Source organism: Callionymus lyra, chromosome 6 (genome assembly GCF_982586985.1).
Source record: "Callionymus lyra chromosome 6, fCalLyr1.hap1.1, whole genome shotgun sequence".
Taxonomy (NCBI): domain Eukaryota; kingdom Metazoa; phylum Chordata; class Actinopteri; order Syngnathiformes; family Callionymidae; genus Callionymus; species Callionymus lyra.
In genome coordinates, this window is record NC_141823.1 from 32,695,352 (window position 1) to 32,980,816 (window position 285,465).

Below are 285,465 nucleotides of genomic sequence, written 5' to 3' on the forward strand. Positions count from 1 at the left end.
GTAAGTTCACTTCTGGCTCTGCAGCTCTCAGTTTGGCTAAATGAGTGTGAGTGATGTTAAAAGTTAGCATCTGGCTGTGCAGCTCTACTAAACCCCTCTTCTTTCAATGCAGTTAACTTAATCCAGTCCTAAATCCAGCTGCAACAATTGAGCTGCGTAGAGGCAGACAGAAAGCATTTGTCATCCCTCTGTGGCTTGAAGTATTCATGTGGAAAAGACGTTCAAGCAAACATGCTGCTGGAGCAACTGTGGCCTTCTTTCTTCTGAAATGACTCCCAGATCTGGTGGTGACTGTGACAGACCTGCTCTCCTGGTGAGCAAGCCTACATGATGAATGACCACCTCTCCTCTCTCCATCGCACCACTAAATCATGCACTTACTCTGCTATTTATGGACAATTCTCTTGCTTTGTTCCACTGAACGACTGTTGTCTTTAGACACCACAAAAGACAATTATTTCATCTTCATATGTCACATTAATCAGTGTTCAGCGGACTTTAAAGCGTTGATACAAACTTCATTCAATTTCTGAGCTGACTTTCATCACACATTCTTAGTCTAAATGTTTTTCAAGGACAGTCAGTGACAGGAGCGTTTGTATTATCGTGCAGAATAAAAGAAATAAATAATTTATGTGAGCGAGGGTCACACTTGGATTTGGTGAGCCCAAGGTCAGTGAGACTGGCAGGTACACAATGTGCCGAGGAAGGCCAGACTGCGAAATCAGACAAAAGAAAGAAAGAAAACCCGGCAGATGTTATGAATTACCGAAATGTCTTGTTTTCTTGAACAATGAAAATTGGATCAACTCTTATTCAAAGAACAATAGAACAGAAACAATAAACAGTCTCCATTTTGTTAAATGTAAGTATGTTCTGGTCATTCCAGAGCTTTTATAACATGTCTGCAAATGATCAGAACAAACTCATTACCAAGGAACCAGTGTAGATTGCCTTGACTCTGTCTCACCCTAGTGGGGATAGATGGTACTGCAGCTACAATTCCTCGAAGAATCTGTCGTATATGTTCCCACCTATAGTTTTTTCTTGACCCATCAATCACTGAAACAAAGCTGGTGTCAGCGACGAGGTGGCGGGGAGGTCTGACCTGCGGCCCTGCGTGACATTCAAGACTGGGTGCGACTCACCCAGGAAATCCCATTACAGCAAAGCATGATGGATCTCACTCCTGGTAAACTCATGTGCGGTCTGACATATAATTTGTTATAATTTGGGGAGCGGTGATTGGTCACCTTTATACTTTTTCTTTCACTTTACGAAACTTGGAGTGTACTCTGTCTCATGGTACACCTTTTAAATCATGTGTTGTTCAGGCATTTGCATCCAGTCCAGATGTTCATTTAAAGTGAGGACACGTTTCACACGCTCACACTTGTGTATGTGTTTTGTAGTCAAGCTGTACAGCGAGAGGATGGGGGGATCTGCAACTTACTGAAATGTGGAGGAGCCGATTCAACAAAAAAAGTTTTAAAAAAAGGCCTTTTTTTCTGAAATCTTTCATCCAATAGTTTTGTGGATTTTTGATTCTGCTTTGTGTGTTTTTATAAATCTGTTGCATCTTAATAAATGTATCTTTCCTGATCCACCATAAACGGACCTTATGCTTTGGTATCTCCTCTTGACAAACCATGTGACTATCTTTCTAAAACACATTTTTTAATGGCATTTATTGAGTCACGCTGACCGATACGTTTCCACTCTGCCCACATCTCTGATTTAATTTCCTCACTAATTTCCTTCTGTCATCATTATAATTAGTGCTCGCAGTTGAATTCACTCGCCAGTTCATTGCAAATGAAGAAGTTTCCCCAACAGGCTGATAACTGCGAGGCAAAAGTATTTCAATCTCTTAATTCAATCTCACTGATCTTTGACCGCAGAAAGCAGTTTCCTTGTTAAAGTCTAATCCCTAGCTGGCCCATCTTCCTAAACTAAGTGTGTAATTTACATAAATTAGAGCCCGGGGGTGCAGACGATGAGCGTCGGTGCTGCTCACCCACCAAGCACCAGCTCTGAAGGTAGAGAAGCAGCAATAATCCATCCTGGCTAGATTCAATCACTGAAGGCCTTCTCAAGAGTTACAGGTCTGCTCACCTGGAGGAGTGATTTCAGCTGACCAATGACAATCAAGTGAGTTTTCACTGTGTCATGATCATTGACAGACCTCCTCCAAGCAGCTCACCGACACTTTCATGCATAATTTCATAGATCTATATATATTATATGGTAGTTTACCATTACCTGAAATGCTTATATTAGCATTTGAAGACAATAGCAATAGGCTCAACTGATATGCAGGAGATAGTAGCATTCCAGAAGTCACTTGAACAGCATGTTAATAAAGCTTTTTCTTTGTTCTTTTTATATTTTCATTTATCCATTTAGGAAGCATTTCTTGTGTGTGTGTGTATATGTATATTCTACATTAAATCTCTTTTCCGTATTGAGCTCTATGATCTATCCATCCCTTTATTCTTTTGTGTCCCCCAACGAAACGTAATTTCCCACCCCTGAGCTAGCGATAATGTCAAGCATTCATAAAAATTACATATTTTTTCAGTGTGCATTGAGAAGTCTGTTTTTATTCAGCCCCAATACTTGCTGAGCAGACATTGTGATGTTACTCACGATGAAAATTAAAAATTGTTGCTTGATTGAATTATTGAAGAATTTTTTATTACAGAAAATGTAAATAATACTCAAATGTTTTACAATCCATACTGATAGAGAGTGTAGTAAATCAATAACAGTGTGATGGAGGCCAACATTCTTGTTGCAAAAGCTGTGATGCAGTTTGGAAATAGAGGAGGAGGAATGTTGGAGGGAAGGAAAGGCCGTCTTACATCTCTTGAACTTGTGGCTGTTCCGAATAAGTGAAGCCGCATCAGGGGCCACAGAGCAAAGGGACCCTAAGTGGGATTCCTGTCCATCACTGCGTAGCTGCAGGCAGACGTACCAGGACCGACACAAACAGAAGAGTGGGGATGTCCCTGCTGTATGTTATTAGAATCACACAGATGAGGACCAGGGATGTGGGGGGGGGGGACTCGTTTATATTTAGCCTTCAAATTGAGGTTCTAGCTGTAGGCTGGATTCAGTTACTCTTCAGAAATGACTAAAGTGCCCAGGGACCCCACTTAATAATAGCCTGTTTAATTGCACTGTTAGGTCTGGAATGGCGCGCCTGTGATGGTGTGCATAATAAGAACCTGATGTCATGATCATAATGCTGCAGTACTTTCTGTTTGTGTAACATTTAAGTATAATATTTCCATGGACATTATCACACTCTTAGACTGTGACGTGACCGTAGGTTCTTTACACAATTGTTAGGTTAGGTTAGGTTAGGTAGGACTTTATTGATCCCTCAGCAGGTCTTTTCTTTCGGGAAATTGTTTTTACAATTAGACACAGCAATACAGACGATTATTCATAAAAATAAGAACAAGAACAAAGAGAAATAAAAAGAAAGAACAAGATGAAACAATCTTAGTCTAAAGATAAAAGACAAATAACAATGACAAAGGATACAAAGATTAACATAGAATAGATGTCAAGATACTTTCACTCCACTACTCCCTTCAAACTCATGTAATAGCACGAGGAATGAATGAGTACCTAAGTCTATTAGTTTTGCATCTGGGGAGGAGCATTCGTGCTCCATCTGATTCTCTGCTCACTGATGACAGTGTTGAGAGGATGACTGTCATCATCCATGATGGACGGTAGTTTGTCCAGTGATCTCCTCTCAGCAACTGTCACCAGTGAGTCCAGCTTCATGCCAACCACAAAGCCAGCCCTCCTGATCAACCTGTCCAACCTGTTGACACTCCTCTTGGACACATTCCCACCCCAACACATCCACAGCATAGAACAGGACACTGGCCACCACAAACTGGTAGAACATGCAAAGGAGTTTCCTGCAGATGTTAAATGATCGGAGCCTCCTCAGAAAGTACAGTCTACTCTGAACTTTGTTATATACATGGTCTGTGTTACAGGACCAGTCCAGTTTACTGTCCAGCCACACACCGAGGTACCGAGGTATGGTTGTAAACTGTCTCCACCTCGTCGCCTCTAATGGACACTGGACGTGGCTTGTCCTGGACCCCAAGTCCAAGACCAGCTCCTTGGTCTTTGAGGTGTTCAGCTGCAAGTGGTTCCTCTCACTCCAGTCCACAAAGTCACGTATGCTATACTCGTCCTTGCTGTTGTCCCTGATGTATCCAACAATGGCAGTGTCGTCAGCATACTTCTGGACGAGACTCAGCTCTGAGTTGTAGCAGAAGTCTGAAGAGTAGATGATGAAGAGGAGAGGGGCCAGTACTGTCCCCTGAGGTGTTCCTGTAATGCACACCACAGTGTATTTATTTACACTTTCAAATGTTATGTCGTGCCTAATTTCTACTCTGCTCATGGTTGCTGACATAGTTTTCTATCGCACATAGACTTCCTGATTCCATCTTTCTTTTTGTCACATACACTCGGTGTGTGAGACACCAACTCCTCCTGCTGGTCAACTGTGATAACACATTCTCATGTTTTGAACAGTGAACAAAATATCCAATCATGATTTCCTTCCTTCATTCAGTGACATGTTGAGAGTCCATCAAAGCTCACACAGATACCTGAGTCTTGAATAAACTTCATTAACACCTGGATGGAAGAACTGAGCTCGGCCAGGCAGGAGGTCATGAACCTCATAACCATGTGAAATAACGTCCACAGATGGACGCTTTTATTCATCCATTATTTATGGAATATGCTGTAGGAAATCGAAGTGAGAAGAGCATCAAAGTGCACTGATGTCAGGGTGCAGGAATTCAGAGGTTGCATTTCACACCAGGAATCCACTTGAGAACTTATTCATGGGGCGATGATTTGATTTATGACTGCAGTCACTCTTTAAACGCTATTGGTGACCTAACTATTGTGTCTTAGATTATGAAAATAAATAAAAGATGATTGTTTGATAGACCTATTCTTTCACTTTATTTACAATTTTTGTTTATGTTACCGGATGGTTATTTTTGGTTTGTTATTGAAATGATTGTTTACATTCTCTTGGTCTCCACTCCATATGCAGGTGAGGCCAATTAGTTAATGAGGGCGGGCTCTAACTATAAAGGGATGAGTCACTCAGTCTTCCCCTCTCCTGTGTCGTGACGGTCAGCGTTCTGGGACGTGCGTGGTCCTGTTCTCCGCTATTGGGTATGGTATTCCATTGACTCATAGTCCAGCACAGCGATCTAAATTAGTTATTGTTTTCTCTTCACAATTTGGTTCTTTCTTTTGTTTTAGGGATGTGCAGATACTATGCCCTGCCTTGCCTCTTTGTGTTTGGATTAGTTATTCTGTTCGCTATACAGTTATTTAGGTTTGGTTTGGTTCAACTTTGAGACTTGTATATTGTGTTTATTTCCTGTGGTTCTTTTGTTTGGGGTTAACACTTTGTTTCAGTTTTTCAGAGTAGCGATGTGTTCAACTGAAGTAGTGTTCATAATTGTCATTTCTGTCCAGTCAATGTGTGGTTTTTGTTGAATACTAATGTGTTTTTGGTTTTCCCTCTATTTCTGTTATAATTACTAACTGTGTTTTGTTGATTGCAAATATGATTATTTGGGGACTACGTCAGTTGTAAGGCATTCGCTGCCCTATCTGGCTAAACAATAAATTATATTTTCTGGTACTTGTGTTTGTGCCTGTATTCATTTGTCGGAGGTTTCTACACGTAGGGTCGTGGGTCTATATCTTTAGGTGCAAGGCCTAAAGTGGCGTTGTTGGGTACTGATTAACACCAGTCCACCGTTACTCCCCGGGCTAGTGTAAAGAATCGGTTACATACTTTCTGGCGTTGTTGGCAGGATCTGGCAATCAGGCAAATGTACCTTTTATAGTTTCATTAAGTATCTGTTGTGTGTCAGAACCACAGGAATAGTTGGTTGTGTTGTTTACAAGTCAGCTTGGTTTCTGTGTTGGCTTATGGTGAATAGAGTTTTTATTTTGAGGCAAGGCAGGGTCCGGTAGCCGACAGCCCCTTCTGGCTGCCCTTGGTAACCACGTTGGCAATACTCCAATGGCGGAAGAGCTCCAGGATCTGCGGGAGCAGGTGGAGAACCTGCAAGCTGAGAACAATCAGTTCCGTCGAGCGTGATGCCAGCGAGGCGGGCCCAAGTTTCCGAGGACGTACGAGAGCGCTGCTGTTTTGGAGAGAGTGGTGTACCTCCCACGAGAGCGACGATGCCCTGTTTTCAGGGGCAGTCATGGCATCGGGATTGAGGAAGTGGAACTCAGTATGAAGACCAGACACTTGGGACCAAGTGATCAGATTTGGTTTATTTATGGCCATTTGGAGGGCGAGGCTCGGGACGAGATCAAGTACAGACCACGTGCTGAAGGGGAGAATCCGGAACGGGTCTTTGAGATCCTGAAAGACTTGTATGGTTGTGCAAAGTCCTATATTGTGCTACAGCAGGAATTTTTCAATAGGACACAGCTGGAGGGTGAGTCTCTTCTAGAGTTTTCCCATTCATTGAACTGCCTAATGAAAAAGATAGTTGCCTGCTCTCCAATGAGTGTCCCTAATGCTGCACTCTTACTTCGTGATCATTTTGTAGAGCATGTAACCAGTTCTGATTTGTGCAGAGAATTGAAGGGACTTGTTCGTAACCACCCTGAACTGACTCTGCTGGACATCAGAGCTGAGGCTATACGATGGGAAAGCGAGGGAGGAACAGAGGGTAGTCAGCCCACCATGTCTGCTTTTTGTGCCCCTCAAACTGTGACTAGACATACTGATGTTAACCCTGTAATCGTGGACTCTACTTCTGAACAGCTTTCAGCCCTTACTGCTTTGGTTAAAAAGCAACAGGAACAGCTTGACCAGATTACCCAGACATTGGCTGAGATGAAAAGGCCTCCTGTCCCTCATTCTAGGCACACTCGTGTGATTTGTAGACGGTGTCAACGGCCTGGTCACTATGCTAGCCACTGTGAAAATGAGCGTGTCCTTCCCAATACTGTCTCTACGTTTACTGCCTCCAGGGTACGCTATCGGCCAGGGCGCACCAACACGAATGCAGACGCCTTATCTAGGAAGCCCTCCGGTATGGTCCAGAACCTAGGGAAGATGATGCCAGGAATCAAAGTACACACCGTTGTCCATGGGGCGGCTAGAGAACATCTCTATGTGGGGTTGCAAGCAGCTGTGGCAGCCCTTCCGTCCTGGTCGCCGAACGACATCCAGTCACTTCAGGCAGCCGATTCAATAATTGGAGCCTTCCGCCACTTCTGGCTGGATAGAAGGTTGCCCAGCCAAGCAGAAAAGGAACAACTGAGCCCCCAGGTACGTGGGCTGTTACAGCAGTGGGACTGTATAGTGATGAAAGATGACCTGCTGTATCGCCAACTTAAGCGTCCAGATGGTGAGGAAAATATTCTCCAGCTCCTTCTGCCAGAGTGTCTTAAAGAAGAGGTTCTCCAGCAGCTACACCAAAATCATGGACATCAGGGTATTGAGCGGACATCAGAGCTGGTGAGGCAGCGTTGCTACTGGCCCCGTATGGGCAAAGAAATCCGAGATTGGTGCCAACAGTGTGAGTGTTGTTCTTTAGCCAAGTCTACCCAGCCCAGGATCCAAGCCCCCATGGGTCACCTCTTAGCGGATCGGCCAAATCAGATTCTTGCCATTGACTTCACTCTTTTAGAGCGCGCAGAGGATGGTAGAGAGCTGGTGATGGTAATGACTGATGTGTTTTCAAAGTTCACCCAGGCTATACCCACCCGGGACCAGAAGGCCTCCACAGTAGCCGAAGTGCTTGTTAAGGAATGTTTTTTCCGCTATGGTGTTCCTGCCCGTATCCATTCAGACCAGGGGAGGAACTTTGAAAGTACCCTGGTAAGGCAGCTGTGCGACTTGTATGGTGTACAGAAGACCCGCACCGCCCCTTACCATCCTCAGGGAAATGGACAATGTGAGAGGTTCAATAGAACAATGCACAACCTGCTGCGCACTTTTCCCCCTGACCAGAAGTGGTCTTGGCCCAGCCACCTTCCCCAGTTGACTTTCAGCTACAATACAACCCCACACCAGTCGACGGGTGAATCGCCACACCTGCTCATGTTTGGACAAGAACCCCATTTGCCTGTAGATTCGCTCCTTGGTCATCTCCCGACACCAACGGCAGGCCGTGTGGATGAATGGGTAGCAGAGCACCGACGTCGCCTTGGTGTAGCCCATGAATCTGCCAGGGAATGGCAGGAAAGGTCAACAAAGAGGAGGACGATGACGATGACGATGATGAGGAGTCTGAAGAAGAGGCACCCCCTCCAAAAAAGACACCTGTGAAAGCAACACCCGCCAAAAAAAACACCCAAAAAAGCTGCGAAGGCTGACGATGATGAGGAAGAAGCCCCAACCCCAAAGAAGGCAGCCAAGTCCACACCCAAGCCTGCAGCAAAGAAAGTGGAATCTGAAGAGGAGGACGATGATGAGGAAGACGATGACGAAGATGATGATGATGAAGAGGAAATGGACACAGCTCCGGCTCCTGCCAAGGCCAAGAAGGCTGGCATGGTGAAAGCTAAGGAAGAGTCTGAGGAGGAAGATGATGACGATGAGTCACCCACTCCTGCAAAGAGGAAGGCAGAGAAGCAGAAGGACACACCGCCTTCCAAGAAGTCAAAGGGTGAATTTGGAGAGTATTGCTTGTTTGCCGGAAACCTCAACTTCAACAAGGACTTTGACGAACTCAAAGCCGGCATGAAGAATTTCTTCTCAAAGAACGAGCTGGAGGTCGCCGACATCAGACTGGGAGGATCCAAGCGTTTTGGTTACGTGGAGTTTTCCACAGAGGAGGACATGCTGAAGGCAGTTGAGCTCAGTGGCAAGAAGATCCTTGGAATGGAAGTGAAGTTGGAGAGGGCCAAGAGCAAGGACAACACAGACACTGACAAGAAAGAGAGGGACGCAAGGACACTTTTTGTCAAGAACCTCCCCTTTTCTGTTACCGCCGAAGACCTGAAGGAGCTGTTTGAAAATGCCATTGATGTGCGTCTCCTACAAGGACAAAATGGATCCCGAGGAATTGCCTACATTGAGTTAAAAAGTGAGGCTGAAGCTGTCAGAGGATGATGAAGGTCCATGGGTGGTTGTAAGTGGGCCTGATCAAGGTCCCTCCAATTCTTTGAGGTTTCGTTCCATGCCCAGAAGACAATCCATGACATCCCCCAGGGAAAGGGTTCCTCCTTGCCTTCCTCCCAGGCTAGAAAACCAACCTGCCAGCAGGAGTCCAGCCCCTCTCAGGAAGTCTTCACGGGTCCATGCAGGGCAGCACTCTAACATCCATCACCTCCCAAGGACCATCAGGGTAGAGGCATCAGGGACGACTACTCCTCAGGTGTTGGGTTCAAGTAGTATTGCTGCAGCCAATTTTTAGACCCTGGTCATAGTTGCATAGCTCATCGGTGCCCCACCGATGAAACGAGGGGGGGAGGATTGTAACCGGATGGTTATTTTTGGTTTGTTATTGAAATGATTGTTTACATTCTCTTGGTCTCCACTCCATATGCAGGTGAGGCCAATTAGTTAATGAGGGCGGGCTCTAACTATAAAGGGATGAGTCACTCAGTCTTCCCCTCTCCTGTGTCGTGACGGTCAGCGTTCTGGGACGTGCGTGGTCCTGTTCTCCGCTATTGGGTATGGTATTCCATTGACTCATAGTCCAGCACAGCGATCTAAATTAGTTATTGTTTTCTCTTCACAATTTGGTTCTTTCTTTTGTTTTAGGGATGTGCAGATACTATGCCCTGCCTTGCCTCTTTGTGTTTGGATTAGTTATTCTGTTTGCTATACAGTTATTTAGGTTTGGTTCAACTTTGAGATGTGTATATTGTGTTGTGTTTATTTCCTGTGGTTCTTTTGTTTGGGTTTAACACTTTGTTTCAGTTTTTCAGAGTAGCGATGTGTTCAACTGAAGTAGTGTTCATAATTGTCATTTCTGTCCAGTCAATGTGTGGTTTTTGTTGAATACTAATGTGTTTTTGGTTTTCCCTCTATTTCTGTTATAATTACTAACTGTGTTTTATTGATTGCAATTATGATTATTTGGGGACTACGTCAGTTGTAAGGCATTCGCTGCCCTATCTGGCTAAACAATAAATTATATTTTCTGGTACTTGTGTTTGTGCCTGTATTCATTTGTCGGAGGTACGCGTAGGGTCGTGGGTCTATCTTTAGGTGCAAGGCCTAAAGTGGCGTTGTTGGGTACTGATTAACACCAGTCCACCGTTACTCCCCGGGCTAGTGTAAAGAATCGGTTGCATGTATGTCGGTTTGTTTGCGCAACATCTGTTAAGTGTGGAAAGATTTCACAAAGACGCACATGATTTTAGAATCATGTGCGTCATTTGATATTGTCTTGAAAACTCGACTTCGATTAATTTATTTTGCTTAAACTAAATTCATTTGTAAACTCAATAGTTGGATGTTATGTGTTTATACTTTGTTTTAGAGCTGGGGCATTTAATTTGTAGTTACAAGAATGGCCAGCAGAGGGCAGAAAAATGCAAGTTTTCGGAGGGTCTCAGTGAAACGCTCTAAGCTTTGCCTGTATCAGGATACGGATTTTCGGCACTGTGACTGCATGTTTCCCGTGTGTACTCTAGAGTGATATTCCCTTCTTATCTAATCTTGCCTTCCAGTGTTTATACTCAAATACTCCCTATATACGCCTCAAACAAACAACACCTTTTAGTCTTGTTCGCATCTTAAAAAAACAAAACAAATAAAAACATGCTTTGAATAAGAATGGGCGATAATGTTTCCAAAGAACCATATACAGTTTTTACATTTATTTATCAATATGTTGCTCACTGTGATAAATCTAGAACGATTTTGTTTTATTATTATTTGAAGACATTTCATTGCTTCAATTTATTCCGGTCCTGCTCTTTATAATAATACAACTCTTTTAAACTCACACAAAAAGTTTCTTTACATTAATTCAAACTCCTTTTGACCCAATAATTTGTGGAAAACTTATTTAGATTTTTTCCTTTGTTCTGGCATTTTAATTAAGTTTTAGTAGGTTATATTTTATATTCGTTTTCTCGTTGTCTGTGAAAGTACAGAAATATATTTATGTGAGAAAACAAATATGAACAAGACACTTTTGTGATAAATAATGAAAAAAAACCTGTATTGAGCCTAAAATGTCAACAATGAAGGAATAAAATAATTTCAGATAATCAATTTTGATTGTTTATTTTTTGCTTTATTTCTTGTTCAATTTAAACCCAAAGGCTAAGAAAGAAAAACGGGTCTTCTTCTTCACCATCTGCTCGCAATCAAGTTATCAGACCACCAGAATTAAATCCAATTACGAAGGAGAGATTTGGAAGAAGAATATGGAATTGAAGATCATTTATGTCTACATTCACGAAGATTGGAAGATAATTTAAACAACATGCTAAAACGTTTGCACAGAAGACGCATATTGTCTTAACAAACATTACAGTAATCAGGTTGTGTAAATAATGACGTCTTTTCTTCCAGTTTGAGCCCAATATCAGATCTGCCCCACAGGCAGAGAAACACAAGCCATTTGTTTCTATAACATTATATAACGCTGTCAAGGTTTGCTGCCGCAGATGTTTAAAATCTCAATGTTTACATTTCAGAGTCAGTATATTCTTGACTAGAGAGAGCTCAGGCTGAGTCCACTGGAGCAGAGAAATGTACTTTTGGCAGCTTATTGGATTTGTTAGTCTGATATATGTTATAGTTTGTCTTTTATTGACATTTGACAAATCAAAATTCAAATATTTTAAAGAATTAGAAAGAGCAGAGAGAAGAGAATGTATTGTCATTTCTGATTCTTTTTTTTATTCTATTTCACTGGAGAGAATATCTACTTCATATGCTACTGAATGCTGCCTTTATCCGTGATGTGTGATCATTGTGTGGCATGTGTTCATACAGTTTTGTGTGTTTTGTACAATCATTTTGCTCCTGTCATATCATGTGATTTATAATGGTGTTATACTTAATGTTTCATTTTAGTTTCATTCAAGACCGACCGTGTTTAACTTGTTGTTATGATGTTATTCTGTTGTGTATTATACTTTTCACTTTATGTAAGGTCTATGTTATGAATATGTTGATGCGTCACTTTTATTATGAGGTGTCTTTAAATGTAATTTATCACTAAAGTGCATTTCTAATCTCTTTCATGGTCTATATATTTATGAGTATTATTCTATTTTTCAAGTCCCATCTATGCCTCTAAGAGTTATTGCTGGTTATGTTTTTAATTTCAATAGGTTGTTTTCCACATTCATTAGAGTAGTTTGAACATGTGACCTCACAGGAGAACTCGGTTGCAGCAACACGGCAATTCTCGTCTGACAGAAACAGTTTTGTCCAGGGTGAGATGCAGGTTTCGACAGCCTGCGTGGTCTTAAAGTTGTGGCAGTGGAAGGCAAGCAGGAGATCCTGAGATGAAGAAAGGCAGGTCAGGCTAAGACTGGTGAACTGAGCCACTGCTTGTACCCTCAGGTGAGTGCCGGCAGGTGGCGACGACGAAGAGGGCGGGACTCTCAGATAATCCAAAAATGGATTCAATCTACCAGTGTTGGATCTGCACCAGGTTATAGACGTGGCACAAGTCAGACACGAAAGCCTTCTGAATATGCTTAAATATAATATAAATAAATCGTATATAATATTCCACATAGTTTGACTAAGTCGACCAGCACACAAGCACATCAAGCTACAGACAGGCCTCTGAGTTCTCAGCAGCTTTAGAAGTGTGACCTGGAACGCTGCGCCCCTAGATTGGAAGTGAAAAGTCATTATTGTAATGATAACCAGCTGTATGTATGCGTGTGTGTGCTTGCGTGCGTGTGTGTGAGTTGGTGTAGGTGTGTGTGTATGTGTGGGTCAACATCTCCCAAGCCTGTTGCATCATTTCTTGACTGCTCGTGATGACTTTACATCCATCTTCAAACCAGTATCATGGGACCTTTGATGAAATCCTTTCTGTACCTTGAACTTCCCTCATCCTCTCCCTACAAGGCTCAAGCAGTAGCAATTGCATAGTTCACCCAGATGCTGGAAATAAACTTGTATCAAAACATCTGACAACTTCAAACGTCCCAACAGGTTCATCTTGACACGACTCAATTATGAAGCTAAATAAATACGTTGTATTTACAAACAACCATCTGGCTGATGAAGAAGTTTACATTTTCACTGTGGAAGTACAAACATCCTACAAAAACTGATTCTCCTCTAAATTTGATGAAAACAGAGAGTCTTGTCAGCTGAGCTCGATCACACAGAACTTTCTAACAGCTGAGGTAGAGGAAGAGGAACAAGTCTCCTTTGTGCTGTTTTTCTGCAGCAAATCACAGCGCTGCACTAGAAACCTGACGGACCTCACTTGAACTGTATTGAAGAAAAATAACTTTTAAAAAAAAAAAGACTGATTATTGCTCAAGTTGGGACTGGTTAAGGCTCCTCATGTAGGTTGCTCATTCTTCCACCCTTCACTGAAAAAGCGCGTCTTTCGTCTTCAGTGTATCTAATAAATGACATTCCACACTTGGCAGAGAGAGCTGCTGAAGTGCACAAGCTTTGAGGTATTTTATAAACCACTTTCAAACAAACTTTTAAGTTCATTTTTATGAGCAATTGAAGTCGGAGTTTACAGTTTCTTAACAGGCCTATTTTACGATGTTTCAGTCAGTTAGATTCTTCTCACGCCAAAAAGCATTTCGGACAGTTTGGGAAAACTGTTGTTTTTGTCCTGTGGCACAACTAGAGGAAGCGTGAATCAGTTCAGTTGTTAATGACAGGAAACTGACGATGTTTCTCAGAAGTCAACCACAAGTCATGTCTTACAAGTGATGGAGCCAGTGGTTAGTTGGAAAAGTACCAAAGCAAACTACAGCTGTTATTAATAATATTAATAATAATAATGAATCATATATATTCACTTGTTCGTGATAATATATCTTCTGATGGACACAGGTATGAGCAGACACATTTGACTTGAATGTTCTTCATTCGTAATTCTAACATCCCATTTGAACACGTTACACATTTCCTACTAAACTTCATTAATTTAAGTGAAAACAAGATGTCAAGAACATCAGCAGAAGACTTTTATAGCAGCTCACACTAGAAAAAAAGAATCAACAAGGACAATAGTAAGTAATTCGACTTCTCAACTCAGGCGAGACCAAGATGCTACCAGGACCAGAAAGTTTCCACACTGAGTCACGGAAAAATATAAAACAGAACACATAACACACGTGTCTGGATTTGAAGAGCATTAGCATCATGGTAGAGTTGATGTTGACGACATCCTTTCAGTTGATCTGTGTGTGTGGCTATGAGGAAGCCTGTCAAGTTCTCTGTCATTGAAGTAAAAATATTCATGTCCATATTTTTTTTTTCCAGGTCACTATTACAGCCTGTGACCAGGCGAGACAGAGAGAACCCAAGACCAAGACTATGAGTAGGTGATGTGGAAAACACTAGTTCTAATAGCAACAATACTTCTCATGATGTTATTATATCAGCCATTCGTCCAGACTGAGTAAATAACATTCCTTAAAATGATTCTACTTTGCTTTTTCTTAAGAAGCTAAAAGAAAGCTGTGTTTGTCGAATGGACTTTGGCGTAGAAGGAGTTCAGAGGGAGGTGGTTTGGGGACAAGTCAGGCGCTGGCGGAGAAATGTCAGAAAACATACGAGCATCAAGGCTCAATTTACTCCTCTAGCAGTCAACAGAGCCAAACGTGTTGTCAAGTTGTGAAGATGTAAAATAAATAATAACACAAACACATTTCTGAGAGGCTCAAACCCTCCGTCTAACCCTCCGACTATAAACATATGACCAAATCAAAACATTATTCTGAGAATATGGATGACACAGGCTCAGTCCATGAGGACTTGGATCAGGAGCGAGACAACACAAGTAGAGGCCAAAATGCCCTTGAGCAAGTCAAAGACAAGAGCTTGTTTTACCCACTGGATGATGATTTAGTCCAGTATTTGAAGCATATAAAACTAAATAAACTTATTTATTTGCAAATTCAGATTATTTAGGCATTAACTGAATATGTATGATTGTGAAACAAATAGTCACAAACCATAATACAGTAAATAAATCTTGCTTTTTACAACACTGTACTTTTGTTTTCTCGTTGTGATTACAAGATATTTTGGTAAGCATTAGTTTCACTATGGGATGTTACAGATTATATTACATACAGCAGCATTATCGGCAGAAGTTAGTTTTGACATTCAAACTGTTCCCAAAGCACATGTCAGGTTTTCAAGAAAGTAGGTATTGAAAGTAAAGAGGAGCAGTTGCGTGTTGGAGCTGGTGATGGCGTAGGATGTGAGTTGAAAGCCTCTGTATCGTTCGATGAAATGTGTCAGTAAAGTGAGTAATCACGCCGAGAGCTTGAATCGTTATCCTGCTGCAACATACTGGCTGGTTAAAGTTAAAAAATAAAAACATGTCTCATCAACAGACGCGGCACGACCTGTCAACACCGCGACCCTACGTGAATCATCTGAGGGCAGGGAGCCATCTTTCAGAATGGACCCCTCCATTGACGTTGAGACGCTAAAACTTCAGTTACACAATTTCTGACGTTGGGCAAAAGAGCTAAAAGCTGCAGTCATGGTTGTCCAGGCTGTCATCAAGTTCCAGCAGCAACTCTGGAAGCCTTCAATACAGACTTACGTATCCAGCCCGTGTGCACATGACACACAAGGCGTCGACAGTTGATGAAGCCACACATTAAGTAAAAATGTTTTCCACAACAACCAGTATTTTCTTTTGTAGCACATCGACTATCTGACTTAATTTATTAGTTTCCTACCTCCGAGACCACCGTTATACGTGAGGTAGCCAACTTATGTGCACTTTATTTATCTGCACTTTGTTCAGGAAAATAGTGAATTTTCTCAGTTTTTCCTCCAAAGGATGGAAAGAACCTGTGGTGTGTGAGACTTCCTGGTTTGATGTTGTTTAATATGAACAACTTTTGTTGATTAAAATCTCAGCCTTTGACATTGGGTGTGGTTTTCTTGGGGAAAGAAAGGGCCTCTTAAGATATCGAAGGTTTTTACTTGTTTAAAGGACCACCAGTGAAGGGAAACTGATGTGGATCATACAGACAACAATCCGATGTCGAGGTGTTGGCAGAAATGATTGCAGTTACCTGACAGGAAGGAAGAGCAAAATGGTTCAACTGAATACTTGTGCTCTTTTTAACACAACCAAAATAGCTTTAGGTGCATTCCACTGTACTGCACAAGATAGCTCAAAACGACAAAGATCTCATCAACTACAGCAGAGAAAACATTAAGCGAGAGAATGACAGCAGCGTTGGAGCATTAGTGATATTTATGCTCCACTTTAACATCCCAGTGGTATGCAGGAGAGGAACCCAGAACCTAAAAAAGAGCACTTAAAACTTTAAGTAGCATTATCATGCGTAAAAATGCACATAAAAAGGCAACAAAACATGTCATCATCTCAATGTGGAAATCATTACCATCACATATCTTTCCGACGATATTCCATTTGTTTTCCGCACGCCATCGTCAAGTATTATGTAACGCATTCTTTAATTGGAGGTCACTTGCGGTCTTTTGAGCATCCTTGACAGCACCTGGAAGCAACATATCTTCACAATCCTCCGTTTGCACTGCATGACCAGAGGAATAACACAGTTAATAGTCAGGTCGTGATATCGACTGGCAGCCTGGCCTCCTTGTATGTGCACATTAGTCTTCCTTAACCTACGTGTCATGTAAATTTATATCGCGGTTTGGGAGTCCTTCCAGTGTGGTGGCTGGCACTGGAGGTATTGCATGTCAGATATAAGCGTATTGAAATGTGGTCTGGGCTCATCAGGAATACAGATGGAGAGCAGGCACTCCGCTGATGGTTCTTTGAGTCAAATTTCTGTGTAAGAAACTAAACGGGGAAATAAACTAAGAGCTTCTGTGAGTCACATTCTTGGCCACTCTCGTCAGAAGTTCTGCTGAGTCATTGGAATCATGACTTAATGAAGCGGGTCAGTTTTGGAATCTAATTCTAGCAATTTCACACTTCAGCATCGGTCGCATGTGTTCTTCCTCAACAATAACTGGATGATTGAAAACCACCATTTACGCACAATCCAATAATATGTCAATTAAAGAATCATGTCATTAAAACTTCTGGACCATATTCTCAATCCAATGAAGTTACAATCTCATTCTTGAACTCCAAGACCATGGTACCGGTTGGTGCGATGGTGGAATGTCCTACCCAATTTAACAGAGATGGTGTTGTGAAGAACGAGCAAAGACAAAAGATCTGAAGCTACCACTTAAATTAATTTTACCAAATATTTTAACACATAAATTATTCCTGAGAAATCATGGGAAAAAGCTCAGTGAGTAGTGAGAGCGTCAGAGTTAACCAAGGCTCCTCAGTATCTAGAGAAGGCCGGTTCTAGAGAAGTATCTCGAGAAGCAATTCACGGCTGACCAGATCATTAGAGCAAAATAATTTAAGGTTACTAAACCAAAGATAACATGAAGGAGTCCTCCTCCACACAGAATTTAAAAAAAGATAGATTCTTTTGAACTGATTTTTAACATATTAAAGCAACATCTCTGCAGGAACTGTACGTCACCAGGACATCATGGCGTGCAGGCAGGATCGTACCTGACCCCTCTAAACAAAGACACCCCTACTGCTCCCGTCCAGCAGGAAACTGAGATCGATACGGACCAGAACATCACGGTTTATTAACTAATATTGAATATTGTTTTATTAAATGAATATGGTTTAATTAAATTGAATGTTTTTTTGTTTATATTCATGTCATTTTATGTTTCCACTACAAAAATGTCAGTCTTGAGGTTGTATAAAAGTTTTCAGATTGTCTGAGCTTTATTTATAGTGAAATATTAAACATTCACTGAAAAAAGTGCAAACTATAATAAATGAGTGAAACACAAACTTTATAGAGACTAGCCCAGATTCAATAAAAAAAATAACTACTAGAGTTTCTGGACCATTCATTTTCTTCGACTCAACCGACTCTAAAGTCGGACCAGACCCTCCACCTGCTATGGTAGGTGGGAGAGTCATGTGAGGCAAGAAGCTGATGTTGGACAGGAACGACAAACATGGCTCTCATTTCTACACCTGCTTTCTATATTCTCCTCCTGGAGGCTAATCCTACGACAGGATGTTAGGATGGGACATCTTTCTTCCAGGTATTAAATCTACTAGAATAAAACAGATAATGTTGATGGTGTTTTCAGCTAATTTTACTTGATTTATTTTAGAGGGATGAGAAAGAGAGAAGCCTTGCTCAAGTTGAACGGAACGACAGACAGATAGTCATCTAACTTTAGGACACAGTAGTCGACATAAGTACGTTCTGCTCATGAAGAGATCTTACATTTTGGCACATCTGCTTCTGATAATGTGGCGACACACCAGAGATTTTGGTGTAGATTGCTGTGCAGATGAGATGGAAAGTATTTTCTGTCTCTTGTGTCTCTCTCCAATTGCCCTCACAGAGACCTTCGCTTGACATCCAGTCCTCAGTTTGGGAGAAAACTTTCCATGTGGCCAAACCGTAATTGTCAATCAGATGTTTTTCCATGTGGGCCTCAGCGCTGAACCCAGTCTAGAGTGAGTCATTCTCTCTGTCTCATCTTCAACAATCATGTTTTACAAGTTCCATATTTAGAAACTCACAAATGAAATAATACACGTTTTTTGTGTACAAACCGCTATAACCATGTTTAGCACCTCCCTGGTCACACACAAAGCATGTAATTATAGAAGCGAGTCAATAAACGCAACATAAAGGACTTTTTTGACAACAATGTATTTTATAGACTTTCATCACATGAGGAAGCACCACCATATCTTCTCATCAGAGAGCATGAGAACTGTGAGGATACAGTTGAAGAAATGAGTGCAATACTGGAACAATAAGTTGCTCAACTGATTTCAATTTGAATTTAAACTTAGTTTTTTATGATCTTCCACTTATGCAGTTGTAGCAGTGTTAAAAACCCATAACTCTTCAAGTAGCGCTGGAGTGCCAGTCAAATCTAGGTAAAATACACCTGGTTAAGATATCCAGAGCCAAACGTGGCGCTTTTACAATGAGCTTAATAGTCTCGCAGTAGAAGTGTTTATGTCCTCGAGTTCCATCTTACATAATCACTTCAGAGAATATCGAGAGGAGGACGCTGATTAATGGCAGCGTGACAGAACTCTTTCACAACAAAAGAATCCTCTGGAGCACATGATACTCCAAAGATAAATTAAGGTACTTGGATCTCACGGGAATTTTCTACTCACATCTGTGCAGCAACTGGAAAACAAAAGTGAAGGACAATGTTTTCAGGAGCACTCAGACTAGTGAGGCTGGAGCTTGTTATTAAGCATACGTTAATGAGATTCTTAAATATGTGGTCACGCTGTACATGAAGTCTGTAGATATGTGGCTGAAAATGTATAGACAGAAAACTGACTCTAATGGGGGTGTCAACACACTGGAACATTTGATAAATACTTTTAGAAGAGAAAATGGAATTTATTCTCTCAGAAGTTTCGACATAATTGAATCTCCTCACAGCAGTTAGCAGTACAAAGTCAAAGTATAGGACAAATGCAGACATTCATTCAAACATAAATTACTTAACAGGCAGCAACAGAGTTGATCTATGGTGATAAGAAATATGGATCTGGTGTCAAACAGGATCAAACATTCCTTCATGTAGTAGGAATGATTTCTTCATGTGATAAAAGGAGTGATTTAAGAAAGCAGATGTGACATCAAGAAGATGTCCGAAACAAACAGTATCAAATGTGATCAATGATGTGATTGATGACAGACTATCAAACATTACAATAAAAACATTCATCTCTGGAGACGCTTGGCTCCATTTCCAAGGCTCCACATCCACCAGTGTCTTGGCCAGAGAAGCCTCCATCTGTCGTCTTGAGGCGAGCGTGCGTCAGCGGGCCCGTCAGGATCGACACACACGTCCACAGGCCGATCTTCTGCAACTACACACTACGAAGACACTCCGCCACAATGAGTGACTGAGTGCGTAAAGACAAACGTCAAAGTCAACCACCGTTCCTAAAACATCATTTATGGTTCCTGGATAGACACGAGCAACAATGTTTTTCTGTCGTCTCACCCTCAGACGCCTTGTTTGAAAGTTGTTTTAAATAGAACTGCACTTGTAAATACAGACGTCCAGCCACAGTGATAATGAGTGACTATAACTTGCACAAGGTTTATAAAAAGAGACCCACATGGATTGTGTCTTACACCATGATAACAGTGTCTGTCTTGCGTCATCAAGTTGACATAGACTACAGCAGCCTGACACACAAAGTTGACACTTGTTACTGTGATATGAAGCGAAGGATGATGCCGTTAAGATATTTGTAAATGTGCCACACGTCTGAGAGCAATTTCTGGGACTGAATGTTTCTTGTAAGGATTCAAGAAGATATAAAAGAAGAATCCTGGAAGAACTTTTCTGTCTGGGAACTGAACGTTTTCCCAGAGCCCCGCGGTACCACTGCGCGGAAGGCAAGGGATTTCTAAAAGAATAATAAATGCCACAGCCTGGGACTCAGACGAGGAGTCCCAGGCTGTGGCATTTATCTTGGCAAGAGCCTGCCAATGCAAAAGTTGATCTCTCACTGACATCAGAAACATGTCAACTGTGACCTTAAAGTTGTATCAGAGTTATCTGGATTTTATTTGTTGCACTTATCAAAAGTGTTATTAATATTAAACTGGCAGATATTGAAATTACATCACTAAATATTCCACATCTCTCTGCCATGTTTTCTCTGGGTTTTCGGGCCTTTGGGTCACCTTGCTTGACCCATAGATAACTGGGAGATAATTGTTACACAAAAAATCTGAATCAAAATATTGAAAAAGTTGTTAAAACCGTATCATCATCAAAATGTTTAATTTTGATGTTTTAAAATAGTAAAAGACTTTTCTGGTGTAATGTTCGAGTCATTCAGCCAAATAACCACTATGTGCCCTGCAATGTTGTGTAACTAGAAATATTCCAAGCAACCCCTGCGTGGATGGATCAATGATAGAAAACTAAAACACCTGAGATAAGTTGAGGTTTTGAAGAGTTTAAAATCTGGACATGGATGTCCTCATCAAGAATAAAAACAATACTCTTCGTCCAAAGACCTTTTCATAAGCAAGACGTATTTGAAATACAGTTTGAACATGAGCTACGTTAATAATAAATAATGGATAATAATAATACATCGTTATTTAGAGCGCTTTTTGGACATGCAAATACGCTTTACAAAATAAAGTAAACGTACAAGTATAGAGAACAAAAGGTAAAATTAACATTTATTTTAAACTAGTGGCTGGAGAGATTAAGAAGTGAGTTTGAGTTGAGTGAGTGAGTTCCAGAGAGTTGGGGCGGCAGCTGAGAAGGCACAAGGGTTCGGTGCTTTGTCCTGAGGGCCTTGAGGAGGTTGGAGTCAACAGATGTGAAGCAGTGGTTGGGACAATGTAGGTGGAGAAGGTTAGTGAGATATGAGGGGCAGGTTATTGAGGGGCTTGTAAGTGTTAAATTGTGTTATATGCCGTACAGGACAGTGGTGTTCTTTTAGGATGGGGGTGATCTGGTTTGTAGGATGGGTGTGGATGAGCAGACGGGGAGCAGACTTCAGAATATATTTTAGTTTATGCGGGGGTGCTATGTTGTTCTGTCAGTTGGTGGCTACATTCAAGGATTGTGTTCAGCAGGGTGGGCGTGCTAGCATTTCCTTTTAAACTGCTGCGACTGTGACTTCTACCAAGTGAATGTTTTGACCTACTTTCTTCTGTTTCTAAACCACATCAAGGCTGCCCACAAAACCTGAAATGAACATCTGTCTGTTTTCTTTTGGTTTTGGTTATTATGTCAGTACCTATCCCAAATAACTCCTGAAAAAGTCAGCATTACAGTGATGAGTGGGCTACACAACTCTATTATATCATGATCTGGAGACATCATGTCCAATTGATGTTCCTACACCAACACTTTAGTATCAAACATCACCACAGACCCATGATGCCACCAAGATGTTGATCATTTTTCACCTGCCCAGTGATCTCCCTGCCAACCCCAGCCATACACATCATGTGGTCCTTCCCAACCTCCTCATGTGTTATTTTGTCCTCCTCAGACTGAGATTATACACAACCATTGCCACAACAGATTAGTGCCAAACATGTCCCTGGTCATGTCCCAACCACCATAATCAAAGATTTAATAGATATCACCTTCTTCTATTTGTCTACCTTTTCGCTTATGACCTCAACATTTTTTTTTTTCATTTTTCAAACAGATATATGATCCAAACCTTTTTCTTGCCTCTTCTTTTTCCTGACAAGGTCAACGCCAAGACCACTTACACACATGCTCAGTTTTCATCTGGCTTCTGCCTTAAATATTAAAAAAAAAATTTGGGAGATACGTAACTCATCTTCATCTTCAAGTATAAAATTCTGGCAACATTTTTCTTCCATTACTTTTTCCAAAGTTATCATAGAAAGTGAGGATCAAACTTTGCTTAGGATGGTGTCCATATCAGGTGGAAACACCACGACTGCAGCCACTTTTTGCTTCAAGTTCTTGCGAAGATCTTGTTGGAGGCAGTAGTAGTTGCCGGGAAGATTTATGTCCAGCTTCTGGATCTAACACATTTTGTACTCGGCAGAAAAAGAATCGCCGGCTGTGAGGCTGCGGAGGTTACGTAATATTAGAGCAAATGAAGGGAAACTAACTGGCATCTCCACAGAACTTGATTGATCGAGGAATGTTATTGTAAAACAGTAGAATATTGACACTGTGTTTAAATCATGTTTTTAATCTGATTCTTCTTATAAGAATAATATTAGGTGATTTGAAAATAATATATGTTAAAATGAATCTGATGAAATGATCCGGTGGGAAGGCTTCACTGTGTCGTAACTAGCGGGTAGTTGTGGAAGTTTGGGATCAGTTCAGAGTAACAAAGACAGGAATGTGAGTACTATGTGCATTCTGTGATGGTCTACTGGTCAATGCATTTGCCTAATGGCTGTTTGGCAGCTGTGATACCACACGGTGCCTTTTTACATTCATTTATAGAAATTGAATTTGAAACTGTTTGCTGATCAAATTAAAGAGATGTGTCGGAGCAGGAAAGAAAATAATCATATACTGACAGATCTAAGGTGACATATGTAAAGAAAAAAGAGTAATCCGACTAAATACAGTTTTGGACTAGTCTCTGCTTACTCTTTGAAGGCTATCGCTGAAGTATGGTGAAAAATGTGTTTTCTCTCATGTCCTGCTATGGTGTTTGATCAAACTCAACTGGTCCAGCTAAGTGGTGATAAACCCACAGAGTAGTTGGATCCATGTTGCTCAACTAAGCAAAGCAATTAGTAAAAGAGCTTCAAAAGAAGCCATCAGCCATTGTTTGTCTGCTTCAGCTTTTCTGTCTGAAGTTGGACAACCAAATAGGGTTGTGAGTGTGTCCTTTGTGAGCGTTCCTGTAACAAGGGTGACTATATTTAGACAACGTCAATTAAAGATTTATATAACAAGGACATCGGAGAGAAACAGCTGAACTATTGTATTGCTGGCCGAGTACAGTCGTCTGCAGCAGGATACAGTTGAGAGTTGATCAAAGGGCTGTGACACTTGTGTTTACAGGAACCTCGTTTTCATCTTTTAGTTGGCAGACTCGAACACAGAGCCTATAGATGTTCATCAAAGCTTTGTTGAGCCGCTCCAGTGAGTACCGCTTGACTGAACACCATCAGCACCAACTCTGAATTATCATTGCTTTGACAAACAGCCTTTGTTTCCTCTGGTGAGGGATCCCCACAGAGTCCAGAGGGACTGGAGCCAGGTATTCACTTTGGTGGTTCATGCCAAGACACCAAGAAGGCTGAATAAACGAATTACCCGAGAGGGTCCATCATCACAGAAAGCATCGCAGCATGAATCGTTTTTGAGATTCCAGTGGGGCATCAAAATAAACCAGTTTTACTTGTGTAACTCTGCTTGAAAAATGCTTCAATCAAAGTGTTTATTGTAGATCACAGTTAGATGACCCCAAGAGTTTTAATATCATCTAGAACAACATGAAATCCACAAATCATATTGTAGCAACAATATAAACCAACATCCAAACCTCCTAGTATCCCATACCAGAATTGTTGCATCTTCACTGGATATAGACGCTTAGCCTGATTTATACTTTGACAATTTTTTAACAGCAAGTGCTCAACAGTCTTCTATTATTTACTTCTCTTAATCCACAACAATCCAACAACACTTAATACCGCAGCAAAGAGACCGCTCTGGTAAAAGTTAGCAATGACCTGCTGATGGCCTCTGATCAGGGCCGTATTTCAATACTCAGTGCTGCATTGGACACTGTTGACCACCACATTCTTCTACAAAGACTAGAACACCAAATAGAAACTGCTTTAAAATGGTTAAAATTTTATCTTTCAGAGGGAAAGCATTATGTACATGTCAATCCTCTCTCACTAACACACACTATGGTTAGCAATGTGTGTCCAAAAACTCTCTTTTCTTGATCCTCTTCTCGAATTACTAAGCTTTACATGGTCCAGCACCAACATACATCACAGATCTAATCCAAACGTATCAGCCTTCTAGGATGTTACAATCCTTAAACTCATACAGATCTATGTAGTTATGGAGCCCTGGGAATTCAGTTTTCAAGATCCTCGGCTGTGGGACCAAAGACCGGCCTCTGTCCGGGTGCCTATAGGTTATAAATAGGATTACCCTAACCCTAACTCTAACCCTAACCCTTCTATCCCGCATTATGTTCCATTACCCTCGTGGTTCTGGTTCCACTTGAGGTTTCTGACAAATAAAGGTACGTTTTTCCTGAAATGTACTGGTTCCTAACATTAAAAGTATGATACACTTACTAAACCTGAATCTCACCAGGTTGGTAAGTTTGACGACCCCGCCCTGAAGAAGCGTTGAAATGTTCAAGAACCCACTTGTTATGAGAACACTGATGCAGGTTCTAGAAGGACCACATGTTTGTTTTGTGAGTTATTTAGAGGAAGTGTCTTTCTTGATGACGTGGTCGTTATTGCATTACATTTCTGTTCCACAAGCAATGAATCAGCCCGATGAGGAAAAATCCTCATCTAAATAAGTTTCTGTAAGTTTCAACTGCCAAGGAGTCAGTAGCAAGAGTGAAGAAATGCTATGTCTGGTTGAATTCTGCTCACAAGGCACCATTGAGCACCACTGAAGTACAATCTCTGTGTCTCGCAAATTAACTGAAAATTTCTTGTTGATATCATAAGGAAGTTATGTGTACAAACTAATTCAGAAGAACAACAGTTTATTCGTCGCTTTAGGCCACTGTAAGTTTAAAGAGTGCATTCCATTAACCTCCTAAAGGTTGATTGTTTTTAAACCATATTTCTTCTATTCTTCAAATTTTTTTCAGGTCATTTTAAAAACTGAGAATAAAGATACCACAGAGTGATCTGAAGTTCTTCATAAAAGATCATCCTCTTTCTGATTTGATATGGTGCTCAAAAGAAATTCTCCTTTCCTGCCTTTAAGTCTTTTCTGGTATTTCCATTGTGTAAGTAAATGTTAGCACATACACTCAAGAATAACTGACCTGAGAGATGATTCCAAAACTTAATTTCCACCAGAAAGGAGGTGAAACATCAGAGCATCGGCTGTATATCAGCGAGATGAGCTGATCAGGGATTAACTGTAACTGAACGTCTGCCTAAACTAAACATGTGTTTCATCTTTGATTGCCTTCTAAAACTCCATGAACCTATCTGGACCAGTGTAGCAAACAGATGTTTATAATCGAGCAAGAACGTCCACTTGAGAGAGAAATGAGATTAAAGGTCATGATCCTTGGAGTCGATTTGCCAAGTTGATTCTTTTTCTTTTAACCATTCGTTGTATTTGGCAGTTCTGGTTTGGATAAGGAATTGGATTACCTCAGTATATTGTACAATTAGATTTAGAATACAAGCGTGCACGAGGGAGCAGCGTGGTCAGATAGTCTTCCAAGGACGGCGGTCAAAGTCTGGGTGGCCTCTATTTAAATTTTATTCATGGTTCTGCAAATGTTTTCTTAAGGTCAAGGACCCAGAGTGAACTTGCCTCTTTTTTATTTGGAAAAATGACGTGTGGAAAATGTTTAATTAATTTGTGCTGCAGGATATCAGCGATGGCGTCTTCTACTTCTCACTGTCACTTCTTAACCACATTGTGAACTTTACTCTCATCTTTTAACTCTTCATCTTCTGTCTATGTCTGAAACAAAATGGTCTTTCCAGTGAAGACCTTCTGGGATCCTTTTGTACTTTATGGAAACTTGTTTTGTGAACTTCATTTTATAATCAAACTTCACTCGCTTCTCTTGATTTATTTGTCTTTGACGTTCTGATCAGAAGTTCCATCATTGAACGAAGTGTTCATGACAATAAAAGGACAACGAACATTCTGGTTGACCTCAAGCTAAATCCTGTACACAACTGTCCTGTGCAGGGTGAACGACTCATGTCAAACAGTAGATTCTGTCTAAAGCCTCCTCCTTCGCTGGTGTTTCAATGAACACCTCCAGACAACTCATCAGAAACAGGTGTGCACCCCTCTGCTTTTAACCATCACTCTCGCAGGTGTTTGTAGAAGTCCAGTGCTGTGTCTCAAATCGCATACTAGCGTACTAAAAGTTAGTATTTTTAGTACGTTAGTGCGTCTCAATTCTTAGTATGCGAAATTTAGTGCGCCATGCATACTAAATTGGCATACTAACACGCCCACAAAACTAGCATGGTTCGATGGATACTAACCATACTAAACAGCCGCCATTTTAGTGACGTTTTAAATGGAAGTTACGTCATATATAAATGCATATATATGCATATACTTAAATGTGTATTTTCAGCAGCAGTAGGAGGATAAACACGTCTTCGCTGCTGATACCAGCTTAAATATCTCGCGATTATTTAGATTCTCATATTTTTTCTTTATTTCTTTTTCCAAAGTTGCAATACGTGCTGCCAGCAGGTGTCGGCGATAGCGTTCAAACAGCTGCTTGAAACATCGTTAAATAGAAGTAGAAGAAGAAGCTGTCATGTGATTTCCGGTTAGTGTGTAGCTTCAGGGTTTGATTTGAGACATACTATCTGCGGAGAATTTGCGTACTAGTTAGTATGCATACTAAACTGATGCATACTAACTTCTAGCATACTAAGATTAGTATGCGATTTGAGACACAGCTCAGGTGCTATCTTGCCTCTTCACCCGAAAACCACCTTTTGCTGCCCGAGACTTTGATCGTTTGATGCAGGGTTTGGCCTCGAATTCCCAAGTCCTTCGGTAGCCTGACAGTTAACTTGCCCACGTAGTCTCTGCAGCAGACTTCCAATTGGCATATCTTGGCTTTCCTTCCACATGGCTCAGCGACAGCTTGAGTAGTTTAGCTTCTTGCGTTTAAATGCCTTCAGCACTCGATACTCAAAGGGAACTGTGTGATCAATGATGTATACAGCGCGTGTGGAGGACCAGAGAACTAGGTCTGGTGTGAAGGTTTGTTGTGTTGATCTCGGATGGAAAGCAGAGCCTTTGTTTGAGATCTGCTGCCAACTTCCAGTCACAAGCCAGCTCGACCTGGCTGATGTTCCACGGAACTTGACTGTCTCTGCACCTTCTCAGATAAACTCTCATGAGCCTGTATGAGTAGCTCCACCATTTTTTACCAGTCACTAAGGTAGAAGCTGTTTATTTCATGTCACTGAATGGCACTTTTTATCGACTGTTAATAAATAAAGTTGAGTTGAGTTGACTTGAGCTGTTCTGTAAACATACCGAGCTCAAGGATGTCCGACCGTGCAGCCCACTAAGCATCTTGCGAGTGTTCAAGAAAGCTTTAAGATGTTTTGTGTGATAAGGCATTTTTGACAACTTGAAAGGGTCTTTAAATTGTTTTTGTTGTCACTTGCTACCTCACTTGCAAAAGCCTTTGAAATTGTTGATCAGGTCTGTAGATGACCTCCCACTTCTTTTTATCACACATTTTTGGCTCCCTGATTTGTGTTTTTCACCATAGATCTTCTTAGTTTTAGGCTGTAGCTGGTTGGGCCTGTGGGACCTCTATGCTTGTTTCCTCCTCTTCATTTGGTACAGGGTTATTGAGTCCTGCAGACTTTCAGTCCTGTTGCTGAACTTCACTTGATGTACCTTAAACGTCTGTATTCCGTTCACAAGTGACAGTTACTGTAAGTTCTCTGTTGCTCTGACATCAAATACTAGTTCAAGCCTTGATGTTACTTTGGTCCAGCCACAACTCTTGTAGCTAGTATTGCTAATAAATTGATCAAACTGGCTTTTATCTCTTATTTCCGAGACAGCACAAATCTCTGCCATGGAGCTAATTTCACATGAAATTATACATTTTAAAAATAACAATAAACAGAATCAATAAAATAACTTTTCTCTCAATGTTGCCTGAGCAAGAGTCAAACTTACACCCTGTGTGTGAAGGCCTGTAGGCCCCAGAGCAGGAGTGGGCCACATAATATGCTGGGAGCTTTATATATGTCCAACTGCTTTCTTGAACACATGCAAATGATCAACTACTACGACTACGCTACTAGTCCTTAACTTACAAATGAATTTTTGACTTTAATGATCTAAAACGAAAGTGCTTAACAACACTGTATCATAGCCCGTGATATCAACAAGTATTTAGAATATGTAGTTTCTGGTGAATGTTAAACATTGAACATCAGGCCTCATTTTGACAAATATGTTTTCATATTTTATTTGTGCAAAAACAATAACATAAATACAAACATATGATACAAACGCTATTTAAAAAAATCTAATGTTAAAATCATAATATATTTAAGCTCAAACATGTATCTACAGTTTGTTTACAAAACGACTTCCCATTTGTGAGTCAGGACCATGAAGAGCAGAATGAGGTAGAGCAAGAAGAGACTCTAGGGGTCTCTTTTGTTCTTATCGTTGTGATTTTTCTCTCTGTGTGGTGTATTTAAAGATGTTTGTTTCATTTGTGTCGTGATGTCGAGAAAGTGCATTTCATTGAACCGAAGGTGAAAGGAAAGCTTCTTGAATCAGATGTAATTTCCATTGTAGAGTGGGACACATTCAGTTGTCTTGGGTGGCAAAGGAAGAAGACATATGAAATAAATATAAATACAAATACAAATATAAACATATATGGAGTGTTGGAAACTCTTATAACCCAACCTGCTGCTATTAAACCCCTGTATTTATACTTGTAAAATCATATTTGACACTTAAAAGCTGCATGAAGGAACAGAGACATAATAAAATGAAATTTTCTTCACAAATATAATTCTATGTACAAATGGATTAAATACAGTGTGAACATTTCAGTGAACTTATTTAGGGAACATCATAAAAATCAAAGCCAATTTTGAGATCCAGCCTCAGCAGTTCACTGAACAAGAGTATAAAAATAGTGTATCTTCACATATTAAGCACTTTTTTGAAACATTTGGTGAAGGACCTACTGAATAGTTGCTAAATTAAATAAACAAAAGAAAGTCAGTGAGTCTTGATCAGCTCCTCCAGTAAAGATTTGATTCATCCTCTTGCGGCGAAGACACGGAAGGATCCTCCGTCTGCGTTGCTCTTGCTGCAAGTGTGTCAGAAAGATAATGGTTAATGTCTAAAGCCTTATTGGCTAGAAATGTTTTAGTTATGGAATGCAAAATAAAGCAAACATCCATCAAAGGAGTTATGACTCTCTGTTGCTGTTTTACTGGCTATGACGTTCATGTTCTCCGAGTTGATGACTTTATAATTAGTTCATAGCGCGAGAGGCCAGGCTGGAACTCTGCCATGATCAATACTCCTGATTGTCTCGGTGAGTGGGATCAAACCACGCTTCATTATGGCAACAGGAAAGGCCAACTCAGAGAGTTTCCACCGTCAGTTATGGGATAGCGTGAGATCGCCTCCTCAGCCGCCGACCAACTCTGGACTGTGTTCTCTGAAGTGTTACGACTTTATTGACCTTCTCGCAGAACTCCCTTCATGGGCCTTTTGCTGCGTTAGAGATTCTTTTATTTTTTTCAACCATCCAGCGCACTGACTGGAGAAGCCTTGGTAGGGAAAGCATAGACCCCAGGTGTGGGCAACCTAACGTCAAACCACACCATTACTCTAACAAGCCTACATGCCAGCAGAAACACCGCAGGACCTCTTCAGCTTCAGATAGAACCACAGACGTGTTAGTTATATTATAAAACATGATGATGTGAGCAGCCTGCTGCACAGGATGTTCCTGGAGGACGTGTTCCATCACAGATTCAAGTGAGTATCTATGACTTATCTTAAGTACAGAATGTAAACAACTGAATTAAATCAGAGGGTCTACTTGAAAATGTAATGTCAATGTATCTATGATGTGTTTATAGCTTTTTATGTGCAGATGCTTAAAATATTTTTGTATGTGTTGATTGTCCTGACCAGGGATTATGTTAGCTCATAGCTCTGACACAAATGAACACTGCCTCTGTTTAAATAAATGTAATAATAAATAAAAAAATTAAATCATTCTTCGCTTTAAACCGAGGTGAGGTGGATCAAGAAGTGTTTGGGGATAATGGTGTTTTCTACTGCTAATGTTGACTGAATGTATTCATTTTATACCCAATTTCCTGAAGGAGATCTCCAAAGGGATTAATAAAGTTTATCTATCTTTACAACTTCTTTTATTCTGTGGTTTTATGTCCTGTTTAAGGATTAATGTTTTTTTCCTTTAATTTTCTTTCAAATTTGACCCTCTATTTTCTCCATAACTATCCATAGTCCTTTGTATTAAAAAGTTAAACAAATAAATAATTAATTTAGATAATGAACACATTTTACATATATATACTTCCTTTTCAATGTATTACCCAGAATTAAATTACAGTATTGTTAAAGAATGAATAATGCATTTATAGTCTTATCAAAATAAACATATAATCATGCTTACTGCAGCTCACAATAAGCTTAAAGGAAAGTTACCCAGTTAGAGTTTCGTTTATCAAGAAATGACAGTTTGTGCTTAAGATATAGTGACCGCACCAGGATATATGAGCTTATCTTTCGATGCAAGCTGTTATACTGCGCTCACTGACTCATACAAAAAAAAACGGTTCTAGCTGGCTGCGTCCAGCAACAAGAGAACCAAATGTTTGTATCTGAGTTTGTAATGATCTGAGCTATCGAATAAAAAGGCAGCAAGAAGTGGAGAACAACTGTGGTTTGGGACGAGCCATAAGAAGCGCCTCCACTCTTCGCTGGTAGTAAATCTAGATTCTAACTTTGTCGTTATTCTAACACTTGTCTCTGTTCCTATTCCGATTGTCCGGGAGAAAATCCCTGACAGGTATATAAAGTTAAATAGTTAACAATCAATCAAGCATTTTAATAATGTCAATTACATGATATTTAGTATCGTCATACACATCATTTGATATCTACGTAGTATATATTGTGTCCTGTTGACTCATTTTTTTTATCAAGACTTCTTTTATAAGTCTTTTGTATTACAGGTCAAAACACGATGTAGATCTACAACTAGTGTTGTGTAAGTGCAAAATATTACCTTTCAGACTGGATACCATTTTTCAAGACGCCGACGTAACTCTTTCTCTTGTCCAGCGGAAGAACGTCCAACAGGCCGCCGTCGGCCTTGATCACGCCAGCGTGGATGGCAGATTTACAGATACTGGAGTTCTGTCATAGTCAGAAGAAAAAACAAGTCAAGTGACATGTATGTGGCGAAGAACAAGTTTGTTCCACTGTCTCAGGCAAAAAATCTTCCTTCGGTCACCTAAACAAACGTTGTACTGGTCAAAGTGTTAACATCTCTTATTAGACTCTTCTGGACTGTAGCTAAATGCTGTTGAAGGAGTGCTGGAAACCTGAGGCTCATGTCCGACTTGGTCAAACCTCAGAATGTGACTAACTGGAAACTCCAACGGAGAGACTTAGTCAAGGTGCGCACAAGGTTTAGTCTGGAGTCGGTCCATGTCAACGAGATTGAGCAGCACACAGACACAAAGAGCTTTAACGGCAGCGAGCAGCTCCGGCTGAGCTGGCCAGCATGTGTGTTTGGTATAAACACTTAACTCACTGTGGGCTTGGATTCAGTGAACATATCTGTGATGTATATTTAATAAAGGTTTGATTTTATCAAGTCGGTTAAACATGTGTGTCCATGTCTCACGTCCAGTTTCAACATTCATTTCTCAGCTTCATCTGGTGTTTCCATCATCGAGCCAGTTGGTACAATTTCACAACAGGACGGAGTGATTCAAGGCTCCCCGGTGGAACATTATCACAGACTCATGATGGGAGGACAAGCAGATGGATGGGGAGAAGTGAAAGGAGGAAGGTTTGACACTCGTCATCCAGGGGAACACAAATTCATCTCCACGACTCATCACAACAGTGCTGTCGACTCCCTTTTTCCTACCAGGAGATTGTTGCCAAACAGCTTTGAGTCAGGAATAGGAATCAGATGCTGCACTTACGTCTGTGTAGATGCTGTTCCCGATCACAGGCGACCAGTAAGATGGCTGCTGTTTGCAGTCTGCTGGACAGAAGACCCTGAGGAAGTAAGTTGCATTATTGTCTGTTTAATTAGTGAGAGACGCGTATCACAAACTCAAAGCTCCGCTTTATATGACAGCTTCATTACATCTATAATAAATCCTATGATGCACTACAACTACAGTGCAAGATCCCTTGACCTGTGACCTGGGGTTTATTGTTTGGTGTGAGTTTCACACTTTTCATTCCTTTTTGTTGGATCAGATCAAATGGAATTCCACCTGTTACGAGTAATTACAGTTCCTCAAAATAGCATGGAATAACTTAAATCAAAAAAGGAAAAGGCTCTACGTTAAATAAATCTGAATATGGCAAACAAATATTTGTTAACCTTTTATTAAAAGCATGGATCTGAATCCTTATATTCAATGAAATAAAATAGGTAAAAAGAGGAGAAAATCCTAAATAAAACAAGTAAGCCAGTAATATTTAGAGTTTGCAAAAACAAAGCTGAAAACAGCGACCAAAGGCAAGAGCATTAGACCTCATTAGAGAAAAAGACGTAGTTATCTGCTTCAGCTAAGTTTCCAGGCACTATTTGAACCTTTTTCCATAGCAACTGTTTCCTCCAGTACAAACAGAAGCATCTGGCAACACGTACCTGGGACAGTGAGAGAAGGGCTTCTTGAAGGGGCATATTTCGGCAACTGTGGTGTAGCAGTCAGCAGATATTTCTGATGAAGGAAGCAAGGAACGTTTATAAAGGCATGTTGGTGAGAAGAAACTCATCATGACTCACCTTCTACCTTAGCCATGACAAAGGCGTTGCCAGGTTTGTATTTGCTGTGAAATAAACTCTAATTTAAAAGCTGAGACTTGAGAAGTTGAAAGAGTAAAAACAGACCTTAAAGACTCGACACCGTTTTTGCTTGCTTTGACGAAGAACGGAAACTTCTCCATCCTTGTGACGTCCACAAGTCCTCCTCTGTTGTCCAGCACACCGAAGTGAATCGCAGCTCTGCAGATGCTGGATTGCTGACAATGAAAAAGAAGTCGTCATCAGAGAGTTTCAAAGGTGGATTGTTTAAGTCACTTACCACATCGTAAAAGAGATTTCCCCAAACTTTGCCTTTTTTGTTGGCGCAGTCGGCCGGACATTTGAATCTGTACAGACGACGCAGAATACCATAAATGAAACACCTTCTATTTGTTTCCAGTGGCTGATCTTTAGACCTAAACTGACCGGTTACAGGTGGATCCTCGACACTTGTCTCGGAGTCTCGTCTCACACTTGATATTTTGAGCTGTGAGGTCACAGATAGCATTACTTAGACTGAGCAAAATAAGAAACAAGGACAGAACTCACCAAGGAAGGTGCTGGGGGACTTGGAGCTGGTGACTTTAGGAGTGCTGGGCTTGGAGGCCGGCTTCTTGGGCGGAGAAGGTTTAGGTTTGGGAGCAGGTTTGGCAGTGGTGCGGGGGACGATGGGAGCCTGGGGCTTCTCCACCTCGTTCATGTCTTCTGTCTCCGAGCGCTGAGAATCCACTGAGCGGAGAGACAGGGGGTTAGAAGAGTGGATGAGGTGCACAGCGGCGTTGCTCACCTTTGAAGCAAAGATTATTTCGGCAACCTCCTCCGAAACTGGGAGGACATTGAGAACATGGTCGGCCATGTTGGTAAGGGGCCTCACCGATCCAGTTCCCTCTGCGAAAGGGAAGCAAGGGTTAATCAAAGACGACCACCACAGACAGTACCATAGTGCACTGCATCAAGTGACGCACATATCTGTTAAGAATAACATTTATCGAACATTATTGGACGAGGGAAACAGATGTAGACGAGGGAGAGAGAGAGAGAGAGAGAGCACGGAAAAGGAGAGATAGGAGGAGATCAATAAAGAAAGGGGGAAGATAGAATACAGTCAGGGAGAGATAGAAGAAGAGAGAGGGTGGTAGAAAGAAAGAAACTTCAGAGAATGTGAGGATCCAGAAAGACATTCAGAACACCAAGAAAATGTAATCACCTGTCTGGAGATCAGACAAACACAAATAAAACAAGACCTAATTGGCAGCAAAAAGCTAATCTCTTCTTCTCTCTTGGTTAAAAACTCTATTTTCCTCTCGGTCTGATTTTATATTACGGCTGAGTGTGTTTGGACAGGAGGAATTTGAACAGCTCCTAAAATGTCAGGAAGCGTCTCTGACAACTGAAGCTCAATAGCTTCCACATTTCTCTGCAGCTCTGTGAGCAACACACTGAAGCATCTGTCTTACTTCTAGAATGTAAACAAGAAGTCGGGGAGCCAAGGTGTTGAAGTAAAATGGGATATTTGTCTTACTTTGGGGAATAGTTGCACACAAGGTAGACGGCGTTCTCCCATATTTCCCCCCACACGTTCATCCGTGGACACACATGCACGGCACAGCCGACTCTGCTCGTGGTTGCCCAGACCAGCTGTGAAAAGACAAAGTTTGCAGAGAGTTTTAATAAAGAATTCGGCAGAACTTGAAGCACAGCAGTTCAGCCCTAATAAAACAGACTTCTCTCAGGGTCAATAAGTCACTTCCTTACGGGCAGGCAGAGCTAATGGCACCTCAGGGACGCTCAGTTTCGGTAACTCGGAATCTTATAATCACTTATGAAGTTCTCACTGAGAACTGCAGCGAAGCCTCATTACAAGTGTCTGCGGTGCTTCTGGTGAATTATGTGCCATCTGATGGCAAATACCTGTGTGTTCCCAAAACTCCGGCTGCCTCTGCCTCCTCAGGAATGTTCTTTTTTTCCCCTGCTGCTGTTGAAAGTCAGCACTCACAGGTCTGAAATGCTTAGTGCTCCGTGTCACTGCAAACCACCGACAGCTCTGACTGACATTACAGTAGACAGACAAGACCATGATGCTCGAAAGAATCCAGGTCAGTCAGTCAGGGATGTCTGAAAATGACTTCCAGTTGCCACGATTTGCTTTCAGGCTGAGGACGGAGTCATCTATGGGAACCCTGTGTGATCTCACTCTGAACTTGTATGACTGACACTTTTCAGAAAACACATCATTACAGAATATGAAGAAAAGTTATGTTGTGCCGCTTTAAAATAAGAATTTCAGATATTTCATTGCTGCAGAAACTTAAGTATCTGTAATGCGACAAATGTAAACACTGGTTTCCTGACATGTATGCTATACATGCTTAAACAAGATGTATGTTTCCTTTTTAGTTCACACAATATTTGTTCAGGGTTTTTTAATGGAATAATCATTTTGTCTTACATGCATGGCCTGATGAAATCACAAACTTTCCAAATGAGTTTCATCACAGTCTTTAAGTGTGTTTTCTTGAGCCCCTCATGTCTTACCTGTGTGTAGTGAGTGCACATGGGTCCAGAGCAGCGTTCAGGGCACCAGGGGTTACACTCTTGGGGGTACGGGTATGTGTAGTCCTTCACCTCATCGTACCACGCCTGGATGTGGAAGGCAGGGGAGCGGTATCTGTACACACACACACACACACACATACACACACACAGACACACACACAGACACACAGACATACACAAAGTTTCAGTATGCAGCCAGGTGCTTCTCTGGCTCTCAATATATTTTTTCATGGCACAAAAAGGGAGTAAAGATGAAAAGAAGTCAAAACCAGGGAGAGGAGAAAGATTCCTGGAATTGCACCTAATGTGACTCCACACACACACAAACACACACACACTGCATATGAAAATGTTGGTCCTGTCTTTTGTTTTCTTTTGTATCGCGTAGTGTCTTCTCAGAGTACATTTAAAGCTGGTAAAATTGTTGTACCTGAAAAAACTGTATGTTAAGTGAATCTAAGGAAGTAGGTCAATCTGCTGAAGTTATTTGAATGTCAAAATATTGTCTACTAAGGTTCAATTGTAGCCTGTAATGTATGTAAGTTTGAAGAAAATGTTGATGCTGCCTGTCGCTCCATTCAAATCTCTTCTTCACATTAGGCCTCTTGAATTCTTGATGAATTCTGCATCCCTTGACAAGTCAATCTCAAGTCCTTTGATCTGCCTCACCTTCCCCAGTGAACAGCCAGGTTCTGTCCAATAGACATGAGCAGGTCCTGCGGTCCGTGGTCCCACTGGCACTGCTCCGACCAGTAGGTGGCGGACTTCTCCAGTTCGTCATCCCAAACCTGCACACATGACAGAGGTCGGCAGTCAGAAGAATCCACCTGCTTCACTGATGCGTCCGTGACTTTGACTCCGCCACACATGTTCACACCTGACTCACACCTGACTCACACCAAAGCTCTCCATGTCCTTCTGCTCAGTAAATTTCCAGCCTTTTGGTGCACACAGCCACCACTGTGCACCAGGACACCCGTGCATTGACAACAACACACACCGCGCTGTTCCCTGGAATCTGAGAGAGTCAATCTTCACACACTTTCCTACCACACTGAACTCCGGAGAACCTGCTCCACACCAGTCTTGCCACGTCTCTAAACAACCCACTGGACTCGTTCTTGCTGTCCTTTATGCCTGATGGCACGCTGGTCTTGACTAGTCGGGAAGTGTTGGACAGAGTCAGCATTATGGTGCTGCTTGTTAAAGAGCGGCACAGCAGGCTGGTCGTCATGACTGCATGTTTCCAGCGAAGAGAAAAGGATTTATTGGAGCAACAAGGCTGTTAAACGCCCTAATCAGCCTTGAGTTTAGTGCTGACACTAGAAAACCACTTTGTGTTTGAGCTCTCAGCCAAGACTGGTGCTAATGATGTGGAACCATTGAAGGTTCCAGCACGCCGCTCACCATGTGTTCCATGTTGGAAGCCGTTGGGTAGACGTTGCCTCGCAACTTGTTGTGCAGCTGGAGGATTTCCTCGCGGTCCGACCAGCGGATGGCCCGTCTGGTTCTGTTACTGCCGGTTCCTTGAGCCCCCTCGTAGCGACTGAGCAGCTGCCTGAGCTCTGTGGAGTCCGGCAGGAAAAGGGAAGATGCGTCCTTGAAGCACAGGAGGAGCGAGATCCAAACTATGACTGCTGAGAACATCCTGACCCGGAGTTGTGGTGTTCCTGTTATCCAGACAGAACCTGAGGAGAGGACAGAACACTGTCATCTACAAGAATGTTTTTTCAAGATCCAAAGAATTCCTGGATATAAGTTTATACGACAAAAACGAAGAAATGACAGATGTGTTATCTTGTTAGTGTTTACATCAGGCTGCCGCCACACTACTACTGCATTTGTTCATCTTCACCGCACTTCTGTGGCCTCCTGAGACTCACCTGATCAGATCTATCTGGCCCTTCCCCATTTGTTCAGTTTAAATCAATCACCTCCCAGCCATCCCCCATCTCAGCTAGTCCCACAAGGTCCCATTCCCTTCATCATTTACCTCCTCCCCCTTGTCCCATTATTTACAGATGTAATGTAACATTTAATGTGCCATTGGTATACAGATGGCACCCAGTTGTACCTCTCAGCCAAAACCACCCTCACACCCAGCTCCCTCTGTGTCTGCCTTCATCTTGGTTTGTCATTGGTTCTAAATTCATCCTTGCATCAGCTGACTAACAGTCGCACCTTCACCATCAATAACTCCTTCCACCTCCACTCAGGTAAAAACTGTGGGTGTGATCCTTGAGAGGATCTTCTCCTTCCATCCTTGCACATCAATACGGTCACCTGTCATCATGGTTCTTGGGTCCTGGCCCTGGACCAGCTAGACCAGTGGTCAGCTGTTGCGGTCTGGTTCATATGAAAACAGAGCTTGTGTGCAGCAGCTCCTCAGACACCACCATCACAGAGCCATTATTTTCTCACCAAACTAAAAAGGTGGATCTGGCTTCTCTGAACATTCCTGACCCGTCCAAGGACAATAATCTGTCTGTGACCCGGCATGAACTCAGAACAGAACCATTCCAGCACGAGGGAAGACTCAGAGAGGAGCTGTGACTGGACAGTGTCAGACCCGCACCCTGCTCACCTCCACACCGAGCCCTAGACCAGTTTCTCGAGCACAACTTTCTTTCAACTGGACTTTTTTTTAATACCTGAGTGACATTGATCCACGTGCCGGACTTTACTGCACACACCTGACCCGGAAAATCACCTCAGATGCACGTGAACACAACAGTTCACGTGCATCTGAATATATAGAAGCAGCAGAAGAGTCGTACATCAGTAAAAAACATGGTTTCAACAGTTATAGAGAATAAAACATAAGGTATTCCTGACTGACCAGGGAACATCCTTAATAGACCTTTGATTTAGATCAGGGTTTTTATCGTCCCAGCTTTTTTTCTTAAACACACCACTACTATTCTGGAGATAATGTGTTTGTTTGATTTAATAATAAAAATGCAGAATTTCGAAATATTGAAAAAAATAAAACTCACCTTTTCTTTAATCTGGAAAATGTGTGTGCTTAATCAATAAATGTGTTTTATTCCAGTCTCGCTCTGTCTCTCCTTCTCTCTGACTCTCTATCTTTCTCTCGCTTTCCCTCTCCTTCTGTCGCTGGTCCGTGGAGCTCAGAGGAACTGTGGCCCAGGCTGCTCTCACTGCCTTATATAGAGAAGGGAACCCTCGGGAGAAGAGGAAAAAATGACTCGCCAACCTCCCACGGCAGACTGAGTTCTTGGCACTCGCTGCACCGAGTGCGCACTGTCCACGTCATGAGAGTGACAGCAGAAGGTGAATCACTGGCTCTGGTCGCTCGAACCCACTTTGTTTTGGTCACTCCTGTTGATCCAGATGTTCTCTACAGGTAAACCAAGACATGAACATACATCTTTATAAGATTCTTTTTTGACTTGAACTCACCAGGGAAATGTATTTAAATCTTCACAATGATAACTTTATGTCGTTTGTGAGGAAAAATATATATATAATATACTTGTTTTCCCAAACTCGCTCTGAAAAAATCATCATCCTCAAGCAATTGAGTCAAACTTATGGGATTCAGATCAATATAAACAAACATTCATTTTCAGCCCCCTGATGGTATGATGGCTTGTTATTTCAGCAGGGTATCTGACCAATGGTAGGGCATAGATGTTAATTGCCAGTAGTACAGTTTCAGACATCCCAGGGTTCAGGTTCTCCATCACATTGCTCATCAGGTGTTAAGGCATCGCAAGGATCACTGTACTGTACATCAGCTTATTGGTCTGAGATGTTTGAAGTTTCTGTCACGGCATTTACATTGGCTAGGATCACATCACTTACCTCACTAATCTTTGTCGGAGTTGACCGACGGTCATCTAAGCGATGATCTTATCTCACAGGTCAGTTAGTTCTTCCCTCTGTTCTTCTCCATAATGGGGCTTAGTAGACGATCTCTGAGGGAGTCACTGTCAACTCTCCCAACTGTTGTCCTGGCTTCCGCTTTCTGCAGCATTCACATGTTGAAGCTCCTGCATCTTCAGTTGTGAAAGCAATGATGGGACTAGTTGACTCGGGTAAGAAACTTTGACTTGGGTTTTAAAGTACCCATGTATCCCAGCATTCTAACAAGACCTTGTCATCTTGTGTTAATTTCCAGCTTTGTATTGTTCCAGTAGTCCATTCATCGTCATGATGTCTGATTCTGCGTCTCTCATGTTGTGATGAGGTAGGCGGTAGCGCTAAGGGTCTTGCCCAAGGACCTGCACTGGAACATATAATTTATGTTACTGTATGCCCATATTGAATGTGGGATTGTCCAGGATGGAGAAAACATGATAGAGCAGGTACTTCTCTGGCACCAATGTATAACATGAAGTGATTTCAACCTAATTTCGAAACAAATGAAGAGAAAAGATACGAAAACAAGTTTTATTTTATTCTTGTAGTTCCCTTTTTTTCAAATGCTGTTAAGTGTTTTGCTCGAGTGTTTTTCCTCGCCAATGTCACTCACTATAATGCACTGGGACCTGTTTTTTTGGGAGGTTATTTAAGTGTAAAGCTATGATTTGACACCTCAGATCACATAAAAATGAATAGAATTAGATCAAATGGACATCACATTACTCTTCTAGATTATAACTATGAACTGATAAATGATTGTATCTCTAATAGTTGCCCAACATGTTTGTTTTGTTTCCCATATAGTTCAATGAGATAAGCTATTAAATTAACTATATTTATCTTAGTAAAGGACTTTTTTGACAGTCCCTCTTGAACAGCCTGTTTACTGTCCACCTCAGAGGTAAGTGTGCACTCTGGTTCAAGCACATTTATCAGGATTAGCGGCAGGAAACTACAGCAGAGGCATCACTGGTGACTGTTCACATGGTTAACATCAGGGAGACTGACTGAGTGACGACCTTGACCTTTATTTTGAAGGACACATGCCGGTGAAGGACTGAATCTTAATAAGGTCTATAAAACATTGATCAGAGACATGAAAGTATTTATTCTTGTCTTAGTGACGTGTCTCCTCTGTGACTCTAGAGGGCGATACGATGTGTCGTGACCCAAATAGTTCACATTTTATCCTAGGTTGTGCTTGATTAGTCTGTAAAACATGTCAGAGACTCGAGAGGAGGAATGTCATCAGAGGGACTCGTGTCTGACAGGAAGTCTGGACCGTCAGGCGTCACTGCTGTCAAAGCATCACCACATTGGAAACTATTTTCCACCATTTATTCCATTTGATAGATCGAGGTTCAACATTCACATCTTAATCTATATCAGGTTTAGTTTTTCATTAGTTCACACGATTTATTTATTTTTAGCATCACCTCTCAATGCTCACAGCACCTGAAGAAGAGCCACTTTAACCTTTAACCCTGTGATTATATAAAAAAAGATCCCTATTTACACTTGTGACCATATAAATTATTTTTTCTGTTCTGTTAAAAAACTTTAACTTCAGCTTCAGTAAAAGACCAACACATTTGAAAGAACTACAGTCATTTTACTCGTTTCTCACCTGGCATTGGTGGAACCTGACACGTATTGAACTATTTTCTAAGCACGTTTAAGATGTTTTTATCTGCCACATGTGTAAAAGCAGCAGTGAGTGGCACAGTCATGCTAAAAATGGCCTCTAATGGCTTTAATTCTGACTGAAAACAAATGTAGTTCAGGCCGGTTTGACTTAAGTCTTTTCGAAGAATCCCAACAAAAAGAGGATTTTAAGAACCACACTGCCTGGCAGACAAGAGTCTAACACACCAACACTTGCCTGGGCCTCATTACCATCGAATGGCTCAAATGATAGGAGAAAAAAAAATTACTTGTTACGACCACAATTATATGAAATTATTATACATGGAAATCTAAAAGAACGTTTATATATTTGAATACTTTAAAATATATATATTTTATATACTGTACATTTCTTAATTTACAATTACAATTTGTATTCTATTTATCATATAACTAATATCATTGACAAGAAATGATGAAAAGATCAAAAGTTAAATGTTTACTATTTCAATGGATAAACAAAACATAATACAATGTCAGAAGTGAAATTGATAATTTCTATACATTGAGAATTAGTGTGTAGTTGGGTGATGTAAAAGAAAGAAAATCATAAACTGATGTCTAGTGTGTGGCAGCTTAGCAACTATCTCAGCCTCATCTTTGACTGAGTAGTGACAGAACATTCAGCTTTCAATTTTACATCCAGAAAGTTTATTCATTTGGTCCATCGCCAGAGGACAGTCCGACCTTCATCTGCTTGTCGCTGTAGGAACTTAACTGCTTCCCTCCAACAACTTCTTTGACATGAAGCAGCTAAACCGGACGATTTATGAGCAGATAGGTTGTGTTGTCGTAACAAGAGATATAGATGTTCAAACTCTGCCAGAGTGAGTCCTTCTAAGCATTTTTGAACAGGCTAAGAAAAATGCAGACTAGGCAGATTTCTTAAACGAAGGCAGCCTCCGTTTTAATCGAGAGCACAAGCAGCCTCACCACGAAGACGCTGGCCAAGACCACAGCACCACAGATACAAAACATGGCATGTGTCGACACTGAAAATCAGCCAATTAGTGTGGTGTGTAAACCAACATTGGCTTCTCGCTCTCTTCTGCTTCATTGTCTACATGGCTTTGAAGGCCAGACGGACATGCCGAGTCAGCGGATGTTAAAATAAGACCCACACAGTCGCGTCAGACCTCGGTTCATTAACAAACACATTTTGCACAAGTCTTTATTTCAACAATAAACAAAAGTAGAACTCTGGCAGCTTCAAATTAAAAGACAGGATTTCATTGGGTCAACATCCCTACAATCCCCAGCCGACAGTTTCAGTGCGTGAAGGATTCTGGAGCGTCCAGCAGTCACGAGAAACGGTCAACAGAAAGGTCACGTCGTGAAGCGAACATTCCGACAATTGAACCTTCTACAGAGGTGCAGGAAACTTGTGCAGATTACAAAGCCAGCAGCACAATTCAGGTGTGTGACGAGCATTTGGAAACTTCCCGTGTGGAGCAAGTCGTTTTATCTGGGAAACCAATACCATAGTTTAAACAAAAATAATCATGTAACAAATTACAGATTTTAAATAAATCTTTGCAAAGGCATTAACCACATTTACGACTCAGCTGGATATTAAATTTGAAAGAAAACTAGGTCAGTAACTAAACTGTGTGGGAATGTCGAGGGCAGAAATAATGACAAAATAAATATCAAAGAAAAGGACGAGATCATTTTTATTTAGCGCTGTGCTTCAGCCTCTGATATCTTTTCTTAACACCAACTCAAATGCAAGCATACTTCAGGGGGAGCATGAGGGCGTCAAATCAATGATCGGATGACAAAAGAGAAAACAAATTAAATCTAACAAATAAAAATAAAAAAAAAATCAACACAATCAGTGAAGGATCCAAAATTATCTTCAACAAAAGCAAACTACTTCCTCTTGCTCACATGTCCGGAGCCTTCTTCTTCTTGAGAAACTAAGGCAGCCCCGTCTTTTGGCTCAGCTGTTGTGGGGTTACATGGACGTCACCGTTGAGCCACCTTAACAAGGGGGACCTTGGACACGTGGACAAGAACCAGGATGGAAAGTAAACGGATTTGCAGTGGAATCGCTTTGATTGGTTATTATCTCTCCAGTGCAAAAACTGAGTCTAAAAACTAGTGCAGTCCTCCAGGACTCAAACAGGTTTTCAGTCAGCTAAATTAAATTGTTATCTTTTTTTTTTTTTTACATTTTACTCTAAACATTAGCGAATATGCATCTGCCTGTCGCATCACTTTCAGCTTTGTGCACAAAAGCTTACATTTTTAATTCTAAAGCGCATAAAAGATTTTATTCTGTACGTCTGACTCAGGAGTCACTGTACCACCAAAATATTCCCCGTCTGATTGCCCTGGTTGTACCTCAGTTTAAAAGCATCATAAAAGAAGCAAATGGTGACAGAGACTCGTGATAATGCTGGTGCTGGACCTCTGAGATGCACTGGTGGAAATTTGGGAGGCCGACAGTTCTCCTTGCTCAAAGGCAAACGCTGATGTTTCCATGAAAAGTCCACTTGTCTGTAGTGGGAAGTTCTTGCTGCACAGCTGGAGGTCAAAGTGGAGCCAGCAGCCGTTCCAGTCCGACTGTCGTTCGGCCACTAAAAGAAAATAAAACAGCAGTGGTGGGCAGAGCAGAGAGATCTTGACTTCTCTCTGGATGAGACGAGGACAAGGATGCTGAAAAGGCTAGTTCTCAAAGAAGCAGGAGGGAGGAGGATCTTGCAAGAAAAGTTGGGCTGTGTTCCTGTCCTTATGTTTGATGCGTGTGTGTGTGTGTGTGAGTGTGAGTGTGTGTGTGTTGCGTGCAATCTGGACATGTATGTGGGCGGTGAGTAGATGGGGGGGCCTCTTGCTCGTCTACAGCAGATCCATACGGCGGTAGTAGAGCAGGTAGGCGGTGCGCTCTGCAGTCTGCTTCACCACGTTGAACTGGCTGATGATCTTCACCGCCTGGTCATCGATGCGCAGCCAGCCGTTCAGACCGATGTGGAAGACGTCAGTGGTGTAGTGGCCGCCAGTAGCACTGTTTCCATGGTGGTAGACGACTTTCAAGAGGAGAAAAAATGCATTAGCCTAATTATGTAGCAATTTCAATCATTTTGTTATGACACTAAACTACCAACAGAGGGCGTCAAAGTTGACTAGAAAGCAGGAGGCCAGTGAATCTATACATTTTGAAACAGTCGTTTCTGAATTATTCAAAATGCAGATTATAAATACATAATAAAAACTTAAATTTACCCAGTTCCAAGTTTTCTGGTTCACATACAAGTTAATTAATGTTTAGTGTAATAAAGGGCCATTTAAAGAAACTCGACTGCAGTTTATAAAAAATGATCAGGGCTTCCTGCTGCTTAACAGCAGCAGCTGCTTTCTCTAGTTCCAATAAACAAGAAGCATGATCAAGTGTTAACATTCATCTCACATTGCAGGTGGTTGGTTTAGAATTCAAAATGAATACATATGATTGATATGAAGTTTATAGGACTTAAGACTTTTTAAAAATTCTGTCTAACATCCATCATAGTTTTAAATAAATGTCATCAAGCCAAATAGTTTTTCTTGTTCCTTCTTCTAACCCAGCAGCTCTATGGACAGTTGCACAAGAGACTTTATGAATTAGAACAAGAGTATGATATACCACGCCTAGGAAGGGAAGCTGCTACTCAAACAAACAGTTCCCATGGTAACGTGGAAATACAGGAGGCATTTATGAAAAGTAAAAATAAACAGAGCTCTCTGTTAAAGAATACTTGTTAACCTAATAAATAGGACTGCAAGGAAAACAACTTTTGGAGGTCTAAACCACAACATGTCCCATACGTACCAACAATGTGTACAAAAATCAAGCGCGTCGTAACCTTGCTGCCTCACAGATTTTTGATGGACAAGATTAGTTAAAGTTTACCTGATGTGGCCTCCAAATATGTCTGTGATTGGTGTTCGGACGAGCTCCGATATACACGTGACTGAATTCATTTTGTAAACTAGCCACTGACAAATGGAAAACGTGCATGTCTGAAGTTCCGAATATTCTAAAACTTTTTTTTTTCAACACACTTTGTTCACTTTTGTCCCTCCCATATTTCTCTTCCTGGTCCTTGTTGATTCATAAAAAGAAAATCAGTCTGTAGAACAGCATGGGATCCCAAGTCATGTCATCATAATAAATCTAGATTTTGTTAAACCAGTAATGAATTAGTGTCAAATGTTATCAGGACACATACAATAATCGGACTGGGCTTGTATGAGGTGTTATATAAGCTGCACACAAAAGTATCGATGACTAGCAATCTCACATGTGACAACACAGTGAAACGTTCAAACACACCTGCAAACAGCCGGTAAGTTCTTTGGCCTTTCACGACTTTGCTCCGCACTCCGGCCGACAGAAGATCTACAAGAGAAAAAGAGGAAATAAGAACAAGATGCAATGAGCACTTCAATAAAAATACAACGTGTTGCTTCACTGCACGTTTTGTTTTTGGTCAACACGTTCAACAATTCTCTGAGAGGACCTTTGGATGAAAACATTCTTGATAAACTATTCTATGATTGGTTGCTATAAAAAGAAAAAGAAAATGTTTTCCCCTGGCTGAAAGCAAAACCTCATTCTGATTCCATCAAGATGAATCACAACCATCATGTGTCACCATCATGTGCACGTTTAATATCCACAATTCCCGTCTTCACCGTCCAGATGACTGACCACAGGACAGTGAACTCATTTGTACCTTTGCTTATCTCCAGGTCGACTGGGTACTCGACGTTCTTGGTCAGTTTCTGGCAGCCGCCCGTCTTTTCAAACACGAACCTCTTGAGATGGAGCACCAGCACCGGAGGCAGCTCCTCCAGAGTCACTCTCCGACTGATCTCAATCTGAATCATAAATTACATTGTCAGATAGTAAGTAGGTTAGCAATTAATTATTATTTAAAAAGCGCCTTTCTCAGACCAAGGTAACAAGGTGCTCAAACAACAAAATAATACACAATTAAAATACATGCCTTAAAGGCCAAGACACGTGGAGACAAACACAGCAGTCCCAGGATAACTAACTACAACACTTGTACAAATAAAATGGGTGTTGAGATGCTTCTTGAAGGAGTCAGTAGACTCAATCTATCAAGTTTATGTTGTGAGGAAAGGAATACATGGGTGAAGTTTTAAAAAGTAAAGATCATAGAGATTCACATGTCATTTTAGTATAGCTATTATATTATATTATAAGGAAGACTGACAGTCATGTTGCTCATCATACAAAGGAGACATTTTGAGTTTCACCTCCTGCTTGGTTTTTGTGGTGTAACCCTGGACAGACTCTCGTGCCACCAGGGTCTCCAGTGCCTCCTGGACTGTGCGGATCTTCTCTGACTGGATGTCCAACTGCAGGGTGAAGAATGGCTGAAGTGTGGCCGACTCCTTCGAGTGCTGTTGGTACACCACAGATCTAGACGGCAGGTGAGACATGTTTACTCTCACTGGATAAATTACTCTAGTTCCAATAAACAAGAAGCATGATCAAGTGTTAACATTCATCTCACATTGCAGGTGGTTGGTTTAGAATTCAAAATGAATACATATGATTGATATGAAGTTTAAATTCTGTAACATCCATCATAGTTTCAAATAAATGTCATCAAGCCAAATATAGTTTTTCTTGTTCCTTATTCTAACCCAGCAGCTCTATGGACAGTTGCACAAGATACTATGAATTAGAACAAGAGTATGATATACCACGCCTAGGAAGGGAAGCTGCTACTCAAACAAACAGTTCCCATGGTAACGTGGAAATACAGGAGGCATTTATGAAAAGTAAAAATAAACAGAGCTCTGTGTTAAGAATACTTGTTAACCTAATAAATAGGACTGGAAGGAGAACAACTTATCCCATACGTACCAACAATGTGTACAAAAATCAAGCGGGTCGTAACCTTGCTGCCTCACAGATTTTTGATGGACAAGATTAGTTATAGTTTACCTGATGTGGCCTCCAAATATGTCTGTGATTGGTGTTCGGACGAAGTCAGCTTGGCGAGTGATGGAAGTCTTGTTTCTGGGACCGACTTGTTCCCACTCATCCTCACTTCCCTCTTCCTCATCAGCAGCATTTTCTTCTAAGCAAGGTTGAGACTTTGGTCCGTTCATTGTAGCAGGCTCTGATAAAAGGACAAAGAAGTACATTCAAATTGCTTCAAATGTAACAAGATATTGACTCAATCTGAAACACTAACAAGAACACCCTTCCAAAGAGTGACTGCACTCTTGACAATGTACACGCAAACAGTTTGCGTGTACATTGTCAAGACTTTACGCCCTCAAGACCTTCAACTTAGTTACATTATGCAATTTTAATATTTGATGGATACCTTATTGGTTATGATGGCAATTGTTGTGCTTTCATACATTCATGATTGGTTAAATGTTGAACAGTCATGACTCAAGCAGGAGAACTCTCCGGCTAATATTTGTAACGGTGTTCTTCACCATGCAACTTTGTCTAGACAACCCTCCTTGAGAGCCTCGAGTGTCACAATACCACCAAACTGCTTTACAACAGTTTTTTAATACGAGGAAACGAAAACGTAGTATAAGACGAAGATATAGGAGAAACTGAAATTCCAAGGGTCTTAATCTTGTATATTAAACAATGTACATGTTTCATGTTCCACTGTTCTGAAACTGGGTAAGCAACAAAAAATGTGCTTACTCTCTTCCTGAGGGGAGATCAGCCTTTTTAATGCCAGCATTTCCTCGTGCAGTCCGTTCAGAGTGAAGCCGAGATACTCCTCCGCATCTTCTTGTCGACCCTGTCAGCACAGAAGCTCCAATTAAACGCCAAGAATGCTAGTCATGTACATACTAGCAGATAACAGCCTGAGGAATCTTTGATTCTCATTCATCATTAAAAAAATATTAATCAGCTGGTTTGATGCCCTAGATTAGGCAAAGTTGCTTGATTATTGGCGTATATTTGAAAGAAGGGCATTGGTCGCACAGACAGTTTGTTCCAGAGCAGAGACTCATCAGAACAAGAGAAAACTTGATGACTTGACAAACATGGCGACTCACCTTCTCAGAGAGACTTGATTTGATGAGAGTGAGAAGTCTATAAATGTATGTTGGTTCGAATGGCACACCAGTGCGAATATCTTTAATGACTTTGTCTCCGGCAGCTGTGGGCAAATTCACAGTCCCAAAGTCAGTCAGTCATGATGGTGAGTTTGAAGGTGTTTTGCTGCAGCAACTTACCTTGCTGTTTGGGTTTCACTGGCCCCGGCATACCGTTGAACTCATTGACAAGCCGAACACTGCCACAAAACACAAAAATCACCTGTTAACCAACGGATCTACAGCACACATGGTTGTCTATTTTAAACAGCTACTCACAAGTTGTCTATCATGGGTGTGGAAGTGCATGGTCTCTGGGTTTCACTGTGCACGGGAATGGACTTCATTAGGTGGTACATGGGGGGACATGCGATCAGGGCCTGTAAGGTCTGTGTGCTTATGAGTCAGGGAGGACACATTCAATTCTTGCACTCTTTCACGCCTTCACATTTAACTGAAATGTATCCAGTATTTCACTAATGTTTTTATAACTACACCTTACTTGTGATCATTCTTTTGACTCGGGACAGCAAATCCCTGTCAACTAAACTTCTTAACTAAAGATTTTGGCCAAGATACGTCTCCAGATTTGATAGTCTGCTCCACAATGTCACAAACATTTTTGCCTTGAAAAACATGAATCACATTTTATAAACTGTGGCAACCTGTGAAACGTGATTGCCTTTTTTCTAGTATTCATTGAGAGCTGTGAACCTGTTAATATATCCTTCAAAAATACCGCAACCTTTCTTTTACCATTTTAGATCGTTAGTTAAACTTTAAATGATAGCAGACCACTCTTGATCTAGAAGTACCAAGAAGTAATCATATCATTTATTGGATTGTATTTTGTGTCGTGTCTGCAATTCTATTTTTTTTCTTTTTTTGTTCAGGCTTTAATTGTATTTTTTGCATTTGTATTACGGAAAGGACAAGAACACCGAGTTCTCTAACTTTTAAAATCTGAGCCAGCATCATTTGATAAGTGTGATCGCCAGCAAGCTGTTCTAGCTTCACATGTAAAAAGGATACAGCGTTGATGTAGCACCAGTTTCCCTTGTTGATAAGTCCTCTTGGCTGCAAAGACACTGGTTTATGTATCAACTTCACATTCTCAATTAGTTCTGGGGATTCAAAAAAGAAACACTATTGAAAACATGCACAAACAGAACATTCAAAGCAGCAACAAAAACAGAGGAATACATATTTGAAGAGGCAAAGAAAGAGTCCCCGTTTTCAAACCAACAGCTCATGATAACTCAAGAGACCAGGGTCATCGGAACAAGGATTTTGTGTACCATGCCTAGGAGAACGAATGCCAGATAGAGAGCTTCAATGGTAACGTGGACAAAATTTTTAAACAGAGAATACTCATCAAGTGTGTGAAAAAGGCAAGTCTATAAGTCCCTCTTTTGAAAATTTCTTAATCATGTATTAGGAAAACTTGTAAACCAAAATGCTCTGATAGAGGAAAAAACCAACCCAATTTGGGAAGACAACTAAACATTCAATTCCGTCCACACAGTAGTTACAGAAGGGACCGAACGTTTGTGTTTGAAGGCATCTTATATTCGCTCTATACAGTAAATAGAGAGTCGAGCAAAGTCTCAGGTTACATTAATAGGTGTATCGTCAGAAATAAGAGCCCCGCTTCCATCCTTTATGATGATGAATAGCAAAAGCAACTGCTCTAAATTGGGATCAGAACTTCTCAAAAGGTTTTGGAACAAACATAAAATCTTTACAATTCCTCACGTTCACTCAACAATTATCAAACAAAACATTTCAGTTCAGAGTCAGCTAAATCGAAAACATTAACTAAACCCTTTAATACAATTATATCACACACTTAAACATTCATCGAGGTCTATTCTCTGTTCAATCAATCTGACTGTCCAAAATAACGACAGCAATAAAATAACGATCTTCTATACAACAGCACCACCTTGTGTTTAACTTTTTAAACAACGCAGATTGAACATCTCAACTTCTTCATTGTTTTACCGATTGGCTTGTATTCAAACTGAAGAAACAGATCAATCATTTCAAAGCTTCTTGATACCTGCAAGTTTTGGGGCCATGGGGTCTTCAGATACATGGACAGGGTTGTCTTTGACCTCCACAACCTTCTCAGGCTGGTCTGGCTGTGTAACAGTGGGAGTCACCACCTCCACTACATTCTTTACCTCCACAATGGCCTGAGGGCCTCCAGGCAAAGGTTTTGAGTTGTGGAACAGGCTAGCCCAAGATTTCTGGGGGTTGGCAGTAGCAGCGGCTGGAATCATGGGTAAAGGGGCAGCAGAGTCTGGGGAGACCTGCTTTATCTGCACCACATTCTCACAGTCTTCTTTTTGTCCATCTGGTCCATCAGCAGTGCTGGATTCTGCAAGCTCGCTTTCCAACCCAGCATCTGCCACCTCAGGTTCAACAGCCGTGACAGATGAGGTGGAACAAGGAGTGGTCATAGCAGCTGAAGGAGGAAGGGGCGAACTGGAACAGAGACTATGTGATGCATCTAAAAGTTCAAAATTCTGTGGAGCCAAATTGTCTGGCTGCTTTTCTGCAGTCCTAGGTTCCTCAGCCAACCCTCTGCTTTGAGAAGAAGATGAGGATGAGGAAGATACGTTATTGCCGTCTGACGAAGATGCAGCTCCACTCGTAAAGCACAACGAAGATGAATCATCAGGGCTGTCACAAGTCCTCTGATTGGCAGTGGGTGTGGGGACAAATGGTGCTTCTGTGGCTGCAGCTGTGGCAGGGGAGGCAAAACTAGATGCAGAAAGTTCAGCTGATAGCATTTTAATGTCCACGTCATCAGCATTGTGATGTGCAGAACCAAGTGCATGTCCATTGACTAGAGGGGTCATCTGCACCACATCTGCTACAACAGTACTGTTGGTGCCGGTGGAAGGGTCCAAGTAATTGTAATATCCAGGCGGTCGTTTTTTCTTTTTCTTTTTTTCACGTTGTCCCAAACTGCCCGGACCGTCCATGTCCAGGCAGGCCTGATGATTACCCAGGTCCCCAGAGTCGGGTACGTCCAAGGAGTTAAATAGAGTTCCGTCCGACACGTCAGAACGTGGATTAGTAGTTTGCTGCGTTTTCTGTCCCGGCTGACAGCCTAAGATGAACTCTGGAGCCTGGGGGTTGAGGGTGCTGGACACCTTGAAGAAGGGATCGTTCATAACCCCAGTTTTGGAATCAATAACCTCATCAACGCCAAACTCGATGTGTTGGTAGTCCTCTGCTGTGGACAAAAAAAGGATACAAGATTAGAAAAGTTGGAAAAAGGATATCCTTCAGACTTCAGTGTCCTGCTTACTTAACAATTAATGCAGGTGAAAATAAACAGATCATTAAGAGAAAAGATAAAGACTGTCTGAGAAAAGGTAAATTTGTTACAATTTAATTATAATTTAGTGTTTGATTGAGATAGATTCACAGCAGTGAAACAACTGTGTGTTGTGTATGTACCAATGCAGTTTCTGACAAAAAGTGCAATCTTTCTGCATACAAGATTGACCTTTTTATTGCCATTACCATCCGTCTTTAAAGAGTGGTATGCCAATTGTGTTGTGTAGTGTCACAAGGTTTACTTATTTTTAATGTTTACTTATCCATCACAAAAACTTTTATTAACAAAAGGTATTGTCATTTCTCTGGAAGATACGGATTGTATTTTGATTAAATTAAATAGGTATAATAAGGTAAAATGAATGACAATACAAAACTCAAGTGTTAAATTAAACAAAGTAACTTGTTGACACCAGTAAACTAAATATACCTACAATGTAAACTTCACTTACCACTGAAATAAAGGCATGTTTTCTTCAAAAATGTGGCAAATTTCAGTTGTAAGAAAGCCCATGTGTTTTCTGAATGTTATCTGCTAATTGAAGCAATTCTGTGCAATAAAATTGTTTTGCATTTAGTTTTAAAATGTTCCTATACTCTTGAATGCACCATAGTAATCACGCCAACATTGAATGCATCATTTGCCTGTGAGAAGTGAGATCTAATGTGAAAACCCAACTCTCCTGACTCGCACGTTTCAAATATTGAACTCTTCCTTTCCAAGATGCAGTAAGTCCATTATCATGAAAACAAATGTAAATTTCTTAGAAAGGGCGAGGGCTTAAACATTTTCTAATGTAAAAATCTCATTCAAGAGTTTTGTTCAAACAGACATAAACTGATGAATACAATAGAGGCCCAAATTAAACTTAAGACGCTCAATTCAACATATTAGATGAAGTATTTTTCATTCTTTAAGGAATGTGCGGGACAAAACTAGACAACTAGACCATTGACACTATAAAAAGTAAGGACTTTTTCTTCCTTTTATTTAAAAATATAAATAAAAATATAATTCACCATCCATGATTCTTGAATCAGCACTTTTTTCAATTAAAAAATGTAAACAATACATTGTAGTATCCACACAATGATCAAAGACGAAAAAGAGTATGAACACCAGGTAGATCAGTGTAAGTGTGTCGCAGCACATTAATGCAGGCATTAGATAAAAAGGGGAAACAGGACACATTAGTCAGTGGAAAATAGTAGAAAAAAAGCATCGTTTAAAGACGTATTAGAACATGAACCCTTCTATTTTTTGTTTGACAAGATTAAAAAACAACAGTTGCTTCCTCTTCTGGTATGAGATCACCATCCAAGAGTTAAAATGAAAACAGCATAAATAAAAGCCCACTATGCCCTTTGTTAAACTTTCTTTGATTGTTAGATCCCATTTGAAGTGGTTTATTTTTTAAATCAGCATTTTCCTTTGCAGTGGTGAAAATGTGTGATATGCAAGAGTAGGACATTAATTGTCAGTACTTTGAGCATGCAGAGCTCCGAGAGATTTTACAGGCAAGAAAAAGAATTCAGGCACAGGAATTAGAAAGCCACCAGTTCTGAAACCTGGATTTTGAGTTTGAGAGCAAACGTACAATAGTGAGTCATGACACAAGGTGTCAGACTCATCCACTCACCGCAAACCTGCAGTCCATTTGACTCCATAATATAAGGCACAGCAGGAATGCGGTAACATCCTAAATAATCAATACAAATCAAGGTAAGGCAAAAGTTAGATGCATAAATGGTGGCTGTACATTCTTCTACTGCTGGGTGCCTTAAAAATAGTTCAAACAGACCAATTAAAGCAGACAATCTTTAGAGTTACACATATTTGTCTACATTTGCTGATTTTAACAAACTCAACCTTATGTGAAACTGTTAAAGAGAATATCAAGACTAAAGGGGAGTAGAATTTGACTGTTTATTGTACTTACCAGAGGATTGACTGACACGTGAGACTTTGTCATTGAAGGGAGGAAGCTGTAAAGAGAAAAAAGAACTTATAAAATGAATAGTTTAAGGAAAATAGGTGGTCATTAGGAGCAGAATACTTACCTCAACATAACATCGTGGAGAAACAAAGAACTGATTTATTTCATCAGCGCTGAATTCTCCAAAGATGTACTATGAAAAAAAAAAACAAATTAAAAATTTCTGTAACATCATTATCAAAGTTCATCAACAAGGGAATTCAGAGGATTGATAGCACAACAGACACTATGAACAAGTCAATCAACAACTAAAAATGATGTGTCATGCTGGATTATGAGTAAACCAAGTAAACTTGAAGTTCAGATTAATTTCCATGCAATGACTAACAGAGCAGCATACTAAGAGGGATCAAACTCGGAGGGAAATTAATAAAAGACTATTTTACTTTTTAAATGGTGCGGCTTCTTGGCTTTTAAATCAACATTCAATATAGGAGTGAGCTCTGGGACATGTGCCACATGCTAAAAGCTACAGGTGAGCCAACACTCTGTAGACTAAATGGAATGAACCCAGTGGCCACAGTGAGATAAACACTGGGAAAAGAAAGGGAAGCGAGAGAAAAAGGAAAGTGCACCTCAAGCATATGCAACTCGTCACAAATAACCCCCATACGAGGGCCCACATTGTTGAAATTGCGCTACAAGCGACTGACAGCCAGTCGTAATCCAGCAGCCTGAGGACAGCTAATACAATCACAACAGAATGAATGTGCCCTTCTTACTGCCAGCTTCTGCAGCGTACCTCAGTAAGCTTTCTCTGTGGTTAGTTTGTGATCAGGATTATAACAAATTAGCCATCTGTATGATTTAACACAGCTCAGAGCTCTCACAACAAATTTATCACAAAAATTAATTTTGAATTCACAAATCTGACGGTGCGATCTGGTAAAACTTTTATCATCATTGCTCACCAGTGAGTCCAATGTCACATGTTCACAACCACCAAGGGAACACAACACACACTTGACTTTGTGCATGACTATATAAGGGTTGTTGATGGTGGTTTATGGAACGAAAAGATCACACAAGTACATTTTAAGTATTTGATATTTTTTTTAAAAAGAAAAGATGAAAAATATGTTGTTGTTAAGGCTGAAATATGTTGTTATGAAGGAAAGATTTGCCCCTCACTCAAGGAAGACACAGCTCAACGCTAGAGGCAAGATTAGTTTAAACCAAATATAGTATTATAAATATTTAATTCTAACATGGTATCTAATGTTTAGTCTTCTTACCATAATGTTTTCAGTATTTTTATTTCACTCCAGTTATTGGTGTGTGTGTGTATATATATATATATATATATACACACACACACCAATAACAGGAGTGAAATGAATATATATATATATATATATATATATATATATATATACACACACATACATACACACACACACACCAATAACAGGAGTGAAATGAAAATACTGAAAACATTATGGTAAGAAGACTAAACATTAGATACCCATGTTAGAATTAAATATTTATTAACGTCCAGATTATTATCTTGTAACATGATTTTAACTATGACATCCATTATTCTGCCTGTTAAAATAAGTGTGCTTAATTAAACTGTAAATATTAGGCTAATGTTTTATTCCCCACTTGGTCTTGTTTGCCATGCCTGGAGCAAAGTTTCTAACTTGTTGCGGCTAAAACCTGGATATAAGGACATTTTAGCAAATATTACTTAATTACATTCGTCATGCTTCCCATGCCTCTTGAGCAAATATTACGATATTTCATTGGGTTCAAAAGGCCTTCACCGTGTTTGAGAATTTAATGTATGGATTTTCTGACAGGAAAAACTGATAAAGTTGCTGGGATCCAAGACATGAATTGTACCCAATACAATGAAAAAAATAAGAAATGACAAGATAGACAGGTAAACCATGAGGATTATTTAACTCTTTTTATAAATAATATGCAACATTATGAACCACTTACCAGATAAATCAATCTTTAACCTTCTTGTTCAAAGATTGAAATCAAAACGCAACAAACCACAACAAGTGGACAGAACATTTTCACTAAGTGTTTATTAGCCTTTTTCAAATTTAGTTTCTCACGATCATTTATTTAAAATAATCATCATTCCTGTAGCAGTGGTAGCTTCAATGAAACTAGTTATGCATTTCTACTGTTAACACATTCACACGCTGCATCTTTTCAAGAGTGACATATAATTTAAGATGATCTTAAAACATCTGGCGATTGAAAGATTGTAATTTCAATAGTGACAGGTACATGAATCCACAGGTACCCTTCTTATTTAAAACATGCTAACCAAAGTAACAAACTGTTACTCCAAGTTTATTATCGTGCTGGTTTCACTAACCTAGTTATTCTTTTACATCCGTCACTTGCGGAAACTTTGGATCTTCACTCAACACCTCGAGTGTTCAGTGCTATCAAATAAAACAATTCTTATTTTAAATGAAAAAACTCAAATTAACCTTTTTTTGAGCCGAGGCCCACCGAACCAGCTACAAGCTGGACGTGACTAACATGCCGGCGAGGGTTCGATTCAAAATACCAACAACCGGATTGACATAACATGTCTAATATTCGTGAATCCTCCATATAAACGTTCCTACAGATGGAGAAGAACATAAGTTCAGGTCCAGAATGGGGCCTGAGCATGTGGGCCATGCACACACACGCAGCACTTTTCAACGGCTGCAGACTTTTACCATTAATCCCAGACACTCGTGAGGTTCAACTTCAGTAACGCCGAGTCTAGATCCACGTTTCGATCGTATATTGTCTCCACAAATGTAGTTGTCATTGGAGTTGAAAGTACAGCGACACGCGTGACATGCTCCTATGAATGAAGAGGGCCTGTTAGCTGCCATGCTACTGGTCATTCAATGAGGCTTAGTGAGGCATTATCAAGCACTTTTCCCACACTTGGTCACCCAGGAGGCCAAAGAACTGTTATGACAACAACCGCACAGAGAAAGTAGACGTGCAGTGAGGGACTATTCGATGTCATTGTCAGTGAGAGTAAGTCGGCGTGCAGAATGAAGCACCATGATATGTTTGTCAGGCTAACATTAGCCACTTAGCTACCTGGTTGCAGGATGAAGCCATGCTCCCGGTGAGATTCGCTCTCTTTCGCTTTCAGGATGAAAACTCTCCCAGAGGGAACGTGGTGCAGCTCTGAATGGGCACTCAGAACCGATATCTTACTTGGGCGCCATTGTCGTGTAACTACGGTTGTCCTTGTAGTCGCAAATGTGGCTCCATGTAAAGCATCAGCTCTTCACGCCGTCAGCGCCATTTCTATCGAGCATCTTCCTCGCTGGCAGGGGCAGCGCGACGGCGACACTGTGGCGGCAGTCGCTTCCGGTTAGGTGCAAATATAAGACTTCAAAACAAAAGTCTGTTTGCGCTACAAAATCATATCGTCTTCAACGTGATCGTCACAACTTCATCCTTTAATATTAGAAACTATAACCTCAGTCAAAAATGAGAACTCAGATTTATGATCCCCTGTAGTTTGTGTGACACTTACAATTGGGCTTCAACTATGACCCTGGTCTGGAAAAGCGCTCTACAAATAAAAATGACTTACTTACTTCCAGTGCAACAAATAACAAGGTCAGGCTGGAAGAAATTACATGTAACTAGTACACTAAAGATTCTAAACAGAGTTCCCTTTTGGATGATAGAACATCCTTTTCAACTAAATAGGGATTGATTATTGATGTGACTTAAAAGAAGGTTCTTAATCCAATATTCAGGCACAGGATTACAAACTCACATTCTTGAGGAAGAACTGTTGAGTGTGACCTGCATTGTTCTAAGAGTGGTGTACATAATAAACAACTGTTGTCACGGCGTCTATATATTCAAGAAAGGAGGGCCGTGACGAACACTGTTGTCAGATATGTCGGGTGGTTTGACAGTTGTTGACACAGATCCTGTGGAGTCTGCAGTAGTTCCATACGATAAAGTGTCTCAAGGAAAAAATGGGGTTGGTGGAATAACCAACTCTCCTTGATTCTGTTAGCTGGGTGAATCTGGAGATACAGCACAAGAATGTCAAACTAACAAAGGCCGACAAAGGCCTTTGTATTCAAACAGGAAGTAGGTTATTAGCCATACAAATGAAGTATTTCATACATTTATTTTCCATATGAAGACAGATCATGGACTAGTGGCTAAACCATACAACAAATAATGATCAATGTATAAATTATAAATTATTGTGTAAGTGTTAAAAACCGTGTTAATGCTTGGCCCACTGAACATCCTCACGGAATAAATGTGAAGGAATTAATGATATTTAGCCAACACTTAAACTGTCAGGGGATAAACGCCTCACGCTATACAATATTTTATTTTGAAATATATTCTCACTATGGCGGAAGTACCCACCGTGCTCTAGTCACCGAGGACGTGGGCTTGACGGAAGCGTGACCATGTGTTATATCCGGGTTGAGGCATGAGTCGCTAAAATTTCAGTTGACAACATGAAAATCACGATGAATCAAATGAAGGCCAATAAACGCAACTATGCAAACAAGTATGAATCAATTCTTCAAAAACAAGAAATAATACGTAATTCCTTCAAACATGTATTTAAACGACACAAATGTTAAACTGAGGTATGCACGTTATAATAAATAAATAGACGAACAATGCGTCTCTTTTAGCGGTTTTATTTTCTGTTTTATTATTCTATTCCGACTGTAAGAACCATTCCTGCAGCTCGTGGGTGTGGCCTGAAACAGGTGAGCAGTTTAAGCAGGAAGTAAACAAGAAGTACAAGGTGGGTCGCGCGCTCAGATTTTAACAAACTGCAGTCAGATTGAAAACTTTGTCGAACAGATTTTTATTTACCGAAAAAAGCTGTAGGAAATCCTTATTCAACAACGTTGTTAAACAGGTAGAGATTGTCCGTAAAGTACACAGCAGATCAACTAGAATCTTGTTTGTAAATCTGTTGGAATTGAGTCAAACGACTCCAACTGAACTTGTGTTCCAATGTAATAGAAATCTGCGTTTGATCTTTGGATCTGTGGTTTGAAGCTTCATTTCCACCCACTGCTAGATCTGAAGAGGATGGTAAATGAAGGAAGACACCATGGGAGGAGCGACGCGTATGATGCCTACAGAAGCAGAGACCACACTGACCGAACCCACAAGCCCAGAGATCCTGCTGGACAAGGTTCTGCTGATGACAGAAGACCCAAACAAAGAGAACATAGGGAGATGACACAGGCCTCTCACAGAGAGACACCTGCTTACAGAGACCAGGACCGTCGAGAACCCTCAAGACTGTAAGAGCTTTTACTGTTTACACACACTCCGTATGTGTCAGCCAGTGTGACCTGAACACTCAAGCAGAGAAGTAGGATTGTCTCCCCACAAGGGCCCGATTTGAATGTTGAACTGTGGCTGCAGCAAAAGTTGGCAAAAAAAGTGTGACGGTTAAATGTTCCAAAAAGTTCAAATACTGTGCAATGTCCAATTTCTAGAAACATTTACCTGCAGAAAACTTAAAACTGCAGTTACTCTACTCTGACACAAGGGGGAGGCAGAAATACATTTTTCTAAAACATGTATAGGCCCTTTAATAAACAGTAAATTGATTTAAATGTTGGATAGAACTTTTATTGATACCTCAGGAGGTCTCCTTCGTGAAATTGAAATTTTTATTTGTTGATAACACATACAGTAACTAATTCCCTATTTAGTATAATTAACTATATATTTGGCAAACATCATGTGCTTAAAGACCCAATATTACTTGCTGATTAAAACTATGTATTGACCTTTCCTCCTCAGGTCAAGAGAAACAGCTCCCTATGAACCCCAATATTATGAACCAGAACGGAGACGGGCTCTTTACAACTTGAAATACATCCTGACCACTAGAGGTAACCCATGTTTTTTACTGACTTTAAATGTAGTTTCCATATATGTTGAAGACAACAGTGACACTTTGAACGCTCTGAGAAGATACATTAAGGTTTTTCTTTCCGTCACGCAGGTCTTTGCCAGGCCATGGAAGTCTTTGTCAACCTGCTCATCGTCATCTGTGCCGGCGTGCCCTACAGCAACAATGGTGGTTACCGGGACCTGGCAAGTCTGGGTGGACTCTACCATTACTACTACGGTGGTGCCCAGTCCTTCTCTGGAGCTGACGCAGACCGGGTGAAGGAACTGGACCAACTATTCCACCAGATCAAACGTCCTCCGTACATATTCGCCATGGTGTGTGGTGGACTGCTGATGATATACGCCCTGGCCATGCTGGCGCTGGGCGTCTTCAGGGTACCGTACCGGTTCCCTCCGGTGCTGCTGGGAGAGGCACTGGTTAACTTCCTGATCGGCCTGGGCTACATCCCGGCGCTGGCGTTTTACTTTATCAAACTGCAGGAGACCTACAATAACCCCATCTGCCAGGAGAGGGAGCAGATGTACAAGAGCAAAGGTCACAAGGGCTTCGAGTGTAAAGTTCACGGTGCTGACATAGCAGGAGGTCTTTTCGGCGCGCTCGGCGTCTTGGTGTTCATCTTTGGTGGCGTGTTGGCCATCAAAGCTTTCCGGCTAGTTCGGGAGATGAAGCGTCAGAGAAACGATGAAGCCGATCAGCTCTGAGAGGCAGATTAGAACAAATCTTTATAAAGTTTACTGTGTCACAAAGTTTACCAGGATTTTATATTTTTTACCCTTTTGAAAATAAACTACTTTCTATTTCTATTCGTTTTTGTCATTGTGTCATCTAAAAGTATAATCTTTATTAGTCTATAAAAAAAACTATATAAAGATTAAACGCATTAATGCAATTTTAGCAGTCACGACTCACATGTGTTATGTAAATTGGTCGTTTGAATTCAAAAAATAAAGTGTATTAAAAAAACATCATCACAAAAATCATCTCGCAGCTTGTGACCCACAAAGATTATTGTGTGCTTTTTGGTTCAGCACGCGGTTTCCCATCAAGCTCAGTTCAAAAGGGCCAAAAAACCAGCGGGAATGTTAAAAAAAAAGAAAAATTATGCTAAAATTAGGCTCCGATAGCTGGAAGGGAGACTGAGATGTCAGTGATGTTTTATATATCTCATGTGTGGCCTCTTCTGTGAAAAAAATGATGATTGTTGACACATGTTATGTCGTCTAAAAATGTTGTTCTCTTCTATTTTATTATTCTGCATTTTTATCTTTAAACGCTGAGTCAGAAACAGCGTCATCTAGTGACAGTAAGATATCACTTCACTGAGGTTTTTGATTTGAAAATTCGTATTCTATCTGATTACATCTTAAGAACTCAGGGTCACGTAGATTAATGTGAAAGACGACTGACCCCGGGTCAGAATGTGTCGGGTGCAGATCGGTCTAAGACGTCACATCTTCTACTAATAAAAATAAATAAATTGATTAGCGTGTTTGGACGCAAAACTAAAATGTACTGATGAAAATTAATGTTTAGAAATATGATGGGGAATTAATAAAACATGTGAGATATTTGAGTACTAAACACAAACATACAGCACAACGCATCTCTTAATAAAACAATTTATTGCTACTTGGCAGAAGTAAATAAACAAAATACCTTTTCAAACTAATCATAGCAGCATTTGAAGTCATCAACCTTCCCTTGTACAAGTTCACGTGACAAATCATCATCAATACATTTCAATGGAACATTTAACGTAGCACAGCCATGCTAAACAACATTTGAATGTAAAGAAAACACTTCTGACAGCAAACCGAACAGGCGTGTTTCATCAGTTTTGCCAGGTTTTGTCCTGGACATGCATCACATTTACAATAAATGCATCATGAATGGAAATGCTGTAAAAATGACACCATTACAAAAATAAATATTTGTTGTCGTCTCTGAGAGAAAAACAGGAGCGTGATGTGTAATCGATGGCAACTTTGTTCCAGGACAAACGAGTGGATCGTCTGATCGGTGTCTGTACAATGTTCACGCAGAGTAACAGTCAGTTGACACGGAGAGGCATGCATACACTTACTGGACATTTACACCTTCACAGACAGTCGGAGACACACACGGCTGTGCAGAAGGGAGACGATCCCGTTATAAGAATTCATCTGAAGTACAAAAAGCTTTCGGTATTAAAGGGAATATTTAAGGAAAGCAGCTCACATCCCCGCGCATGGTCACACAAGTTCACTGACATCTATCGTGTTGTGAAGAGACAACATGTGTTCTTGCTACCTGACTAAGGTTTAAATTCACCTTCTACTCACCGTCTCTGGATATTTCATGGCTGTTCTAAATGCTATTGTGCAGCAACACAATAAAACAGTCACGTTTACTAGTCAGTACATGACACAGGAGCAGTCGAGGAGGAGGTGGGTTGTTAAATGCTTCAATTAATTCAAACCTATTTTTAATTCAAACTGATTTTTAATTCAAACGGATTTTTAAAGAGCAGTTCTGAGAACAAGAGTCTGACATGAAGGTCATTAACAGCAGCTATTCATCCTGTTCTGTTCACAAAATCTCCTTTACAGAGTGTTTATGTTGAAACAAGAACAAGAACCTTTTGTCAACGATCAACGTGATGATAGTTTAAGTTGCAGTTTGTCCTTAATAAGGCTGACAACTCAAACATTAACTCTCCATCATCAGATGCAGAAAGTTCTTGAACAGTAGGATGAGAGACACGAAATAAGGCATAATCACCATCTGGTCAGCCGCTGTACCAGGACGAACTACGGACGGGCGAAGAACAAACATATAGAGAGTCAAATGACTTTCTATTGATACTGATGGTGATTGTTTAAGGCTTAAATGGGAACGCTGAATAAAACATGATGCTACACCACAACATAGGGTATTTGAAATAGCAAATTAAATATGCTTCTATATCGGCACAAGGACTGAAGGCTGTGGGGCTGCATAATAGGTATCTTGTGTTCTCAAAATATATATGCACTTTAACTTTGTCTGTGATCCAACACAGACGAAGGAAGGTGAGGAAATGGTTTATCGATTTATACATGTATAATTACAGGGATTTAATGATGTACCTTTTAATCATCCTCCTGAAAGTTTTTGAGTTTTCACTTTCACATAAGATTCTCAAAATCAAATGTGTTTTTAATGTTGATTTAAACTCTGAGTATAAAGGTATTTTTATTACATTTTCAAGAGCAGCTCTAATATATATAAAAAAAAAAATTCAGGATGAGTTCAAAGAGAACCAGGGAGACATCTGAACTGTACAGCAACCAAATGGATTCTATATATATTTCTCACTGAAACATGTTGCACAGTTATTTATTACACAGAGAATTTCTTCTGATGAGTTTGTTTGCTCGACCAATCTTGAGCCTGCGATCTGTCCATACGTCACAGTCCACTGGTTTAGTAGCCAGTTCTGTCCTTAAAGAACTGAAAGAAGTGAAAATTATTTTCTCTTGTCAGTAACGATCATCATCTCTGTATCATTCTTTAACCTGCAGCACTGTGTTCTCTCGAAGCAAATACAAGTTTTCTTTTATTTGAAACTCTTTAAATTGTAGAATTTATACCTTCCTGGATAAACAAGTGCTACAAGAATGCAAATTTGACTGTTATACTAATTTAAAGCCCTAAAGAGAAAATTGCAATAAATAATTACAACATAGGTTAAACATTTAATATACAACACTAGTTCCATTATTATGCTATTAAAAAAAATACTATTTTAAGGTGGTGTGAGACAATTCTTTAGCATTTTGAACTTAATTTGCTTCCAATAACTTTCACAAATAATTAAATGTTCTAACACATACATCTTTAAAATGTGGTCATGTTTGAGTGTTGTGAAAACTACTGTCAAATTACATCAATCAGCTGTTCTCACAACTTTTTACATGTAGATAAAGATGCCAAAACAGAGAAGGTAAAAACAATAATTACAATTTTATTGAAATTGATTGACTGGTGTTCGGTCGGATTGTGCTGCACACAGACGTTACATTAGAATAGGGATGATCATTTCTGTATCCATTTTTATGTATAATTCAAGGATTTTCTATCGTCGCCACTCCTCAATATCCTGAGGAAGAATAGCTTTTTTTCATAGACCGATCGTCAGCCATCATACCGTACGTTGTCAATAACCAGCATGTTGGTAGATCGTAAGACAGAAACTACATATCAGGTGTCAAGTTTGACATAAACTGGTTATAAAAGAAACTGATTATTTTTTTTGTGGCACATGTGCAGGACCACAAAGAAACAATTTCTGATGGAATAAACGACAGCAGTTTTAAAAAATATTAGCAGAAATTCTATGCTAACTTTTTCTGATAGTGGAAAATCTTTTAACACAAATAGACCAACTTAACGTTCCAAGAATTTTGAATTGCATCGCTGGGCACATTCTTTCCATTATAAATCTCTATTAAAGGATTTAATGTTGTCAAATGATCTTGACTTAGGAACTGAAAGTATAATTCATTCCTGTTAAGTTAGCTTCTCTCCAAACTTACATGACTGTGTACAGTCATCTTAGTCCTTTACCTTTTTATAACTGGCAAATGTTCTACTGTTATGAGCCACAAGTTGCATGTTTGTCATGAAAATATCCTTTTGTAATATTCTAGCACATCAAAGCAAGTGTTACTTTTTCTTGGGATTTCTTACTAGCCGGGCGTGGAGGAGGTCCAGGCAGAGTGGTCTGCAGTAGGCACTTTTCTGAAACGTCAGTAGAGGGCGCTGAAGAGAACACAGCACAGAGTGGTTGAGTTTTTTCTGGTAAAGGGAAATGTTGCTGACATGCTTCTACACGTGAGGTATTATTCCCAGTCAGGCCCGTTCGATGATCACCGGTCAGAAACATGGTCTCTATGTTTTGTTGTTTCGTCGGCTAAACTGCAGTGACCGGTGCGAGAGGAGCTGCAGTTTTAAAGCAAAGAGGAGAGCGACAATATTTGGCACGTGGTCATGCTGCTATGGCTTATCAAGTGTGCTTCGTTACCTTGTTCTTGTGGACGACCGTCTTCATCTCAATGACATCTGGAGCTACAGAGCTACATTTCTTACAGAGCAGTGTCAAAAACCTCCTGCTGTAAGGTGGGAGTCTGCCCTGGACCTGGCACAAGGTTTGGGGAGAAAGAAAGGGGGTGATCCCACACAGGGTCTTTTATAAAAGAGTGTGTTGATGGGGCAGAGGTGACTGGTAATGAAGGGTTCTGGCCTTTGAGTTGTTCACGGACTTCCTGCTCCAGACCCGGAGGAACAACCAGCTGGTCCTCGGGGTCCTGCTGAGTCGAAGCAGTAAAGTATCCAGACTTCTTCTTGGGAGCCTCCAGGGCCACCTCGATGAGGTTATGACTGTCCTCTGGTGCCACCACAGAGCCGTTAGACAACTTCTTTCCGAACAAACACGACGTGGAGGGCGACTTCTGAAGGGCAGAGATTTCTCGGCTGCAAACCGCCAACAGGCAGCCGTTAGTGGCGGACACAACGACGCTGCTTTTCTTATGCACTCCCCCGTTTGAGTAGTCGGAGCGCTCACTGGAGTCTGGAGGGCTGTCGGGGACCACAGGGCGCAGCTGGAAAGCACAGCAGTGAATGTCAACCTCCACCTCCAACTTGCTGCCATTGGAGATGACGCCCTCTAGCGGCGTTTCATCATCACTGTCCAGACCGTTGTCGGACTTGTTGCAGGAGAAAGCTGCAGGACTGGGTTGTCTCGGCAACAGAACGGGGTGAGGCGCTGGTGCAGTTGACCCGACAGCCATGGTTCCGTTGGGAGCAGAGTGCAGGCTGCATCTTCTCTCCAGACGCGAGGCTCCTCCTGACGACGGAATCTCATCCGAGGCGGTGGATCCGACCTCGCTGCCCACCTCCGACGCCTCGCCGTTGACCTCAGACACGACCACGACACTGGACAGACCGTTTGCAGCCGGCGACACGGCGACTGGAGGAAGACCCTTGGGTTCCCTGGTGCAGACGGCGGGCTCACAGGTGCAGCCGTCCCCGCTGATGTTCAAAGTCAGAACCACAGCCCCGATGTTGTCCTTGCAGCCGTAACTCTGGGCCAGAGAGCACAGCTTCTTGGCAGCAGCGTGAGGATCCCGCACGGCCTGAACCGTGCTCACCGCCTCCTGGTAGGAGACCTGTTCAAACAACGCTCGGTTCCCCAGGATCAAGAAGTCATCCTGGGAACACAGCGCCTCAGTGTGCACCCAGGGCTTCGGAAGCACCCACGGGGAGAGATAAGAGCAGCCCAGCAGGCGCGAGCAGCATGTGACTCCGCTGACTTTGTTGTCCTGCACACAGAAACCATCACAGCATGAAGCAAGTGTGTGTGAAGAGAACTAGAAGAACAAGATAAAAAACAAGTTATTCTCATCTGTAGTTATTATCAGTGGGTTACATCAGTGGTTCCCAAAGTGGTCCGTGAGCCCGCTGGTGCCATGACAGATGGGCCAAGAGAAGTTTTGTAGGAACATTAGAAACATACACAGAAGAGCAAAGAGGTAGTCCCACAAAACACCAGCTGTATTTAGAGTGCAATGGAAGACATGATGAAGGAATTTTACTGGTCCACTGTATACCTGTGATACACATTATATATAGTACTAGTTGGAATACCTGGCTTTATCCAAGTACTTTAGTTTGCTTTAGTAAGGGTCTGATGAAAAAAAAGGATTCATTATAGACAACAATGAATGTACAAGGAATACATTTGAAAATAAAATAAAATAAACAGCTCTGAAGACGATGGAGGGAGATTAAGTTCAGGTGGATTGTGGGTCTAACAATTGCTGAAAGGATCTTAAATCGTCTTTATTCAATAGGTTATGTACATGGTCTGAATTTCATTGAAATCTAAATAATCTATATATACTTCTACTACTCTCTATAATATTCATTGTGGCCCCTTTCTCTTGACCTGGTGGGGATGACCTAATCCCTAAAACTTTCACAGACTTTCCAGACATTTTGTTGAGTGTATTGAGCTTTTTTTGAACACCAATAAAAATGATATGTTAATATTATCTATGGTCACTATTCTATATAATGTTGGTTTATTTCAGAAAATGTTTTTATGTTTTCTTGTGTGTATTTCAGTAAACAAGCAGCTAGATCTGTCAACCATTGAGCAATGCTTGGTCACACTCTTTTCAAGACATAAATAGCATAACTGAGATTAAACTGTGCAAATTATTATAATTATCTCACAGTTTCTAAACCTGTGTCTTGCCACCCACACAGAGCTTATTGAGGTTTTGAATATGAAAAAATGAGTCCAAAGCCAAGTGAATATAATTCAAAGTTCAAGAGCAAAACTTATTTTTGTCATATTTATAATCATACATTTTGACTCTAATTCATCTTAACATTCTGTGAGGTTTGGAAAACTCCAGCATCGCTCCTACCAGTCAATACTCTGATATTAATTTGGTAGTCAGACAGTGGAGAATTATTTCATCCCAACTAAATTGAATATTATTAATTATAATATTATTATATTAAAACACAAAAGAAATGTTATTCTCCCTCAAACGTTTCAAAACTAACCCCGAGTTCTGACATTTGAATTAAAAATATGTGACGTATCTTATGGTTTGGTCGTTTCTCTCAGTCTTTTTTTTTTTTTTTAAGTACTAGGATCATTTTCAATCAGATCAAAGAAAAGAATCCCACTTCAGATTGATGTTTGAAATGATACATCTACTAACTATACCTCGGTAATGATGGCTTTTCCACGTTTAACTCTCTCCATCTCCTCCATGCAGCTCTCCAGGCTGTAGACTCTTGAGAGAGGGACAGGCTGGCCGCGGCGACACAACACTGCCTGGCAGGTTCCAACATTTGCCACAGTGATGCTGAGGTTTCCTCCTGGATCCGGCATCGTGTGATGAATGTAACACAGCAGTGCAGAAGCTCCCAGTTTCTGCCCGGCCATTCCAAGTTTCCTGTTTTATCAACAACCTCACAGATGTGTCTTTCCTCATCTACAACCCTACAGGATCAGTGGACCATACCTGTGTGAAGCCAGAAAGGTGTTTGTCATGTACACGACGTCATTACTCGAGTGCTGGACCTCTTCACTCAGCACGTCTCCCATGGTGCACTGCAGCAGCCGAGGCACTTCCTCGTTGCGGTCGCCGTCAAAGATACCATAACATGCTTCCGTACCGTCTCCAAAAGAGTCCATGGCGAGCACCGACACACACAACCTGCTCACAAAAACATTCTTATTCTCAGATGTTCACACACGTCCTGCCGTCAGACGCACTCCAGAGAAATCTCTCACTTGTTTCTTTGGCCACTCATTTCAGAGAAGCCGTGGGTCCATGACGGCGGGGCGCTCAGTGGATCTCCGCCTGTTGTTGAGGACTTCTGATCGAGCTTGAGTGTTGTGATGTGGCTGGAAAGAATTGAGAACGGTTGAAGTTATGTCCCTTCATCAGCGACGTCATCTGGATTTAACAGCAGCAGCTTGAAGACAGAGGATTTACTGATTCACCTGAACAGATTGAGAGTTTTGTGCTCCAACATCAGGCTGCTGTTTCCTGTCAAATCCAGCTCCTGCAGAGAAGGAGGCAGCGACTCGGGCAGCTGGATCTCCGTCAGCTGGTTACAGCTCAGATCGACCAGCTGCAGGCACAAACATGTGTAAGTGTGAACATAAATCGTTTCACCACTTGTCGGCAACAACGATCCCGACCTTGATCTCCGGAAGGTTGAGGATCTCTGGGAAGACGTTGATGTGATTGGAGTGTGCGACGAGGGTGTGCAGCCTCTTACAGCTGGACACGGTGGAGGGGATGGTCTTCAGCTTGTTCCCGCTAAGATTCAGCTCCTCCAGCATTTCCAGTTTGCTCAGCTTACTGGAGACACATCAATGAGCTTCTGAGCTGAAGTAAGACAGGATCAATAATCATGCTGATCCCTCTTAAGTACAAACAGGCGACATCCTCTTTGAACATTTGGAAAATGTATCCCTGGTTCCCGACATCTGGAGCTCAAACGTGAGTCCAGCGTCTTCTAGAGATTAGTTTTAGACAGTAAGACTAAAAACCAAAAGGGGAAACAGAAGGAGGCGTGATGAAAAAATAAAACATCCTTTTTTTTAATCTAGAAGTTACAAATAATGATATATCAAGTGCAACCAGGCAAATAAAAACCATTAATTGGGTGTTTAATTTGATATTAGTTGAAATACATTTTCTTAACAAGCATTTTTATTCAAGTTATCAAAATATAGTGTGTAGGAGTTATGGTCAGCAAATGTAAATTTGATTTATTAGTTATTGTAGACAACGAAAATGGTGAAAAGCTGCAGATGTCTAGAATTCCACATTATTGACTGGGTTTTTTTCTTGCATCCTACATAATGACATTTATACTTTTCGCAGCAGAGGAGGATCACCAAAACTCACTTTGTTATTTCCGAGAAGTTTCCCTCACCTTGCAGGAAAGGAAGTCAGCTGGTTGAAGGCGATGTGCAGGACCCGCAGGTTCTGGTGTGACGCCAACAAAGCACCGCAAGTCTCATTCAGGTTGTTCTTGGTCAGATAGAGTTCCTGCAGCGTGCTGAGACTCTCGTCTGATTGGCTGCTGGATGGAATACAGTCCAGGACGTTGGCTGACACATTTAAATATTTCAGACTAGATGGAGAAGAGGAGAGAAGAAGAGAATACATCCATGTATCAAACAATGAAGAAAAGTGTATCAATTAAGAATTGAACACAAATTCATGAATCCATGAAACCCTGGTTTGGAGGGTTTGCGGCAAACTGACCCTTAAAGGTTTTGTTTAACATGAGAAGACCTTTGGCCTTCATGAGGTCTGACCAACGCCATCTTAGCAGAGTGGTTAGAGCGGGCAATTTAAATGGCAGTGGATGACGAAAAACCAAATTGATTGAAGGAGAAAAAGTTATTCTAATGCAGAAAGTTTTTATTGAATGAAAATGAAATATTTTTCGGTTTAAGTTTCCAATTCCGATAATTTCGAAATTCTGAATTTCTTTTAAAACATTAAAATGATGGTATAACAGTGCCATCATACAATCGCTTAGAATGTACCATGATGAATTGACGTGCTTCTAAGTGCTGAAAATTCGATCAAGCTCGATACTCTTATTGCATTGTCCGGTGGCACTTTTTTATTTAATATAGAATGCTACTAATTAATTTGAAAAAAAAAAATTTTTTAGGAAATATTAGCATTTGCTTATTCTATTATTTAAATATATAATATAAATATTCTGCCCTTCCATAGTTTTTTATTTTACATTTATGTTTATTCCCCTAAACTTAATGTGGAGTATGTTTGGTGTGTTTTATTTTTGTGGGGATGGCTGAGGTGAAGGCTCAACTGTGGAGCTCACATTTCTCCAATGATTTCTGAACCGTTTCTTCTCACTCTCACTGACCACAGGAGATGTTTCAGCGCTCTCTTGTTCTCACTGAATAATGCATTCATTCTGTTGCTAAATCAATACTGCTAGCATTGCTACTCACATCTCTCTGTAGGGGGCAGACTCATGATAAAGATGAAGTCGCTCACATTTGATTACCAGCATAAACTGGGACTGACCAGGAAACTGCTGGAGTGTCAGTACAGTGCTGCGAGGTTGTGTACTTTAGAGCACTTGAATTGCTAATGTATGCTAAGTGGACCTTCTAACAGTCCTGGTCTTCACCACCAATTCTCCACACACACCTCCTTAACAAATCAACTCCTTAACAAATCAAACCGCACATACTGTAACTCAGACATGACCCAGAGAAACACTGCAGGCACTCACTTTAAGGCTTTATGGAACAAACTCTCGGGTAGTGCAGAGAGTCTGTTGTGCTGAAGGTCCAAAGCTTCTAGAGGGATGTGGTCCAGAAGGTCAGGCACTCGCTGCAAATGGTTGTTTCCAGCTAGAAGCTTTCTGAGACTTAAACTACTGAGAAGTCTGTTGAGGATGAGAAGAGAAGCCAGACTCTAAATAGATTTTCAAAACCTGAAAATAAACAAATTACAGTAAACATTTCCCCTTCGTTTAGGTTACTGTGTCGAGTAGAGCCTCCCTGACTTGTCTTTACTTTTCCCGACATGAGTCGTCTCTGATATAATAGTTACTGATGACCTGAGCATCTCTACACCAACTCTTCCAGCTCTGCATCCCGTCTCTAATTTGAACATCATAGCAGGAATCACAACCTTCCCGAAAAAGATTCTGGTTCTCACAGTTGGTAACATCATCTCCGCTCAATCCATCCTGCCTGCACTCTCTCCTTCGCCCATGTTTTCGAGGCCAGTCGTTTTATCAGATCAAACACCAACCTGGATGGCAGCTCTGTGAGGAGGTTGTGTGTGACATCAAGAACTTCAGTTTTCCTGCAGTCACAGACCCAGTCAGGCAGGTACTCCAAAAGGTTCCTGTCTCAAAACACACGTGCACACGGACAGCAGACACATCTTGATTAGTAGACTCTGAACATTGTGCATAAAATCGCCAACTTTTATTTTAAAATGTAAAATTGTAACAGTGGCCTGCATTTTCTAATATTACATTAACAAGCTGCAAACAGGAACATTAAAGTTGATCGTGGTTCAAAAGTATACAACAGAAAACTTCAGCAGAATCACTAATTACCGCACTAGCTAACTTATGGTGCCAACAAAACAATGAACTACCATGATGCCTTTTTAAACACGGCTCCATTTAGTGGCAGCTGATTGGTCAGCACAATACTGTTTTTAAATCATGCTTCCGTCTATGTTGTAATGTCAAGTGGTTGTCATCTGTAAATAGTTAGCTGGGCGGCCAAGCATAAGGGGAGGTGTATAGCATTACCAATACATTACAGAGAGGGTAGTCGAGATCAGTAAAATACCAACATGTGTTGTGATGGATTATTTTCAGTACTGGTAATAATGGTTGTTTCATATTTGACTCACTGTGATAGGTCCATGTGAGTCAACTGGTGGGGAACCGGGTATATGTTGACTGTATTAAGGCCTGCAAACACACAGAGACTTCCGCTGGAACATCTGGATCGATGACATGTGTGGGTTAATCAAATCTGGGCTCATGGACTCACGGTTGCTGCCGGCGTGAAGCATGCGCAGAGTGAACCCACTGAGGGTGAGGGAGCTCAGGTGGTTGCGTTGACAGTGAAGAGTCTCCAGGCTGCACAAGGCACTCAAGTCTAGAGAGTCCAAGCAGTTGTCCCTCAAGTCCAGATGGGTCACCTGAGTCACAGACTCCAGATGCCCATTCGTGAAACAGCTGAGACCGTTGAGTCTGGAAGTGATAAAACGTGTCACTGACCAAACTAGTTATTGCGATCCAGTGAACCGAGAGTCTTGCTAGCTTACCGCAGGTCAATGTTTTTCAGGTGGCTCATGTTGGCCAGCTCACTCAACTCCAGAGTGTCCACTCTGTTTCCAGCCATGGCCAGTTTGTCCACAGCACTCAGTCTCTCCAGCACAGCAGGGATGTGATGGAAGATGTTGAAGGACAGGCCGAGGCTGTTGAGCTGGGAGAGGTTACCCAGCTCCTCAGGCAGGCAGCTGAGGTGGTTCCCGTCCAGAGAAAGAGTCTGCAGACTAGGATGAGGACAACGCTTCTGATTGATCTGTTTTGATTAATCAACATATGCAAAATTCTTATATGAGCCTCGAAAAATGTGTTTGCCATGAGAAGCTATTTCAGGGAAAAGTCTCAATATAAGGTCGGTTTTGTTCAAATTCAATTTTTTCTTTTTAGCTCTTGATTAGCACTGAGAGGTTCATCACCACCAGAACCTACTGAGACTGAGAGTTTGGGAGTTCATGTTGATATAAGGAGATCTTGAAATTTTTAATTTGAACTTTAATTTGGACAGAAGTTTGATTAAGTTACTGAGTTCCATAGAGCAGCAAAATATTTTATAACAGCTTTTGTCATTTGAATGAAACATAAAACATGTAAATATTATGTAAAAGCAATTAATCTAAAATGAATTTCAAATCATTTATTAGGTCTTATTTCACTTCAATATAAAGCTTCACTGCAGACACTAACTTTTACGCATTGGTTTAATGATCTTATCAAACATCTCCACACAAGAAGAAACACAATCAGATTTTACAAGATATGGTAGCCAAGCCTATAATAATAATAATAATAATAATAATAGTCATAACCATTATCTTAATAATACCACCATGAATATTGTTATTTAATGCTTATATCATTGCACATTGATATTTTGTAGTTGTATTATGGTTACTTATTGTCTTTTTAATTGAGCTGTGTTTCTACTTCACTTTAATTAATTTAATTAATTTGTATTTGTTTAAAAAAAAAGGTTTTTAATGTATATTCAACAATAAAAATCAACAACATTTTCTTTGAATTTGAAAGACAAAAAATACTCACAAGGAGAAGATGTGAAATAAAAAGTTAGAAATAAAACTTAATGAGGACTAGAACTATTCATGAGTATTACAATTTACAACAACTACCAGAAACATTTCTTCATGATCAGTTTCATCGTTCACTCTCATGATGGCCATAAAAATACATTTTTTATTCAATAAATAAACATAAATCACAGGATAGAAAATGAAGCAAAATGAAAGCCCTAAAATGGATAATTTCCACAAGTTTTATTATAAATATAATAACTTTCACTATTAGAAAAGCGCTCTACGAATATTATTTACTTACTATTAATTCATGAGGTCCAGAAAAGTACAGGCGAAGTTCTGCTTTAGAGTAATACATATAAATACATGTCATTTATAAAATAAGAATAAATAAAAACATTACGAAAGCGAAAAGAGATTAAAATGTAAATGAAATAATTTGAATGAAGTAGTGACAGTAACTACATTACTGATCATGTTGATATTAATACCAGATGAAATGAGTTTTGTTGCGTTTCTCTGCCGCACCTTGTGAGGTTTCTGATCTGCGCCGGGATTGTATGAAGATTGTTGCAGGAGAGGTTCAGCTCCGTCAGCGTCACGATCTCACACACACATTCAGGAAAGACTCCCAGACGGTTGTGAGACAGATTCAGACTCTTCAGTTGAGAAAACCTGGAGGTGAGAGACATAAATCTTACATTTGTGACACCGAGGACAAATCAGACATGACAGGATTACGAGAACTTTCTAAATGCTTCATGTTTTTCCTGAATCAAACCTCAGATTTGACTGTCACGCTGTTGTTACGACTCCTTCACTCACCAGCAGCTCCCGAATGTATGCATTAAAAGACTTCTTGAAAATTCAGGCAGTGAGAGTGATTTTCCACTGCTGGTAGAGGACGAGGGATGAGCACACATTTCCTGTGTAGTCTCTGCTGAATACACTCGGTGGACTGTTAGAATTGTAATTACCTCGGCAGGTTGAGCAGACCTCCGGACCCCTGCAGGGTCATGAAGTTGTGCCGCAGGTTGAGGTGTGTGACGTCCTGACTGTAGAAGAGATACTCCGACACCTCCTCCAGACTGTAGCAGGACAAGTCAACCAAGCTGATGGTCTGAGCCACCACCTGGTACACACAACAGATGTAGCTGTCCCGTTACGTCATCAGTTCTGTCGCCACTTCAGTTTGTCTTTGTCTCTTTCTTCTTGCAGCCATTCACAATTTTTTATGTAACAAACTCTCATCTTCAACTACAAGAGTCTATTACCCAAGAAAAATGAACACAGCAGCAGCTTAAAGAAAGACAAGGTTAAAATAAAACCTGCCTGAGGATTTACCTATAAAGTAACACAAAAATGACAACAATATTCCATGTATCTAATGTTCCTTATTTTCAGCCACTTTCTTATCACACTGTGCAGTGATCCATGCATTCCAGCAGAAACACTTCAATGGTAGGACAATAGTCTGGTTTCTAGGGCGATTGTGGAAGATCACAGTCACCTAAGAAAGTGTTTCTAAATAACTCCAGGACCAGCACGTCTTCAACGATCTCAGTCAACTTTCTGAACACAAATATCAGGAGAGAGTTTCTTTCCTCGAGTGTTCTGGACGCATTTCAAGTTTGTTGCATCTGTTCATGATTATTAGACCGAAACTAAAAAGGTTGTTTCGAGACGAGTGCTTATCTTAATACTAGTACAAATGTTTGAATTTTTAAGAAAAGACCAGAAAGGTGTCTTCAAAAAATGTCTTTATATAAAGTTAGGTCCATGAATATAATATAAAAAAAAACCGCTAACTCAAGGCCCGGGGCCAAATCCAGATGCCATTATCTAAGAGATGTTACAGTCAATAGATTTTCCAGGTCAAAAATTATACAGAACTTGCTTGGTGAGTGTTGGTGAAGGACAAAAACAAACACATTTAAGATTGTCTCCAAAAGACAATATTGCATTAGACTTGTACATTTGTTGTACATGTTACAGAAACTCTTGTGTGATTGAGTTTGACACAGTGTTGCGGAGGAACTCAACACAATCTGAATCAACCTTTGCAGTGACACACGTGTGGAAAATCCACCTACTTTTGATGCCTGGCGATGCCACCGCTGGTAATCCACCAGCGTGTCGAAATTGACGAAATACGTCTGAGCCTGTGATCCGGCTGAGCTCAGCATCAGACAGTGTTGACGCCGCTTTACTTCCTCCACCTGACAAACATTAAGCAAAGAGGACGAAGAAAACGTTCAATTCATCTTTCTGGGCGTTTCTCTCACATCTGTAAATGAACGCTTCACTCAAGTCAAACATAAATAACATCAACAGTGACTCGTGTTTTTATTCGTGGAAGGTTTATAAATGGTGCCTGACACGCCCAGAAATATGAACCGAAACACACAGATTCAGATCATGCATTCTGATGACCAAGGTTTGGGTCATATCAGGCGACCACAGATGCTTTTAGTTTTGCTTACACACACAATTCCAAACAGAGTCTGCACGTCTGTGTGTTTTTGTTTGGGTTGTCATGACGGTGTCCAGCAACATCGAAAATTGCCAATGACATCAGACTCCATGATAAAACCTCACGGACACCAGACTGGTCAGAGAGCAGGAGATTTTCAACAGTTTCAGCACAAGTTCTCCATCAGTGGTTTTCTCTGGTGTGTTACGGTGAAACTAAATCACCGTTGGAAGGAAATCCAAGAATGTGATGGCCTGCTATGAAACAAAATCTTGTCCACTTGGATGCGAGGCATGGCCAGCAGCCCTCGCTGACCCTTGGACAAAGTGCTCTCAGACCCACCTTGCCTCCTACCAGGGGCAGAATGTGCATTTTCCCTGTCAGGCTGTCTTTGACGGAGGCCACGATGAGGCAGGTGCCGCAGAGGATGACCTGCCGCTCCGCCCACTTGTGCAGCTGTGTCTTGCCCTTCCTCACGCTGAACACGCCTTTCAACAGCATCCGCTCCTGCTGGTCCGCATTGACCGGCCGCTCTGGAGGAAGACCACACATTACTGGACGAAGGCTGATGAATAGCAAATGTTGGCGATAATACTGTTGATACTGAGACGGAGGTCTAAAAGCAGGTCAGCATGACGTCATGTAAAGATCAGCCAACTTCACCGAGGGATTCCAGGAATCGTCTTGCATCAGCTCTAAAGATGGACACTCCCGTATTGTCTCACAGAATGTGGATCATCTAGATGAGTGGCAAGTTCTTCTGTCATCATCATCATTAAATAACTGAATATTTAGTGAGACCGACTAAAATATTTGGTTATCACCGAACCATTCATTCACCCATTCATATCATGAATGTTTTTTTTATAAAAATTGAAGGTGTTGTTAACATGCTAATGTCTACCAAGTGAGATTTTTAAGTTACGAGGGCCTTGTAAGGTGTTGGAAGTATAATCCTTCATCTCTGCTTCTGCTCTGTGCTCTGCAGGTTTCGTAAAGTAAACTCCAGTCAAGCATAATTGCACATCCGATGACCAGCCATGTTTTCTCACTGTAATTAAATGATGCCATTACATTCTGAAGGACACATCAGAGCCCGGCTCTGCTGCCAACTTTCAAGAACATTCAGGTCATCAGATCACATAAGCTGATTTAACCTGCAGAGTTTTGAGCAAACTTCTTCAGCGCACTTCCTTCTCGTCTCATTTACACACATGCATCGATCGATCACACACCACAGCAGGAAGTTGAACTGCCACAATTAAACAAGTGGATCTATTGAGAACTGCTGGTTGCCGGTCGAAAGCTGCAGCATTTAGGAATGGTGCCGTTTAGATTTGAAAAGCAACGAGCCACTGAAGTATAATATGGTGGAAAATGCTTCTGCTGTTGAGGCCACCCACTCACACACCATGCTGCTTCGTAAACTGGAAAACTAAGCAGTTACATTTTGCTCCCACTGGAAACATTCAATTATTTGAGTCTGGGTAGAAACCTTCAACAATCCCTCACTCTGTTCCATGTTGTTCCTCTTAAACATTGAATCAATGTGATATAGAACTTTTTTTTTTATTCATCCGAAAAAAAATAGTTCCCTTCTTCTCTAAAACATGAACAGATCAATGTAAAAAGGAAATTATAGAGTCTTTTTTTATATAATTTAAAAATACTTTTAAAACCAGCCATCTTATTTTCATCAGAGCCACTTTAACACTGAACATCTCTTGACGGGTATTTTTTTTTCATCTTTAAGTTCGGATAATAAATATCAAATTCTACATCATATGTGTCACATGTGTGTTTAATCCAAAACCAGACCAATCATCAAGCCACCTGACCGGAAATGTACACCTTATGTTGTGGGTCCATCGAATGGAAATCTGTTAATAATAATGAAAACATAATAATAATCATAAAGTTACTGTCCTTGAAGATGAGATAAAAGACAGACTCGTAAATATTTTACGTATAACTTATTAATTAAAGATCTCTGTACGCTAAGACTGTGTGATCGATATCAGTGAACAATCAATACGTGGAAAAACCGATATTTGTCATAAAAAAAGTAATTATTTAACTTCTATAACTAGGAAAATTAACTATTAACTATAACTACAAGGCATTGATGTAGTGCATACCTCCACATCAAGGGACCTCATTTCACAATGAAATAAAATCGCTTGCATTACATTGGCTTGCAGCAAAAAAAATACAAAAAAAATAAAGAAAAAACACAACAGACTTCCACAGCGATTGTATAACCTGACCAAACACCTTGGATTGAAATATATTAGTCCATTTACATAGTGACCAATTATATAGACTCGCTACCAATGGTTGAAAGTAGAATAACTGTTCTGCATCAGATAAAATAATAAACAAATGCCTGGAATAAAAAAAGAATCACTTTGCCACGAGACAAATGGTTATTTTGTCCAAATCAAAGTCCATCATAAGACACAGCAACTGATTCAGTCAAACTGTCACATTTAGAGCCATGAATAATTTTGAGTCAACAATTCTCGAAGGCATGCTTCAGAAATCTGTTTCACAAATGAGTTTAGGTTTGAGAAATGACTGGATGTGCACGGCAAGACACATCAGTACAAGATGATTTCCTGCGACACATTGACACAGACAAAATCAATATCCTATTTGATGTCTTCAATCTGGTGAGAGATCACTTGTTTCCTCCTGCTCTGTCACTGACATCTGCGCTGATCACAAATGAGCTTCAGGGCTCAGACCCACTGCCAGGATCCATCAAAAAATAAATGGTAACAAATCAAAAAGAAAGAAAACCCAACCCTTGAGTCCCTAAAGATGTTTGCACTGGAAGTTTTCATTAAACGAGCAGAAATGTTTGTTTGGATCTCATGTGTGAGCCGCTGCGGGAGAGGCGGTGTGGGAGGTAGTGGGTGAGGGAAGGTTCAGGAAGAGTTTCCAGAGAAGTTTAATAAATAACCAGCTGCTCTGGCTTACTTAGGTGATACTGGGGACAGGTGAGGACATGGTTCAGTGGACATAAGTTCAACTTCCATTCAAAGATTTTTTTTTCTACCATTTTGCTGAAAATCGCCTGCAGACAATAATTTAAACTTAAATATTCGAGTCTGCGAAACGGCAAGTACCGTAAAAACACTGTCAACTCAATTTAGTGGCCCATTCAGATTGATTGGATAGTTATAAGTCAATAAAACTTTAGTTTCAAGGACAGAACAGAGGGGATTTAACTTTTAATTGAAAATGTTTCTAGCTCAGAACATTTTGAAGATCTACCCAACCTTTAAACGTCCCGTTCATCTTTTCAATAAACTATGCCAAAAATGATAATAAAAGGTGTTTTTACACTGTAATATAACAAAGGTAAATAGACAGGACCGTGCAGTGAACTGATAAATAAATTAAAAATCCCTCAGTGAGTGCAGACCTCTACCAAGTAGCAATCATCCCTTTTAGCCAACATTATTTTACATTTAACGCTTGTTCTCAATGTCCTTGATCTCCAATGAGATTTTTTTTCTCAAAATTCTGATCAACATTTGTGTCAAAATTTTATCTAGCAACCCTAAAACAATGCCTGTACCAAATAAAAAATTGATGAACTTGTTTGTTGTGTTTATTCTAATTTTACTTTTGTTTGATTTTCTCTTTGAACATTGTCCTGAAGATTCCCATCTCATCCTCATCAGATCCAGAATTAAATGAAATCTTTGAGTCACTTTTCACCTTGTAGGTAAATATATATCTAAAACCATCGCTCACGTAAGCCTTACACAGCCCAATAAAGTCATTACACTGAGCGTGTGTGGTGGCAGTTTGATCAGGATGGTTTTAGCGCTGCTTGCTTCCCTGACTTGACAAAAAGAAACGTTGACATGTACTTTGACTCTTGATGTCTTGCAAACACTATGAATCAAACTTTGGAACGGTTGGTAAATATCAGTTGATGATTGCCAGGAAAGAAACTATAAAGACACAATTTAGTTAAAAAAGGTGTGTTTATGGCATATATGCCATAACAATCTCCAAGTTTTTGTACTTGGAAAGGGACACTTTCTGCTGAAATTATTAAGAAATTTTGATTGTTAATGTATCTAATCTAATAAAAAAAAAGTCTGCCACACATTTGTATTCAGGATGTTGCAATCTTTCAGCACATCAATGTGTCTTACCGCTGTAGAAGCGGATCAAGCAGCTCAGGTCAGAGTTCGCCGCCTCTTGCTGGACTCGAACAGCATCGGAATAACCCATCGTGGTCAGATAATCGTAAACCATCTGAAGAGGACGTTCCGTTGGATCCAGTCTCCTGCGGAAGTGATGAAAATAGATGTAAATATGTTCTTCTTAATGACACCCCACAGTTGTACTGAGACAAGTTTTTAATATGACGTAGATTTGCTCAAATAAAGCAAGATAGCAACATAGACTTTGATGATTCTTCTACAGTCTAAACCTTTTAACCTTTATTATCCCATATACTTTCCCACAACTTCCTGAGCTCGTGCATGGAAAGAGCAGGCCGACTAACACTGCACATGTCATTTAGTTCATAAATCCACTAACAGAGGGCATGATGGTGTCAAATGGCACGTGCTGCGTCTCACAGTGTCTCGGCAGGGAAGCTAATTTATTGTAAAGAAGTCGACTCGAGGAAACACGGCTGTTTATGACAACAGGCTTTTGTAACAGAGCTGCATGTTTTCAGCAGGATCTTGTTCAAGGCGCAAACGTTATTAGTTAGAAAGTACACAGGAAACCCAGAGTTACTCTGAGCTGGAATCGAACCCGCAATCCTAATGGTGCAATATAAATATTATTTTGTTAGATTAGAGAAGGAGAAAACAACCTTTTATACCATGTAAAACAATAAAACACACAGAGACGTACCCTAAAATACAATAAGATAACAAAGAACATGAGATAAGACTCTAACATGAATGATATAAAATTAACAAAGAGAAATGAAGAGGATCCCAGCCAAGATGTCAGTTGGTTAACGTGATGGTGACATAAAATGATGGAAGACTCAGCTTATATTTCGCTATAACAACATCAATTAAACACATTATGGCTGCAGCTGGTGGGCATGATCATAATCTAGGTCTTTGAAAATTGCCACAACACTCATTACTATGACAACCAGGACGGCCTTCACGACAGCTAATAAAAACATGATGACTGCCAGGCTCACGCTTCAATTCTCCCGACAAAACCATCTTGCATCTCACAAGATCTATTTTTTAAGCCCACACCCCTCCAAGAAAAGTATACACACCACAAATGTCAAATCGGAGTTGTAAATGTTTTGATCTTTCAGGAGAAGTCACATGGGCCACATTAAGAAAGAATGTTTCAACTGGGAACTAATCCGAAGTCCGACCCAACCGACAGTGCATGTCTCATCTGTCACTTAGTGATCCCGAGAGTATGAAGAAATGACCGAGATGTTCACTCACGGTGATTGAGTCGAGCATGGAATTCGCAACCATCTTTAGGCTGTGGTAGATTTCTATGAGTTACCGTCAGAAGCATGAATCCATCTAGAGGCAGTAACCAGACCTCTCCAAGTATCAGCCAGGATCAAACCTTTCTCCTCCATCACCCCACTGAAACCATCAGATCTCTGGTTTGGAGCTAGTGTCGGTGTGTAAGTATATGTTTAGGTGTGAACAAATGTGTATATAGAATTGTATACTTGTGTATATGTGTGCATTCATGTTCATGTGTGCTTGTACAGTATATTCAAGTAAGTAAGTAAGCTGTGCGTTTGGGTGTATATGTTTAGTTGTGTACATGTGCGTTTATAAGTGTGCTTGCTCAGTATATTGAAATAATACAGTAAATTTACAAGTAAGCTGTGTGTGTGTTTATATGCATATGCATGTGTGTGTGTTATCCGTGTGTAGATAAAAGAAAATGAACCTGAACATGGAAGGTAGACACTCATAAATACTGCATAATAGTAAATAAAGTGAATCAAATAGTGAGCTTATGCGTTCAATATTCCCCTTGGTTGAGTGTTGTGTGAGTGTATTGCCGTGTTCCCTACACCTCTGTCTAGACCAGCTGCAGGAGCTTCTGCTTCAGTGGCTCAGCACAGACTCTCTGGATGCCTCTTTTTGTTTCTTTGACTATCGTTTCCGCTTCCATGTAATTTCCCGATTGTGCAGTGGACTGTGGGCCGTCAGATGCTTCTGAGCGCACAACAACAGGGTCAGATCCAGACAGCTGCTCGGGTTTGTCTTGCACTGATGAGTGTGTCACCTCAGCGGCAGACCCATGAACCATTGATGAATCGTGTTTACCTGACTAGATCTCCGTGGAGCTGAACGTAAATCCCTCGTCCTTCCTTCTGTGCACACAGCTCTTCCACTGATGTAGTGGTGGAGCAGAGAACGAGCTGCAGGTCCTGCTGAGGGTTGGAGGAAGTCTGGGGTCCAGAGGTAGGTAGCTGGGGGTCAACGGATCCACCATAAAGACACACACACCCCCGCTGGGTGTCTCCTTTTAGCCAGTCTCGTTCCCGAGATCCGTATCTGGTCTTTCTTGTCATGCAGCTGCGACTTCCATTTCTCTTCATGTTGCGCTAGAGAGAGAGAAGAAGCCACGAGTTCAATCATTTCATCATCACGACTCAAGAGAAGGTGGTGGAGGTGTGGAGAATCAGCTCGTCCTCCAACAATACTCTTCACCAAGTACCTTTCTTAACCTTGTGACCTGCTCATGAAGCAACATTCCATTATATATTAACTCTTCTAACACACTCCACAAAACTAACATAGATGCACTTAGATCAAACACATGCAGCTCATGACCTTCATTTGAAGAAGTCAGCTCAAGTCTTTGCAAACCAAAAAAGGTTTCAACCACAGAAGTGAAAACGCTTGGGAAAATAAGTGTCATATCAAGATGAAAGCACTGAATATACTCACTGAAGAAGAAAAGCCATGTTGCTATTTATATTTCCTGGACTTTGTGGTTATTTTTAAACACGAGAATGAAGAACTTTTATGAAGAAGTGATGCTTAATAATCCCTTCATATCTATTGCTTCTCTGTGGTCGGGTCATGGTGGAAGCAGTTCAGGCAAAGAGACCAGACTTCCTTGTACAGGTCAACAGAGAGACCATCTCTCCAGCATGTCCTGGATCTATAAAAGGTCTGCGGCTTTTTTGTTGAGACTGCCAACTCCAGACTTGACCTTAGATAACACTTGTTATATCATACATGTATATTTTTATTTAACCATACAATCTCAACATATTATGGATTTTAATTCCTGTTGTCAAAGGTTCTCATCAAACAGATGATGGAAAATATGATGAAGATTAAATACATCTTTATTATATTAAGGCTGTTTCTAATTTATATTATTCACTGCGGTCAACATGATGGCTGTTTACATGCAGGCAGGACAGGCTTGGAGCAGTTCTCTGGTCCAACACAGTCAAATAGCTGTGCAACATTCATGGAGGTGGAATCACTCTGACTATTGCTCACCTGTCAGTCTCTCTGACTGTCAATCATCTGAGAATGAAATACTTAATGGAATGACGTTTGAATGGCATGTTGTTAATGTGTGGTCAGAGAGAGATGAGCAGTAGAAGGGGCCAGGTGTGGACGTTTGCAGCAGAAGTCAAAACATGTTCATTCCTGACTGTGATGGATTGATGCTCCTCACTATAGATCACATCTCTGGCACTGATACCTTCAATGCAACTTCAGGTGCGTGTGTTTCCGAGAGGTTTACCTTCAGGACTCGTATCCCGGTGCTAGCGGGAGCTCCTGGACCGATGCGGTTGCCGCGTCCTCCAGGCTGACTCAGGTCCGCCCGCTGGACCACCGTGTCCGGCTGCGTGTCGATGCAAGCCCCGGCATCTCCTTTCTTGACACAAGGGGGACTGAGGGTGCCCGGGACGACCATGTTGTTGTCCTGCATCGCCAAATAATGCGGCGACTAGCAATGTTTCAGTCCGAGAAACAACGTCCTGCTGGAAGCCTGGCGGGTTCCTCCGGAGAGAGGATTCATGGTGAGCGGGAGCAGCGACGCCATGTCCGGACTGACGGTGCTGTCAGCGGGGCCTGCTGGACCGTCAATGACCATCAACTGGGAGGAACCGGAGCGTTCGAGCAGCCGCCGCCCCTTTTCTGGAGAGACGTGTGCGATCTGGGCTGAAAGTTGTTGAAAATGTTGTGATGGAAGGATGTTACATAAGCTAGTGGAGATATGCTAACATTCACCATTTTAGATCTTATAGTTTTTATATTTAAATACAACTACTGACATAGCTATGTTGAAATTGATTATCTTATATATATATATATATATATATATATATATATACACATTTATACATCTTGTGTTATTACGTAAGGAATGTAAACGATGACATCATTCCTATCACTTTTTTCTAAAATGAAATAAGATACAATGAGTCTGCTTAAATGTGATGATCTGGCCCAAGATTAATAAAAACATATACCAATATAAAAGAGACACGATACAAAGAACTTATAGATATAAATAAATATATGTTCACTTAATTCCACACTCTCTTCGTGTGCTCTCAACCGTATTGATCCATTAAGAACTAGATAGAACAGTATCATGTGTTTTTGTTGAATAAGAATTTGAGTGTTTTGCTGCAAGTAAGTGTTGAATTACACTATAAACAAAGAGTATTTCATGACAGGTGTATCCTTTACACAATAAATACAACATGTTTTTATATTTCATTTTTATTGGATTTTTCATTTTCTCCAACCCAAAGACAAGAATACACAGCATCAATTGAAAATATCCCATTTAATAGTTTACAACTTCTTCTCTTGAGTCACTTCATGTGTTCATTCTGACATTCACACTCAAGACGGGACCAGGTCCAGACATCATGGTGCTAAAAAGAGCCTCATGCTTCCATCGCGCCTGATCACGCTTTTCCAGAGTCACTTCACAAAGAAGATTGTTCAAAGCCCTTCACACCGAATCCATCTTTAAATAAAAAGGGAACCTCATACAGACGCATGATAGTGTAGTAGCTGATTCTTGGAAGAAAAAAAAATGTCATGGGAAGCTGTGAAACTGTTAAAAATAGTTTATTAATAAAAATCTTTCAGTGAAAGGCATCATTTTAATTTTGTATTAATGTGACACTTTAGATAGGTTTTAGTTTAAGTAGGATCAGTCTCACTTTTAAATGTAAATCAAAACATCAGCAGGTGTATAGAAACACGCTGCATTCTAAACACCGCCCCCTGTTGGTCACTTAACGATACCTCAGCTCGTGAATGGCCTCATTTGTCATGTAATGTCATGTGTAAATAAATCAGAGATGAAAAGAAAGTGAAGGCTTTTAAACAACAGGGTCAGGAAAGGGTGCCAGATCAGATTTGGGACGGCGAAGCAGATGAAACTAGAGGCTCTTTCCTTCCGATTGTACCGTAGGAACAACATTCTGGAAACATCTGCTCAGACAGACTTGACTTTTATTTCAACATCCAGAGAAACCAAACATCAACTGACTCACTGAGCATCTTTGTAAAATAAGCAAAGATGACACATCCAGTCATGAAGTATGAACAATAGTAAATTAAATGCAGATCAATTGCATCCTTTTACGATTTTCATTTGTACATATATGCATACAATTATAGTTCCTATCTTATCTTTGAAGTCTTCATGTGGGTTTAATTTGACAAACCTTTGTTTAGTTTTACAACTATGTACAATATACAGGCAGCAGATTATATATCTTTGACATGAAATGAAAGGTATTACAGACCCATGATGCTGACTAGTTCTATGTGGACAATATACACGGTGAAGAGTCGGAATTTGTAGAAAATGGTTTCTAAAAAAGGATGAGAGACGATACAAGAGACCAAATAGTAAAAGCCCTCAATATGTACAGAAAACAAGCCAAAGAAAAAAGTGAAATCATTCCTCCATATACACATCACAAAATATTTCCAAAGCTATTATTCTCTCTGATTTGGTCACAGAAGTGAGTGAGGCCTACAGAAGGCTTTTATCATCATCATCATCATGACCATGTTGATGTTCTAATTAGGTTGGCTAAACTGGTTTGTGGACGCTTCCCTTGATTGTGGGTTTATTAATGTACAGACCAGCTCCAGGAAGGGTTAAAGAGAACCATTTGATGCAATGCACACAGCAAGTTACTGAAACTTATTATTCTAGCCATTAGCTGCTGTACATTTATTACATGAGAGTGATCTCAATATCAATGAGTTTGACGAAGACATGGTTTAATGAAACGTTGTCGTGAGTGCACAGTTGATCAAATCCTTCAATTAGGAGGGGTAATTGGAATCCATTTTTGCTGAGATTTCAAACACTCACAGACTTGCAAACGAAGCTCAAACAGAACTCAGTCAAGCTCAGGGCGCTCTTCATCTAGCTGAGTCAGAAAGGCACATCACTTTGATATCAGGCATAAATAATCAAGTCATTTTACTGCAGAAATAAAACACACTTCCACAAAAAAAAATAAAAAAAAATAGTGCCAATATGACAGTGTCATCAAAGCGGATAGAGAAAAGAAAAAAAGTCAAAGGGGCGAGGTGAAAAAAAAGAAGAAATCATTCAGTGCATGTAACTACATTCATAACAAGCTTATTTTACATGTATGTGCAATGTGACCAATTGAAACCAGGTTCAACTAATCTGAAGTTACAAGCTGGACTGTGAGGTAACAAACATTTAAGACAATTCAAAAATGATATTTCGACATTCAGACTAGATGAAACTGATGGTCCTACAGTGAAGGGAAGTAACTGATTTAGGAGGAAATTTAATTTCGTCACTTGCATTAGAAACACGTGTCACTCTACCAGAGACCCATTGATTAGTTGAAATTAACCAAAGAAGGAAATACTCAGACACGTTCTTGTGAAAACAAAGATTGTAATTTCCTTTTCGAGCTGGACTCATTAACCTAATCCTTCTTCATTTACTGCCACCATGGTGTATTTGAAAACCCATCAGGACATCAAAACTCGATTTATTGACTTTCATTTAAAAACAGCCATGTTACTTGGAACTGCAGTATCTCCCAGAGAGATCGGGAGGAGAACGACTATCCTTGCGACAGTGAAGGGAAAACATTGTTGGAGGAAAAAAATCAAAAAGCTAGAACTAGTCATTAAGGGAGAAAAGAAGATAATCATTGATTGATAGGTCATTCTAGCAATGTCAAGTGTCTCAGAAACATCTGTATCTCTCTACATCATTAGATTCTCGGCTGCCTCTCATGCAACTTTGAGGGCAGCTGTAGTGACGTCACAGGGATGTCCGTTGGAAGAAAGAAGGGAGGCCAAAGAAAAAAATCATTTTCAGAGTTCCCTTGAAGGGTTTTGAAGACCAACCAGACCTGTGCACTACTGCCAAGACTGTGGGGGGAAGTTATTGACCTCTGCCAGGTCTTGCACAGGTGAGCCTTTGTGGGTGTACGTTAGCTTGATCCTCATTCGTAGCTGTTGCTGAGAATATTTGGATAAGAACATGTTAAAACAAATGAGACATATGAGAGAAGTGACTATTGTGCACACACCTTTTGTGGGTTGAGGACTCTGATGACTTGCGTGACCGTTCCCTGGTTAAGTGCTGGGACAACATTGCTGCTCGGTGAGAGAAGCTGCAGCTGGAATGTCTTAAAGACAAAAGAATGGACATAAATAATTATATGAACAAAGGTTGAACTTAATAAACGGCAAAAATCAGACTTTTACACATTTTTTAATAAACTTCAGAAAAATGCATGACTAAGTGATAAAACTCCAATTTAAAAACTGGTTTAGATATAATTGACTGAGATTATTTCATTTAAGATTTTCATTCCGAAGAGTTAGTAAGGATATTATTAATTTTTAAATTCTTAAATACATGTTGATGAAATAAAATGTTATATTTGAATAGGTTTGTGCAAAAATGTTACATTTTCATCCATATTCATAGAATATTTGACTTGTTAAGTCCAAACCAAAGTCGAAGAACATCCAATTCTACAAGCCAATACGAGATGCATCATCAACACCATCATAATGATAATTGTTGTTGTTACTCAACAGACTCATAAAGCAGCCAAATTAAAATGAAACTTGCACAGAAAGTTTGCTCTGTGCATCGTGAGGACGTGCATCATCCTTCTATTGAATGTCATATTAATATAACTCTTCACTTCCTTGATGATCACTTTCAACTGCAGTGGAAAACATTAACGTAACCTTTTTAACCAGAGCCAAGCAGAGACCAGGGATATTAATTTATGTACCATAGGAGATGAAGACACAAACAAAGACTGTAGCATTAGATAAATAAAATAAATTAAAATTGATAAATAAATCAGATTTACAAACACAACTCACCTTTGGTACTGCAGCCTGAAATACAAATTCCGTCATATCCACTTCCGTCGAGTTGGAAGCATGGATGGTGATGACTGCAATGTTTGGATTGGGATTTGCCCTCTCAAATGTAAAGTCTATTTTGAGACCATTCTTGTTATAGGCCGTCATTGTGGGGATACCTGGGGAGACAAAAACATGTTTCAGAGAGAGACATTTAGTGGAAGCCTTCCTCCGGTGCTTCAACAATATAACCTCACCTGCAGATGCAACATCATTAAAGAGGGGCGGTGATGTGAGGCCATCAAGGAGAAAAGAGGGTTGGGAAGCGGGCACAGAGGGAGCAGGAGCAGGGGCTGGACCACCTTGGAAATTAAGTTTAAGACACTTAGAATGGAACCAGATCTAAACTGCAAGACTGCAAATATCCTCATGAAGTTCTGTAACTGATAAACGCAACAAGAATGTTGCAAGATGCTGAAAAACAATAACTATTGATTCTCTTGGTGAATATTATTGAGTTAGACGTGTACATGAATGTCACCAAGAAGCAAAAACAAAAAAGGTACAAAATTGGAGTGACGATCATAAAATAAATGTACTTAATCTCTCACCTTGGGAACTGACAATGTGAAGAGGAGTGAAAGATCCGGTGTTTGTACAAAAAATAGGGGATGTTATGGATACATGATAATGTTTTTAGTGAATTTTGTCTATATACAGTACATGCGTGTATTTCATAGGATTATTTTTTTAAAAGCTAATAACTATAATATTAAATAATGCTTATTTAAAAAATAAGAAATAGTGAAGGATACAAAAGGTCTGAGCACTTTTCACATACACTATTCAAGAACCAGGACTACATTCCAAATAAGAGAAAAGAAACAGTCTTACTGCTTAGCGACAGGTCACCCAGTAGGTCTAGCAGCTCTCCTCCCGCCGATGCAGGCTTGGACGGCACAGTGGTCTGGATTACTGGTACAACATCATTACCTCCCAGAAGATCTAATAAATCATTAGCCTGAGAAATAAAGGAGTTCTGAATGATTACTACAAATACATGGTTAAAGGAATATTATGATATTTCAGGTTAGAATGATGAGCGGCATCCTTACGATACGATAGAAGGAAAGATTGATTAGTAGTAATTCTGTGGCACATGTCATGAAATGATGTTCACCTGGTTTGTTGGTTGGCTAACAGGGGGCAAATGTTTTGAATCTCCAACAGTGGGCTCTGTCTCTCCATTGGTCTGCACAATCTCTGTAGGACCGTTAGTGGCTGATTTTTCCATGATTGGCATTCTTTCGAGAAGAGCTGGCCTGTGACGGAGGAAGAGAACATCATTAAAAGAAGAAGTAACATTCACACGTTTGCCTGCATTGCTACATGTTTAGTGCTTTACCTCATGTGGTCATATTTCTTGAACAGAGCATTGTACTCGACCGCTCTTTGTTGCAACTCCACATCGATGCTACTGCCATATATGGAAACCACCTTCTTAATCCGGCTGAAATAACAATTTAAAATGTGGCTTGTTATCACTGGCAGTTGTAAAGTCTACGAGGACTGTGTAACTCACTTTACACCGCTGAAGCGAGTAGACAATTTCATGATGGCTGTAAGTGAATAACCCCGAGTTACTGGAGTGGACAGATTTGACACCAGCAGACCTTCCAACACATCCAGAACTTCATCCTCAGACACCTATAAGGATTCAAAATACCAATTATTCACTCTGTCCCTCATACATGTGTTGTTAAAAAGTTAGACCACTCATAAATGCACCTGAATAGGCTCCTCCTCCTCACACTGACCAGACACCAGCAGGTCCCCGTACTCTCCTATGCACCAGGAAGCCACCTGGACCAACGGTTGCTAAAAAGACAACATTGCAAATATACTGTTTAATTAAAATTGCAACATTTAAAAATTAAAGAGATGATAAACCGGCTTTCACAAAACGAACCTGAGAAATGTCCTCCAGTAAGGCTTTATAAAGTCTCTGGACTGTGTAGGCATGCATCTCCACACTGTTGGTGATGAGCTGGATGAGATTGGGAACAGAATCATCTCGCACATAGCTCCCTGCCTGTGAAAGAGAGGAGTAAAAAGTTGGTTATTAAATCAAGCTGACAATTAAGTATGTCGCAGGCTCATGATTTCAAAGTTAAACTGATGATGATTGTTGTACATACTGTTGTCAGGACCCTCATAATGGTGTCGATGTGCCATCTTTTTGAAGGGGCATACCTAGAAGAAAGACAATTTCTTAATGTGTTGTAAAAGAAAAAGGCATTAGAAAAACAAATAAGTAGAAAAATACTGTAGATTATTAAATGACACCATTTAAAGAGACTGTACACCTTGAAAATGACTAATCATGAAACAAAAGTAAAGAAAATTAATATGGGAGTCCAATTGAGTCAAGAACCACAGTTGCCTTCCTGCCACTTGAGTTTACAAAGAGAAATGTTGCCATCATATCACAGTAATTCTGAATAAAAGCTGTCAGATATTTAAGCGTATCATCAGAGTCTTACAGACGATGGATCACTCATTGCATCATCACACAGCATAATTATTTCATCAAGCAAGTCCAAGTCTTAATTTCTTTTTTTTTTAAAGCAAATATTTTCTAAACAGCAGGTAACAGCTGTTCAAGGATAGGGTAAAAATCGTACTTTTCTGCAGCAAGAAATACTCCAGAAGCACAATCTGCTTTGAACTCTGGATCACACGAGTCAAGGAAGTAGAGAAGCTCCTTCATCATGCCTCTGATGTTGTTGCCGTTGACCAAAGCAAAGCTCAATTCCATCGCACGTCTGCAGTAAAAGAAAAGAAAGTTTGTAAGTCTCACACATCATGTAGAGCAAACTTTTTTTTTGTCCCACCTCTTAATAGACACATCCAGGTCTTTTAAACAGTCCACAATAGTGCTGCGATGCCTCTGGACAGCATTGTGATCGGTCTGTACCGTCTTTAGTAGAGATGTCAATGCCACATATCTTGAAGTGTAAAATAAAATATTTGTTTGATTTGATTTTTTTTTTAATCATGTTGCTCAAGTGTGGAGAGGAAAGTACCTTATATTTTTGTCATTGTTGAGAAGGAAGCGCCCCAAAATGTTGATGGCCAGTACCTAAAAAAAGAAAAAGTCCCAGAAAACATTTAGACAACAATAACCCAGCTTTCATGAATGCAAGAATTATTTTTGCTCACTCTCAGTCCACTTTCTGACTTGATGTCCATTATTGTCAAAACGGTCTCGTACAGGATGGCATTGCCTACATTTTTACTAGTTTCTGTGTTTGTTGCAACCTGGAAGTGAAAATAAAAATATTTAAGGGCAACTTTCTCAGTGTTTTACTCATCGACATGTTTTATTTTACCAACCTGTGCAAGAATATCATTCATTGCTTCACTGGAGTCGTCATCGCTCTTGCCCAAAATTCGCAGTAGTCTCAAAATGCGCACCTTGGCAGAACAACAGTAATTCCAAAATAAGTTTGCCCCCTTATTGGTCGTACATGTTAAGCTCATTAGAACTGACGTAAATTGAAATACTTCATACAAGAACTCCGAATTTACCTGCAGAAAAGGATCACTTATGCCTGATACATCATGCTCAGGAGAGTATCCAGACATGATTAGATTCTTCAGGATTCTCACCAACTGTGGGACTAACTAGAAAAACACCAAGAGCAAAAACAGAGCCATAAAATGTTAAAATTATTTGTTTTGTCCGATATATACAAATTTTATTAAGGACTATGTAATGACTAAATATGATGTATCAAAAGTTAGCAAATATAACAGCTTAATATTGTACAATTCCTTATTTATTTATTTAAATGATTTAATTTTCTGTAGCACTACAAATTATACAAACCCAGGAAATAAACACCCTGGTGTGTAATAATACTTGACTAATTTATATTAAACACACATGTATACATTGCATGAAAAGGTGAAAGGTTTGTGTTTTTGTGGTTGAAAACAAAACCAAAAGAAATGCAATGTTGCACGTGACTTTTTGACATTCGTGACATCACAGGGAAAAAGCCCAGAGAAGAGCGGTGCTTGATATTTGCCTTAAGTTGCGTTTTGATTAAAGTCTGGTGCATTATTCATCACTGTTAATATAATGACATTTTTCTGGTTGTGTGTTTCGATAACTTTATTTAAATTAAAATTGATTAATCTACAACACAGTGTGTAAATCTCATTTGCTTACATTACTTCACAAAGGCAAGATGGTTACTGGTTCTCCAGATCTCCGATTATGTATAAAGCGAATATTAAGTAGAAGTTGAGTTAATTTGGCAGACAGAACAGTGGAAGCATAGGTTATATAATATCATACAGTATTACTGTTAATGCATTGTCCATGATAGGAGCTACATTACATTAGAATTAGGACAATGTTTAATAAACTTTAAGGTGCAGGTTAAATAAATACTCAATTGGTAGTCATGATGTATGTGCTCAAAATGTTATACCATTCTAAATTTCAAGACTAGTATGTTAACACACAGCATAAAAATAAGCCTACCTTAGTGACAAAACAGTGAAATGTGTAGATTCATTGTGGAAGAATATTTCACCCAATTGCATTTTGACAGTGATCAAATGAACTCAAGTGATAACTGAACGATTGTGAAAAATGTATTTTACAAATGAACCAGATGAATAATTATAATCTCAAACACACTGACATCATAATGACCACCATACAAGAAAATTAAGGTTTAAACGGGACAATGAAATTACAAGACAGAGTATTTTGATTACATTTGTGGTGACTGTGAGGGGTGATTACTATTAAAGCATGCACCAGCTATGAGATCAGAATGTACTCTTACCTTCTCATTCTAACACAATGCAGGAATTGTAACAAAGACAAATGACAGAAAAAATATGAGGTAGATGTTAGGGAGGGGAAATTGGAAATCATTCACTTTCAAATAGATCAAAAATAATGTTCAGATCATAGAATGGCAGCCTCTTGTTGTCAAGATCTATATATAACATCTAAGAAAGCAGAGGTACAGAGGCAGTTGAAATACAGTAGAATCAGAAATGTAGTCATTTGTTGCAGTAAAACCTTCAGTGAAATCATGGTCTCAGTAAAAACAACTAAGCTGCTATTAAGAAAGAAAATACGTATGCAACAGGAGAATGAAATGTGATGTATACTTAAGACGAAAGGGTCAGAACATTGAGGAGTAATTTCTACCTTTCTGAAGTGAGACAGCATATCTGGGCTCCTTTCACACATTTCGGTGAGAAGGACAACAGAAGTGTGGAGGACACCTGATGAGAAAGACAAGGTGGCAAATAAGGGTTAAATTATCCAGTAATATATGATAAATAGTATATTAATAATTGATTTACAGCAAAAACATATTGAAATCAGGTGTGTGTAGGCTTTGCTTTTAAAACAAATATCTTCTAGCTCCGTCTTAACATAAAGATAGAAGGACCACGGTTTGTTCTTTGTGTTTATGTGTAACTGCAAACTATCTATATTATTTAGAATAGCAGGAAAAACCTGGTTCTATGTTGCTTGACAACTTTTTCAGGGTCATTATTTGTGTGTGTTCAGCAAATAAATTCTTCCACAGAAATACCACACAGCTAATGAGCAGGGTGAAACTTGCAGCCGTAGAAGGTTATCGATTCAATTTTTCCAGATAACAAAAAAATGTTCATATGCAAGTAATTGGATGATTTACCAGATACACACAAGTAGTTAAGACTGGTCCTTAGACTTAAATGTTTTGGTGAATAGCAGTAAGAGCCATTGAGCAATGTTGAAGCACAATAACTGCCTTCTTCTCAATGGTCAGTGCAATAAAATTACCTAAATTAAATGTAATTTTATATATACATACCTCCCCCTTTCACATGAGAAACAGTTCTACACCTTGAACTTATATTCTCAGGCATATTCTAATGTTGTTAATAATAGATGATCATATTTTCCAAAAAGTTCAGGTAAAGGTTGCTGGAAAGCTTTTGAGAGAATCATTTGTTCTCATTATGCCTGCATAAGATACATCAGTAAGGATATTGGCTGTTTAGTGCTAAGTACAAGGTGATGTCAAGAAATCATAAAGAGATGGCAAGTGCACACTTACTGAACAGTTGCGACTCACCATGGTTCTTCTCGCTCAGCAGGTTTTTTGTGGCTGGAAGGAACATTTCCATAAGTTCTGGAACTTTCCTGATGACGTGCACTGCACACAATGCCGCCTATCAACAAACATTGAGACAGTTAAATGAAAATTTAGAAAAGAAAGTCAAGCCTTTGGGGTTCTGTTTAAATAGATAAGCCTTTGTGTCAGTATTTCCATTCATGAATAAAATAAAATAACAAATACAAGGCATTTCCACAAGTCACTTGAATAAATCTGACCTTTTTCCTCAAATAAGAGTTGGACGTTTTAAGCAACTTCTCTACTTCCCCTGCCAGGTCACGACACATCTCTGAAGAACCCATACACCCAAGAGTGCATAAGGCCAGACCCTGGACATACTGCGTGCTGTGATTCAAGTCACTGTAGAGGAAACAATGAAGGAAATAAACATTAATATAAACATCCTAACTAAGGAGAAATTATAAGCATATTTAGGCTTATTGATAGACAGGTTCATCCAAGACTAGAAGTGTAAAATGTTTTTCCTTAAAATTGAAAAATTGCATTTTACTTATGAAAAATGACCTTTGACTCACTTTTTAATGCAATTTGTCATCAGTAGGTGGACATCCTGTCTTTCATCCAACAGCAGCATAGCACCCAGATAACCTATTCGTTTGTCAGTGAATTTCTGTGATGCAATCAACTTTAGGCACTCCAACTAGAGAGAAAAGGGTTTTGTAAAAATGTGTGCCTTTTAAAAATGTTATTTAACGTCATTTTTTCTCCACTTACCTGCCCAAAGTGTGCAGGGTAGCCCAGCATGTGCATATAAAGAAGCTTTGCCACATTTCTGCAACGGTACGTATTGTCTTCCTCTCTGAAGGATGAGCGGATAGCAGCGCACTCTTTCTGAATCATCTCACGCTCCTCTGCCTGGGTCCTCGCTGTCCGGATAGTCCGGATAAGCTCCCGCAGTCTAATCGGAACTGGCATTCTCTGCAGAAAAAAAAAAAAGTTTGATTGAGAATACAGGTGAAGAGAAAAAGCACATCATAAATTCAATTCAATTTTTTACGTGTCTTGTCATAACAAAGTTATCTCAAGACACTACAGTTTAAGTAAGAGTATATTAAGATTTTCCAAAGTATCTTCTCAGGGAATAAAAGGGGAAATTACTTATTTCTTTCTTCAGTTAGTTTAACTTTTGACCCATGTTTAGTTTGAATTAAATACTCCGGACAAGATAATTCTCTGCATTATTTTTAATGTATGCCTGACCAAACAAAGTAACCTAAAATAAAATATGATTGCACAGCACTCTATTTTAGACACCTAGTATGGAAGGCCTAGATGCTAATGAGAAGGGCAGGTGAAATTCCATTCCCTTTAACACTAGCTTCTGAACGCATCTTACGAGGCAAGTACCAGGTTAAAATATTCATTAGGTGACTTGTTATAAAAAAAAAGAGCAATTTAAAAAATGTACTGTAACAGATATTCAAGCATTTTGACAGCAAAATATTGCTATTCTTAAAAGTAAATCCATTTAAAAAGGTTCCTGGAAAAAAATACTGAATTAATTTCATGGTTTTCTGCATTTCAGGCATTCGAACTGTGATGCATAATAAATACATAGAATATCGTTTGATTTCTGTTCAAAATATAAATCACATTTATTTTCATAGTACCTAATTGGAGAAATAAGTGAACAATCACAACTACTATAACTATGAATAGTTTATTTATATTAAGGAATATCTAAACTTGAAACTAGAAAAACCTCTGCCATTTATGCAATGACCCTCCCTAACACATCCCAACCCAACCATCATTTAGAACAGGAAATAAGGGATCTTGCCATTATTCCTAATTTAAGCAGACTAAAAATTCCTTCTACCAGCCCAAAAACAAAACATAACCTTCAAGTAAGACCAAGTAAAACTCGGGTAAAACCAATTTCGGAGACGTCCACAACTAAGGAAAATTCCATGCATGTATACCAATATGTACTGGCACATAAAGCTGCTCTTTAATCATTAAAAGGTAGAAAAATCTTTCAATGTCACTGCAAAACTGAAAATCAATAAAGCCATAAGTTTACTACAATTTTAAACAAACATAATAACAATGGAATTTAGACCCTTGGATACACTTTACAAGAATAAATCATATAACTTGCATTATTTAGTTGTGCTGAAGACAATGAAATTGCATAACTACTTTGATCTACCTAGTGACGATGTAGGTGTACAGCAGCTGAAAACACACTTAACATATGCTTAAATACAAGGTGATGAAACAAAATGGAAATTAGATCTGATGGATGCATGTTTAAAATATGTAAAATGTCATAACCTGGCTTGATTCCAAAATGTGTCACTTTGAATGCTTTGGCACCTATAGTGTTCTATCATCCATCAATGTTAAAAGAAAATAGGTAACAATTTACCCTTGCACCAGAAAGGAGAGAACTAGATTTGTGTCACTTTATAGTGTCCTTGATATGCCATGTGGTCTCCTCCCAGCTGCCAACCTCTACCTACATAAAAAGACTCACACCCTCTTTGGTGACACACCACTTGCACTATACCTGCTTTCTTCCCTCTGGTCATTAGTAGGGGTAGTGGCTGTGATTTTTAGTATAAAAGTACTAATGTATTAAAGAATTTAGGCTTGTTATTTTTATTTTAAGCTAGGCAATAACAACCACTTAACTATGCCGTAATTCCAACCAGAGGCGACGGGACATTGACTTATTTTCTTGAGATGAGAGCAGGTCGACAAAAAACAAGGCCGGCTCTTCTTCAATGCAAGTGAGAACCTAAGCCGCAAGACATTGCTTAGTTAGCAACTACATCATAGTTGTTGTTTAAGCCACAGCGGCGAACAAAAGTATTGAACAGCACGGAAATCATTATGTTATTTAAAGTGATTGTTCAGTGACAAGGAATACATATGGGTTCAGGTAAAGAAGGATCAACTTGAATGAAGAGTTACATCTGTAGTTCCAGCAGCACTTGAATAGACACTGTTAATCTCTTGAAGTTCATTGTGTGCTAGTAATCAAATGTGTACACATTAGACAAGGTAAATCCATACCCTGCTGGGAGTTGCTTTCATGAACATTCCTTTCAGCCACTAAGCAAGATCCTCATCTAGTTCTAGTTCAATTTTGTTATTTTCCAAGTAGTGAATAGTTCTGTTGTTCTCTTGTTTCATAAACTATTTAGACAGCAAAAATAACAATTTATTTTGAATATGTGTGCACACCATTTTTTATCTTCTGCATGCCTTACAATACTGAAGGTCATCCATAAAAAGAAGTGTAATGTAAGAGTAGGATGTAAATGTTCAAATCATCATCAAAAATTACAAAACTCTGTGAAGCAGGGAGTATATATCAGTGTGTCCTTGTTAAAAGTATACAGGCACAAAAATAGATTTTAAAAGGTAACAAAATTGTTGATGGACTTGCAAAAGCAAGTTATAAGCTTTTAAAGTAAAGAGAAAAAGAGAAAACAGAGAATTGATACAAAAAAGGGATTGCAAAGAAATAGTGGAGAGCAGAGGGAAACGCTCACAACAGGTTTTCCTCAGGAGATTTTGAGAGCATATCTAGATCAACTTTCAGGGCCTAACTACCGGCTCGAGGCACAGGCAAAGCTGCCACACCTCCGCTTTACCACTGGGAGACATTTGTCGAGGTTAATCATCATCCTGGGAGCATCAAGGCCAAGCCACTGTTGTATCACTTCGTAATTCACATCAGACATACATTATAAACAGATTGTGTGATTCAATTCTTATTAACAAAACAGAAGAAATCGTATTATTATATTTACTCTGAAGTTGGAGCTTGTCTTTAGGAATGTCTAGAAATAAGGGATTTTGTAGTAACTCATTGATAATATTAACGGGGTGTGGTCATTTCTTTGATACAACAGTTTTACATTCACCATCCCTTTGATATTCTAAATAACTGATTTATCCCATCTAGCTATCCATTATACTCTCAAATTATCAGAAGACAGTAAAGCACAAAACAAGAAAAATAGAGAAGTTGGTTTAGACAAATAATTTTAAAGCAGACTAAAATACAGTGCCTTTTCAAACACAAATAATACAAGCATAGTTTAGGAAAAGAGACATCAATTCCAATTTGAAAGACACTTGCTGGGCAAGTATGATGGATATTGACTTATTCATTTGGTTATCATTTGCAACTTTTGCCTGTGAGAGATCTATAAAAAAATAAAAAGTTTAAATTAAGACAAACTAGACCGTTGACTACTCTTTCTTGCCTTATTCAAGCTGTTGAAAGTGATTACGTGTTCTAAAAGGTTGTAAAGTGAAAGAGAAGAGAAAAGAAAAGTCACCGTAGCTCACTTCCTACTTCCTATTTTTTATTCTATACTGGCCAATAGAACCAGGCCTTAAACAGGTCATGCACTGATGTTAAGATATATTGTACACTATATCAAAAGAATATAACAAACAAAGTTTACACAAGAGATGAAGCAACAATTTGCACCTTGTAAACAAACTATGTTAACAGTTCTAAATGCGATAGGGGTTTAGGAAGTACGACTGGTTAATCGAGGTCTGCTGGTATTAAACAAGTAGAAATTAAACTAGAAAGAATGACAAGCACAAATATATTCCTATTAATTCCAATAACAAGTGTAACCTGTGCCTTACAATTGAGGGGTACATGAACTTGCGACTGTTTCAATTGCTTCACCTTTGACTGAATGACATTTTCCCTAAAACTCAGTTGAACGACACGACAGATTCTAGCTATTGCAATAGAAAGTTAAAATAGAAGGACAGTAACAGAATCGAGTATGATCGCCGATTGATCCAGACATAATGCAGTTTGGGCCTTGGATTATCAAGCTAGCTACCTGCTCCGACAATTGTTTCTCTCTAAACGACAAGGTAACACTAGAAAAACTCAAGTCAAATTGTAAATTCGCTAGCGAGGTGAGACCAAATTTTATATTTTACAGTTGTCATTAAAATGGATAGGCAAATGTCAGTTAAGCTTCGTCCCTGTAACAGCAGGTAGCTAAGTTAGCTGCTGACAGGCACAGCCCCGGTACACTGAGCTGCCACTTCCTATGCAGCGCCATACTGAGAGTTGTCAACCTAGATACAAATACAACACGAACATGTATGCAAGTACAACAACGTCCCATTATATAAAGGATAATTTGTTAGAGATACTCACACGGCGCACTGATGCCAAATAGTAGCAGAAAACGTCTCTATTAGCAATAGAGGGAGGAACACACTAGACATGCAAAATGGTGGCTACTCCAGCCTCAGCACATCTACCGCAGGCGGAGGGTTACACTGTCATGTCCCAGCGCGGACTGGATCTGGACGCGGCTGAGCTTTATCATCACTAGCATCACCAGAGCTCCTCTTCAGTGTCCGCCTCCAGACCACATCCCTACTTGATATGACCGTGTCCAGTGGACAACATGGGTAATAAACTACAAATATTTTACTGCGTTTGCTAGAGATGTTGTCTACATTTCCTATGTTGCTATTTTGCGTGCCGACACTGGGAGCTAACGGTGCGCGTCCTAGCCAGCTAGCAAATGTATCGCTCTACGTTTCCGATCTATAGGTAATAACATGACAAGCTGGTTGATTTTTAATGTGTATAAGTCACACGTGGTGTCATATGGTACTGTTGACGTTTAACCTCGTGAAGGTAAAAATATGTTTGTCAAAGAGTATAGTTCTCGTAGCTTCGCGGAAGAACACATTTTACCTGGAAAGTGTTTGCACTGCAGTCCGTTTACTCGTGGCAGTCTGTGATGACGTCAGCATGTAGCACTAGCCGCTAGTGCGTGCGAGCGCCATCCACCGGGGAGGCCAGGAAATGCAGCAAAGAACTGAATTAGGGTTTCCTACAGTCATTTTAAATAAAGGATGCGGTGAAATGAATAAAAAATGCGGGTATAGAACCGAGAACAAGTAGAGCTATTGATTGTTTTCAGTAGTGTCATGTTTATATTCGCATACGAAAAACCTGCAGTGTTTTCATTTATTGTCATGGCAATGTATGAGGTGTGGGGGTGGATCAGGTATCAGATGGATTTTGCCTGATGGTCGCTAGTGTTTTGTGTTTAAAAGTGGGGCCTGTAAACCTCTTAAAAACCACAACCATTATTTCAAAGTGATGAAAATACACATAGAAACTACCATACGATGCATTTGTAGACCTCTCTGCGGAAAGTTAATATCTAGCTCTATCCATATGATGGAAGTTTGTCTACAGGTATATTAAAACTAAAATGATATGCTTCCTCTTCCGTTCTCTTGAGGGAATAAAAGGCAAGTTGGTAAACAGAAGATTCAATATTTCTTTATTGTCACTATTGTAACCTAACTATTATTGTAACTCTCAAACAAACGCAATACCTAAATAAATAATACAGAAAACTATTGAATCAAAAATAAAAGGCTAAATAAATGATATACTTGTTTTATCCCCAATTTAATTTCAATGATAACCTTAAGTATAAAGTTTACCAATGTCTTCGTTGCTCACAAGAGGTAAATGCGTGTGATAATGTGCATTATATAATGTTTGATTGTTTCTCAGTCAAACACATACGTTCTAGTTTGTTGCAGATCCAGACGATTTTACTGCAGAGGCCAAGGTGGGGCTGCACTTCAATAACAGGCACATTAACATAATTATATTTAAACGTTACAATTATTATTTTACAAAAACTATTGTGAATCGCGTAAAAATGTCTCCATATATTATTTGGAACGTTTATTTACATGGAGTAAGACCTGTGTTGCTCTGACAGAAAAAATGTATGTCATACTCATTGCTTGTTTCTCTGGATCCTCCTCTCGGGGTTCCCACAATGCCGTGCGGCTCTCCTCCACATCTACTGCAGTCAGTGGTCGCTAACAGCGCCGGGGGTCGCTGCATCTCCGAGTCTTCTCGGGAAGACCCCCCGACCGAGGGCTGTTATTGCACAACCCCAAGATGTGAAACTTTACCACTGGTGTTCGTTTTATTTTGTTTTCGTTTTAACTTGTTTTCGTCCCACCGTGCAAATGTTTTTGCCGTTTTCCTTTTCTGCTCATCGCTGCCTGCTCTTACCTGGACTGCTTTTTGAGACCGAGAGAAGATCCGGGTGTGTTGTTTGTCCGAGGCTTGGACAATAATATGTCCAGACGAAAACAGAACAACCCGTTAAAAGTTGACTGTAGGTATTTAACTTGTTTTCACTGCGCTGTGTTCGAATGATGGTGTTTGTGTGTGCATTTCGTTCAGTGTCGCAAAATAACTTGTGTTCATGTAAAATCTGGTTTTAAAAAATCTGCATTATTAAGTATTATGTTAAAGCTCATTTCATTCTAATGACGTAGATTCCAGAAATTAAACCTTACTGAGATTTCATCATTTGGTTTTGTTGCTGTTTTAGTTTTATTCTGATTTAAATGTAATCTATTATTTTAGCAGCTTTAAAGTTATGTTGATTTGATCGTTTAGATACTTTGAAGCCAGCTAAAGAGAGAACAACTCTAAACTCCTAAAATCCACCAAGACCTATCATGTACATCCTTTCTAGTCACTTGTTTTGCTCACACTCATCTTCCAAACGTCTCTCCTCAACACGTGTCCACATAAAGACAGAATTTGATACAATATTTTCTCTAGTTCTTATATTTTCCTCTCGTATCACTTCAGAAAAAATGTTTAAATGTTAAACCCTTTTACTAATGAATATATTGAGGAATAAACATGTAACATATTTATGTAAACATTTTTTAACAGCTTGCAGTGTGTACACAGTGTTACTGCAACGATGTGATGTTATTGCATTTTTGTAACACTTTTTGAAGTCATGGAGAGATTCTTTTCTAAGACATTTTCTCTTACAGTTTATGCAGAGGGTTGAAGACTTGCTTTGAAAGATATGCACTGGTTTTGGTGAAATTAATCTTTATTTTGTGTTGGAGGTTTTTATACTAATATTGAATATTACAATGTCTTTGCCAGCTTGTTTAGTTAGTGTAACCAACAAACCTTCAGAGCGAGGATTTCATGAGGTTGTTGTGTGGTCTTCACCTTGTGCAGTTGACCCAATCTGCTCTGTAGATGTGTGCTGGACCACTGGTGATCTCAGGAGGAGCTTTTCTCTAAACATAGGTGGTGTAAACTGGGGTAGATGAATCTCTCCCTAATCCTGGCAAGCTAATAAGATGATGGTTGGCTCTAAAGCCAACACACATCATATTTCAAACACTGTTGTTCCTGACTTTCTCTTCAGAGCTGTAATTGTTGTACCTGTCTTTTCTTGTGTGGTATGAACTGCATGTGCGGGTCTGTCTACCGTCAGACAGCAGAGCGACAGCCAGACAGAATTCTAGACAATAATCCAATTGTCTTCTGTGACTTGCTATTTTTGTGTTCACCTAAGGAGACTTCTTTTAAGACACTTCTTTTTCTATCTGCACCTTTTGAAGTAAAATAAGTTAACCTTGTCACCGACCTGGCATCCAGCTTTGGAAGTGTTGAGCATTTTAATGGATGTTTTCATGTTTCGCTGATGTTTTGTGAGAAAGTTATTGTAATTTGTGTTTAATCCAGGCATGTCCACATCTATTTAATGTGTTGTTGTGAGCAGTGTTTCCTAAAAACATAGTCCCATTTCTGGTCCATAACTTCCTTATGGTTAGCATTTTGCTACAGATTAGTGCGGATTTGGACATTTGTCTTAGCGGCAATTAAAATGTACGAACCTTCAAAGAGCAATCCTTTAATTTATGATTCAGAATTCATCTTGCAACCACAAAGTAACACCTGATAAAATTGAGTCGAATATCCATCTGTGAGCTTTGGACGAACTTTTGACCTTTTACTCATTTACTGAGAATGTCTGGAGTTTGTTGCCTGTATTAGCGATGTATTGTTAATAATTGATGACTTGACCAAAGTAGACTTTAAGAGTTTGTCCTTCAACAGAAATAAAAACATGTGCTAATGACAGCTAAAAATATATAATTTAAACGAAAAAAATGTGATCATTGTTTCTTAAGGTGCTGTATTAGTGGTGACACCAGTTCAATAGCAGCCGTTCGGTACCAGTATTGTGTAAAACCTAAATGACACCCATGTCTGCCCTTCACCTGTCTTCTCTATCCAGATCTCAACTTTTTGATCCAGGCTCATGCTGCAGCAGGTCAACATGATCAAAGTTTCCAACTTGTTGAGACCATTATGAAGCGTCTGTGAAGTGGGTGGAACAGTATCGGTCGGAAAAATTGATCAGGTGTCTGGGCCGTAGATTCATGTGTCTGGATGGAAGACGAGGCCCTCAGCATTTCCTGTAGAAGCAGACAGTTTAGAAGAGCGGTTGGCTTGGGAAATAGACAAGAGGGGGTCAGATAATAGATGGTGTTGGAGAAGAGTTGGAGCTTTCTTTCTTTTGTTCGAGTTTCTGTGTGTGATACCCCTCGACCCTGTTGCCCCCTCACCCTTCACCCTTGTCTGTGTCTGTTGGCTGATGAGTTTGTCTCTTTGTCTGAATTCAGTCAGACACTGCGTCACCTCCTGCCCACAGACACACACACATCAGAGTTAACATCAGTGCGAGGAGGAGGAGGAGGAGAAGAGACAGATGCACAGACACAGACTGGCGGTGGGGGGAGGGGCATTGCTCACCCATCAATCATCAGCCAGATACCGGGAGGCCAGTTTGTCATCCCCGTTCATGGTTAACACCCGTCCACGCTCTGCATTTGCTAATGAGTGTGTGTACTGGGAAAAGTGTTGAAATTGTGTTCACATGACTCGACTGTAAACACAGTGACACGTTCAAATTTCAACACCTCTAATTGGTTCAGCTTTGTCACATGACATCCTTAAATCAAACAAGATATCAAATATAGATGGATAGATAAACTTTATTGATCCCTCTTTCCAAGAATGATTTCTCATATATATATATATATATATATATATATATATATATTTGTTTATAAAGGACATGTATATTATTGTGACAATGCCATTCGGCTAACTTGTTGGAGATTTTTCTCTGAAGCGCTTATCTTTGTTTAAAACTTCTGTAAGGTCGGATCTTAGTAGGGCTGCACAATTAAGTCATAATGCCAATAGTTTGGAGTAATATAACTGTCGATTTTTCTGAGATTGTCGTTCTTCATATAGCTGTGTGTATACCAGCTTTTCTTCAGTGCATGAGACTGCGACCCCTGTGCTAGGGCTGGGTCAATCCAAAATGTGCACCTCTGCACAGCCAATCACAGGAGGCTTTATCAGATCACTGCTGCATGATTGACACCTGGTTACTGGAACTTGGTGCCTGTCAGTAGCAAAGCACTTTGTTCGGTGGCATTAAAGAACGGAAGTATTACCTGACATGATGTGTCATCTTCATTCCACTCCAGCAGTGGAACATGGATAACTCCATCTGGAGGAGCTCGATGAGTCCCATATGGGATGTCTCGCTGCTTCTCTCACTTCGTGATGGTGCTGTAGATGTGAATGTTGTGGAGGACGAGCCAGCCTGTTCCCTGTGTGGGTGGTGGAGAGAGAGACGTAAAGCAGGAAGGCAATCTGCGTCTCATGGGACTGCAGCATGGCTGAACACCAGAGCTAGAGCATGATCACGAGTGTGTATGAAGACGTGGGGGTTGGGATGCAAATGAAGTGTGTACATACAGTAAATGTCAGTGAGCTTTTGTAGCCTGTTGTGTTCTGTCGCTCTCATGAAGTCCTACTTCTGTATTCTAAACATTTTATTGTCATCTCTGCCAACGTGTCAACATGACCTGTCAGCTTTATGTCGTTTATTATAATGAAGGATTTGTTCATTGCATTAGCACTATAAAGGTCTTGTTAGCTTTCACATTCGTTTGTTTTTTTTATCTTAATTTCTGTTATACACATGATGATTATAGTTAAAAATCAAAGTCAGGTTATCAAAAAGAGTAATTAGCCTTATTCAATTAAAAAAGACCTGCTTAAGACCTTGGCTTCCACAATAGTTTGGTCAACAAGTAACCTTTTTTGTGTAAAATTACAGGACAGCTGATTTGTTTATAATAAATGAATAGTTTGTAAGTAAGTAAAGGTTATTGTAAAGCGCCTTTCTAGACCAGGGTTACAAAGTACTTTAACAATCACAAACGATACACAGTTAAAGTATATACTTTAAAAGGTCAAGACACATACGACAAACACAGGAGTCCCAGCAAATCAGGGAAAAGCCTCCACAAATACAAAGGTCTTAAGATGTTTCTTGAAGGAGTCGGTAGATCCATCAAGCGCAGAGACCATATTTATTTCATGTATGAGAATGTGTTGCTTTCATAATAATGTGGAACTTTCTGGACATTGAAAAACTGTTGTTTCAAATAAATACAAGTGTAGATTCATATTTACAATGATTGAGAAATTCTATGTTTAGTTCACAACACTTCATCAGTCGGGATCTTTTTATAATGTTTTCAAAGAAATATGCAGACGAGACAACCTCTGTTGTTTCTTTCTGCAGGGCCATTCCACACTTCAGGTATTCCAGGACTTCAGCACACCATTAACATGGACGGCAGGGACGAGTTCACCGAAGACAGCGAATGCTGCAGCAACAACTCGCAGGAGGTCCTGGGACAAGACAGTATCACAGGTGGATGAAGGAGCAGGGCATGATGGGAGCAGGGGTTGGAGTGTTGGACCCACTTAGACTGAGGGGTTTCCTGCTCTGTGTTCTGTTGTCTGTCTGTATTGACAGGGCTGTGTTTGCCTCCGTAGAAGACAGTGATAGTGACCCTGACAACCACGGAGAAGACTCGTCTTCCAACACCTCCACAGACGACCACATGACCACCAAGAGAGAGCAGTTCTGTCTCCAAGTGTCTGGGGTCAAAGAGGTACGCTGGCTGTGAGCTGAAAGTGACATAAGATGTTGCAGGTGAGGTGGGCGGTTGACTCGGAAGACGACATGACGACATGACCACAGATCTGCTGCCTCAGATAAGCAACACCAGTCCCTCATAGAACTCATCTTTGGGGCCTTGAAATCAGAGTCCAGTTGCTCTGATGACCCTCAGTGTCTGCAGCGAGCCTGTGTTCGCCTTCATTTCAGCAAAAACGTTGATCATATCAGATGTATTGACACAAATGTTTAACTTCTCAGGAGAGTGAAGAATGGTCAGACAACAGCAACAACTTTGTGTGTCCGCTCTGCACTCTGGACTTCAGCAGCCCAGAGAAGCTCATCTCTCACGTCTACCAGGTGACTATAGACTCAACACGAAGGTCTCACACCGGCCTCCCTCTCTGAGCCATGTCTCTTCTGTCTGCCAGCACACGAGCATGATGAGCAACAGTAAGAGCTATGTGTGCCCAGTGTGCGGGCGAGCCCTGAGTTCTCCCGGCTCTCTGGGCCGCCATCTTCTCATCCATTCTGAAGACCGACTGTCCAACTGTGCCGTGTGTGGCACTCGCTTCACTGACACCAACAACTTTGACAGGTTGGTACCGTCTCCATGTCCTCTGACTTGTCTCCTGGCTTTGTTTGTGGCATTGGCAGCCAGACGGTAGAAATTGAGCAAGAGAGGAAAACTGTTCTGGTTCTGTCGTTTCTTCATTTGAAGGAGAATATTTACGATTTGTGTTTTACCTTTTTAGGGAGAAGCTCAAAGATGTACTGGACACGTCCAGGCTGGACATGGGCAGCAGTAGGGACTCGTGCTCCCTGTCTCGGTCTCTTTCCAGCAGCCCCATGGGGAGTCCCAGTCCGTGTCAGGGCCCCCGCCCGTGCCAGGCAGCCGATCTCAACACACACTTGTGTCAAAGCGACAGAGCTTGCCAGGGCCCGAGTCCCATCCCCAGTCAGTGTCATGGCAGTAGATCCTGCTCTGGTTCTGACCAAGGACCTTCTTTTCCCTCACTGTCCGACTCTCTCCTTTCTGAGGGGCCGTCGCTTGCGTCCATCCCGGACACTCTCAACTCCTCCTCTTCCGGTCTTCCCCCAATCCCGGACATCCTCAGCTCCATGCCCGTTTACCCGGCCGGCGTGCTGCTGGTGTGCAACAGCTGCATGGCCTATCAGCAGCTGGTGGACTCTCAGTCCCCCATGAGGAAATGGGCTCTTAGGAGGAAGAACGAACCTGTGGAGGCTCGTTTACAGCGTCTGGAGCGCGAGCGCACAGCCAAGAAGAATAAACGGGCATGTGAGACCGACGAGGAGAAGGAAATAAGGAGGTTGAGGGACCGTGAAGCCAAGCGCATGCAAAGGATGCAGGAGAGCGAAGACCAGCGGGCGCGGCGGCTCCAGAGGGACCGAGAGGCCATGAGGAACAAGAGAGCCAACGAGACGCCGGAGAAGAGACAGGCTAGGCTGATCCGGGAGAGGGAGGCAAAGAGGATCAAGAGACGCCTGGAGAAGATCGACCCCGCTCTGAGGACACAGATCGAGCATGACCCCACCGCCATGGCGGCAATCTCCGCAGACATGAGTCTCTTCCAGTTCCCCTGCCCCATGCCGGTGCCCTCCATGGACAACGGTCTGTTCATGAAGCTGCCCTGAACAGACCAAGATGTAAATCTGACAGCATCTTTGGCGTCTGCATTCCCCACTGGTGATCCATTGATGTCGTCACCATTGTTGAAAGAAGTTTATTTATCAAGAAAACCTCATCAGGATTCAGAATGTCGTGTCAATAATCCCTAAACGCATGTTTCTTAAGAGATTTTTAAGAACTGATCCAACACAAGAGCAGTTTTATTTCCTTTACGGAGAAAATCTTTTTGCACACGGACTGTAAGAGGTGTGAGCGAGGACTTTGTAGCCACTGCCTCATGTCGGGTCCACCCGCCAACCTCCAGACTCATGGTGGCACCACCTTCTCAGCTGCCACCAGCGGTCTCTGGAAATCCAGTCTTCTACCTCAGCGTGGGTCCAGCTCTCGCCCCGAAACATTCAAGCTTCCAAAGCTCAACATGCAACTACCAGAGGATGCAAGTTTTTATTGTTGTTTTCACTCAGGCAATTATGTCATTAGCCAGAACAGATCCAGCCTTCATCTGCTCTCTGCCAACGTTCTGACTTGTTATGTTACAGAGCTTTTTTAGCTCCGATCTCCGTCTGCTGCTGTCATTGTACTGTACAACACATTCGTTACCTCTTGATATACAGTAGAGAGCTCTTTTCCAGACCCATTGAAATGTTGAGCTATTTATTTAGTTACTTCAAGAACACGCATACATTCCTCTATTCTGTGCGTCTTTAAAACAAACTGGCATAGTGTATTCAAATGTGAGTAACACAAACTCAAAGTCTACAACAACATTAACATATAACATTTACTTTCCTCGTAATCTTTGTCAATGTTTGGGTAAAATCTGCATTAGTCGGGTTTTCCAGTCAGTAACGCTTGTGCTAATTGTTGATCGTGACTTTGTTTTGCCTGGAAATAGTTTGAAGAATAAAAATGTTCAGCAGCTTTGGAAAAGAGCTCTTCATATGTTAAGTACATGGAAACTTGTATATTTATTTACTCAAAGACTTAGGGTTTATTAAATGTTTTGGTTCTAACCAAGCCGTTAGCTACTGGAATACAGCGGCGGTAAAGTCTCTAGTCAAGCCTGCATCGTCAGATGAGTTAAGATCACCAGTTTCATGCACTGTGTATAGTTTGACCCTCTCTCCTCGTGTTTATGCAATCTGTGAATATCTTTGTTCCTTTCTCTCAATACAAGTACAATTGTTTACGTCTGTGACTACTGACCATTATTTCCATGTCTTCAGACTAAACCTTGCTCCATCAGCATCTCGCCATATTCCCATAACAAGTTAACGGAGTGAGAAGCTCGGTCATCTAGAAGAGACTCGTGTAGAAGGTGCAGAGCGTTTAGATTATGTACTTGAATTTTTCTCTGGTGAAGTTACAAATCCAACGCCTGGATATGTTTCTTTGGTCTGGGAATGTTGGAGTATTCTGTTGCCCGACAACAAATGAGTTGTTATCCTCTTTACCAAAAACTGTTTCATATCTGTTTAGAATTATTTCAAGGATATTACCAAAAAACACATTTAGGAGAGCATCATTTTTAAATCTGTGTCAACAATCGTCTAAAAGTCTTGCTGTCAAAAATGTTGAGGGAACATGACCAACGGGAAGCGGTGAGGATAAAAGGGTACAAAACTCTCCATCGACCTATTTTTTTTTTTTTCAGCTTTGAGTAAAAGTCCCAGGCGACCCACACACCCGGTCACAGCAGAATAGACGACGGATGATTCGAAATCTCCGTAAATGAACACGAATGAGAAGTTATGTCACTTTCTTTCTGCTGATCTGTCGTTGAATCAACGGTTTCATTCACTTTCCTGAGCTGAGCAGCGTTTGAATCGCTCCTAGATGGTCACTGAGAGAAACTTCTGGGTGGGATTCAAACTTCTATGCAATAGTTTAAGGTTCTTTTTCACAGGAACTATGCAGACATAAAAGGATCTCAGGCCAACTTACTCAGTGACAGAACTCTGAGCCTGAACCGGTTCATAATGGCATCCCGGATGGATTTGTTGACTTTATTCCAACACGCATCAAGGCAACAGGGTCGCACTGCCATGTAATAAAACGCATATTTTTTTGTGTCTCATTCTGTGAATACTGGGTATTCATCTCATTTCTGTTGATCCATAACTCCTGCTTCAACAGACACGAGTCACTCGTATTAAGGGAAGAAGAGTGAGCATCAGTTTGGATCAATTCATCTCTGCATGCTGTGAAAGCGCACGTGTGCTGAAATGTTGAATAAGCTTGTGTTGTTAATGCCTGCCTGTTTTATGCACATTACATTTAATAAAAAAAGCCTTTTATAATGATCGCTATCAGGAGATCCTCTCGACGTCTATGTTTACAGAAAATCAGGTGTTAAAAGAACAAACTGCTGACCAGGACAGTTGAGCTGGTTGCCGCATTAATGGCCGTCCTGTTCCTAGATTAACACATGTACAGATTATGTTGAAACCTGGTGATGAATGTGGAAATAAACATTACTTCTAATAATTGACTTCTCTATCATTTTTAGATCGAAAAGTGAAGCAAATCAAATAAAGCAGGTGATCACAGGTTGAGGATGCTCTCTTTGGTATCATGATCTTCTACATTACGAAGACTGGACATTTGGAGTTAAAGTGGGATGGCTGGCACCTTCAAAATCGTTTTCTTAGTATTAATAAGATGTGATGCAGAGGTTATGGACCTCCGATAAATCAGTATTTTAAATCATGTGACTTGTATCTTCAAAAACTAGAGAATAAAAGAAATGGTTACCGGTAAATATAACCACTAGATGGAGCCAGACACCATAATAATGTCATACATCATTGTGCCACTAGATAGAGCCAGACACCATAACAACATCGTACACCATTGTGCCACTAGATGGAGCCAGACACCATAATAATGTTATACATCATTGTGCCACTAGATGAAGCCAGACACCATAACAATGTCATACATCATTGTGCCACTAGATGGAGCCAAACACCATAACAATGTCGTACATCATTGTGCCACTAGATGGAGCCAGACACCATAATGATGTCGTACATCATTGTGCCACTAGATGAAGCCAGACACCATAATAATGACCTGGGCGAGTCCACCACACACAAAAACATGAATAGAAGAAAAAAAACACAAGATAAAAAGGGATACGTCTGCAGATAAACTAACATTATAAGCAGAACCCCAATCGCTACCTCCCATGAAAAAGGATTAAACCACCCCCTAACCATGGCCGTTCTTACCCAGTGGTTCAGTCCGGCTGCTTCGCCCCGTGAACCAGGAAGTCCGTGGGTGAGTAACTAATCGCGGCGCCTGTGACGACATTAACCATACGATGAGAACCACGCATCCCCTGCTACCCGCATAATTAGAATGCATACATACGAAATGAAAACAATATATATTATGCATTAAACGTGTTATGATCAGAGCGTAGGCAGGTGGCTATGAGAGCGCCACCCCGCGGTCACTGCTGCTTGACAGTCATCTGTCAAGGAGTTGCTCCGTAACAAGTCCGCATCTAAAGACATCCAAAGATGCTCACGTGGGAGCATGGGCTCAACAGCTGAGGACATGAAGAACATGCTTTCATAAACAGAATTGTTGTGATTCAAACGTTTTAGAAGGTCGTATGTTCTCATCTATATTCGCACGTATTGACCTTTCGATCAATTCAAATGTTTTTCTTTTCTTGGCTTTTAGATTAAGGGGATGGTTTAAATAAAATGTTTTTTTTCCTTTCCAAGAGTGAAAAAAATGGTCAAACATCTTCATGTACAATCTTCGCATGAAAACTGAGAAGACAAGCAGCTTATCTCAAATGTCTATCACGGGGTGAGTAGAATTAGAGTCCTACATATATGTGTACTTCTTATATATGTTAGCTTGTTCTTTATTTTGACACAAATCAGTCATTTGGCTCAGCACTTTTGGTTTAACTGCAAATGTCTATTTCAGGATATCAGATTTAGCGCTTCAAACTTTCGACAGGGAGAAGCTCAAAGACGTTCTCGACACATCCAGACTAGATGACGGGAGTGGCAGTGACTCATGCACTGCGCCTCGGTCCTCTTCCAGGAGCCCAATTGCAAGTCCAGGCCCTGGTCCTAGTTCCAGTGTCCCTGACTCGACATCAGTCTACCCGGGCAGATTGTTGTGCAACAGCTGCAGGGCTCATCGGGAGGTGAACAACTCAGAGTCCCTGCTGCAAAAATGGACAGTGAGGAGGAAGAACGAACCTGTGGAGGCCCGTTCACAGCGTCTGGAGCGCGAGCGCACAGCTAAGAAGAATAAACGGGCGTGTGAGACCGATGAGGAGAAGCAAATGAGGAGGCTGAGGGACCGTGAGGCCAAATGCATGCAGAGGATTCAGGAGTTGGACGATCAGCGAGAACGGCGGCTCCAAAGGGAACGAGAGGCCGTAAGGTTGAAGAGAGCCAACGAAACGCCGGAGAAGAGACAGGCCAGGCTGATCCGGGAGAGGGAGGCAAAGAGGATCAAGAGGTGCCTGGAGAAGATCGACTTGATCTGACGACAGAGCATGATACTCTAGGCAGAGATGACTCTTCCAGTTCCACTGCTGGTCACCGGTTAAAACACAGAAACTGAAGTTGAAAAGCAACTAAGTTAACTCAACATTTCTTGTCAGGGGACAAACTGATCTAAATAGATACACATAACTGGTGTCGCTGTGCTGTCCATCACATGATCAGTGTGTTTATGCAAACTTGTGTCTTGTGTCTTTCCCATGACAAAAGTCAGTCAGTTTTAGCTTGATGAAAACTGAAAGCATCAGAAAACACAGGAAACAATCACAAGTTGAATAATAGTTTATATTTATATTGGTTTACATATATATATTATATTGTGTTTACTTAAACATGATAAATGCAATGTCTCCAAGTTAGCTGTAACAATAAAAATACAATATCTTTGTGTCCTTAAGTACATAGAATTAAAACAGCAAAAAAAGTAGTTCACAGAAAGGTACAAATATACAGTACAAATCTATCATATTCAAAAAGGGTACAAATAAAATGGCAACGAAATAGAAATATTAATGCTTTGTTAAGTTCAGGTAGGGTAATCTAAGGGAGCACTTTGGGTCGACAACGCTAAGGCTTCTGATAAGATCAATACATGTTGGTACGACCGTACAGTATTAAAACTCACTATACAAAGTTCATACGACCTGGATTATACTTGAGGATTGAATGGTACATTAAATCATTGCATATATTTTGCAGATTTAGGCAAGTATTTTAGTTACACATCACATTAAAAAAAAAGCAGTGTCACCGTGTGCCAAAAAAGTACAAATCTGAAAATACACAAACACCGTTAAAACGGGTTCTTCTTATATCATAGGACATTAGCAACACTCAAAAGTCCATTGCTGTAGTTTCAAAACACCACCAGGAGAAAGCTATCAAACACACACACAGCCCGTCTCTCTGCTCTCATCTACTTCCTGCCGTTACCAAACACCACTCAATTATTTTGTGCAACTATATAAATAAGACGCATGTGTGGCTCCTGGTTACTTTTGGCTTCGTCTTGTAGGAAAGTAAACTAGTTTGAGGGTGGGGAACTGAAAACAAAATCAAAAGTTGCAGGGATTTCTAAAAGAACGGCCAAAAGCATGACTCCATCTCAACATTAGCCGAGTTTAAGGCATTACAGACGACACATCTGTACAAAGAAAAGTATCTACAGAAACACTGTGTGTGCTTCACGGTGTCTTCAGTTTATTTTGATAAGAAGAACCATTAGTGCAATTACTTACAGCAGGGAGGGAAAGTCAAACCCTCCTGGACCTCTCAGGTCAATTGGAATTTGACAGCAAAGCATTTGGAGATTACAGAGAGAAAAAGTGTAGCACAAACAAGTTTTAAAACAGACTGTAGCCAGGACTTTGTCAGGGATGAGCAGTATGAACTGTAGAAAACAAGATGGATTTGGATCTTGATCTGGATGCGTTTAGTTATCCCAGCAAATGGTGCCATGTAGAAGAAGACTTTGGCACGGTTACACCATAGGAACAAAACAATGTTGCGTGTACCCACAGGTCTTACCAGGCAGTAGTAGTAACTAATAGTTAACTAACCTTGTACTGGGCATAATACTGAACTGAGGAACTATCTGTTTGAAATATGCCCTTTAGACCAAAAATACAGCTAATTTCATGATTTTCTACATACCTTAAAATGCACAAGCCAAATAAAGCCTAAACTTGTGTTTATCAGTCCAGATTTCACAAAGGAGACAGAATAAACTTTGTATGTATAACTGGGTGAATGTTTTTACTATTTGGATTTGAGAAACTCTATTGCATATTCATTCAAGACAAACCTTTCAAATGAACGTTCACAGAAAGAAAGAAAACAAGTTCATACTGCTCAGCCAATGCAGAGAAAATACTTTTTGCACTGCAGTTTAACTGTTAAGACAGAAAGGGACAACACTGAGTTTACTGCATAGACCCATGGAAATGTGTTTAAACGATGTATATTGCTTTTCAGCGAGATGAAATGATGATGGTGAAGGAGCACCATCAAACGAGGTTATAAAGATCTTTAAAACGTGAGGTCCAAAAGTGAAAGGCTCTATTCCAACTCCTCAGTCACGATACATCTGCCATTTCTAACTTGAAAACCCAGTTGACGCAACATCACAATCCAGATGATTCACACACTACGACATCAAACCATTTACACTGTCAGACTGGTGACTTCATCATTTTAGAGGCGTGTATGTGTCGCACAAAGCTCAGTGTATTTATGGGATGATGAACGTGAAGGTTAGCAATCTAGGCACAAGTTGGATGCCGAACATACCCGGCAGGATAGTTGGACACCATTTGTCTGATTGTCTCCAGAGCAGCCAAACCTAAGATGTGAAGTCATCTTGGAGGCTTGTTTTTTTTTTTTGGTGCCAGCCGTTTAAAAAAAATAAACAAGCAGCTCAAACACCTGGGTTAATTCAGTTGGACTGAAACATCCAACAAGATGACAATGTTGTCTTTTATATAGCATAGCGAGGAGACCACCAGAAATATTCCAGCTCCTACAGTCAATCATGAACGACAAGCACAAAACTCAGTAAGGACAAAAGCACCAGAAGCACAAAGATCAGCACAAATATATAAAAAGAAACCTTCCAATGACAACTGCATGATTAACACTGCTAGTGGGAATGTCTGTGTGGTGCCGCCTGCATGACCTAATTGCACTTAAGATTTGCTTCACCGTTATTGAGTGACCGTCACACCGAACAAACTGCAGCATTTAGAAGTTGTAAACACAGATAAAAATGCATGTCAGCTTTCCCACTAAAACAACATCTAACATTTCCCTTCATTTGCAAAAACGACACCTCTTTATTTCCTAAAAGTAAAGTTAATGTGCAACAATCACGCTGTGTAAGATGTTGAAGTGAAGAAGGAAAAGCTTAATATCCACACCATTTGAGAAACAACATAGAAATCAGGAACCAAACTCCATTCATCTATCAGGGTTTGGCCCCACTGTAAGCCTGATCAAAGAAGCTCTCTAGCTCTCAAACTACATTTATGGTCTCTCCTGCGTGTGAATATGGACTACAACTGGAACATCATACTGTGAGCTACAGTACACTTTCCTCACACCATAACCAGACATCGACAGTTGAGCGCAAGGAACATGCAAGGAGCAGAAACTTATAATCTGATTAAGGTGGGAAAAAAAAAACAAGATTCAAAGAATTTTTTCAAATACACACACAGCTTTGCTCAAGATCAACCAGCCCTCTGAAGGGTCGTGTTATGTTTAGAAGGGGAAAGCAATGGGTTTTCTTTCTGATGATAGATGCTTGTCAATGGACTAATCAATTTGTTATTAAATCTTAGTTTTATACAAAAACATTCTCATGTTTAACTATGGGAAATGGAGTAAAGAAGTTCAATCGAAGAGTAAGGTGACGTTTCTAATAGGACAAGTGCACATCCCAACCACTGGGAGGTGCTGCAGCATTAAATCCAACAACTGCATCATCCTTGTAATTTGGGTTTATCTGATGTCCTGGAGGCAACAAACATTCAATGCTACCAACTACCATACTGGTGATTATTTGCACCATGTGAAATAAAGCGAGGTGAGTAAACATGGTTCTGAGTGCTTATGGCTTAAATACCACCACACTGACTTGTGACAAGCTGGACATGATGATTGTGAACAGAATCTACTTTATACACCTCATATACAGTGGGGCCAAATAAATGTAACACATCACTAGGTTGTATCAACAGTCGAGCTCCAGATCAGACAATGCCTTCCTAGTTTTTGGATAAAAGCTGTTTGAGGGTACAGGAATGTAAGGAGGCAAATCATTGTGGATCTTTTCGACACAGAGTGCATCAGCACTGCTGAGGGCTTTAGTAGCACCGACACCATGTCTGGAGCAAGCAGAGGTGAAAGTTTGGCTATAGAGATGAATGAGATGATCAACTCCGGGAAGAAGAGAGAGGTGTAGTGAGTACAAACTATGGTTGGCCTTTTTACTCTATCAGCTACATACTTTGTACACCGCCTTGTGTCGCCTGTGGTGAAACCAGAGGCCCTTTTGGCTGAGTGAAAGCAAATAAGCGCTCCAACAAGTAGACATAGATTTTGTATGTTTTTCGTTGATTGTGCAAAATCTCAAACATTCTGAGGCTACATTCACACTCTTTTTCTTCTCTTTCTCTCCTTGTCAGATGACTAACTCAAGAGAGTTTCTTCCAGAGTTGCTACCAAACATGATGCTACTTCCCTGCATTAGAGCGCCCCTCAATGGAGAGTTTGACCTCCTGGGGGATGAATGACGGTCTTGAGTGGGTCGAAGTGTTCAACTGAGGTCTTGAACCTTCAACACCCTTCATGTTGAATCGTTGGAGTCCTGGTGAAGACCAACGCCTCTGAGATGAACCGAGCGCTGCCTGCATGGCGCTCAGTCCACCTGTGGTAAAAGCAGAACCTTCTGTGTGCAAATGGTAACTGCTGTGGCTCCTCAGATGCTCTGCCGAGTTCCTACTTGGTCTAAAAGTCTGTTCAGAGTGTTCAGCAAAGCCCAACATCGCGGCCTCCTCTTTGTCTGCGACTTCGACGTCTCTGTGTCTTTCTCTCTGAATACGTTCTACTCGAGACTGGGACAGCGAGCGAGAATGTTGCGGAGCTGGTGGTCCCATGAGTTGATGACTAGATTCTGATGAAATTGCAATGGTTTTGTTTGGAGTCCTGGTCAAACTCTGCTGTTGCGACTGATGATGTTGCGGTGGCTTTTGTTGTTGTGACTGGAGCTGTTGCTGCAGGGTAATGGACACGCACACGTCTCCTACTTGCAGATGATGACAGGTCAAACCGTAAAGCTGTGCAGTGCGCTCTGGACTGTAAGAGGACCAACCTTGTCCAAAGACAAAAAACGGATGCTCTGGCGGAACATCGATCGTCACTCGGCTCTGCTGTTCTCCCACGGTGAAGTGAAGCGAGACCAGGCCAGGTCTTTGCTGGCTGGGACGAATGTCCATCACCATGCTAGAGTCGATTTTGAGCCCTCCACTCACCTCTGCGCTGCGGACAAAGTCCTGTGTCTGCAGGTCCTCCACACGCTTGAGTTCACCCGTAGCCAGCTGAATGATGGCGCCTTTCATGAAGTGTGAAGGATTGCATGCAGCTGGAGCAGGCATGACACTTGATGCTAAGGCCTGAGTCACATCTGCAGGAGGCTGGTTAGCTGTTATGTCAGTCCCTTCTCCATCCAAGAGGCACACTTTTGATTTAAAGCCAGTGTTAGAGGGACCATCATTGGTGTGCATTTGTTGCTGATGCTGTGAAGTTAGTTGATGCGGATGGTATTCCAGGGGAACCAGAACTGGCTGGTTGTTGGCCAGCATGACGGTGTGGCTGGACTGAGCCACATGCTGCTGAAGACCAGGGAGTCTGGGGTCATTGATACTCACAGGTTGAACCATGTATGCTGTGCGGTCTGAAATTGTTCCAGTGTTCTCCAAGTGCAGCTCCTTGGTTCTCTGGACACCCTGAGAGAGATTCAGCGGAGCGAAGGAGACTTCTTTTCTTCCCACCGTTACTCCCTGACGGCTGACAACCTGCTGCACCTAAGAGGAATCAAAGAAATGGAGAAAAGAAATTATCTCTTGAGGCTTTTAGATTATATGCGATATAATTGTCAATATATTGTAAACCAAGTGTAGTTATGAATAAAATATATAATGTAATGTATAAATTAATAAAACAACAATTTGCAAAGGCCGCTGCTCTATGTGTAAATAATAAACCAACATCACCTGCTTATATTCAATCCATGTCGTGTATGACTCCATTTTAACGACAAGCTGCAAATATTGGAAACGTCTCCCTGGTCTGCAGTGCTCAATACATATTGACACTGTAAGTTGATACAATAAGACCCAGCGCCAGTGGGTCTAAGTGTTATCCAAGATGGCTTAAACCTCTGAACTTGGAATGGGGTCCAAGCACCTATGGTTTTAACTGCCACAGACAAATTATCGTACCCATTCTGACCTCCATGTTATGATCGATAATATCCGTTTAACAGAGAAAAGGACTGTTAATGAAAAAGGATAAAGGCCAATTTTTTTTTATTATTCAACACAGATGTGTACAAAGACAAGAGGCTGTGCATACTATAGTTACACATTAACATAATTGACTATATTGACCATCTTTGGTTTTCACAGAGAAGTTGACACTTTACTTCAAAGGTGCCAGAGAAGCTAAGGTGCGCTCAGGTCTGATCTTAATGGAGTTGCATGCATACTGAAATGTTCTTAATCATAAATAGAAGCAAATACAGTAATTTTGGCCGGACTCATAACTGAATTAGGCTCTAGTTGTAGACCAGTGATAAGTATGGCCTGTATCTTAACTTAAGACACATTCATGTCAGAAAAGAGCTCAGACTCACCTCTAGGTCACTGTCTGAAGTGCTCCGTTGGCATGGAGAGCCTAGTCTCCGGTTGTGTGGCCCCCTGTCTTGCTTTTGCTCCTCCTGCGCTTCAGAGTTGATTACTAACTGATGCAGACGAGCGTTTCGGATGTTGTGATCTTGGATAAAGTCCCGGACTCCTGGCTCTTTTTCTCTTCCATTCATCTCTGCTTCATTCTCCTGCTGATTACTGGGTACTTCTCTGGTAGCGGAAGTAGCTCTGGTGGCTTGAGGGTGGTAGTAGACCGACAGCCCTCGAGAGCCGAGATCTGCTGCAGGAAAGATTCCAACAGATCCAATGTGCTGCTGGCCAGCCTGTTCTGAAGGCAAACCCAGAGGTACACCACTGGATGATGTAACTTTGGCAAAGGTGTGTGCAGATACCTGGCCTTGGTGAGGAGGGGAAACAACTCCTTCTTGTATGACAGATGGGTATGGAACAAGGTGGGAGACTGCATGGGCCTGAGGAATGGTGCCTGAGGGAGAGATTAAGGAGCCCGGAACAATGCCAGAGGGTAGAGCATAGGGTAATGAGGCGTATGGGGAACTGACAAACTGGAGGGAAGAATGAGGAATTTGGGTGTAACCAAGAGGAGGATAAGAGAGTCCAGGGTGCTGGATGAGAGGGGAGTGAACAGTGTAGGCTGGAGAAATGTGGCTTAAAACTGGGTGAAGACTGGTGGATGATGGAAGAGCCACCTTGTAAAGCATGCTATACTGGTCTAGTGGAACTGCCGATATGCCATCTGAGCCTTCTAGTCCATACGGAATACCTGGCTGATGTCGAACCCATTCTCCAGATGTTGTGTCATTGCTGGCCTTATTGATCTGCATACAAGTCACATTCTCCTCCCTTGCAGTACTTCCAACAACATTGCCGACTCCTCTTGTTCCACCTCCACTGGCTCCACCTGCCCCTCCACTGGCTCCACCGCTGTTACTGACAATGTGGTCCCTCTTCTTTGGAGGTAGGCACTCCTGGTTGCGCTCCTGAGCAGGTTTCATGGCAACCTCAGTAAAGGCGGCTTACCTAACTAGAATGTGCAGGAACTGAAACTTTGAGACAAATTAGCCAACACAGGATGTAGTTCCAAAATCACCTGGCTGGCTTCCGCTTTCAAATCACCTGAAAGACAACCAAAACCAGAGTTTTTGAGAACAAGTGCAATCCATATTGGGCGTTTTCTGAATGCAAAGGATGATGCGTAATGTAGCTCTTGACTACTGAGACAACGTTTTAAGAAAGTCCTGCATCTGACAAGACATACTCCAGGTTGGACATCCCGACAAGAACCTAGCTTCTCCAAGTTGAAATTAACTGTGGCTCCCCCTATGCAAATCAAATATTCAGATAAATCCAACACAGCAACTTAAATTAGCAGCACTAAGTTGTGTTGTGAGTACACAATTGCAAAAAGCAACCTATCCCCAACCCTAGGATCCATTTAAAACTTGTAAACTGACGTGTATAGGCCAATGCTAGGGGGTTACTTCTTTGAGCAATTAAGTGAGCCTTATATGGCTTTGTCGTTTTTCCACAGACTAAAACAGAGATTTTTTGGGACAATTTAAACAGCACACTATGACCACTTTAGAAGCACTTGAGTATATGTCTGCACTTTGATATAAAAATGTTGAATATTGAGGCATTTCTTTATTAGTGCACTCACCTACAACCAGAAAATGGGCTGCTCCAAACAAAGCTGACAAAACAGTTGTATAATTACTTGTACATTTGGCCCCATGTCTTTGCTTGGCTTTTAGAGAACACTAACATTGACTGCTTTCTTGTCTTGTTCCACGTGTGGTCATAGACTGTCAATTAAGTAAAGAAAGTTACAATTCATTGTAACATTGTAAATGATGTGGTTGGAAAACAACTCAAAAGATATTCATAAGGGTATTTCAATTACTTTAATTTTTAATTAGTACAATAACTGTTACTTATCTTAAACATGGTTATTGGGTATTTGCATGTATACACATGCCATTACTTTCATTCGGAAAACATGATTTTTCTTCATGAAGGACATTTGTTAAAAATCGGATACAATTTAGCCTGCATCTGGGGCAGACATGGGGATGAAAGAGTTCCAATTTGTATCAAACTAATCATGGCGGTTTAAAAGTAATATAAGACATTACTACCATTTTCACACAAGAGAAACATACTAACTAGGCACATATTTTGATGTCGAAAGGCTTCCGATAGCAAATGTTAGATTTAGCACAATATATGACGCTCCATCGGTATTTTTTTTTAAAGATACGCACTATTATAAGATGTAGAAATGGTTAAACCTAGATTTGTACCACCAAACTTGATGAAATGTGCGCAGTTACGACTATAACTCGTAACAGTGCGTCAATTAAGATGTTCAGGCTAGTTAGCCACTTGCTAACATTGCTAGCTCTGCAGCGCGCGGCTCGTTACGGCCAACAAGTTCCATGGCAAATGTAAATACGTCAATATTAAATGTTTTTAACGAACCTCCAAATGACATCTCGAATGGACTATGTTGTATAAAAAGTTGACATCCTGAGGAAAAATTAAAGAAATCAAGGCTCTGCAGCCGAGCCCATTTCGCAGGCCAGCGGAGGCGCTTACGGATGACGTCAGTTGTCGAGTCAATTTCCTGTTTTTCTAAAAAAAAAAAAAAAAAAGGGTGGACGTTTTCTTACTCAAATACAATTTCTTATGTTATGTAATCATGGGTCAGCTACTATCTTTTAATATTGTTAAACTTCTGTTAAATAATAAACTGCAACTATTCAGACATTATAGTCACGATTATACGCATTTTGCAATAATAGCATACATAAACGTTCACTTATTCGCTTACAAAGATGTTTTGTCTTATTATAATCTGTTAACCTGACTACAAACTAACAAACTGATTAGTTCTCCTGGCTACTCTGATGGCCATGTGCATATTCTCCCTCATTGTGTCCTGGATCAGTCCTACTGTAGGGTCCCAGTTAAAAGCTGGCTTGACAGCGTTGGACAGAAAGGTCACATGTTGGTACTTTACACCAAAGAAAGAGGTGGGCTATTATCATAATTGTGAACTTGTTATATGCTTCTACATATACTTTGTAAAGAACTACAAAAGTGTAAAGCAGATTCACAATTTCCAATAAATGATGAGAGACAAAACTTTAATTCAAAGCCATGTAATGATCATTAATAGTCCACATTTAAGCATCAGTCTCCATCAGGAACAAAGAAACCAGTGCAGTACCTCTGCAAAGAAGCATTGACAAATACACACAGAACCAAAAATGGAAAAATACAATTAAAAATAAATGGTAAGATTTTCAAAAAAAAAAAAAAAAAAAATACATCCACTTTTTTGCATATAGAAATATAAACCTCTGTTGCAGATTCAATCCAACTGCGTTACCATTGCAACACCATCATCATACAACCACAACAGAGTGCAACTTTTAGTGGGTCAAAACAACATAAATACCTCTGCATAAAACACTTAATTTCTTAGGTTATCTTGTACCATTATTTTTTTAAATATACATTTTTCAAGCATATACAGTATTAAAATATTTCCAAAAGTATATTTTTCCCACCACCTTGAATTTATCTCAACATTTATATACAATAAAATGTGCAATTAATAGCATTTGTGAAAGCAGGCTCTGTTCTCACATCATACTGTACACACAAACCCTAAAACCACCTCAACTAGTTATTGCCAAAGAAATCTTTGAAAAGCTCAAGTGGGACAGGCCAGCACTGTCCAGTGGTTTTACCTCATTGAGGACTTTTTTACTTTACTTTTTAATTTTCTTAAAATTAATCACGATTCCCTTATTTCTCCAAAGATTTCTTACGAAACTTGATGACTTAAAATAGCAAGATGTTGGGAGCGTGACGGCCAAATTTAAGAAGTCAGTAGAAAAGAACAATATAAATATTTGTGACTTTCCCCAAGAGCAAAGGTGCTTAAAAGAGCAAAGTGAAATTCCATTAACATCGACTAATGCTAATTGACTCACTAGCAGCATTTTCATTGACATGGAAAAGATTGGTTTGATTAGCCATTGTGATTGGTTGCATCTTCTCTTCTGTCTCAGAAGCCTTTTTGTGATATATTGGAAGCATAAAAGCACCACTAAAGAGTATCACTACAAGTATATTTGTACAAAAAGCCCCCCCCCTTTCTTTCAAATAAAAAAGGTACAAACCTAGAATTCACAGTTGGTAACCTCAAATGAAAGCAGTTTGAGCAAGTTCAGTTGAAGCAAAAATATTACCCAACCAAATTACATCAAAGCAATTCTGTTTGTTTTCCCCAGGCATGGCAAAGCTTTACCAGTGTTATTTTCAGGCCCCCTTTCTAAAAATACAAGTAAAATAATATATTATTTTTGATACTCCAGCGCTGTAATATTTGATTTGGCCTTAATGAGTTTTAATTAAAAGTCTATTATTCCATGACAATTTCATTGTGAATTACAATGCATTTAGTTCAATGTTTCCAATCACAGTCAGGAAAAATAGTCCATTGTTTTATATGACTCGAAATCTTGGACATTTTGAGCTATTAAAAGGTAAGGTTTTCACAGTAGGAGTGTGTCACAGTAAAGTCATTGTGGGAACAACAGAAATGAGTAACTGGGAACCCCTGGTCTGTGCCGGAAACTCTTTGTTAAATGATTAATTAAATAATAGCTTATCAAATTCAGGAGTACAAAATACTTTTAGTTACTCTACATTTAAGACAGAGGGTAAAGCATTCGTCATCAAGGCAGACTTCTTCTACATATTGTCATTAGCAAGAGTCTCAGTTGAGAGCCAGAACTTGGCCCCACTCAGGAATTTACTTATGGGGGTTCCGGGCAGATTTCGACGGCACAGGTTTCCAATTGGAGTAAAAGGAAAAGAGGACGTAAGAAAATCAGGTGGGTTGGGAGGGTTGTTTGGTGGAATTGACTTAAAATACATCCTCCTTTGGCTGGGTGTGGATTCACATGGGCTAGGAACTGGTGTGCTAACTTGACTTGGACCTTTATACTGTCTGAGCTGATTCTGCAAAATCTCAATTTCATCAACCAGCTGGGAGAGTTTGTGGTAGGCGGTGATGGATCCTCCTTTGGATATGCAGGCCTCTGGAACCCAGCGCAAGAAGAAGAGCCTCCAGAGGGACACGTGTGAAGGCAAGAACAGAGGGATCAGGAGACCTTTTTGATCGACAGGTTGAGAGAACCATTCTCGAAAGTAGCGCTCTGACGGGCTTTCAACCACATCTTTCATCTGTGACAAATCTGACCTAAACTCTGACATGAAAGAGCCTCTTCGTTTCAGCGTGTCTTCTCCAACTCTCAGTCCATTATGAAAGGATGCAGAGGACCCTCGCAACGCGGGATTGTATTTCTGTGACAAGGCGAGATATTTCAAGATGACATTCCAATAACTCAAATTTACAAAGATTGCACACACGTACCTTGGTGCGTCTGAAGGATTTCACTTCTCCGTTCTTCACATAAGCTGCTCCCTTGCCCACATACATGGGGTTGTTGAAGAGAGTCTGGTCTTTAATGGAGAACTGTTGAGACCAATCCCACACTGGAGGAAAACACACTGTCTGGTCTTCTCCCTGGGGGATGCCTTTCAGTTTGGCGAAATCCTGAGTAGGAAAAAGTAGGGTTATTCCACATTTTCTAGTTTGGCAAAGCACTTCTCTCACCATTAAGTGCTGTGCTCTTTGTTTGGAGGAGTTGAAGATGAAAGTGCTGAAGAGTGGAATCCACATGCTGTCACTCAAGACAGTCAAGTAGGTCTCGGAGAACTCAAAGGCAGCTGGATACTGGTTCATCATTTGCCACACGCAGTCCAGAAACAGCATGAACAACGGAGACTGTAAGAATGTAATACAAGAGTTTTACATGCCTTCACAAAGCTGCTGATTGATGATCTTGTTGGTCTGTTCCAATCCAATACCTCTTCTCTGTCGTTCTTCTTGAGGTGACTGCATCGGTCTAAGAAGCGATGCCCAGCCATCACCCATTCCTTTTGCACCAAGCTTTGAAATCCAGTTCTGCTTCGGTAATGTGGGTCCAGCATGAGCTGCACCAAGGAGGACACCACGCAGTTCAGGTCTCTGTCTTCTTCCTCTGCTCACACAAAAACATTAAGTAACTAGTCATGTCAGGTCAACTCCTCCCGCTACAGTTCTCTCCTCCCTTCAATTACAAAAACAAAATGTTAGGAGGGATACGTGTGAACGCTCATGATATCCTGGTGAAAAGACTGAACCCTGCGGGGGCAGACGCCAGCACCAAGCAGCATCAGAAAGCGTCTGGATTATCCATTAGACACTTTGTCTGCATGTGTCCGTACTGGGGAGCAACAACGTCAATGGTGAGGATTTCTCTTCCAAAGTCCTTCCATACATCATGGGATTAAAGCCCAAAATAAAGTTTAAAAAGGAGTTTAATAATAACAAATGAGAAAACATGTAAGGAAAATTTCCTGAAATCTTAATATTTTTTATTCACATTTTAACTTAAACAACAGGAAAGCATTTCATGGAAATTACCTTGAAGAACAACAGAAACATTCTTTCCATCCAGCTGGTAGACCATCTCTGCTGAATGCTTCAAGAAGGCACTGTAAGAAAAAAAAAAGGAATTAGCCAATTAAAGAATATGTTCTTTTACACCTAAAAACACGATAATCGTAATAACAAGGCTACCATTAGCAAGTTATTTACATACCGAACATACTCCAACCATCTTGAATTCTCAATGGAAGACAACCACCTTTCTTCGGACTCCTCAAAAGGATCTGAAATTCGACAGATCAGCTGAATAACAGATATCCTCTCTAAGTGACTTTGGGTTTCATCAAAAGTAATGATTCAGTGTAAATGATTACATGACAGAGTTGTTACAAGACAATAGGTCTCACCAATGACACACATCTGTCGGATCTTTGAAAAGGAATTCTGAATGTCATGGATGTTGGGCAGACATTTATCCACTTCTGATCGAAACACTTCATTTTTGAGTGGATGGCTTTTCTCGATGGCACTGAACACTCTAGAAAGGAAACATAAAGTAAATATTACACATTAACTTCTCCTGCATCTTGTATTTATTTTGTATCCATTTTGTTAACGACTAAATTATTTACTCCTTTTAAGTTTTTAACACATTCGCCTCAATGAAGTAATAAGAACCACTTTATTACTTTTCTTTCCTGAGACGTACTTTCTGTGTTACCTTCCTAATCTTTGAAGTCAAATGCAGATGCAAGTAAAAAAAACATAATAAATCAAATCTGGTTCAGGTACCTCTTAGGGGGGCCTCTGTGATGTTTAAATGATAAAAGAGACATTACTGACAATCTCTGCCTCTATTTATTGCTCAAATAAAGAAACATAAAAAATAATTAAAATACCTAAAATCAGTCTTCCGTTGATTCACTGGATCACACATATTGGCCATGCGGACAAGTGCGCTTCCATTTGGGTGACTCCAGCACCAGAGCTACATGAAAGAGGAATGTTAGTTTTGAACAGCTGTTATGCAAATGAAAAAAATAAATGATACCAGAGTGAAAGCATGTACTTATTAATATTGCATTTGAAATACTTACTGGGATGCGGTTATCATTGAAGAAGACGGATAATTGCTTCAAATCCTGATCGGCAAGTGAAACTGGAACGACTATATACTCCGGGAGACTAGAAAAGAGAGGAAGACAATCTGTTTGAAAAACTTTTGTTTTCAATACGTATGTATTGCTGCTATTTTTCAGCACAAAATCTTGCTTGCAACACTGAGACCGAGACAACACTGTCAAATTTGGTTTAGATTACAGACGTGTTGTCATGTACTAAACAAGAAGAGTGATTACAGACCTCGGGCAAATAGCATAAATCTCGTTGATGGAACAAACTCTCCATTCAGAGGCACCGGTCCTCTTGATCTCCCTGTCCAAATCTGATGGACGGTCGAACATGGGGGCCTGAAATCGTTTTTGTGAACCAGCGCCATTGACTTGTGCTGCAAAAAAAGAACCCAAAAATAATTTTAATGTAATTCCTGAATAGGCCTCTTCTTGTAAAGTGTTTGATGTTCTTTGATGCTCTTTTAACACATTTTAAAGCCATAAAGATTTTAACAACATTTTTGTCAACAAAGATGCGCCCAATTTAGTTATCTTAATGATCAGAACTGGGATAAATTCTACACTATTTAGCTCAGTACAAGATGCTAAAGGCGCACCGTCATTCCTCTTTTAGAATCACACAACTGAAACCTATTAAATATATTAAAATATATGTCCCTGCAAAATGTCTCATTTGGAGTTCAATTAACTTCCCAACTCACAAAATAAAGCCCATCAGGGTTTTTAAATATACAATTTTACAGTATATTTTTGTTTTTTTGCATGACGTGCAGGTGACCAAAATGATGACAGAAAAGTGAAAGAAAAAATAGAGGCAAAATTAAAAACTCAAAATCAAATATAATGTATTCAACGGTAAATATAAATAAGAATACTTCACATTTGTAAAAGTGCATACTTTGTTAATTTAATCACAAGAGTCTGTTGATCATAGATTGATACATTCATTAATACACAATATATTTGTTATACCTTTAGCTTCATGGTACCGCCTTGCTTGATACTCAAAACCAAACAGTAACTGAAGATCTGCTGGGTGGGAGTAGTGAGCTATAGCAAGGCAAACCTTTAAAAACAAAAAAGGGGAGGGAGTGAACAAAACCATTCTTAAGACTAGGCTTCATTCACTTTCAAACACTCAAGCCATGTTTAAACAGAGCACATATCCTCAGGCCATACCATCATTAAATCAAGGAAAAACCAGAAGAGAAAATGTGCAACAGACAGAGCTCAGATTGGCACAAGCGGCCCATTCTACAGAGAAGCTGTGAAAAACACAAGAACATCCCAAAAAACTACACATAGAGTGTGGAAAAGACAGCATCTAACTCTGTAATTTACCGTGGCAAAATAAGCTATTACAGGCTGGCCTAATTCTATATGTCACCAAGTTAAAAGGAAGCCATTCCCCGTTTTAGATTTCCACTGTAATTACAACATTGTGTCTATAAATAGGTTCAACCCAAGTCGCAGAGGGCAGACATGTCTCTTTCAAAAAGACCATGTTCTGTTTCTGCACTAGTCTTTCTCACTTTATAGCACACATTTACAAACACCAGGAACACCACCAAGTTCATTCCTTATCTCCAGTTCAGTATGTGCAGAGGTTATAAACCTACAGAAAAATTGGTACCAGATGACACGTGTGGAGATCGGAAAATGTCAGCATTTGAACAAACATCAAAGGTGAAATGAAGATTAACAGCTACACTGCCTTACATCTGAAGCAAGACCACCTATCAAGAGTTTGCAAGTGGAAATGAGTTTCAGATACTTGTGTACTTTCAAATGTTGGCAAAACCTGTTGAATTTGGCATATCCACAAATGAGAAAATATGAATATAAATTAGATGACAATATTAAACCTTTCAAGCTAAGCACACAAACCCATATATTCAATTTACATTCTTACAAAACTCAGTTAGAGAGTGTGCGATAAATATTATTGTCCCGTGTTATTTTATCGGCCAGAAGAATAATTTTAATGTTTTCTTTTCTTACTTTCATTTATTAGAGTCAGACATACCAGCACACTCACTCGTTTTCCTTCCTCTTTTTTCACTTTCAGTCAGCATGTTGTCTGAGTCACATATTTTGTCAGTTTGCATGACTACAAAGGATGTGACGAGACAGACCTTCCATTTGATACAAATTCAGAAAATAAAAAAGAAAATTGTAATACACTTTTAGAACTTGCATTACATTGTAAAAGAAAAACAATAGTCAGGAAAAAATGTTTAAAAAAAATGAATGAATGAGCAACACAACGATATCGTAAGGACAATATTAATGTCTTTAAAAATACCCATTTCATCAACTTTAAAACCAATAATTTAAATAAAAGTGGACATAAAAACAGTTATGAATTTAAAATTGTTAATATATCTATATATCTAATTACATGTTATTTATTGCCATAGATTTCAGACAATTCTGACTGAGATTAGATCATGAAGATGGGCGTTAATCCAAGCCTGTTACAATTGTATCCATCACAAGGAAATGACTGTTCCCTTTTCTGACTCACAGGGTAACAACCGTATCAGTTCCAGAACAATGTGACCAAGCTCCATTTCTCTATGCTTCCACAAAAGAAGCGTTTAGTGATGAGGACAAAAAATAAACTATTTACAAGCATCAATTCCTTAAAAGACTTGTCACTGACCTTTTTTGCACTCTCAGGCCCAGCCTCATCAAAGCAGAACCTGATGATTCTCAAGTCTTTGCAGTACAGGAGAAGCTCAGTGGGGTTGAACTTGAGCTTCTGGTTGGAGCCCAATGCTTTCTTTTTTCCTTTAGTATCATTCACTACAAAAAAAGAAAACATTTTTCAAGCAAGAAACATACTTCTCATAAAGGTGTAAGACAGAAACTTAAAAAAAACACTTAGAGAGCATAGACTTGTGTAAAGTATCTAGGGTAGGTTAGGTAGAACTTTATTGATCCCTCAGGAGGTCTCCTTCGGGAAATTGTTTTATTACAATTAGACACAGAAATATGATTATTCATAAAAACAAAAATAAGAACAAGGTAATCTAATTAACAAAACAATTGTGATATTAATTTTATCTCATTAAAAAGATAGACATCAAAGTATTAACCGGTAAAAGGTGAAGAGTGTGAGTAAAACATCACTGGCTTTAAATGGTAGTCTGGAGCACCAATATAAGTTATGATGTGTCCCATTATTCATTATCCATTATTCACAAAAAATACATTTCAAACCATTTATCTGCACAAATGGACAGAAGAATAGACAGACAAAATAGACAGACTGGCAGGGAGAAACTAACGGACAAACGGAGAGGAGGACAGACAGAGGGAGGGGCGAACAGATCGAAAGAAAGACAGCTGAACAAACAGGAAGGTTGATACACACACAAACAACATGCAGTATTTTGGCATAAAGCATGGTTATTTACCTGTGACCACATGATCTAAACATGTCAGAGGGATATCATGCTCTCCAAGAAGAAAGTGAGACAACTGGTTCTTCTGTGGAAAAAACAAACAACAAACATGAGTGTATGTGACACACAAACATGAAAAACCAGCAGTAAACGGAATATTTAGCCGAGGAGTCATTCTTAACACTCATTTTGATACTGCAAGTTAATATCAGTTCTGCAATCTGCAGCTGGAAATGACGTCTGTCCTCTCACTTCTCGTTGATTTTAGTGACAATGCCGAGCAGGAAGGCACGCAACTTTTCCTTCCTTGTTGCCAAATTCTCTACAAGCACGTGCATGTCTATATAATATAGTTGTACCTAATCTACAGTGTTTGCTGATATCACGGTCATACCCCCCTAAATTCTACGCATGATTATGTTTTTGTTTTGAATAAAACTTCAGATAATTTTATACATTATTAAAAAGTATTTTATTAACCTTGTTCTGCACACATACCTGCTTATTTGGTGGATCTTGTGGGAGGAATGAAACCTTGAAGTTGGTGCATATCAACTTCCCCCAGAGGTCATCTTTACTACCGTCAGTGCTGATGCATTTCCTCACAAAGTTCACCTCATTAACAACTATCTCACCTGGGAACAAAGTCATGTTAAAGGGAAAACAAATTCAAAATGTACATTTTCAATTGACACATGGATTTATTGTTGTCTAATATTTAATAGAAATTGAAACATTTTAATAATAATGGCCAAGTAGATGAATGAGAATGAAAATCTAAATAAGTCAAGTACACAAAACAATGAAAATCTAAATAAGTCAGGTAATCAAAAAAAACAAAAAACACCCATGTCTTGAATAAATATAATTTCATGTCAAAACTGGTCAACATCTACACAAGCTACTTCTGATCCTCCCTGTACATGTAAATGGCCAGACAGGAACACTTCATTTAGATAGTTTTACATTGACGAACATGTACCACCTATACTGGCTGTTGATTGGCTTTATTTCAGGATGTACCTTGCACTTTCTATAAACGACAGTTTTAATGCTATAGTTCATTGCACTGAACTTCCATTAATGCTATAGTTCATTGCACTGAACTTCCATTGGTCAGTATTCTAAAACAAGCCAGACAAATCTACCACAGCAGCAACTTGTCAAGCAGGATGTTCTGTGGTTTCCTTTGTTATGTCCCCATTCCCTTTAAAGGGTAAAGTCAACAGGAAATATCATCTGCATTAAAAATGAAAGTATTACAACAGAACTATTCACAAATATACTTTCAACTATAACAGATTTGTACTGAGTAGCTGTGACACTCGATAGTCCCATTGTCAGGAGATACTTTTTAACGTCCTGCTTACAACTTTGTTTATGAGTAACACAACCTTTGACCTGTAACAGGATCACAAAATGATTAATGGAAAGACAAGAATGTGGTTGTAAAAAATGTTGTTCCAGAGATATTCTAATTGAGGCGTTTACTGGGAGGAGTCACTTCAAAGCTTTTTTTTCTCAGAGCGTGACAGCAAGGAAGCAGCAGTTTTCGACTCTCAACCCTCACTAAGCCTGTGCAGACATTGAGATAAAATTTTACAGCTAATAAATTCATTAAAATATATACTATGGTAAGATACTTTTCCAGAAATATTTGAAACTACTTTTTTTTTTTAAATAACAATGAACAAATCAAATCAACTTAATTTAAGATTGACTAGTCACTTCAGGGTTTGGGTAGTCAAAGCCTAATAACACAAGGAGTGGCTCTGCATATTCACACAACAAAATAATATGACAGTCCCATCACAAGTGCCGTCCTAAATGCCTTTATCTAATGTTGTCCAACTCAACTGATTCAACACAAAATAATTCTGTTGTACAGAAAACCTCAACTGAAGTGTCCTTATCTGTAACAAAATGTTAAGGCACCTGACTGATGTTTTAAAATGCTTTCTGTGGCTGAATAACCGGTGAGACCAGTCAGATAAAAACAAGCTTGTAAAAAAAAAAGGATTATTTGAGTTGAGGAAACACTTCCCTTAGAAACAAACTAAACAAATGAGACCTACCTGGAAGTAAACGAGGTTCCAACTTTTTAATAGGGGGCTCAATGGTTTTCACATCATTCTGTTGGAGGAGAAATAAGTGGTTAATGAACACTGGCAATAATGTTTTAAAGGCAGGTTGCACATGATACTAGTGAGCTACTTATAACTTATATAGTTTTCACACTGGAACAACAAAATGATAGCTACTGTGATTCATCGTGCACTAACTAGTTTTAAAATGATTACAACACAGGCAGAGTGGTGTAAGGCCTGTTGTGGTCATTGTGGAAAGACACAGAATACCACAGTAGCCAACTACTTGCACTTAATGTTTCCCGCCTCAAACTTCCAACTAAGCAGAAGGTACTTCAGTAAGTGATTTTAACACTGCACACACTCGACACAGCTTGTGTTGATCAAGTACCTCTATAGTGTCATAAACATTACAGTCCTCGCAGTGCACTGCAAACTAGTGTCACAAGTTCATTTTCCAAACCATGACGTGAAGACAACGTTTGGTCTTTTTTTATGGGTGTACAGCTAAGTTAAATGAGAATTTGGCATGAAGAAATGCAACAATTGCAGCCAATCAAACAACATTGTACACGTAGCCGTCTTACAATTTTTAACCCAAGATGTGAGTGAAAAGAAGTAGATAACAGGAATTATCATACTTTTCTATTTTACACTCATAGAAGAGAATATTTCTATTTTATTGATATGACATTACTTTCATTTTAAATGATGTGGCTGGATAGTAACTTCTTTAAGTGACCATTGTGTGTCTGTCATGTTAGTGTCGAGATCGCTTTCTTAATGGTTTAATCCAAGAAGATACATTTTGTGGATTTTGTTTTGGACAATCATTATTTAATTAAATTACATCAAGACCCCAAGTCATTTCATGTGGAAGTAGCAATTAGCAGAAGAAACCCTTTGTTAAAAAAAAGGTCTCACACTAGTATTATGTCCAACAGGCCTTTGCAAAATATATCCATTATTAAAATCCCAAAGCAATCTATAGAACGTATTCCCATTAATATGCCTGTATAGAGTCCTAAAAGATTTTTTTTGTTTTTTACTTTGAAATGCATTCCCATTTTATAGTGTCTTATTCTCATTCCATTATCTTAGCTGATTTAGGAATGAGGACACATTGTGAATCTAAAAAAGGCTGGACCTCAATTGTTACACACACCTTTTCCAGGTCTCCTTGCACATTGTAAGGCATCCCCAGGTCAGACAAGACGATCTCGATCAGACATGTTCTGGGCGTACCCCGAGACCTCTTCCCAGTTGGACATCTCTCTGACATAACCAGGCTTTCTGACAAAATACCCAACCCACCTGAATGCTGAGGAGCAACTATCCATTTCTATCACTTGTAAACAAAAGTGATCGAGTAAAATGGGACTTTGCATTTTATTATAAACAATCAAACATGATTTACTCAAATCAAAGAATTAAGCCCCTTGTGTAACTTAGGAAATGGAAGTAATTGAACTAGTTGAACTAGTTTAAGCTGCACTGGTGTGCTCTGCTGACACAATATCCACACGTCAAGTCAGATTCCCTTCCGCGTATTTCAACAGTCGGATAAAAGGATTTATAAATAGAATCCGACACCGATTGACGCACAATTCGTCGATATCAATAACGGAGTGTGGAGGTACCTGCACTGGCGGGAGGTAGCTCTTGAAGGTCGGCTTCATGGGTTTGACAGAGAACATTGTTTATGTCCGCCCTCTCCGTGATACTCCTAAATGGTTTCCTCCAAAAAGGGCTTGTTTGCAGCCGTATGAAAAAAAAAACAGCCAGGAAGTTGTAGAGACTCCGCACGCTTGTTTTTAAAACATTACCACCGTCCTCGGAGGAACTTCTCCATGTCTGTGATCCGCAGCTTCTACTACGCTGGTCGAAAAGTTGACAGAAGTTCACGACGTTAGCTCGGGAGCGCTAGTTAGCATCAAGTCCCTCCAAAAGTTAGTTAGAAGCGTTGTCGGAAGATGTAAATCTACATACACGTTGACGGTGTGCGTCTACATTTTCTTCTCACGCTCTGCGAGAAAACTGTCCACTGGAGACTTCCTTAAAGTATGAAGTAATTCAACTAAACGCAGTCACTGACACAGTTGAAGGCTTAGCGGCCATGTTTATAGAGCTGCGAGGTCCCGCCCTACTTCCTGCCGTCACGGCTCAGCCTTTACTGTCGCTCTTCAAACTTGACTTTGTTTTACCACTTTAAATAGTGTTGTCAGCAGCCATTGCGTGCCTTTAAAAAGTCCTGTTTTTCATCATATGTTTTCAATAACCTTTGATCACTGTTTATATGCAGTATCCCTGTGGCCTCTTAGCGTTCCTTAAAAGTATGACCGCCAATAAAATAAAGTGAATGAGAAAGATCGCCTGAAACAAAATAAAATAACCTATATCATTTCAAAAGTCAGAGATTGTTATCATCAATCAAGTAATATTATTTCATAACGTTTAAAATTTAATTTTACATTCAGGTTCCCTTAAATATTTTACTGAGACAATGTTGTTTTTGGACTAGTTAAGGCAGGAGGATTTTTTTTTTTCCATCCATGTAAAGACATTTCACAGCTTTTACGTATTTATTTCACCAGATTGAGCTGTCCTTGGCATGGCCTCCTTGGTCTGAATGCCAGTTAAAACTCATTTCTAGTTGACACCAGCCAATGAACATAAAACATATACAACAAAGTGTGCAATAAGTACAATAACTTTCTCTTATTCCCAAACGATTGAGGGTTGTGAAGGGAGATGGGATTGGGCCTTAGTGTGTCATTCTTGTAAAGTTGACATATTTAGTTAGGAAAAACCCTTTATTTGTTACATAGGTGACATGAAAATTTTTTCCGAACACATAGAGTGGATTAATCTACTCAAAGGAAAAAAAAACACCTCTAGAAATGTAAACTGTCTGCATCTTTGTTGAGGACTACAAATCTTTTTAATGTAACTGCACATTGTCCTTTTAAATAAACTGACATTAGTAAAACAAGTATAATGATGAGAGAAAACTGAGTACGTACAGTATAAAGGTATAAAGATGTTCTAAATGGTAAGACATCAGAGACATCAAAGACAAGAGTTAGGAAACATGGAGCAATATCAAAGACATAAAAGAACATAAAGAAATAGATGGAAGTATGGAGTGATATATAGGTTAGGTTAGGTCAGGTTAGGTAGAACTTTATTGAAATTGAAATGGTTTTTTTCAATTAGAACACAGCAATACAGCAATTATTCATAAAAATAAAATAAGAACAAGAACAAAGAGAAATAAAGAGAAAGAACAAGATGATACAATCTAAGTCTAAAGATAAAGAACATAGATCAAAGAAAAATAACAAAGACAAAGGATATAAAGATTAACATAGAATAGAACATCATGATACTTTCACTCCACTCCTGCCCCCAAACTTAGAATTGTACAATCCAATAGCACGAGGAATATATATATATATTTACAATAATATATATATTTACAATAATATATATATTATTGTAATAATATTTGCAATAATGACCAAATATACTGTATATATACATTTAAAAAAAAAAAAAAAATCTATCTCAAAGTGACTGATGTGTATGCGTGTGCGTTAGGGTTCAGAAAAAAAGAGAGCATGTTTCCAAGCGTTATTTGGCCCATGAAAACAAACATAAAATCCGATTGGTTAGATAACGAGTTGTTGACCCATTTTTAAATAGATAAGAATAATTGTGGACGCAATGACTACTATGTTATGACACTAGAGAGCGCTAAAGTACTGCAACATAAGTACACGACGGGTCAACGTCGTATCGGACAAAAAACTACATTAAGGTACTATATATTTTCACGTCATTTAGAACCTTTATACGTTTTTACAGCTTTCGTAATGATTGTAATTGCCCCAAAAAAATCCAACCAACACATTTTAAACTCACACAAACGCACATTGAATAATTGTTTTCCCGTCATCATTTCCCCTAATAACACACCGAACTGTCATTTAATTTCTGTGTAAAAGCATTCAGATTTGAATTTACTTTCCAACTTGTTGTACATGGTGTGTTTACAACGTCAGTCGGCCGCGCATGCTCAGTCCGAGCTCATGAATAATTGAGCGTGTTCTCGTCCTCCTCCAACATTTGGACCTCTGATACGGTTTCCTGTGTTTTGTTTGAGTCTGTGGGGGCTGAGCACTGGTCGCAGTCTGGACGTGCTGTCAGTTGGACTGTAGACAGGATGGACTGATGACACCGCTGAGCAAACTATTGGGATTCGTTCTACTTCGAAACGCGGAGTTTCTCCAATTTTAGGGAACATTTCGACCTGTTTTTCTCGGAGATCTCAGAACTAAAATTGGATCCCGGGAAGGGATACGACTACAACTACTGAAGGATGGTGAGTGTTTAACTTTACTCCAGAGTTCATGATAATATTCAATACATTTTAATTCCAAAAAGTTTTAATAACCTTCTAGAACTCTGATAAATTGCCTATATTAATCATTTACATTTTATTTGCATTATTCACTTAAAGTTTACTCATCTGTCAACACAACAATTTAGATCCGACGTATACATTTAGAGCTGAAGAAAGCTCTCTAAAAGATGGAATGTCACTCCAACAAGTGAAGCATCTCTTTAAGAACCGGTTTTTCTTGCCGCCATGTGTCAGGTGTATTTTGTGTGCGCTTGCCTTACCTGAGCTTCATGTCAGGAGTGTTTGAACATGACACGGAGACAGGTTTTTCCTGGTTACTAGGTGCCAGCCATACAGCTGACCCACCTGGGTCAAAAAGTCTCCTTCACTCAGTTGTTTTGGCCACTTCTTCAACCACAGGGACTCATCCAAAGTGGATGTAAATTCAATGTTTGATTAGACAAGTCTTGCATTCTATACAATACCTAATTATGACTTGAGGTTTATACAATCCCCTTTCTAACAGTTTGTCATATCATGTAATTCTTTTATAAAGCCGTTTTTGATCTATCATGATTGTACATTTACAACTTCTTTTGGTGTTTTAGAGATGTACTTGCTCTCTGTGAAGATGGACCTGAGACTGCATTGAACCTAATTTTCTTCATGTTGTTATTGCTCATTCTGTGGTTACATGGAGAAATAAAAGAGCGAAAAGCTTGTAACTCCACAAAGGCATATAATCCCTACATTTCTACTGTTGCTGCACAAACACAGTATAGCTATACCTTGTTGTTTATTCTTTAGGAACTTCATAACTGTGACCATAATTGGACAGCATTGTTATTCTTATACCCATTACTTACTTACCTAATACGAGCGCTCAACATCGTGCAGTGTCATTGATGAGGAATTTGTAATGTGTCCAGCCGGGAAGTCCAGTTGTCCCCCGATGAACCACAGTAGCTAAGTGACATTACCAGCATTGTTTATGAAAACAAAAATTCCTTTTATGAGGAAACATTTTTACAAATTTAGAAAATAATATAACATGGCAGCAAAAAGAAAAAAAAATCAACTGTAAAGAAGTTATAATCGTGATGCAGACATTGACACCAAAGTAGATGTATTGCAATACACACTTTGGTCCACACACGTCTCTTCACTTGGGTTACCTTTGGTTACCTATCCATGCCTGGATACAGCTTCAAATAGGTTAGTATTACCAGTGGTATAAATGTATATATAAGTGAACTACGCTTAAGCCATAACTAGTCTTTGAAATACACAAATTGTCAGCTCGAGTTTGCTACACTGAGGTCTATGCTAGCATCAACAGTCTACTCAAGTTATTCTACTTCCAGGGATCATCTTAAATCATATAAGATGCTCTTTTAATCCATGCCTCAATCTTAGGTGGGAAAAAAATCCCCAGAGTATCATTCCAGAAAACAGGTTATACTCATTTCGAGTGTCTGGGTTAGCAGACAGCAGCCTTGCTCACTGGCTCTGTGCGAGATGCTGAGTGGAACACAGCTTCGCCAGCAGCTGGTTTGCATTAGTTTCTGCTACAGGGAGGTGTGTTCTGACTAACCCCCTCTCCATTCATTTCCAAGCTCCTGCTCCATTTTCAGACCCATCACTGCTGCTGAGATTTTCTCAGGAATTCAAGTCGTTCTCTCTGAAAACAGGACGGACAGTCATTCTGTGGACCTGGAGAACTCGTTAGGCTTGTTGCCGCTGCTTGATGGCTTCCATACGTCTGAAGTTATGGAGCCACAGCCATGTTTTGACTGTTCAGAATGAAACATGTTGATTTGGACTTTTGCAGAATGAGACGATTTAACCTCCACACAGTTTTACGTTTTATTGCTCCTGCTGTGTCAGAATCATGATTTCAAAATCTCAGACAATACCTGTCCCCCTTTCTAGATGCCTTTAGTACATCCTGAACAGGAAAACCTGACATGATAATTTCTGCATTGAGGTTTTACCATCACCTCGTGTTTTTACTGTGACGTAACTAATGGCTGTGCAAGCGGTGAGGACCTCTCAGCTGTTTTCTTTTCAATGACTCAGTGTGTTTACTGCATCCTACCACACAAACGCCTCCATATGACGACCAGCCAGACCTGTTGGTGCCAAGGCTGTGTGTCCACGGCCAGTGTGAATAAAAGGAGGAGCATTTTTGACTGTAGTTCAATAGAGAATTATCCAGAAGCTCACAGGCCAGAGTGTCATGTCATCCATTGGGCCTCTCGTTGTGTGAGCATCAACTACACTGCTGCATATGTCGATGATTAAATAAAAGCTACCATTTGTGCTTTCGCAACGTAAGCCGGTCTTATAACTGTAAGTTAGCAGTTCATTTAAAAGACTTGAATCCTCAAAAACAAAAGAGTGTTCTATTATTTTTAAATATAAAATGAGGAGTTTTTGGGCAGGTTTAACTGGGCTCAGAAAATACTGTGGTGGTTACGTCTCCAAATAAAAAACCTCAAAGGGCATTTGTTCTTTAAATTGAACAGGCGTATTTTCATAAGGAACATGTACATCATGCTTTTTCCATCAGGCCAAGGATGACTTGTGAACAAGATGTTGCCGGTGTTTCCCCCACATGGGCTTTACATAAATATAACAATACAATGTCATGGACATATCATTTGATTGTTATTGTCTTTCATTGGTGATTGAACTGTCTTCAATATTAATGTTTAAGACCATCTGCTACTGGTCTGCTATTATATAATTGATTATGTATGCATTTAGTCGGCATGATTGATTGATTGTTTCGAGGTCTTTGACAACCAATGACTAGACCACCGGTGATGTTCGCATAACTGCGTAACAGAGTTCTCAAGGTTTTAATACTCTTGATAACAACAATTTGTCCTCACAGTCAGCTGGGAGTTGATTTATTTTAGTGATATTAAAAGTGTTTCCTTGAAATATGTTAAAACATTTTCAAGTCATTATCAAACTTTGACATCTTGCCTGGTTTTCTCCCACAGTCGGAAAACACAGTATTGATAATTTAAAATTGTTAATTGTTGACTGACTACAGTCTATATTGCATCATTTCATTATCATTTGAACCCAAAAACTTGAAATGATGCAGGCTTTTGTGGCACATCGCTCCCAATTACTTTCTATTCAAATGATTCATTAACTCTCCCCACAACTGAGGCGACAATGAAACGAGGATTTTCTTGCACTTTCCATTTTAGGATTAAGATGCTAACCAAACCACATCATCTTTGATTTGAGAATTTATTTGCACTTTTTCACAAGTTGGTTGTGAGAGTTCAAGTCATTATTAAATGTAATCCACAAACTCTAAAGACTTTTCAAAACATCTTGGATCAGTTTACTTGATTACTTATTTGATGTTTCATCCTACTCACAGTGTTGAGTCTTCCCTGGGAAAGTGCTGGTATTGTTAAACCCTCACGGCTCATATGTCCAAATCTTGATCCATCACTTTTACTTTAAATCTTTGAAGTCAAAATGAGGATTGAAGCAGAGACAAAATCAGATCAAATAGCTTTAACTGCTGCAGATAATATGCCTGTCACTGTCTCACAATTCCAGTGACAGGCATATTAAATATAATAAAGTATAGTTATGTAAATGTCAAGAAACAATCCAAGTAAAATGGTGTGTAGAAAGTGTGAACATGTGAAATGTGAACATAAAAAACATCAAATGTATACATAAGAGTAAGAATAAACCATAAAAATACTTTAATGAATTGTAAGTAAGGCATAAAATAAACACATTGTTATAGTAGGAGAAACATTTGACTTAAAAGAGAAATTAATTAAACAATTTTAACCGTTTATTTATAATTGGGGTAAGATGTGATTAGCGAATGAATAAATTTTAAAGTAACTTAAGATCTGACTCATGGGCTAAATATGACACTTTAGGGAACATTTGAATTAGCCTTGCTTTAACAGAAGCCCTAATTATAAGCTTTGGAAGTAGCCCAATGAACCATTACTAACTGTCACCATTATCTCTTCAAAAAGTCTTCTAGTTTAATGCCTTCATCCCAACAGTGGGAGTTGCTAGTCTTAATCAAACTTGTTTCTACTTCGATTAGGCCTGGACTTGCCTCACATCGTCTCTGAAGGGCCCAGGAAATCTGCTGAAAACGTCTTTCAAAGTAGTTACTTGTTTTGTCAGGTTTCATAAGGTGCAGCCAAGTGTGTCTTTTAAGAGATCACAACTTTGTTATGTTGACGCCTTCAAACAAGACTCTGCTGAATCGTATGAAGACTGTAATGGAAGATTCAATGAATAGACATGGAGCCATGATGTGTAGAGAAAGTATCTAGTTTTCAGATAAGAATTAGCTGAATTATTATACCTGCTCCTCAACATGACACCAACACTATACTTTCCTCTCAAGAGCATCACCTCAGCTCACTTAGGTCAACATCACAGTTTCTGCGGTTGTTCATTAGCCTGCAGCCAGGTTATATCTAACTAGTGGTCGCTCATTAACCTGACCTACAAGAGGGAATGTGGATTTCGGTTCGATTCTTACACGATACTGAAGTAAAGAATGTAAATGAGTCATCAACGTGCTTCTGTAGAGATGGCAGAGTAGAAGCAAGGAACAATCCGAGTGCTAAATATTGAGTAGATATCTTCCTTCTGATCTTTTCAAAGATTTGTGGTGAATCATCTCTATTCCTTGATCTTTATGTCTCAACATTAATTCATGTCATGCTTGAACGGATGGTTTTCAGTTCATGAAATCTCAGCAAATCCAGAGTTTCAGAACTTACAGTGTGAGGGAAAAAAGAGAAATGGAAGGAAAGCTCCGCTCATGATACTGAATAGAACCCAGCCATTTCCTGAACCCAGAGCCAGCCCTGCTCAGCATTCTCCATATATGGTCATGGTATTTGCATGAAGGGAAATCCTGAGCTTATGGATTGGGGTTGGTGTTGAAAATTCCTTAAACTTCTGGGAAAACATCTGGTAGCACAGTTTCACTTCGAGTAGACAGATGAAATGGATTTTGTTCTGTAAAAGTATTCAAGTGACATTTCTGGAGCAGACATCTGTTGAGGAGCTGCTCAGAAGTCAGCGAGCGCTTCCATGGTGATTGTGTTGTCATCACACACTCTACTCCCCTGAGCTAGTGTGCTTATGTGAGCTGATGGTCTCATCCTAATCTTATTATCCAAATATTGAGCACCAGCATCTTGTATTTTACAAAGCTTTCTTTACATAGATGCAACAAGAACAACTGTCATTATCATTGGTATTTGTATTAATATTAGTATTTTCAATAGCGTAAATATTAGTATAAGTATTAGTTTTCCTAGTTTTACTATAACACCCCCTAGGGCCAAGACAGTTATGTGGTGATTACTGTAAATTGTTTTTTTTAGAAAAATAAATAAAAGAAAATGGATAAACTGATTTAAATTCATTATTTCAGGGAATCGTAATAACATAATAAGGAACAAATGATTCAATGTTGGTTGTTGTTGTGCATCCAGATTACCATCTGGATCCACTAAAAATTTGGCCATTGCTAGCCACCTGCTGACCAATTGAGTTCATTTGTATCAACTAAGATTCAATTTATATTAATAAAATGAACAGAAAATAGAAAATATTAAAAAAAATCACATTGTTTGTATAAATCAGTCCTCTAAGTTCTTCACAAATTGAATAAACACAACAAATGGAACAAAGAGGAAACCACAAAAAATGGATGTAGAAAACAAAATCATTGCAGATATTTTCCAGCCTGATGAATAAGGGGGAGTTCCAGAGCCCCAGGCTGCAACTGAGAACTCCTGAACCTCTCTAGAATCTCCAATAAGAAAACTCTACCATAAACATAAAGATGTCCACAAGATACACATTCACACACCAACACACATGCGTGCTGACCGTAGTGGATATGCAGCCACTTTCCAGAGCCTCAACCAGGAGCTCTGAGCTAGACACTAGAGATACCAGAACAACTAGACACATTTTAAAATGGATCTTCTATGAAACAATTCCTATTCAAGTTTTCTCTGAAGTCGTTTTACTCGGTGCTGCTTTTTCATCATTTCAGTTGATGATAGATAATCATCTGGAACATCTTTATTGCGTCGAGATGAAAGCTGAAACAGTAGAACAGTTGTTTTGTTTTGTACCTTTGATCTGCTTTCGCCCTGAATTACAAAGCGCATATATATTGTTTATTATTGACTTTAATGCTCATTTACAACTTTGTGTGGGAAGCATGCTCAATGTCTGGGCGAGCAAAGCGTCAAGTCCGACCTGTCCCAGCAAAACAGTTGGCATCAAAAACCAAGGTACTAAGATATGTTTAATTTTCATCTGTCCTTGACTTTTTTTCTCCTCTCGAACCCTTGTAATATCTGAATTTATTGTGTAATTGTATTTAACTGTAAAAGTTTTTCAGTATGAGGAGGCCACAAGTTTAAAGCAGCAATATGTAAGATTGAACAGATGTTTCTACCTCCACTGCAATGTTACCTCATACCGCATGTACCACATTTACTAAGAGATGGTTCAAAAAGTCTCTCAGTACTTCATTAAGTTACGTAGTTAAGGTTATTGTTAAAATGGTAGACGGCTAGTTAACTTTTGGTTCAACCTTTAACTATAATGACAGAAAATCAAAAACATAAATTAACAATATTGTTATGAAGTGCTGCATAGGATTAGTTATGTTATTTTATTTTGTTTCCTGTTTCTTTCAACAAAACACTGAGACATTATTTGATGACTACAGAGTAGTCCAGATACCTGTCTAGGGTGTCTCCACCCTGTTGCCCTGAGCAACTGGGATCGGCCCTCACACACCTTTACTTTTAGAAATTAACATGAGATGCCATTTTGTTTTTTAACTTCAGTTGGAAAAAGAGGTATTTTATGAAAGGTTAGTTGAAATTCCTGTGAACTGTCAGCTGTAAAGAAACACTCCTTATCCCTTCATTACGTGCCTTCTCTCCATGACCTGCCCAGCAGCTTTCACTAGTGTGGTTGATTTAGGAACCTCCCAGCTACATCGCCCAGTGAGCGACTCCCTTTTTCTGTTGTTTTAAGAAATATTTTCTCAGAACATTTACCTCATTTAACAAGGCTACAATCAAAGCACGTGGAAAACCCCTAATATAATGAGTACCTTCTACCTTCAACGCTTGGTCCCTCTCCTTTCAAATGTTATAATATTTTCATTCCAGACATAGCAGAGAGATGTTAAATATAGAACATTTGGTAGTTTTCACTGAGTGGTTGGGCCGGCCATCTTTCCTCTGATTGAAGGATTCAAAGGCTGTTGAAGCGTCAAGGTTTTTCTAGAAAAACTAGCCTTTCAATGACACAATTGAGTTCACCTGTCCGTCTTTGAGTTGTGGAGATGGAGGATCCAAAAAGACACAAACAAAAGTTTTATCTAATGCATTTACCTTGGTTTACTTTTGTGATAGATGTGCAGCCAGAGCATAATTGAACTCTTTTTTTAGGCGACCAGTTATGTAAAAGTCTTTCAAACCTTCAGCTTCAATTTTAACAGTCCTGTGGTGTTGGTTCTACCTCCAGACTTCACAGTCACCATCCACTTGTTGCACTACAGTAAGAGTTTCGTCCATCTTTGTTGCTAAGTTATAACTCTACGTGTCCCGGCGCCACACCTAGAAGCAGTTAAACATCTAAATGGGTGTGATCTGGAGAATTAATCAAGCTATAATTAGCTGCTTTCCTCCTGAGGAAAAATAGCTACAAGATATTGCTGAAAAAAGCTCTTAATGTTCCTCCATGAGCAAGCCTGTAAAGTGCTTTAATTTCACTCTTGTAAAGTGTAAAATCACCCTGGTGGATATTAAAGGCTCCCTGGTCCGACTTTACGTAGAAGAGTTCATTACTAAACGCTCAATAACTTTCCAGCAGTATATTCAGGTCTGTGGAGTCTCTTAACGTACCAGTGTGGATATTTAGTGCTTTTCTTTACAAACAATACTTGTTGTGTCCTTAGAACACATTCTCAAATCGTTCCTTTAACTTTCATGTCACCTTATTTTAACAAAAAAATGTCACTTGAAAATAAGGAAATATAATTCATATTTTGTTTTAATTGTCTTGATTCTTCTGTTTTACTTAAAAACAGCTGAGATATGAAATAAAATAAATTATATCGTGTTTAAGGCAGGCAGGGGACCTTTGCATTTCATTTGGCACACATCCAGTCATGGCTTATAGGCAATTTTAGTTTGGTTGTGAATAAAAACGTCACATCAGCTCTTTACAACAAGAACCCGCAGGTCACATAAAAACACCACTGAGCTGCCAGGTCGTGCCGCTTGATGCTGAAAACTATTTTGGACCTCTTTGTATAATGTTTCCAAAACTACACCACACTTCCACCTCCATTTTATCCTTTTGGAAAAAGTCTCGCCGCGCACCCACTAAGATTTCTACATGAGAAGCTATGACCCCAATGAAGACATTAGTGGATCTTTAATTAAATGTATGTTATAGAAAATGTAGTTGGACATTATATATCTATAAAGTGTATATCTATAAAGGGCACTTAAGTCAGCTTGGTTACACTCTCATTCATGCTACTAGGGTCCTATAGAGCTCTCTGTGGCGTCAAAATCACCACCATAACTCATGAGTTTGCTCTGAGCCTGGACTGAGCCTGATTTTTTGTTAGGTTTTTGGTCTTATGGCCAAAAAAAATCACAAAACCACTCCATTATTATTAGTGCTATTTTCTTCCTTTCATACCAAGTAAGGCTTTAAACTGAAAAAACAAAAACAAAACAGATAATGAGCAATTTGCAGCCTTTTAAAAGTCCTCCAACTTTCTTGGCTCTCTTTTAGCAGCTTCTGCATCATTTTGTATTTTTCACGGTTTTGTATCTTTTGGGGATCCTTTGGCAATTACGGGTAGTTAAGCTAGTCACGTATAAAACTTATTTTGCTCAGGAAAGGTCACTGCAAGCAGCTTCACGTTGAGTTCACTGACTTCAGGAACATCAGTTACGACTGACCGCTGTACAAAGTCACTGTATATAATCAGAAATGTACCATATATACAAAAATTAAAAAAAATACATTGACAAACCCTCACAAAAGAATATGCTTGAATACCCAAGCTCTAAATTCATAAAAGGTTGTAGTACAACAAAAGAAAAAAACGAATGAATTACTGGACTTAGAGCGATAGATACAAGATGAATGCCTCTGTTATTTTGCACATGAATTATTACTGGTATTTTTGATCAACAGATTTATATAGCTTTCTTGTCCTGACTTAATTTATATTTGCTGAATAGAGGAACTTATTATTCCTTGTTTTGCTTACTAATTATTTTTTATGTTGCCTTTCATTCTGTCGACTGTTGCTTTCTTTCTCTCTCTCGTCCTGTCTTGTCTTGGCGTGTTCAAGTTTGAGCAGTAATACTTTGATCAGACTTGGTGCTTCCATCCTGCACACTCCTGTGTGACCTTATTCTCTGTGGTTCAGACTGGATCCCCTTCCAGGAGAAACAGACTCACTCCTCACAGCACATTGTGACCCTCGTCCACAGTAGCCAGACAGCTGTGACTCATAGCATATGATGAATGAGAGTCACTCGGCTCAAACAAAACAAGAACATCTGCAGAAGCCAATTTTTTCAGAGCTGAGTCGAAGCATCTTAGACAAACAGAAATCACTTCTGGGAATCTGACTTTGCACTATTTTTAAAGCAAACCTGGCTCATCACTCTGCAGACCACACAATGTGCACTCTTCTAGCTTTTGTTGGAGCGATAATGAGCACTTTCCATTCAGCATTTATTATACGATTACCTAAACTGTATGACACAAGCGCTTCTCTTCTCTGGATCTCATGCTCACATCCTACTGTTGTGTTTCAGGGGAGTCGGGGGCACTACCGCTACCACTGGCAGAGCCACAATGTCAGGCACAGCGGAGTGGACGACATGGTGCTGCTCACCAAGATCAACGAGGACGCCATCGTTGACAACCTCAAGAAGAGATACATGGATGACTACATCTTTGTATCCTTGCTATTCAGTTGCACCTCCATGAGGAATTGCAGGGTGACTGCTTTCCCAGAACAGCGGAAAAGTCATTCATTAAACTACAATACCTTGGCTCGTACTCACCTGGGTGCAAGTTTACAGCTAGAGTTGGACGTCTTTAACCTTCAGCTGCTCACACAAGCCTGTCGTGTACCAAGTTGAGCTCATGAATGAAAGCTTTGGTTAAGTCCGTGAACTCTCAAAAGAGCAGTCAGGCAGAGCTGAGCCTCAGTAAATTGCACTTTTGGATTCAACAACTCTGAAACAAGACTTTGAATTTGGCCAGTAAATAGCACCAACTGTGCTGCCAGCCAGCGCTGTGGGTCAGTGTTGGCCACCCACAATAGCAGCTTTATTTTCCTTAAGCAGCGATTTGGCTTTCACAGCATAAAACCTCACAGTGTTACATGGTCGGTCTATTTTCTGTCATTTGAAACAACCGATAGTAAATTATTCTCTTGACCGTCCATGACTTACTGACATCAAACTTTTTCAATGTGGTCTCAAGAAAACCAGCAAAGTCAACGCATTTTCTTTCCTGCTAACTTATCTGCTTAACTCCTGAAATCACAAGACATACATCGGCCCTGTGCTTATCTCCGTCAACCCTTTCAAACAGATGCCGTACTTTGGTGAAAAAGAAATTGAGATGTACCAGGGCGCGGTAAGAAAACACTTTCATATTCCTACCTTTTGTTTTTATTTGTAAATGTCAAATTGTTCAGAAACATGTGCTGAGTATATCCCTGACATTATACATTATTGAACAAAACTTGATATAACTGTGTAAATATTGGCAATATATCAGTTACTTTTTAAAATAAAAATGTTTTAATACATTTGTCTGAACATTTTTTGATGCTATGATCATCAATAATTTGTAATATTTTCAATACATTAAGACCTCACATTGGATAAAATATGAATAATTACATTCTGTATAAAATAAATAAATCTAAAAAATTAAAAAAATATTTTTTACCAAAGAAATTAGAACTTAGCCTAGCATAGTATTTAATAAATGAATAAATACAGATAGTTCAACTAAAATGAACAAAGTTAAAGTAAAGGAACAAAATGGTAAAATTTGATATATATAAAATATATATAGATTGTATAATTTGTTAAACAAAATAACAGTATTGAGGTAATTATTTTGTATATTTGTGTGTTGTTCCTTTAAAACACATGCTTAATGTAATTGACGTCCACAAAATCATTATAGTTTAATTTACATTAACATTCTCGAAGTCAGTCTCGAAGTCATTATCTATGACCTGACAAATATTTAACCAAAGAAATCTATTTAAGAATATTATGTCAGTAAAAAGAGCACAAATGTATGCAAACAAGTGACAATTATGTGCCAGTTTTTGACCACCACTCAACTCCCCCATTATGCACTGCAACAGTCCAGGTCCTACTTCACATAATAATGAATGGTATAAATCAAATGTTTATTTTTTGATTTGATTGAGTCAATTGTTTTGTTTGCCATCACAACTTGAACCGTTTAGTTTCAAGTTAGTTTGGATCCTAACTGTCTCACATTTTTGAAACCCCCAGGCGCAGTATGAAAACCCTCCTCACATCTACGCCCTGGCAGATAACATGTACAGGAACATGATGATCGACAGTGAGAACCAGTGCGTCATCATCAGGTAGGATCTGGTTCTTTATAATGGTTTCAAGGTTGGTTTAGTGGCATGTGATTCCGTCACTCTCGGTGTTCGTGAGTCACGAGAGAGAGGTAGAGAGACGAAGGCAGCAGATAATATTCTCTGCAACATGATCTATGAGGAGATATGACAAAGGTGACTCTGCCGTTCATAACAATAGAGGAACCAGAGAAGTAACCAAACGGGTTCGACTGCATCGCTTTCCTCAGCTGATTGAACGTGTTACCGTCTGTGATTGCTTTCCAACATTTGCTTTCTCCTTCAGTGGAGGATGAACTCCGGTAATTCTATCTATGTGAAAACATTGATCTAGTGATACTTTTGAACAAAATGACTAAACTCTTTAAGCTCTTCTGGCAAGTTCGTTCTCGGTGCTCACAGAACTTAGAACATACAACGTTGATGTTTTGAGGATGGTTGTAAACAAGAGTGGGGAGTTGTTTTTGTTTTTTTTTAATTGTTTTTTGTTGATTAAAATGAAATGAAAAAATGAATCCTTTAGATTACCCAGATGGTTTGAATGTTGCTGATCAGTGTGACTCCAGTGTTGTTTCTGCAATATCTACACCCACAAAAGTTGTGTGTCATGATCCAGCAGCTCCAAAAGTGCATGCTTTATGGTGAATGAGTCTTACTTAGCACTTTATCCTGCTGTTGCTCGCCCACTTTCTTTCTCCTACGATGGAGTCATTGAACAAACAACAGTGGAAGTGGTTTTGGGATGAACACGGTCTCAGAGAAGCTCTGAACTGCTGGACGTGCAATGTGGTCGCTGGACCTTCATCCACTAAGCAAATACAGGACGAGAAATTAAGCAACGTTGAAGGCAGTTCACTTATCTGGAAAATGTGTGGTTGCTCATTCTGCTGATAAAGATTGACCCAATCAGCAACCAAGATAAAGGTTAAGGATAATGTTTTTTAAAAGTTTTAAACGTGTTCCTGGAAAAACATCTGGCCCAGTCAGAGAAATAGCAAAGTAGTCTTAAAAGTTCCTATCACGGACAAGTCCATAAATGCATCACTAAGCCATCATAAGCATTACCTTTGTTATCATTTATAGACATATCTATATTTAGCATAATAAAAACACCATCAATACTGCATTAATGAATTCAATAGCAACCTCACCATGCTCACAACACTTCCCTTATTTATTGTATATATACTTTTCAGTACACAATGTGTTGATTTAGGTCAGCTGAATAGGCTGCATGTCACCTGACCAAAAGCTCATAAAACCTGCTAATCCTACAAAACAGTAAAGTTTGCAGCGCTTGAGAAGTTAATAATGTCCGATGATGAGTTTTTCAGAGCTGGTTGGACCAGTCTAGTAGTTAAGTGTTGTCTATGTATAAAGCACCGCCATCTATTTTAACACTATTTATTTGTTATGATTTAAAGCTACACGAGTAAAATATTCTAAATGTTTAAACAATATTACCCTGAGCTGAATAAACTGTTCACTGACTCATCCTTAAGATTTTATAATCGAAAAAACATGGCATCAGTTTAGGGGAACAAGAATATCTAATGCTATTTTGAATTCTATTTGTATTTCATTTTTTAAGCTAATTAAATATTTTATTCAACACACCTATGTGCATATGAAACACTTTTTACATTCTGTTGATCATTTAATTCATCCTTCCATAATGCCATGTTCATCATCCTCATCTTGAAGCTAACATGAAGTCCATAAAAGATGTTTTGATAAGTTCAAGTCAATGATTCACCAATAATAGCCGTCTGGTGTAACAGCAATAAATCTGACCCTTGTGTGAAAGTTTGCCATCGTCGAAAAGCTGCCGAAAGACAAACAATACTTTTCATCCAATTGAAAATGTCACGCTCAGCATGTTTTGCCCTCCTTGTCTCGTGTTACTGGAGTAAGAGTGTGGCGCAGACAAAGAGGGAAAGAGGCGGTTTATTTTGAGGAAAGGCTACCGTCATGACGACTCAGGAGTGTAATTGAGTGGCTGCCATAACTTCCTCCTTAACAGTGTGCAGCTGTGTTTCTCACAGAGGCATTACCAGCCTGACGCTCTACTTAAAGGTACTGAAAAAAAACACTTGCCACTGCCAAACCACAGATGTCGAAATAACTATAGCCCTGGCAAATGAAAAGCAACAAGGGAAGTCGGTGTATGACGGCTGTGGGAAAAAAGATGAAGGAAAATGGATGACAAATGTTGCAATGTGACATCCACCTGTCCACCTTTCCTCATTTGCGTGTTTCATCTGATTCTCAGTTTTATATGTAGCTGTCTTTTTTTTCGTGTTAAGTTAAGTGACGTCAACACAGAGCTGTCACATGGTCTTTGTATAGTTCTCTACATCGAAGACCAGCAATCATCTTGTTTTATTGACCAGTCCATTGACAGAGTGGTTCTTTTCATAGTCTATATAAGACATGTACATAGTACCTGTGATGTCATCAGTCTGTCACTGAACCACCATGTTGATGACAATCCGCAGTCGCAGCCATCTTTCAAAGGCATCAGCCGTTTTAGCCAGACTCTGGTCTAGAGGTGGAGTTCGGGCAGAGGCTGAATTAAGATTGGGCGATAGAACCACAGCTAACACACATGGCCACTTGTCAGCAAGGTCAACCTCACCTTTATTATGCTATATCCTTATATCAGTAAAATATAATCAAGAAGAATATGTTAGAAAAAGGTTGAACCATGTATAGTGTGTGTCAAAAGATGGGCTGTAATGGCTCTGTGTTATAATTGGCTGGGTGTGTACGTGACTTTCACTCTTTCTACAGCCAGCCTCAATTGGACACTTGATAGACCGTAGCTTTCTTTACCTCCTTACTGTACTTCTTAAAAGCAGATCCTGCAACTTGATTCTTGTTGAATATTTTCATCAAAGAAGGTGAAAAAGAGACTAAATTGTTCAGACATGTTTTCAAAAAGGGATAGATATATAAATAGATATAAATGATGAGTTGATTGGCTTCAGATTTCCACAAACTGTATCCTAATGGCAACTGTAGTCTATTAACGTCCGTGTTTGTTTGCTATGTAATTATCATATATAGAGAGAGGATTAATATATAAACATTGATACATTAAAGGTCTAATCATAAATCAAGGTATAATTCTTAAATCATTGAGTAATCAGACGGATCAATTCCCTCTTTTTGCTATTTGAGTGGAAAACCTTTTTCTTCAGTTAAAAAAAAAAATCTTTGGCCATTTTGGGACAGCAAGCTGTAAAGCTCAAATGTGCATTTGTAGTAGCAGTAACAAGATGAAAATCAATAACTTGGTCGATAGATGGCAAGTAAGAGAAAACAAATAATCAAGTACATCAGTTTAGTCATTTTAAATGAGAAATAAATGATTTCTGTGACACAGAATGTAAAAAATGATCGACATTTCAAAAATCTTTTTGGTCTGTGACAGGCGATACTTGAAATACCATCTGGGTTCGAGATCATCTCCCAACAAGACACTTATCTTCCTTCTGTAACCTTGAGTGTTAGATAAGATTCAAAACTTGTATCTGTTTTTTAGCGGCGAGAGTGGAGCGGGGAAGACTGTGGCAGCCAAATATATCATGAGCTACATCTCCAGAGTATCTGGAGGCGGACCCCGAGTACAGGTGAGACATCAGAACTTACCACACACAGTTGGATTGAGACCAGTCTTAGTTGCTCTCTTAGTTTTGGCAATCATTTCCAAAAGCCTTCTTTCTTGCACCCAAATCGGTCCCTTAACCTTAACAACCAACCCCCACTACAGCCATCTGGCCCCCACGCCGACATATGTCCTGATCTTGAAGTTAAGGAGACTTTAGTTTCCAATCCTTTCAAAGCTTTTACCACATCAGAAGTCACTTCCTACATCAAGATGAATCTTCGGTGGTGGAGTAAAATGTTGCAATTACTGATTATGTTGTAAGATATTCGAGTCTGCTTGAGGTCAAATGTAGAAAAATACATTTTCATTAAATCCACTTCTTTATATTTACTGCTAGGAATGTGTTGTGATGTTCTGTTTTACAGTATTAAAACTTTTATTTCACCATTAAACGATTATCTGATAAAATGTAACCATAAAAAATTACTAGTTAAAGTTTAGAGCTAAACAAATGACTATTGTATTGATTTGAAATATTTAAATGTTTACACTTGTAAAGAGTGAGTTTCCACAGATTGACCTGATTTTTTTCAATATAAATTTAGCCTCTGATACCAGACATTCCAAAAAGGACTTCCTCTTCATTTCTGTGTACACGTTGCAAAAGCTGCTTATTTTAAGTGTCTGACACACAGATGTCTGACAGAAAGACTTGTGTTTCCCTGACCGTCTGTGTGTGTCTGCACACTCGTGTGTTAGTGGAAACTCAGAAAAACTGCCAGCTAGGGTGAGAAATGTGACGAATCTTTAACTGTGTCTGTGTCCGTACAGCATGTGAAAGACATCATCCTTCAGTCCAACCCGCTTTTGGAGGCCTTCGGAAATGCAAAGACCGTGAGGAACAACAACTCCAGCAGATTTGTAAGAGTTTTTATTTTCCACGTCAGCATGATTAACCAATAACATGTTGTTGCATTTGATTTTCAAAGTAAATAGTAGACAAACAACAGATACTTCTCAAATAGTGTTTCTTTGCCCCAAATTGCATGTATTTATTGAAATATCCTTCACCAAAATAGTTCTTTATGTACTACCGAGTGAAATGAACTAGTCTACTATTTAATCCTTTTGATAATAAGATCTCATTTATTTAAGTCCAGAGCTCAACAACAACAAAATCCTGCTACAATTATACAATATAAACTATAAACCTATTTCAAATCCTGGTCTACTCAGTGGGGCTGATTTTCTCAGATTGTTTGTACAAAAGTCGAAAAAAAAAAGAGGGAAGTTTTTTACGTGCAGATTTGCTCTTGGATGTAATAAATCAGAGTATTTTTATGCAACAAACTTATCAACCAGAGTACTTGCTTTTTTTCATCAACATTGTTTAAAGAGGCACACCGTCCAGACAAGACCATCTATAAGTTATTGTATCTATTTGATATATTTTAGTTGTAGTTCATGACTTAAATGCATATTTTCTATGCTCAGAGAATTCAAATTTACTCAGAAACACACTTTTGGAACAGTAGGACAGACCAATGATACGTCAGCACTCATTTGTAACAGCTGATCCCAATAATGATAAAAGACGTTTTGATCCAACAGGGGAAATACTTTGAGATCCAGTTCAGCTCAGGCGGTGAACCAGATGGAGGGAAAATCTCCAACTTCCTCCTAGAGAAGTCCCGTGTTGTTATGAGGAATCCTGGGGAAAGGAGTTTCCATATATTCTATCAGGTGAGACGGAAGAAGAGCAGCGTGACAGCATGTGCTTCATGAAAGGGATATTGTGGGAAAAATATGTGGGATCTGTTTTCAATATGCTTGACCGCAGGGTTCTTCGAACAAACATAAGGAAAAGCAGAATGAAGTGAAACAAGAAAACACAGATTCCTGAATTCTAACACTGTGTTTGTGTGTGTAAAGTTGATCGAGGGTGCAAGTGCAGACCAGAAGAAAAGCTTAGGAATCACAAGTCTGGATTATTACAGTTACCTCAATCAGTCCGGCTCCTACAAGGTGGATGACATCAACGACAAAAGTGACTACCAAGAAACAGTGGTGAGTCTCACCGTGCTCCTAGTTTTCATCTTTACTCTGCACTCATTTATGTAAAGAAAACCCATTAGATCATGAAGACAAACTTTTTCTTCATCAGTCATTTAGTTATTTGACAATAATGATGACCTTTGAAGACTCACAGATGTGTGACGCTTTTTATTTTGCCAGCATGCAATGGAAGTCATTGGCATCTCACCAGAGGATCGTGCCATGGTGCTTCAGATCGTGGCTGGAGTTTTGCACTTGGGCAATATCAGCTTCAAAGAGGCTGGCAACTATGCTGCTGTGGAGAGTGAGGAGTGTAAGTATCCATGCACTGAGACGGAGCAAACCTCAGCCAAGGGCCTCGTTTCACTGCACAATCAAGTCAACAAAATAACTTTCATGGTAGAACGAAAAGACATCAGCATCAACAGCAGCTGATAGAGTCTGCACTAAATCACGAAGCTTTATAATTGGACATTTCTTGAGAATCTGGAATTACCCGGATAAGGCTCCAGCTGTCTGCACAAATCTTTTTTAGAAAGTGCCAACATATTTCAGTTGCTACTGAAGTGATGAGCAGACCAGCTGACTTCTCTGGTGTCGACTCACCAGCCTTGCTATTTCAACTTGTGGTTGTGCTAAAAGTGCTGGTCGGACTGAATATATGCTTGTTCATTACGATGTGCACATCTGGATGTTTAAATGTCCTCAGCTGCTCAACAATATTTGCTGGTCCTCCCAGGTACCACCATTTGAGCCTGGCTGTGACACGATATACTTTCCCTTTGATGAGAAATCAGGCATCAGAAACACTTGAGGGACACTGCTCTGAAACTTAACCAAACAGATCCAAAACTGTGAAAATGTTTTCCTGGAAGTCAGTGAACGTTACATAAAGTCCAATATCTGCCATCGGCCCCAAACACAAAGAATTGCTTTTCCTGATGACTGAAGCTGGCGTAAGGTCAGTCACACCCTAGTGTCCCAAAAGAGGGGCTATTAGTGCGCTGATGCATTCCCAGACGTAGTCTGTAGTACCATTTCCTTTCAGGGGAAATGAATCACTGTAGTAAGTCAGATATTCCTCTGTGCTGGGCACTGATACCAGGACTTTATTTTGTTATTGGGAAAGACCAGTGATCCAAGTATAGTTGTGCACAATTCCAGTTGTCGTATAGCTTCTCTTGCTCTCAACCCATTTAATATTGTCTTCTGACAAATGCAGCCTCATCTCATCACTTGTTCTCAGTCATGACAAGTAACAGATGTTCATAGCGTGGTCATCTACCAGAGACTAGTTGTAAAGCCATTTTGTCTTCTGATGCAAAGTTTGGCCGATCAGTTCACATGTGATTCTTTCTGTTAAATGAGCCTGCCAGTGACATGGTCTTCTTTTAGTTCTAGCCTTCCCTGCTTTCTTACTGGGCATCAATCAAGACAGGCTGAAGGAGAAACTAACCAGCAGGAAGATGGACAGCAAGTGGGGAAGTACACTGGAGTCCATCGATGTGACGTTAAATGTGGAGCAGGCTAGTTACACTCGAGATGCCCTCTCCAAAGCCTTGCACGCTCGTGTCTTTGACTACCTGGTTGAGGTAAAACTAGATTGACATCCTGCTCATACATTTTACCGCATATTTAGATTAAAAAACATGTTGTTTTAAATCAATATTTAATCTCCAGTCTATCAACAAAGCTGTGGTGAAGACCCAAGAGGACTTTAGCATCGGCGTGTTGGACATCTATGGATTTGAGATTTTTCAAGTAAGTGCTCTTGGTGGGCGCTGGATTAACCATCGTCACTTTAAGATCTGAAGCAGATTGAATCAGGATTAGACTCATTTATAAACTCTGGATTAAGTTCCATCTCCAGATTGAGACGACTGTCTAGCTAATCTGATTACATCCTCCTGATGAGTTACCAGTTGAGGTTTACAGGCCTAGTCTAATTTGTAAATAGTTATTAATGGAAATGAAATGGATGTAAAAATCAAAAATTATAAGTGCTTTGAAAAAGGAGACACTTTAAACAAGCCTTCTGCCACTTGGAAAGTGGGGGTCGTTATTAAGGAAGACACCGACCACCAACACATGGCTCAGGCCGAAGGTTCATTGTATTGAACAATGTGCACTTCCTCTACGACAAAGCAGCTGCAAACATAACACAATATGTGGAAAGGAAATCCGTCTTCACCTGGAAAGAAAGTTCACCTACTTCTGTTTCATTTGAATGTTAACGTCTTTTTTATTTTAATAGAAAAATGGATTTGAACAATTCTGCATCAACTTTGTGAATGAAAAACTCCAGCAGATCTTCATTGAATTAACTCTGAAGGCAGAGCAGGTAAAGTTTTTAATTTTTTTGCTCACATTTGTCAGTGTCAATGTCAAGTGTTCACCAAATGTCCATCATTCTCTTCACAGGAGGAATATGTTCAAGAAGGCATCAAGTGGACTCCCATTGAATATTTTAACAACAAGATCGTCTGTGATCTCATCGAGAGCAAAGTAAACATTACATTGATCATTTTTAATTTTTTTCATCCCTCAAATGTATTCCCGCTAGTTTCAAGTCTTACACAGCATTTGAACCAGCAGCTGCTTGCTTCAAATACTTGTTGTACTTATAGTCTAAGAATTGGACATTTTTCTGATGCATTCTGCTCTGAAGACAGATATGTCTTAATGCTAAGTTTAAACATCCAGGTTAATAGCTCAGATAAGTATAATCTGTTCTTCCCACTGAGAGGTTTAATCCACAAAATCTTCTTCATCGGCTTCAACCTGCAATCTGCAAACGATCGGGGGTCTGTATCAATGCTGTTCTGAGGTTATTACAATTCTGAATTGCACATGACTATTTGATGTAGTCACACTTTATCTGTCTGCCTGTTGGCAAAATTACTTTAAGCACATCTGAATTAAACCTTCAGAAGATATTGATAATTGCAGAAGGATCATTAGGTTTTAGTTCTGCTCCAAATTAACACCTCAATCCAAAGATATTGTAACTTTTGACTGTATATGTTGTGCATCCAGACACACCAGCTGTCCCATTAAGGCTCATTCCTGTCAACGATATTTCTAAGGCTAAAAAGGATTTGAATTATATAAATAAAATCATTGTAGGACAATAGTATTGGGTAAAACACAAGACAGGTGTAAATAAGCTGCTTGGCAAATGTCTAAGTACTTCCTGAGTACTTTACTAGTTCAGATTTTGATCAGCAATAAAGTCTGAGGTTATTTTAACGCTGACATTGAAGTGTTCTCTTCTTTATCCTAGAGCCCACCTGGAGTCATGTGCATCCTGGATGATGTGTGTGCCACCATGCACGCGGTGGGCGAGGGTGCGGATCAGACTATGCTGCAGAAGCTCAAAGTCCAGATCAACACTCACGAACACTTCAACAGCTGGAACCAGGGCTTCATCATCCACCACTACGCCGGCAAGGTGTGTCAGTGTGCGTCGCCTGGTTGTGTCATAATAACACAAAATAAGATACTTTTTTTTTTTTAAGTTTTTTGCCTTTATAATACTTTCCAACAGCAGTTGGAGATTGTTTATGTCTTCATCCCGTAACATAAAACCAGTAATTACACATAATTAAATCTACTAAATCCTAAAGTTAAAACCTGTTTTTTTTGCTAGTCAAAACATGGATAGAAATATCAAAATGAATCAAGCATATTTTGTGTTTACAACGATGGCAACAAAGGTTTCTGATTCTGAAAGAGCTTGGTGTTAAAACATGCTATAAAGAACTTCCCTTCGAAATTCAGAGTTTTTGTTCCCCAATTTCCCACAGCAGGGACTATAAATGGCATGCTAATGATAGAAATCTGTGAGTGACGGAATGATCTGGAAAAGTACAAAAAGTCATTTTTGTATCCCCTTTGTATGATCTGTCATAAGTACCAGTTTCACTGCTGACGCCGGTGCCGACCCGCCCAGACTAACACCCCTTCTTTTTGTCTATTTATAATTTTTAAGGGTCTTTGGTTATGTAACGCTGTTCTGACGTTACTGTTATTCCCAATATTTTATTTTAGCCATGCAGGTCGAAGCTGTTGAGTCCAGATGTGCGTGGGCCAGAGCCTGGCACACATGCCGCAGGGTTAATGAGCCGTACCGTAAAGTCTTGAGGGGCTCTTATGACTGAGCTTTAAACATTCCACCAATCCTGGCTCACTATATCAGAGATACATTTAAAACACTGCTGCTTTCATAAGGAAACGTGAGACACCAACTCCACTTTTCTCGTAGAACTAAGCCATATGTGTGTTAAGATTTATTCATGGTTCGTCCTGTAAATTGTTTTTTATAATATAGTTGTTTACATTTATAAAAAAAAAACATTGATTCATGCATTGATTCATTAAAAAGACAGAATAAAGACTGTGAAGCAAAATGAGAATCATTTGGCTGTTACAAATTGTTTATGTTCTATGTCACAAGATGGGAATATTGTTGCTTAACAAATGATTTATCGTTAGTTGAGGTTCCTTTTCACGCCAATCAGAAATGATCAGAATAAATGTGATCCTGAATCCTTGATTCATCTTCCATTAAAGGTTTATTTACCGAGGAGCGATTATAGGTTTTCAGACGACATCTTGTTATAAGTCTTGGTCTTTTCTGTTCTGACTATCTTCAGCATTTATTTGATATCTTGAACGTTCCCCAGGTGTCCTACGATGCTGCAGGTTTCTGTGAGAGGAACCGTGATGTCCTTTTCACCGACCTCATCGAGCTGATGCAGAGCAGTCAAACGTAAGTTCCTTCTCTTTGGAGGCAACATGTGCTGGTGATTTCTATTGTGTGCATGAGGAACAGGGCTTTTATTGTGATGCATTTGTTCGTAATTAAACACATCTGAAGCTTGAGACATTCATCTGGAATCTGGTAGAACCCAACAGAAGTGTGCAGGGCTGCGTTACGTCTGGCTGCTTTCCACAAATTCACATGTGCGACTTTGGGGGTCTACTTGGTCAGCGTCCCTGTGGGGCTGCATTGTGGAGTCTGGGCTCACTTGTATTAGGCGGTCTTTGTCTGACTGAGGCCATCTGTGAAAACAGCCCACATTGTCCGTACGACTCTCAGCGACCCACATGGGCTGCTGGTACCTTGACTGTGCGGGTCTCTTGAGGCGTAAAGGAAGGTCAAGACAGGATCTAATTCAGGCACAACATCTAAGACATGAATATAAAAATGTTTGGCACAGGCGCACAAATAGGAAGTAAGAAGGGAAGAATATGGGCTAAAATAAGACGAGAGTGAGAGAAGAAGATCACGTTCTCACAAGCAACCCATCTGTCATTCATCGGATATTCGACATAACTTCATGATCTAAGAGATATTTCACTGAATCTTTTGGACTTAATAAAGAAGAAAAAATAAACTTGATAACGAGTAAACGGAAGAAACGTATTTACACTAATGTGTGTCACATGACAGCGCCTTTATCAGAGCATTGTTTCCGGAAAACCTCAACGCGGAGAAGAAAGGTCGACCCTCAACTGCCGGCAGCAAAATAAAGGTACTTTTCCATAAATGTCCTGCTTTGTCACTCACAGCATCAGCGTCTTCTAATGCTTGTATCTGTGCGGCAGAAACAAGCCAACGATCTGGTCAGCACGTTGATGAAATGTACTCCGCACTACATCCGCTGCATCAAACCAAATGAAACCAAGAAGCCGAGAGACTGGGAGGAAAGTCGGTACGTTGTGTGTGTTTGCATTGTTTAGTCTAAAGTGTTTGATGACATCACTACCGTTTCCTCGCTTTGCTAATGTGATTTCTAAACGCCTGATTTCCTTGTTTTCACCCATTTGAGTAAGTGACAGCCATTCTTTCTTTCCTTTAAGTCATTCCTCTCTAAATGTGCCTTTGTTTTAGTTTCCCTCCTTTCTTGACCCTCCTAAATATCAGCACCCTTGTTTTCGGTTTGAACTTCCTGTTGAAATTCCGACTTGTTAATTAGCAGTTGAAGTCTGCTTTGACAGGAAGTGTGAATCTGTAAAATACTGCTGAAAGTCATCCACTAAAACTTGTATTCTTTCATGAATGTTCAAGCACATCAGCCAACTTCGAAAATATGAAAGTGAATCATGTGTATGATGTAAATATGTCTCTGTTTAGTGTCAAACACCAGGTGGAATACCTGGGTCTGAAGGAGAACATCAGGGTGAGGCGTGCTGGCTACGCCTACCGCAGAGTCTTCAAAAAGTTCCTCAACAGGTGACTACTCAATATTGACCTCTGCCAAGGAGGTTATGTGATCATTGTGTTTGTGTCTGTTGACGAAATTATGATGAACAAATCTCAATAAAAGCGTTCATGGCTTCTAACTGCAGATCTGTTTAGAACAACTAAACAACATAACAAATCATCTGTGAGTGTCATGTGTTTTGTCATTTGACAGCCAGTTTGATGGTAGCCTCACTAGAGCTTTGAGAACTCTGATCAGGTCTCATTCAGTTTCTCTTATTAAAACTGCAGAAAAGATGAGAGGTGTAAAGACTGGATGAATGACAGAGACGACTCACTTCACCTGCTCTGACACTACTACAGGTATGCAATCCTGACCAAAGAGTCGTGGCCGACGTGGCGAGGGGAAGAGAAACAAGGCGTCCTTCATCTCCTGCGCTCTGTCAACATGGACCAAGATCAGTTCCAGCTGGGTCGTACTAAGATCTTCGTCAAAGCCCCTGAGTCGGTGAGATGTCACTTGTTCTGCTCGTTTTATTTTGATCAGTGTGGTCGGGCATGTAGAAGAAAAACATCACATCTGACCACTTCTATTGTGGATCAATTCTGGTGGTCAAAGAAAGAAGTCACACTGTACGTCTGTGTGAGGACGAGGTGCTACAATGTTTCCACCATAACACCATAAAAGGACACTTGACTCAGAATCTCAAATAATGTAGTCAAAGAAGAGACTCCGCCCACCGCCTCACCACGTCACCACTGAGTCAACAGACCCGGGCACAGGCTGTGGTCGCAGACTTGGGGAACATTGTCAAGTCTTTTTCCACCACTTCTCGGGGAATTGGATGAAAGCAGCACTTGTGAGCGGCGGCTCTCTCCCCAGCATTTATGCACACTATATATGACGAGTGCACACGTATTTGGAAACGATCACAGAAGCATCTTAGTCTCAGGCCAGTCTCACAGCTGATCCTCAATGACTTCACTTATTCACTGCTACAGAGTGCGGCCAAGAAAACCCATCCCCCAACTGAGAGTCTAGGTCAAATAAATGAGCTTATGAAAGCCAAATATCAGAGGAGGGCCGCTGACATGAGCTGACGGGTTTCTCCAAACAAGCCCTCTGTCTGATAAGACACTGACACCATGTAATTAGTCACTGACGTTTGTTCTGGTGGATGTAACAAGTGGAGTTTGTTCCACTCATGAGCCAGATGTTGGAGCGGAGATGTGGTGATGGACGAGCTGCCACGTCACAATCACAGCACTTGTCTTCCCCCTGTGGTTGTGATAGCGTCTTCGCAGCATAAATGGCATTTTAATCTTTTTAAACCAGTCCTATCCCGTGATACTTGAGATCTACAAGATTTTGCCAAAACACAGTTTAATGAACTACCTGCTAATAAAATGCTGATGTTTATTCATTTAAAGTCATGTTCGATGGGAGACGCTTGGATCTCAGCAATTTTAGAAGAGAAAAGCTGAACTGAACATCCACTCTAGAGTCGAGTATTAACCTCAGTGAACGACATTTATCGGCTGCGATGGTTAATGGCTTTGAGGGAACTTCCATTATGGACTGAGACTTTCTACCGCTCAGATTGTGTCATGGTTTGAGTCCAAAGCTGAGTGTGGATGCCCACAGTGGGCAGGATGTTTAGTCTGAGCCAAAGTGAGTCCTGAGTGATTGTTTGTCACATTACTCCACAGGAAACAACATCACTGGTGAGATTGTATGATAAATAGCTGGCATCTGACATTATTAAAATATTCACCCATCCTCACTTTATTAACCCTTTATTAACCATTCAGTCCTACTACACAAGCTAAACATACCTGGGTATCACACTTAACATGGAACAAAACAAACAAGGTTTAGAAGCCATTACAGCCATTAGAAATGTTTTACGTGTCATGTATTGCTGAAATAACCTTCTGACGTTGATTGTATCGACAGCTCTTTCTGCTTGAAGAAACAAGAGAGCGCAAGTTTGACGGCTACGCCAGGACAATCCAGAAGGCCTGGAGGAAATATGTGGCGCGGAAGAAATATGTGCAGATGAGAGAAGAAGGTGAGTGAGCAAAGAAAGAACCTCGGTTCGTCGGTCTGGCTGACTTTCTGTCCGCCTGCAGCTTCCGACCTGCTGCTCAATCGCAAGGAGCGAAGACGACACAGTCTGAACAGGAACTTTGTGGGCGATTATCTTGGAATGGACGACCGTCCGGAGCTCCGGCAGTTTCTAGGAAAGAGGGAGAAGATCGACTTTGCAGACACAGTCACCAAATTTGATCGCCGCTTCAAGGTCAGTTTACTTTTCGATTCTTTAGGAGGACAAATAAAGAAAACTTATTTCTGTACAGGGAATCAAGCGAGACCTAATCCTGACGCCCAAGTGTGTGTATCTGATTGGACGAGAGAAGGTCAAACAGGGACCAGAGAAAGGTCAGGTGACCGAGGTGCTGAAAAGGCGGCTGGATATGGAGAAGATCCTAGCAGTGTCTATGAGGTAACCAGCGCCTGACGTCTGTTTCGTTTGTAATGTTATTATAATCTGAGCTCAGAGCGAAACTACAAACGTATTGTTCCCCTTTCTTTAAGTAGATCAACAAATGATTTTCAATTTTTGTTTTATCCAGGGACCTATGTGCCTTCATAAATTGAAATTGAAAATATTTTGTAAAAAATACAAAACTTTAATCATTTACCTTTTAATAATTTAACTTCTACTTTTACATATTATATTTTGAATATTGACATTCCCTCGCAACACTAGAAAATAAAGAGTGCCTTGTTTTAGTTTACATTTGGCATGAGTTAAACATTTCATGGATAAGATGACACTTGTATCTAATTTGATACCAAGAACATTTTTGGTTCCTAACACGGTTGTCGACTCGCATCTCAAAGAGATCAATGGAAAACATTCCGTTGTAAGCATTTGTGGAGCCACTGATGAAGGAAATAGAAGGGAGAGAACGAATGTGTGGCTTTTATTGTTGTTTATGGGAGAACTTTCTTTAGAGGTAAAATTTGAACTGTTGGTGAAAATCTCTAAAGTCAGAGGGTTAATACAAACCAGGCGTTACCATGAGTCAAGAAGCTGTAAAAGTCTGAGCAGGGTTTTCATACACAACATGTACTTGTGTTGTCGCCTCTTTGTTTTTTGTTGTTGATCTGTACGAAGCATATTCACCAACCACCTCTTACGTTGTCTCTACTTCTCTCAGTACGCTGCAGGACGACTTCATCGTCGTACATGAACAGGAGTACGACTCTCTGTTGGAGTGTGTTTTTAAGACGGAGTTCATCAGTTTATTAGCTCGCAGGTTTGAGGAGAGGACCCAGAGGAAACTACCACTGAAGTTTAGTAACACGTAAGTAAAACATGCACAAGCACACAACTTTTGTGAAGTTTAAATCAAAAGAAACTTTGTACAATAAGAAATAAGCTCAGAAAGTTTCATTGGACAGAAGCAACACAAGAATCAGTTTTTTTGATGAGATTGAGAGACCACCCACTTAAAAAGTCAAAAGTCATGAAAGAAATTGCTGGATTCAGTGTTTTGTTTATAACATCAAGGTATAATAATAATAATAATAATCTCTATTTATATAGCGCCTTTCTAGACCAGGGTCACAAAGCGCTTTGACAGCCATTCACACATACTGATGGGATGTGGCTGCACCACATGGCGCCGAATCTGCCATCAGGAGCAATCAGGGTGAAGTGTCTTGCTCAGGGACACAACGACACAAGCTTGTCTGGAGCTGGGATTGAACCTGCAACCTTTTGGACTGCAGCCAACCACTCTACCATCTGAGCTATGACGCCCCACATCCATATGTATTGATAAGGAAAAGAGAGTTAAAAAGGTCGAAATTCCCAACACGTTTGTAGGTGGCGTACATACGGCCTCAATCAGGACTCTGGTTCATTTAAATTTGATTTAAATATGTAAATGAGGGCGTAGCAAGGGACGAACAAGGATGCGATTAATCCTACGTTGATTGGGATTAACAATGGAAAAGTGCTTTTATTTGTGTGTACGTGCAGATTCATACATCTGAATATTTTTGTACGTGCCCCATTTTCTAGATTTGAGTGTCCGACCGTATTTAGTAGAAGTTCAACAAACTTATTTGTACATGAGGCCCCAGATGAATGTGGAAAAAAGAAGAACATCCTTGGCGGAGGTAATAAACAATACTTACTCAATAATATTCTCTCTCAGACTGGAGCTGAAGCTAAAGAAGGAGAACTGGGGCTTCCTGAGCGGCGGGGGATCCAGGCAGATCTTGTTTGTCCAGGGTCAGGGAGACGTGGCCATCTTGAAGCCCTCAAACAAAGCGCTGCAAGTCAGCATCGGCCAAGGACTTCCCAAAAACACACGTGAGTGCGAAGCTCAGAAAGTAACCACAGAAGTTAACGTTTACCATTAAAGAGCTGTAAAAACAATATAACAATAGATCGATAAACCTAAAGATAATATTTATTCCCCAGGCCCGACCAGGAAAAGTTTCACTCAGGGTCGCCCGAATACGTCAAGAACCCACCAGAAGGTCCCAGCAAGAGCAGCACCTGGACCTCCAGGTGCCACTATTACAACAGTCCTGCCAAACGTCAGAAACTCTTCTGTCCTGTTCTCACCTCCTCTGTTCTTGGCTTGCAGGGGTGCACCAGAATGGTGGACTGAAAAACACCAACCATGTGGCCAATCAGAGGAACTCGCAGCACCACAGTCAGAGGAATCACTCGGCCGGGAACGGAACACGGCCGTTCCTGCCCAACAACATCAGCCAGCACCTTGAGCGAGGAGACGGCCGGCAGCAGCCCAACCTGGACTGTCTACGGGTTCCTGATCGAGGAGCCGCGGGGTGAGCCTCCGAACCAAACATGAGGATTTTCCACTTGTATGTGGGTCACGTAGAGACAGCACAAGTCCAGTGAACGCTTGTAAACTCGCTAACCTTAATCATGACCACATTTTGCTTGTTGTTCTTCTCCCTGCAGTTATAGAAAGGTGAAGCTCAAGTTGTTAAAACCCAAAACACACACACAGAAATTACACACTGGGAGACGTTGTCTTGAGGACAATCCAGCGCCAACTGTTTAGATGAGCAAAAAACACAGGTCATGTCAGAAAGCATTAGATTCTTATCTCATATTTACTGTGGAAGTAAGTAAGTAAGTAAGTAATTTTTATTTATATAGCGCTTTTCCAGACCAGGGTCACAAAGCGCTTAAACAATCGAAACAATACTCAATAAAGTATATACTTTAAAGGTCAAGATAAAACTGATAACGAAACAGGAGTTCCAGAAAATCAAGGAAAAGCCTGAACAAATAAAAAAATCTTAAGATGTAAGAGAGGAAGATCGTTTCAAAGCTTAGGAGCAACAGCCTGGAAGGATTTCTCTCCTCTGGTCCAGAACCGTGTGCGAGGAACCATCAGTAGATTGTGATCCACATTTTTTTCTGGCCGTGCCTGCTGTTAGAACAGTGTAACTGCAACAGTGTGAACTGAAATGCATTTGTTTACAAACAAAGAGAAAGGCCGTTTTTTTATCTTCCTGGTAACTTCACAGTATTCTGAGTACTTCAGCCCTGATGGAAATAAATGCAAGAACCGTCTCAGACACACTGCTGTAATGCAGTTTGGTGGTCACATGACACTCACAGACTCGGCGGGTCGTCCAAAGTTACATAGGGAAGATCATCATTAAAATAGTGAAGAGTTATAATACATTAGTCATGACTATTCAAAATGAAATCGTCATGACAGAAGGAATGTTATATAGTGCTGTTTTATTATAGTGCAACTAATGTATTGATTTAAGTGTGTCTTAACTTGATCTTGGACTTTATTGTACTTGTGTCTGTTTGTACAAAATTATATTTTTATTGATATATTTTATCAGAAAATGTGCTTAATCCCCGCCCACTGAAAACTGGGGATGAAATCTTGTTTACTATAATCACGCCCACCCTTTTGCGATTGGTCAAGCATCAAGGTTTGAGGGTTAGAATTTGACAGTAGTTTCCCTTAAAGACAGGACTGACCAGAATAAAAGGTTTGCAGTATGATCTAAAATAACATGTTCAACATCTTGTCCACGAACCTTCCTCTGTAGCTCCTTAGCTCGAGCATGGGTTACATTTTTTTCAGGTACTAAATAAGTTTTCAGTGTGAAAGACACGACACTGTTGCTGGTGTTCATGATGGTGCAGGCTGATGCCCACAGTTGTGTTTTCTAATTGTTGAACAATTTCTTTTGTAGTCATGGAGACAGAGGAGCAGCTTCAAATGGAGGAATGTGAGTGTTTGCTAAATTTTGGGTGGTGGTGCAGGCGAACAAAAGCGTCCAGGAGCAGGACGTGGAGACATTTCCTCTCCTGCTAGAGCTTCTTGTAGTGCTGTTCTGCTTTTCTTTTGGGAAGGAAGACAAAGGTGGACGAGAAGGTGGTTGCTCTTCATTTCACAGATGAACTAAACAAAAAGATTTGTGTTTCTGGTTGTGAAGTTCCTCGGCTGGCTCTCATGTGACATCACATTAGATTTGAACTACATTTGTCATTCCAAACATCATTACACGAAGATGACTACCTCACATGATGATTCAGAGTGTCAGGGGTTTCAGTGACAGATCGCTTCTGTTCTCTTCGATTTTTGCGCAGGCACAATTACTAGGGCGCCATCTTGTGGCGCCCTAGTACTTTCAATTACTTGAAAGTTCAGCTCTCATTGCCTGCACAAATGTCTCTGAGCTTCTCTATCGCCTCCTCGTGTCTGGTGCCTCCTCCAACAGAGTTCTTCTTGTGTTTGTCAGAGCTCACCGACCTTCCGCGAGCAGACCTCCACCAGGAGGAGGAAGACCAAAACCTGCACCCAAACCTAAACCTCAAGTCCCGCAGTGCAAGGCCTTGTATGCCTACGACGCCCAGGACACAGACGAGCTCAGTTTCAACGCTGATGATGTCATAGATGTCATCAAAGAGGGTGAGTTTACATGATGACATCACTACAGTGACCTTGAAGTAAACTTCACTCAGTCATCAGTTTTCCTGACCATAGTTTTTCATCCTGAATCCAACAAAAAGGTTGATCTTTAATTGGATGTCATGTGTACTGGGTAGTGGAATGGGCATGATGATGAAACTTTGAGATAAGGCAGCCTGTACAAATGTTTTTATAATAGATGGATATAAAACAAGCACGTTGTGGTTTACATTACTGATGACAACCTCAAAAAAACAGGAGAAATTAAGTAAATCTTTTTATTTTGCCTCTGAAATGTTCACAAAAACGAGAAACTTTCTGAAAAGACAGAATTGACATTTGCCATATTTACAAGTCATTTAAAATGATAAAATGCTTCATTGTATGTTCTGGTTGGACAGATGCGTCTGGATGGTGGAGTGGAAGACTTCGGGGAAAGCAGGGACTTTTCCCAAACAACTACGTCACAAAGATATAGCAGCAGCAGAAGAAGACGCAGCTGTGTCCACTCCTGCCATGAATGTGGAAGGCCGAACTGAATCATAAACTCGAGGCGTCTGTTTCCTCCGAGTACTGAACAAAACTATTTATTCTATTTATAATCTGCCCCCCTCCCCCTCCTCCCTCCCACCGCCGAGGTCTGGATGAACAATCTGTGGGATTTGAATCTACTCGTTTTATTTTTTTAGATGAAGGAACAGTTTTTACCTGGAATATTTATGTTGATGCCAAACTGTCACCGCAGAAGTGCAACCAAAGTGAGAGGATGTGACGCTCAGCAGCAGGCGTCTGTGGAGAATGAGCACTTTATCAGTACAGGTACTGTCGTGGACGAGTGCAGGAAGGACACATTCAGAGCGAGTCACTTGTTTACACGACAACAGGCCGAGTCTGTATATGTGTTCGTGTGTCGGCCGACTTAAGTTAATCGTGTTTTCAATTGTCCTTTAAGTTCCTCTGACAGGGCTGCTCTGTACTGCTGCTCAGCTGATGATGATTTTTATAGACTTATGTGTTTAAAGGTTAAAAACGGTTTCTTTGCTTTCTTACGTGTCACTGCTGTTTCGCATGATCATTTGTTGATCAAAAAACTGCACCAGGTTGTTGGGTGAAAAACTGCTGGGAATTCCGTCTGCTACTTCCATCCCAGATGGTTGGAAACATTCCTGTGCAATACAGTGGAATAAAGCATATTGTGTATCTGACTCTTGTCTTCTATCCATCCAATGACACTGGTAAAAGAAGTGAGGATCAAATGTGGAGGGAGGAAAACGAACGGATTTTCTTTCACATATTCCCAAAACTCGAGGTCACAAGGCACTGAAGTTTACTCCGGTTAAATTAGCGTCAGTTACAGTTGATCAGAAATGATTTGATCCCACAGTTGACATGTCAGCACAAACATTTTTAAAAGAGGGAGATGACAACCCTTTTTTTTACATTATAATATTCATGATAAACAAGTGCAGTTAAGATGTTAACTAGAATGAACATTCTTTAATTGTTGTGCATATATTTGATTTTATAAACTTATTGTTGTGTATTTTTTTCTGCATGTATAGGAAAGGGTGATTGCAGTGTATTTAAAGTTGTGTGAATTCAGATAGATAAACTTTATTAATCCCTCTGAATCTCCTTGGGAAATTGGGTTTCCAGTTCACAGCAGACGCTAATTTCATAGAAACAAAAACAAGAACAAAGTGCAATAAAAAGTGTAAGGGATGACCAAATCTAAGTATAAAGAAGTAAGTAAGTAAGTAAGTAATTTTTATTTGTATAGCGGTTTCCAGACCAGGGTCACAAAGTGCTTAAACAATCAAAACAATATTCAATAAAGTATATAGCATAGGTCAAAGAAATGATGTGATATTTTTTTAATCAGAATTGGAAACTTGGTGAAATGCTTAATATTCAGTGAATAACATATATTGATATACTATACAAAAGGTGCACTTTTGTTCTTGTGACGATTACAATCTCAGTTTGTTGTGTGATCATTTATACCATTTCCTGCAGAAATTCTTGTCATCAACATCAATTATGCAGTGTATCAAACAATGGAGGCAAGTTATGACTTCAACCAGCTATGTTTGACTTAAGAATATGTGAAAATAATTTGTCCCACCTATACGTCATCATATTTTAATAAACACAATTATGCAATGTATGAGGCAATAGTGGTACCCTTTCTTCCCCAAAACATTCCCATGCCATATATATTTTAAACATATTTCTTTGCACCAAATTACACTCGGAATTACTTTTTAATTACCTAAATGTACATTTTCAAATTGAATGTAAAAATCACTGCTTTTAACCCTTTTTGAGTTATGTGAGTATAGAGATATTTTCTTGTCTATTGTCTACTCTTTATATGTAATATGCAATTGTATTTTTTATTTGATCACAATAAGATGTTTGTAAAACTTAATGGATACCGGCCTTTAGACTTTGGCCACAAGATGGTGCTATTAAAAAGTGAATGGTAGTTAAATTCAACCAATTAAATTAAATAAAAAATTTGCTACACGTACGTGTCACTTATGAGTGATGAATGACAAATAATTGAAGGTTTTTGTGTTTCCTCTACTTTCTTCTCTGGCACGTACAGGATTCAAGCGGTCTGTGGATTTGAACTCATTGTAGAGCAGTGGAAGGAAATGTTGAGTTCAACTCGATCTCCAGCTCCTGGGTGAGCTTCAAACATGTGTCAGGGGAGCAGGAAGTGATCCCTGAACCTGCTGGGGGACGTCAAATTGAAGAAAGATGACCATCTGCTGGCTCAGAATTGGCCACAGCTCCCGATCCTGTTGGCTTCATCAAATCATGACCTTCATCAGGGCAGTTTATGTCCAAGTGAAAACTAATTCTAAGTCCATGGTTCTCAGGTGGAATAAAGTAAGGGTGACTGCTGACCCCGCTCTGATAAACTGACGTGAAGCAGTGAAGAGTCAAGACTGAAGAGTTATCAAGTTTATTAATATCATTTATTTATAACTAATATAAATCCCACAGAATATGATCCTGATGAGTTACATGAACATTTGTTTACCTGCTTTAAGTTCGGCATTTCCTCACTCCGTTCAGTGACTTTTTTCTTCTTTTAATAAGCATGAGTGGAAATAGCCGCATCAGCTCCTTTTCTCTCTTGTGCAAGTCTATGCAGGTGAGTTAGTCAACAGTTCTAGTGTTTGTTTCCATCCACAGCGGTGAAAAAAACTGCTGCTGAACGACTACAGAGACTGAGAGAAGGCGGAGGGGCGGGGGAGTCAAGGGGGACAACACTCACATTAATCTCAAATAAGCTGCAAATGTTCCTCTGCAAACAAATGAAAGTCAGCCTGATGACAGGTGTCCGTCAGCAAGAGACCAGTCTCTAGAATACCGTTGTGGAGGTGATGAGGGGTCGTCGTGGAGACGCGTGAGTGTGGGAGTGATGTTTTGTAAAAATACTGTGAGTGTGCACCGATACAGCAGCTGGAATGTGGAGGAACTTCACCGTCTGCTGGGCGAACTCATCCAGTGGACGGTCGGCGTGTCCAGCCCTGCCTTGATCGCAGCCTCAGTGTTTGCGGAAACTTTACGAGGGTTCTCCTCGCCGGCGTGCAGCCGGATGTTGAATGTGCAAAGAAATGCATGGTGAGGAAACATGCAAAGAACGAAAGAATGACACTTGAGGACAAACGACCCAAAGCTACATAAAAGCTTGATAAATACACAAAATCTTCCGCCTGTGATGCAGAAACAACTCCGGGCTGCTGCTTCTTTTGACTCCATAATGGGTTTGTCTGTTTTTTTTCACTGCACAGGTTATTCATGCCATCTTTGGTTGACTGCAGTACTGAAGTGAAAACTAATGATCTCAAAATAAATCTCAAAATAAGGTTGTTACAAAAAGAACAAACAGCATCAACTCTCGGCCGTCAGCTGCGCCTCGATGTCCACCCTGCAGATGGGGCACTTCTTGTTGGTCAGCAGCCACTGGTCCACACACAGTTGATGGAAGAGGTGCATACAAGGCAGCCGTCTGGTGGGCACAGAAGAGTACGTCAGTGGGGCCTTGAGCTGATCTCATATCGCACAGCAACAGTTCAAAATCTTATCGTCACATGTCTATGAAGAGGCAAGACCCACTCAGTTTCATTCTCTGTCCACGATGTACTCTTGTCATCTTTTGAAACATTCCTCAACTCCATCGTTGCCTTTTATTTTAATATCTTTAAATAGTCTTAATATCAATGTTGAATATTTCCTCTGACTTTATTTAATATATTATACTATAGTATCTTTATTCAAACAGTTACAGTGCTGTCGGTGAAATACATCAAAATACTATTGTAGCATCTGAAGGTTTGTGTCACTGAAGCGCCATGATAAAAACATTTTTTTTAGCCCTTAAATGGACTTTGGATGACGGGGGCAGACTGAATGACGACTAGTTACTCAATTCAGCATCTCACCAGCAGAGGGCGGAGACAATGCGTGAGTGACACCATAGGGACTGTCATGTTGCTACAACTCCGGGGTCTCCTGCCAGTTATTGAATCTTTTGGGTTGAGAAACATCTCAAGAGAGACCATGTAATGAGAACCCCTCATACACCAGGGCGGCTCACACCCCCGCCCCCTAATTGGGCATGTTCAGAAGCAAGAGTGAGCCTAGGACGGGCTCCGGTTACCTGACGTCCTCCCCCTCCTCCAGTATTGACAGACAGATGGTGCATTTTTCTTCCGTGTCTTCATCAGCCCCCTCGTCCTCCTCCTGCTTACCATGAAGCTTTCTCTGTCAAAGAAAAACGTTTGTGTAGCGTGAGTTTGGGCTGCAGAGGCGTCCAACACATCATTCTATGACCCTAAAATAAGTTCAACTCCTCAACTAGAAGCACTAAGAAAACATTTACAAATACTCTACAGCTACAACACAACAACACATTATACTTGTGGGGACAGAGAGGAAGGTGATTTTCTCCTGACACTTTCTACATGCTAAACACACGTCTACAGTACTGGAGATCCCTGGCCCCAAAATCTACAGCTAACATGGACAAGTGAGCAGAGACATGTTTCCAATTGATTTTCTTATTATTCCTCACCGATTCTGGGGTTGCGTGCATTTTTTTCCCAATAGATGCCCAAGCTTCAGGGGTTAACTGTTGGTCAATGTCTCTCTCCAACACCTTCTGTATTGGGCGGCAGGGTGTTAGAGCGCTCATTTAGATACAGTTACAACCACTAGCAGACCCTCCCCAAACAGAACACTACACAGTGGCAGAAGAACGCTTCTGCTAAATGTTTGTACAACATGTTGCAAAAGCACCAAGACCGTGTGCACTCCCAGAATGCACTGCAAAAGACAAGCACAGCTACACACAGAATGTATTTCAACCATCAGAAGGACGAAGAGAAAGTCAAAACAGACGCAGGCTCACCTTCTTGTACTTGTGTGGGTAAGTGCACCTCTCGATGGTTCCCTGAGAGGCTCCTCTGTTCACCGTTCCCAAACGTTCCTCTAAATGCAGCAGGTCCTGAATGGAAACAAAATCACTGTTACCAAAAATGATAAACCTAAAGGTTGTGTTTCTTCACAATGATTGATTGATTCAAGACTTTAAAACAGCCAACTGGACTAGGTTAGGAACTCATTGCCCAGTTTCCTAGTTTTGTAAACTTCCCATTGAGCCATGTTGCCACCGTACACAAGCTAAGAGGGCATTTTAAAAATAACTTATTAGTCGGTCTTTAATGTGAAGCTGTTAACTACAGAATTGAAGAGTCAAATTGGCTACGTGCATCCTGCTTCATGATGTTGTATTGTTTGATAGTATTTCCCAGAACTCAGAAAATCATTTTATCTCCAGTCATGTTGAATTAAATGACAATAAAAGTAAGATTGTCTTAGTGGAATGTTCAATACAAGCAGATCGAGTCTCACCTCATAGGTTCGTCCAAGGCCAGTCATTCTAGACGAGATGTACCGAATATGTGGGTAGGTCACTTCTGAGACGCCGGTCTGCTTTGAAGGTGAAAGAAAATAGACATTATGTAGCTTATTTCAACCAGCACATGTGAGTCGACTGAGTGGTACACAGCATTCATGGCTTGATGATGATGCGTCTTCCAGAGACTTGAACCAACTTTGAGATGATTCTGCCATTACACTGTTAAGTAGGGATTCTAAACATTTAGTCAAGCCATCTCAAATCCATGCAGAACATTTTGCACAACGCATTATTGGTTGGACATAAACCACAGTCTGATCTACTGACATATAACAGAAAGACATTTCATTCTCTCTAACACATTACTAATAAACGTCATTTGTCAAAGTATTCTTCCTCTTATTTAGGGTTATTTTTAACATTATTCTTCTAATTTAAAATATAATTATAAACTTTGGTATAGATCATGATGTATGTATATTAAAATAATGTTTAACTTTTAAAACGGCACTGTGAGAGATTAAACATAGTTAAATTGATGTTTTTCTAGCTCCCACTACTGTTACAACAGTGTAGCTGGTGGTGTGAAAAGTGACAGTAGTTGTTGAAGGAAGATGAATGCTTGATAACATCTACAATGAATCTCAGTTAATTAAAGCTAATAATGGCTAAATTATTCACTCAAAAATCAACATTGAAAACATATGAAGAGGCAGGGCGAAACAGTTAATCTACAATAAACCTTCCGTCAAAGTAAGTCTTCCTTATTAAAGCAAGTTTATGTGTGCGTCACTCACCATGAAGGTGATGGGGAAGTGGTGCAGTCTTGGGGGAGGGTGGTAGTGGGGCAGGTGGGAGTGCAGGTGCCCGGAAGGATACGGAGCCACAGTCACACCTGCTTCTAGGCCGAGCTCCCTGTTGACACATCAGCAAACATCTCTTTTATGGCCTCAGGTGTATTTTTTAAAATGGCTTTATCCATTTGAAAAGCTTTTGTTTCAATAAAAAAGATTTAAGAGCAGTTTTAACTCACCACGCTGTTCTCTGCTCCAGTGGGCGGGGGTGGGAGGACATGGTCTGGGGGACGTGAATGTGGTGGCCATGGCCATAGTTTGGGTGCATTCTATGAGGATGTGGTGGTGGACGCTCATGTGCTCGCCTGTGGATGAAACAGAGCATCAAACTTATCAGAAATAACTTTTTTACAGAGATTATAATGTTGAATCTGACTGCGTTTTGGTCTCCAAGGAGAGACTTTAACAACATTACACTCACGTAGGATGCTGCATAAATCTGCGCCTCTGAACTTCCAGCCTTTGCATCAGCTCGTTGTGACGGAGCCTCTGAACCGACGCCAGGGCCTGTTGGTCCCCGGGAAGGTGTTGAGCAAGGGGCGCGTTTGAACTGGTGGGGTGGTGGGCAGGCAGAGGAGGCGGCGGTGCTGAGGGCACGGTGTGGCCCGACGGGTCGGACGCCAGCGGTGGGTGAAAGGAGTGAACTGGGTGGGGAATTACATAATCACCTTGTTGAGGGGGCAGTTGGGGGTTCCCGTGGGAATGGGGGCAGGCAGAAGAAGGCTGATGATGCAGTGAGCGAGCTAGAGTGCCATCTGCAGATGGAGACAAAAATGTCAATCAAATATCAAATGTCAAAAGTTTCTTCCTTATAGTATTAGGAGTCAAAAGGAATTGACAATGACGTAGAAATCCTATAATACTTGATAATAATCGATTTCCAGACAAATTATAGTTACATATAGAAACAATAAATAGAATGGGTCTGTTTTTCCAAATCCACTAAATTCTTCATCGTTGTCAAATAATTCAGCATCTTCATCTCATATTTTACTTTATATTCAAGTGTCTCTTAAGTATCTACGATGACAGTTACTCTGGTCAATTCAGAATTGATTGTTCTAAAAATGTCAATTCAGACATGGCTCCTCGGTTATACCGTTGATAGGAATGTTGGCTGATATCTAATCCAGAGAGAATTTGAGCCACCATGTAACAACCTTCAATGTCAAACAAAGATAAAGATACAGTCAAAGCAGAGGCAGATGCCAGAGAATCTGGACCATCCATACTCACAGGTGGGGTGCATATAATGTCGGCAGGGCTGCTGGGGTTGCGTTTGTGGCTGAGCCACAAGAGGGGAGCTGAAAGAGTCCACTGCAGTAGTCTGGCTGGTCCCGGGTGTGGCTTGGGAAACAAAAGGAGAAGGCCTTGAGGTGGAGCCGGGGCAGCACGGATCAAAGGCTGAGGTGCTGCCATGGAAACTGGCTCCACTGCTTCCACTGCCCCGAACGCTACTGCTGCTCAGGTCGACTGGCAGAGTTTGCTGAGGGAAAAGAGATAGGGAAATATTATTCAGGAACTAAAAGCAAGCATGGGAAATAAATTATAACTAGTTTGTGGAATGTTGGATGTGGCTCATAAAAGCAGAACGTTCACAAACCTGGTCGATGTAGAGAGAGCCGTTGCCACTGCTGCCGCCTAACCCACAAGAGGCAGGCAGAGCACTGGGTCTCTCCACTGCACAACTTGACTCTTGGAAAGGCAGAGTGCCCGGCGGCTGCGGGGCAGGGTGGTGAATATGGTGAAGGAAGCGACGGCCGCTGATGTGAGTACGACCGTGCTGTGAGTTGCTAGTCGTCTGAGCAGATGAGGCCTGCATGCAGGTTGAGTGAGAGTGGTTGAGGGTCATGTGACTCGGTGATGGTCGTCCACACGGGGAGTGCTGCTGACAACAGGATGGAAGGCGAGGCATAGCCGTGCCAGAGTCTCCTGGTGTTCCAGGCAGCCCTGGTCTGCTATCATCTAGTAATATGAAAAAGAATCAATGTGAAAATTCATAGACAACCAGTTCATGTATGGACCAGAGATCCTTGTGTGCAAGTCACACCTTCAGTTGTGGTGCGAGTAGAACCACCTGCCCTCTGTGTATGCACACTTTCTGGTTGTGAGCCTGAGCAACTGGTGGAGGGTCCTGGGACATCATTGAGCTCTGAGGTAGAGGCATGATGGGAAGATGATGACGAAGAGGACCTCACTGTTTGAGGATGAATGCTGCTGGAGGTTGTTGGCACAACAGAGAGATCTAGAAGAAAAGAGCAATAGAAGAGCAGTTCTTGTCACTTCTCTATATTTTTTTAGATTTCAAGTTTTACTTTTTGAGCCAGGCTTTGGGGTAAAACGTAAAAGCATAGGTCAGGTTTTTCACTATAGTTTGTAGATAGTTTTACTCCTACAGCACGTGTTGCGTTTTTCTTCCTAATTAAATTGTCTTTCCTTCTTTTACTGTAAGATGTTCAAATTGGAGCAGATGAGTCTTTTTGTTCAACTTCAATAGGTCATGCGTTTTGTGTACATTTTTCTTGCGACTTTGTTGACACTTTCTTTACTTTATTACTTTGTTATGCATTGTCCTCCTTTAACTAAAAATGAAAAAAAAATCACTGAATTCTTTTTGGCGCTGGCAGCGATTTCTCCCTTTGTAGTGTTCTACTTGGCTGCTCACCGTCATCACAGACTCATGCAAACGTATTCACATCTTTTGGATTTTTCAAGATTGGAAGATTACCGTCATCCTTTTATATTCATTTTTATCAGCAGTTTGGCCAGAAGCGGAGGTAGTCGTCTTTCAATGAAGAATATTTTTGAGTGTAAGAACATTTTTTTGCGTAATGGTCCATAAAGGAATGATTTGGATCATCCATTTAATCATTCCTGCTCTTACAATTTTTTCTTCTTAGAACTGAACCAAGAATTGCTGCACACAGAGGCTTTCCTCCTTCATGTGGTTTACTTCTGTTTTCCTTCTAATCACACATTCCTTTTTTCTTTTTAACAAAACCTTTTAGATTAGATTTTTAGGCTTCCTAGACATGGTATATTCCCATTTTGTTCTTTCTTAGCAAATTTTCCTTTCTTTATAATCTTCCATGATAAAATAGTTAATTAATGAAACTACAGTTCATACATCTGAGCCCATTTACAGATGGAGATGGTGATAGAGCATTTTTAAGAAGACGAGTCGAGGGGCTAGAAATACACAGGGCAGGGCTTCTTCTTTTTTCTTAAAAATCATTTCTTGAATAAACAGAAGTATTTCAGAGCTGAGCTAAAGTAAATTGAGAACAAGTCTAAATTGATCTAGGTTCACGTTACTACCTTCCTTCTCAAAAGTGATACATTTTGGTCAGACTGTGTGAAGAAAAAAAAAGAAGCTGAATATGACAATTTGGCCACTTGAGAGGGCAGACGAAATAATTTTATAGTCAGTGGAAATAAAGATAATGTCATCAGTGTACAAAGAACCAACAGGAAACAAACTAGACTTCTGCAAGCTAGCTTAATGGTTCATGGCTAAACAAGTTATGAGACTCTTAAACATTTAACAATGTGAAACATCTTCTTGAACACAATATGGGCTACAAGTTGTGTGAGCTTAACATGCAGCCGTTGTAGTGAAGAAAAAGCCTCATTAGAATTCAGGTGTGTGTGCTTTCTGGTTTTCGTTAACAAATTAATTTATCCTCGTCCTTCTAAGAAATGCAAATACCCTCACGCCCAGTGATCCCATATTTTCACATGTCAAGCTCTTTGCTGAAGAATCAGAATGAATTGCAAGTCATTTACATAATTGCTCTGTAAATGGGCAAATGGATAAAAATAATTCTGAATACTTAGATGTCTAAATGCATCTCATCATTGCAGATAAGCTAATCCAATCAAAAGTCACTATTGATGTGAAGTGATAACAAGCACACTTTTTGTCTCTCACTCATTTTAGAACCATAACGGCTGTGGCACATTTCAGAAATAGTGAAACTTACCATGAACAGGGCATTAATTGCATTAAAGTTACTCAGAAGGTTTACCTTTTGTTTTTAACCTAATATCTGGTTTTATGCTCAAACTGTGCAACATCTGCTGTGAATGAAGTGACCAATGACGGCAGGAATTTAAGAAATAGGTAGCACATACCATCTTCATCGACGGTGAGATCAACCACCTCTCCTGGATTCTGGCGGAGGGGTTGGATAACAGTGGAGAGTCTGTGTCGTCCACGTGACTCCTGAAGTCGATTTTGGGAGCAACTGCTGGGCCACAGCCTACCCAGCCCTCCCACTGAGCGTGACCTGTGAAGGCATAAACAGAAATGCTATGAGACCTCCTTAAAAACGTTTGAGCTCAAATCTGTTGACTCACTAAAGCATCGTACCCGAGTAGTGAGGAAACATTAAATAAAATATATATATATATATATATATATATATATATAGCGATTTCCCTAGCATACTGTGGTTAGTTATTGATCCACATTTCATAAGTAAGCGTAGGAAAAAACTTCACCACCACCCCAAATAAAAAAAAAAAAAGCTAATTGACCATCAACTTACATAGGAGCTATTCATGATAAACAAGGAAACGGATATATGCACCAAACAAACTGCTCTAGGGGTAACAGGGTACGACAGGGGTGGGCATGTTAGGCAAAGGTGTAAATGGTGAAACTCCTTGGTTGGTTGATCCCAGAACACCCATGTAACCACGTGGGAAAAGTTGCTAATTAAGTTGATCTGGGAATATTTTGTAAATATATGTTTACCACCAGGATCCCAAGGGAATGGGAGTAGTTGAAAGGAAAACAGTATATTGTAAACATGAACACTTGGGGAATGGAAGGCATGGTAATGTTGAGGTGATGCGAGTCATACTCCTGAGGGAGCAGCAGGGATGAGAGTTAAGCTGATGAAGAGATCAGTGCGGAGGCGAATTGAGAAACTTTTTACACAATGATGTTGTGGTGAATGCAACTAGACAGTAAAAAATAAAAGTGGCTTGTAAAAGTATTCAGCTTTAATTGGTTTCAGTTGAGGACTAATTGGGATTATAATTTTGGCCATGAGATACGGGGAAAAAATATATAAATAATAGATTTACATTTACATATACATCTGGCCATTGACGTTGAACACAGTTGGGCTCTGGGAACTCTTGCGTTAGGATTTAGATCGTCCTAGATTTTGACTTTAGTTTTCTCTGGCGATTTGTAGTGCGCGTCAGAGAATAGAGGAGGATGGAGCCGCTATTCCAGATTCAACCTAATCAGACCAAATATGTTCCACAATAGAAATTAAACTATTCGAAAATGTTGCACGGACCAAACTTTTCTTTCCAGAATTGAAATAATCAGATTAACCAGTTAAATAATTGTCAAGTATTCTTTCAAATGTCATAGATCTTTCCAAATGTTGGACACAATATGGTGGGATATTGACCGTTCAAGGCCACATTTAATCAATGGCAGTAGATATTTCACCCTGGTTTAGCGTTTGCTGCTGTGATTTGGGGAGTGCAGCTGCTCAAAAATATCCCATGGTGTAGTGCTAGAACACTGGAATGTTCTAATGTGCTGCTTTGTGCAATTGCACCCAGCCATCAGTGGAGCAGCACAGACAAATACACATGAGCCACCAGTAAATGACTTTCAAACTGAAATTGTGTGAAATATGCATGGTGCACATAATTCATATTTTTCTGTCACATTAATGTAGAAGCTGCATAGGTCTGGGTGCTCGCATGAATAGGATTCAGGGTTCCTATTCTCTGCATCTCTTCTAACTGCACATAACAATGAAAATAACCAGACTATGTGTGATTAATTAAACATCAACTGCTATTGTAATTATTCGTGTGCATTCTTTCGGTATGCTCTTGCAGCACCAAAGTATATTCACAATCACAATTGTAACAACTTGAGAGGAAAAAGGAAATTTCATTACACATTCTGTGGGCCGCCTAGACCCTGCCCTACAGCAACCCATCCCCCCCCCCCCGTGTGTGAAAGCTCATCATTACATTCTCTAGCAGGCTGGGACATCTATTGAAAGTCAAGAAAGCAGACAGATAAGATGTCACAGCATTCCAAACCAAGTGTAATCACCTCACAGAGAACAACAATGATCATTCAATAAGAAGAAAACATGACCTGCACTAAGGATTAAGGTTGTGTATTGGCAAGAATCCGGCAAAGTGTATGTGATATAGTATATATATATATAGATATGTACGAGTATACATGTGATATATTGCGATGTAGGAACAACAACAATTTTTCTGCCTTTTACAGCAAAGAAATGGGCATATGCTTTGTCTAATAAAATGTGAAAGTGTTTGAAGGAAAGTGCTTCTCAAAATATGAACAAAAAACGTAAACTTATATTAACACTGCACAATGAAGTGCATTTCATTGCATTTTTAACTTTAAACTATGTTTAAAGCCAAAATGAGTCCAATCGTTAGCTTTAAAGGGTACTGGAGCTTGGTGTATCCTTTTGCTGCCATTTCGTTACTTTGGAATGGAGGAAATGACTAATTTAATTGCACCACACAAATGAACAAATGGTGTGTATATTTAAGTTCCAGTTTTAAAATAAAAAATCCAATTATTGTCTTTTATGCACACACTGTTAAAATATAAACCATTAAATAACATTGAATTAAAAAAATAAATATTATTTCAAAGGTTAAATACATATATAATTTGAAGTCATTTCCTTTTTATTTTATTTGAACTGTGATCAACAACTTTTAAAAGTAAATTAGTAAAGCGTTTAACGGTTTTATGAACTAAACTTGTTACGTGTATTTTTGTGTCATCATTGATCACCATGAAGTTTGTGAAATTTAATTTAGTGGAGCGTCTGCTGATGTCAAACACACAGAACTCAGCGCTGTCAGCCTTTATTCAACCAGCATGCAACCAAGTCAACATTAACACTAACAAGAACATTTATTTTTGTTGACTTTCATGCGTCAAATAAAACTTTCACTCTTCTCTACAGAACAGCAAAGTTAACTGCTTTGTTTTGTTTCGTCTTTCTTGTTTCTTCAATCTATCATATTCTGTGTCGTGGTGCGTCTCAAGATGCTTAATAAAGTAAGTGGTGTTGATCTTTTAGCGTGATTTCTCCTCCACACCTCCGCTCACATCTTCACAGCAGCGGCTCAGTTATAAATTTAAATGCTAGCCTAGTAATCTAATTACTTATGATTACTCATAATAACTTATATGAAACACACTTTTGCCATTAGGTCAGTTACTACTGGTAAAAATTGGTCTACATGCAACCATGATTTCCTTCTACATAAATTAAGTCAATTACTACGACACATAGAATTAAGCCTCATAGATTTCAGAGATGGTGAAGAAACTTCATCAACCTGATGTCATAGGGCTTCGGCCACAACGATATAGTTTTATAAATAGAAAAACGGATCATTCTATAAAACTGGCAGATTTCATGTGTGGTCCATTTCATGAGCTCTTGAAAATAGAAGTCAAAATTGATTTAAAAAGCTCAAAACTGTTTGAAGGGTTGTATATTATGTAATACATGTTTCAATGTCTGTATAAATATATATATACATTTTATAAATATCATATACAAGTGTACACTCACTTTCACCTGACCTGTGGTCATATGTACTATGAGTGCATGTACACAAAATAAGTACTTTTCCACGGCAAATTCATAGTATGAAAGTATGAAAAAAAGCATGCAAACGTGCGGGATTCCGTCTGGTTTTGAGGTGAATTACACAAATATCCGGCGGCAATCACTTGTCATGTTGAGAAGCGAACATCAGACACACATTAGCATTCCAACACTGATCAAAAATGAACACACTTGTTTGCAGTTAAAAATCTTCACACTTAAAAATTTTTTCATTCCAAACACTGATAACTCTTGATCATTATGTCCACATGATCGTTTAATGACATGTTTTTTTTCAGCCATGTCATGAAAATAATCAAGAAATGAGCAGGAATTATAGGCTTGTCTTTATAATATAATGAACAAAATTATCCGCATCCAATATGAAACTATTTTTTTTTTTAAGTGTACGAGAGTGGCAGTTAGTCGATGAAATTCAAAAATTGAATCCAGAAAGTTCAAGACAAAACGTTGTGTTCAAAAGGGACATTTCAGAAGGAGCTATCAAGACTAGGCCGACCAATGCTAGTCTTCTGAGACGTTATTACCCGTATGTCAGCCATGTTTATTAAGACTTAGCTAAACAGGTTAAAACTTTGTGTCCTAGATCATTTTTTAAAAATAAATGGAAAGCGGAAATAGCCCTTTTTGTATTGACATTAACAAAACATCTTTCCAAATTATATATGATTGCTTGAACTCATGTCCTACCTGAAACCATCTCCAACTGTGACAATCTCCACCTCGCTGTCAGTTGAGGTGACATTGATTTCCTCGCTGGCAGGAACAACAGGCGTCGGAGCGGGAGTTGCCTCAATTACCACCACGTCTTCATCCAACGCACCTGAGAACATAAGCATAAGTTGTAAAAGAGTGGAAGTAGAGATCTTAGTCCATTAAGAAGTTTTTAAACCCATCTAGTTAAGAGCATGTCAACATGAGGAACGCAATGGTAATCCATATACGCTAACTATTAGGTTTAGCTTTTAATAAAGGTTTGCAGTAACATCTTTTAAAGACCCTTTTTAAATAACAGCCCCATTGATACTCTAAAATGCTACTGCTTTGTTGAAAGACAGAATTATAAACCTTGTCATATTTTAATATTAATACCTTTATTGGAAATTCAACAAATTGTGGGTTTCTAAAGGAGAAATGGTCAAAATACTGTTGCTGGTTTTGCACTACAGACTGTTTTGTTACCCTCAACTAAAAGGGCTTACAGCTCTGATCAGTTCTGTTTACAGTTTACACAGCAATTTGTTTGATGTCACACTACCCTGACAGATTAAGGTTTCATTGTCAGTAAATTCCAGTAAAACAAAACATTTGTTTTCCATGTTGTTGTGCTGTAGGCATTTTTAAATCAACCAATGATCCTACATAAATGTTACCCGGTGCAGTTTTCTTGTTCCCATTCGATGAAGTTTTGTACATTGTATACAAAACACAAATTAAAGTCAAGATTAACATAATAAGTGAAAGGAAATTAAAATGGTCTCAGACCAGGTATCGGTTTTAGATATATAGATGATATAGATATGGACATATATTATTGTTTGTTTTTTCTAGGGAATACACAAACATACAAGTTGATGATCTAAGGTTTAAGTGGGAACTATCCTGAGTGGCTCTTAAGACTGTGTCTTGACAGATCCCTGAAGATTCCATAAAGTACCCATTCACTTGATGTATTCTGAACTGAAAAGGAAACTGTCAAGGGAAGGTTTTGGAACTTAACCATGATTGGAAGGTAGTCAGTAAACACCTCTCGACTGTGACTTATAGAGATGGCTCTCTGATATTTTGGGTTTGCATGGGCAACATCAGTATAATGAAAAAAGCAGCAAGACAAACAACAGAAATGTTATTTCTGTAAAAATGTCATTGTCATGTTTTCTTTATAATAAAAGAACCCGTACGGCCTTCATGTAATTAACCATAAGATTTGGACAGAGCGAAACGGTTGTACCCGTCTCAAACCACGGTTTGAAGACAATCTGAGGTCACAGCCATCTTGGAAATTAAATCAACAACACACTTCATTTTGCAAATTCTGGATAATTGGTGAATGTTATCAAAAGTTAGCTTTTCACACTTCCTCGTTGGATTCACTGTTTAAAACATGATGCCTGTTATAAGTGACGGTTTAAATGCATTTACTAAGGCAGGAGCAGAATTCCCAGTGTTTCATACTATTGTTGGTTTAACCCCTTTTTGCCGGCCACAAAATACATTCATGCAAAGTCACTGCCCCAGTAAGGGTCAGATCTGCCAGTGCAAATATCGATAGTAGATCTGTTTGTTCTTAAGTTCGTCAGTATTCTGTCACTGATCCATTTAAGAAATTAGATAAATCTGCCATTGCATTTTAAAAACAAGTGCTACGTTACTTTTAAAATTAAAATGTTATCCTTTTTTTTTTTTAATTAAATTTAAATTCTTAATACTACTATTCAGTTTTTACTAGAAGATGTAGTGTCAACATTGTCAAACAACTTGCTCAGACATTAAAAAAAAAGATATTGTGAACATAAAAGCTGCTGTGAGAGTACCTGTAGTCACTGAAGCACTGGGCTGGCTGCTGGTGCTGCTCACGTCAACATACAGCTCTTCTGCTTCGGATGATGAGGTGGAGGACGACCCACTGCTCAACTCGTCACTTGAACTACTGGTACTGTGTAATAGAGCATACTTCCTGCGTGCGATAACCTCACGTTTCTTTCTCTGCAGAAGCAGTCTTTCCTTTTGCTTCTGAGTCCGCTGGACCCCTCCAGCAATGGACTTAACAAAGCGTTTCCTTTGTATAGGCCGTCGGTTGTTCAAACATGGACGTCTCAGCAGCACTGGCTCAGCTTCTGAGCGCACCCATTTATGCGACCGACTCCGTTTAGGTCGACCCAGAATGGGTCGCAAACTAACTCCAGTAGCTGTAGTTGTGAGAGTAGAGGTCTTGTGTTGCCCGCCTGTTGCTCCTGCTTCCTCTTCCTCTGAGGTGAGAGTGTCAGAATCCCCAAATCTTAGACTTGAGGAAGGGGAGGAGGCACACTCACTAAAAGATGACTCATGGTTACGTTCATCCTCGCTGGGGTCCTGTAAAAGTTCAACTCTAGGACGCTGAGGTGTAGCTGAACTCTCAGTTATGTTCCCCTCCTTCATTGAGCAGTCAGACGGTCCAGCTCCTGGACCCTTTCTTTTCCTGCGCACCGTTAGGCCAAGGTCTGTGTCTTTCGGGGTCCCAGACTCCTTTAGGGTGTGATGCTTGGGTTCAGTGCAAAGGCTTTTGAAATCAGCTCCAGCCTTTCCTATCATCTCCATGTTGTCAGGAAAACTCTTGGCTGCTTCCATAGTCTCTGGATTTGCCAGAGGCTCCTTAAGACGCTCCTGTCTGCTGGGGGGCCCCGACGGCACCTCACTCTTCATGGCGACAGGTCAGTTCACACAGCAAGCATCCAATACTGTTTCACCACGTCCTAGAAGTCTATCCCCAGCATCTCACTACAGCTAGCAAAAGATGGGGAAAAAAATGTCAGAAGCTAGAAATCTACAGTAGAATGGCAATCAACACAAGATAATAACATTTGATTTATTACTAAAAGAAATTCTTGAGAAGCAGACAGTGCTTGGAAATGTTTTGGTTAAACCGGTATCATTTTACAAATACTTCAAATTGAAAGATATCTGAGGTAAGTGTTAATAATGGTCAGTTTTAATAGAAATAAATGCTAAATTATTCCCATCTCCCTTAAAAAGCTGCTGGGTCATCTCTCTAAATCCTCTTATTTTAAGAATATCATGCAATAATTATTTAACTACTGAACATCTTAAATGCATGTCTTTTCTAACTTAGTCCATCTAAAACTACAATGTCATCTATGACCTTTAAAACATACGAATCATATAAACCAGTCAACACTATGATTACAAAAACCATTAACGGATGATCAACACCACTAGTGACTGAGAAAATTGAAGTCACCGTTTTGGACAGGGTAGGGAAGTCATGGCATTTACTTAAGACCTGGATCTGACATCAGTACATGTGCAGAAGGGGTTACCAACATGGTGGTCGCGGGAAAAGGGTAGCCCACAGACACCTAAGGAGAAGCCCATGGGCCTGGTTGAAAAAAAACATTTTTCATACAATAACCATCTTTTTAATTTTGGTGTTGTCTTGCTTACTCCTTTCCCCATCTGTAATTTTGGAAGAATCACTAATGTGATTATTGTATTAGAGGTAACCATTAATCATCCAAAATAATATTTTATAAAGTAATTTAAGAAATAGAAAATAGATTTAGAAAAGCTTTTTTCATCCCCAGAGGGGAAACACACTTTTACAACAGAAAGTAAGAAGTGCTTAACAAACCGATGGTTGCCATTCGGGTCACACAGTGCCCTTGGAGTAGCACGCAATTTCCAATCATACAAAAATGTATGATATTCTATCAACCCTTATCAAGCAACCAAGGTGTATCTAGCTTGAGAGAGATCAACAGCAAACCAAGTGAGTGAGGGAACTCAGGCAGTAAATGCCTTTAAATGTACAATGGCTTACATCAAACCTTCAGAGGGGATAAAAAGTATAGTAATATGGAGGAAAAACATGTTATTATCCCACGATATTTTTTATAAAATGATGGACAAAAAAACGATGTAACGTCACAATGCAACCGACACAGTTTACCATTATACTATATCTAACCCTGCAGCTGGCAACACAATAGCAATATTATTCTTAATATGCAATACAATACATTTAATTAAACAGAAAGTGTACAGAAAAGCATACTTATCTATATATAACATACTACAACAAGCTTGTCTGCTCACATCATCATCGTTTCCCAATGAGATACCTTATGTAAAACGGGGACGTTTGTTTGGAATTTAATATACAAAGTCGAACCATATAGGAAAGCTAGCCCTTAGCCTGACATCTTGCCAGGCAGAACACAAAGGCAAACACGCACCTTGTTCTTAATCGTTTTCCTCAAATATATCACCATCATCTCGGTTACAGGCTCCAGTATGGCACGGGGAATTTCGTTGAAAATGTCAAGACATCTAATGCTACATATTAGCACAGGTTGCAACTAGACAGGCCTTCACAGAACCGCGGATCGAGGACGTAAGTGGCTCAGATTGTGAAACTGACAACACAGTCCCGAGCGAGTAAAGCGGACGAAGGCTATGGGCCCCGAGCTAAGCTAACGTTTAAGCTAGCTTAACTTCGAACATAAACTATGATAGAATATTCGCCCATTGAGACTCGCAAACTAGTCATGTTACACCCGGGAAGGCAAAGCGACGTATTTACTACAACTATATAGCAAAATATAAACCTGTCTGGTCGTCATCCCTCAACGAATTGGCCATTCCTGTCTCTGTTGTTTACCCAGCGATCGTCTGTTCGCTGGCTACAACACAACCGTTTCTCATCGGCGCCACAAGGAGCCGCCAGATCACTACAAGAACCACAAGCGATGCTTGTGAATGATTTGCACGAGTATATAACACAACCGCATGATCATATCGTCGGATTAAAAAAATAAAACCCGAGTTACTCCGTAACAGAGAACAGAGGGAGAAAAGGCTAAAGCGTATTTTTGTTCTGCATATTTCATGTCTATTGCATTGAATACTAGTGCCCCCTCTAGTGGTTAAGTTGTGGTGGTGCTTTTAAAAACGTTTTAATAATTACTGTCTGGAGTCACTCACTACATGCGAATTCGTGACTGAAATAATTCAGGTTGTTAATCGTTTACGGAAATGTACAAACAAATAGGCCAAGTACTAAATGTCTGCCACTTATTCCCTCTACAAGTTTTAAAATAATAAAAATAAAAATGTTATTCAAGGGCGCATTTAAGGCTCCCATATACACAGTACAGGTAGAAGAGGGAAACAATACATGACACTGTAAGAAGCCGCAGGATAAAACCTGCAGGTTAAATGGAAAATAAATAAAGCCTATCCTAGCACGGACAAGATGTGAATACGCACTTCACATAACAGAAATAACAAAGTTATTCCTCTCAAATAGGCTTTTTAAATAAAAATTTAGTCAATTTTTTAAAGCATTGTCGTTCACAGCATCGAAAAAATGAAAGTTTCAGAATTGTTACTGAGGGATGAATAAAGTTCTATTTATCGAAATCCGCACTAAATACACACCTATTGAAGCCTCGGCTGCCGGGAACACAGGTAGAATGAATTCCTTCTACGACACCTATCATTTTCGACTTTCGTGATAAATTATTTTCAAAGGACTTTAATCTCGCGATGAATTATTTTCAAATGACTTTAATCTCGTGATAAATTATTTTCAAACGACTTTAACATCGTGATAAATTATTTTCAAACGAATTTAATCTCGTAATAAAACATTAAGCAATGCATTTAGTGACCCTAGATAGTATGCAAGGTTGAATTGCTGGGATCTGTTTTCCTGTCTCCACTATAGTCTTACTTCAACTGTAAAGTGTCTTGAGATAACTTTGTTATGATAAGACACTTTAAATTAAATTGAATTGAAGGATAATTTAGTTTGACTATTTTACTATGATATTTTCACACTTGTACCCTTTCCATTGTTACAACAACAAGAAGCTATAGCCTTAAGGGGGCGCTGTCTGTAAAAGGAACAGATCAAATTTCATTTTAATTTATCCTTTAGCATGTGTTTACGCTCTCCAAATGGAACGGCGATGTCTCCTTACATCAAATAGACGTATGGTCTTGAAATAAATTTGACATTAACCATACAAATATAATATTTGCGGCTGTTTGAGGAGGCCGAGTTGGTCTCACTAACAACCACATTTAGTCATCGAAGAAGAAACTTCATAGTTCTAGTCGGCGCAGGCGCATTGGGCATTTGTTTTTCAAGGTAAAATGGCTTCGGGTGCCATTTCCACCGAGTTGAAGAAGATCGCAGATTTAAGAGTCGTTGATCTAAAATCAGAGCTGAAAAGACGAGGCTTGGATACCACTGGGGTTAAGAATGTTCTACTCTCAAGACTAAAACAGGTAACCTAAGGAAATAATATTTATTAGGCACTGGCTAAACTGCGATACATTCATTGCTAAGCGGCTATCGTTAGCTAACACTCGAGACACTTTTCCACGAACTTCAACATGTAACGTTTTGCTTGCGAAGTTCGAATCTTATGGAACATACGATGCATACATCCAACAAAGTAGGAGTGTACTCACAGTCGTTTTCTTTCTGTTTTAGCGTGGTAGTGAACTGTCTCACGCCACATGCTAGAATGCAACTGAACCGGATAATTCGATCTGATCGTCGTCGCTTTTTTTAGACGTGATAGTTTCTCTTTATGCAAGGGCTTTCTGTCAGCTCTTACGGTGACAATTTATTCGGATTGCATATTTCATTCTGTGAAGTCAATACATCGTAATAACGGGTATTTGCGGAATACGAGTATTTATTAGGCGACTACAATTACATTTATTAATGTGTAAGAAATTGCCATTTTTTCCCATTGTTCTTCAAATCCTGCATCGCAGAATACCTCCCAAATGAATACGAGCATTGAAAGCTGCTTACAAAACTATCGTTATTCAGGCCATAAAGGATGAAGGTGGAGACCCTGATTACATTGACCTCCAGCCACCGACCGATGCCTCCCCTCGTAAAGGTGTCAAAGGGAGAGGTAATCTTTCACAAGATTGCTACTGTTGATTCTACCTGGTCGTGTTGAACTACTTTTTGAATTTTATGCTTCATCGTTGCAGGAAAAACTGTTGAATCGGAAGCTGACACGACCTTAGAAGATGTTTCATCCAAGGCTACCCCAAAAGTTCTGGTATTCTACTCAAAATTCTATCTTTGATGTCATTTTATTATAAGGGTTGAACTAAATTCCATTTATCTCCATATTTCTACCAGAAAATATTTAAATGGTTGAGTCAGCTTTGCTTCAAAAATAACTTTAATGTAATACAACTAGTAAAAAAATTAAACAATTGCCTGAAGGAGACCTCCTGAGGGATCAATAAAGTCTTACCTTACCTTACCTTAAAGAGAAACAACAGTGTAATATTTCATATTCTTAAATGACGACAAAATAAATTCACCTTTTTTACTTTTACTCATATCTTTAGCAATGGTTTACGTGATGGCGTCTATAATATCTGTGACGTTGACATGTATTGCATAGCACCGGTTATTGCATCGGATGAGAAAATAAATTCTTGGGATTTACCTAGTATGACGGAGAACTTGCCGTCCTCTCCATCATATTCATAAACTTTGTGTGGTACGCAGTATTGTTTCAGGTGAGGATCAAGTTTGTTGTGCGGCTTGCTTCTTCGCGATTTTTGTAAAGCACAGCCTTTAGGACATTTCAGTAATGAATCTCAATATTATGACACTATCAATATATTGTTCAGCCCTGGTAATTTTTCTTGATAATTATTTCCTCCCTAAATGGGATTAAAAAGACAAACAAACAGGAGCCGTAATGTGTTTGAGTTATTTTAAGTAGTTTAAAAAAATAAGCAAAGCATCTTCTAAATTACTAAGACAATCTTAATCTTGTACATGTTAAGTCAAAGCCAACACTACATGATTTTCCTATTCAATATCACATTCTACAATAGTGTGATTTGGAGCAAAGAATAAAACAAATCATTTAACAATTGATCGCTGATTGTTCTAATACAAAAAGGTAATTTAACTTTAACTTCTCCCCTTAATTGCACTTCTTAAATCAATGAAAATAAAAAGATTCTGTTGGTCTAAATTGTTTCCCCTCTAATTGTATACACATTTTCCCTTTTATCTTTTTAGGACACTGAGGAATACGAATTTGAAAAGGGTATGTATACTGGCTTTTTGATGCCTCTTTGCATTAGGCTCCTTCCTTGCAGCTGGCACATGTTGCACCTGATTTGAATGATGTCACCAAGAAGAAACAAAGACTCAATGACTCGACTGTGCTTTGGCAAAGATGCTGGGACTTAATGTCTTGAAAGCACCATGCCCTGATTAGGCTGGCCTGTTTTTGGACTCTCGCTGTGGGAAACTATTTTTTAAGCTTGAATGCTGCTTTATTTCATGGGTATCTGAAATGCAAAGATTTGAAGTCCAAAGCCTCGGCTCAAGGTTACGCGGAAGAAGAAGTTGTGCAAATTGACCTCAATTGTTGGTCATTTTCTGGACATGTGAGTGAACAATGCTTCTAAAGATGAAGCAATCCTACAGTTCCTCAAGGCTATGGGAGTGAAAAGAAAGACACAAGGAAATGTCAAGTACTCACAAAAGATGCAAAGCATTCACATGGAAGTGAAAAATCAAGAGGCCGCAGGTATTTTTTATGTAACCAAACAGCTGACTGCTGCACCATTATTTTTCTGGCACCCAAGAGACCCACTGCCCTGCAATAACCAGAGATGAAGAAGAGATAATCTGATGGACAGAACATGTTTCAAGATTTCTAATGGACAGATGACATGGTTCATTTTGTGGACACCCTCAAAGTACCTTCTCTTCAAAGATGCACGTATCTCAAGGATATTTAAAGATCCACTTTTTTTCTAACGTCGCCTCAGCTACGAAACCATTAAGCAAGCTCCTGGAAATGCACTGCCAAAGGGATCGACTTTCCCATGTGGGTTGAGAGATGAAGAAGCGCTCAACGATGTCTATGGAGATGTGTTTTGTGTATCTTCCTGTGGTGACGCCTTAAATGTGCTGTCTAATTTGCCTTTCAGGTCACTTCACATCATCGTGTTAAAAAGCTCTGTTTTTGCCATCTTTATCCCTGTTGAATCCCTCAGATGTTACTGACACAGATGATGGTTCTGGGGAAAATTCAAAGCCTGCTACCAGCAAGACCAGCCTCCATCAGCCTGAGGCAGACCCTGAACCCGAATTGGATGACGGTGTAGCCGACGCTGATTCATCAGAGGGTGAAGCTGATGCGGAGGATCCAGAGGTTGACGCGGAGTTGGATGAAGAACCAGATGCTGATGTTGAGCTTGAACCAGATGAGGACGCTGAACCAGTCATCGATGGTGACACGGAGCCAGTGCTTGACACGATGGTCAATTTGGATGCCATGAATTCTTTTAACGATTCAGAGGAGGATCATCTTTGTGTCTCAATCCAAAACGAGGATGCCATCACTCTTGATGTTGATGGCGATGACCTCTTGGATACAGGTAAACATGGTAAACTTCCAGAAACTGAGACTGAAAAGGGAATTGAAGATCATGAGGCCACAGTTGAGATGGAACCAGACGATGACTTGAAGTTGGAAGACACAGATGACGACCGGGATGGTAAGCGAGATGACAGATCCTGGGCTGATTCTTCAAAGAAAGACAGCGGAGAGGCCTCAAGAAAAGCTGAAGCAGAAGACAAAGAAAAGGAATCGGGAAAGAAAGGCACCCCATCTTCTGGGGCATCAGGTCAAGAAAAGAGGTTTGTCTTTCTATGTCAGTTCTTTGCTACTACTTCAAAAGTCCAGCTCAGTAAGAACACATCACTATGGGTAGCGTGGAGATTTTTTTCGTTGCCTTCAGAGAAGTGTTCACTGGTGTACCTAACCCTGCCAATCGCTGCATTGTTTTATTTTCCAACGTTGGTTAATTTTGTTGACCGGGACCTGAGAAAACGCCTTTTTTTTGTAACTTTGTTGCTACCAGCACAGAAACCGCCTTCTCCTGATTACACCACCTGTTGTTATACATAAAAAAGAAGTAGACCCACTGATGGCTTTTTTTTTTTCTTTTTTTTTTTTTTTTTTTGAAACGATTTGACATGAAGTTGAAAGTACCTCAGAAGATGACCGATGACTTTGGTCGAGGTGATTAAATTGGGTGACAACATGACGCACCTCACCCAGGAAAGCAGAAGTCTTTGAACCATTGATCCATATCCACGATCTACTTCCAGGATTTCGTTTTCCCATTCCCGTAATGAAAAAAATCAAAACTTTTTCACCGAAATGATGTGTTCATCTGCCCTTTTGAGGAACTATTCCTTGAACGTTGTGCTTATTATTTGTTGTTACAACACTTGCCTTCCAGCTCTTCCCGGGACCGAGACTGTAAAGATGGAAAGAATGAGAAGGGTAAGATATTGCTTGTGAAAATGAGTTTTCAGCTTAACATGTTAAGGTTTTACACCCAATTGTAATCAATACTTTTTATTAGGTGTGAGCAGCAGTAACCTCAGCTCTTCATGCAACATCTGGGTGAGCGGCCTGTCATCCAACACCAAGGCGGCTGATCTGAAGAATTTATTTGGAAAATATGGAAAGGTAAATCAAATTTTTTTTCCCCATGTTTTCAAGCGAAAAAATTATACTCTTGCTTACTTGTAGGTGTTAAGTGCAAAGGTGGTTACCAATGCTCGAAGTCCAGGATCCAAGTGTTATGGTCTGGTGACGATGTCGTCCAGTGCTGAGGTAACTCGATGTGTCACCCATCTGGACTGTTTTGAGCTTCATGGACAGCAGATCTATGTCGAACGGGTGAGTTGATGGAATCGACTTTAGTGGTTTTAATGACAAAGCGGAGTAAATTATTATTTGAATTCTCATTTACAAAAGTCTTTTCAAATCATTTGATGGCTGCAGACCATCAACAATTAACCTCCTTTCTTTTGTTTTAAAGGCCAAAAATGATCCATTCAAGAAAGAGCCCACCAGTGGCGAGCGAGGGGATAACAAAGCAGGTGCCGGTAAATCAAGTGACAAGAGAATTTCCACTGGGTTGAAACTGACTAGCAAGTAAGTGCTTGTAACTTTTGCTATTTCATAAATATCAACATAAAAAAAGGACCCACCGGATTGTTTTTAAATGTCAACATGCACCATGAAGAATTACAGTTCTTACAGCATTTATGTGTAAACTGTGATCAGACCTAGTTTACTGTCCCCATCTCAGGAGTAACAAGCACCAGTAGACGCTGCATGAGAGATGCAATCTATGCAAATTATTGTATGTTTTTGTATGTGTGGTAATGCAGTGTTTCTTCAAAAAACAGATCACAGCCAGTTATCAAAAAAGATCAAGTGGATAAAGACCCATTAAAGAAACCAGAGCCCAAAAGCGGAAAACCTGAGTCTGGATCGTCAAACTCATCCCAAGGTTTTTCATTTAGAGATATGTGATTTATGTGTTTGTATGACATCAACCTGACGATGCTTGGTTTTGTCCAGGTGGCAGCAGCCCGGGTAATTTAGCGGTTGGAGACAGAACCAAAAGGGGTGATGGGAACTTTGACAAGGTAAGTCGTAGTTAAGTTATCGTTTGGCATAAAACATTTTCGTATGATTTTTAAAAGATGATTATGATTGTTTTTTCAGACAACAAATGTAAAACAGCGCCCTCTAAATGACAAGGGGGATGACGTGAACATTTTGCCCTTCAAACTAATTAAAGAGCAAAGGATGCGTAAAAATAAGGCTCGTCTGGAACGGTTCCGTCGCACCATGGAATTCCGAAGGTGAGTATCTTAACTACTAGCAAGAGCCAGCAATATGGAAGTATTCCTTATGTGGACTATAGGAAACATTGATGGTTTTCTCTTTTTCTGGAAGCCGACGTGAATTTGCTGAACAAGAACGCATCCGTCTGTTGAGGGAGCGTGAAGAACGAGAGATTCTTCTCCGTGAGCGACACCGCCTTGAGATGGAAAGACAAAAACTTGAAAGAGAGAGACTGGAGCGAGAGAAGCTGGAGCGAGAACGATATCGCATTGAGCAGGTAGTTAATCATGTCGGCTGCTTTTGTTAAAATGCCAGTTTGATCTTATTTTCAACCGCTCATTAGGAGAGGCGTAAGGAGGCTGAGCGTATGGCACGAGAAAGGGAAGAGCTCCGCAGACAACAAGAGCAACTGCGCTATGAGCAAGAAAAAAGAAACCACCTCAAAAGAGGCAGAGATGTTGACCACAGGTAGATTGATATTTGTAGTTTCTGTCACCTAGTTCAGTAACAGAAAATGAATTAATTACTCGTGTGTACGTTTCAGTCGACGGGATGAGCCATATTGGAATAGCTCCAAGAAAATGAAATCTGATCCCGACAGGCCAAACCAGGCCTCCAACTTCAACCGCCCACAAAATCGCTTTCCAAACTTCCAGCCTCGAGAAAGAGGCAGGTTTCCTGGACCTGCCAATGATCAGCCCAACTCCTTTGACAGGTACTTGAAATAAAGACAAAATGAGATTCATTACATTTTTAGTATTGATGTGATATTTGAACCTCCTTAATGTGGCTTGTTATGCAAATCCTAATTATGTATTGGTCTTTAGACGCAACAGGTTTGATGGCGAACCAGAAGTGAAGAAGAGTCGACCCGCTCTGCAAAGAGACAGTCCAAGCTTTGAACGCTTCAATAAGGGCTTCGAAACGGTCCGCAGGGGAGAGCCAATTCCCCGAAATGACATGCGTGGCGATACTGATCGCAGAGAGAGGGATGACAGACGTCCACCTCCAATGCACAGTCGACCTATGGGAGCGAGACCCATATCTCGCATGTCGCACAACCGCACAACGCGAGATGGAGGGCCAGCGTGGAAGAACGACGGCCATTTGAACGCCAACAAGGGAGATATACGGTAAATACTGTGGAACATGGAGATGAGAAATATATTTTTTTAATATAATAATTTGATTCTCTTCTTGTGTCAGAGGACCAATGAGGATGCATACTGATCGTTCAGGCAGAGACGGGCCTTCACTGAGAGGAGCCTCATCAAGCAGCCGTGGGCGAAGCAGCTACAATAATGGAAGCACTGAAAGATCTTTGATGAGCCAGGTCTGTTGCTGTTAAATAGTGGAGAATATGAATGATAGTACTGCTCCTTTAAATGCATTTACACAATATATTTTCAATCAAGATGATTTTGCAGAGAATAATGATGACGGACAGTAAAACAAAAAGATTCACGTTGGCTCAAAGCCTAATGTTTTCCACAAACAAAAGGACACTGAGGAAAATGGACAAATAAATAAAATATACACACACATGGAAAGACATTATATATACTAAAGGGAATAATAATGGTAGCAGGCAGATGTTGAGGATACTGTCGCTGTTAGTATTTTGGAAAATTAGTCTAATTATTCAGGTAGGATGGATGTTATTAATGAACGTATAGTAGTTTTCTCACTTACACTTTTCACACTGGTTGAGTCTTTAAGAGTAATTGGTAGGCTGCTACGACTCAGAACCATAACTTTAGTGGCAGAAGAGTTTCTGTTTTCCAATGAGTATCTTTCCCAACATTAAAGAGGTTGCAACCACTCTGAGAGTCTGGAAGAGCCTGTAGTGGACATAAATCACCCAATATAAATTACCGTGCCAAAAATAGGAAATCAGCTTTAACTACTAATTTAGTGTTATTCTAAATGGATGACCAACATTTCTGAGCAACAGGGCAGGACCAAAACATATGAACCAGTGTGCCAGGGCAATTTCCACATCTCCAACAGTTGGGACTGTCTCTTAAACCCACTCTGTGTAGCCCCGATGCGGACCAGTAAATCCTGTTAAAAGTTTAAAATTGCACCAGTCTTGTTCAGACTTTGAACTTGAAATATGCAATATTGTTGAACTGCAAAAAATACATTGCCAGTCAAGTCATTTTATGCAAATATGAAGATAAAGCTTCAGAAGTAATGTGTAATTGTTATCTTTAACGGTGCTTAACACTTGGAACAAGTAGAAATACCTGGTCAGTTTCAGGACGTTTACTGTACTCGCACATGTCCATTAAAAAACAATATCGGTAGTTTTTGCACTGTCTGTTACTTCATAAAGGAAGTCACAATGATCCAGTATACAGTATATATCCAGTCGTCAAACGCTTGTCTTCGTCCTCCTTCACTCCTTTGTGAGCTTAGCAGTGCTAGCTTGTGGTCGAAGTAGTAGCATTCCTCGAACTTGTGCTTTTTCCCGTTGTTGTATTTTGTCCTGGAATCTTGTGTGAGACAGTGTCTTCTTGGTATTGAGAGAGATTCCTCAGGTTTCAGGCTTTTTGTCAGTTTATGAAAGTTCTAATGCCACGATGGCAGGAGCTTATTTTTAAGTGGCCTTCTCCTTCTGTGTGTCACATGACCTCAATGAAGGCAAGTTTACCAGCATGTCCTGCTGCAAAAGGTTTATGGTGGTATTTCTAAGTTTCAAATCCAATTGACTAATTCCCTGCCATGGTTTCTTTCTTACCTTAAGTATTTTCATGAGTATGTCTTCATCATGACAGAAAAGATAAGATGGAGTAAAAGTTGATGACAAATCAAAAGTACTTGTAACATGTATAACCATCCCAAAAAAACGTTAGATGCCTTAGAAGTGGGTGAGTGTGGCGCATTCACGGCTTGGGGAAAATAAGTTGCATAAAAAGGTCATTTTCTTGTGTTAAAATGTATCAACACTATGTAGTACTGAGGTCCTTGTAGTGGATCATTGGCCACACCAGCTAAAAGAGGCTTTTCTCAAAAGAAAATAACATTTAGGATCCATTAAGCCAGATGTTGTAAAATCAAATCTGATAAATAACTACGAGTTTAAGAGGACCATTAAAATCTTCATAAACCAATAAAGGAGTCTTAATTTTTCTTTAATTCTGAAATTCATAATTTAGAGCACAGATCAAAACTGTGTTCATTAGTGGAAACATGGAATTGAACCCAAGACTTTTGTCTCAGCAGCCCTTCAGCTCTGGTCGCCAGGTGGTTGTGGAGCGTCAGGGCAGGGATCAGGGGATGAGGAAGGACTGGCACAGCGGGTCAGGCTCACAGAGCGGGGGCTTCTCCGACAGTCGCAGGATGATGTCATCGTCGTCCAGGTAAAAACCTTCTTCAACACAAACCTCAATCGAGTCTCTAACTTCCTTGAAATGTTTCAGCTCCTCTGGAATGGGCAGAATCGTCCACATCACCAACAATTCCATTCCCAGCGGAGGCGGCTTCAAGAGCTTCAAAGGAACGCCTCGGAATTTTTAATAAGAACAAAATGTATTGAAGCACCTCAATCAAGGACGAGTCAAACTTAATTTGTAGCAGTTTCACGTGGCACGTTGTTGCTGACAGTTGGTACTCTTGTATAAATGAGGTCATCATATGGTTTTTGTTCTACTTGTAGCTTTGGAGACAACACGTCACCTGAGTGACTCTACGATCCCTCTTTCATTTCCTTCATATTTAACATGATGGTATGTAGAACTGGTGTTACATTTTTTTTAATTTTTTTTTTTTAACATGTTGGGTTTTTGTAAAAAATGGATTCTAGACCACCAGATGAATCCTATCAGGTTTTTATATCTGAATTAAATTGGTCATTCACACCTCTTGTGTGCAGTTTATCTGAGATGTTGGGGCTCTCATCCAATGTGCATCTTCAAAGTTATCTCGAAGAATTGGTGAAAAGAATAAGGTCCGTAGTGAACCTGGATTCTTCCAGCGTGACGGTTAAGGACATGGAACTATCTTGTTCGAATTATTTTTAAGTAATTATTTTAAAATGTACACCATTTTTCTGCTGTTTTTATTTTAAGGATTTAACAGTTTAATTTTTATATCTAGAAAAATTAATGATCTGTAAAATACCAAGAGCTCTCCTGTAGATGCTAGACTGAAAATGTCTTTAAATTGAGGTGATAAAAATGGAAAGATTGTTTCTTCATTTATTTTCTCTATCAATGGAAAGTTAACAAACATGGACCTGTTATTAACAATTCACACCAGGCAAGCCTTAAATAACTTGAAACCCAGAGCAGCTGTGTGAGATGAATTCACCTGACCCCACATTTGACCTGCATGTTTAGTGCCGTTTCCACTGACGTGATTCATCAGTCACCCAATGAAAAATGCCAAACTTGCACAATTGTCCTTTATATAAAATGAGGTATGTTTCTTATCCGTTAGTGCACATGACTTGAACAGTGCAGGATTACAACAGCTACCCAGTCCAACAAGCATTGTGTCAAAATACAAACGTTACAGCGTTGACGGCCAAAACCACTTCAAAGACACCAACTGACACACAAGTTCCTCTGCTTCATATTTTAGAGTGAACAAGGAAATGAAAATGTCTTTCCAGACAGTTATCACTGAAATATTTGTAACTAGTGTAAAAAATAAAGTGGTACTGTTTATTTAAAAAAAAGATGAGGACAATGGTGCATCTGAACCTCTTTAAAAACAGGTTTTGTGACCTCTAACAGATTGTCAGCTGGGACATCTACTTTAAAAGCAAATTGTTTTATGGCGTTGTGAATGAATCCATCCAAGAAAAGCATTTTTTAAGACTTGACCTAAAAGCAAGTTTAAGTTTGCCTTTAAACATTAGATTGCATCTTTCGTTGATCTCTTGGTCAATTCAAAGTAAGAGGAACAGGCCTGACTGTGGCCCTCGTGGGGAGAACATTAGCAGAAAGATGTTTGTGCGCTTCCATCCCCGAAAAGTTCTCTACAACTAGATTACACAACACTCTGTGAAGACGCCTTCCCCTGGACACTATGGAAAGCCAAAGAACCAATTTGTTGCATTTATGTGGACGGGACAACAGGCTAACTCCAACCAGTACCAAGATGTGAGGAACAACTTTGGAGATGGTTATTACCAACGAGTAATACTAAAGAGGACGAGAATCAAGGAAATGTTTGAAAGGGTCACTGGCTGCATTTAGTTTGAATGTTAGGGAAATTGTTGGAGATTAGTGGGGATGGTTGAGACTTTGGAGAATTGCAATGTAACAGTTAAAGAGAAACAAATAACTAGTCAGGGAGATAAAGGGATGATACTGGGACACCAGAATCTACAACATCAGAAGAGAAATCTGTCTTTTTCCAGAACATGGTGCAAGTCTTCATATTGCAGAACTTGTCTAAATTTGTCTGTTGTTCGGATTGACCAAGAAAAAACTCTGAGCAACTGTCTTTTATAGTAGAAAACTCGACATTACTTCCATTATTCCAAAATCACTGAATGTGTTGTTTAGTTTAGCCTAACCCTGAACAGAAACTACCTTCCTGGTTGATGGACTGAGGCTCATCGCCATCCACCAGAGACTGTAAATCTGCTGCTGTTAAAGGATGTTAAGGACCTAAACCTTTGATCCAGACTGTAGTTTTGATGCATCTCAGCTGAAGTATGTTTGACAGGAGCTTCCCCTCACTTGTCAGCACAAACCACATCTGAGATGCTTGAGGTGAATGTTTGTGGAGTTTTTGTGTCATGGCGACAACCTAAAACTGCACCCCAGATGACATTAATTATAGGAAATAATTGTCATAAAAGCTCTACCCTGTTGTCTTGTAAAAAATCAATTATTTTCCTTTACAATAAATCATGGCCAGAATGGGTGCAGGCTTCCGTTTCAATCAATAACCGGATTGGCCACCCATGCAATGAGTAGAAGACGACTTTAAATGTGGCAGGTTGATTTGGCAAAACATAATCATTAAAATGGAGAACTGCAATCCCATCAGGGGAACAACCAGTCAAAGAAAACATTTGTATCAAGCTAATGGGGCGCCCCCTGTTGGGTGGAGGTAACAGATGCATAGAAAAATACAATAAATGTTGCTTAAGTCCATAGCAGTGGTAAATTAGTATTTCAGACACAGAAGAAGACAACATTCAGTCTTAACTAACTGAACAGCACACATCTCTGGTAAGGCAAATCTGAGCTGGTCACATCATGTGACTCATTTACAAACCAACAGTATCTGGCATTACATCTCCCTCCAGTTGGAGTGCAGGGTCGTCGTGCTTCAGAGGTTATACAGCTAATGAGACGTAACGCGTGTCTGGCAATGAAGGACACAAATCCCTTTTAGAAAAGGGATGATGGGTAAAAAAGTGACTCTTGGCATCAAACAATGCTACAAAACAAAAGAAACACCTTCTGTTGACGGTTACAAAACAATCGTACAAAATAAAAATGAAAAGAAACATGGCGAGTGTGCGACCTTCATGTTGATTCTCCTTTGCTATAAAACCTTCTTCTCCATGTCACTGTGCAACTTGTAACAAAGTTTGTCAATTTGTCGAAGATAAGGGTAGTTGTCGCATCCCTTCCTCCGATGTCCAGGTTCCACTGAGGATAGAGCATAGCAGGCACCAGTGGTTTGGGAACAGCAGATCTTTGCATCCCTCCCTAAGGACTTCCCTTCTTCTTTTCTGTCCAATTTTCTCACAGATAACACATAAAACACTCGCGCAGACGGCCGTATGTTACAAAATGACACATTTGTCTTTATCCTTTGATTCTTTCTTCGCCTTCTTATCCCCGCTAGAGGACTGTTTTCCCGGGCTCGGCGTGGCGTTGGCGGCTGCCGCACTGGAGCCAGACGCTGCTCCTCCAGCTCCTCCCTGGCCGGCCTCGTACCCAGCGGCAGGCTCCGGTTGACCCTGGAACAAAATGTACAGTTGACTCTCAGTTTGTGAGTTTAAAAAAGTAAGGAGTCAACTAGTAAACCTCACTTCTGTGCACCGTTTATACAACAATATGTACTTTCCTGTATCATAGGACAACACATGCTTGTGGCTTCATAAAAGACAGTTGTGAGCAGCTGTATCAAATGGCTGCTGTGTTGAAATAACTGATAATATTGTTCCATTTATGTTGTTCAGGAAGACCAACTTTCAAACAACCTGAATATTCTGTCAATCATTTGCCTTTTGTTGAAGTGCGGCACAGAACATGAAGCAGAAGTGAATCCAATGATGTCACTCACCTGTGCAGCCACTGCAGCTGCCGCCTGCTCCTGCTCCTGGTAGTATTGGGACGCTCGTCGGTCCTCCTCTTCCTGGAGCTTCTTTGCCAGTTCCATATCGCTCATGCCCTCTGGAAGCTGCTCCCACTGGACATCCTGACTCTGCTGCTCCTGCTGCAGCGACAGCGCCATCAGGTAGTCCTGGACCAAATCAACAAACACTTTTGTTCAGTCTAATGAAACAGAATCAAAGGTTAATTTGAGGCCCATAATGATGAAACACGGCACAGACCAAAACAGCAAGATGCAGATTTCTGAGTTGAATATTAAGTTTTGTTCACATGTGTTTTAATGTTGCCAATAATAGTTCAAGAAAAATAAATAACTTGGATCCTTGCAAAAAAAATGCACTTATACATGTGAGAACACAGTTTCATTCTCGTGTTTTTTTTATTTTAATTTTGAAAGATAAAATAAAGGTGGAGATAAACAGCCGTTATGAAGCAAGAAAATTGAATATTAATAACTCCACAGTGTTACATAATCTTTGTGTAGCGGCTTGAGTATGACAGCAGCTGTTCATTTGTCATGAAGCTCTTTATTTCAACCTGTTCACTCAAAGATCAGGCAGCTGTGAAAATTGCCCAGAACACAAAAACCTCCTGAATTATTCAGGAAGCAGGCAAGCATCGCACAGGAGAGTATTTTAGGTCTTCGTTGTACGTTATCACACATCTATTGTTTACCAGCCTCTGCTGTGTTTGAATGACCATTCACCATGTTAGCTGTCAGACTTTTTAACAGGAAATATATTTATATGTGTCAGTATAAAATGACACAAGAAATTAAATTAACTAAAAATAATACATTTATCTTTTATTTATTAAACTGAGAATTTCCACAATCAGACTCAAACATGCCCTGAAACCTGCGAAATCCACCGACCTGGTCTATTTGATCCTGCTGTCCTCTGTACACCGTTTCTGGATCAGATGGGGGCCTTAACCGAAATTCTGAGTCACAGAAATTCCCGTCTCCGTCAACATTGTGAAGACTCTCCCAAACTATTTTGTCTTCGGTCAAAAAGCCTTGGTCGGTCACCAAGAGATACAGCTGGCCCTGAAAACATTCACGGATGACGTCCTCATCACATCGTATCACACAACCCAGAACAGAGAACTTCCTCTAGTGCAGGGGACTGAGAAGGTCCAGTAAGAAGACACTGTTTGGATCAAGTCAAAGCACTCCAGATAATTACGTGGCTCTTTACCTTGTATTTAATCATGGTGCTGAAGTGGTTATTCCTGAAGAAGACACAGAGTTCTCCCTCCTGCACAGTGGAGGTGAGTTCACATAAACCGTGGTACGTCAGCTGCGTGGCAGTGCTGCTCAGAAACTGCTCTGCTACCAGACCTGCAGGGATGAAAGGATGACAGACACAGTTACATCTTTATCGACACAACTAAACCTATCTAGAACATTTTGTGGCCAAACACTGATGCTAATGTCATTAGCAAAGAACATCTTTCTTGTACGGTTGTCATCATGTTCCTCAGCATGATCAGTCTAAGTAATATTGCAACTTTCTGATTTGATCAGAAAGAGCTTCGAAACACTGAGCAAAGCAGTGGTAAATTAGTATTTCAGCACAGAAGAAGACAAATATTTAAAAGAAAATAATTAAAAAAACTACAAAACTAGCGGATGTTTTTTTTTGTGTTTTAGTATGTGAAATGTTGAATAAAAACAGAGAAACATGTAAATATTCATTAGCATATATTTTTAAGCAAGCAATCATCACAGTTTAAGATTTGACTGTGTGGACAACATCTAGCCTCACTTTGGTTAATCAATAAAGCATCGTTCACAAATGGCGAATTTGGACTGCTTATTTGTGTGAGCTACAGAAGGACATCGGATTCACTCACTGGAAGCACTTGAAAAACAACCGTTATATGAAAAGTAGAAAGAATGAAAACAAGAGCAATGACCTTCCCCTGTGAGCTCGCTGCTGTCCGACTGTTTGCAGGAAATGATCTTCTCCACCAGCTGGTTGTAGCTGCAGTTGCCCACTGCCTTGACAATGTCCTGCATCTGGAAACAAAGATTTCAAACGTGGAAAGAACATTCTGCAGAACCGCAAGAGACGACCAATAATGGTGTTCTCACGTCCACGACCAATTCAGTTATCTTCTTCTTAAAAATAATAAATAAATAAGGGATCATATTTAAAGAAAAACAACAAGTGTAGTTTATATAATGCATTTCTCTCCATCACACACAAGAGCTATGTAATGGCTTAAATGAATGTCAGATTAAGATCCTGTCACTGTGAACAAGCATGTTTGTAGTACTTCAGTTTACCTGGGGGTCAACTAGCCATCCGTGGTAGAGAGGGATATCCAGCAGGTCAAACACAATGCATTCTGGGGTGTATTCAAACACACGCACCCCAGTGAACTTCACATTGACGTCCAGGCCAGTTTGTAGCTTGTGCAGTATCGCCATCGCGTCGCTCATGTTCTGCAAGTCAACATAGTTGTTATGAAGTGGTCAGTTTTTGTATGAAACAATGACTTGAAAGGAAATATATTTCCACACAAACTCTAGTTTCATCAGCAACAATGACTCTGCATCCTGCACTCTTGCTTCATAGCATCTACATAACAAACCAGTTCCCTCATGTTTACAGCCGTGTCTGCAGGCTTTGTTCAGCTCCTCGTCGATCCACCTGTAGGAAGTCACGGGGAAACCAGCCATCATTCACTTGATGTCGACTGGAGGGTTTAAACACGCTGGCTGAGCCTTGGACTTTTATTTTGAAATCTTCCACCAGTATTTGAACAGTCAAAACAGCAACAACAAAGTATTTTAAAAAAAAAGGAAACGTTACATTCATTACAGCTTCTAAATCAATACAAATGTTTGAACTTCACATTCCTGCATAGATGTGTATATTAAACTGTGTATTCCCTTCAATATTGCATAAGCCAATTAATCAACACTAGCTGATGTTATTGAATATTTTATTAAAATTCAAATATGATTAACAGAAGCACGTCTAACACGTCGAATGTTGGTCCAGACGTGATATAATCAATAGGCAGAAATGTAACAGACGAGGCAAAAGAGGGATAAACGTCCAAGAAAGTCATCAAAAATATGCAAAAAGAAAACATGAAAGCAAATAAACATCTGAGAAGTTGTGTATGACAAAACCTATTACGCAGACAAAGATTAATGAAGCTATAGTTAGCTATAAAAGCTATCATGACTAAAGGAAACATTTTGATGATTATTATATTTTCTGTGATAATCGTTTTCATCCTGAACAGCCAAGGCGGAATTTCTCTAGCTATGATTTGAACTTTGTCTGGATGACCCAGCGACACCACGAGACAAAATCATGGCGAAGTACTTTCAGTAAATCAGAAAAGATACTGTGTCCTTTTTTGTGAAAAAACGATCTTGAGGGCACCATCCCAGTTCTGGTACCATTTGTCAGAATCTTACACAACGTAATATACAATACAACATCTTTGAGGCAGAGTCTGAATAGACGGAGACACAATTCAAAATGAAGAATAGTTCATTTACTCCAAACTATTAGGGTCAATCATTTGATGACATCGGTGGTTCAAAACCAAGACTTAGTTAAGTAGTAGCTGAAGGTCAATTGAGACTCTGTGGTAGGGGGTGAAAATATTGTTTTATGGTCGAATCTTGACACTAAAACTCTTTTCTTTATTAACGTTTTCCTGTATCTCTGAGCCACCTCCATCTGGCATTTTCCCTGATTAAATGTTCAGTCTACAATACAAACATTCAACACGTATTTAAAAAAAAAAAGTCATGACAGTGACATGTAGCACTCTCACTCCGGATAATAAGAAGTCTTCTTTCAAAGCCCTCATGCATTTGCCTTGTCGTTTAAGCACGGCATCGGCCTCATTTCAAAGATACCGGTTGGGCTCTGCTGAGGTTGTCACATGCTCCCTCACACCTGAGGGTAGACAGAATGAAAGATAATCATTCCTGCATCCAGCTCTGAGCAGCGTCTCGCAGCTGGCAGCTCAGTCCTGCTGCCTTACAATCTAGAGATCAAGATGAGCCCCGCAGCTGAGCCCCGACTCAGTTCAGCTCTTTTTTAATGACTACAATTGAATTTAGACTAGAAATGAGGTGAGCGACAAAGCTCAGTCATTTACAAGAGCAGTGTTAGCATTTATACATTACTTATCCACTGCAGTACATTCATTTTGAATGTCAAGTGAAGCACCAGTGTATTTCGTTGATCTGATTTTTAATAGACCAGAAGTTCAGTATGTACCTACCTGGTACATATTGTTTAGATTCCAAGAGGTCATGGGTCTACCAGATGGAATAATACTGAATCTATATACTTTATTTATTCATATACATTATCACTGTAAAAACATTTTAGCTTCACACCTGGTAAAAAGTAAGTGAGTACATCCACTGGTGTGGAGAGCGGAGGTGTAAAGCCGCCCAGGCGAGGGGATTAGATCACTTGTGAGCATCAGTGATGGCTGGATAAGCTGAGCGGAGTAATAAATCACTTCTCCTCACTCTCAGCCCCCTGCTGGAGATGAGCACCGTAATCATCCAACAGCACTCACTCCGAGCTACTTCAATGATTCAATTTCAACATACAACAATAACTACAAGAGTTTTTTATTTCCCAAAGGAGCCTTCACAAGGGACAAATCAAGTTGTATCTATCAATCCATCCATCCATCCATCCATCCAATTTCCCAAAGACATGTGCAGATGAGAATTCAGGAATTTTTGAGAGCAAAATAGGAAACCATCACAAGAGGACTAACTTTGAAATGGAGGCGAAGACATGGGTCAGACTAAATATTTTCTATCGTTGAGTCCTTCACATTTTCTACATAGACGTCTTCACTGAACCTCTCTTATTGTTGGACATGAAGCCCATTCATTTGTATACTTCCTGTTGAAATACCAAAACTCACTCTTCATCTTATACTCTGAATCTACTCTTTTTGGGCGTTATATGAAATAACTTGGGTTGTTCAGATTTAGGAAACACGTATGTGTATAAAAATCATGTTTAATCACTTGGAAATAAAAATGATTAACTTTTTATTGGCTAGCATTGTTGTTATTATTATTAATAATTTTACAGTGTAAAGTGTTTTTGGTGGAAGACTTTCCTGGTGTTTTCTTTCCATTCATGTCCACTTGGGTGGAAGCCACAGCTCTAAGACAACCATGGTATTCCCTCAGAAGAGCTGTTTGAAACCCCCTGGACATCCATGACCTTGACGAATGAGAACTTGTGTTTATAGAATAATTTTCATTACCGTCATCCATGCCATCATCATCATTATTAGTGTCAACTATGCCATCATCATCATCATTATTATTATTATTGTCAACTATGCCATCATCATCTTCTTCATCATCATAATTATCATCGCCTTCATTATTGTCATCCATGCCATTATCATCATCATGATCATCATATATTCGATATTCCTGCCACAGGGTCAACACTGCTTACCTAAAAACAAGCTTGATTCTAACATCTTACTGTGTGCATGTGTTATCGCCTGTGGCTATGAAAGTCAACAAGTTTACCAGCCACTGAATGACAACATACAGGACATCAATTCTTACAAGTCTAGGATTGTGGCTCTCTTGTTTGCTAACTGGCTAGCAACAATGATGATCAAGCACTTACTTGTACACATACTTTTTAAGGAAAATAAAAGCAACATTTCCATTGCAATGCACTTTGTCTGTGTTTGTTCTGACAGTATCATTTTGGGGCTAAGTTGAGTGCATGTTTGGAGGATGAAGATTCTTGTTGGGAAACCAGAACTAAACTAACCACTAAAATATGTGCCATTATGCTTCCGAGTATTGGTGCCACTCCCTAGTCTAAACCCATTGAGGTATTGGGGTATGCTTCTGTAAATTTAGAGAAACAACAACTGATGGTTTGTCAAGGAACACTCTTTATATAGCTGGATGGATAAAAGCAACTAAAATAATCAGATTAAATATTCTTCACTTTCTGTGGTGGGACCAGAACCATTTGTAAAATGCCAGGAAAATGAACAGCTTAGTGGATCAGTCTGCAAAACCGCACTCACTTCTACAGCTCTGCAGCGTAAATATTTAACAATCATTAAGAGCTTTGCTACTTCTTCTATTTTAATCTCACAGTGACCGACAATTTTTTCATAATTTAACAAAAGGCGAAACAACGTTACTGTTATGTTATTGTTGAACTATTACCAAATAAGTGGGACTTATTGTTCATCACCAACACACAACAACCATCTTCAGACAGATTAGGAATGAAAGCACCACCTTGAAGTACAAGTCTGCTTTTAAACGTTACTGTAATTGTGAGCTTTGTTTAATGTGTTTTCAAGATACTACACACACACACACATACAGTATGGTCATTCTATTTTCCTCATTCTAAAAAGGGACAAGTGTATTTTCAAATTATTCACAGATGTTCTTTCCTCCCACACAGGAAAAGAAAAAGCAGGGCAGCTATCACACCATGAGCAGGAGCTGGAGAGAGGAGGAAGCTCTGAGGTTAAAGCTGAATCTCAAAGTGCTTTTATAGCCGTACACACACGTACACACACACACACACAACTTCAGTGATAGCCTGGAGCTGAACCCACCCATGAATCCCTGTGCATTACAGGCTATGTGAAACAATATAATCTGACACTTGAGACCCGGGTAGTTCTTTAGGTAGACCCAATTGATATATTCAATGCATTTAAATTCAATATTCCTTTCATCCATATTGCATCACAGCTGCCTCCTGAATGTACGTCAATATTGGACAGTTGTGCTTCGACAAAAAAGAAAACAGGTTATGAAAAAGTCCCTTAATACTGTATATAGCATGAATACAACCATCAATATTGTGTAGAGAGAGACGATTTCAATTATTCAAAAACAGACCTTACCTGCTCATAATTTAGTCTCTGGGTTTCTGATATCTCTTTTGGTTTGGTTTCCAAAATGTAGTCTCCTGCAGGAAGTCATAAAAATAGAGGTCAGTGTGTGTGTAAACATCTATTTTTACCCGCAGTATAGCTTCTGGGATCAGACCATTTCTTTAGTGCAGGTCAGGAGGACATATGGCTAAAAAACAAAATCAAACCAGTAATATGCTTAATGAAGTTGCAAGACTTTTCAAAGTGAGATGTAAGAGAGAGAACCATTTAAACAACATTTAATCAACAATAATAATAATAATAATAATAATAATAATACAATTATTTCATAATCATAAATTAATACTTGATTTTTATATAAGGTTGTGCAAATACACATATGGGGGTGTGGGTGTAAACAAGGATTTGTTAATACTTTTGACCATAAATATGACATGTTTCCTTGTGTCATTTATGAAACAGCTCCACAAAAGAGAAAACAATAAAAAATGACTAAGCACTGATGTATATGTAATGGCTTGAGGAAATATTGAGTTTTACTATTTCAATCAAAACTGAGTAGTCAAATAATTAAATCAGCAGACACTTTTGTTTACATCCACATCAGTTTATTAGTCACTAAATAATATCTACTTTAATCCATTTCACAAAGAGGACTTTTGTCCAAATCTGGATTTTCCATCAGAAGCATAGTCAGCTTGTTCTGCTCCACAAGGTCTAGGGAGGGAGAAGAAAAGTGTGAACTCACTCAACTTTACACCAAGTGTCTGCCTATATCTGCAGCTGGAACACCAGCGAGGACAAAACTCACTGAGTCTCCGACTGACAGCCACATACATGATTATTGTGCTTTCAGTGTGTAATTATGAAAACCTTTCAGTTATTTTTAAAAGTTTGCCAGCAGCTACTGGAGCAGCTCCATTTCTAGTACTGGAGGGGAAAAGCACACTGCTAAATAATTTCAACTGTGCTGTATGGGGAATGGATTTTCCTTCCTTGTAATCATTTTGGGATCATGGCTGGCAACAGTGCGTGCTAATTCATACCAACGATATTTCCTCCAAAGTGTTAAAAGATACGTTTGGCCTCAAGTATTTGAATGCATTTAACATATTTACTGGAATACAAGTGTGAGGAGATCAAACTTTTATGAGCAAGGAACTGGCTTTAATATGCTTAACTGGATAGACAGCAAGAGGGTGGGTTCATATTTAAGGTTACACAAGACAACATTAGATGAAAATGTTCACTGCAATGCTGTTTGTAAACTATGAAATATTGAGAAGTTATATTGTATTGTAATGTAATACAACAAAACAAAACAGTAAACAAAGGCAAATTAAGTTATTCTGCACCTTACTGAGCAAAGATTAAGATAACAAAAAAAAACAACCTTTCTTAACCCTTGGGGCATCTCAGGGTCAAGCTGACCCAAAGGACTGAAAAAAAATGTGTTTGAGGCATTTGTTTTGGGTCTTTTCAGGTTTCCTTTACCCAGACATTACAGGGTTAATGCTTCATAACAAGGTGTATACTGTGTTTCTTTGAATTAATAATAATAATGAACTCAAGAATAGTTTATTAGTTTCATTAAAGTTTTAGTTAAGATGCTTTAATGTTTGATCACTTATAGTTCTCCCTTGTCTGAAATATCAGCAAACAAGAGGTTATGAGAGCAGATTCCATTATGACATAATAATGGGCTTTACTCCTCCTTGGGTGTCTTCCACGTTGTTTATACATTGTTGCTGGAGACTTCTGGGATTAGTTACTCACAGTGACAAACCCTGACATTTGACCGAGCACAGGTGTGGTTGGGGTAAACAAGATTTAATCTCCAAATATTCCACCGGACACCTTCGGGTAGAGTCATCAGTGAAGCGATGAGCACGATGCTAGTAGATCTACTCAACATATCAAATTGAAATATCTAATTTAATCAAGCCCCCACATTAGTATTGATCTGGCATCATATCTTTGAAAGCAGCACTCACCAAGATATTCCATTAGTTGCTCCACTGTAATGATTTCCATCATTGGAGGAATCTTAACCTGCAAGAAGGAGTTGAGGGACATGTCAAATAGCTTTTTAGTCAGAAGAGTATGAGATCCCATTCTGGTAATGTACAGATATAAGAAACACTGAAAAAATATATATTTTAAATGAAACCCTAAATTAATGAAGTGAAATTTCTAGAAATGAACTTTGACCCAATGGAAGGTTCTGTCCTACTTGAGATTGCTACGTGATTATGATAGGTCCATGGTGTTGACTGAATTGTGTATATTTGGAGTCAGTAGGACATTTAACACTCAACCGGAAATATCAAATTTCTGCTGCTTCTCTAAAATGATTTCAGAAACAACTTCTCAACTAAAATGTTCAAATGTTTGTTGACCACACCCACTGTCAGAAAAACACTGGTCTGGAAACTATACAGTTTGTTTCCAGGCTTGGTTAATCGGAATGCAGCTGTAGGTTTTTATTGTTGATTGCTCAGAGAATGGAAATTTACAATTGTGTTATTATTTATCATATTATTGATCAATTAGCTCCATATGTTAGAGACTAGGGTATCAAAAGCATGTCTAGATACACAACTTCATAACAAACATCACATTTTTTTCTGGGCCTTTACCTTCCATGCCAGCAAAAGAACATTCATAATAGCCAGAAGCGGACAAGGGCCGTTCTCGTTCTGGGTGATGATGGGTGTATTCTCCTCCCTCCACTTGATCCACTTGATGTGGTAGATGGACTGTCCGGCCCGGTCCTTGCTGCTGGCTGCCTTGGCTCCATCCACCTCGTACTCGCTCTGCAGAGCCAGAGCTAGCCCCCGGTCCTCCAGACCCTCGCTGTTCAGATCGGAACTAGGGCACGAGTTAAGGTTGGAAAAAGACTCCAGTGACTCAAGGCTACGAGACTCTCCACCGAGGCTGGGATCCGGGTCACTCCCACTCGGCGGTGCTTCCGACGGGGTCTGTTCGCGGGACTGGGCTTGGGTCGCCGCGTCCGGACACAGGTTGGTGGGCTTGGCAAGTTTAGCCGAGCCACTTTGTTTCCCCGCAGAGCCGTCGACACCTGCGCGGTCCCCGGCGGGAGATGTGTTGTTGACTAACTTTGAGGCGCCACCCTCCGTATCTCCCGCAGCCACAGCCATCCCGTTACTGATCCCATCCGCGCTCCACCCGCTCGACCCGCTGGCTCCTTCACTCTCTGGCGGCGCAGGCTTCTCGCTCACTTCTGGAACGTCCAACTTCCCAGCGTGAGGGATGACATTTAGGACAACATCCACCATGGTGTTGTTACAAGTACCGTCCACCGAAGTGCTGAGGGCAGCCTCGCTGCTCTTGCATTTGTCCGCCGCTCTCTCTCCGCCGACAACAGCACCATCGCCCGCCTCTCCCTCGATCGTGGCACACAAAGGGCCCCCGTCAGTGTCTCGGCGAAGGTTTGCATTATTCTCCATTTCGCGATGAAGCCTGTCGTCAGATTTTAGCTCAGTTGCAGCAGCAGCTTCGCTCCCACAGACGCCATGACAACTCTTCGAGTGACGTCATCAGTGTGAACTGCTCTCAGGCGGAACAGGGGGCGCTGCCAGGCGGTGCTGTGTTTGTGGAAGCTCGGATTTTCCCCCCATAGCAAGTACCACTGACTGTCAACGACGCCTGGATGAAGCCAAGAAATCGAAATGTTGTGTTCATTTTATACGTTTTAAAATCTGTTCAACACCTCCACTTAAATGTATTTTATTATAATAACACACTTTTCTCAATTTTGTGTGTATTTATTATGATTATTTCCCTAATAGTTTTAAACATTTTATTTTCACATTGAGCCCCTTTTTAATAAAGGGCAGCGTATGTCTCGAGTGTCTCTAAAATTGTTCTTGGACCTATATTGTAATCACTAGTATGCGTCTGTTTGTACAAAACTCTCTTTTAACTGAAATATTTACATTAGAAAATATGCTTTCCACAAGTCTTCTTAAATATAAGTCTTCTTAATATATGCACTTACCTGTCTCAAAATTGACGCTTGACAACCAGTGCAGCTGGATGGTGTGAATGCACGTCTTTCCATTGCTTCTTAACTCAAGTCATCATTTTAATAGGAAAACGCGTGTAGGCCTCTAAGTAAAATAGGCAATCCACAAGACAGTCAAGGGCCAAGTTATCATCTCTTATTGTTCAAGGTGATCTTCGGCTATGAATCTTCTTCTTCGGTCTTATCCTGAATACTACATTCCAGAGCAGGCAACTTCTTTGAGTTGAGGTCAATCCAAATGTACGTAGACAAAGATAATTAAATTAAACTATATTCTATTTAAAGTAGAAATTCATATTATAACATTTTGCAAGACAAAATTAAAAACAGGTCCCAACGTGTAACAGCGAGCAAGCATTTTGCAACAGTAGTGAGGAAAAACTCCCTTTGAACAGGTCATTGACATTCTTCTGCTATGTGATTTGCTGATTCTGGTTCTGACTATCTATTGATTGTAATAATAAAAAACAACTTATAGCTACTACTATAATATATGATACTACTACAGTATACTACTACTACTACTACTAATAATAATAATAATACGACTACTACTACTACTACTAATAATAATAATAATAACAATAATAAGAATAATAATAATAATAATAATAATAATAATAATAATAATAAATAATAAATAATAATAACGACAACAATACAAATAATACCGAGACTACGAAATGATCGGAGATGAGAATGCAGTGCAGAACGATAGCCGCTAGAGGGAAGCAGTTTATAGGTTGTATTATCCATCGTAGGGGCCAATGTACAGAGAGCTAGGAGGCGCAATCAAATGCACGAGCATCTGCTGATGCCATGAAGGTAAACAATATATTTGGTATTTTTTCACTAAACTAAGTATTTTGTTTAAAAAAAAGTTTCTATCTTTTTTTCTTTTTTATCTGCGATTTACTTTTGTGGCTTCAGTGAGACCCCTGGATGTGGTTCAGTGACATGTCTTGTGCACCTAAATGATAATAAAAGTGATGTAATTGGCACTAAATAGAGCATATTAGCAGAGAATAGTATTCAACTGAAAGTGCCACTTTAAATTGGACGCGTATCTCTGCTGGGTCATGAGGGCTCACACCGACGGGCGGGCGTTTCCCCAGCGCGCCCGAGGCACTAGTGACGTCACACAGCAGAGGTGTTCGGATGCGTGCTCGTAGTTTACGTGACATACCGAAACAAGTGGCTGTCAAGAGCTCGCTAAGATACGTTATTCGTGCCGCTGAAGGGATTTTCGATATGCTATTAACCAAACGAGTCGTCATCATCCTTTCCATTCTCAACTTTGTCAGATGTGAGTCCTTTGTTCGTTATAAGAAAAGTTTTGTTCAAATAGTTTCCTCAACAAGCTAGCTAGTTGCTAACATAGACAACGATACTCAATCCAACAGAATGATAACATGTTTTTTTCTTACTCTTATATTCGTGTCTTTGGCGTAAAAAAGTGATGTAATATATAACAGACTTGCATATGAACCATAAGACTAAAACAAAATTAGCTGATCGTTAATAGGAAAATCTATTGTGACGTCACACAAACTAAACGATCGTTGTGTAGATTATTTTCTATACTGACCACATATTTGGAAGTTTATTTGCTTCACATTACGTTTGAATTCAAACGAAATTAATTGAATAGTTTTTTCTGCCCACAGGCAAACATGGATAACCCAGGATAACATTTAGCAAAACCTGTTTTCTTATCATGTAAATATACCACAGTCTTTACTTACCTCTTTATAGACATCCGGGCTTGTAAAGTAGCTTTTATTTTGACAGTGGCTCACTCTTGTTCATTCACATAGTTCATTCATTCATGGGAATTGTTTCTCCCGCTGTTGTAATTCACTTAAAGGAAAGTGTATTTATATTCTTAATAATAAGCACTGGCTAAATATGCTTTAGGGTCCCTGTGCTCTTCCAACAAAACTGTTGTAAATGCTTATAGAGATCATGTATTATTCTAAAACAATAAATTGCACTTGGTTTTATCCAAAATGGATTTTGAATGGGTTTTTTTAAACCTATTTTTTCTGTACAACACACATTTTCATTTATGGGATTCTTCATGAACACATTCCACTGTTAACTATTTTGGTACCAGCCATTATAAATTCATGGTGAACTGGTGAATTTTCTAATTTATTTTTTACAAGAGGAAGGTTAAGTGAAGTAAGTCATTTTTCTACATTCATGAACAAGTTGGTGCGAGTTTGTTCTGCCTCTACCTGTTTGGGACGTTCTCGATCTCATGTGTTGAAAACCAAGCTTAATAAGAGTGCAGAAGAAGAAGGCTGTCTTTTTTTTGTTCATTGAATCATAGTAGATTATGAAGTGCAGCTCAGTTTTGTGTTTTCTTTCAAATGTACTTGTTTGCAGCCCCACTACTTGCCGAAAGAAAATTTGGGAATGAATTAATGAATTAATATAAATATTGTAACTAACATAGTGTTTGACATCGCATAACTACTTTCATTGGGTCTTTTCTTTGTACTTAATGCCCCTTTTCTTCCTCCCTTCTATCTTTTTACGCAAACAGTCCCTGACGACAATCATTGAATGAAGGCTGCCCACCCTTAGTAAAGTCTGTATTTGCTTTGATGCTCCTGATGATGGGATGGATAAACTTTGGAGCAAGGTTAATATTATATACTGCTAGGAATTGTTATTGTTGTTTAGGAGATGTCTCTTGTGTACAACTGAAAATTATAGCTCTCTTTGTTGCACAGGAATGTGGACCAGCATGTGTTGTGCTTGGAGCCAGTGAACCCGCGTAGCTGACACAATGACATACAGTTAAAAGAGTTTCAAGTCACCTGATTTGTTAGGCATCATGTGCTGCCGACTTGTTCTTTCCTCTGATGACTTTCATTGTTATTCGTCTTCAAACTAAAGCATGTGTTAAGGTGTTTATGCCTCATTCATGTGTTCACATAACTCAAAGGTGTTGTGTTTGTTTTTTTAATGACAGTCAGTACCTTGAAAATTCTTATATCACATACATTTGAAATACAGAAAAGATTGAATGATAGACACAAACCATACCTACCTTTCCTGTTTATAAGACACTAATTAATCAAGATAATCTCTGAGGTTAACTGCTGTAAATTAGTAAGTAAGTAATTTATATTTGTGGGGCGCTTTTCCATACCAGGGTCACAAAGCGCTTAAACAATCAAAACAATACCCAATAAAATATATATTTTAAAGGTCAAGATAACAAGACAACACCAAGACCAACACTGCAGTCCCAGAAAATCAAGCCTGCATGAATAAACATTTCTTAAGATGTTTCTTGAAGGAGTAAGTAGACTCCATCAAACGCAAAGAGAGAGGAAGATCATTCCATAGCTTAGGAGCAAAGGAAGGAAGGATTTCTCTCCTCTGGTCCTGAACCGTGTGCGAGGAACCATCAGTAGATTCTGATCCACAGACCTCAGAGCCCGAGCTGGGGTGTAAGGCTGGATCAGATCACTGATGTAAGGAGGAGCCTGACCATGAATAGATCTGAAAGTAAGAACCAGAATTTTAAAGTTGATCCTGAAAGAAACTGGCAGCCAATGCAGAGATTTAAGGATCGTCTTTGATTTTTATATTTAAGGAGCTGTCCTTGTTTTAAAGGACCTATAATCCACTTGACAATTCGCACACAGGTATGCATGGAGGCGCAGGTTGTGTTAACTCTAATTTTGTTTGGAAGATGATTCAGAAGAAAACGGTTGACGAAATGTGGCAGAATATCTTTCTTTCTTTCTTTTTATCTGTCTTTTCAGCAATCAACTATTGACTTTGTCTGACAAATACATATTTGAAATTAAACCTATGAATCTCTTCCAGGTCATCAAAACTTAAACAAGTATATTCGACATTATGAGGGGTTATCGTACAACAGAGTGGCCCTGCAAAACAGCCATCAGAGAGCCAAGCGAGCACTTTCTCCTCAAGATGAGATTGTGGGACTGGACTTTCACTCTCATGGCAGGTGAGTAAAATATCCCAATATCTAGTAAAAAGCACATCTTTGTTATTCTGGTTTTATTGATGATACTAAGGAGTGAAATTTAATACTTAATTGACTTGATTTACTACTTTCTGCAGTGTGCCATGGACAGGCCCATGTGGAGAGGTTTTGTTTGACAAAGTTAGACTTGGAGTAAAACATGTTGGGAAGAAAGACCTGGATCATATTCGACCAGAATGTTAAAAATGTGTTTAAAGAAATGGTTAGTCTTGCTTTGGCAACCCTTATGTGAAATTCTGAAAGTACAAATATAGATAATTGTATGTAGACATTATCTGTTAAAATTGCTTCAGCTAACAGCAAATAGAAATCAACCTATCCAAGGTGTCTCTGGCATCTACACAAAGTATGTAGGAATGTTAGAAATCTTTGAGCATCAAATATGGTTCATGGGTGTTGAAAGTATTATTTTTAAAAACAAATTTACCAGAAGAATGATGGATGTTGTCACTAGCTTTGTCTAGCAGACTCCTGTAACCATCAAACTCAAAGTAAGCACAAACCACATCAATTGATTTGTGACAGTACCTTGATTAAACTTTGAATACTGCAGCCTGCTCCGATTCTTTGGTTGAACCTTGATTTGTTTAATTTATTTACAATGAACCCATGAAGCATTAAGGGGTATGTGGTTGAAAACACATCTCTTAAAGGGTTCAAATAAGGCTTGTGACACATTTATTTATTGTTATAGAAACCTTGCTCACCATTTGATACAAAAGTTGCCTTGAGATTTGTTGGAAAAGGAAGGTGAGAGTCTTCTCTGATTGCCTTAAGAATGAGAGAGGGATCATGTGTTTCTCATGTGAGACTTTGGTAACCCCACTCCCACCCATGGCAGAATTGTACTAGCAAGAGGATTAAGGGGCTGGTGGAAAACTCTCACATGCCTCTCCTCATGGGTGTTGACGTAATACTCATTCTTTTCTTTTTTTTAATGTAATGCTCAGAAGATTTATGTTCACTTTAAGATGATACATTCATATATATATATATATATATATATATATATACCAACAGTACTACATTGTTGCTAACACGCAATTCTTAATAATAATAATAATAATAATAATAATAATCTCTATTTATATATTGCCTTTCTAGACCAGGAATGTTTAATTGTATACACAAAATGTTTTTTAGATTACTGTTGGAGCTTAAACAATGACATATTTAGGAATATATATTTATATGCATCCAAAACATGTTTTTTATAGCTCTTTTATGGTTTGTATTTCAATAACATTTATACAGAAGTCTCCAGTTGATTTCAAAGTTTATTTTTGGGTAATTTTTGGTTTCCAAACAAATGGTAGCAGTTACGAGTCATGTTGTCTTTAAATTCTGCAATGCCAGAGTCAAGAATTCGGGCAATACTACAAATATGTCGTGGTTACCATGGTATCGCAATTTATCTTATCGTTGCCCCTGACTGTGGTATGTATCGTATTGCGAGATTCTTGCCAATACACAACCCTTATTGTACCCATCAGATATCTAGCACCTGGGGTCTAATGGCATCCAATCCAAACTGTCCACTAGGGCTGCACGATTCTGAACAGAATGAGAATCACAATTTTTTTGCTGAGAATTGAGATCACGATTCTCTCACGATTTTTTCCCCAATGTAAGTATTTATTTAACAAAAAAACTTTTTTTTTTCTTATCTACGATACAGAACCTTTGCATAATTTTAACAATAATCCTTTTTGAACAATATTTGTGTGTAACAGGTGTAAAGGCGGAGGGGCGGGACGTGAATTTCACACATAGGCCTTCAGTGGTGCACGTTTAAATGAATCCACCTCTCAATAACTACTTTAAGGTTCTTTATACACCACAGGGATCTGACCGTGTACTGTTATCGGTCAATAAAACGTTTAGATCATCCCCCCCAGATTCCAGAGACCCTTCTGTTCTAGATTTGAAGCGACACTTGATGAGAACAGAGCCTTTTGTGAGACTTTTGGTAGAAAAGTGGTGGAAATATGAAACATTTATTTTCTGCTAATCTGTTATAATTTACCGTTTATCCTTTTGTTTTCTTGCAAAATAATTCATTTACGGTTGTTGAAATAATTTAATTACTGACTTAAGACGTTCTATTTGCTTAAAAAGCTGTTTGTGCACAATGTATTTCATTATAAAAAACTTTTATCGTTGACAAAGATCTGACTTTATTTTCGTGTTCAGCAGGTTTTGAAATGTAAGTAAACAAAGTTTCATGTATTTTTACTGTAGAAATATTGATTTATTGTCAATTTAGTACAGTTTATTATTGTCACTGTTAATCAAGCACAATATATACGAGTTATTATTTAAAAAAAAACATATTTTTACTGTGTAAAAATGGATTTATTGTCATTTTAGTATTAATATTATTGTATTAATATAGAATTAATATATATTGTGCTTGACTAACAGTGACATCAATACACTGTACTAAAATGACAATAAATCAATATTTCTATAGTAAAAGAACATGAAACCTTGTTCACTCCTTTGAAGCTAGCAGAGTTAGCAGAACTTTCTTAGCAACGTCCAGCCTTCTTGAAAGCTCAAATATGATTGGATGAGAGCTCTAACGATCCCGGAAGCAGGGCAAGCTAGAGGAAAGAAACAAAATGATGAGAAACGACTATGAGACGTATGAGTATTAATTTAATACATATTTATGAAAAAAAACATTTCTTTTTGTTATTAAAAAAAAAGAAGTCTTTTCTGATTATGTTTAGGCCAGCAGAGAAGGTAGATGTTGCGGTGCTGCCACTGTAGCATAACATATATAACATACTATTTGCTAGTTATGTCGTTTTGGTTTGTATCGCCTTCTTTGAGTAGTGTTACAGTGAGTTTATCATCCTCACGGTTCACGTTCTTCTTTTCTCTCAGTCTCAACTCCTCCCACAACTTCCGACTCTCAACTGCTCTCGTTTTCCTCACAGCGATCACTTGTTGAGGGTGGGTGCTTGTGAGGGAGCGCTTGTTTTTAAGCAGGTGACGCCCCGCATCAAAATATATAAATATATATATTTTCTTATAATCGTCGTCACTTGGAAATGAGCTCGTCTATATATCTATCTATCTATGTCTATTTTTTTTAACGATTAGTCGTGCAGCCCTATTGCGTTACAATGTTTGTGTGGTAATGGATTTGGAACTTGCTAAATAGCACCTTATTGATGGTGGCCTTGCCTTTGAAACTCCAATTCAGCTGTTTAAATTGACAACTGGTGGATCTAATTTGCAGAACATATGACAAAAAGTTGCCCATTGTTATTTTTAAGAAAACTAGTAGTGGCCTGGTCCAATCAGCTGGACCTTCACACTAAACCTCGAGAGGATAGTGTCAACACAGTTGTATTGTAGGCTGTAGGTTGTATCATTGAAATATTCTCATTTCACAGGCAAATGGAAAGCATGAACTGATTACTAGGAACACAGTGACAGTCAAATACCTCAAAGGAATAAGGGAAGTCAAATCAAGCGGACTATTTGAATTAGTCCGTTGGATAGTTGACTAACAAAGTATACAGTTAGAATAGAAATTGACCAACAAAGTTGGGATCATAGCTGCAGAGGAAAGCTTTAATTGAATGTAGCCATACAGAGCAATAGAAAAATCAGGAAAAAAAGAGAATGAGAAAGTAAATAAACCCTGGGGATCAAAGAAGAGCTAGTGTAAGCCTTGAAGGGGAATGCAACGGCACCGTCTGTGTCATTGGAGCACTCTAGTAGTGGCCCCACACTGGAGAAGTAGTTCCAACAGATCCCTGGAGAAACGTCAGACATTTCTATCTAGAATAGTTAAGTACTAGATAGTCCTAGATACTGCACAGCCCCTCTCATGCCTCTAGTAGAGGAAACAAGCTAAAAAGGATGAACAGCCATCCACCCTACCCAGGGAGTGCGTGGCTGTGGAAAGGATATACATATATAGTTCCTTAAAATTAAAATGGGACAATGCAATAACAATTTGTATTTTATCAAACTGACATTTTTGTTTAATTCTTTGAATGAAAATATTAATTAAATGGAAAGATGCGCTGTCTTGTTTTTTTGGTGTTGATATTATTTTTGTTTGAAGGCAATTTAAACTCCGGATGACCAGGGACATAAGCACGTTTTCTCCAGATGCCATTCTCGAAGTGTCTGGTGCAGAATTGCCACTAGACGCCTCCCATATTTACAGTGGAGACATATTTGGTGAGTATATGAATATTGTTTTAATGTTTGTGTTGCTGGAAGGTCCTGTATGTACTCCTGGAATATCATTGCGGTGTCCAGTATTTATAGTCCTAAACACGAGTTTAAGTTTGTTGGTGAGCTCACATTGTGCCCTATTTATATTTGTATTTTACCTCCTGAGGGATCAATAAAGTTCTACCTAACCAAACCTATTTACCTTAATATATCAATAAAGCACTTGTATGAATGTTGGTGTAATGTGTTCCCTTTTACAAACATTGAAAATATTCTTTAAAAATGCCACTAGACAAAATTCCACATTAAGTCTCTGAAATGGGAATCCTCTGTGTTTCAGGTGAAGAAGGCTCCCTGGCTTTTGGCTCTGTGGTTGACGGGCGCTTTGAAGGCTTTATTAAAACTGCCCACGGGACATTCTATGTGGAACCTTCGGAGAGGTACATCCAGGAAAGGAAAGTGCCGTTTCACTCTGTCATCTATCATGAGGACAATGTTGGTGAGTGTCTTACTGAATAGCAAACTTTTCCAAAAGCTTGTTTTTTCATCACATGGGTAGTGTTTAAACCTTTGCATGGCAATAAAATCAATTATTCTGACTGGCTTGATTTGGCTTCTATTCTCGTCACGCCTCTTGTAGCCATCCTAAAATAGTTTCAATATTTTACGATAAATCTTGATTTTTGTCTCACAGATTATCCTTATAAACACGGAACAGGCGGTGGCTGTGCTGACCACTCTGTTTTTGAGAAGATGAAGAGGTATCAGAACTCAGTTGTCAAAGAGCCAGCTAAAGTAAGTAAATTACATTTTCTTTTCTTGAAAAGCAGTCTGGACTTAATTGATCTAGGCTAAACACGTAACCACTAACATTATTATTTTAATTGAATGTTTTGTTTTAAGAGTCTTTAAATTCTTGTGGCCAAGGGTATACGTTTCTGCTCATACTTTAGTGCAATATTATAATTATGTGTGTTGTTATTATTCAAGTATTTTAGTATGTACTTCTTTTTTAAGGACAAGAATTGGGTGTTAAATGAAGAGAAACGTCAAGGTCCTGTCATCCTGCGGAAGAGAAGGGAAACTACAAGTCTTGATACATGCCCACTCTTCATCCAGACCGACCACCTCTTCTTCAAAAAATTTGGAACAAGAGAGGCCGTCCTCGCTCAGGTTTGTTAACTGCCTGTTCAGTGTGAAAGTACATTTTTCTTCTCCATAAAGAGCCAATGATACTGACTTAAACCAGCATTAATATTCCACATCCTCATAAGTGTTGGTTTCATCCTCAGATCTCCAGCCATGTTAAGGCAATTAACACCATTTACAAAATAGCTGACTTTGGAGGAATTAAAAACATTGGCTTCATGGTGAAAAGAATCAGGGTAAGTTTCTAATAGTAACTGCTTCAACATATACCCTGTATACCCATATATTATAATAGCTGAAAGCATCTTGTACCTATCTGTTAACCCTCGTCGTATCTCAGGTCAAGGAGGTCTGAAAACAAACATTTTTGTGGTATCCCTTGTGTTGCATGTAGGTCAAGGTGAGCGATGTTTTACAACCTTCAGGTCACTTTGACCCTGACATGAGATAACACAAGAGTTAATTCATATAGTAATGGGATCTAATAATAAAATAAAATACTGCTTGGTGGAGTCTGTACGCATTGAACTCAAGTAATATTTGTTCAACCATGAACTCCGTCACACTGAGATTCGACGAAGTACATTTAAATAAATACATTTGTTACATTTGGAATTGTAAATCTCTGCAGCATTATAAAAGTCACTGAAATGTAAAGTAGGATATTTCTTCCTGAACCACTTTTGACTTTTATTGCTTGACTATCATCATTCCCGTAAGTCCCCCCCTCTAAGGGACTCGTTGTATAAACAAAGCGATGCGTGATTACAGTAGGCTTGAGGAAGGAAGCCTTTTATTACATCATAATGCACCCTCGTTTGCCGAGATTACAGACGGGGATAACTTAATAAAGTAATAACTTTAAAACATTGTCATGATGAGGAGCTTACTTCATCTTGGAGAGGAAGACTTCAACATATAAACATTTGAGTAAGTCAGGGAATTTGGAGTTTGACATTATTTTAATATCCCACCATCATGTAAATTTCAGCCAGTAAATCAAAAGTTCTAACACATTCCACTCATCCCCTGTAACCTCTCTGTGCTCTCTGAAACAGCTCTGAGGAAAAGTTAGTTCCATTTAAATCAACTTTGTTGCCCAATCACAACATAATTATGTCAAGACATTTTACAGTTTAAATAACACTACATAAGAGTAAAGAATGAGCAACAGTGGTGAGGAAAAACCTTCCTTTAATAGACAGAAACCTCAAGCAGAACCAGACACTGAGTGATTGGTCTTCTGCTGTTTCCAGCTGGGATGGACAAGAGAGACAGGGCAATGGAAAGAGAAGGAAGGCTATAAACATATAGCATGAAGAGTCTGTGTAGATCCTAACTATTAGCTTGATCAAAAATGAGTTTTATGTTAATACTATGTAGCTTCAAGGGGTTGATTTTGGGACAGCTTCGGATGGGGGTTTGAATCCAAAGGCAACTATTACATGACTTAATTGTAAATCCTTTTTACTCAAAGCAATAACTATTTCAGGAATATTTTGTTTCATAGGTAAACAACTTTGAACTTGATTTGAATTATATTTTTGACGTCGCACAACTATGATGTTTCTACTGGAATTATTTGTGTTTTTTCTTACACATAGTTTCAGTCATGCTCTGAAAGTACTGTTTCAAATGGTTGTACAAGGTAAAGGCCATTTTTCATAGGTAAACATGTAACCACAATGTTATTTCTCTAAAAATCAATCAAGTTTATGATTATATTAGCACAAACTTGTTTAATAATGACAAATGTTTTTACAGATAAATACAACTGATCAAGAGACAGATCTGTCAAATCCTTTTCGGTTTTCAAACATTGGAGTGGAGAAGTTTTTAGAGCTCAACTCCGAACAGAACCACGATGACTACTGTCTCGCTTACATCTTCACCGACAGGGACTTTGACGATGGTGTCCTTGGATTGGCCTGGGTGGGATACCCTGCAGGTCAGTTTCCATTGAGCGAGCTTCCCAAACATTAATCATTTTAGTTTGGACAGTTGCGTGTTAGAATTTTAAGGTGTAGAGGTCAAAGGCAAATCTGCATCATGAAGTTCAATTACATATTCTGTCCACAGGAGGCGCCGGGGGCATCTGTGAGAAGAACAAGCTCTATTCTGATGGGAGGAGGAAGTCTCTTAACACCGGCATCGTGACTGTTCAAAATTACAACTCATACGTTCCTCCTAAAGTCACACACATTACCTTTGCTCATGAAGTTGGCCACAACTTTGGCTCCCCTGTAAGTCTATGCTTTTCCAGAAACTTTTTTCACAACTTTCGAACACATTAAATATAGCTTTGCTACTATATACGTACATTTCGGCAGCATGATTCTGGGGCTGAATGTTCTCCTGGGGAATCAAACGATCTGGCATTGAAGGAGAAGGGCAACTTCATCATGTATGCAAGGGCCACGTCTGGAGATAAGCCAAATAACAACAAGTTTTCAATATGCAGCATCCAACAGATAAGTGATGTCTTAAACAGCAAGAAGGATATCTGTTTTGTTGGTATGATCTTTTTAAATGGTCTTTTCATCATCAGAATTGTTTGAAGATTATTTTAATCCCTCTGTAATTGCTTTTGCAGAGTCTGGACTCCCAATTTGTGGCAATAAAATAGTGGAAGAGGGAGAAGTTTGTGACTGTGGCTACAGCGATGAATGTGATGATCCCTGCTGTTATAACGCTGATGAAGACGTGACCAAGCGATGCAAACTTCAACCCACAAAGATCTGCAGGTACAATCTAATACATGTTGTGTTTCAAGCAGATATCTGTATCATTTTCTCCTCAGTCCTAGCCAAGGTCCATGTTGCACTGAAGAGTGCATGTTTAAAGATGCAACTAACAAGTGCAGGATGGAAAATGAATGTGCCAAAGATGGTTTTTGCAATGGAGGAACTGCTCTGTGTCCACCGTCAGAATCAAAGGAAAACCTGACGGCTTGTAACTCCAACACCCAAGTCTGCACCAGCGGGGTATGCTAATGTTGGTCGCTTCTTATGTTACACGTCTGACTGTAACACCTGTGTTTGTGATTTAGATCTGTTCTGGATCCATATGTGAGAGATATGATCTGGAAGCTTGCTCCACTCCCAGCTCAGGCAACAAGAATGACCTTCTGGAGCTCTGCCACGTCCACTGCATGGAGAAACGTCAGAGAAATTATATATTATTCTTAAAGAAATAGCTGTGTAAATACAATTTAAAAAAACAAGAATAACATACAGAAGACTTCACTTAATCAAACAAACGTATGACGTAGAAGACCCAGAAATAATTGATATTTTTGGTTTGTTAAGTACAAACTTGCAAAATGTGCAAGTAAAGGATTCAAAAGTCACAACAAAAGTTCTGTTTAGATCGAACAATTCAAGACAAAAATTGATGCTGATCATCTACTAATTCATTCATCAAATAATTGTATGAAATGTACTTATAAATACTAAAACTACAGCATTGAACCTGTGTCAACTAGCATCCAGTTTATGGAACCACAATTTTGACTTAAAAAATAGATTTGTGTGTGATCACCTCCTTCAGATGATGGAAGAAGCATTTATGTTTATAACTATAACTTAAATTCCAAGAATCAAGTGTTTTGGCACAGTAAAATCAAGCTCATAGTTCATTCTAAAATGTATCATAACTTTTTCTCATCTTCTTTTCAATTCCCAGAGAATCCCGACACATGCAGCAGCTCAGGTTCAGAGAAATGGACAGAACACTTCAACAACAAGAATATTACACTCCAGCCTGGATCTCCCTGCAACGACTTCAAGGGGTACTGTGATGTGTTCTCCAGGTGCCGCCTAGTGGACGCTGACGGCCCACTTGTGAGGCTGAGGAAAGTCATATTCAATTCAGAAATATATGAAAACGTTGTCGAATGGGTGGTGGTGAGTACACAAACACACACAATGTTTTTTAGATGATGCACACTTTTTAATTGAAAAATCATGTCTGTCTTCAAGGCTCACTGGTGGGCAGTAGGTTTGATCGGAATAGCCTTCATCTTGCTGATGGTAGGTTTCATTAAACTCTGCAGTGTGCACACCCCCAGCAGTAACCCTAGAATGCCCCCACCAAGGCCTCTACCAGGTATGAACATCTTTCCCTTCCCCAACTGCGTTCACATTGTAGTTTCAACAAATGCTGTGTCCATGGTCTGGTTATAGTAAACCTTTATCAACACGATATATGGGATTCTATGACACAGAGATGGTGTTTATCTGACCTAGATGAGCAACTTTCTTGCTTGCTTGATGACATTTACAGCCGGCACCTGTTAGCGTTCCTGAGTCAGCTGCACCTCGACTTCACATCATGAACAGTGTGTGTTTCATTTTGTAGGCACAAGAAGAAAACGGCAGAACCCAGAACAATATCAAATGGGACAGAGGCGACGATGAGGTTCAAGCTACAGCTGCTTCCTTAAGGGCAAACACTTGGCCGAGCGACCTCTGCTACAATATCAGAGGAATCAAAATAGGTGACTGAAAATATTTATACTGAACACTGTGCAAAACCATAGGAGAGGTCTCCTGCTCCAAGAGTCAGTCCCGTTTACAAAGCTTTTTATGCAACTTTCCCTGGATGAAAGACATTTGAAATGCTCAACAATGCTCACTCATTGTATGGTAATAGTTCCTATCTTTACTTTTAAGTATTAACTGTTTTAATTCAGTTTTCTCGGAAAACAAAGTCCATCAACGCCATAGTTCCTCCCTAAAGAATACTGCATTAAAATGTCAAACACTCTGAAATGTTCTTAATTACTTTCTTGGATATTCTTTTCTACCTAGCTGGTGCTATGGGTTCTTTTACAATGTTCAGAAAATGATTTTGTGTATAACCGAATGACTATTTCGACGCAGGTTGTTCAAAAAAGTTTTACACATTTATTTTTCTATACTGAAGTGTAAGTTAGGTCTTCCAAAAGTCCATATGATTGAGTTTTTCTTTCCTATTTTAAATGTTTTACCTTGTGTCTGATATTTGTTTGGATTTATTCTTGTAAAATGTTCATATCTGTAATGTTGTTTTCAAACGACTTCAGAATTGTTGATAAATGTTAATAAACGGAACTGTTTTTTTTAAATGTTGAGGATAACACGGATTCATTTTAAGGCATTATTTATTTTATTTGGAAACACTTAAAAATAGGGAAGTACCATTCATGAACTACTTTTTCACACTTCTTATATACTGCATATTTACCAGTTAATAGTCACTATTAAGTATATTATTGCTACCACCTGGATATCTGATTATTAGTGGTGAAAAGGAAATAACAAGTTCAACGATTGTTAATGTGTTACACATTTGAGAGTAGAAGAAGCAAATGCATGACACAGATAAAATAAATAAACAATAACAATTAGTGATATAACTAAAGGTGCTTGAGGAGCAAAGGACCCACATCTGTCATGAAATGCATGTGTAAACAAAGGCATACATATTTGTTTGAACACATCAAAGACAGATGGGAAACTATGTCCTTAAGACACTTAACAGGCAAGACTGCACAAAAGGCATCAAGATGTAATAAATTGAGTGAAGTATCTGAGAAACTGGAATTCTAGCCAAGTCGTGGAACCATTAGGAACACAGAAACAAATCTAGCAGGTGAATCTTGGATTGAAGACTGACTGGTGTCTCTCCAGCTTTTGACTGTACCAGAGTCGGTACAATCCCCTTTGTCGAAAGGAATATTGGCGATGATATCTGCCAATCATATCACCCTCGCGCTTGTCTTTCTCCTCTGTGTCGCAGGTAAGACTCTTGGATTGTAACTTTCAATAAAACAGCAGCGTTTAACTACTGTCCTCGACTGAGTGCTAATGAAAACCAGAGAGGAATCCCTGAACGTTTGATTATTTAAGTTCGACAGTTCAGTACATTGGTTGTGATATTCATGATTGACCGGAAGATGGCAGTAGAGCGGCAGCTCTGGGTCGTGAAACGCGCACGGTCCAACAAAGTGACCTCGCCATCTGTTGCAGGTTCCTGTCAAACATCAAATACATGTCTAGCTTATGTTTACATAGAGGTCAAATAGATTTGTCACCCATGGTATACCTTGTTGGGTGATACAGGGCGGTATGAAATGTCAATAGCTTTTAAATTCCTGTTGTACTTTCCCTGTGTTTGAAAATGTATTATAAGAAAAAAAAAAAATCACATTCATATATTTTGGAGCAAGTTTCAGCATTATATCGTTGTGTTGTCTCTGGGTCAAGGTGACCCCCGAGTCATTCCTTTGTGTTGTAGAGGTGAATTTTTTTCTCTTCTATATCTAATGGAATTCAAGCTTAATTGTCATCTTAAAATCCTTTAAACTGTTCATAAAGTTAGTAATAACTAGTTTCAACTTTCAGGTCATCAGAACTCAATCCATCATATTCGACACTATGAGGGGTTATTCTACGACACAGTGGCGCTGCACAACAACCATCAAAGAGCAAAGCGGGCGCTTTCATCTGAGGAAAAGATTGTTCAACTTGACTTTCATTCCCATGGCAGGTCAGAACATCTACAAAACACACTTTGTTCTTCTTTATGACCTGATTTTACTCATAACAATGAGTAGCTGATGTTTAAGAAATATGTTTACATGATTCAAGTCTTTCTACCTTGAAACAGTTTTATTATCAGTCATGTCTTCAGGCTGGAGAATCCCTCTCTGAACGAGGTGTCTCGGGCATAACCTCATAAGCTCAGCTCTCCCCCTCGGAAATCCCAATGACCCTCTCTAGATGATAACCACCCTCATTAGGCCTAGCCTAGGCCTGTGTTTATACGACACACACACTCATCTCAACTCTTGCCAATTGTTCTATCTAGAAAGATATAAACTCCTCAGATCAGCTCCTTTGGAACAGAAAAAGCCTCTTGATTTAAACGTCTTTCCAAAACTCTGTCCAGATGCCTCGCCATGAATCAGAACCTACACAGTTTGATTGACATTTTGAATGCACGGGACTCAAATGACACAAATCAAATATTAAAAACTTTTGATATGCAGATCAGGCATAGCTTCCGATTAGTTAAATTTCAGATGGAGAATTCCTCCTTGCCATTCTTGTGATTTGGTTTGTAACTTTATATGACCGTGGCCAAATCTTGATTATGATATATGAAATAAGAAGTTGTTCCCTCTATGGACTATAGGGGGCAGACCTCCTTGTATATAAAGAGTATATTTTAGTTTAGCCCATTTTCCGAAATCCTTGCTTACACTTTCAGGAAATATCCTCTTTGGGTGTGTAAACTATCTTGGACTCACTCAAATTATTTGGAATAAATTGGGCTCTAGTTATTGAGTCAAATAATATCAATATATTAATGTATTGGAGTCTCTAAATATGTCTTTAAAAGCACTAATCCTTGCTATACATATTTTTTGTAACAAAAATAATTTTGTTTAACTGTTTTTTTTCATAGAACATATGTTGCAGATTTTTGTTTCTTAACACCTTCAGCTAATGTGTGTCCACACTTTTTAAATATATATATCTGGCAGAACAGAACCCCCAATCTGATTTGTCTTTTTTCCTTCTGACCAATTTCATTTGAAACGTATTTTAATCCATGACAAGGAGCTTTCCATGGACATGTATGCTTGTTGTGATTATCATTGTGTAAAGTGTTAAAGATCAATTTCCCTACACAAACTACGAAATATTTTGATTTCGATTTGTTCATCTTGTATTCTAGGAAACTAATGTTAGCTGTTACCTCCATAAGGAAAGTCATATGATTATTGTGTTTATCAGTCATTTGTTGGCAAAATCCCCAACTGTATTTATTTTGCAATTATGTTCTTAAACGCTTCATCTATCTGACATTTCTTATAGATGCTAATTCAATTTTTTTCTGTTTTCTTCCTTTTACTATCTTCAATCATTTGTCATCAGGCTTTTCAACCTCCGGATGACCAAGGATGTGGGCACGTTTTCTCCAGATGCTGTTCAAGTAGTGGATGGAGTAGAAATGCAGATAGACACCTCCCATCTTTACAGTGGTAACATATTTGGTGAGTTCAAAGTGTAGGTATTGTCGCCTTAATTTGAAGATTTAATTGAAAAAAACATTCTGTTGAGAATTTGCATTTACTTTACTGAGCTTAAGTTTATTTGTGAGCCATCTTGGCAGGATCAATGATGTTTATTGGTCTCTACTGTTCCCTTTTCCAAACATTACAATTGTTTGTTTCAGGTGAAGAGGGCTCCAAAGTTTATGGTGGTGTGATTGACGGGCTCTTTGCAGGCTTCATTAAAACTCACCATGGGACGTTCTACGTGGAACGCTCTGAGATGTATTTCAAGGACAAAAATGTGCCGTTCCATTCTGTCATCTATCACGAAGACAACATCCGTGAGTTTCTGTCTGAGTAACATAGTTTTGTTATAACAAGGGTTCTGTTGGACTATTGAACCTCAAATATGACATTTACAAATGACTGAAACAGTGTAACAAGAAATACTATAAAGACTTTTAATCAGTCAATCAGGAAAAAATGCTAAGTTATTTTAGCGCCACATAATAGTCATCTTATCACTGGGTTAATTATTTACCAAAATACTTGCAGGGTAGTTTTAGCTTGTTTTATACAATTATTCTTCAAATTATGTCACAGATTTTCCTCATAAAGACGGAGCAGGCGGTGGCTGTGCTAACCACTCCGTCTTTGAGAGGATGAAGAGATACCAGAACCATGATGTTGAATTGCCATCCCGAGTAAGTTTAAGTTGATGTTTTGGCTTAAATTGATCTGAATTTTCTATTTTTTTTTTTTTACAACACTTCTCCTTTTACTTGACGTTGTACCTTATTTTTTAGAATCTTAGAATTTACATGGTTAAAAAAAGTTTTGTGAAGAAAATCAAAGTTAATCATTTGTGCTGTTATTCTTATGCATGTAGTTACTAAGAAATGTTTTTATGTGTTTTGTGCGTTTATTATTAGAATGTGAGCCGAGTGTTCAAAAAAGAGAACCTTCATGGGCCTTTCAAAAAAAGACAGAAAAGAGCAAATGAAAAAGTGGTCTGCGAACTCTACATGCAGGCCGACCACCTCTTCTTCAAGAGATATGGTTCACGATCGAGAGTGGAGGAACAGGTAGGTTCACGTTCAACTGTTAAAGCGTCAACACACTCGGAAAAAAAAAGCAAATCAAGAGGGAAAGGTTATTAATGGGCATTTATTGTAATTTATATTTGCCTTTACATGTTTTTATTCTTGCTGTACTGCTAATTTTAATGTTGTTTTTTTTTGGCAGATTGGCAAAAATGTTGCGGCAATTAATCAGATTTACAGATTCACGGACTTTGGCCACATTCGAAATGTCGGTTTTGTTGTGAAAAGATTACTGGTAAGTTCATCATAATCACATCATTGTCTTTAAGTTGGAGCTTTGAAGTCTTGAGTTAGACAACATACGTTTTTGGTGCATTTTTAAGGAACCACAAAATGATGCTTGAAAAATGGGGGGAAAACTGCTGGAGTTATTTTAATGACTTTTCTTATTATAACGGTTTAACTATTGTGCTCGGAAGGAGGCTTCTTAATAAAAAAACATTTCACCAGATCACCAAAACTTTTTCTTATCCCATAATCAACACTTCATGAATTTAGTTCATAACGTTTCAAGTTAAAGCAGGCAGATGTCGTTTTTAATATACTTCTCAATACACCTGGTGTTCTTAGTACACCAATAACAAATACAAAACAATTTTGTGTTTTTTACAGATAAATACAACTGCAGGCAAGACTGATCTGTCAAATCCTTTTCGATTTGCAAACATTGGGGTGGAAAAGTTTTTGGAGCTCAACTCTGACCAGAACCACGATGCCTATTGTCTCGCTTACATCTTCACCGACAGGGACTTTGACGATGGGATCCTGGGCTTGGCTTGGGTGGGATCACCTGCAGGTCAGTTTGAGAAAGCTGTCAATTACATGTGTTTCCAAAAGTCGATCATTTTTCTTTCGTTTTTTTCTTTAAATTCATTGAAATAGTTTAGTTTTGCTCACACAATAATAAAAAATGTGAATAAATAGTTGAGAAAAAGGCAATAAATAAGTAATAACATTAAAGTAACTGGATATTGATTTCTGTGTATAATTGATCAAAACTAAGACGCCACATACTTTTGATCAGGAGGACATGCTCAATTTTTATACAAACAAATACTCACAAGTTTATAAAAACAAAGCATGAAGTGAAATCCCATGATAAGATAAACAGATAGATATAACACTATTTTTCCCTTGGGAAATTAGTGCTTCCAGTCACATCACAGCAGCAGCAGCAGACAGAAGAACAAATGCAAACAAGTATTAGAATCTGTTTAGTGATTCAATTATTTTCCTTGTTCTGTTAAGGCAAGTTATCAAGTTCGTAACTCACCACACGAGCAGCAGTTCTATGAAACATATGTGATTAAACCAATGCTGGCAAAGTTATGATCAAGATCTTAATTTATATAAACTCCCAGTTTTTGTCTTTCCAGTATTTAATATTGAAATATGAAAATACATTTTTGCAAGTCAAGACTTTCAATGACATTAATTCTACTTAGTTGAGGCACTTTGCTGTCTTCAAGAAGGTAATGTATATAATGTTTATGTATTACTTTTCTAAGTCTATAAAGTAGCCCCTCAAGCAATTACTTTAGTCAACCTAGGATAAATCCTCTATTTAAGAGTTGAGGTGTAACTCTGCTTTTCCAAATCAAGTATTAAAACGGAAAGTGTCATCACACTGTATTTATTCAAAATGTTCTTTCCACAGCGGGTGTCTGTGCGAGGAACTACGTCCAGTCTGGTGGAAGGAGAAAGTCTCTCAACACCGGCGTTGTTACTATTAAAAATTACAACACATATCTCTCGGACCCAGTTGTACAATTGACTTTTGCTCATGAGATTGGGCATAACTTTGGTTCCCCTGTACGTATATGATTTTTCCTATCCCTTATTCAAACCTTTCTATTATACTTCATATTATTTAACATATCTTTAATTTTCTATCATTATAGCATGATAGCACTCTTGACTGCACTCCTGGGGAATCAAACAATATGGCATTGAAGGCGAAGGGCAACTACATCATGTATGCAAAGGCCACATCTGGAAACAAGCCAAATAACAACCGGTTTTCACAGTGCAGCATCAACTCTATAACCCCTGTGTTAGAGAGGCAGAAGGATCTCTGTTTTGTTGGTATGACATTTTTATCTTCTCAAGTAGAGATGTTGCTGTCCACAGGTACAGCGTTGATTTAATATTGGTATTTTAATACATTTTCTTCACGTATCTTGTTAAAAATGCATGTTAATATGATATAATTGTTTTAATGATCCAGGGTCACCTAGAAGAAACCTGCAAAATGTGTAGAAAACGTGCGTTGATATTTGGGAATAATAAATCTGATCCTGTGGACACATTTATTGACAAATGAGAAATAATGTCTTGTGTTTTATATCTGTTTTATATACTTGTATTTGCATTATTTAGCCAAAAAGTGTTTTATATATAATCATTGAAACATTTCTATCATAAATATCAGTCAAGGTTAACATTTGTTTAAATGTTAAAAAAACAAACATTTTAGAAATAAAAATGATTAACTAAGTAAACCACCACATAAGCTATTTTAATGAACTCATATAGGGACCATCCCACTGATTATATGTTGTACTTCTTTTTCTGAGCTTAACATAGTAAATGTTTTTCTTCCACTTATACAGTACAGAATTCTTGCTCCACACCATCACCTCCGGTGCACCCCAGAGATCACTCTGGGAACTGCTACATTATCATCTTTAGAGAGTATTACCACAAGAGAGTTATTCTTTGTCTTTTGCAAAGTGATGTGTGCCTTGCTATAGAAAACTATTTTTAAATTAATATTGTATTTGAGGCATATTTTGCAATTGCATTATTTACAATTTTCTTGATTATGTATCAAAATGTTTATCGTGAAGTAAACATCTGATATTGTTGCTCTTAATTCTCCTGTTACTTTTGCAGAGTCTGGACTCCCAATTTGTGGCAATAAAATAGTGGAAGAGGGAGAAGTTTGTGACTGTGGCTACAGTGAAGATTGTGATGATCCCTGCTGTTATAACGCTGATAAAGACGTGACCAAGCGATGCAAACTTCAACCCACAAAGATCTGCAGGTACAATCTAATAAATGTTGTGTTTCAAGCAGACATCAATTCTCTATTATTTTCTCCTCAGTCCTAGCCAAGGTCCATGTTGCACTGAAGAGTGCGTGTTTAAAGACGCAACTAACAAGTGCAGGATGGAAACGGAATGTGCCAAAGATGGTTTTTGCAATGGAGGAACTGCTCTGTGTCCACCGTCAGAATCAAAGGAAAACCTGACGGCTTGTAACTCCAACACCCAAGTCTGCACCAGCGGGGTATGCCAATGTCGGTCGCTTCTTATGTTACACGTCTGACTGTAACACCTGTGTTTGTGATTTAGATCTGTTCTGGATCCATATGTGAGAGATATGATCTGGAAGCTTGCTCTTCTTCCAGCAAGAGAAAATATGCTCCGGAGCTCTGCCAAGTTCACTGCATGGAGAAAGGTTAGAGAACTGTATACATGGAGCAGAAAATGTGACCAATCCTTTCTTTTAGATTGTTAAAAATAGAATGAGCATAAGTGTACTGTTGTTCAGAGCATATGCAATGACTTCATGTTTAATACTGAAAAAAATGCTTCTTCAACCTAGCAGTAGCTTGACCAAAGTACATTCATTTGGTGGAATTCAATCAATTCAATATATTTGGCATACAAAAGATTGTAAAATCCCTCTATCGGCACTCCCATAGATAAGAGTATTTAAATGGAAAAAAAAAGCAAAAAGTATTGAATTACCTTAATCAGCTCAAAATGTGAATGTAGTTTAACTACCTGAAACTTATTATTCCAGCTATTTAGTTGTACTGCATGTAACTTAAAGTACTGGTGAAGTCCTTTTTTCTTTTTTGATTAAAAAACTTTCCATTGAAACAGATATACCAACCAATATCTCCCAAAATATTTTAATTAAAAGTTTCATTTACCACTTGACCTGCATTTAAGTCTCCCCAAAACTGACGAGACTGTGTCTCCTTCTGCAGAGAAACCAGACACGTGCAGCAGCTCAGGCTCAAGGAAACAACACTTCAACAACACGATTACTACACTCCAGCCTGGATCTCCCTGCAACGACTTCAAGGGGTACTGTGATGTTTTCTCCAAGTGCCGCCTAGTGGACGCTGACGGCCCACTTGTGAGGCTCAGAAAAGCCATTTTTAATTTAGAGTTATATGGATCCATGCTGGAGTGGGCGGTGGTGAGTACACAATCACGCGAGTGTTAGATGCTTCTTTCTTTTAAACTTTGAAAACTGTCTGTCATAAAGGCTCACTGGTGGGCAGTAGCTTTGATCGGAATCAGTGGCATTTTGGTGATGGCTGCTTTGATCAAACTCTGCAGCGTGCACACCCCGAGCAGTAACCCTGGACTGCCACCACCAAAACCTCTGCAAGGTACGGACATCTTCGGTTATTTTCATCAACTGAACTCATGCTGAAATGTGTTTTATTTAGTGCATGGTCACAGTACACATTCATACATGCTAAGATAAGTGTCTGCAAGTATCTCAACAAGAAACTTCAAATCCATGTTGTAGGTAATGGAAAAACAGGAGAAGTGGAAGAACCTCAGAAGAAGACCAACGACAGCAACACCAACACCAAGGAACACAAGGAACACAAGGAACACAAGGAAGATAAGAGCAAGAGCAAAAGCAAGAGCAAAAGCAAGAGCAAGAAAGGAGGCAAAAACAAGAAGAAGAGGCAGAAGCAGTAGCAGCAGCTCAGAAAGCAACATGTGTGGAAAACTGGAAGCAATAACACCTTTGCTAAAGGCACAACAGCTGACCTGCTGTTCTCTACTATAACTTTAGGGAAATTAAAATAGGACAATAAAAACATTGTATTGAACACTTGCAAAACAATCTGTCAAAACTCTTTATTCCAAGAGTCAATCCACTTTACAAAGCTTCATGGATGCAACAAAGGCCGTAGATTTGTGTGTCGGTTCTTCTTTCTGTCTTTCACAATGTGTTCTTATGTCTTGAAGATGATTGTAGTTGAGTGATTATAATGTCTATGAAAGAACTTGATAAATGTTAATAAACCTTAAGTTCTCTTCTGTAATTACTTGGTGTAATTCTATTATAGATATTGTTTCATATGTTAAACAAAAATCACCTCACTATGTATGATCTATTTTCACAAACTGTAAAAACTTGCGTGTGGCAATTCAGTCAGGATTGGAACCACACCAGATTGAAGTTTCAGCAGAGAGCTTTACTTTTAGAAGTCATCTGGGGCTCTGAGTGGTTCACACACACACACACATGCACAACACACCGTGGCTGGGGAGGAAAGCTTTCAATAATTTTCCACTAAATGATCTACACAAACTAAAAATGTTTAATTCATTTAGTGGGTGAAGGCTTTTGGTATGTTAAGCAATAATTTGAGTTGCCAATGAGAATATTCCAAAACATTTTAGGATACATAAAAACTTTGTATCAAGCTTGATAGTTTATTTTGTTTTGCATCAGTCACATGATACAATCCAAGTTGTTCACTGAATCGTTTTTCCGTCTTCATAACACAACTTTCAAAGTGTCACATTGTCCCATTGGTTTGTTTTCTGCTATGCGTCCTTCCTTTGTTTCTGGTTGCTTCTTTACAACGCACAAACACAATAATTGTGTTGAATTCAACCTGTTGGTCGTCTTCTGTCATGGCACAGAAAGATATCCTGAAAGACAGAACATCACATTGTCAGAACACTCCTTTACAATAAAGAGAATATGAATGGTCAGTTACTTATAATGTGATAAGGCTTAAAAAGACGGAATGTCACTAGAGGGCAGCAAAAACCTACTTTTCACAGATTTGTCGTTTGAACAACTAACTTGAATGTAATATGACGTTATTTTTGTATGTAAACACCCGTATAATCGTTTTTTTAGTAGATGTATTTACATGCACACATATAAACATTAAAATGAATTACTGAAAGTAACAAATGAAATGTATCTCCATGTTTTCTGTTTAAAATGAGGTTTCTAGTTTCAAACCGCGTCAACATTGACCCACAGTAAATATAGTTATAATTAATTTAATCTTAGCAATAAGTGGTATTCAAACTTATCACTTGGTTCAGACACCCCTTTAACGTGAGTTATTTATGCAAACAGGATCTCATTGATGAGCCTTTGTTATATATGCCTAAATAAAGTTGCACATTTTACCTTCTCTGGGTGTCTCCTGCTTTGATGCTGACCCTGCCCACACTGAGCAGTGGACTACTCCCTTGACTGCCCCATGGCATCATGGTCTTCACTCGGTTCCACATGCTCTTCCACATAGCCCGGCCCTCCCATTGCATTCTGAGCAACATCAGTTCACCCAAATCTCTGTCCAAGGTAATCAGGAACGTGTGGGTCTTGTGTCTTTGGAAATCTTCACTGCTGCTGCAGGACAAGATCATTATGACTTATGATTTAAGAAATATGAATCCAGCTAGACTCCTTCCTAGTTAGGTTTGAGGGATGATGCAACTTACAAGGAAATGGGAATATCGCCGCTCTCCTCCTTGGTTCCTGTGATGGAGATGGTGAGTGGTGGTTTTGTCATCTCAGTCTGGTTGGCAAACTGGATCTTGAACCGGTAGTGAAAGACTGAAGAAATTAAGATGTTTCAATCTTACTTCATTGTGTAACAGTCAGAAAATACTAGGACAGACCCATGTTATACAGTGGTATTAAAATGTGGGGCTTCTCTGTGTCTCTAAGATGCTTAAAAAGGTATGTGAAATATAATTATAAAATAGACACAATAAGGCCCCTTTTAGTCAACATGATAGTATCTATGAAATAAAAAACAGTTGTTTGATCATATTGGCATGTGTGAAATGTTTAGTTGAGTTTTGTACGTTTATATGGCATCTGGCAGCCTGTTTTCAAGTAGAGCCTCCTGCTGGTTCCTGATGGGATCTTCTTGATGTTGTAGCCTAGTTTGTTGCAGCGGTTCCTGCTGCAGTCCAGGCATAGACCTTTGACAAAGGCACTGTGATCCCGGCAGCTGTAGCCCACGCTCTGCTTATCATCATGCAACAAAGAATCCATGAAGAGATGGACTGAGCGCTCATGAGCACATTTCACTGTCTGCTGAAATCCTAGAGTAAGAAAGAAGTGAGAGTTGGTGAGACTTTTAAAACTGAAGTACATTTATCACCTAGACCAAAACACACTTGTATTTTCCTCAATGTGTCATTCAATCTGAAGAGAATTGATGTCATTAAATCCAGGAAGAAAGCTGACAGTTGTGTCTTCTCATCTTTATTGCCTCTGATGTTCTGGACAGCTGGATGTTGGTGCCTTGAGGCAGAACATCTCAAATGATAATGATCTCCTTTGATGATAGTTTCATTAACGATACAATGATACAGCACTGTCGCTAGGAAAATGTGTTTTTAAACCAGCGAACTGCACTAAAATTGTTTGTCAAATCGAAAGTTCCTTTTAAACTTTGTAACCGTACCAAGAAGTCCGTACTGGGATATGTGATGGTAGACATTACTCAGGTCACAGCCAGGCTGGAATTCTCCTCCATTGGGGTAAAAGTCGTAATGTGCCACTGGTTGCTTGATGCCGACACTGAGACCCATACGTTCATGTGTGAATGTGTGGATGGCGTCTACAAATTCGGCATCATCAGGAGAGAGTCTCTCTGTTGAAGACATTCCTTCAAACAGAGGCCCGGCTGGGTCCAGACCTACAGGAACCGTCAAAAAGAAGAGTAAGATGATTCCATTTAGTCGTTTCATCCTGTTACTCACCAGTAATTCTTCCAATCTTTTCTGAACCCTCCAAATAACTGCCAGCGAATCCGGAGATGTGAGCACCAAGACTATAACCTATTAAATGAGCTTTTCTGAACGAGTAGTTATAGTTTTCCTGAAAAGGTTGTTGTAGCATCAGTCAATCTAAAGACACAATTATCTATTCGCAGAGGGAGAATCCACTCACCTTCAGCGTGTGCAGAAGGTGAGCGATGTCTTTTCCAACAGTCCTTGTCCCCTGTACAGCAATGGGATAATGTTGGTGAGCCAACGACAGCCAGTCAGTAATCACTATGTTGACATCTTTTAGTTGTGTCTTCATCAATGAGGCCAGTCTCATCACCCAGCCTTCCATCATGCCGTTCATCTGGAGAAAAAGGTCAGAAGTTTCATGGAAGAAGAATTTTAGACTGACGTTCAATATCTTAGTGACTTTGGTCTGGGAACATGTATTTTTACTCATCAAAAGGTTTGACTCGGAAAAGTGAGAGTTGATGACCTTACCGACCACCCATGAGTGATGATGATGAGGGGATTGCTGCTGTTGAAGCCACAAGAGGTGAGTGAGTGCACCTGTGGAGGCTCCAGTGTACAGGTGTCGATACCTCCACGAAACAACCTGAACACTGAGCTGCTGATGTGAGCGTTGTTCATCCTAAAGACATGATCTTAAAAACCAAGAATCAAAATCATGTGTGTCATACACGTAAGGAAAAACTTTGTTTCTGCAAGTTTGAAAGTATAAATGACTCAAAAACATACAACAGGTCTAATATGTCTCTTCTTTTGAGGCACATGCTGGGTTCTAGCTACAATAAACATTTTTGGCAGATCCTGTCAAGGTTTTTCTCATCACGTGATTGTAATGAAAGAACTAACCAGGTAAAGGTCACACACTTCAAAGTCTTCAAAAAAAGCAATTCTGATCAACATTTGCATGCATCCTAAAACAACTGTTTATTTCCCACCTAAGCACTTCTATTGATTCAAAGGTAAGGTAAAGGTACGTTCGGCAACAGTAAGGTATCCTACGTTGAAACCCACCCCTACATAGCAGTATAATCAGATCATTCATACTTTCATTAAATATTCAATGACACAGTCTTAAACAACAACAAACAAGTAAAGGATAACAGGCCTTGACCAAGCATATTCAATATATATATATACATATATATATATATATATACCATATTGTGATTTTCACTCACTCTTTGGATTTTATCCACAGAACTGGATACCTGTTTTCATTTGTATCAACAACATTCAAATTCAAATGGCCTCTGTGGACAGCAGGTTGGACTTGCTCGTACAACCCATAGACACCAGGAAAGAGAATCAGCGAGATGGCTGTTGCCTACAGGACCCAGATGTAATCCAGGGAAGCACAAAAATAAAAAGAAGTTTTTGGCTCTCACAAAAGAAAAGACGACAGACAGACAACAGGCCATCTAACCTCCAGTCCCTCCAAATAAACCTTGGGTCAGCGCTGATCCAACTTTCTGTGTGCTGTATGTTCTTCCCTCTGCTTACACACATTTCCTCTCGACATATTGGTCTCCTCCCCAACATCAAGAAGGTTAATTGATGACTCTACTTCTGACTGATAACCAGAGTTTGTAGTCTCAATGAAAGACTTTTATGATCTGTGTGTTGACGATTCCACCGATGCATTCTCAATCCCTAGCCTTCAATAAAGTAGGACTTTAAGAAATCCCAACATATTATATGTCCTTTACAGGAATTTCAGCAGTGCTATGTATGAGGCGATTGAATGTTCTTCATTTACTACTGAAGGATTATTATCTGGTTTAGGAGTCGCTGCTTGTCGTAGCAGAAGAATGAGTTTTCTAAACATTGGCCGACCTGGTTGATGGTTGCTCATGACTGTTAGTCCAAAAATGTGTGAATGAAGTAGTTTGAGGATAATGCAACATATCTATTCTGAGCTTAACATCATGTCAGTGAGAGAGTCCTGAGAGTCTTTCAGCTCTTCTTGGTGTTTCGTTTGGCATTTCAAAAAACATTTTGACAAGAGACCGAAAGACAAATAAATCGCCATCCGATGGACCCTTGTGAATCTCACGAAAAATTATGACTGCACCTCAGTGATAAGGCAGCAGCAAAGGACATGGGAAGTTGAGTGATTTTATTTAAATTCATCAGTCAGAGTCTTCAAAACAGCTTTACTGTCGTGTTGTGGCCTGCAGTGGTCAGCATTATTCAATAATGGTCACAATAGAGTGTAAAAACTGAGTTTTTTGTTTGGGTAGATATATAGAGTTCAAATATTCAAATATTTATCGTGTGCAAAACACAGCATTTTACTTACCTTGTCTTTTTCCTTTTATTTTCTCCCCTCCAGCGACGTGACATGTCAATATGACGGAACAGCAGAAGAGCCGCAGCAGGATCATGACAGAACAGGTGAGCGTTAGTGTTTCTGGCTTTAAAAGTGAATGAAGGCTGTCTCAGAGTCCCTGTAATAGTCCTGTATTTATTTAAATACAAACATTGCCCACAAAAATGAGGAACCTGCCGCACTCTTGGGATATGGATAAGGCAGATCCTGTGCAGTCCTGATTGGCTGGACTCGGAACTGCAGATCAAACATGTTGTGAAACCATGAGCGGTGAGATGTGACCTGGTGTGCTGATGGTTTCCAGAAGTAGAAGATAAACAAAACTTCACATTAAAAGATGAACAAATGAATCTGAAGTTGCTTTAATTAAGTATTAATTTACATTACCAGTGCAACAAAATGTCATTGTAAAGTCAGCAAATAATAATTGGTTGTAAATTGCAAGAGGGGTTTTTAGATCACAAAATATTGGGGCCAAAGTTTCTATCAGCAGGTGACTGAGACTTTTATAGGTTTGTCTTAAGGTAATAGGTCAAACGGCGCTGATGATGAATGGTATATGATCATCGCCAAAAGTACAATTTCATTTTGTGAAATGAACTTTATTGAAAAGTAATCATGTAGCAAATCAATAATCATAGTCATGAGTCTTTACCAACTGCTCACACAAGTGGTCATAATTGGATTTCTGATGTGTCTCTATATGTTAATGAAGAAAGGCTGAACATAAATCACACCAAAGGGCCTTTTTGTGGGGTCATCAAGTTTTCATTCATCGGGTTACAGTCTGGACATTTGGCATCCAATATTGCCTTTCACACAATTCAAATATTTCAAAACCTGAACTTGATTCAGTTGTGAAACTGATGAGGGACTTTATCATCCTCATAAAGTGATGGTTAATTTCCCCTAAGCATTAACATCACAGCGAGTGCATCATTTAAAGTAAAGCTCCATGTTATGCGGTGACGTCATATCTGCAGTTTACAGTAGCTAAACCAACAGAAGTGACCTTTGCCTTACCAAACATGTTCACGTGAACTCAACAGGTTTTGTGTTAATTCTACTTTGCTTCTACTATATTTAAAGATTGTATTTTGATAGGTACACAGTCGGAAGACAGTTTGCTCAACCAGATTTAAAAACCCTCTTGCAGTGAGGCTGCAGCACTAACCAGTTTATTTTTCTTATTAATGTGTTATTCATTTTCTCCCACTGTTTCCTTTATGGGGTTACAAAGGGTTATCCAAACCTGAGCAGGTCACAGGCCTTCCTATTACGCACCTGGAAAATATTTTGCTGTTATGAATTGATCTCCAAAACTGTAAAACATTCTAAAAGCATTCTCAGCATAAGAACAGTCCAGTCAGATGTATAGTTTTATTCTTAGAAGAGCGCACCATAGTGCTGCTCCACACAGCGTTGCTTCATAAAAGATTTATCTACACGTCAATATTATAAATGTGATCATGTGACTTACATGTTGCAAGTTAAATAATGTATCACCTGGAAAGGACAATGCAGGAACCACAGTGAGTGGATAACACAAATAAACTTTATTTCATGCTGATATAATCATGATATTAATACAAAAAAAATAACAAATTGTGAGAAAGTTAAATGAGAAAAAAATCGACTGTCAGCTCATAGCTGACCTGCTGAACTGGCTTTTTCATTCACTTTTGAATTACAGGCTCCCTTCTTGTAAATGAAATTAATCTGGTGAATGACTCATCTACAACATTAGTACCTCTTTTCAAATTAATTAACTATACCCAAGATTAATGCCAGCTTTTCACATATTTTAAAGGGCAACTAATGTGTTCATTTAAGTGTCTCTTAAATTCATCTTGGACCTCTATTGTACTCAATCTCAGAAATCTCCACCTCCAAGGGACTCATTGTATAAACAAAGCAGGGCATGATTACAGCTGGCCGGAAGAGGTGTGAAGACCGTTAGTTCCTTCTAGTAACCTCTCATTAGCCAAGATTACAGATTGGGAAGAACTTTGTAAAGTAATAACTTCGAAACATCATCATGATGAGGGACTTACTGCATCTCGGAGGAAGACTTCAACATTTTAAACATGTGAGTGAGTCTGGAAAGTTGGGTTTTCAATTAGTTGCCCTTTAATAGTTGAAAAATGGTGACTTTTGTGAGATGAATAAAATCTGTCATGACATGGCCACTTAATGTTGTCTTGCACAAATAGTGTTTCAGTTTTCGGGTCTTACAGAAGTTGTTCACATTCATGCATTCCAGGAGCAAGAATCTTCGATCCACGTTAGGCTAGGACATCTTTAACTTGGATCACTCTCCCTTGAACTGCAGACGCTCTATGAAGGCTATGCAACATTGATGCTGTGTGTTATATAGGGCCTGTCTAAGAGTCTCAAAATGCACTGCAACAATAATAGGATTTTAATTAAATGTTTTGTTTTCTGATCTGATACCTTACCCATCATCAGTTATTAAAGAGCATAACAATATGCAGCATTTCCTCCACTTGTGGGCATGGAATCTTTTTCTGCCAGTGAGTTTATTTCTGCTCAAAAAGTGACTCTCCAGAGGACGCACAAATACATTGTGTAAAATACTTAAGAGTACAGCAAAGTCCATGCATACTTGAGTCTCTTCGACAGCTCACACCAAATCATTTCATTTGTAAAATAGTATTTTAGTACAGTAGTGTTACAGTTAAAGCGTGTACATTTTAGATCATGGTTGTGGTGTTTTGATGTTTTTCTATTCAGAAACTGCATGTGATCTTTAGATGTCTTCAGAGGCCCTTTTGTCGTCATGTTTGTGATCTCGAAGACCATGACATGAATAAAACAAAGCGCCATCATTGAACTATCTTTAAATGTTCCAGCCAATTCTTTGAAACACAGCTTGTCTTAAACAAATACATTATGCAACATTGAGCTCCTAAAAATAGCTTTTGTGTAATGGCTGGAAAACTTGAACCTATTTCGACAAAGAGTTTCATGTGTCATAATTTCTAACTATAGAGTCTGCTCTCTATATAGCAACACTTAAAGGCTGCATACTCTAGTAGAAACAAATATTTTCTGTTTGGCAAAAATCTTTAGATATGAAAGATGATTTCACATATAAAACACTTAGATAAAGTCTGTTATTATAAAACACTATCATTTCAATTATTTTATATAATTATCCAGTTTGTGTGGTCAGAGGAAATGGGACAAAGACAGATTAATATAACACCGCACAAACCAAGGCTTTGTTTAACATCATGCGTTTCCCAGTAATAATGTACAAGAGGATTCACAATAGATCAATTACTCAAACCAAAAGGTGAGTTTTTTAACTCATGGTCACCATTTCATACTTCTCCTGGATGTTGTTTTCTTCTTTTTTATCAGGCTCCATGTGGTGTAATTCGATCATTAAAAAGTAAACACCAGCTCCCACTGCTCCCCCGACCATGGGCCCGACTACAGGGATCCACCACCAGCAACCTCCAGCTCTGCAATGAAGAGAGGTGAGGTAAGTGGTCTGTAATCTTGATGAGGTTACACAGGATGGATGGATGGATGGATGGATGGATGGATGGATGGATGGATGGATGGATGGATGGAATGAATGGATTTTGGATGGATGGTCTGGTGAATGGACAGATGTATTTTATCCGTTAATGGATCAGGAATGGCTGGAAGGATGTACAAGTGGACATTGTATGCTGTATGGATGGATGGATAATGGATGGATGAAAGGGGCATGTGGAGTTTGGATGGATGGGTGGTTTTAATGATACACAGATGGATATTAGATGAATGAATAGACTGATGTATGTTGGATGGATTGATTGATGTATGGCTGTTGGATGGACGGACAAACAGACAGATGGGTCTGCCCAAGACCGCCAGTAGAGTCATGTATACACACTTGTATACTCTTATACTGGACAGGTCGGGGTCACTGCAACTGACATCAGGCAAAAACAGGGAAACTCTGGACGGGTCACCAGTCCATCACAATACACTCAGACAGGCAAGCATTCTCTTCCAGCTCACTCTTTATTAGAACACACCATAACAAACATCATAGTAACCAGTAAGGTACATTATTAAGCACTAACATCACACCTTCTGACAGACCATTTGACAGCTTGTAGAAAAACTCCACTTTCAAGTCTTCAGCCACTCTTGTTTTCAAGGTTTTTAAGGCATCAGTTCTGAGAGTCCACAGGGTTGAATCCAAAATGTGGAGTCCAGTGAGACATGCCACAGCTGGTTGACATTAATAATCAATGCAGTTTGATCGTTAACTCAATTTCACCTGTCTACAATATAATGACTGACTCGACACATCATTGAGATTTTTAAGCTAAAAAAAAAAAACAATTTAAAGAGGAGAAAAGCTAATTTACCAGATACAGTTCCTTATTAGTTTTTTCTTTTTAAAAGTATATCCTCAAAATGTTGCTTAAAGTTTCAGTTGCTGATGCTTCATTTAGAACTGGCACAACAAAAACATTTTAAAAGAAAACTTTAATTATGGTAGTTATTGATTAAAGAACTTGTGTGAAATGATCTCCTTGGCAGATGTATGCTAATTGATTGACCCTTATTGTTCAGGATTCAAACCTGTGCAGATATATTGTTGTTGATGATTCAATGCTACACAATTGAACATTTCTATGTATAAATATCCTGCTGATCTCTTTATCTGATGTAGCTGTTAAGTGTTTATATCATCCTGGAGCAACGACTGCACACTCCAGCCTGTTGTGTTTGTCTCTTGTTGGTGTTTAGCCCAGATTACTGTTGTCTTAAGTAGCTCTGGAGCTCCAGGCTAGCGCATGTGTCCCGGTTATCACTCTGGCTGGTCACAGACAGACTCTACTACTTAGTTAAAGGCAGATTAGTCCAACAGGTCAGCGGCACGGTGAGCCGGCAGACGTCTGTTGTCAGCGCTGGTGCCCAGACTTGATGATGAAAGATGACAGGTCTATCAACTCACGTGACCCTAGTTTATATCACGAGAGAAAGAGTCAACAGGAAGGAGAATACATTTTAAAGTAACAAAGTTTCTTCCCCATTAATCTGTTTGGAAGTATTTCATAACTGATGCTGTGATATAATCTGAGATTATGTCAGGCTCTATACGAACTGAGCAAGAGATTATACAGTATGTTCATTACAGCAGTCTTAATAGAACGAGAAACCTTTATTATCCCTTTAATATTAGAGATCAGTCAACATCTGTCCAGCTGATCGCCTTCAGAGAAAGTATGATCTGACAACTTTGAACCGTCATTCAGTTAAAGGTGCCAACTCAGTGTTTTGGAACGCATCCTTCTATGATGAGATTTCCCATAAAGGCTTCCTGGCTGCCTTGTTTGCTCTCCTGACAAAGTCCAAAATGAGTGACCATGACCTCGCTCCTGTTTGCATTATGAAGGATCATTCTGGCGTCCACTTCAAGGAAATAAAGATTGAATCATTGTGGCTTGAGTTTTTTTGAACCTCATAACAATTCCGTGAACAGGAAGACAACATTTTAGACAAACATAAACTGAAGAACTGCTTATAAAGCAAAGTCAACACTTCCGGTTGGAGAACGGGCGCACGGTGTAAAGGGGTTATATTTTTGCCAGTGTAATAATGAAGCCGTAGAAATATGTTATATTAATGTGAGTGGAATCTCACTCTGTTTGCTTCGGTCCCGCTGCACTCTCTCTGGATGCAGCACATGCATGGAGGTCTTTGAAATATTCATTCTGATTGTCAAAAGAGCAGACATAAATGCTCTTAGCGGTTGTGTCACAGTGGCCAGCGATGGAGCAAGCAGGAGCTGAGAATTGTGTTTCCTTCAAAAGATGGCCCCTTTACTGCCCGATTTAATTCATCAATCTTACGACATGTGTGGTGAAGATGTGAATTAGTAGTTACCGAAACACTTCCATGCCCCAACCAGCAACAGCCGTGAAGCACCGAGGGCCCAGGTCTCTAGCCGGGTTAATGGGGTAGCCACAGTTCAGACCCATTGACACCCCAATTGCAAGGATGATCAGGCCTATGCAGAGGGGTTCCATGCCTTTAGGAGCCCCAATATTCTTCTTGTCAGTGATGGCCAGGATGCACAAGACCAGAGAAGCAGTCGCTATGACCTGAAAAAGAGATTCAGATAAATTTTCATTGGTCGTCAGTGTTCAAGAGAAGCACATTGAATGTGTCAGGGTTGTTGTTGTTGTGTTGTTGTTGTTGCCAGACAATGTGTTGACCTTTGTCCTGTGTGATTATTTCCAAGCTCATTAAAGGGGCTTCCCTTTGCTCATCTTATGCAGCTAAAGCTGAGAAGTATCATCAAATCTGTAGTAGTAACATCTGCTGCTGGTTTGTTGAACACTAACTGTCATCAATAATTGACATAATATTTCAACTATATTATAACATATAATGCACCTTACGTGTCCTAATTTCCCATCAATCTCATAACTTTAAGTGCAGATGGTTGATCTCAACTATGTAACAGAATTGTTCTCGCATCCGCAAACATGTCGAGTATCTATTTACACTTGCATTCATGCCCATGACTGCACTTGAGTCCTCGCTGGGGTTTTTACGCTCCAGTTCCTCTTACACTCATTTCTGTATCTCTTTCAGGAATTAAATGTGATGTATATAAAGTCTTACTTGGTCCACAAATCCATTTAAAACCGACAGATGTTTGGCAGGATATGAAGCAAAGATATTTGCAGTGGCGTTCACACCACTAACGATGTACTCTCCGTTCGTATAATCCATCAACGCGTCTGTAAGTACAGATACAAACACTTGACTCATGTTTTACATGAAATTACATGTTACAATACTAGTTAAACATAATGCCTGTTACTAATAACCCACCACCACTCATAATATAACTCCCAGAATGCATTGTAACAGTAGAGTTGGTTAAAATGTTTTCATTAAGTGGTGGTGATGAGTTTAAAACAGTTATTTTAGAGAAAAATCCCAGAGTAGATCCGAGTTTTGGTTAAAGCATTCAACAAGAGGTTCAAACAGTAACTGTTTTGTCATCTTATTATCAATAATGTTGTTTATGTATTACACAATTATTCCATACGTGCATCCACGCAGCAATCAAATTCAAATCTCTTAGCTGAGAAGTGGAAACTCAACCACAGCATACTATCAAATTTCAATGTAAAATTAGGGTTAAAACTGTTGTAAATATAATCTCTGTTTTTTACTTGTATGAGTAATCATCCATCCTTCAATACTGCTAGACAACATTTTATTTACATACCTTGAACCTTGTTTTAGCATTTGAAATAGGAATGATGAAAATTAACTCATTGGGACAGTATTGTTCCAAACTAGCATGCACAACGGAACACTGTCTCCTGTTTAATAATGTTTGTTTTGTGAAGCCTGATGGGTCACATGACTTTTAGTGGTAAACAACAATATTTGTGAGTGTCGTTGCAATCTTACCGTAATATAACCCGTAGACGGTACAGGAAGCAGCAAACGCTCCTAAGAACTGCGCAGCCACGTACACAGGAAACTTCTTAATGGGCAACTTTCCCAGAATGACCATTGCAAGCGAGACAGCCGGGTTCACGTGGGCCCCTTGAACACAGCAGATATTTACAACATTGCATTGATTTTCATGGGGTGGGCACCAGGGGCAAATTCTTGTCTAGACTGGGCCAGAGGCTGGGAGGTCTTTAACCTGGTATTAGTTTTCTATGTTTTGTAGATTGTCAGTGTAAGAGGGCCACTGAATATTATCCCACAAGTGTGTGTTTCATCTTCAGTTCTGTTCATGCTAATTGAACAACTGCACATCAAATATGCATTATTCTGGAAAATCAAACCGCGACAATCCTCTAAAATGTTAAGTGCTTTGCAAAGACTTCTGACGATAAGAAAAAAAGGTTTTCTCTATTTGACTAAACAGCCAAAGACTTGGTTTCTGTGGATTACAGCTTCACTCTCTGATCTTTCGCTGCTTCATTTTGAAATATTTGCAAATGTAGGGCAGTTTGAGTTCCTCCAGAGTCAACCTGTTTTCCTTCTCTTTGTGTTTGAACACTTCCCAGCCAAATGTTACAGGGTGGCTCTGCCAGTGTGGGCTCATTTATTTAACACTCTGGGTTCTCCGTTTTGACCTCACTGTGGTGACACCAGTGGGGGTATCAGCCATGTGCCCATTGTTCTTCTCCACATCCAGTTCACAAACACCGAGCACGACAAGCAGCCGGGCCTTCCAGCTCGAATTGCATCTGACATAATCTGCTTGAATCTGCTTAAGGCACACGTAAACTGCAGGTCATTAGCGTGACCATGATGTGTCACACTTACGGTGCACTGTCAGACTACAAAGTGGAAACAATTGTGCTTTCTTCTGCTGCGGGGCCTCCCTGCCAGAAAAGCCTAAAAAGCCAGGCGTGTCACACCTGACCCCGCCCCTCCCCTGGAGACCCATGGCCCTTGTAAAGCTCATTAGTCCAATACCTACGATCATCTTCAGAGATGTCGTTGGACAGAAGCTTCCCACTGAGCCGTGGACCCCGAGGCTGAATGGCGCAGTCATGCAGCAAAAGCTCTCCATATATTAACCTCGCTGTCGTCAGCCTTGTCTGCGACTCCTCTGAAGCTTTACAAGTCATCTCATTAAACGTGTCGCGCATGCGTCACAACATCCCAGAACTTGATGGACGAAAAAGCACTTTTATTGTAACTTCACAAACTTGATTAGTTTGAAGGTTCAGAAACCTACATATGATTCCCCAGACTTGTCCTGAAATGTCCTGATAATAGTGGCTACTTTTTGAAATTATAATGGTGCATTATTTATCCTTTTAATTGAATCCTTTTTATCTATTTCAATTTTATATATGGAGTTTCACAAATAACTCTCTGATCTCTGACTAAAAGTTCCCAAAGTATTCTTAAACTTAGGCACTACTCTGTGATAGATGACCCAGCAATTTCTCCCAAATTGCTATTGTTTCATAACATTCCCATTACACTTCTATTTCCCTTTCTTGATGTTTTTATATTCCCTTATACTAGGTCAGCGTGCCTTGACCTGGTCCTGTTGGCTTTACCAGGCCATGACCTTCAGCTCTAACTAGCGCAACCAAATATTTGCAGCAGGAATGAAAATAGGCTCCTTAAAATCTGAGGCCATGGTTCTCAGCCAGAGAAAGGTGGATGCCATTTCTGGGTCAGGAATGAACCCCCGACACTAAACAGATTAGTTCAAATTTGTTGTGGTGAATAAAGAGCTTTATAGCCAAAGAGTGGTAGGTGTTGACAAATAGACTTGATCATGTATACAAGTGGCTGTGGCTGGTCAGCTTTCCCCTGAAAGACTCAATTTAGAGATGCTGCTTCTCTCCGTTGAGAGGAGTCAGTTGAGCAGGCTTCTGACTCCTGCACATGTGCCACTGTTCCGGGACCCCAGGAAGACCTAGGACATGCCCAGAGAGACTATGGCTCTCAACAGGAAATGCCTCAGGGTGCCCTGTGAAGAGCTGGGGTGGGTAAGCTTGATGCCATCGCGACCCAACTCCGAATGAGCGGATATGATTTCCCTCACATTATTTCTGATTTATTTCAATTTTATTCTGGTAAATATACTTGGGTTCTACTACGTCACATGAAAACCGATGAACCCTATAACTCAAAAATCATTTATTTCCTTAATAAAGGGTGCTCATTGTTACGGGTAGTTTTCTGCTCATCATTTCTGAGCTATTGGAATTAAACGCCTGATCAATTCCAAGTTTCACATTAAAAGACACGTGTCCCAATTTTTATTTGTCTTGCTCAAGTGGAAGAGGAAAGTTTCACTAGCATCAGACATAGTAAACCCCTTCACTGCTTCTTAATGGACACTTGTCATCACTTTGGCTCAACAGGCTTGTAGGAAGCACGCTGGCATTTACGAATATCCTTTCCTGTCACTATCAGTGCTGGCATTAGGACAGTGGGGCTTCTCTTTCTGTAATCCACCAGGAATGCCTGATAGTGTCCCACTTGGACCAGAGGACTTTACTTTTGAGTCCTGCCAAGCTCTTATACATCTAATGACAGCAATTTTAAACTTCTATAATGTAAGAAAATCTTTGTTTCTTTTGCCAAGTCTTGGCTAATGATGCAGAGGAAATGCCCAGCATCCACAGATGCTGTCAGGATATGAGCGTCAATGTCGAGTGAACATTCCGTGCCTCACATCAGCAGCACGTATAGAGATGTTGAAATATTAAACAACAATTTTCTACTGAACACGTGACTAATTTTGACTCTTCATCTGAGCTTTGGATGGCCTGAGGGAAGATTTTACCTGACACGCCTCCTGCCATGTAGACAGCCATCATGACTCCGAGGGTAAAGCCGATGTGGATGGTGAGGGGCTCCCCGAGATCCCCTCTGCTCAGCACCGTCTGGGCCACTGATCCACAACCAAATAGCTGCAAGATAAGCATTTTTAAATCCTCATTGATTTGTACTTTTACATCAACTCCCACTGAAAGCATGTTTGCCTTTGAATGAACTAAAGTGATTATCTTTGGAAATTACAAAGTACGGATTACAAAGTAAATATTGACGTCAGGAGAGTTTTGTTTGATGGACAAGCCAAACACTGATTTAAACATGAGAGACATGTGAAGATCCAAGAATACCTTTCTATCAACAGAGACATGAGTGACAGCAGCCCAGGTCCCCGGAGACCCGGGGTGACACCCAATTAGCATATGTGGCTTTAAAGCGGGTGTTTAAGCTGGATGACAGGTGCAGAGGGAGGTACTCACTATTAGAACAAATATTCCAAGAAACTCCGCCAGGAACTCCTTGACAATGTCTCGCCTGAGGCCGAATTTCTCCTTCATCTTCCTCTTGTTGTCCATTTCCATTTTTGTGCGTCGCCGGGGTTCTTCTCTCGACAGAACAAACAGCTTAGAACTCACAGAGATGCGCGCTGGTATTATTGTGGCCGCGGCTTGCCGCCTCCCACTGACGCTGACTCACACACGCCACTAGAGGCCGCTGTGGGGCTGACTGAGGCAGGTCAAGCTCGGGTTAACTTTATTGCGATCTGTGTTCGTATTTTAGCGACTTTTACTTCTAACTATGCTTTCTAAACGATAGATTATGTTTATTTTGTTTACCTGATATGGTTTTCATTTTGCTTTTTTATTTAAAAACAACAACAACAACAATATTATTTGAATAGTGGTAATAATGTTTTGTGACCACTTGCCAACCATTAATAATTGTACTATACAACAAATTGAATTGATTTTTTATTAAGTTTGTTGTATGAAAAAGCTCCAACAGATTCATATAAAACACTTCAATCATAGCAGAGGATTAAACTGGGTAAACACAAGATTCAATAACAGAGCTTCTATGAGACGATGAATGTTTACTCAGCGGTGTGTCGCAGCATGGTCTTCCACTGGAAACTCAATCACAACAACACACGAGGAGAGCTCAGGTGGCCTGAGGAACAGATTCTAGCATTACTGATAATCCCATTCAACATTGAACACTCATGTCCTGTTGAAGCTGAAAATCTCCAAACTCAAACTCGAGTTGAACATTATCTCTAAATTCAATTTGTTTTTATTGAGCCTCATTTGTTTGGTAGATACTTTTTTTTATTATTGTAGATTATTCTTTTCCAATAACATATATTTGTTAAAGACATACATCCTCAACATACAGATTGTTTTTTTCACAGCTGCTCACACACTTTCATGAATAGCGAAAACACCCAAAAGTGTGTGATTGATCCTGCGACACATGAGGGGGGGGTGACAAGCCAACGTGACACAGGTTGGTCTGAGGTGTAGCAACACCAGGGTGACATTTCGGACTCCTTCAGATGCAGACCTGAGACGATGTCACGTGTTAGGATGATGATAGTCGTGTAGGTGATGCCTGTTGAATTTCTAGGCTCAAGATCTGTGTGAGGCCTGCATGTTCTCCTTAAAGGTGTTCAACAGTCTGGTGTTACTTGTGACTTTTTAAAAACACAGCATACTATCAAATCAATAAAACAACTTACATGAAAAACCACAGTTTTATAGAAGTAGATTTAATAAAATTTTGGATTCAATCAACACCAGGACCAGATTATTACTTTCAAGATTATTTATCAACTCTTTTTATTTTCATATTCATTCACTTATTTTGTCCTTTTATTTTGTTACTCGATGGCGGCATTTTTCTTTAGTGTAAGTTGTGTAGTGAAACACATGATCCAATTTCATTAGAGTTCCTCCAACAAATCGACTATACAAAAGGGACTCTTGCAGTCTCTGAGGTGAAAATATGCTGTTCGCAGCTCTCTCTTGGCTCTGTAATTTAATTTATTCCTAAAACTTTAACATGTTTTTAGAGGTAATTCCATCAAATACAAATTTGCTGCTACTCGTACGTTAGTGTCATTATTCAAAGCTAATACATGTTAGTCCACATGTTTACATGTTATCAACTGCATGATCTTGAAGGTTATCTAGGTTTTAATATAATATAAATTACTATTGAATTTCATTTGGAGCTGAACCATTAAAAGTGCATGTGAGGAAAATTACAACGAAGTATAAGGCCTGGTTTTGGCCCCAGGACCGAGTGTGACAAATGTACTCTGGAAGCATCAGTGACAAATTAATGATTATGTAATTTTGAAAAATATATTTTGAATAGTTTCCTTCATTTAATGATCCATCATTACAGTTGTTTTTGGATTGCATGAACACTAAATTCAAAATTCGTACACAATGATAAAAACCTTACACTTAAGGAGCAAAACTCTAGACCAGATCAGCACTACTATAAGCACAATGTCAGCTTCACACATTTGCAAATGACTGCACACAGTAAAGCACTACAAAAAGGCAGCATTTATGGACAAACTGTACAACATCCTCACAGTGAACCAAACACAACAAATGCAATACATTGTCTTCTGGGACGATGTATCATTCCACCGCTCTGCACAGGTCCTTCCATCCAAAACAATTGTCCTGTGCTATAACTTCCACCATGCTCTCTATTTCTCAATCCAATCGAGGAGTTCCTCTCAATGTGGCGGTGGAAGGTGTATGACCTGCAGGCTCAAGCCCCTCATTGAGACCATGGAGGAGGCCTGTGACTAAATTGATGCCATAGCCATTCAAGGATGGATTGGACATGCACTGAGGTTCTTCCCTTGTTGTCTTGCTAATGGAGATATCGCCTGTGATGTCGACGAAATGTTCTGGCCTGATCCAGCTCGGCCAAGAGATAAGCCCTAATATTTTCCCTGCTGGATTTTCTTTTTTTGTTAGTTCCCTCCCACCCCATATTTTTTTATAGTATCTTTTCTTTTTTTGAATGGGTGTGTATTTTGGTTGTTTGTTTTAATGGTGATATGCACAGTACTTTTGTAGCATGGACATATTTTGTTGAAATGTTGACTGATTTACATTATTAAATTATATTTTCATCCCAGCACTTTCGTTTTTTTATGTTTGCACTTTTTGTATGTACTTCACTTATATTACTCAAATCCTTGAGTAGTTGAATTGCTAAATGTGTTTTGAGTTAAGCGCAGCAGTGTGTCACTGGTTCAGACAGATTCAGTCATATGAAACGTGTGTGTCTTCATATGGTAACAAAATATTTTAAAAAGTAGTGTATAGTTTTTACAAAAGTGTTTAATTGTGCAAATGATGTGAGGTGTTCTGCTAATTGTGTGTATGCTTGTGCTTATTGTGTATTGTGTTTTGAAAAACCGGGCCCTCTTTTCAAAATCGTGGTTAAGCAATTGAAAAAAACTGTAATACTCAACAGGAGTTACATACCAGAAAATCATATCAAAGTGCTTCATAAAACAACATTATTCAACGTGTAACCCGTACATCTGATCATCATGTGCTGCTAGCAGGAAACACCAGCGCTGGACTCACTGAGGCCTATTCTCTGTTCACCTCTGGATGTGAAAACATTGGGGTCAACAGGGAGTAATTAGACACAAAGACACACTTGGACACAATGTTGAGAAATTTAAGCACATATTTGACACTTGGACACGGTTCACGTTCTTGTTGTAATTTGCGTCCATGATTGATCAAAAAGTATTGCTTTGCTGCTCAGTGAGGCATTAATGATTTTGGTTAATGAGCCCCAACAACATCTGGACTCAGAGAGAAGGGGATGCTTCATTGACTGGGTCGAGACACCGGATAGAACTTTAGCTTCACTCAGAGTGAACAATGAAGCTTCATTGATGCAACACGTAAGTTTAAAGGATATAAATAGAAAACCGAATTTAAAAAATCCTCTTTAATGTCAATTATGTGTGAAACAATGTGTGTCTGTAAGTGAAGTTTGTTTATGTGAAAGTGTTTTTCTTATTTAAATGTTTGATTTTTGTGTGTTTGTCTGTGAGTTTACACAAATATGCATGATTCAATATGTGTCAGTGAAGATTGTTTATGTGAAAGTCTTTTTCCTTTTTTAAATATTGGATATTTTGTGCGTGCGTGCATGTGTGTTAATAACTTGTTTATAGTTTGGTGTGTTTGGTCATGTGATTCACTGTAATGTCACCTTAAATATACTGCACATGCGTTTTGGATGAACAAGTTGACACTTCAAACAGAGTTCAACAGTTTATATGTATTGTTTATTTATGTGTTTCTCTCCAGCTATTAGATCCTATTAAAAAAACAACTTAGAAAGTTATAGTCGAGTTACTTTGAAAGATGCATTATTGACCATGGTATTTAAGCGTGGCTTGTATTGTTAACAACGCTTCCATTTTAAAACATTTTCGAGGTCTTAGAAACCCATTTGCCCTTTGGGTCACGTGGCTCTCTTGGAATAGCTCTCGTTCGCTTCTTGAATCTCCGATCTAATAGTGAACGAACACACGCGTACATTTTGTTTGCAGGTTCAGTTACACAAAAATAACGGTATATCTGGAAAAAATATATATTTTCATCCTTTTTCGTCATGACTTTATGGGTCGACAGAGGGCGCTGTGTGAAAACGTTTGGCGCAGCGGCTGAAGTTCGACAGAGTCCAGCTCTTATCACCGTTTGGACACCGAGGAGGTGACGGACGGAAGACGAGATGTTTTTCATTCATTCATCAACGTCGTCTTTGATGTAAAGCAGACACTCACAGTGTCGCTCACGCTGAGAAGAAAGGCTGCTGTGCTGACGGAGAAGAAGCATCCTCAAGGGGGGATTTGCAAATGTCTCGAGGCCCCTTTGTCCTGTCAGGGCCCAGATCATCACACCCGTGCTCAGATTAAGATTTAATCCACATCATTATCACTGACAGGGCCTTAGAAAACCTTGCTGGAGGCTCTCAGAAGTGGAGATGTTGAGCTGATGTCTCCCTTCATCGCTGGATGTTTATTGAGATGTTCCCAGTCAGGGAATCCTCACCTGCAGGAACAGCTCGGGCAACAACAGCCCGCTAAGAAGCAGCACATTTGCATCACATTTTAGAGGTGTGGATCCCCACAAGTCTTTGACACCTTCGCGGAGGAAATGGTCATCTTGCAGGTCAAATGTTTCCTGAGGAGCGCGCATATTCAACACCAAGTGTAAACAATATGTAACAACTTTTCTGGTCTGCTATGAAGACTTTGTTATTTGCTTTCATTCTGGTTTGAACTCTTTTCTATCCATTTTATTTAGCGCTTCAAAAGTTTTGATTTGTTTAGCCTGAACGTATTAGTACTTTTCCACGTTTACTTTCGGCCGGTCTCACTTAAATGGTTTTCTTTTTTGTTTTCTCTGTTGTTTGAATATATATTTTCCTTTCTGTCGCATAAGGTAAAATCTTATAGTTGATACACAGTAACAAATAGTTTTCATCTGGGAACAAGAATTGCATAAAATATTAAAATACATTAAAACCGTCAACACAGTTAGATATCCTTAAATGTTGGTATAATTATTGTAATTGTCATTTATTTTGTAAATGATGATGAAATTAATAATTATATTATTAAATTAAGAACGACAGCCACAGTTGTTTAAATTGTTGATCATTTTATATGTTGATTTTACTTTTCAGTGAAATCCTATTGGTTTACATTTATGCTGAACTTGTAATTTGTAAACAGATCATTAAATCGGTGTTTTCATTTGACTGACTGTTAACTTGTGATTTTAATTTTCCAGACTTTAAATGTCACCTTAAATATGCTGCACATGGAATGATGTGTTATAGATGATCAAGTTGATTCTTAACACAGAGTTAAACAGATTTGTTATGTATTGTTTATCTATCTGTTTATAAGTTGATCTTAAAGTACTGTCCGTCTATTAAATCAGGAAAATGTATTTATAGATCACAACATTTGAGTTGATGTCAGATTTAATATGGAGCATGGCATTGAAACGTGACTTATATAGTGTTTTAATTTGTGTTATTTAAGAAAATAAGGACGTGTTTTATGGATGTTAACACTTTTGAGTAATTATTGAGCAGAGTTACGTCAGTGTGGTGGTTTCTCCTCCTCATGTTAATGTGTGTTTTTACTTTCTTTCTAGGACGGCCCTTTTTATACGACCCAATGAAAAGCAACCTCTTGCCGACACCTGGCTATAAACCCGGGGACAGAATCCAAAGTCCTGATCGCAGATCTGTCGAGGAGGAGAAGCAGAGCAAAGGAGCAGAGATGACTTCCAGTGAGATCCAGATCCCCGGAGAGCTGAAGAGCGACCCCGCCGCCCTCATGGCATCCCTGCAGCTGATGCCCTCTCCGGTGCCCAACCCCGAGATCAAGTACACCAAGGTCAGTCCAGCAGCCTGTCGACAACGACCGACCGCTCACAAGAAACTTCCGTTTGCTGCCTAAAAGCGAAAGTTTACCTTTTCTGAACTTTAAAAAAGTGCGCAGTCTGCGCTACATGTGCGCAACGCGGAGTTCACAAAAGGGGAAAAAACTAACCCTGAGAAATAGTTTTTAAATCTGTTGCTTAATACCAAAGAAACAATTTAAATTGCCAATTGAGAAGAAAATATTTACTCCTTGTTTTCATTGCTTTAAAATGTTGTGCTAATAATGCATTTACGCATACTCTGGATTTAACTTCATCTGCGCTTCTTTTTTGATTTATTAAAGTCTTCCAAGTAAACCCATTCAAATGTAAATAATTCACATGATCTTGTTTGTGTAGATTAAACAATAAATCAATTTACTTCATTCGTAATTCTAGATTATGAATTATATTTATGTAATGTACCCGCTCCTTCTTTCCAAAATTTAAATCTATTTAATTTAATCTAATCTAATTGTATTTTTATTTTTGTTCATACAGTGCCGATTTAGTTGAAATAACCTTCTTCTTCAATAAACTAATCGTTTATAGGATTTGAACGCTTGAACAAATTTACATCTATTGCTGATCAATTGATGATTTTGTTGATATTTATTTCATTAAACATACTTTAAAATTAAAACTATTATTATAAAATACCATTTAAAGTCGGTTTGTATACTAATGTAAAACATGTTGATTAAATGTCTAAATATTGATATCAAAGTGGAATAAAAACTATAGTGATTTACAGTGATCTCCACTTAGTTCTAAAAGTCTTCTAAACTCGTTTTTTGAGAAAATAGTTTGATGATGTGTGTGGGTGTGTGATAAGAACCGGATACAGATACTGCTGCAGTCGAACAACGAGCTCTATATGAATCATGAATATGTCATCTAAAGAAATCTTACTTTTAGAAATTCTTTGACCACTAATATCTGAACGTGTTTATTTTTAGTGACAAAGTGATCATGACTCACTCCCTTAGTGACACCCTGAACTCTAGTTTACTCAAATATGCTTTACATGTGTTGGTTTGTGTAGTCTGTGTTGTTTACAGACTCAACGTTCTTATTATCGTCACTTCTCTGAGTGTCACAAGTTCACCCTCGTAACAGTTAAAATGTCATTTGTGTGCCGGTGCAAAGGCCGCACTGCTGTGTGTGTCGTAATGCTAGGAACAGAAGGAAATTCAGGGAGTGAACTGGTGAATTAACCTCCAGGAATTTGGATCATCCAGTCCAGGATGGCTTGGTGGACATAGGGGGGCACTGATTTATGGGCACCCTGGCGTGGGCTCCCCTCACACCCTGTTCCTGTTCTCAACCCTGCAGCAGAGAAGCCAGACGTGGGTGTAGAGCTGAACGTTTTTACTCTTAAAAATGTAGACGTTGTTTTGTCAGTGTCACTAGCAGGTGAGCTGATAGATGTAATCTTAGGGCGACAGGTGAGCGTGATAAAGGTTAGTTACAACAGTCCACATGTGGCCCTTGTCCTCTTCAGCAGTGAGTGACTCTGTCAGTGCGTAGGTTGACCGACAACATGTCGTAGTCTCCAGCAGCTTGTGTGACTTCTTTTATTTAGCCCTGATGGCGGTTCTGTTCATTTGTTTAAGTTAGTTGTTCAATTGTGTTCCTGCTAACTTTGACCCACGAGTGGACTGATAAACAACCTACATGTTGTTGATAGCTTTAGCCTCAGTGCCGCTGGAAGACTCTCACCAGAGGAACCTGTGCAGAACCTGTCCGGCCTAGAGCCATGTTTGTGCAGCACCAAAGCTTCACTAAGTGAGGATGAATAAGAGTCTCCATCAATCTGTCACTGATTGAGATCGTACAGATGGAGGCGGGGGCTCCCCGATGCTCCGTGCTGTCCACCAGGGTGTAAATTATGAGCCGGCCTCACTGTGTGGGTGAGCGGCCCTGCATCTCCACAGTCTGAGCCGCACTTCTGGAGTCTTTCACTTCAAAACCGCCATCAACATCAAACGGAGTCAAAGTTAGTGGACACTGAGCAGCTAAATGATTTATTATTTACCCCCCCTCCGACCCCCCTGCACGCACACACAGAACACACATATACCCATCAAGTGTGGTGACATTGTTGTGTGTCGGTGTGAAATGCCACTCGTGTAGATGATCAAGTGACAAACGTCAGCGTCTCTTAATCATTGTTGAAGGAAGGAAGTGAGTGACAGTAGGTTCACTCTGACGCCCTCCTGAGAGGAAAATGTAAATCTAGACGGTGTCATCAAACACTCGGCCGCATAAATCTGGTTTGGAACGGGGGGCTATATCCACAGCTGAGACAAGAAAGTGATTTTCAAGATGTTTATTTGTGTGTTTAAAGACGTCGTATATCTGACGTTATTTACCGACCCTCTTCTTTTGTACCGACAACCCTTGTGTGTGTTTCAAGTCAGGTCTTGATGAACGAGTCAGACAAAAGAGCGACGTCTCCTTTAACTCTGAATAGAAGCACCACTTGTGAAAGTTAAACGTGATCATGATTTTGCAATTATGCATTTTTTTATTTTATGACATCATAATCATAAGATATACTCACAAAAATGTTTACTGCGGACATGTCAGAAGTACATTTATTTTAAGTTGTAAAGTTAAACTGTTGTCAAACATAAAGTTGAAATAATGTTAAATGTCAAATAAAATGTTTTATTAAAATGACTCAAGTTAAAAGAAAACAATTTACTAATGTAGTTTAAATACTTCAAGTCTGATAACAAAAGTTTTTTTTTTTTTTCTCTTAAGAGAAGAAATCCACGGATTCTCATTCACAGAAACACACTTAAACACACCATATTGTCTAGTCAGTGACATTGTGGTCGTCCAGCCAAAATAATGATCTATGTGTGAGTGTGTGCATGTGTGTGTGTGTGTGTGTGTGCGTGCGTAAATGTGTTTGTCTATGTTTATAAATGTGTGTATAAGTGTCGTTACCTAACCCAAAATTGGGGACATTTTTCCAAAAACAGTAGAACGGGGAACCATTTTCCAATCGGGGACAAAATTTGATGTTACCCTTTTCTGTTAGCATTTGAAATATATTGTTGATGCTCCAACATGAATTTCTATTTCTATCTAATTTTTACATCTTCTATCTAATTTGATATCTAAGAATCAGTGAAGTCTAGAGGGCTTTATGTCTGAAAGGTTCTCAATAAATGATAATAATAATAATAAGGGGTAATAATGATAATAATTTTTATAATACTGAACTCTGCCTCTAGCGTAAGTGTGAGATACTGCACCCAATGTGTGTATTTTTTGACCAAAGTTTAAATATGATGAAGATGATTTTTTAGATGTTAAAGATACATCAATCATAGATTATTATTTAGACTATAAGTGTATCATTCACTTTATACTGCTTTTTCGAGACACAACATCTGATCATTTTAGTCTGGTTTAAAAACCAATGTCCATGTTGTATAAAAACAAATATCAAGGTTTAAAAAAAAATCCAAATTTAGAAAATAAAGCTTGGATGAAAAAAAAAGATTCTTGAAATTAGTTTTTTGTTTTACATCTTGTAAACGTTTTAGATGCTCTCTAAAACATTACACAATGTAGGTGTCCCTAAATGTGGGGTGTTGTGTCGGATGTCCTAGAAAGGGGCAAGTAAGTAAGTGTGTGTGAGTGTGTGTGCACGTGTGTGTGTGTGTGTGTGTGTGTGTGTGTGTGAGGATAAGGAACAGGGAGAGTGCAGTGGTGTCAGGGTGAAGTAGGAGAGAAAACACAATCTTCTCTCACTTGGCCGTAATTATCAGAGAAACGTTTCCAGAACCACCAGAGAGGAAATCAGAGTCCAGCGATGGAAGGATATGAAACTTCCTGCACAGACGAGTGTTGCAGGTGCATGGGCGGGAATCCTCTGACTGCAGGATCCTGGCGAGCGCTTTATGAACACACTTGCATCATTTTGTGAAACTTTTAAAGGAGTCAGTTGTGTGACATCAGTCTGTGAGGGTGGTCGTCACAAGCCTCATGGTTCATGTAGCTGTTTGTAAAACTACGTATAGTTCTGTCTGCCCAACAACAAGTAGCTTTAGAATCTCTGTACACTCATTTACCACATTGATGAATAAATCAACTTCTGTCTCCAAAACACTCGCGTTCAAGCAGAAACCTTAACGCAGAGAGAGTTGTTGACACACACACGTTTAAGTTTTTTGTTTAGCTACAAAAACACTACAATAGTAAAATTAATTGTTGCAGCAAAAAATGGATCACACACAAACAGATAAATCTCACTCACATACAACACACACACTCACATACAACACAACACACAGACTCACACTCTTCAGCTGCAGCAGTGATGTGTGCAGAGAAGCTAGCAGCTTCACAGATGTTGTTGGCGAGGAAGCTCTTGAGTCTTTCTCCTCATTCCAGCCCAGTGAAGAGTGAACAAACACCTCAAACATTTTCATGATTCAAAAATGTCAGATCTGAACTCTGTGTCATTTATGAGGTGCTAAGTGATCTAATGTGCAGTGACTTGGAGCACCTGCAGGATTTGCTATGTTACATTTTCACTCATGATCACACGTCTATTCTCTCTCGGCGTGATGTCATGGCAGGTTTAGTTTCTAGATGTTTGTCCTGCAGATCTTGACTAGTGAGCGTTGGACTCTCACATCTGTGTTGTTTTGAGGCCCAGAAGGTTTGCTTGGTTCTTCTTCGGAAGTGACTTCATAAATAATCGTCAGTCGAACTCAATTTAATTAAAGGTTGTTACTGGTGTTGTATATTCAATACTATTCACTACTAATTTAAACACATTAATGTTTTTTAGCCACACACTGACCTAAATCTCACAAATATCATATATTTCTACGTCATTTTAACTGTAGAATCAATAAAACTAGTTTTTAAATCATTTCCTTTCCTTTCTGTGATGCCTCACAGATTCCTAATTCAAATTGTATTTTTCAATCTGACATATTTAAATATCACCATACTTTGATTGAATATATTAGATTTTATTATTTTATAAACATTCTAAAAAGGGTTTACTAAGATGGTGCCAGGCTGTTTTTACAAGTTAATGTAGTTGTTTTGGTCTATGTTTCTGTCAAGAACCACAACTAAAGATGAAGCAGAAAACACACTTTAAATTGCAATAAAGGGTAAAACATCAAAGGCAGGAGTAAGTTGCCTGTGTTTAAGTTTGATTCCAAACTCTCCAGTTTAAGGTGGACGACCTCATAATCAACAATCTTGTCATGCTCTTAAATCCATTTTATTCATCTTGTCTTCATTTTAAAGTCTGCTGACTCGGCATTAATAAAAGGGGAAATGCTTTTAATTTTAGTCTGAAGATACATCAACAACATCGACGTGTGACTTTTGGTTTTCACAACATTATTTTACGTGAAAATACTTCTCTTCTCTTCGACTAGCTGGTCTGACTTTTTCTAGCGTCCTCAACGTCAGGCTTCGTGTGGGTGTTAGCAACGAGTCCACTGGGAATGAAAGCAGAGAACACAATTAGTCATTTCCAAATCTGCACTTTTGCACTTGTTTTCCCATTCTTGTCCTCTTCACCCTCCAACTAAATGATCCCAAAAGCAATTTTCAGAATCCTCGAGAGTTGATTTACTCGTCCAGCTGTCATCTTAATCAAACTCTGAATGGAAACAGACAAAAGTCTAACACCAGTCCGAACCCAGAGAGAGGAGCGAGCCAAACGACGGCTGACAGTTGTCCTTTTCTGGCCGTGATTTAGGTGGCGGCCCGCTCCACTCTTCTGCGGCTTCATCCGTTCTTTTAGCAGCTCCTTGTGAGAGGGGTGAGGCCGTGCATAAAGCTACCCATGGTCTGCATTCTTGCTGGGACTGTTGAGGCTGTCAGGGGGCTCCTCTGATTTAGGACACTCAGTTTCAGTGGCCCCAATAAATTTTCAAACTAATTCAGTTCTCTGCAGGACTCTGTGTTTTTGTAGCCGGCGCTCTGCTCCTCATCGTTACTGACAATTTTATGAAGTGCTCTTAACGAGCGGCAGATTAAAGGCGAACACTTGTGTTGGGCTGTGTGTGTAGATGTGTGTGTCACAACAAAGGAAGAATGAGTGTGTGTTGTGCCGCTGTGCGAGGTGCTACGCTGAGATGCCTCAAATGTCGGCGTGAGTAACTCATATCTGCTGCTCATGAGCCGTGGAAGGACGATGCGTTCACTGACTCTGTGTTAGCTCCTCATGAGAGTTCAAACTTTACAGCCAATTAAGCTGCACTTAAAGTCTGGCCTTTATAGAGTTGAACAGCAGTCAGTGAGTCGAGCTCAGGGCTACTTGAACCCTAATTCCGATCGTCTCAGTCAGTCCAGCTATTCTTAAGTGGTGCAAGTGGGTTTAGCGTCAGCAGATGTTCTCTTACACTCCATCAGTCAGACGGACATTCAAACAGTTGAGCTGACGGATCTAAACATGGAAAAGTTTCCTCCTCGCGCTTCCTCAACTCACACCTCTCGCTGTCTCCAGGAGTTTTAGTGGTGACATAATCTTTGTGATTCCACAAACATTTATCTTCCTTGTGGCCTCCATTCATGTCCGATCACTTGTGTTTTGGGATCCCAGGCGGTTGTTTAATGGAAGACTGGCTTTAACGCATCACAGAAACCAAGTGCGGCACATGTTTTATGATCTCGTAAACGAGCAGTGATGTTGGGAAACGTGTGTCCGTGTGCTTGGGGGATGGTGGATGGGCGTCTGGTGTCTGATAGGGATTTATCTGCCCCCCCCTCACCTCCCACCTCCTTTGTCTGGATGCTGGAGCACTCCCCAAGGAGCAATGCTGGACAAGCAGGAATCTCTGTCCAGACTTCTCTGAGATTCTCCCACATTTCCAGCACACTGATATCCTGGAGCTGCCTTCATGGCAAACCTAAAAGTGTCTATATGATGTTATTACACGATAATAGTATCAGCCAAGGAACACCTTTGTTTTCTATCAATTGAGTTACCTTTGAAAGACCTGCTTGACCCTGAAAAAAAAAATCCAAACCAAGAATGTGGTGGAATGTGTGATTTTTGTTCTGCTTCTTATTTTCAATTGGTGATTTTAATTTGTTTGTTCATACGTTCCCTCCCTAGACTTTAACCAGCACACTCATCTTGTTGACTTAATTGATCTGTGTTTGATGAAATCATCACTGTCCTCTATGAATATACTTGTGTTGAGGTTTCTGCCTCACCATACATTACCAGATCTCTTGCAGCTGTTAAGTCACTTGAACTACAGATGTACTTAAGCTGATCTTATTATAACATTATGGACGTATCAAGCTGAGCAAGTTGATGATCTATCAAATGTCAGAAACAAGTGAGGAGTGAGGAAGGAACAACTTAAAGGAACAACCGACTCAAACATTGAAGAAAGACTAGACTTTTCTAAAATAAAAAAAAAGTGGATGCAAGTTTGAAAACATAATTTCTACAATAATTAATTGTAATGCCATTTTTCAAGAAAAAACAAAAGTTGTATTTCATAAAAATAGGTCAGTTCAATAATCATAGGAAAAAAGAAAATGACGATTCAAAGAAAATCTGCAAAAATAACAATAATTATTAATCATTACAACTGCAAAAAAACCCCACATCGAACATAACAAAAGAGTGTTTATGTCTCTCTTGTAGATCTTCATCAACAACGAGTGGCAAGACTCGGTCAGTGGGAAAGTCTTTCCCGCCTACAACCCAGCGACCGGGGAGCAGATCTGTGAGGTTCAGGAGGCGAACAAGGTAAGGTTGACCTTTGATCTGCTGGTGATCATCAAATGTACTCATGTCTAACACGATCGTGGACAGGCTGATGTGGACAAAGCTGTTCAGGCGGCTCGTCTGGCCTTCACGATGGGCTCCGTGTGGAGACGGATGGACGCCTCAGAGAGAGGACGACTCTTGTCCAAACTGGCCGATCTGGTGGAGAGAGACAGCGTGTATCTAGCAGTACGTATGATACTAAGACTTTTTATCACTTGCCTCCTTGACATGTCATCATGTGACCTTTGAATTACGATGTTGTCTATTTTTCTATCACTGAACATCATCATGTGATCCTGCAGGCCAACAGGCCGGCGTGTTATCTCAGTGTCTTGTTTCGCCACCAGGTCTACGTGAAGGTTGAATACAATTATGTAACAGTGTGTTTCATTTACCTCTTTAGACTCTGGAGACACTAAACAGTGGGAAACCCTTCCTGCCGACTCTGTTTGTGGACCTTCAAGGGACCATCAGGACACTGAGATACTTTGCTGGATATGCAGACAAGATCCATGGACAGTCCATTCCCATGGGTGAGCCTAGTTTTCACTATTTCACCTGTTTCCTGCTTAAAAAACCCACAAGAAGATTTGATAGAATTATTTAGGTTTAACATTTATGTCCTGAGGACCTGCTGGATAGTTAGCTTCGTGCTACATGATGTTATCCTCGTGACTTCACCAACATGTTAACTAAATAAATTAAGTTTTGAGTCAAGTTATGAACTTTACACTCATTCCTAGTCACGACAATAGCGTTAGCATCCTTGCTATCTTGAGCTAGGGTCAAACTTTAACACTTTCAATGTTATCTATGAGTTCACCTATCATGTTTTTTTTATTAAAGAAAAATACAGAGAACTTAACTTAATTTAATGACACAAAGAAGTAAAAATATGAGTAAATTATGTACTTTTTACATTGTACAAATTCAGGGGAATCATAAAAGAGAGCACACAAAATACACCCCAGCACAACTTTATTCTATTGTATGCTAACCAAGTATTAACTCACCATTCAAGGTAGTTGGTTTTCAAAACCTTTATTGACAATTAAGATGTTTTCATTCATCTAAAGTTACATGTATACAAAAGATAAACATTTAAAGAAAACATTTTTTAAATAAAGTTTTTCACACATTACCCTGTTGGAACACAATTATTAACAAAAACAAGCTTTTGTTTACATCCTAGATTAAAAAGAAGGACTAAAGTAAGGCATCAACTTTGCCACAAAACCTTAAACTGATAGAATTTTGGGGGCGGAAACGAGCGAAGCTGGCTGTCCGTTTCATCGGGCAGCACAAAAAAGGAGAATTGGATAAAAAAAGAGGACATGGGAAACCTCCTGATACCAGCGCATTGTCCCTCTCAAAGCTTCTCTTGTACGCTGCTGCCAAACAAACCTGTTTTCCCAGGGCTCCGCTTCAATCTTTATTCCTCTAGTGGACTTGTGAAAATAAACATCCAAGCTGGCCTGATGTACGGCCGTTGAAGTATTTACTCACCTGTCAGGACGAGAGGCATGGTGTTGTGGTATTTAATGCTGTTGTAAATGTAACTAATGAATTATATTTAGAAAGAATGTCAATGTGAGCACACACGCCTTCATTATCACCAACTAATGCAAAAGGAATGAAAAGCCTGCACAACAAAACACCCACTTCTGTGACCGGCAACAGACTAGACAGCCCAGTGGAATGAACAGGAATGAGAGAATTTCAAAATGAGATACTAGATTTTGACATTCATTGTCTTGCTTCAGACACTATAAATGTCTTTGTCTTTGTGTTACAGACGGAGAGTTTCTGTCTTTCACCAGATATGAGCCCATCGGAGTCTGTGGACAAATCATCCCTGTGAGTACAATTCCTCTACAGATGACACGCATGACGCCCTGAGAAGCGTGAAAAGTATTCAGTAATACTTCAGATGTGCCAAGCAGAAAAAGAGATGTCAGCGGTTGTTAGTCTTGCTGCTTGCATGTTACAGTCACGCTTGTTCTAGTAAATCCTGTCGGTAAACCCCCAAAATTGTGCCAGTTAGTTTGAGCAATGGGGCACCAATGTGGGAGATTAAACATGGCGGGTTTGTGGAGGAAAAATGGTGAGAAAGGAGAAATATTTCAGGGAGCGATTGTGCAAGTGTGCAGAAAGTGTGTGGTTGTGTTTTGAGCCTCTTGGGTTTGTGTTTAAAGCAGAAATAACACAGACCTGCGTGTTGTACACTGATACGGCTCTGTTGCACATGTGTTGCAATTTCACCACTTTCTCCAAACACTGTGGGAAGAAAAAAAAAAGTCCCGCTGTAGAAAACAGGATTTTCTCACCAACACGTGTTTAGACTGAGTAAAAATATGAGCAAGTGTCTTGAGAGCAGCGAGTTTCAGGGCTCGGCTCGTGACCACCCACCGTCAGTCAGATGTGTGATGTCTTCTTTCGGCTTGTCCCACACAGTGGAACTTCCCTCTTATGATGATGGCGTGGAAGCTCGGCCCGGCGATCGCCTGTGGAAACACTGTCATCCTCAAACCTGCTGAGCAGACGCCACTCACCTGTCTCCACGTGGCTTCTCTAGTCAAAGAGGTAACGTAATATGTTGGAGAGTTTCAGTCATGAATCCTCTGCACATCACATCAAAAATAAATGTATGATCCAAAGATCTTATTGCTAGCGTTAGCTGCTAGTTATTGATTTGTGCAACACTGAACACAATGTTCACAAGAACTTTAAATTGTCTCACATCACTATCAAACCCCCAGAAAAATACGATTGCACCTTTTTAACAAGTTTGACCTTTTTTTTAGTCTCATAAAACGTTAAGCCTTTTTATGACAGTTTAAAAAATATATACATTTACATTTTCAAAGATAAACACTTAAAGGTAACTAATGTGTTGATTTAAGTGTCTGTTAAATTGATCTTGGACCTCTATTGTACTCATCAGTATGTGTCTTTTTGTACAAAACTCTTTTTATTCAAATCTTTACATTAGAAACACTTTGTTTGAGATTCAAATGTAGTTTACCACGACAACGACCAATCTGTTGTGTGATTGGATCATTGATGTTTGTCACCACAAACCAGCACCTCCATCATGGAAGTCTCCAGTTCCAAGGGACTCATTCTATAAACAAAGCAGGGCATGATTACAGCTGGCTGAAGGAGGAGTGAAGACCATTATTACGTCATAATGGACTCCACTCTAGTTACCTCTCATTTGCCGGGATAGGAGAACTTTATAAAGTAATAATCTCAAAATATCATGAGGGACTTAATGCATCTTGGAGAGAAAGACTTCCACATTAGAAACATGTGAGTGAGTCAGATGAGTTAGCAGACATGAGCTGCCTTCAACCAAGGGTCGACAACAACATGTAATTCATTCTTTAGTTCTCCGAGTTCCAAGTCCAGCAGGAGTTGTTGTATTGTAGAGATTAGGCTCTGCAACCTTATCTTGTTCTCCTAATCTAAGTCTCCATTCTCTCCCGCCACCCCCTGCCCTTTGTGGAGACTCTTTGTCTGTTCTCATCTTCGTTTTGATGTTTTCCTCGTTCTGCTTTGTTCAAGAGGTTGGGTTGGGTCCGGATTCTCCCTCACTGTCCGGGGTTTTACTTGGCTCTGCTGTCATCTCCGCTAAAGCTTGTTTCCCCTCATTTTGTTTTGACAGGCTGGGTTTCCACCAGGAGTCGTAAATATTTTGCCGGGATTCGGGCCAACGGCGGGAGCTGCGATCGCTTCACACATGGGCATCGACAAGGTGGCGTTCACAGGATCAACAGAGGTAGGTTTCCCAGAGAGGGTAGATCAGATGTAGGGTTCCTGTCCGTGTAAGGAAGTCGTACAGTGACCAACATATGCGGAGCAGACGGGTAATTAGGGAACGCTGTGCGCCTGTATTGAAGTCTAAATGACAAACAAATGGGGTTTTGGTGAGTTGCGTGCCCTGTCATTATTCCCCCTGCACGACAGCTCTGATTGTATCTTGCACATGTGCACACTTTTGCAGTGTCAGGAATTCATAAAGTCATCTCTCCAAAAATCAGGGTTCCTCCTGTTTCCTGTCCACCGGATCTTCCCGCTAGGAACCAGACACACATTTTATCGAGCTTCTGTAGTTCATAAACATCTTCCAAACATTAGAAAAAAAATGATGAGCAACACAACAGAAGTGTAATATGACTGCACTATTTTCTTTTCCCTTATTTTAAACATTGTTCTCCTCTCCTCCTCCAAGCCTACAACTTTTTGTCACTTAGTATTTGTCCAGGTGCGAGGGATGATCAGTAGTTAGATCACACATTAAGACACAACGTTTGTTTTATATTCCTGAATGACCTTGTTTGCCTTTAGAATGTTGAGATTTTCTATTTTTCTATATCAGACTATTACAATTGAAATTTACGTTGTGGATAGAGGCTGCAGAGCAGAGTAGCAACTCCAGACTGTTATATTTCATCAGTAGATGGAGATTTTCTGAGGCCTAGTGAGACAGCGATGTAATAGCACAAGAGACAAATAAACAACACCAATACTACTGATAGTAAATAGAACTCTAGAAGTATTTCTCCTCCTGTGATTCAAATATATTCATGTACTTGATCAACATGTGTGTTAAATAGCTCAGGGTTTTTTTTTGAAGCCTGAAAGTAGTTAGCTGCTGGAAGTCTGAAGAGAATTTGAATCATTTGAATAAATTGTGCTCTGTCCAAGCACCGCAGCGGTCAATTTGGGGTTCCCCTGCACTGTTGTTGTTGGCATCAATTAAAGACAACATTTGCTTCATTGAGACATGAAAAATGCATTGTAGCCATTAGTCATGTGTTTAAGACAGATTGAATGTGTCTTCATGTCGTGTCCAGATCATGTAGAGTGGAGTCTGCACATGAGTGTGCATTAATGCAGCGTCTTACACAAACATGCTTTTTGTTTTATCATCTCCTCTTGATTGAACGTTTCCCTTGAGAGCAGGCCGCTTTTCTTTTACTAGTTTTCCTGTTGTTTCCTGTGTTCTGGAGTCAATTAGAGAGAAAATGAAGCAGCGCCGCAAGAGAGCCCCGATACTCAGACAATGAGTCACCACGTCCTAGTAGCAGATATCAGCGCCCACAACAAGTCCTTGCCGCCGCATCGATGGTGGAGGTGCAGCTACAGGTGGATCTGAGTCCGATTCATCGTCATATTGACTCACGTGTGTCTGACGGAGGCGTCCCCCGCTCGCCGTGTTTCCTTTACTCTGTCCTGAGTAAACACTGCAGGCTGCTCTTACTCAGCCACGTCTGATCAAAGACTGAAACACAGCACTTTCAGCCACCCTGTCCCAGCCAAGTCTTGTTTTCATACAGCCCCAGTCCTGAACCAGCACAGCACAGCAGACTCTAGTTTCCCGTTGTTTTAATGGTCTAATACCTCAGGATCTTCAGGAGGCACCAGCGACACGAGGAGTGATGCTCTTTTTCCATGTCAAAGGTCTCGGAGAAGAATATCTTTCCTGTCTTTCCCCTCTGGGAAAATAAAACATGCGAGTAACAGGAAGATGAATTCTTGTTTAGGGTGTAGAGTTGTGAGGGGGAGACTTGCTTGTTATCTTCATGTAATCTAGAGTCCTTACACACACAAACATTTGAGCTCATAACGACTAGTCCATCTTCTCTCAGAGGTTTCATACACGAGCTGTGGGATGAGAATAGTTGAACGGCAGACGTGGGTCCATTTGCTACTGCTGCTATCTGACTCCAACTGCCCGTCATATGAAACAAAACATTGTCAGCACCAACCGTGCAACACTGATATACAGATGTTGATGTTACACTTTTGACATGAACCTTTATTGAGACGCTTGACTTTATCAGCAGTGATGTGCTGAGCCAGAAGGCAAAGTTCTCTCTGATTACTGCGGTCATGAACCAAGAAGATACAAGAAAAAAGGAGCAACATTCTTTGTACATTTCTTGGATACTTTTATGCTTTTATATCTGACCTTTAAAATGTTTGTTACGCCAAATATTTTTGCTCTCAACACCAGTATCCATGCAAACCTATAATTTCCGATCAGTCAACTCATCCACTGCCAGTTGCTTTTCACTTGCTTTGACCTCAGACCTCAGTGAACAGATGAAATTTTAAGTCAAACACCGGTAGAGAAAGATGAAAATCATTTGAAACGGTGTGTGGAGATTTAGTCAGAAGTATGCAGAAGCCAGTCAAAAGAAAACTTCTTCAGAAGGAACCTTTACAGTTATTTTTTTTTTAAATTTTACTGTTAAATTTGGAAAAAAGCGAGTCCAGCACCTTTTCCTGACTCCTCATCCTCTCCTATCACCAGCTACACACCTCATGCTGAGCGTTTAGCTAAGAGCCCCTGTTTGTAGAGAAGCATCCTCGATGTTTAACGGCTGCGTATGACTCAGAGGCTCAACTCCTCCACAGCTAAACACAGTTTTGTTTCTATGGCAGGTCGGGAAGTTGATCCAAGAAGCTGCCGGGAAGAGTAACCTGAAGAGAGTGACGCTGGAGCTGGGAGGCAAAAACCCCAACATCATATTTGCAGATGCAGATTGTAAGTAATTCTGAGTCACTGGACTGTTGAAGGATACAATAGTTCTAAAAATACTTTAGTCTGACGATAGATAGCTCTCATATGCCGCTCACCACGTCCTGGCTCTTGGGCTCTCAGATGTTTCCTGCACAGTAATGAAGGCTCCCCAAAGTCTCTAAATCAGTAGAATGGGCCCTGACTCAGTCGGGTGCTACGACTGAGACTCATAAATCACCCCAGTCTGTTAACCCTTCGTGCACAACAGCAGGGTCCTGTCTCTAAGGTGTCAGATCTCACATACATCCGGCATAGCAACACATTTCACACTTTTCTCATCTCTCTCTCCTGCACTGTGATTTAAGAACAACGCTTCAGTCATGAGTTACTGCAGCTCATAAGAATATTCTGTCTGAATATGATCAAAACAAGCTTTCTCACAGCACGTGCACACACAAAGAAATCATTCCTAAAAACACAGCATCAATGTTCCTGTACATGGTCATCACTATAGAAGATCACCGAGGCAGCACATACATCTGCCAAGGGGCTTATTTATTTACTTTATTTAGAAATGGCATTTAAGGTCGCCAGTAACTTCCCTGTGAAGAATTGTGTTGTCCCTGGATTTGGATTGGAATCTGACTTTAGAGGTGAAGGTGTGTAGTTGACCTATAGACCACCGGTGACATCATCCAAACTATAGTGACGTCATCACATGATAAAAAAAAATGTTCTAAATAGAAACTTGAATTATTATAGTGAGCTGGATGGAACAATAGAACAAACAACTTTAATTCTTGACTCATTATCATGAGAAAAGGTTGTTTAAAATGTCCATTGATTGATTTGGTAAAGATAAAATACTCAAATAAAGGTTTAAGATAAAAAATATCTGTCAAGTCTTAAGTAACGTCATGTCAAATGAAAACTTCAGCTTCATCACTGCTGTTTATAAGACGGTTGTTTTGTTTTCCTCCTCATCAGTGGACATGGCTGTGGAACAGGCGCATCAGGGCGTGTTCTTCAACGCAGGCCAGTGCTGCACTGCAGGATCCCGCATCTTTGTAGAGGAGCCCATATATGAGGAGTTTGTGCATCGAAGTGTAGAGAGAGCCAAGAGAAGAATCTTGGGAAGCCCCTTTGATCCCACCACTGAGCAGGGGCCACAGGTAAGAACGACGGCTCTAAGAAGAAAATCCACCAACCGCTCCACCAGTGTCTTTTCTCATCCTTAAATACAACTCTTACTCTTCACAGATCAGTCGAGAGCAGCAGAGTCGTGTTCTGGAGTTCATCCAGAGCGGAATCAGTGAAGGAGCCAAACTTGAGTGCGGCGGCAAAGCTCTGGGCTTGAAGGGCTTCTTCATTGAGCCCACGGTTTTCTCTAATGTGAAGGACGACATGCGCATCGCTAGAGAGGAGGTACGGACAATAAGAGAATCTCTCTGAACAAAACCTGTGAAAAAATGTATTTATTATCTCCTCCTGATGCACTGCTATCTAGGAATCTCTTCAACTAGTCACCTAGAATTTTTATTTTTTTTAAATAGAACCTTTATGAAATCGCTTTCAATCATAGTGAACTCAACAAACCTTAATTCATGTCAACCTAAACTAAACAACTAAAGTTAAATAAAAATTAATTAATTAAATTATTTATTTATTTACATAATGACATGAGACAAAAAAGTAAAACAAAAATATTATTTTTGTGATCAGCTAAAAAATGAATATTACTTAATTATAACTTTCTCCTTAGTTATAACATGTAAAAAAAAAGTATTGGACATTTACAATTATAAACGAGCCTAGAACTATGGTCTAATTCTCATGGCAAACTAAAAACAAACTTATTAAAATTTCAAAAACAGTTGAGAACCAGTGAGAACATCACAAATAAGGCAGTTATGACAAAAATAGTTGACTTTAGTCCTTAACGTCTTGTTGTTAAGTTTTAAAAAAGCTCAATTTAGATTTTATTTAAGATGATGTCTTCTCTTGAAGTGTGGAGAAGCTAAACTTGCATCGGGCTGGAAATTAAATATCCACCGAAACTTGCAAAGTGCAAACTAACTTTGACTTTATGTTGCTCCATGAAATAGTTTCCTCATGAAACCTTAAAACACCCTCACCAGTGTCATTCTGTTTGTTCTGTAGATCTTTGGTCCAGTGCAGCAGATCATGAAGTTCAAAACTATGGAGGAAGTGATAGAGCGCGCGAACAACACAGAATACGGTCTGGCGGCTGCCGTGTTCACCAGCGACATCAACAAAGCCATGAGTGTGTCCACCGCCATGCAGGCTGGCACAGTGTGGTGAGTCTCATCTGTTGTGTGTTTCTCTCGCTGCAATCAGTAATATTTTTCATGTGGAAAGCATCAGCAGTCTCAAACTTGGCAGTCGTCAGCTGGCACTCAGCCACGTTACTATCATTACATAAGCCACGCAGAAATGTTTCCCTTCCCCTTTTGTTTTCCTGCACAAGCCTCCACATCGCAAATGTAGAAATATCTCTGCCAACTTCAGACTGTGGAGAAATTGTGAATGTAAATTGGCTCCCTAATTTTATAATGTGCACAAATGAAATGGCTATAAAATGTTACATCTCACGCGCCTCTAATTGTTGAGTTTCTCTCATAATCACCTGCAGATGGCGACGGTCAGAGCTCCATTTAGAACATGCAGCCAAATCTTTTCACCACTTATCTGCAGTGGTCAGGACATGTTTTTTAACGTCCCGCATCAAGTTTACTTCAGGAACGACAAGCTAAACACAGACACAGCGCCGGCCTTCAACTGGATAAAATGATGACATCATCATATTAACTATTTCTTCATAATTTATTATGCTTTTTATCTGCGATACATCCCACAGACTCAAACACAGATAATGAGAAAATTATAATCAATCAATCAGCGATCAAAACTCACTGCTGCATTATAAAAGTGGTAAAACTTACATGAGTCTGTAGCCTCCATTAGAGGAAGAGATTGATGATGTTGAAGTTAGAGTGGAAGAAAATGGGATACACTGAACTGAGTTTTTAACTGACAATAACTGATACCCTGGTGTCTTGTTGATCTAAGCTGTGCTTCCAAAGTGAAGCAACAATTTCCTGGATGACTGACGTACCATTCATTTTGAGTGGTTGAATGAAGAACTGATTTAAAGGACAAACAAACTTGTAGTACCCTCTTTGTCCACACGGATTCCCTGCATGTAACCACTGCAGCGGTGGGCCCAGGTGTTGACCTTTGTTTTTATACAGACCTCTTTAGGTCTGAGTAAAATTCTAACTTGTTATACTAATTTGGTTCTAAATTTAAATTTAAGTTACTTGTTTTAGGACTTTACTCTAAGTGTGAGTGTTTATTGTCCCTGATGATAATTGGAAATTATATTAAAAACATATGTTAAAAAAAACAGTTTTTATATCATATTTTTTACAATATAAATATCCACTTTCGCTTTCTCTTAAATTGTCATCATCCTTTCATAACACTCATAGAATAAAATGTGGACCCGGAGTTTATTTGTGGGACTAGAATCCTCTTGTCTTCCACCACCACAAACAAGACTGTTGAGAACTGTTACTTCAGATTTACTAGACTTTATTAGATTTATGAGAGATTTTCTCTGCAACTTATATGATTATAATCAGACATAAATGGATTTTGGTGAACACAGATAAGCAACTGGTGAACAAGCTCACATGTGCGTCCCTCCTCTCCTTATTCTCTCACACTTTCCATATTTTCTGTGAGGGATTCTTCGCACTGCTCCGTTCTCATGTGGCTTCAATTACACAATTCACAAATAAACAAACTGACTACTTCCACCTGTGTTTGCACAACAAAATTGGATTTACATTATCAAAGCCAGATGTGTTTCTGAATGGAAATGAAGGTGACGAAACATGCTCATCGGCGTCTCTGATATTCGGACACACCGGCCCGCCGTTCTGATATAACAAACCAGAGAGGAACGGTCCCGAGTGACAAATGTTTTGTGTATCTTTCAGGATAAACTGCTTCAACGCTCTCAGCACACAGTGTCCATTTGGAGGATATAAAATGTCTGGCAACGGGCGAGAATTGTGAGTATTCCTGTCCGTCCTATGTAAACAGTCGACTGCAATTTTAATAATATTGACTTTACGTCTTGAGAACCGCCTTTCAGAGAAGACATATCACCTAAATATTAATCCAGCCGCCGCTCAGAGTCACTTTGAAGCCTTCAAACAAAGCTAGTCCTCAAAAGCTGCTGCTGTGTTTCAGGGGCGAGTGCGGGCTGAAGGAGTACTCGGAGGTGAAAACCATCACCATGAAGATCGTCGCCAAGAATTCCTAAAACTTGTTTTTTGGAGGAAAAGGTCCAGCTCGGGTTGATCCGCTCATGGTGGTGAACCACATTAACCATCGTGGTCGTCACGGTCACCGTGGCAATTTCTGTCCTCCAAAACCGCCGCATGCGTCCGACTCATGAACGGTCACTCATCTCCTCCACTAACGACACTAAAGCACTCACAGAGACAAGGGGGCGACTGCAAACCCCGATAACAACTCTCATGGTCCAACCACCACTTGACGCTGGAGGCTCCCAGGCTCGGTCGCCGCACTCGCATCAACCACTCCCTCGTCCAGGCGTGTGCGGCTTCAGCGCAGCTGTCACTGCTCCACACCAGACCACAGAATACGCCTCAGACACAAACAGTTAAATCATGATTAAAATTGATTTGTCTTTTGTTATATTTTAACTTGTATGACTTAACACTGTATGTGGATCTTTGATGTAAACAAAGATTTAGACCTCCTAAAAGTGTTTTACTCATGTGGAGGAGTAGATGTATTTTAAACTTTAAATTACTGTTTCCTTGATCTTGTTTATGTTTTTAAATCATATGCTATAAAATTATAAAAACAATCTGCAAACCTTTTCTTCTTCTCTTCTCATACAAAAGTGTGCATGATCTTCCTAATAAATATCAGAGGATGTCAGACAGATGGACAGGAAGAGAGTCACACGACTTATTGGACGAACGATGTTGGAGGTGGTGAAAGGAGAAGCGTAAGGACCCCAATGAGGTTCATGCACGAGCTGAATGAGGACATGAAGAACAGTGACAAGGGAGGATGAACAAGATTACAGTGGATAAGCCCACTTACTTATTAGGAAATGACTAAAACCTTTGTGCTGTTAGCTTCTCTCCCTTTTCTTCTACTAGAGCGGGTTAGAATTCCTGCTGCAAAGTGTTGTTTTAACTACAGGCGAGACAGCTCCTTTTTGTTTAGACACGAAAATAAAATGTTACAATAGTCCAAACAAGAAGACACAAACGCATGCGTTACAAGCTCCAGATAGTGTTGTGACACCATTTTCTTAAATTTAGATATTTTCTCAGTTGAAGGAAACAGTTTCTGGTCAGTTTTCTGCAGTGTTGTACTAGAGCAGGGGTGGCCAACCAGTCAGTGCCTAAGAGCCACATTATTTTTACTGTGTTACCGCAAAGAGCCACATCATACACATGGGCACACGTGAACATCGCCTCATCCCTTCCTCACACACACACAGACCTCTGCTTAGCCAAATTAATGTAAATTTCACACACCAACATGAATTTGACTTCTACAGACCACGGGCCAGTCATTTTCAACAATGAACATTGTGTGCACTGTCTCTCACACACAAACTCTCAGTTCAACCAAGTCCACAAACAAAAATATAATAATTAAAATGTCTTTTTTCTCTTTACTATGCATGTTGCTTAGTGGGACTTCTGGCATTCTTTGCTTTGAACAAACCTCTTCAGATCTGGCTTGTATTATTGCGCGTTAGATGAAAATACCGTATTGAACTCAAGGGAAGCGAACACGCAGGTTAAAAAAAACACAAACCCAAACTTCGATATGAACGTTATAGTGATGGGATCGAAAGTTCTTTTTAATGTACTGAATCACTAGAATTAGTTCATTAAAAGGATTCGTTCAGTTCGTTCGTTCACCAAATCACTAACTCAGTGCTTATGGAGCCCAAACTGTAATTTCTACTTCCTGAAGTAGGCCAAACAATCCGTTACTAGGTTTAAGGAGTCAGACCCGAGGTTCACATTCACTGCACTTGAGGGACAATTAAAAAAAAAAAAAAAAAATGCGTTCACGGAAAAGGACTAGTACACAGACATTCGTGAGAAATACAGCAAATAGAGAAGATCTTGAGGTGTGTTCACAGCCGAACATGAATCCTCCTTCACTGAACGAATCTGTGCCAACATAAAAACTAAATGTTCTGTAGCAAAGTCTTATCATAGAATCCCTCCCACCGGCACGGTCGCAGCTGAGGAATGAATCACTTCGGTTCAGTAGTTCACTGAAAAGATCGTTCATTCGAATAAATCGTTTGCGAACGACATAACACTAGAACGTTAGAGCCGCATGAAACCAGGCAAAGAGCCGCATGCGGCTCGGGAGCCGCGGGTTGGCCAGGCCTGTACTAGAGACATGTCTTTGTAAATACAACACCCAGGTTTCCCAGGCTTAGTTTGACAGATTCTTTTTGCTCCAAAGAGAATATCTTTTTTAGAAGAAGATTACCATTGAAAATCCTGATGAGTTGTTATGATAAATTGCACATTTTTACAAAAGAAAAAACATATTACACTTATTTTTTGTACAAAAGACACCATACATAAATTTGCACTAATCCGGTGTCACACTGGGAGAAAAAAGTGTTATGCTAAGCTCTTTTTACAAGGGAGCAAAAAAAGTAATGTATCCCACAAATGTTGTGCTCTATAAATAGTTCATCCCAATATTTGGTCACGGGACAAACAACCCTGCAAAGCTCCTGGGTATTAATCGAAATCTGCTAATGATTTCAACAGAGAAACACAATAATACTGAACACACACTGACGAAATCAGAAGGTCCACCAGCAGCTCATCATACTTGCCGAGGAAGAAAGAGTGCCGAAGATATCTGGGACTGAGACACGGGGAGGGTGATAATCTGCATTTATTGGCAGTTCAAACACATTTTTGTAACACCAGGACTTATAATGATCTATTTCTGGAGTGAACCACACAGATGAAAGACTTCATTGAAAAGGTGACTTACTTCTGACACTTTGTAGACTGCATGTTATAGAAGATATAGAATGTTCAGTTTAATTAATTGTGTTAAAAGTGATTGTTAACCTGTGTAAATATCGGAAGCGCTTCCAGTGTTGACAGTAGACTGTATGCACTCTGGAAGCGCTCACGATATTTACCCAGAGTACTTTACTTAATTCATAAAGCTTGTTATTTTTTAAACATCTGCATCAAACAAGCGTAAAAAATAGACTTTTTTTGTGGTGGGTAGAAAATTAGTGAAGTTTGAATTTTGGGAGAAGAATCCTTTTAACACTTTTCACATTTCAAAGTGACCATTTTACCATATAATTAAAAAAAGGGATTTTATTACTTTTTGTGATTTTTCAACCAAAGTTGAAATATTTGGTTAAAACATAACTTATTTGATTTCTTCCATTTTTCTTGTTGTTGTTTTGATAACCGCGATGGCCGAGTTAGCCCGGGAGCACCGCAAACACACAAATCCACAGAGGCTGATGTAGATATCACCAAGTTTAATAAAGATAATCTCTTTAAGTCGCAAAGACGGAGAAGCAGCTGAAGATGGAGAACGGGTCGGTCTAGATGAGAGGACAGGGAGGTTCACAGGATGAGCAGGGTTCAAACAGTCGCAGCAGATCAGTCAGGAGGGTTCAGCTGGTCAAATGACAATGTTTGTTATCAGCAGGTTCATGTAGAGACATGTAGACGTGAACAATGTATTTTGCTACTATAGCTGCTGTCCAGAAGACAACAGAGCCCTGTTAGAATGATTTTCCGCAATGGCATCATTTCACAAAAACTACAAGAACAATGTCAACAACAAAAATGATGACATCCACAACCACTCAGCAGCTGTTGGAGGTGGTGAAAGCAGCAGCTCTTTTATTATAATGGGCAGCAAATCATCATTAATAACAATATTGACAACAATCTGCTGGAGAATCTTACAAATAACTTGAATTTAAGTGTGAGAAGATATAGCAACATCAAATATCATTTTAACAAGCTTCTTGATATTTCAAATCATCTCAGAAGACAGAAGTATTTGGAGTCATGGTCCCATAATGCACTGCAACAGTCTAAGTACTATATTTATATATATCCTGTTGAGAAACCTCTTTTTTCACCTTTTTCTCGGATGACACCTTAAACTGTCGCACCACTCACTCTGCGGTGCAACAAAGTATTGTGTGTAGCTGTGGGTTGTGTTACAGCTTTGGAACAGCCTAAACAAGCTTCATAGTGACACGGTTATTCACCCCAAAATCCAGATGCTCTTCATCCCAGTCATGCAGTGTTTATGGATGAGTAATTATTTTCGTAAGATAGCGCTTCTTGTCCTGCTGTCCAAGTTTAGCTCCACAGAAATCTTCTTTCATGTCGTCTGCTTCTCCTCACGCGGTGAGTGTGTGTATATGTATATATATATATATATGCGTGTGTTGGTGTGTGTGTGTGTGTGTACATGACACGTTGTGTAACTCTCTATGAAGATACTTGTCATTCCAGTGCAGCGTGAGTCAAAACTATGAGGAGCAGATATTTCCTCAGACTAGTGCTGCGACCAGCTCATCCTCTCCATAAAGAAGATGAGCTGTCACAGGAAACAACTTCTTCAGTCTGCTGACTGACGCCAGAGATGATCTGACAGTGTTTATGGAACTTATTAGGTAGTGGAGTCTTACATTACATTTACATCATTCAGTCAGTTGAAGCTGCTGCCTATTCTTTTGCCCCAATAACCTCTGTCCTTCTGCTAGTTGAAGGTGGGGTAGGTGTTCTTTAAAATGTAGTAAACAAGCTGCATCTTGAGTTAAAAAATTAAACCTTCTTCGCCTCTTATCCCACAGAACGGTCGAGATCAAGGGTGGAGACAAATTAATTAATTTTGACAGCATGTTTGCAACACTGTTTGTTCTGTATACACTGTGACCAGTTTAACTTTATCTCAAATGTGTCAAGAAGGTTTGAACCAATATAGTTTAACGCATGGCTGCAGTTCTGCCTTGTCAGAATCATGAAATCCACTATGAATGTTGACTAAATATCATCATCTAACTGTACTTGTAATATTACTTTAACTTATTATTATCAGTATTGGAACTTGATGATTTAACAATAACATGTTAAGTCCTGAAGTAATCATACTACATTGATATCAGAGCACTTGTACTTCGACCTAAGTAAAGAAGGTGAGAGTTAGTGAGGACAACAAACAAAAGAAAACAAGCAATTCAAATGATGATAGTAAATTAAATGTTCCATTCAAGCTTAAATGTAAGCATTATTATTATTATTCTAATTATTATTACTATTATTATTATTATTATTATCATTATCATTATCATTATCATTATCATTATCATTATCATTATCATTTTTATTATTATTTTCATTTTCATTTTCATTTTCATTATCATTATTATTATTATTATTATTATCATTATTATCATTATCATTATCATTATCATTATCATTATCATTATCATTATCATTATCATTATCATTTTTATTATTATTTTCATTTTCATTTTCATTTTCATTATCATTATTATTATTATTATTATTATCATTATTATCATTATCATTATCATTACCATTATCATTATCATTATCATTATCATTAATATTCATATCATTATTAGCAGTAAAAAACGAACTGTTGAAATAATGTACCAGTTTGGGAACATCCAAGTGAAAACTACTTGATGATTTTATAACTGCTGTAGATTATAAATTCTGTACATACATGTACGCCAGCGTAAGCACTAAATAAAAACACTCTGACACTATAACGTCCCAGGACCGCAGTAAAACACGGAGGACAGACACAGAAACAACCTTTGGAAGTAAAAAGCTGGTCAGAAGTGCATATATATGATGAATAGGTCACTAACACCTCACGTAGAAGTCGTCACATAAAACATTTCTCACATTAACTGCTGATATCCGTTAAGACTGGTCAAGCAGTTATGGGATTGATAATGTCGTGAATGATTGAAGCTGTGTCTCCAAATGACTCCAAGGTTAAGTGGTAATCCCGAATCCATCAACGTACAACTTCCACTACAAACGCCGGCGACAATGTATTTATTGGAACAAGCACTTATGAAGCATAATAAGTGTCGTCCACCGGCCATTACCCTGTGGTCAGAAAAATGATCTATGACGGTCGTTTCAATGCTAATTCATTCTTCTGCTCGATATCTGTAAAGATTCTCTTCCAGCCCTCGGCTTCATAGATCCCACCACTGATCCTGGAGAGAAGAATTGCTGATGTGATCGATTGGTTTTCCTGCGTGTGCCAAATTCATTCCCGAAATGACTCATTTGTACCCGAGGAACTTAAATGAGATGTCGACATCGCTGCTCTTAACGTCGTTATGAAGAATGTGCTTCAGACACATTCACGATGAAAACAGCATCAAAAGTGCTTTTGCTGGATTACATCTAATCTGTAAATATAGATGTTTCACAAGCTCATACCGGATGACGTCATTTTTACATTGGATTCATAGAAAATGCCTAAAAATAACTCGTGCCAGCAACTCTGGTGATGTCACTTTAGCGATTAGAGCGCTTACATTTGCAAATTATGTGGAAATGGTTTCCATCTGTCCGTCAACTGAGTGAAAGAAGGACGTACACTCATAGTTCAAATGTGAGTTACTCATCTGTTCTGAGTCGCCCACACACTACTATACTGTCATAAACCGAATGTTCATCTCATTGATTCACTTCCTGCCGACTCAAGATACACTTATATTTAACTTTCCATGATTTTCTGGGACTCCTGTGTTGTTCTCAGTATTATCTTGACCTTTAAAGTATATACTTTATTGAGTATTGTTTTGATTGTTTAAACGTTTTGTGACCCTGGTCTGGAAAAAGCGCTATATAAATACAAATTACTTACTTACTTACTTACTTATCAATGGAAACAACAATCACACAGTAAACTTCAATAGGCCTGTTTATATCTGTCTTAATCTCTATTATCTAACTCTCTATTTTCTGATCCCTGCCGTTATAACTTTTTAAATTCCATCAACCTTTTGTAGGTCTATATATATATTTGGGCTTGGAAACAATCTTATTTAAAAAAATAGTGATAAATTGGATTATTCCCCTGATTAATCACGATTAATTGCATAATAAAAGTACAATTCAATAATGAATTTAATAGAATACTTGGTTTTAATCTCAATTTGAAAAGAATAATAATTGAAATAATACTACATTTAGGATTATTGACACTGCAGAGCTTTATTTTATCCTGTTCTTTATGAAAAAATAAATCTACCAACAAAATAACGTGAGTCTATTAGTGTTGCATCTGGGGAGTGCACGAATGCTGTAAATTTACATTTCAGTGACAGTCGATCTTTCAATTTGGAAACATTTGGTCAATAAAACACGACTTTACAATATATACTAGACAGATTATATACTAGCAAACAGGAGGCCATTTTTACTCATATTCTTTAGGTTTATTAATTACTGGTTGTTTTACATGATACTCCTTAACGTATAACCTTTTTTCAAAAATGTTTTATTGGGGATTTATGGCTCTTACTTGTGTTCTACTTAAAATATTGAAAATGTTGTTTTCTAATGCAAATGCTGTCATCCTTGCTGGTGGCACATGCATAAAATGTGTTACTTGGAATATTAAAGATATTGATAATCCAACCAAAAGTGTTTAAGGGATGGTTCACCCAAGATTCTATGTCAAGGCTTGAACGAGCTTTCAGTGTCTCAGTAAACGATTCCGCCGGTGTCAGTGTGAACTCGATAGATTAACCCTGGGACTGGGAGCTTCCACTAGAAACACGCTTCAAATATACAGTACTTTATTCACTTTAATGTCAGAGCTTCAATACAGGAGCGGCCGTCATATAGACATGAACAACCATGTAAATTAAAAAAGACAAAGGAAACTCAGAAAGTTAACCCAACCCTTAGTCAACGCGAGGGGGAGTAGAAAAGGTTTTGAATCTTGGGTGAACTATCCCTTTAAATCACTTTAATCAACTGAACTGTGAGAACAATCTCGAGTTAGACCAATATTGACTCATGGATTGATAAGGTTCAAGGTCAATTAAGGTTTTACCATAATTTTAGGCTCATTGGGGAGGAATGATAACCAAGTTTATGCTGATGCAAGAATGGTTTCTTTCACTTTAGATATGAAAAAATCTGGATCAGATCCATCCAAGAAGGGTCTAGATCTCTAAGCCAAGTTTGGTCTTTTCTGCACCAGAAAGTAGTATCCCTTGTGTTGGCTCTTGGTCAAGATGAACCATACCAGGAAACTTTGTGTTTAATGAATTTCCAGAGAAAGGCTTCCTACCACCTTTGACTCAAGCCTCTATAAAAGTTCTCCTCAAAGAATGAAAAGATCCAACTCTTTGTGGATCGCACAGGCATCTTATGAATGAAGATATAATGGTGTCGTCCAAATGCTTTTGCTTTACGCTTAGACAAAGTAAATATAATTTCCAGAAAACAGAATGGCTGCATTAGAGGATGTCAGCTATGCATACTCAAAAATACTCTAAATGTTATCCATACATCTCACTCTGAGATTCAGCCAGAGATTGTGATTTCTATTGTAGCAGGCGTTGGATAGTGGAATGGGGTTACTTATTTTGCCGATAATCTTTTATTGTATGTAGTCAAGTCTACTCCACATTCTGTCACTCTTGAAAAATGTCATCATAGTAACATCTGCCATACTGACGACGATAATACTTATTGGGAAACTATAGTTAAATAACACTTTGTTGTTGTGGAACTTAATACGAAGTGTCCCAGGATGGGGAGAGATGGAGGGCGAGGTTCCTTGTCTTTTAATATTTTTGGAAAATCATTTTTCCAATATCATTTTTCACTTTGTTAAACTATATGTTATGGCTTCCTATTGTGTTGAGAATTCAATTGTGTGTATGATGTTCAATGTCCTGCCAGATGTACCCCAGCTGTCATGTTGGGAGCAAGCAAGTACTGGGCCGATGCTACTCTTGAACATTTTATACATCTGTCATCTATAAAGTCTCCTGCTGGGAAACATTGACGCTCTACTCATGACATCTTGCATAACAGGACTGAAATGTAACAAAAATAATATGAATTAAACAAACAATAATCCTTCCTCGCCTGTGTTGAGTGG

At 39.6% G+C, this 285,465-nt stretch overlaps 18 protein-coding genes across 34 annotated transcripts; 8 read left to right on the forward strand and 10 right to left on the reverse strand.

The window, feature by feature from the left end:
* Positions 1–28,969: 28,969 nt before the first annotated feature.
* On the reverse strand, positions 28,970–39,234 carry crispld2 (cysteine-rich secretory protein LCCL domain containing 2). Its single transcript, XM_087792805.1, has 15 exons — positions 39,104–39,234; positions 37,515–37,795; positions 36,777–36,895; positions 36,087–36,219; positions 35,074–35,189; positions 34,339–34,439; positions 34,101–34,280; positions 33,978–34,038; positions 33,832–33,898; positions 33,639–33,769; positions 33,534–33,577; positions 33,396–33,468; positions 32,716–32,791; positions 31,785–31,915; positions 28,970–29,822 (listed from the first exon to the last, which is right to left on the reverse strand). The coding sequence occupies exons 2-15, from the start codon at positions 37,752–37,754 to the stop codon at positions 29,771–29,773; spliced, it is 1,524 nt and encodes a 507-aa protein (XP_087648931.1). The 5' UTR covers positions 37,755–37,795; positions 39,104–39,234; the 3' UTR covers positions 28,970–29,770.
* Positions 39,235–43,831: 4,597 nt separating this feature from the next.
* On the reverse strand, positions 43,832–57,462 carry usp10 (ubiquitin specific peptidase 10). Of its 2 annotated transcripts, XM_087792798.1 has the most exons (15): positions 57,200–57,462; positions 54,192–54,260; positions 54,071–54,116; positions 53,771–53,830; positions 50,839–52,023; positions 49,809–49,900; positions 49,056–49,165; positions 48,918–48,976; positions 48,738–48,841; positions 48,376–48,475; positions 47,647–47,824; positions 46,950–47,115; positions 46,400–46,544; positions 45,997–46,062; positions 43,832–44,710 (listed from the first exon to the last, which is right to left on the reverse strand). In XM_087792798.1, the coding sequence occupies exons 1-15, from the start codon at positions 57,218–57,220 to the stop codon at positions 44,523–44,525; spliced, it is 2,589 nt and encodes an 862-aa protein (XP_087648924.1). In that variant the 5' UTR covers positions 57,221–57,462; the 3' UTR covers positions 43,832–44,522. The 2 variants fall into 2 exon arrangements, with proteins under 2 accessions (XP_087648924.1, XP_087648925.1); XM_087792799.1 differs by lacking the exon at positions 53,771–53,830 and having other exon boundaries at positions 57,200–57,461.
* Positions 57,463–58,866: 1,404 nt separating this feature from the next.
* marveld3 (MARVEL domain containing 3) lies at positions 58,867–60,841 on the forward strand. 3 transcript variants are annotated; one of them, XM_087793543.1, is made up of 4 exons: positions 58,867–58,904; positions 59,187–59,415; positions 59,924–60,015; positions 60,129–60,841. In XM_087793543.1, the coding sequence occupies exons 2-4, from the start codon at positions 59,198–59,200 to the stop codon at positions 60,737–60,739; spliced, it is 921 nt and encodes a 306-aa protein (XP_087649669.1). In that variant the 5' UTR covers positions 58,867–58,904; positions 59,187–59,197; the 3' UTR covers positions 60,740–60,841. The 3 variants fall into 3 exon arrangements, with proteins under 3 accessions (XP_087649669.1, XP_087649670.1, XP_087649671.1); XM_087793544.1 differs by lacking the exon at positions 58,867–58,904 and adding an exon at positions 58,906–59,021; XM_087793545.1 differs by lacking the exon at positions 58,867–58,904 and adding an exon at positions 59,088–59,121.
* Positions 60,842–64,003: 3,162 nt separating this feature from the next.
* Positions 64,004–83,913, reverse strand: phlpp2 (PH domain and leucine rich repeat protein phosphatase 2). Of its 3 annotated transcripts, XR_015711404.1 has the most exons (20): positions 83,703–83,913; positions 82,259–82,539; positions 80,126–80,259; positions 76,293–76,483; positions 75,571–75,696; positions 74,455–74,609; positions 74,006–74,152; positions 72,443–72,673; positions 72,166–72,368; positions 72,023–72,083; positions 71,405–71,500; positions 70,878–71,033; positions 69,531–69,731; positions 68,788–68,950; positions 68,587–68,717; positions 68,374–68,487; positions 68,102–68,296; positions 67,801–68,032; positions 65,083–66,379; positions 64,004–65,000 (listed from the first exon to the last, which is right to left on the reverse strand). XR_015711404.1 is itself a non-coding variant. In XM_087792794.1 (19 exons), exons 1-19 carry the CDS (start codon positions 83,889–83,891, stop codon positions 65,144–65,146), a joined length of 4,242 nt encoding a protein of 1,413 aa, XP_087648920.1. In that variant the 5' UTR covers positions 83,892–83,913; the 3' UTR covers positions 64,004–65,143. The 3 variants fall into 3 exon arrangements, 2 of the variants coding, with proteins under 2 accessions (XP_087648920.1, XP_087648921.1); XM_087792794.1 differs by having other exon boundaries at positions 64,004–66,379; XM_087792795.1 differs by lacking the exon at positions 70,878–71,033 and having other exon boundaries at positions 64,004–66,379.
* A 1,492-nt stretch (positions 83,914–85,405) lies between these two features.
* Positions 85,406–99,843, reverse strand: ap1g1 (adaptor related protein complex 1 subunit gamma 1). Of its 2 annotated transcripts, XM_087792800.1 has the most exons (23): positions 99,698–99,843; positions 95,260–95,463; positions 95,061–95,185; positions 94,743–94,884; positions 94,483–94,579; positions 93,561–93,637; positions 91,913–92,008; positions 91,718–91,798; positions 91,544–91,642; positions 91,408–91,463; positions 91,216–91,329; positions 91,006–91,146; positions 90,520–90,574; positions 90,291–90,413; positions 90,110–90,199; positions 89,904–90,028; positions 89,727–89,831; positions 89,502–89,643; positions 89,216–89,342; positions 88,579–88,683; positions 88,340–88,500; positions 87,526–87,624; positions 85,406–87,454 (listed from the first exon to the last, which is right to left on the reverse strand). In XM_087792800.1, the coding sequence occupies exons 2-23, from the start codon at positions 95,458–95,460 to the stop codon at positions 87,353–87,355; spliced, it is 2,463 nt and encodes an 820-aa protein (XP_087648926.1). In that variant the 5' UTR covers positions 95,461–95,463; positions 99,698–99,843; the 3' UTR covers positions 85,406–87,352. The 2 variants fall into 2 exon arrangements, with proteins under 2 accessions (XP_087648926.1, XP_087648927.1); XM_087792801.1 differs by lacking the exon at positions 88,579–88,683.
* On the forward strand, positions 99,842–109,246 carry znf821 (zinc finger protein 821). Of its 5 annotated transcripts, none has more exons than XM_087792809.1 (6): positions 99,842–99,957; positions 106,026–106,157; positions 106,263–106,401; positions 106,668–106,766; positions 106,838–107,004; positions 107,162–109,246. In XM_087792809.1, exons 2-6 carry the CDS (start codon positions 106,108–106,110, stop codon positions 108,060–108,062), a joined length of 1,356 nt encoding a protein of 451 aa, XP_087648935.1. In that variant the 5' UTR covers positions 99,842–99,957; positions 106,026–106,107; the 3' UTR covers positions 108,063–109,246. The 5 variants fall into 5 exon arrangements, with proteins under 5 accessions (XP_087648935.1, XP_087648934.1, XP_087648933.1 ...); XM_087792808.1 differs by having other exon boundaries at positions 106,283–106,401; XM_087792807.1 differs by lacking the exon at positions 99,842–99,957 and adding an exon at positions 101,255–101,708 and having other exon boundaries at positions 106,286–106,401.
* Positions 109,247–111,323: 2,077 nt separating this feature from the next.
* On the forward strand, positions 111,324–112,756 carry LOC148078831 (uncharacterized). The gene is made up of 3 exons (XM_087792811.1): positions 111,324–111,339; positions 111,795–111,882; positions 112,006–112,756. Exons 2-3 carry the CDS (start codon positions 111,821–111,823, stop codon positions 112,577–112,579), a joined length of 636 nt encoding a protein of 211 aa, XP_087648937.1. The 5' UTR covers positions 111,324–111,339; positions 111,795–111,820; the 3' UTR covers positions 112,580–112,756.
* Positions 112,757–116,700: 3,944 nt separating this feature from the next.
* On the reverse strand, positions 116,701–121,651 carry atxn1l (ataxin 1 like). Its single transcript, XM_087792802.1, has 3 exons — positions 121,520–121,651; positions 119,008–120,154; positions 116,701–118,177 (listed from the first exon to the last, which is right to left on the reverse strand). Exons 2-3 carry the CDS (start codon positions 120,031–120,033, stop codon positions 116,828–116,830), a joined length of 2,376 nt encoding a protein of 791 aa, XP_087648928.1. The 5' UTR covers positions 120,034–120,154; positions 121,520–121,651; the 3' UTR covers positions 116,701–116,827.
* Positions 121,652–122,360: 709 nt separating this feature from the next.
* mtmr10 (myotubularin related protein 10) lies at positions 122,361–134,320 on the reverse strand. The gene is made up of 16 exons (XM_087792803.1): positions 133,820–134,320; positions 132,168–132,225; positions 130,591–130,727; positions 130,105–130,177; positions 129,348–129,490; positions 127,655–127,748; positions 126,912–127,056; positions 126,647–126,734; positions 126,449–126,537; positions 125,957–126,087; positions 125,764–125,833; positions 125,586–125,656; positions 124,988–125,160; positions 124,734–124,904; positions 124,491–124,673; positions 122,361–124,420 (listed from the first exon to the last, which is right to left on the reverse strand). The coding sequence occupies exons 1-16, from the start codon at positions 133,874–133,876 to the stop codon at positions 123,806–123,808; spliced, it is 2,298 nt and encodes a 765-aa protein (XP_087648929.1). The 5' UTR covers positions 133,877–134,320; the 3' UTR covers positions 122,361–123,805.
* Positions 134,321–142,850: 8,530 nt separating this feature from the next.
* On the forward strand, positions 142,851–168,396 carry myo1ea (myosin IEa). Its single transcript, XM_087792812.1, has 29 exons — positions 142,851–142,916; positions 146,493–146,636; positions 147,235–147,324; positions 148,227–148,321; positions 151,866–151,953; positions 152,763–152,852; positions 153,543–153,674; positions 153,864–153,998; positions 154,167–154,299; positions 155,382–155,578; positions 155,667–155,747; positions 156,241–156,327; positions 156,408–156,491; positions 157,270–157,437; positions 158,672–158,757; positions 159,442–159,523; positions 159,597–159,703; positions 160,126–160,224; positions 160,558–160,702; positions 162,152–162,266; positions 162,328–162,497; positions 162,556–162,701; positions 163,423–163,569; positions 164,428–164,585; positions 164,697–164,786; positions 164,866–165,070; positions 166,475–166,510; positions 167,024–167,193; positions 167,595–168,396. Exons 1-29 carry the CDS (start codon positions 142,851–142,853, stop codon positions 167,669–167,671), a joined length of 3,423 nt encoding a protein of 1,140 aa, XP_087648938.1. The 3' UTR covers positions 167,672–168,396.
* A 2,580-nt stretch (positions 168,397–170,976) lies between these two features.
* rnf111 (ring finger protein 111) lies at positions 170,977–187,084 on the reverse strand. 4 transcript variants are annotated; one of them, XM_087792815.1, is made up of 15 exons: positions 186,983–187,084; positions 184,193–185,141; positions 182,349–182,481; positions 178,120–178,274; positions 176,036–176,230; positions 175,589–175,950; positions 175,222–175,471; positions 174,407–174,740; positions 174,165–174,290; positions 173,929–174,046; positions 173,125–173,205; positions 172,622–172,717; positions 172,286–172,372; positions 171,872–171,975; positions 170,977–171,220 (listed from the first exon to the last, which is right to left on the reverse strand). In XM_087792815.1, the coding sequence occupies exons 2-15, from the start codon at positions 185,058–185,060 to the stop codon at positions 171,103–171,105; spliced, it is 3,027 nt and encodes a 1,008-aa protein (XP_087648941.1). In that variant the 5' UTR covers positions 185,061–185,141; positions 186,983–187,084; the 3' UTR covers positions 170,977–171,102. The 4 variants fall into 4 exon arrangements, with proteins under 4 accessions (XP_087648941.1, XP_087648942.1, XP_087648940.1 ...); XM_087792816.1 differs by having other exon boundaries at positions 173,125–173,202; positions 186,611–187,081; XM_087792814.1 differs by having other exon boundaries at positions 186,611–187,081.
* A 1,443-nt stretch (positions 187,085–188,527) lies between these two features.
* On the forward strand, positions 188,528–197,964 carry sltm (SAFB-like, transcription modulator). Of its 2 annotated transcripts, none has more exons than XM_087792818.1 (19): positions 188,528–188,669; positions 189,226–189,313; positions 189,396–189,466; positions 190,453–190,480; positions 191,442–192,087; positions 192,696–192,739; positions 192,822–192,928; positions 192,992–193,141; positions 193,284–193,399; positions 193,657–193,760; positions 193,832–193,899; positions 193,979–194,118; positions 194,213–194,378; positions 194,445–194,569; positions 194,646–194,816; positions 194,929–195,234; positions 195,308–195,434; positions 197,327–197,466; positions 197,527–197,964. In XM_087792818.1, the coding sequence occupies exons 1-19, from the start codon at positions 188,535–188,537 to the stop codon at positions 197,621–197,623; spliced, it is 2,829 nt and encodes a 942-aa protein (XP_087648944.1). In that variant the 5' UTR covers positions 188,528–188,534; the 3' UTR covers positions 197,624–197,964. The 2 variants fall into 2 exon arrangements, with proteins under 2 accessions (XP_087648944.1, XP_087648945.1); XM_087792819.1 differs by having other exon boundaries at positions 197,330–197,466.
* Positions 197,965–198,495: 531 nt separating this feature from the next.
* mindy2 (MINDY lysine 48 deubiquitinase 2) lies at positions 198,496–211,934 on the reverse strand. The gene is made up of 9 exons (XM_087792820.1): positions 210,960–211,934; positions 210,315–210,372; positions 208,330–208,394; positions 203,705–203,863; positions 203,332–203,434; positions 202,611–202,753; positions 202,286–202,459; positions 201,362–201,541; positions 198,496–201,035 (listed from the first exon to the last, which is right to left on the reverse strand). Exons 1-9 carry the CDS (start codon positions 211,788–211,790, stop codon positions 200,859–200,861), a joined length of 1,890 nt encoding a protein of 629 aa, XP_087648946.1. The 5' UTR covers positions 211,791–211,934; the 3' UTR covers positions 198,496–200,858.
* A 1,611-nt stretch (positions 211,935–213,545) lies between these two features.
* On the forward strand, positions 213,546–227,130 carry LOC148078838 (disintegrin and metalloproteinase domain-containing protein 10-like). The gene is made up of 16 exons (XM_087792825.1): positions 213,546–213,674; positions 216,218–216,362; positions 220,489–220,607; positions 220,945–221,103; positions 221,299–221,399; positions 221,622–221,777; positions 221,897–221,989; positions 223,518–223,701; positions 223,833–223,996; positions 224,084–224,267; positions 224,347–224,497; positions 224,554–224,737; positions 224,803–224,914; positions 225,438–225,658; positions 225,734–225,860; positions 226,113–227,130. The coding sequence occupies exons 1-16, from the start codon at positions 213,620–213,622 to the stop codon at positions 226,169–226,171; spliced, it is 2,214 nt and encodes a 737-aa protein (XP_087648951.1). The 5' UTR covers positions 213,546–213,619; the 3' UTR covers positions 226,172–227,130.
* A 137-nt stretch (positions 227,131–227,267) lies between these two features.
* Positions 227,268–235,983, forward strand: LOC148078839 (disintegrin and metalloproteinase domain-containing protein 10-like). The gene is made up of 16 exons (XM_087792821.1): positions 227,268–227,534; positions 228,140–228,284; positions 229,679–229,797; positions 229,980–230,138; positions 230,401–230,501; positions 230,730–230,882; positions 231,043–231,135; positions 231,513–231,696; positions 232,558–232,712; positions 232,802–232,985; positions 233,796–233,946; positions 234,008–234,191; positions 234,257–234,362; positions 234,901–235,115; positions 235,185–235,311; positions 235,455–235,983. Exons 1-16 carry the CDS (start codon positions 227,480–227,482, stop codon positions 235,631–235,633), a joined length of 2,310 nt encoding a protein of 769 aa, XP_087648947.1. The 5' UTR covers positions 227,268–227,479; the 3' UTR covers positions 235,634–235,983.
* Positions 235,984–236,354: 371 nt separating this feature from the next.
* Positions 236,355–241,233, reverse strand: lipca (lipase, hepatic a). 2 transcript variants are annotated; one of them, XM_087792826.1, is made up of 9 exons: positions 241,020–241,233; positions 239,192–239,355; positions 238,875–239,054; positions 238,685–238,802; positions 238,387–238,620; positions 237,779–238,021; positions 237,410–237,524; positions 237,096–237,317; positions 236,355–236,599 (listed from the first exon to the last, which is right to left on the reverse strand). In XM_087792826.1, the coding sequence occupies exons 1-9, from the start codon at positions 241,102–241,104 to the stop codon at positions 236,464–236,466; spliced, it is 1,497 nt and encodes a 498-aa protein (XP_087648952.1). In that variant the 5' UTR covers positions 241,105–241,233; the 3' UTR covers positions 236,355–236,463. The 2 variants fall into 2 exon arrangements, with proteins under 2 accessions (XP_087648952.1, XP_087648953.1); XM_087792827.1 differs by having other exon boundaries at positions 237,096–237,314; positions 241,020–241,232.
* Positions 241,234–242,502: 1,269 nt separating this feature from the next.
* Positions 242,503–252,019, reverse strand: aqp9b (aquaporin 9b). Of its 2 annotated transcripts, XM_087792828.1 has the most exons (6): positions 251,849–252,019; positions 251,380–251,506; positions 248,517–248,654; positions 247,713–247,831; positions 246,969–247,186; positions 242,503–244,540 (listed from the first exon to the last, which is right to left on the reverse strand). In XM_087792828.1, exons 1-6 carry the CDS (start codon positions 251,948–251,950, stop codon positions 244,378–244,380), a joined length of 867 nt encoding a protein of 288 aa, XP_087648954.1. In that variant the 5' UTR covers positions 251,951–252,019; the 3' UTR covers positions 242,503–244,377. The 2 variants fall into 2 exon arrangements, with proteins under 2 accessions (XP_087648954.1, XP_087648955.1); XM_087792829.1 differs by lacking the exon at positions 248,517–248,654 and having other exon boundaries at positions 251,849–252,018.
* Positions 252,020–257,673: 5,654 nt separating this feature from the next.
* On the forward strand, positions 257,674–277,105 carry aldh1a2 (aldehyde dehydrogenase 1 family, member A2). The gene is made up of 13 exons (XM_087792838.1): positions 257,674–257,841; positions 265,521–265,625; positions 265,692–265,832; positions 266,050–266,179; positions 267,442–267,503; positions 268,101–268,229; positions 269,314–269,427; positions 272,100–272,202; positions 273,166–273,350; positions 273,439–273,603; positions 274,339–274,496; positions 276,204–276,278; positions 276,460–277,105. Exons 1-13 carry the CDS (start codon positions 257,725–257,727, stop codon positions 276,530–276,532), a joined length of 1,557 nt encoding a protein of 518 aa, XP_087648964.1. The 5' UTR covers positions 257,674–257,724; the 3' UTR covers positions 276,533–277,105.
* The last annotated feature ends 8,360 nt before the right edge of the window (positions 277,106–285,465 follow it).

Coding starts and splice junctions, on each gene's coding strand:
- crispld2 (XM_087792805.1), bottom strand. CDS start 37,754: ATGTTCTCAGCAGTCATAGTTTGGATCTCGCTCCTCCTGTGCTTCAAG. Junction 33,899..33,977: donor CGAGGATCCACCTGTAACCG/GTCAGTTTAGGT, acceptor TCGTCTGTACAG/ATTCAAATGTCCGGCCGACT. Junction 33,469..33,533: donor TGTCATGGCTAAGGTAGAAG/GTGAGTCATGAT, acceptor TTCCTTCATCAG/AAATATCTGCTGACTGCTAC.
- usp10 (XM_087792798.1), bottom strand. CDS start 57,220: ATGGCTTCATCCTGCAACCAG. Junction 53,831..54,070: donor ACGTGTCAGTCAATCCTCTG/GTAAGTACAATA, acceptor TTGATTATTTAG/GATGTTACCGCATTCCTGCT. Junction 44,711..45,996: donor AACTTACCGGCTGTTTGCAG/GTGTGTTTGAAC, acceptor TCCTCTTGAAAG/TCGTCTACCACCATGGAAAC.
- marveld3 (XM_087793543.1), top strand. CDS start 59,198: ATGGTAAATGAAGGAAGACACCATGGGAGGAGCGACGCGTATGATGCC. Junction 59,416..59,923: donor CGTCGAGAACCCTCAAGACT/GTAAGAGCTTTT, acceptor TTTCCTCCTCAG/GTCAAGAGAAACAGCTCCCT. Junction 60,016..60,128: donor ATACATCCTGACCACTAGAG/GTAACCCATGTT, acceptor TCCGTCACGCAG/GTCTTTGCCAGGCCATGGAA.
- phlpp2 (XM_087792794.1), bottom strand. CDS start 83,891: ATGCAGGACAACAACATGGTCGTCCCGGGCACCCTCAGTCCCCCTTGT. Junction 74,153..74,454: donor GGTCTGCTCAACCTGCCGAG/GTAATTACAATT, acceptor TCTCACCTCCAG/GTTTTCTCAACTGAAGAGTC. Junction 68,488..68,586: donor AAAACTCTCAATCTGTTCAG/GTGAATCAGTAA, acceptor AATTCTTTCCAG/CCACATCACAACACTCAAGC.
- ap1g1 (XM_087792800.1), bottom strand. CDS start 95,460: ATGCCAGTTCCGATTAGACTGCGGGAGCTTATCCGGACTATCCGGACA. Junction 91,643..91,717: donor TGAATGATATTCTTGCACAG/GTTGGTAAAATA, acceptor TTTCACTTCCAG/GTTGCAACAAACACAGAAAC. Junction 91,464..91,543: donor AGTCAGAAAGTGGACTGAGA/GTGAGCAAAAAT, acceptor TTCTTTTTTTAG/GTACTGGCCATCAACATTTT.
- znf821 (XM_087792806.1), top strand. CDS start 101,669: ATGTCCAGACGAAAACAGAACAACCCGTTAAAAGTTGACT. Junction 106,402..106,667: donor AAGTGTCTGGGGTCAAAGAG/GTACGCTGGCTG, acceptor TTAACTTCTCAG/GAGAGTGAAGAATGGTCAGA. Junction 107,005..107,161: donor GACACCAACAACTTTGACAG/GTTGGTACCGTC, acceptor TTACCTTTTTAG/GGAGAAGCTCAAAGATGTAC.
- LOC148078831 (XM_087792811.1), top strand. CDS start 111,821: ATGTACAATCTTCGCATGAAAACTGAGAAGACAAGCAGCTTATCTCAA. Junction 111,883..112,005: donor TCTCAAATGTCTATCACGGG/GTGAGTAGAATT, acceptor TGTCTATTTCAG/GATATCAGATTTAGCGCTTC.
- atxn1l (XM_087792802.1), bottom strand. CDS start 120,033: ATGAAACCTGCTCAGGAGCGCAACCAGGAGTGCCTACCTCCAAAGAAG. Junction 118,178..119,007: donor CTTCAGACAGTGACCTAGAG/GTGAGTCTGAGC, acceptor GATTCCTCTTAG/GTGCAGCAGGTTGTCAGCCG.
- mtmr10 (XM_087792803.1), bottom strand. CDS start 133,876: ATGTTCTCTGTCAAACCCATGAAGCCGACCTTCAAGAGCTACCTCCCG. Junction 130,728..132,167: donor GGAACCTCGTTTACTTCCAG/GTAGGTCTCATT, acceptor CTTTGTTCCCAG/GTGAGATAGTTGTTAATGAG. Junction 124,421..124,490: donor AATCCTTCAGACGCACCAAG/GTACGTGTGTGC, acceptor GCCTTGTCACAG/AAATACAATCCCGCGTTGCG.
- myo1ea (XM_087792812.1), top strand. CDS start 142,851: ATGTCTGGGCGAGCAAAGCGTCAAGTCCGACCTGTCCCAGCAAAACAG. Junction 148,322..151,865: donor AACCAGTGCGTCATCATCAG/GTAGGATCTGGT, acceptor TCTGTTTTTTAG/CGGCGAGAGTGGAGCGGGGA. Junction 153,999..154,166: donor GTGACTACCAAGAAACAGTG/GTGAGTCTCACC, acceptor TTATTTTGCCAG/CATGCAATGGAAGTCATTGG.
- rnf111 (XM_087792815.1), bottom strand. CDS start 185,060: ATGAAGAGTGAGGTGCCGTCGGGGCCCCCCAGCAGACAGGAGCGTCTT. Junction 175,472..175,588: donor GCTCTCTCTACATCGACCAG/GTTTGTGAACGT, acceptor CTTTTCCCTCAG/CAAACTCTGCCAGTCGACCT. Junction 174,741..175,221: donor ACATTATATGCACCCCACCT/GTGAGTATGGAT, acceptor CTCCATCTGCAG/ATGGCACTCTAGCTCGCTCA.
- sltm (XM_087792818.1), top strand. CDS start 188,535: ATGGCTTCGGGTGCCATTTCCACCGAGTTGAAGAAGATCGCAGATTTA. Junction 190,481..191,441: donor GGAATACGAATTTGAAAAGG/GTATGTATACTG, acceptor TGAATCCCTCAG/ATGTTACTGACACAGATGAT. Junction 193,900..193,978: donor GTGATGGGAACTTTGACAAG/GTAAGTCGTAGT, acceptor TTGTTTTTTCAG/ACAACAAATGTAAAACAGCG.
- mindy2 (XM_087792820.1), bottom strand. CDS start 211,790: ATGGAGAATAATGCAAACCTTCGCCGAGACACTGACGGGGGCCCTTTG. Junction 202,754..203,331: donor CAGCGAGCTCACAGGGGAAG/GTCATTGCTCTT, acceptor TCATCCCTGCAG/GTCTGGTAGCAGAGCAGTTT. Junction 201,542..202,285: donor AGCAGGATCAAATAGACCAG/GTCGGTGGATTT, acceptor GATTTGGTCCAG/GACTACCTGATGGCGCTGTC.
- LOC148078838 (XM_087792825.1), top strand. CDS start 213,620: ATGCTATTAACCAAACGAGTCGTCATCATCCTTTCCATTCTCAACTTT. Junction 216,363..220,488: donor GACTTTCACTCTCATGGCAG/GTGAGTAAAATA, acceptor TTTTGTTTGAAG/GCAATTTAAACTCCGGATGA. Junction 225,861..226,112: donor CCCACCAAGGCCTCTACCAG/GTATGAACATCT, acceptor TTCATTTTGTAG/GCACAAGAAGAAAACGGCAG.
- LOC148078839 (XM_087792821.1), top strand. CDS start 227,480: ATGATATCTGCCAATCATATCACCCTCGCGCTTGTCTTTCTCCTCTGT. Junction 232,713..232,801: donor GGCATAACTTTGGTTCCCCT/GTACGTATATGA, acceptor CTATCATTATAG/CATGATAGCACTCTTGACTG. Junction 233,947..234,007: donor CAACCCACAAAGATCTGCAG/GTACAATCTAAT, acceptor TTTTCTCCTCAG/TCCTAGCCAAGGTCCATGTT.
- lipca (XM_087792826.1), bottom strand. CDS start 241,104: ATGATCCTGCTGCGGCTCTTCTGCTGTTCCGTCATATTGACATGTCAC. Junction 239,055..239,191: donor TCATCACTCATGGGTGGTCG/GTAAGGTCATCA, acceptor CTTTTTCTCCAG/ATGAACGGCATGATGGAAGG. Junction 237,525..237,778: donor CTGCCAGATGCCATATAAAC/GTACAAAACTCA, acceptor TAATTTCTTCAG/TCTTTCACTACCGGTTCAAG.
- aqp9b (XM_087792828.1), bottom strand. CDS start 251,950: ATGGAAATGGACAACAAGAGGAAGATGAAGGAGAAATTCGGCCTCAGG. Junction 247,832..248,516: donor CGTCTACGGGTTATATTACG/GTAAGATTGCAA, acceptor CTGTACTTACAG/ACGCGTTGATGGATTATACG. Junction 247,187..247,712: donor TAAATGGATTTGTGGACCAA/GTAAGACTTTAT, acceptor TCTCTTTTTCAG/GTCATAGCGACTGCTTCTCT.
- aldh1a2 (XM_087792838.1), top strand. CDS start 257,725: ATGACTTCCAGTGAGATCCAGATCCCCGGAGAGCTGAAGAGCGACCCC. Junction 265,626..265,691: donor AGGTTCAGGAGGCGAACAAG/GTAAGGTTGACC, acceptor GATCGTGGACAG/GCTGATGTGGACAAAGCTGT. Junction 266,180..267,441: donor TGGACAGTCCATTCCCATGG/GTGAGCCTAGTT, acceptor TTTGTGTTACAG/ACGGAGAGTTTCTGTCTTTC.